Below are 212,555 nucleotides of genomic sequence, written 5' to 3'. Positions count from 1 at the left end.
GATTGATTACACTGGAGTCAGGAGCTGCGTGTGGTCCAAAGAACGGCAGCCAAAGGAAGTTATGTTCATCTGGCACCAACATGGTGAAGGGGTCTGCTGGGGAGGAGGGGGTGGCCACTTTGTTTCCTCTTTCCTTTGGTGGAGGAGGGCAACTTTCCCTCTGCCAGTAGGGTCCTTCAGTGGTGATCGATGGCGAGTCAATCACCTGGCAAGATATTAATCAAATTTAAACCTGCTCTTTAGCAATCTCTTCAGCTTGTGCCTTCTCTAGAACAAACTGCTTTAACAAAATAGGGCAGGATCATCGAATCTTGGGAATGCGAAGAGGTTCAGGGGTCATAAAATCTGGTAGTTACCAAATACAATTTTGTAGCAGGAGAAAAATCAGACACTGGTTAGTTTATCTAAATGTATTCAATGTAAAGACCTAGTCTTACTCTAAGATTTTCTTTGTCTTCCTATTTTTCTAGTGATATATGGTATTTGTAGTTCATATATATATATGTGTGTGTGTGTATATATATATATTTGTTGTTGTTGTTGTTGTTGTTTAGGCTTTTCTTGGCAAAATAACAATTAGGGTGTCATTGTTAGCCATCCCTTTGAGTTGCCTGTTGATTTTTAATCTATTCCGATCACGTCACTAGAGGTCATGTCCCTCAGCTTTGCCATGGCCCCTTGTGTTACTGCCTTTCTGTCCATTTCATCCTTTATTCCTGATCATCCAGCAGGATATTGACTGCAGGGTCTCAAGACACCGAACATGTGTCTGGACGGGTGGTAGGACTTCAAGATAGAAAATCAGGGGTCCCTCGGTGGCTCAGCAGTTTAACGCCTGCCTTTGGCCCAGGGCGTGACCCTGGAGACCCAGGATCGAGTCCCCCGTCGGGCTCCCGGCGTGGACCTGCTTCTCCCTCTTCCTGTGTCTCTGCCTCTCTCTCTCTCCCTCTATGTCTATCATAAATAAATAAATAAATCTTAAAAAAAAGATAGAGAATCATACCTTCTATGATTCTTTGTCACTGGCCCGTCTCATGTCATATCATGCAATTGTTTTGACACTCTACTGTTATGAATAAGGCCCAGCTCACGTGTGAGAAGGTAAGCGGTAGTGATCATGGCATGTTCTCGCTCTCTCCACCAGGGTTATTTCCCTCTTTCCCTTATCACTTACAAATATGCATTCCACTTTTATCTATCTGAACTCTAGCTTTTATTCTGCCTATGTTTGTTATATTTCTGGTACTTCTTTTCCTCAAGTGCTTCTGATGACCTCATTTCTCTTAAATCCAAACTCACTCTTTATAATAAGGGACAAGCATCTATGAACTCATCTACCCATTTGCAAGCAATTTTCTTGTTACTTCAGTCAAGGGTGCTTTCCTGGGCCTGGAGCCCTCCCAGCCACTTCTTGCCCTCCCTCAGTTCTGCTGTGTCCCTAGCGGTGGGTGCACCCTTCAGGCTGAGCTCCTCAAGCTTGACTTGTCCAGTGGGAGGGGGGAATGGAGGAGAGCAGGAGGCTTCAGGCTCCAGCGCTAAGTGTCTCTCTCCTCAGTGATCCCAACATTGCCCAACAGGGGCATCAAGATCCCTGCTTCCATCAGGTGACCCCAGACACTGGTCCTCCCACCTACTTCCCCTCAGCCTAGGGAACCGGAGAGGCTTCTTGATGGTGCTCAACTCTGGGGCCCCCCTGCTGTAACCACTCAGGGAGATCGCTCCTTTCTGGGTTGGACCTCTGCTGATACAAGGGTAAACTCTCAAAAGCAGAATTACTGGGTCAAAAACTAGGATTTTTAAAAGCAAAGTTTAAAGATATTTCTTCCTGCTGTCTTTCTTTCCCATAAGCCCTTCCCTCCACCTGTAGATCTCTGTATACAGCCAGGGCCCTCCTCCCACCACCCCATCTCTTTACACGTCTCAGCTTCTGGGCACTGGACTATCCCTCTGGTCACATTACACTTAAAAAAATGATAAAACAAAGAGGTAAGGGGGGCAACCACCACTTCCTGGTGGTAATTGATATCTCTGCTTTCAGAACCTGCTCAGGCAAGTGGAAAGAATAAGCAATTATCTGGATCATTTGAGCAAACATTAACTCCCCTTTGTTTGGCATCAGTGAGTGGTGGGAGGGAGGGAAAAGTAGAATTAATTATTAACGTCTTTAAAATTGCCGGAATTAGGTAGAGAGGAACTGAATTCACTTCATTTTCTATGAGAGTTCTGGTGAGGGAATGATTATCCGCTTGGCCATTCTGACACCAGGGTTTTAATTTTGGTAGGAATCAGTCAAGTAGCGACGTGCCCTTTGCCATCTGTGGAACTGAACCTGTTGGTGACTGACTCCATACTGCTGGTCAGGAAGGTTCCAGCACTGCCTCCCAGGCGGTGGAGATGGGTGCTCAAAACCTGAGCCTGCATCTTCTCACTACATTGGCCTCGGCACTCAGGAGAAATGAAGCTATCACCCAAAGGTGGGGAAATGTCTGACTTAATGTGGTCATTTCCCAAATAGAAGTTATCAACTGTCTTTTATAGGCTGCTGATTTATCTTCAGCTTTCTCTGAATTTATGGCCCTTAAAGACTCTGCTTACTTTGCAATACAACATAGTTATGAAAAATAATTTTTATAGCAAACCATTCTTGGCATGTAAAGGTAGAGAGGCAGTTGCAGGGGTGAGAGCCCTGATCCTGGAGTCTAGAGGTCTGAGTGTGAATTCTCACCTTGCCACTAACTAGCTGAAGAACCAAAATCATGGTGCCATTTAATCACAGTGAGTTTCTTACCCATTAAGTGCAGTGAAAGTGAAGACATTAGGGTCATTCAGAGTAATATATAGGTGCCAACTGTATATTATGAAATATATAAACAGATTAAACGACACATGGGTTAGGATAACAAGTTAGGAGCCACCATTGACATTGGCATATGTATTAGGGGTGGGGGACACGGTCTGAAAGCCATCACCAAAGTGACTCCCTGTTTGATGATGTGGTTTCTTTCTCAAACTATGAAAGAGCCTGGGGAGGCTGGGATGGGAGTGGGCCCATGTCCTCTGTCTCCCCCCTCGGGTCCCAAGCGAGTCCCCCGCAGCTTTCCTCCCGTACAGCTCTGTAGGGACAGGGTATTCTCAGCAAGCCAGAACCTGTCTCAGGCTGACATGTGAGCTCAGGGGCAGTGAGCATGATAAATGCAAACAAGCTTATGGAATGGACCCAGAAAAGAACATTAACCCAAGAGCAAAGTAGATGTCATTTGTTATTTAATGTGTGGTATCACGGGAACAAGAGCATTTTTACTGTCATTGAAGCTTTGTTTTCCCAACCAGAAAACTAATGAGGAGAAAACAACTAGAAACAAGTGTACCAGCTTTCAGTTCGGTTCTTATAAATGCCAGGCCCAGGGCATGCTGCCCCAACCTCCTGCGGCCCTTCGGTCCCTACAAATAGCCAGCACACCTCCCCCTTCCCTCTGTGACCATGGGCCAAGTGTCACAGATGTCTTTCAGACAGGGGTTCCCTCCTTAATCCAGGAGGGTTCTTCTGAGTGATTCTAGAATCATAGCATGCCCTGGGACCATGAAAATAGCATGGAAGTCAGAAACAGATCGGAGTTTAATGAACTGGTTAATTAAATATTTGTTGGGTGCCTTCCATATATTAAACACTCTTCTAGTCAACGTACTAAAAATTCAGCAATGAACGAGAGAGTGGATCCCAGCCCCCAAGGAGCTTATGGTCTGGTGGGGGCAGATAGAGAAATAACTATGTAATATATATTCGGGTAGTGATGTGTTATTTAAAAAATGATAATAAAGCAGAGAAAGGGGTTGGAGGGTGACTATTTCAGGTGAGGTTGTTAAGGTAGGTATCTCTGAAAGACATTTGAATTGAGACCTGAATAAGCCTGTTCTGCGCAGGGGAAACAGACCCCACGAGGCAGGGCAGGAGCCTATTGTGTTTGTGGAATAGTGATGTGGCCAGTATCACTCAAGCAGACAGAGTGAGGGGGAGAGCGCATTGAGGTCTGAACCCCACTCCTATTACTAAGGAGCCATAGAACTTTTCTCAACTGATTTAACTCTAGGAACCCTAGATTCCTTGCAATTATTAAGATTTCTCATTACAACAGTACCCAACTTTGAGCTAGGTTGAACCAAAAAGAATTTATAATACGTACACAGTATGTTGCCCAGAAAGCAAGGGCAGGAAAGAGCTAGAACCAAGTCCTGGGAATAATAAACCAGCACTACCACCTACAAAACAAGACTTTACTCTGTCGTTCATCTTTATTTCTCTCTTGGTGCCAGATTTTCTCTCTCTCTCTCTCTCTGCAGTCCAGCTTTACCCACTCCCTCTCCACATGGGCCTCCCAGAGCCCCTGAGCTTACCCACTCAGCCCAAATGCTGGCTGTCCCCCTGTCCCCTCCCTGTGCCTGTCTCACCTCAGACACTGGGTTCAGCACCACTCGGGAAACAGCCTGCTCTCTGGAAATCATGAGTGACTCAACCGTGTTTACTGAGGAATTCAAGGGAAGGACAGAGCAGGGAATACCCTGCAACAGCCCAGCATGTTTTTCCAATCCCCACTATGTCCCCAAAGCTTCCCAGCAGCACACTAATCAAGGGTTCTTGTCTTTTGTCCCCACCCATCCTCTGGCTTACTCCAGAGTTTCCTATTCTTCACTGCACCTCACCTCCACCAGGCTTCCCCACCTCTCGTCCTGTGTGAGTAGGGCCACACACTTTCTCCCAGCTTCTAGAACTGACTGTGAATTCTCAGCACCACCCACCATCCCACGGCAGTCCTCCAGCAGAGATTCTCCAGACACCAGGACCCACTCTCTGAGAGGGTTAATTATCTTACCAGTTCCAGTGTGGTCTCTGAATCACAATTTCAAATTTCTGCAGAAGAATCTCTGATTGCCCGCCTCGTGTCAGATGCTCACACCTCTGGTCTAATCAGCACTGGCCAGAGCAGAAGTTCCCTTCCTGGACAGGGAATTGGACAGGACAATTGCTAGAGAATGCAGAGCTCCTTAGGAGGAAGATGGACCTATACACCAAAGGTGTCCCTTACATTGCTCAAATAGAAAATGGAGACAATAATATATTTTTCTCAGGGTGGTTGTGCCAGCTACCCCAAATAACATGCGAAATAGGCATTCCACAGTATCTTGCACTCAGGAAACGTTACTTTCCTCCTCTTTTCAAGAGACAAACTAACAAACCACAAACATACCTGTCCTTTGATTTTCCAAAATAATCTCGTATATCTTCATATCTTCAATATGCTGCCCAGTTCTAGATTGTGCATATGAATTGTTCATCTGAAAAATATAGTCCTGGTAGGTAGCTATATTCAATACGTACAAAAAGAAAAAAAATACATTAGGCAGAAGTGTCTCGATTTTGTCCCATCTCTCATGCCTTCTCCCTTCCTTCTAGGTTTATCTTGGTGTAGTCTGATAGGATTGTGCCCTTCCTCGTCTGCCCCTACTCCAGGGTTCTAAACTATATATTGGAGGCCATTCATTGGGAAGAACAGGGAAGCCAGGATGGCGATTGGCTTTGAGAGGGAGAAATTAGAGAGAGCTACAGGAAGAAAAGCATTTAGCCAGATTTTTGAGAAGGGTAGGGAATGCAGAGGACTAGGGGAAGAGCATTTGGAGAACTGTCACCATAGGCTATGATTTGGATCCACTTTAATGATATTTGAGAGATGCCAGTAAGATTGGAATTACCCCTAATTACTCTTGACTGCTGGAATCAATCTGCAACTCCCTGTTGAGACAGAGCCAGGTGGGTGCCAGGGTTTTGTTTTGTCTGCATACAGATAAAAGAATCCTTTTCTCCAGGAAATTACCGTATTTAGGGGACTCATGGCTTAAATATTTAAATGAAGATATGAAATGGTTGGAACATATAGTAGGACAGTATACCTAAATGTATGGAACTGAGTATAATCAAAGATTTAACCTATATCTAGGGTGGCAGAGGCAACCATACGTCACAAAATCTCTATCCAACTCCTGTTTCCTGGGCATGAAGAATATTTACCAAAATTATAGAGAGTCCTTTGACATTTAGACAAATAATCCATTCTATGCAAACAGCCAGTTTCCTCAAGGGAGTTTCTAAATAATAATTTTGCCTTTCCACTGTGTAAACAGGGTCTTTGTTGATGTAGGATGCAGTATGAGAATGCCTTCCAGATCACTGATGCACCCTTTCACAAACCATCTTTGATGAAAAATTAAACAGAGACTAAAAGACTTCCTGCTTCATAGCTAATGAGCTATGTGAGACAGGAACACATTCCAGAAACTTGAATCACATTGGAAATTTGCATCTAAACTCCCTTAAAATAAAATATGTGCTTTCCAAAATCTTGGTTATAAAAATGATCTGGACTATGGAGTACTAAGTGGAAAAGAATGAGGTAGATATATTGATATGCAGACATATTTATTATTTGTTCTGTTTTTTTTTTTTTTAAACATATTGTAGAGCAATATGCTAAAGAGATCAGGGTGACACAGACAAAAACATAGGGAGGCCCCACAGGTATCAAGAGTATGAAGGGCCAGCTACAGGACAATTGGCACCAAGATGTTTATGTTGTAGAAAAGTTGTATTTGTTTAGCTATGCAACATTTTAAATCATTGTGTGGATCAAACAAAACACTCTACTGGGTATATCCAGTTCCCCTAAGGCTGGTTATAAGCAATAATTCAAAAAACAAACTCTGATATGCATATTCCCTGTATATGTGCATGTTTATAAACACAAAATAAAATACCTGGAAAAATATATTTAAATTTTTTTCTTGGTGCTTATCTTTAAGAAACCAAACTTGGAGAAGAGGGATTGGTGAGAAAATATATTAAAGGAGACTGTTGGTGTTTTATTTTATCTCTCTGTTGTTTGACTTGTGCAATGGGGATGTAGTTGTTCACGTATTAGTGAGTAATTATGCATTACAGAAATAAAAATGTAGGAGTGCCTGGCTGGCTCTGTTGGAAGGGCATGTGAACCTTGATCTTGGGATCATGAGTTTGAGCCTCACCTTGGGTGCAGAGATTACTTAAATAAATATTCAGGGACACCTGTGTGGCTCAATCAGTTTAGCATCTGGCTCTAGATTTTGGCTCAGGTCATGATCTTGGGATCATGGAATATAGCTGTGGGTCAGCTACATGATCAGGGAGGAGTCGGCTTGAGATTCTCTGCCTCTCCCTCTGCCCCTCCCTGAGATTCCTCTCTAAAATAATAAATACATAAGATCGTTAAAAAAAAGAATTATTTTTAAAAAATAAATAAAACTGATGAATCACTGAGCTCTATGTATGAAATTAATAATACACTACACCCAGGGGCACCTGGGTGGCTCCAATGATTGAGTGTCTACCTTTGGCTTAGGTCGTGATCCTGGGGTCCTGGGATCGAGTTCCACATCGGGTTCCCTGCAGGGAGCCTACTTCTCCCTCTGCCTGTATCTCTGCCTTTCTCTGTGTCTCTCCTGAATAAATAAATAAAATCTTTTAAAAAATTACACTACATATTAATTGAATTTGAATAAAGTTAAGAAAAAAATTAAAAAGTAACTCATAAAGATTGTAGAAATTTTGGGAAAAAATGGAAAGAAGAGATAACAAAAATTACTCATAATCTCATAAAGTCAGATCTGACTATTGATCATTATCTAGTTTGCTTGGGGCTGTTATAACAAAATACCATTGACTGAGGTAGCTCAAACAGCAAACATTTATTTCTCGCAGTTCTAGAGGCCAGGAGGTTCCAAGATCAGGGTGCCAACATGGTCTGATTCTGGTGAGATCTCTCTTCTTGGCTTGTGGATGGCTGCTTTCTTATTGTATCCTCACATGATGTACATAGAGAGAGCTCTTTATCTCTTCCTCATCTTAAAAAAAGGTATTACTCCCTTCATGAGAGCCCCACCCTCATGACCTCATATAAACCTAAGTACCTCCCAAAGGCTCCACCTCCAAAACCATCACACTGGGGATGGCTTTGACACAGGAATGTGTAGGGAGGGGTGGGGTGGGGGACACAAATGTTCAGCATACAACATGTTCTAGTTTTCTAGTCTTTTCTTTGTGTTCCACATGAATTTAAAATAGTTGGGACTGTATTATACGTATGTAGTTTTAGACATAGTTTTATATCCTGTCATAAATCTTTTTCTTTGTCAGTTTTTTTGCATGAATTACAGCCTTACGTTAGATTCATGCAGATGGAATTAATGGGTCAGAGAGCATAGACTTTAAAAAATTTTAGACATATTGTTAATGTGTTTTCCAGGAAGGTAGAATCAATTTACAGTTCTGCCAACAGTATATGAAAGCACTCATTTTCTGTTCCCTTGCCAACATTGAGAATTATCAATTTAGAAATAATAAAAACTGCTATTTGATTATTTTTAAAGCTTTTATTGAAGCATAAAGATATATGCAGAAAAGTGTCTGATTATCACAAGGCAATCACATCTGAGTAATCAGCATCCACCCCAAGGAAGAGAACATATTCACCATCTTCAGAGTCCCCTTGCCCCCCAATCCTGTTATTACTGTCACAAGAATGACCATCATTCTGACTTCTAACAACACTGGATTAGTTCCATTTGGTTTCTCATCTTGGTGCAGTATTCCATTTTATAAGTACAGTATATCACAATTTACTTAACTGCTATTAATGAGCATCTGGTAGTTTTTGATTTGGGGTTAAGAACATTCTGTATATTTCTTTTGATGACTTCATGTATGTATTTTTGATACTCATGCCCCTGGGAGCAGAATTCTTAGACCATAGGGTATGCATATATTTAGCTTCAATACATACTGGCAGAGGGGCACGGGGGTAGCTCAGTAGGTTGGGCATCTGTCTTCAGCTCAGGTCAGGATCCCAGGGTGCTGAGATTGAGTTCCACATTGGGCTCCCTGTTCAGTGGAGAGTCTGTTTCTCCCTCTCTCTCTTCCCCTCTACTTGCTGGTGCTCTCTCTCTAATTCTCTCTTTCTCTCAAGAAAGTAAATAAATAAAAATACATATTGGCAGAGAGCAATTTCTAGCATGGTTGTGTCAATTTAGACTTCTACAAGGTGTGTATAAGAGTTCTAGCTTCTCCGAATTTTGGGTAAAACTTGATATAATCGGTCCTTTTTCACTTCAGCTGCTTTGCTAGGCTGTGTGATGATACATCATTGTGGCTTTAATTTGCATTACTTGGTGGTTCATGAGGTGGAACAACATTTCATGTGTTTAGTGACCATTCAGAGATGCCCTCTTTTGTAAACAGTCTATTTGAGTATTTTGTCCATTTTTAAATTGTCTCTTTGAATTGTATAAGCTATTTTTATATTCTAGATTAAAATTATTCCATAAGTTATCAAATATCTTTCACTCTTTGGGTTCCCTTCTTCAGAGAGAGCATGAGCCGGGGGAGGGGGATGGGGAAAGGGAAAAGCAAGAAGCTGGATCCGGGTCTAGATCCTAGGACCCTAGGATCAGGACCTAAGATGAAGGCAGACACCCAACCAAAATTTCATTAGAAGCCTCTTAGGCATCCTAATGATATTTTGATGAACAGAAGATATACACTTTTTTCTTTTTTTTAATTAAAAAGATTTTCCCCCTTTTCTCCCTTTCCATGATTTGGCAGCAGCATAAATTCAGTTTTATTTTTGTTGTGTTTTTTCTTTTTTTTTTTTTTTCCCAGTACAGTTAAAATACAGTGTGGGACGCCTGGGTGGCTCAGCAGCTAAGCATCTGCCTTCCGCTCAGGGTGTGATTCTGGAGTCCCAGGATTGAGTCCCACATTAGGCTCCCTGCATGGAGCCTGCTTCTCCCTCTGCCTGTGTCTCTGCCTCTCTCCCTCTGTGTCTCTCATGAATAAATAAATAAAATCTTTAAAAAAAAAACAGTGTAATATTAGTGTCAGATGTACAATACAGTGACTGAACAATTTTGTATATTACTCAGTGCTCATAATGACAAGTCTACTTAATCCCCTTCACCTATTTCACCCACCCCCCTCCTATCTCCCCTCAGTTCTCTACAGTTAAGAGTCTGTTTTTTGGTTACTCTCTCTCTTTTTTTTTTTTTTTTTTGTTATTTTTTTCTTTTTAAATTTGAAATATATTTGACATATAATATTGTGTAAATTTAAGGTGTGCAATACATTGATTTAGTACATTTATATATTGTAATAAGATGGCCATTGTAGTAATGTAGCATCTCTATCATGTCTCATAATTATCATTTCTTTTTAATGGCTGGAATAATTATAATCTAGTGTCTTAGCACATTTAATGATTATAATACAATATTATTGTCTACATTCAGTTTCCATTAGCAAACCATATGTATTTTAATAGACTCCAGTTTATCCACTTTTTCCCCTTTATAGTTAATGCATGTCAGGTTCTTTTTTTTTTTTTTAATTTTTATTTATTTATGATAGTCACACAGAGAGAGAGAGAGAGAGGCAGAGACACAGGCAGAGGGAGAAGCAGGCTCCATGCACCGGGAGCCCGACGTGGGATTCGATCCCAGGTCTCCAGGATCGCGCCCTGGGCCGAAGGCAGGTGCCAAACCGCTGCGCCACCCAGGGATCCCCATGTCAGGTTCTTTTAATGAAAATTTATACACTTCAAGTTCCTGAACATATTATCCTCTTATGAAAGTTGCATCCTTTGATGCTCAATGAGATTGAATTTTCTTCTTTTAAAAAAATTTCTGGGGGATCCTGTGTCTCTGCCTCTCTCTCACTGTGTGCCTATCATAAATAAAAAAAAAAAAATTAAAAAAAATTAAAAAAAAAATTTCTGGGGCATCCTGGGTGGCTCAGCGGTTTAGCGCCGCCTTCAGCCCAGGGTGCCATCCTAGGGACCCGGATCAAGTCCCACATGGGGCTCCCTGCATGGAGCCTGCTTCTCCCTCTGCCTGTGTCTCTGCCTCTCTCTCTCTGTCTCTTATGAATAAATAAAATCTTAAAAAAAAAAAAAGTCCTTTAGCAGTGCCTGGCTGGCTCAGTGGGTGGAGCACTCAACTCTTGATCTCAGGGTTGTGAGTTCAAGCCTCATGTTGGGTGTGGAGATTACTTAAAAATAAAATCTTAAGAAAAAAAATCCCTTTGGTCTTTTGTAATTAAACTGTCAGCGCTTATCTTTTGCTTATTGTTTTATAAATACATTACTGCTTTCTTATTGATTTCTGTAAAATATTTACATATTAGAAAAAAAACTTGCATTTTTGGTCCTAGATATTTTTCATAACTTGTTAGCCTTGTAATTATTTTTAATATATTTTAATATAATCACATCACTTTTTCTTTTTTGATTATTTTTCATTTACTTCAGGTTTGAAAGGCTTTTCTTATCTGTTAGGAAAAATATTTTTCCACTAACTTTGTGGTATTTTGTTTTCATTTTCTTTTGTTTTTCTTTTACATTTAGCTCTTTGATTCATGTAGGACTTATTTGGATGATATTGTGAAGTGAGAATATGAATTGATCTATTTCCCCTGATATGTAAGTCAATTTCCCTTTTATTAATGGGATGATTCTTCTTTATCTGATTGATTTGTAAGGCTTCCTTTATAATAAATGAGTTAGTTTATATGCTTTAGTTTGCTTTTTAGCAATCTATTCTGATCTGTTGATTTGTATGCCAGTTTCAATACCAGGATATATATTTAGAGTTTAAAAAAATTGGGGGGCTTTTGGTAGGGGCTAGGAATATTTTCCCCCCATTTTTCATCTTTTTCACACATGCTTTTGGCACTACCAATCTGTTTACTCTTCTGGATAAACTTTAGAATCTTTTGTTTTGTTTGTTTCTTCTAAAATAGTCCTTTGGAAAAAAAAAAAATAAAATAAAATAAAATAGTCCTTTGAGATTCTAGATTTTAATACTTTAAAGCTGTAAATTAAATTGTAAAGAGCTGGGGTTTTTTCCCTCCAATATTTAGTCTTCTAAATATAATTTGAGAAGAAGTTAGTAAAATGATTAAAGGGACTATTTTTACAAAATCTAATAAAAGGACCATGAGCAAGATGCAAGGAAGCAACTGGGATAGTGCAGTACCTCAAGGCTAGAAACAGTGAGGGCCATTTTCATCCCTGTATGTAAGGAGAAGAAAGGCAGTGTCCGTTACCCAAACACAGATGAAGCACATCTCATTGAGGCCAACCCAACAGGAGCTACACATTTTGTGGGATTGAGGTCACTATGCAGGTGAGAAGCTGGGGGAACAACCTGTGTTCAGACACCTCCTCCCTCTCACCTGCTGCACTCGCTTCCTTGTTGTTGAACCTAACCTGAATCCAAAGGGTGAGAGGGCCTGTTGATGAAGTCTAGTGGTTTTGGAACTTGGGCCTGCATCAGAGTCACCTGCAGGTCTTGTTGAAAAACCAACTTTGGGTTTTTAAAAAAGATTTTATTTATTTATTTGAGAGAGTGCATGAGCACAAGCCTGAATGGAGGGAGGGGCAGAGGGAGAGGAAGAAGCAGGCTCCCCACTGAGCAGGGAGCCCAATCCTGGGCTCCATTCCAGGACCCCGAGATCATGACTTGAGCAGAAGGCAAATGCTTAACCGATAGAGCCACTCAGCCATCCGGAAACAAAACAAAAACAAAACAAAAAACCCCACAACTTTTGATTCAATGGTGGTGGATAGGGGATGGATTTTACAGTTCTAACATGTTCCTAGGTGTTGCTGATCCAGCCCATCAGAGGATCACACTTGGAGAACTGCTGATGACATCTGGCACAAAGGAAGGTGGAGAATGGTGATGAGTGGATCTGAAGAGGTAAACAGAACATACCAGGTACAGTCTCTCTAGTGTTGTTAGATTAAATAGGATGTATGTTTAAAGTGCTTGTCATGGCATGTCTGGGTGGCTCAGCAGTTGAGCGTCTGCCTTCGGCTCAGGTCGTGATCCTGGAGTCCTGGGATCGAGTCCTGCATTGGGCTCCCTGCAGGGAGCCTGCCTCTCCCTCTGCCTCTCTCTCTCTCGGTGTCTCTCATGAATAAATAAATAAAATCTTAAAAAAAAAAATAAAGTGCTTGTCATGCTGTAAGTGATCAGTAAATGTCCCCTTCCCTTGACTTTGAACCCACAAATTGGGTCCAGAATGCTCTTCGACTCCTCCTGACCCTTTAGGCTTCTACCAACTGCTTTGCTCAGATTTCCAAGACCTGAAATAGAGGATTCACCAGGAGCTTGACTCTGAACTTAGCCTTAGCACTAGTTTCTACAACTTCTCTCAAGCTCGGACCATTCCTGTACCTGCCTCATGCTTGCCCAAATTTTGACCCTGGGACATGTTCTTCTCTGTGAGTTGCTCTGAGCTCAGTGGGCCAACACTCTCTCTAAGATTGCTGACTGATGCTTACTCTCTCTTTGGTTCTGGGAAAATTAGTAGAGGGAAACATTGTTTAAAATGGAATTGAGAGGCCAGAAGGGGGAAATCTCAGGCCCTACCACTCCCTGCCACTTGCAGACCAACCAGGAAGAGAAGAGCTTGTAAGTTCCTAGTACTTTAGCTATTACTTTACTATCCCCAGCAGGAAGAAAGGTTCTTTTCCTCCACGGGCAATAGCCCAGCTAATGAGAGACTGTCACTACCCAGCCAATGAAAAGCCACAATACTTTTTTTTTTAAGTGGGCTCCACACCCAGCATGGGGCCTAAAGCAGGATTTGAACACAGGACCTTGAGGTTAAGAGTCTACCACTTAACCAACTGCATCACCCAAGCATGCCACCCCCCAAACCACTATACCTTGAACTTCCAGTTTATTTATTTATTCATGAGAGACATAGAAAGAGGCAGCTACATAGGCAGAGAGAGAAGTAGGCTCCCTGTGGGAGCTCCATGTGGGACTCGATCCCAGCACCCCAGAATCATGACTTCAGCCAAAGGCAGCTGCTCAACCGCTCAACCGCTGAGCCACCTAGGTGTCCCACCTCTTTGTGAATGGTAGGTAACTAACTGATAGATATGTAAATTCCATCTTCTCAGGTAGTGATTTAAATTGACTTCCTCCCCTGTGTAGAAAAACGAGTTTGTGTTTATTTGCAATTATTATGTGAGATAATAAATGTTTCTTACATAAACTGGGTTTTCCATTGCTTGCAGCTGAAGTCCTCCTGACAGACATACGCCTCCTGAATTGGAGTCTGTAATACTTCCTGCCTGTCCCACAAGGCTGTTCTTTGAAAACACTTTGAAAGGTGTTTGACCATACATATTCTAAAGGATGACATACAGTATGTAGGAGGTATGACGCATAGGGTGGCTGGATGCTCAGATATCCACTTCTCTGAGTCCAAAAATTAGAAAAGAAATTAGTTCATATACAATCCCTCTAGGCTTTAACATAGCTGCAGTGTTTGCTTTTGCTAATAAACTATAAACCAGGTCTCACGTATTTGCGGCTGTTGGAATTCAAGGACAAATGGTCAAGTAGAAAAGCACAGTGATCAATATTCAAGGTTTAATTACTCCTGCTGCATTTCATTACCAGTGTGTCATTTGGTAATGAAATGTCCGGTAGGAGTTTCATTAGCTCGTTATAGAAATGTCCTGCAGGTGGTGGAGTTTCTAGCTCATTGTACAACCAAGTGCTGGTTTCTAGCAAAATATCTAAGACCCTTTTGTCATCTCTAAGGGGTATCACTTAGTGCGGGCAAGCTTTTAGCACACAAACAAGTGACTGTTTATTAAATCCCCTTTGATGGTTAGAGTTGCCAAAGAAGCCCTCTCCCACTGCTCCCTTCCTCCAAAAAAGTTGCAAGCACTTGAAAATTAGACTGTAATTTTTTTTTCCTGTTTGTCTAAGCAAGTTCTGAAAATTCAGAGTTAGGCTTTATTAGCACTTGGTCTTCAGGCAATAAAACCTTTCATCCCTACGTCCTCAGTCTCCTAGCAGCATCCATCGAATGGGCAGAGAGGAGGAGATGCCATTAAAAAAAAAGAAGTGTTTTATTTAGGTTTTGAAATCTTGTGATCAAAGTCATATTTAGAGCCAGTAGGGGCCAGGCTTAGGCTAGCTAATCTTTGCTATGGTTTGGAATTTAACACTAAATCATTTAAAAAAGCCATTGCAGACTCCTCATACCTTCTATTTCTGAGTACAGAGCTCTAACCAACCAACATATCTATGGATATAGTGTGCTGTGTTTTTTTTAAGGTCTTTTTAAATAGGGTGAATAGAGGCACCTGGGTAGCTCAGTCAGTTGAGCAGCTGTCTTCGGCTCAGGTCATGATCTCAGGGTCCTGGGGTTGAGCCCTGCATCAGGCTCCTTGTTCAGTGGGGAGTTTGCTTTTCTTTCTCCCTCTGCCTGCTTGTGTTCCCTCTGCTCTCTCTCTCTCTCAAATGAATAAACAAAATTAAAAATAAAATAAAAGGGCGAATCTGTATTCACTAGTTTGTTCTGATTTTCAGATAATGTAGGTATGTTTGGTATTGATAAGAGCTTCTCATTTCCTCTTCCTCTTCCACTGTTGTGTATTTTAAAGCCAGTAGTGGTTCCAAGCCCTGACTGTACACCAGAATCAGAAATATAATAAAAATATAATCAGTATAAAAATTACTAACAATGTATCTCACTTTTTTCCCCATACTGAGTCTTTGAAAGCCAGTGTGTATTTTATATTTGAAGCACATCTCAGTTCAGACCAGCCAACTTTTAAGTGCTCAATAGTTTCATGTGTCTAGTGTGACCATATGGAACAGCACAGATCTAGACCTAAGAGTGTAAATGATTTTAAGAAAATAAAGAAGTAGGGATCCCTGGGTGGCGCAGCGGTTTAGCACCTGCCTTTGGCCCAGGGCACGATCCTAGAGATCCAGGATCGAATCCCACATCGGGCTCCCGGTGCATGGAGCCTGCTTCTCCCTCTGCCTGTCTCTGCCTCTCTCTCTCTCTGTGACTATCATTAATTAATTAATTAATTAATTAATTAAAAAAAGAAAATAAAGAAATAGAGTGGCTCAGTTGGTTAAGCATCTGCCTTTGGTTCTGGTCATGGTCCCGGGGTCCTGGGATTGAGCCCTGCATCATAGCCTGCTTCTCCCTCTCCTCTGCTTGCTACTCCCCCTGCTTCTGTTCTCTCTCCATCAAATAAATAAAATCTTTAAAAAGAAAAGGTAAAAAGAAAAGAAAGAAGTAGGTAGGGAGTAAAAGTATCCTGAGAGTCTTGTCTTATTCTCAGGGTTGGGTAGGTAGTAAGATACAGATCCTGACAAAAATATCAACCAGTCAACATGAATACAATATATAAGTTCTAAAACACTGAAGGAAAAAGTAGAGCCAAACAAAAAGTAGAAAGTGAGAAAAAAAAATCAAGAAAATAAATGAGAAATCATGGCTGATAGTGAAAAAAAATTATAGTCTGTCCAAACTTTGGAATACTGTTATAACCTAAAATAATAAGGTAGGCAGTCTTTGGGGGCCCCTGATGATCCTTGCCTACTAGCAATCATGTCCTGTGTCATCTCTTTTCCTTGCGTGTGGCTAGGCTTATTGATTCTCTCCTAATGAACAGAATAGGACAGAAGTGATGAGAGGTCACTTCTAAGAGTAGGTTATAAAAAGGATTTGAAAAAAAAAAAAAAGGATTTGGTTTCTGTCTTGGACACGCTGTCTTAGATCACTCGCCCTGGGGAAAGCCAGCAGCCATGTCCTGATGCAAGCTTGCAGAGAGGCCGGTGTGGTAAAGGACTGAGGTCTGCCCACAACCACAGGAGTGAGTCTGGGGCTTGAGAAAGTTTTGTGATTTTGCATATCAGAAATCCCAGAGTAGCTTGGGAAGTGTAGTATGTGCTGTGAATTAGGACAACTTGCAGGATTTTCAAGAAATGGGTGCAAGGATTGGAAATGCTTCTTCTTCTTCTTCTTCTTCTTCTTTTTTTTTTAGATTTTATTTATTTGAGAGAGAAAGAAAGAGCACGTGTACAGAGGGAGGGGCAGTAGGAGGTAGGAGAGGGAGAGAGAGAGAGCATCTCAAGCAGACTCCCTGCTGATGGTGGAGCCTGACCCACAGCTCAGTCTCAGGACCTGAGATGATGACCTGGGCTGAAGTCAAGTTGGATGCTTAACCAACGGAGCCACCAAGGCGTCCCTTCCCTACTTTTCTTACTAACCGCCTTTTGCCTCTGGCAAAGTAGCTGAAATCCCATTCTAAAGATAATATGATTAATCCTAGTTCTAGAATTTCCTTTTCTTCTTTGAAGCTGTCATGGTAGGTCACTGTGCTTGCATCACACTTGTCATTGCTAGGGTGTAACAGCATTATGTCAGGCTTCAGATTCAGAGAGCCCCAGTTTTAAATGCCTTGTCATTTCTTATCTCTGTGACTAGGCAAGCTACCATCAGGAAACCGAGGCTCTGTTTCCTCAACTGTAAAATGGGAATAATAGTACACGTCAAGCATATGGGCTATAATACACATGTAATAATTAGATGTCACTATTACATAAAACTGAGAATGTTATTTTCTATAAATCTACACTCTTAAACCCAGGAAAATTGGGTAGTATATCCAGAGTTAGAACCATATCTGATATCTGAATTTTGAGGGGTGCCTGGGTGGCTCAGTTGGTTAAGCAGCTGCCTTCAGCTTTGGTCATGATCTTGGGATCCTGGGATCGAGCCCCACGTCAGGCTCCCTGCTCAACAGGGAGTTGGCTTCTCCTTCTGCCCCTCCCTCTCGTGTTCTCTCTCTCTTAAGTAAATAAATGAAATCCTTAAAATAAATAGATTAGAATTTTGTAACTTTTAGTCACAAAATCCTGCTCAGGATAAAAAATAAGTGTTGTAAGCTTGAAGACAGAAAAGCAATGGACATATACATCCACGAAAGAAAAAGATAAGACCTTTGTTTGGTACTTAAGTTTATAGAGCCATCATTTTCTGTCAAAGAAACCCATTTGGGTAAGAAGCTTCCAGCTAAAGCAATTTAGCTATTGGTTTGGCAGCAGTAAATGGCATGGTGTTGGAAAATTTAAACACCTTAAGGTTCTGAAGAGCTAGAGTCAGGGTTTTTGTTCCTGGAAAAGTGACGTTAGATTGTCCATTTACATCCAATATGACTATCCTCCACTGATTGTAATGCATCACAACCCTCTGGAGATACTTGGCCGTTAGTTCTGTTACATTCTTGGCTCCTGATTATGATTTTTTTTTGACACCTCAGCTTTATACAGATGAACAAATTCTTGCCAATGGATCTACAGGATTCTGATTGGTTCTCAGGGAGAAAACTATGGGATACAGCTGAATAGTCCAGAGAGCTTTATGCCCAACCTGGAGTCTTGGAGGCCCCAGGTAAGGGATAGTGTTTGATCCTGCTCGGCCACTCACTAGCTGTCCAACTCGAGCTGGTCACCAACCTCTCTGAATGTCAATTTCTTTTTTTAAATTTCATTTATTTATTCATGAGAGACATAGAGACATAGGCAGAGACAGAAGCAGGCTCCCCACAGGAGAACCCTGGGACCTTGATCCTAGAACCCTGGGATCATGACCTGAACCAAAGGCAGCTCAACCACTGAGCCACCCAAGTGCCCCTGAACATCAATTTCTATATCTTGGTTCTTGCATCTGGCCCACAGTAAGCTCTTCTTAAGCATTTTAGGTATTACTACTGTGCCACAGGTTTTTATTCTCCCCATTTTTCATAGGGGAAGATGGAGTGAGGTTCAGAGGGGTTAAGCTCAAGGCCGTGATAGAACTAGTGTTTAAGCCTCAACCTCAGCACTACTGACTGCATAATTTTGGACCAGATAATTCTCTGTAATACACATGTATTACATGTGGCTGTCCTGTGCAGTTTGGATATTGAAAAGCATTTCCAGAAGTCAGTTTGAGGCTAATTGTGAAGTCAGAACATCTTTTTTTTTTTTTTAAGATTTTATTTATGTTATTTATGAGAGACACACAAAGAGAGGCAGAGCCAATAAGCAGAGGGAGAAACACGCTCCCTGTGGGGAACCCAGTGTGGGACTTGATCCCAGGACTGTGGGGTCACACCCTGAGCCCAAAGCAGATCAACCTCTGAGACACCCAGGTATTGCATGAACTCAGAATATCTTGTCAGGTGTTTCACTCTTTTGATCTTGGGCCTTTTGATCTATTCTCAGTCCCGTCTTTGACATCTGTCCACTCCCGCTCAGGTGTGCGCACTGATTCCACGGTCCTCCTTCCTCCATCAGAATCCTCTTTCTACCTTCAGATGGCTTTAAGTCATAGCTCTTAAAAGTTTGTTTGGTTGTTGTTTAGATTTGCCTTTTATTTTGTCAGATGGAGTCCAACATTTTGAATTAGAAATATGGATGCCCCACCAGCAGTTCTCAATGGGGGGCTGGCCATTCAAATCCCTTGCAGCATATTTAGAAATGATTCCCTAGGGACACCTGGGGTGGCTTAGCGGTTTACCGCCTGCCTGCCTTCCGCCCAGGGTGTGATCCTGGAGTCCTGGGATCGAGACCCACATCAGGCTTCCTACAGGGAGCCTGCTTCTCCTCTGCCTGTTTCTGCCTCTCTCTCTCTCATGAATAAATAAATAAAATCTTTAAAAAAAAAAAAAAAAAGAAATGATTCCCTAGATACACTACCTGGGACTCTGACTCAGGTGGGGAGGGGAGGTTGGGAGTTTTAAAGACTACTCAGTTGACAGTAACAGGCGACCTGCGGAGAAGCTCTTCAAAGGCAGCAGAGTTCACTGGCTGCGTTAATAGTACCTGTCAGTCAGGATCACCAGGAGACTTAGTGTTAATAAACAAACAAAAAAGATTTCTCAGGAGCAAGATTAATTAATTCAGTAATTCTGGGACTGGGCCCCAAACTCTTCATCTCAACAAGTGACTAATTTGATTCTGATGTGGAGGCCACAGATTACATGTGTTGAAACACTGTCAGGAGTGTGTTAGAGTCGTGCTGGGCACTCCGACATGCAAAAGTCGGAACCCAGGGTAAGAGGTGAAGCTTCTGAACCCCAGTTTCCTAGTCTGAGAAGTGAGGATAAATTGGGATCCATCTTGCAAAGGTTCTGTGAGATTAAATGAGATGTTACACAGGTGTAAAGCCTCGGGAAGGGTTTGTGGTCATTCATTATTCATGGATAGAATCTTAAGCAACTTTTAAAAAGCTTTTATTTATTTATTGAGAGAGAGATAGAGCATGAGCAGGGAGGAGAGGGAGAAACAGGCTCCCTGTGAGCATGCTCAATCCCTCTGGGATTGACATGGGGCTTAAGCCCAAGACCCTGGGTTCATGACTTGAGACAAAGGCAGACACTTAACTAACTCAGCCACCCATGACCTTAAGCAGTTTTGGTTACTATTCTTACTAAGTGTTATTTTTAGTTAAACCTAATAGTATAGATAGTTTATAGGTGACCTTTTTGGGGAGAGAGGGATCCTTCTGAAAAGCAGATATAACAAAGTTGGGAGTTCATAGGGGTGGCAGCCTGTGGGTGCTGTGTGTATGTCTGCCTCTCCTGCCAGAGTCTAAGCTTCCTCACAGCACCTAATCCTTTTTTCTGGCTTTTCAGAGCTCCGTACACCTTTATTGAATTCACTGACTGGTCCTATTAGTTTGCTAGAGCTACTGTAACAAAGTACCACAAACACAGTGGCTTAAACAACAGATATTTACTGTCTTGCGGTTCTGTAGGCCAGAAGTATGAGATCAGTTTGTCAGCGGGGTTGGTCCCTACTGAGAGCCGTGCAGAAGAGTCTGTGTCTTGTCTTTCTCCTAGCTTCTGGTGGTTTGTTGGCAATCTCTGCCATTGCTAGCAGGGACATCCCCCCAACCTCTGCCTTGATTTTCACATGGTGTTCTCCTAGTGTGTGTATCTGTGTTCAAAATTCCCTTCTTTATAAGTCACTGGTCATGTTGGATTAGGAACCATCATAATTATTTCATTTTAACTTGGTGAAGATCCTATCTCCAAATAAGGCCACAGTCTGTGGTACTGGAGGACAAGACTCTCCAACACATGAATTGTCAGGGACATGATTCAACCCATAGTAATGATCCATTCAGTTGGGAATTGAAGACACCATGCAAAGCCAAGATACTGATTTTTCACTGCAGAGGGAAGAACATTCTATTCTTGCCACTCCTAACCTACAGCGTGAACAACACAAATCCATCTTCATACTTGAGGAAATAAATCAAACCCACTACTACTTTGAAGGAAAGTTTCCATGTGATCACTAGTGATCATCCTCTTCCTAAACCAGGGGCAACATCTTCTACACCAACTTGGCCAAAGTCCCTGCTGTGACACTGGGATGCCTATACATGTTTGCTGACATTATGAGGTCTTCATTTCTTTATTATGAGCATTGTTTGAAAATGTGATTTCTCCTATAAGCAAAGGCAACAATGGCCTTATTTGCTTGCTTATTGTTAAAATAAGGGCATGTACTTAAAACCATGACCACTTGGATTTATATTTCATGATGACTAATGACACTAATGGGAGATAAAAGAATGGACAAGATGGATGTGAAGATTATGTATGCCATTGAAGAGTAAGACTCTTTAAAAAAAAATAGATAGTGAATACATGGACTCATTATTATCTGATTTGACCAAAGCTTCACCAACATGTCTTGGGTATTCTGTGAACAGCCCTAGAAGGCCTGCCACACTAGTATCCTCAGTCTGTGCATATTTCCCAGCAAAACACTGCTTCATTTTCCTGAAAGCAGACATGTAGGTCCTGCCATAGAATGTCAAGACAGGAAACAGATCCTTGGAAATGTACCTGCTCAGCCCACTCTTGAGAAGCAAAGAATACAGTTCATTATTTTAAGGAAGTTTGTGGGTAGGCAAGCCACACTTCAAGTATAGAGAAGATGTGCGAAAGAGTTCATGACAGGTCTCAGACTACAATGATCCTGTGAGAGTCCTGCTCCCAAGGTTGACTGTTGGCTAGCATCTGGGAACTTAGATGTAGGCAAAGTTCCCACAATTCCTTAACTGCTGAGTATCTTGCTGTGCCTGAAGTGTTTGTGCAAACAATGTGGCTTATGGTGAACACCTGCTTGCCTTCTGGGAGTCTGGAGTTGTAGCATATGCTAGGCAGAGGGTGCCTATGGAACTAGCCCCCGGTAAAAGCCCTGGACACTTAGCCTCCCTAGTTGGCAGCACTTTATTGGGTTGTCGCAATACTCATTGTCAGAGAAATTAAGCATGTCTTATCCTGTGTGACTCCATGGGGCAAGGACTCTTAGAAGCTTGTGCCTTGTTTCCACCAGACTTCGCTCCATGCACCTTTTCTTTTTGCTGGTTTTGAGTTGTATCCTTTGGCTAGAATAAATCAGAGTCATGAGTATGACTGTGTGCTAAGACCTGTGCATCCTCTTAATGAATCCTCCAATGTGGAGGTGGTCTCAGAAGTCCTTGACATAGGAGAGCAGCTGTTAGCAGAATGAAAAGATTCTTTAAGCCAAATACAAAACTTGATGCTTGACATCATTGGAAATTTTACAGCACTCCAGTTGAGATAACTATAGAATATAGCTTGCTATACAAAAAATAGTTTTCTGGATAACAAGCAGGAAAAGGCAATCAACCAAGTGGGAGATTCTTTTTACCTTTCATGGAACATAAGCCTAAGAAAACCATGAGAGAGCTGAAGTGCAGACCAGTTGGCCAACACTAATTAGAAATCATTTTTTTCCTCCTTTTTAACCATTAAGTGGCATCTAATCTCAAGTCATAACTTGGAAAATTCAGTTTTGTTTCAAAGATTTAAACCAAGCTTTAATTTTTTTTTTTTTTTTTTTTACTGGAGTGATAGATATGTAGAAATAGTGGGGTATCTAGGTGGCTCAGATATCAGGTATCTATCTTTCTCAGATAAATAAATAGAATCTCAAAAAAAAAAAAAAAGGAAGAAATATATACAAAGTGTTATCTGAAGTTTGAAGGTCATCCCTGGACAAAACTTCAGAGGAACGTCATTTTAGAGAGCCACAAAAAAGTGCTCTAAGAAAGGGAAACAAAAAAAAAAAAAAAAGAAAGGGAAACAAAAATGAATAATGAACAGTGAGTATGCAGGAAGCTGAGGATGATTGTCCTCCGGGAATTCTTTGCTAAAGCTTTGATTTCTAATATGCGGTTCTCAGATATTCCTTTGAAGTGAATCTCTCATCTAGCCTAGGTGTTTCAGAAGTTGGAATTCTGTGCCACACCCTGGAATTTCTCCGTGCTCTTCTCCACCAAATGGATCATTCTCAAGATGCTCAGGACAGATCCAGGAGTCCAATGATCTGGGGTCAGATGCGGTCTAATGAGAGGTCCACACCCACATCTGTGGCAGAGCCCATATGGTGCAGAACCTGGCATCTCCAGGCATTGAGGGGCAGCTCTCACTGTCCAACTTTGGGAATGACAATTCCAGAATGCCTCTAGCTTTCATGTGACCCATTTGTTTTCACTAAGGAATGGGCAGAGAGCTGACTGCGGCTGTATTAGCTGGGAGTGCAGATCCTACCATAATAAATGGAAATGCATTGCTGATAGCTTTTTGTATACACAGCATGGCCTGCGAAAGCAGGGACCGGTAGAAATAGGGACACCATCCTTGGTCTTTAAACCATGTACAATTGAAATGTATATATAAGAAATTTACCTAGAAGAATAAACTATGTATTCAAGGATTGGTTATCTAATAATCCCAACTTTCTGGAACCTAGAAAAAAAAAACTTAAAAAAATTAAACATGAAAGGTCTTGTACAGTCAAAAGAGATGATGTCACAAAGTCCATATGCTTTCCTCACTGCCTAGAGTACATTTATTCACATTTATGTGACATAGGCAGAGACAGAAGCAGGCTTATATAGTTTATATTTTTAAAAAATCTGTCTTTAGCCTCCACTAAACCTGCTCTCCATGGACATCAAAGCCTTCCTTGGGAAAATAACACTATTTTATGATTTGTTTCTCTGGGCAGCATTTTTAAAAAACGATTTTGTTTATTTATTTATTTGAGACAGAGAGAGAGCAAGCATGAGCAGGGGAAGGGCAGAGGGAGAAGCTGACTCCCCGCTGAGCAGGAGCTCATGACCTGAGCTGGAGGCAGAGGTTTAACCACAGAGGTTTAATGGACTGAGCCATCCAGGATCCCCTCAAGGCAGCATTTTTAAAATGTTGACTCCTTTTTCCCTCTCCCTTGACTTTTTAAAAAATATATTTTATTTATTTATTTGAGAGAGAGAGAAAGAGAGAGAGAGAAAGAGAGCTCAAGCAGCGGGATTGGCAGGCAGAGGGAGAAGGAGACTCCCCCCTGAGCAGGGAGCCCGATGTGGGACTTGATCCCAGGACCCCGGGATCATGACCCCAGGCAAGGGCAGATGCTTAATCCACTGAGCCACCCAGATGCTCCTCCCTTGACTTTTTAAAAAATAAATAATTGAGGTGAATTCACATAACAGAAAACAAACCATCTTATTATTTTTTTTAAGATTTATTTATTTATTCATGAGAGACAGAAGCAGAAACACAGGCAGAGGGAAAAGCAGGCTCCCTGCAGGGAGCCCAATGGGGGACTTGATCCCAGATCCCAGGGTCACACCCTGAGTCGAAGGCAGATGCTCAACTGCTGAGCCACCCAGGTATCCCAAAACTAACCATTTAAAAATGAGCAATTCAGTGGCATTTAGAATATTCTCAGTGTTGTGCAACTACCTGTTCTATCTACTTCCAAGACATTCCCATCACTCCAAAGTCAAAGGTCATACGCATTAAGCAGTTCCTTCCCATTCTGCCCTCCCCTTAGTCCCTCACAATCACAGCTCCTGAGTTAGGGCGCAAGGGATGCTTTGACATGCTGATGTCAGGTGTGTCATATCACTTCTATGTTCATACTGGTTTTCTTTTCTATTTGGAATGAAATACAGCAACACTTGGGGTTGCTTTCTCAACATCTATTCCTCATTTTTTTCCTGATGTAACAGGAGAAATGCATTAAGATATACGTTAGTAACAATTCCAAAATCTCAATGATGTAACCACAAAAATTTATTTCTCATTTGTGGTAAGAGTGTATTTCACCTCAGTTGGGTCCATACTCCTGCATCTTTATCTTTCTTACACCAGGAGGCAGGCAGAGGGAACAGTCTCTGACTGCGAGAGTGCTGGTGCCCATGATAGGATATTAGCAGAGCAAGGCAAGCACTGGCTCTTAAGGCTTCTACTGTCATTTTAGTGGCCTAAGTATGTCATGTGGCTAAGACTGACTTCAGTGGATGGTGGGGATGGGGTAGTGGGTGGGAGGAAGGGGAGTATAATCCTCTCTTAGTAAAGGAAAGCAGATATTGATGAAATGTAACACAGTCTACAATATTTGCTAATTGAACTCCAGCTTTTTGTTTGGTTTCATTTTTCCAGGGAGAACCTGGTCTAAATCAATCATGCCGACACTTGGCTAGTAACTGCTTTAAGTGTGAATGGCCATGTGCCCCAATTCTGGCCAATGAAACATGAATATCATCTGGCTGGGGAACTTGTAGGAGACGCTTCTTATAGACTATGACTGAAGGGAGGGATATTCTTTTCTGCCTCTGAACATGATGTTGGTAACTGGTGTATCTGCATCATGTCCAGCCTGAGGAGGAAGCCCTCATGGTAAGCTTGGCAGAGCAGAAAGACAGGAAGAACCTGGGACTATTGCTGACATGTTTGAGCTTCTGAATGAACCAACACCGAAATCACTATATCTGCAGACTTCCTGTAATGTGAGATAATACATCTCCTTCCTGTTAAGTGATTTTTAATTGGTTTTCTCTTCTTTGAAGCCAAAGTATTCTAGCAGACAAGAGGAACATAATTTTACTACCTTGCTAAATGAATTTAGATCATAGTTTTGGGAAAAATATGTTTATGCATTTGTTCAATAAACAACAGATAAAACATCTTTTACGTAGGGAACACTGTGTTATGTTGAAGGGAAGAATAAGAAAAACCACTTATAATCCAGAAGCGAATATCAGATGAGCACCTAACTAAATAGAGGCAAGAAATGCTGGTGCTTTGGGATACAGTGGCGTTGCTGGTAGAGACTGAGATGGGAACTGAGGGAGGCTGGAACAGGTCTTGGCTTTCTGGGTTATTCTATATCTACTGAAACACGTCAAAGAGGATGTAACACATAGGACTTTTTTCTGCCAAGATGCTTGTTGGAGCTTTGAAGGAAAGACGTGGTGGATGCTCACTCAATCTGACCCAACCTCCTTCTAACGTGCCTTACTGGAGAGGCTGAAAAGCTGAAGATTACATTTCCCAGCCCTCCTTACAGGTAGACTTGTGAATGTGACTTGGAATGTACCAATCAGATGCATGCACGCAAGGCATGAACTGGGAAATGAGGTAAGAGAGGAGAAGCAGGATTCGAGGCATCGTTTTGCTGCTGTGGTTGGGGCAAGAGGGGCTTGGGTCTGGCACTTTTGCCAAGTCTTTCTGGTTTGATGGGCAGCCCTCCTTTTTTTTTTTTTTAAGATTTTATTTATTTATTCATGAGAGACACAGAGAGAGGTAGAGACATAGGCAGAGGGAGAAGCAGGCTCCCAGTAGGGAGCCTGATGTGGGACTCGATCTTGGGACTCTGGGATCACACCCTGAGCTGAAGGCAGACGCTCAACCACTGAGCCACCCAGGCATCCATCCAGAAGGGCAGCCTCCTGACGGTGGCAGGAGTGACAGAATTTTAGGAGCCCAGTTCGGCTGTGGCTGCTATGTAAATACTTAACACGTGTGGGTTATTATTTTTATACTTAATATTTACCCAAAAGAATACTACAGAATGCCCGTGTGCTAGGAAGACAGTCTCGAAAAGTCAATGGAATGCTCAGCTTGACTTCCAAGGTAGCTCAGTCCTGAAGGAAATATGGTGTCATGGCTCAATGTATATGACGTTAGTGCCCTTCACTTCTTCCATGTTCCTTTTTTACATGTAGCCTGTGCTCCCACAGTATAATGTGCTAAAAAACTGGTTCTATCAGATGCTTGGCAGAAACCTAGGTTGTTGTCATTAAAGATGAGCAGTCTTTCTCTAGAACATTCCAGAGATTTTCAAAATCTGGTGAAGATCACTATCAGAGTGAGAATGAACTTTAGTTGCCCTGGTAGTATCCACTTAAACTGAGCAGGAACTCTGTCTACACCAGGAACCCTAACAGTAGTGCCACTCCCTCTACGAGGATGACTTGACTGCAGTAAATAGCAATATTTGATCAAAAAGCTAAAAATGTCAACAAAGACATGCAGGAAGCGATTCTTTGCTCCCAAGTCCCCAAATGATTTCACGCTTCTCTAAACACAGTTTTGGTACCTCTTACAGGACTTTTTCTATTTTTTAGCCTGTATTGGTTATTTATATCCATTTCTGATCTGTCCAATATATGAAACTATAAAAATATTGAGGGCAGGGACACCCACTGATTCATCTTTGGATCTCTTAAAGTGCCTGCTAAAAATGGATCCTTTTACAAAGGAGCCTGTCAATCTACATTTAATAGGGGAATTGGTGAATTCCTCCATTGTGCAGTCTTTCGTCATGAGGACTAAGGCTTTTGAAAGAATGCTTACAAGGTGTTCCTATGAGACTAAATACTTTGATTCATATTCCAGATTAAGGAGAAAAAAATATGTACAGGTTGGGGAAGGTTGTATCATCACTTCAGACAACTGTTTCTTCCACCTCCCATTGACGATGGAGGTGGCAAAAAGAGGATACTTTGAGGAGGTAGGAGACTCAGCGTCTAGCCACTCATAAAGCTGTATGATTACAGTCAAATTGCTGGAATGAACTCTGTCCTCCACCCCCATAAAAGGGATTGATGAGGTGATGAATTATGGTTCCTTCTCATCACATTTGTCATATATTCACCATTCTAGAAGATTGAAGCTCTAATTGTATGATGATTTAAGATTTTTTTTTTTAAAAGGTTTTATTTATTTACTCATGAGAGATACAGAGACATGGAGACACAGGCAGAGGGAGAAGCAGGCTCCCTGGGGGAAAGATGATGTAAGATCTTAATCTTAAAATGGCTTGGGATCCCTGGGTGGCTCAGCAGTTTAGCGCCAGCCTTTGGCCCAGGGCGTGATCCTGGAGTCTCAGGATGGAGTCCCACATCAGCCTCCCTGCGTGGAGCCTGCTTCTCCCTCTGCCTCTCTCTCTCTGTGTTTCTCATGAATAAATAAATAAGATCTTAAAATAAATTAATAAAATAAAAAGGCTTAAAGTTCATATAGCCCCAGCATGGGGATTCTGGATTCTGTATTACCAACATGTGGACACTGGACACTGATTTATCAGTAGCAGCTTTGTAAAGCACTGTATTGAGAAGGATTCTGAGGCCCTATTTGGACTCAGTAGGAAAGATAGCCTTTACTTTTTTTTTTTTTTTTTAAGATTTTATTTATTTATTCATGAGAGACACACAGAGAGAGGCAGAGACACAGGCAGAGAGAGAAGCAGGCTCCCTGCAGGGAGCCTGATACGGACCTCGATCCCAGATCCCAGGATCATGCCTTGAGCCAAAGGCAGATAGTCAACTGCTGAGCCACCCAGGCATCCCAATAGCCTTTACTTAATAGCGATGTCTGATATGAGGCAGGGCAGGGAATGGCAGCATGTAAGCTAAGTAAGATATGTCACCCCTGATCCAATCCAATGCCTTTACTGAACAGGAAGAAAATGAGAAAACAGAGAAAGGTGATCTCAGAATCAGGAAGTGGTCATGACCGGACAGGAACCCAGGTAGTCTTATTCTAGAGGCCTCGGGCGTTCCGCACCGTGACACTCCATTATCATCAGCTTCCTTTACCATCAAAACACATACACTCGAGAAACATCTTGCCTATTACCAATTTCAGAAGCTCAGAACATTCAGTCAATTCTGGAAAATTCCCACCATGATGGGTATGCCTCCAAAGATAGAAAGTATTTGTTCAACAGTTGAAAGAGGATCCTCAGAAACTCTTACTATAGAACCACTCATCTCCACCAGAGGGGACATTCAGGTCCTTGCTTTAAAATAAAACTCCGAGGGAAAAAAAAAAAAAAAAAAAAAAAAAAAAAATAAAATAAAATAAAATAAAATAAAATAAAATAAAACTCCGAGGAGAAAGTTGATTTAGTATATTGAGATTTTTCAAAAATTAGAGCTCTGCATGGGATTCAACTTTTTTTTTCCTTTTGTTTTTAGAGGCTGGTGAACCTGGAAGCTTATTTAGAAGAGGAAATGAAACTCTGAAAAGGCACAGTATGTTCCTTTCTTTCTTGGAGGTGAGTCGCAGTGTGAATATGAATAACTCATCCTATCCAATTAACTGCCTCAAGTACATTTTTAAAAATTTTCTTTAAAAATTTTTTTTATTGGAGTTCAATTTGCCAACATATAGCATAACACCCAGTGCTCATCCCGCCAAGTGCCCCCCTCAGTGCCCATCACCCAGTCACCCCAACCCCGGCTCATACCCCCTTCCACTACCCCTTGTTCGTTTCCCAGAGTTAGGTGTCTCTCATGTTCTGTCTCCCTCACTGATATTTTTACTCATTTTCTCTCCTTTCCCTTTATTCCCTTTCACTAATTTTTATATTCCCCAAATGAATGAGACCATATAATGTTTGTCCTTCTCCGACTGACTTACTTCACTCAGCATAATACCCTCCAGTTCCATCCACGTCGAAGCAAATGGTGGGTATTTGTCGTTTCTAATGGCAAGTACAAATAGACAAAACAAATAGACACACTTGGCTATTTGGAAGAAATTGAAGAAAAAGCTAGGAAGGGTTTGCTAGTTTCAACAAGAAAGCCCTATGCTAATAACTTCCTTTAGGATTTAAAGCTTGTCCCCCCCCCCCCCGTGCTTTTTTTTTTTTTTTTAATAATCATTTAATCTTGGGAAAATGGGGGAAAAAAAAAAAGGCTTGTCCCCTGCAGAAAAACAAAACAAGGCTAATGAAACGGGGTGAAGAGTGGGAGGTTGAGAGTGGAAATGAAAAAAAAAAGTGGGGGGGGGGGGAGAAAGAGCTTGGAGGAGAGGGAGGAAAGAGCGAGCCTGTCTCCCAGGGGGGTAATTACGGAAGGGTTTGCAAAACAAAGTCTGAGCGGCTCGGGCCTTGCAGGCCGCGCGTGGCCCAGGTGCCCCCCCCCCCCCCCCCCCGAGATCTTCCGGACCTGCTCGGGCGCCCGCCAGACCTGCGGGGCCACCTGGCTTCCGCCGGGGCGGGGCTCCACTGGAGAATTTCCGAGTCATCCGATTTCAGGCCTGGCCCGCGAAGGCCCTGGGTGCGCGCGAGGCGGGTCCTGCGCGCGTGGGGACGCTCCCGCCCTCGCCCGCCCCCCGGATCCCAGACGTTCCCGACGCCGCGGGGATCGCCCCGGCACGCGGAAAACCTAGCGCCGCGAATGAATCGTAGATAGTGTGGCTCTGGCAAGACACCTGGAAACCTCAATTTGGGGTCAGCTGGGAGGCGGGAAACGCGTCCAGGGCCGCAGGTGATACGTGGCGCTGCAATTGAACATTTCGGAGCCGGCGAGTCACACGCATTGTTCAGCTCGCTCGGGCAGGTTCGCTGCGTCTCCAGGGAGCTTCTTTTCCTTTGCCTGCAGCGCGGCGTGGCCGCTCCTTTCCCCGGTTCTGGAATCTGCACGAAAGCCACCTCCGGGGCAGCCCGGCTGGCGCAGCGGTTTAGCTCCCGCCTTCCGCCCAGGGCGTGACCCTGGAGTCCCGGGATCGAGTCCCACATTGGGTTCCCTGCATGGAGCCTGCTTCTCCCTCTGCCTCTCTCTCTCTCTGTGTCTCTCATGAATAAATAAATAAAATAAGAAAGAAAGAAAGAAAGAAAGAAAGAAAGAAAGAAAGAAAGAAAGAAAGAAAGAAAGAAAGAAAGAAAGAAAGAAAGAAAGAAAGAAAGAAAGAAAGAAAAAAAGAAGAAAGAAAGAGCAGGCCACCTCCGCCTAGAAGCCCACAGGGCACTTCCCAGCGCCCTACCGCATACTTGTGACAACTCCGCTTAGCAATGACCTCAGCGTTCAGCAGTAGTTACTCGTTTGTCTACATTTGTCTACGTTCTTTGTGCCTGGTGCGCTTCCCGCCGGAACGTAAGCCCCTGGAGAGCAGGAACCGGGGTGCAGTCATCACCCAAGCGAGCGCCCATCTGCTCCAGGCGCCCGCAGCAGGCGCCGAGTAAATGAATTCCCTTCCCCACCCGGCCAGTTGGGGCACTGTGCTGCGGTCTCTAACGTGGCCCCAGGTGACCCAGGCTGCCTTCCTGCTAGGGTCCAAGGGGGCGAGGAGCGAGTGGGCAGTCAGGTCGGGCGGACTTGCGTGTCCATCCAGGAGCTGGGCAGTTTCATTGCAACTGCGATGCCCTCTCCCCCTGCCCCCTCGTCCATGAAGAGCATGGAACAAAACCACCACAGTCCCCTCAGGTCCTCTCCTGGGACCCCGGCACGACTCTGCATCACTGCCTCTGGATGTTAGGGTCACAGTCTTGGACGGGCGTCCCCCGCCGATTCTGTCCTTTGTCATCCGATGCCGAGCCCTCCTTTCACTATGTTTTCCTCTCCGTTCTCCATCCCTTTGCCTGTGACACCCTCACGAGGTCGAGTCCGCTTTGCCCGTTTGCACGTGTGTCCCCTGGCACGGTCTCCTTGAACCAGCCCCTCCCGCTCCGCCCTCTCGTCTCCCCGTTCTGCTTCTCTTTCCTCCTTCCCGGGCCTGGACACGCCGCTCGAGGAACATTCGTTGAGCCCCCACAGCACGTGAGCTGCGCGCGGGGCTGCCGGCGGCCCTTTTTCGGCGCTGCTGCAGCTCCCCGCTCCCCCCGCTGCCCCCCTCCCCACCTGCCGGGAACCTGGGTCCCAACTGCCCAGCCTGCGTCACGGAAGCCGCTCGCCCCTGCCCAGCGCATCGCCCCGCCCCCTTCCTCGGAGCCGACTCCTGATTGGTGGGGGCGCGGTCCTGCTGCCGGCGCCCGCCCGCCCCCCGCGTGGCCCCGCCCCCGGGGCCGCCACAGGCTCCTCCCCCTCGCCCCCGCCCCTGCGCTGCTCCTCCCGCTCACCTACCCGCGGCGCGCGGAGAAGTTCTGGGCAAAGTACCGGGAACCGGCCTCGCGAGCGCGGGGCAGCGAGCCGGGCAGGGCAGCAGGGCCCCGGCGCAGGGCGGCCGGCGCGCGGTGCGGGCTCTGGCCCCGCTGTCCATCCGCCGGTGGCCGTCCCCGCCTCGATCGCCTGCGGCTGGCGCGGGAGCCGCCCTCGGCGCGCTGCGGAGCGGGACCGGAGCGGCGGGCTCTGCCTCCTCCCGGCTCTGGGGACGGATCCGGGAGTCGGCACCGGAGCCACAGACGGCGTCCCCGGCGGCTGAGCGCGGCAGGTGAGCGCCCGCGCGCCCGCCGGGATGGTCCTGGGGGTGGGGGCTGGCAAGCGCCGCGGGTGGGGGAGGGCCCCAGACCCCGGGGACCCGGGGAGGAACCGGCACTGGGGCCGCCCCGAGCGGCGGGGATGGCTGCGGCGGCCGGCGCCGGGCTCCGGGGGCAGGGCCGGGCTGCTGCTGCCCACCCTGGAGCGCCGTCCTCGGAGGGACTGTCCTGCCTGGGCAGCGAGAGGCGCGGCGCGGGGCGGGAGATACAGGAAACCTGTGTGGGGCGCCGAGCGCGGGCGGCGCCGCCTCCGCGGGATGGGGCGTGCTGGGGGCCCGGGCCCGCTCGCCGCCCCCCGGCTCCGCCTGCCCCCCTCCCGGTTAGCCCCGCTGGGGACACCCGCCCCTTGGGCGTCCCGCGCCCTGGGGAGCGTCTGCAGCCCCTAGAGTCACTGGAGGGCGTTATGGTTGATCGTCCAGATATTTCTTAAGCCGGGCAAGCCGCCTTCCTTCGTTAATGCAACTTGCCGGCCACCTTCTGCACACCTGCCCTCTTCCCCCGGCGTCTCACAAAGTACCGGCCTCAGCAGGACCCTGACCTGGGGGCGGGGGGAGGGGGGGCGACTCTGAACTTGTCGCTTTGGACGTGCACGGGAACCGTGCTGGGTGCATCTGAAGCCCTCCCCACCCCACCATCTGAAGCCCCCAGATGTTGCGCGGACCCTCACAGTTGGAGCGCTGGGTTGGGTATTTAGAAATATTTTAAGCTGCAGCTGCAGAAGAGATCCCCACACTGGTAAAAATGTAGGTCTGATTTCTGATCATCCAGACTCTACCTCTAAATGTCATACAAGATGAATTTCCCCTTCTGGCCAAAGGGCACCAATCAGGCAGGCCTGGGCTGAAATGCACCCTAGCTAAATGATCATTCCTCCCCCATCACCCCCCGCAGCCCCCCAACCAGCGTGCTGGCACCCCACCCTGTTTTGTGTTCCTCATAGCACTCCTCTCTGTCTGAAATTATCTCCTGGGGCTGTTTACTGTCTGCCTTCCCCCCACTAGAGTGGAAGTTCCGGGCAAGCAGAGGCTTTATCTGTCTTGTCCATCATTCCATCCCCAAAGTCAACAAGAGTGCCTGACACAGAGTAGGGATGCAAGAAAAAATTATGGGATAAATGAATAAAAACTTCTCTGTAAAATATGAAGAATGGTGATTTCACAGCTGGTTTTGATTTTCATGCTTATATATCTTTTTTTTTTCCTGTTGGGAAAATTGACGTGTACCAGTAACTATGATTGATTGAGTACCTACTAAGAACTGGATATGTACTAGGAGATTTATATAGATTATCTCATTAAACATTATCATAGTCTTATTATTAGGTAGGTATTTCTAAGCAGATGGGAAGTTGAGACTCTAGCAGGTTAACCAGTTTCCCCAAGATTATCCTGGCAGACCTAAAATTCTAGTTCATTTTCTGTTGTGCTGGACCACTTCCAAGAAGCTAAAATGTGGTTTTCACCATTACAGCCAATAGACATTTAGCTTTATTTGTAATAAAAACTGTATTGCTTAGTGCTCGCTTCGGCAGCACATATACTAAAAACTGTATTGCTTAGCCAAAAGAATACTTGGTGCTTTATCATTATTGAGATACAGTTTTGATACTAGCTAACAGTTTTATTGTAGGACAGATCCCACCAGGCTGCCATAGCTTGCATTTGCTGATTTAATCTTCACCCTCTTAGAGGCAGTGTTTTGAGGTTGTCTCCATTTTTCAGATCAAGAAACTGCAGCCTAGGTTCAAGAACTAACCTCAGGTCGATAGTAAATTGCTGAACTAGATTTTGTTAATTGACTTTCTGACTCTGAATCTTTAGCTCCTTTCACGGCACAGAAATCTCTCCTGCTCCCACTATTCAATGAGTTGCTGACTTACAGAGTCCAGTGATACAATGCATTTAAACCATGCCAGGTTGGGCTGTGCACTTAACTGCTGCCGGTTATCAAGCATCTAGTTGTACTCTTTTTGGAATTGTTGAGACTCTTACTGCCATTGATTTTTGTGGTTGAGCTTATGGTTTGTGGGCTTGATAGATGGGGGACATTTAATAATAAGGAGGAAAGGAAATTCTTTCACTTACATTGAAACTTTCACCTAAATCTAAAGAGAAACCTGATGGGTCTTACCCACTATGGTAAATGAACTCTGAACACAGGGATGCTTTATGCCTCGTAAGGAAAAGTGATGGAAAGCTAGCTGGTTTCTCTGTTTCCATTCCTAGAACTGGGGAGAGTCAGAAAGCACTACAGACTCTTAAATGCTCCTGCAGCAACCTTTTAGTAAAGGTGCTACATTTCAGCTCTTTGCTCTCTTGTACTGAAACTGAGGGCAAGGAGAAGTTTGTTTCATGGTTACCACCTAAAGGGCTAATGGCAAAATAGGGTGGAAAGGAATTTGCCATCCTTTTTTCCTTCTACTTCCATTCCAGTTTTAGGGGGTAGTTTAATGTTTTTCCCTACCCGAGGAGCTGAATAATTCAGTTTTATTTATAATGTGCCTCTTAGAAATACTATGTTTTCTTAACTGTTAATTCCATTTCAGGAGTACCCCAGGAGGGGTTGGGGAACCCTCCAACCTAAATGCCCACAGAAGTGATGGGGGTGTGCCTAAAGAGGAAGATGGAAGCTGTTCAGTTGAAAGAGCCTTCCATGCATAATTGAGAGTTGTTTATAGTTCCCTATGAATTTCTTTTCTGTCTACATCTTATTCATCAGCTTTTCAGTCCTCTCTTCTGGAAAATTCTGTCTTGACTTCCCAGTCGCTACTGTTTCAGGCCACAGTTTATGCTTACCCGAACTCTTGGCTCTCTCCTCCTCAGCACCTTTCACACGGATCCTTTCCTGTTGCCCCTGCACCCTGTTAGTTCAGGGTCTTAGGGACTTCTGCGCACTGTCCTAACATTACTTACAGGTGGACTTTCCTCCCTCGGGCTCTCCTGCATATCACAGGCAGGTAAATTCTTTAAATGCTGTCATTGTGTTGCTAAAAATTCCTGAGTGGCTTATATAGTTAATGGTAATGAAATTAATAGCAGCAGCAGTAGCTGCTGAACTTCTTGTGCCACACTGTCCTATGTGCTGTAGATGACTTATTGCCTTTAATCCTCAGAGCAAGACCAGAGTAGGCCTGTTATTATTTTTAAAGATTTTATTTATTTATGGGAGAGAGAGAGAAAGCATGTGTTGGGGAGGAGGGCCCCAGAGGGTGGGACAAGCAGGCTCCCCACTGAGCAGGGAGCCCAGCACGGGGCTCAATCCCAGGATCATGACATGAGCCAAAGGCAGATGTTTAACTGACTGAGCCACCCCAGGCACCCATAGTAGGTACTGTTATAGCTCCAGGTGTGGCTGCTTTACAGCTAATACTAGATGGATCTGAGACTGAAACCCCAGGTCCTTTCTTTCCCCATTTAGTCGTAGAGTCCTTAGCCTAGAGTCAGGATTTGGCAGCCTGGGCTCAGTGCCCGCCTTTACCCTTCATTCCCCAACCCTGAGCACTGGCAGCCTGCACTTTACTCAGCAACTGAACATTTTGCTTTTTGCCTACCCTCTTGTTGCCTAGAAAGCACGTTCATTGTCTCTTGCTGTGAAAAACCAAGTCTTTCAAGGCTGAACTAAAAGGTGAAAGTCCTCAGTTCAGTTTCTCACCACTGAGTATATTGATTTCTTTCCTTTAGCTCTTTATTCCTTTCATATCTCCCCCCACTCTCAACCAATTCCTCCACTCTGGTGCCTCCTGGCTTGTTATTTATTCAAATATACTGCCTCCCTCAGTAGACTGTAAATGCCTTGAAAGCATGTGCCCATGCCTCATGTTTCTATCCATCAGATCGCCAAGCACAGTAGGCTATCCATAGTAGGTGCTCAGTTAAAGAGAGAATATGAAAGTGTTATATTTGGTTATATTGTTAGAATATTCTGGGAAAAAAGTCATTGGAATGTAGCATTTTGTTTTCTACATTTTGGTCCACAATACTGTAATGTCTTCATCAATTTAGGTTGAAGTGAAAGAAATCCTATTTATTGAAATCCACAGAGAGTGCCCATTCTGATTGTTTTCACCTTGGAGATACTGCAAGGAGCTCTCAGACCCATTCACAAAACAAACATTGTTTGTAGAATAAATGTCTTTTATCTTAAATGCACTATTTTTTCATATATCTGGTAATGTTATTAAAAACAGATTAAAACAGTATGGAATTGAAACTAAATTTTGTTCACTTTTTAGAAAAGATTTTGTTTATTCATGAGAGACACAGAGAGGCAGAGACACAGGCAGAGGGAGAAGCGGGCTCCTTGCAGGAAGCCTGATGTGGGACTCGATTCCCGGACCTGGGATCACGCCCTGAGCCAAAGGCAGATGCTCAACCACTGAGCCACCCAGGCGTCCCTTGTTCACTTTTTTATAGATAAATGAACATTTCACGTTTTTAACCAGATTTACTAGATCCTCCATGAATCAGCTCTGGTTCACAGTTCGTCATTCATCACTTTGCTGTGTTTCCCAGTCACGTTGAACTCATTTCAGCCCCTGCCTATATCCGCAGGGCTATGTGTCATGTGCTCTGGCCTCCCAGTTTTGCATAAACTTCTATCCTCTTTGTAATCTCCTCTTCCTCACTCACATCCACCTGGCTGAGTCCCACTTGTCTGTCATGTTTCAGCATGGATATCCTGTGCACGAAGTCCTCTGCTGTCTCCCCATGTTGAAGTTGGAGAATGCTCCTGGCACTCTGGGCCTACCCATTTTATAGGGAGCAGTGAGCATACCATTCTGTAACTGTTGATCACTTGACTGACTCTTTCCTGAAGCCACTGACTCTTATTTGGTGAACATTAGAATCGCTTTTAATAAATTTCCCTCTGTAGGCCCCACTCCCGAAGCTTTTGGATCAAGGGGCTTGGGGTAAAAAGAGCTGGTCACTGGGGTTGTGTTGTTTTGTTTTGCTTTAAAGGAGTTTTTTTTTTTTTTTTTCCATTCTGTATCATAGCTGGATAGTATCCCATTGTGTGAATGACATAAACTTCATCCAGTTACTTATTTTTAAAGCAACAGCTTTATGGAGATAGCTTTCATATTTTATACAGTTCACCCACTTAAAGTATACAATTCAGTGATTCCTGGCATAGTCACAGTTGTGTAACCATCACCGTAATTAATTTTAGAACATTTCATCACCCACAAAAGAGATGACACCCATTAGCAGTCTTCTCTGTCACCCTGAAACCACTAACTTACTTTATGTCTGTATCAATTTTTTTTCTTTTTTTTTTTTTAAGATTTTATTTATTTATTCATGAGAGACACAGAAAGAGAGAGGCAGAGGGAGAAACAGGCTCCCTATGGGGAGCCTGATAAGGGACTTGATCCTGGGACTCCAGGACCACACCCTGGGCCGAAGGCAGGGGCCAAACCCCAGAGCCACCCAGGGATCCCCAGTATGGATTTTCCTATTGGGACATTTCATGTAATTGGAATCATATAGTATGTGGTCTTTTTGTGTCTAGCTTCTATCAATGGAAGTGTTGTATTCAGAGTTCATCTCTGTTACAGCTTGGATCAGGACTTTTCTTTTTCATTGCCTGATACCACCCCGTAGTTTGTAATACCATGTTTTATTTATCCATTTGCCCATTGATGGAACTAGTATTATTAAGTCCCCCTTGAGTGGTCCTAGTGTGCAGCCAGGAACTAAACCAGAAGTTCCTTTGAGTCTTGTTCGTTGTGTCTTGGGATGAGAGCAGTGTGTAATAAACATCTGAATCAAAGAAGCATTTTATTAAAAGTACAATTCTTATCATGTCGGTGTCTTCAAAAAATCTCATTTAAAAGAGCTTTCATATTTGATTGCTTAGATCCCAATTTGAGCAATTGTACAGTTGTTAAAAAAGAAGATAAGGGAATTTGGACATGGATGAAATGTTATGATTTTTTAGCATTTGCTTCAAAATAATCTGAGGTTGGGCAGAGAATTTAGAGGGAACAAGGCTATCCATGAGTTAATGAGTTAATGATGACTGAAGGTGGGTGATTAATTCATGGGGTTTTAAAAACTATTCTCTATATTTCAGTTTACTAGGGCAGCCATTGGCCACGTGTTGCTACTGAGCACTTGAAATGTGGCTAATGCTTATTGAGATGTACTACAAGTATAACGTATATATTGCGTTTTGAAGAGTTAGTACAAAAAATGTAAAATTATCTCAATTTTTGTTTATATGTTCAAATAATAATATTTTGGATATAGTATGATAATATATAATTAAAGCTAATTTCATCTGTTTCCTTTGATCTTTTTAATAGGTTACTTAAACATTAAAATTATGTATATGAGTCATATTACATTTCTGTTGGGGTAGTGCTACTGTATACTGTTACATATATCTGAGATTTTTCGTAAATTAAAGATATATGAATTTTTTAAAGTCTGAAGTAAAATATTTTTCATTTCATAAATGATTCCTCTTATATGAAAAGATTGAGAAATATTGATTTGTTCAAAGATGATTCTTTGTGGGAAGCTTGTGGCAGGCAGGCTGTAGTCTTGCAGTGTCATTCCTGGGCTTGCTTCATCGATGTGAAAATTTAAAAATTTTTTATAATAAATGGAGAAGCAGCATGAGAGAGTTGTTCCTTTAGTTATTTATCTGATTCTTTTGTTTTTAAGTTGATGAACTATTTCCTCCATTTTGGAAAAATAGAGAAAATGCAATGGTAATGTCATTGTTCTTATTCACAATGTTTATACCCTGAAATTGAATTTTTCTGGATTTGATTTATAATCACCCTGCCTAAATCTGTTTGTTTGTGAGTCAGAATGTGATTGTTTTGTTTCTAGGCTTCCCAAGACCCTTGGAATATGAGTGGAATATGATTCTTAAATAATAAGTGGACTTACGGCTGAGAAGCATATTGCTTTCATATAAAATTTTTTTAGATGAGCATTATGTCACTCTCTGGATGTCTTTGTTTACTCACAGAGAGTAGACCTGAATTGAAAAATAGCTTTAATGTAAGCAGAACATAATCAAATTGCCATGAACAGCCCAAGAGATCATCAAAGGATCTGTGACTGTCAGTATAAAATCAAATTTATTTTGTTTACTCTCTACAGTTAACATATTAAAATCTAATTTTTAAAAGATGTGTGGATCACATTCCTCAGTATAACATTTCTCCACTTATGTATTAAAATGTAGTACAGTTAAAGAATCCCATACTTACTTTCTTGATATCAAATGCTATAATACAAAAAATTTAAAGTTATAGTTTAAGTCTTAGAAAACAAATTTTTCTTCCCCAAATCGTTTGTGATGGGCAGTAATCTGAAATGTTTCAAAGCAAAAGCTAAATAATAATATTTTTTAAATCTCACAAACATTATAAACATTGAAGTAAATGCCTCCCTGGAATGAAAAAGTGGGAGTTTGATTTCTGCTCACACACATAATATGTATTGTGTCAGGTGCTAGGCTGTGTGTGTACAGGGGAATATGATGAATTGGACAGATGTGGAACGTCCCCTCCTGGAACTTACAGTTTAGAAGGGGATAGAGTGTTAGCTACAGTGGGGACACGTAGCTCAAAGGGAATGAGTCTGGATTTTAATTGGGACTCTGGGGAGAAGATTTCCATTTTTCTACAGGTCATGATCGAGGCTGCTGATTGTCTAAAGGAGGAGGGGAAAGAGAATGGGGCTGGGAATCCTCAGAGGATGACCCAGGCAAAATCCTGTCCTGTTTGTTTGTTTTTTTTGTGTGTGTGTGTGTGTGGCTTGTGGCAGCCAGATGGAACTGAGTGGGAGGAGGGGCTTAACGTCTCTTTTGAGCTTTTGAATTGCTTTCTATGATGCTACACAGGAATTGAATCCAAAGTTGAGTTTTTACCACCTTTGTAACTGAAACTGAATGAGATCTAACAACCTGTTCTCTAGCATAGCCATGAAAGTAGCTTAGAATCCCTTCCCAGCTCTAATTCTGTAGTAGCTCATTGTCTAGCATCTGAGTTACAAGTGAGTGTGGGGTATTTGAAGGCCTCAAAGCATATAGGGTAGATCCACTTGGGTTTTTCTCACAGGTTCAGAGCTGCTTCAAGCAGCAGATCTCTAGCATATATATAATTAATGGAGATGTCCTTTGGAGCTCGTTGGAGTCATTGGGGAATGGGGAACCATGCAGCCTTTAGAGGTGGTGATGATGACTACAAAGAATAATGAAAACAGCAATGGCAGCTAGTAACTGTGAAGCACTCACCGGGTGCTAGCCTAAGTGCTTTGCTTACACGACCTCATTAGATCTTCGGGGAACTTGTGAGGTGGCTGTCATCATCTTGGTTTACCGGAGACCAGACAGAGGCTGGGGAGGAATTACTTGTTCTTTGGTTGTCCGGCATCTACTCATCCTTCCTGATTTCCATTTGAAGAATCACTTCTTGGATCTAGTGTGCTGATTCCAGAACAGGGGCTCCATTCTCCTTGGCCATGGGTAGGCCTGTGAGCCGGGCTGGACTCCGGGGCCAATGCCAAGGGCCGTGGACATTCTGCTGCAGAGGGTGTGTCCGACCAGACCATTCCTGTCTGCACCACATTGTTGTGGTCTGGCTTCCGTTCTCGTGAAGCTGTGCCAGGGCTTGCCTCTCCTCTTACTTCCTTAAACTGGTTGTCAAGGAGTCTCTCGTGTCAAGCAGGAGCCTGTGTGGAGCAATGGTGCAAGCAGCTAAGGTACTGCAGCGAGGAGATCTCACTGGGACCAGCATCAGCTGACAATACTCCAGAACCCATAATAGGCAGAAGTAGAGGAGGTCTGCAGGGGCCCGGGACTGATGAAATCCCATTAAAAAGGGGAGGATTTGGGCAGACTCTCCAGACCTGACCCCTCTACGTCTGACCACTTAAAAAAAGGCACCTGCCCCTAAAGGCTCTGCCGGATTGATCTTGAAACAGAACAGATCCTTCTGTGCTGAAACACAAGAAGCAATAAGTGCTGAGAGCTGACCTGGACCAGACCAGACCAGACCAAACCAGACCAGACCGAGGCCTTATCTCAACCACTGGCCCACAGACTGACTTCACGTTTGGTTCCCTCACTTCCTACACCCTCTGTTATCTGTTTGTTGTGTGGCTTGTCTTCTCTTCTGCTCTCTGTGCATTGTAAGAAGCCAAGTTTAATCACATGGTGAAATGTCACTGAGTTTTGAAACCTGAAACTGCTTTATAATTATGATTAACTTTGCCTTACGATTGAATAAAGCTGGCATCAGAAAGACAACTTGTGTGTGCGACTTCATAGTGTGCTCTTGACACTGGTATTTGTCCAAGATATATATATTTTTTGGTTTCACTTGCCAGGTTGGTTTCTCGGACTTCCACTCAAAGAACCCCTGGGGGTCATAGGCTAGAGAGGCTTAAGTAGTTTACTCATAGTCACAAATGGATGGCAGAAGTAGGGTACAGTCCAGTCATTCTGCTCCTACTGCCAGGCTGTTGAGCACAGGGCTCCTCATTGTGGGGAGAGCACTGGACTGGGAGCCAGAGAATCAGAGAATGGATCCACTCCCAGCAGTGCCTCTGCCTCTTAGCCTTGGGCCAGTCACTGCCTTTATAGAGCGAACTGGGTGGGCAGGATGAGATCTACCCATGTCTACGTGACAGCCAACTTGAGATGTCCTCCTCCGTGAGATTTTTGGACATACGGTGTCCCAGTTTCTAAAAGCTTTCAGTCTGAGGCTTGAGGTGTAGTCTGAGGCAGTGGTTTTCTTTTTTTTTTTTTTTTCTTTTTAAAGATTTTATTTATTCATTCATGAGAGACACACACACAGAGAGAGAGAGAGAGGCAGAGACATAGGCAGTGGGAGAAGCAGGCTCCATGCAGGGAGCCCGATGTGAGACTCGATCCCGGGTCTGCAGGATCACAACCTGGGCCGAAGGCATGGCCAAACCGCTGAGCCACCGGGCTGCCCCGGCAGTGGTTTTCAAAGTGGGTTCCAGGAGTTGCCCTATCAGCATTATGTGGGAACTTGTTAGGAGTGCAGATTCTTGTCTTACCCCAGACCTACTGACAGCTCTGCAGGGGAGCCCAGCAGTCTGTGTTTTTGCAAGCCCTTTTGGGTGATCCTGATGCACAGAAAAAAACATTTACATTTTATTAAACATTATTTATTGTGTATAAGTTGCTTCCTAGAAGGAGGGAGCATGAAAAAATTGGTCACAGCGCTGCTCTCAGGGAACATTCATTCCAGGAGACAGATATAAAGGCACAGTTGTGAGAGACAAGGAGGGGTGGGTACTTGCTGTGAAGATGGTATTGCCGAATTAGAGGAGCAGAGAAAGAACGATGGGAGGTGCTTTTGCAGGGAAGTGGGCATTTGAGGCAAGCCTTGAGGGATGTATAGGATTGGGATGAAGGAAGGGGACAGAGGGCTGGGTAGAAAGCACATCCTACAGAGCATGCAGGATGAGTCAGGGCGTAGTAGCATTTTAAGGAACGAGGAACCTTCCAGTTTAATGATAAGGATTGCTTTAATTGGGAGAAGTGACAGGATATGAGCACACACAGGTAGGTTGAGGCTGAACTGGAGCAGATCCTGAGTTTGGACTTTATTCTGTAGAGAGTGAACAAGGAGGTGAGGTGGTGGGCGCCACGTTAGGGGAGGTATTCCAGGGCTGGAAGAGAAGGTCAGAGGCTGGGAATACAACACAGTGAACCTGACCTGGGGAGGGAACAATGGAGAGGAAAGGAAAAAGACAACTCAGACATATTGGAAGGTTGGAATGACAGTTCCTAGGAACTCTGGGGATCTGGGGGACAGGGTTGAGGGAGAAGGCAAAGATGATTCTATGGGAGATAATAAGTGGCGTCGGTACAATCAGGTAAAAAAGCTGGAGCCTTACATCATATCTTCCACGTAGATAACTTCCACACGGATCAAAACTAACCTGAAAACAACTAGGAAAAAAATTAAAATATCATTCTAATAATAATGGAGTTGAAAAATTCCTTCAAGACAGAATCCAGACCCGATAAAACAAAAGATTGAATTATTTGATTATATTTAATTTTTGCAGGGCTAATTTTTTTTAAAACTATGTCCAAAGGCAGTTAATAAACTTAGATAATTTCAACACATGTCCCAAAGACATAATTTTGTCAGTATATAGAGAACTACAACAAATAAGGGAAAGAATAGTTACTGTAGAGGCAAAGAATATGAACAGTTTACAAAAGAGCGTGAAATTACTCTTCAATATGTGAGAACTTTAACTTCGTTCATAAATAAAAAGAAAAATGCCAATGAAAACTTTCGTGAGACGCTACTTTTCATCTATCAGATTGGCAAATAAAACAAAATGTGATAAAACTGTTGGCAATAGCTTTTTGAGGAAGCAGGTATTTATGGTGGATGGAATGAAATGGCTCTGTGTAGAGCAATTGGCAATATCTATCAAGACTGCAAATGCATGCGCCATTTGAACCAGCCATATAGTAACTCTGAATTTTATCCTACAAATATATAAATGTGCACAATGATTTATGTACAAAGTTATTTACTGCAGCATTGTTTGAATAAATAAAAAATTGCAAATAATCAAATTGTCTATCAATAACTGATTAATAAATAATGGAGCGGTTAAAAATGAAGCAGCTCAAAAAAAAAGTAAAGTAAAAAAAATGAAGCAGCTCTATAGCTACTGATTAGGAATAGTCTCTGAGATGTATTAAATTAAAAAAAAGCGAGGTGTAGATTACATTGGTTTGTGGCATACATGCCGCACATACCAAGGCACCACGTATGGTATGCTTCCATTTGAGTAAAAGTATACCCGTGTATGATATATATTTTATATGTATCTATACATATGCATGTATGCATTTGTAACAATTATAACCCAATGGGCTGAAGCCAGCTTGCAGTAGAAATGCATTATTTATGCACCAACTGTGTGCATTTCTTTTTAATCCTTGGTGGGTGGCTTTGCATTGGTAGCTTGAAATTGGCCACAGCGGAAGCATTTATACCATGGAAATCAGCCAAGGCAGTAAATCAGGGTTTTTGTTTTTGTTTTGCGAGACAACTGGTTCATAAACATTTACTGGTACTCACTGTGTATCATAAATATAAAGTATTTTTTGAAGGATACACAAGAGGTCAGTAACATCAGATTCCCCAAGAAAGGGAAAATGAGTGGCAAAAGGACAGTTGTGAGGTTGAAAATCTACGTCTTGAATTTTGTCCCACACCAATGTATTATTCTGCAGTAAATATTAAAGCAAACAAAAAAAGTAACTTTAGAGCTTCAGGCCTATGTGATGTGACTGTGTTATTTAAGGTGCCTGTGAATACTATAAGGAAAAATGGAAAGATGAGTAGATTTTAGGGGGAAAGAAAGCTTTTGGTTTTGAACATGCTCAGCTTGAAGCATCATTGGAGATGGGTGACATCATTGGAGATGTCTAGCAGGTAACTCAGAAGAGAGGGCAAAGCTGTTAATCACCTCTGTGAGTCAGGAGTTTAGTTTAAATTATGGCAGTTGAGGTTTCTAAGAGAGGCCCAACCTGTACAACATTTGGGCAGGTCCCCAGAGCAAAAGGGGGATGGATGCATGTGGTACCTTGGGAAATGCCAGCTAAGAGGAAGGTTGGGGAAGAGTGATTTGTCATAAGATAGAAGGATCATATAATGATGATAATAGTAGCTTCCTTTAATGGATTATCTACAAAAAGTGAGGCACTATTCTCAGTACTTTGCCAAAGAACATCACTGGATTTAATTTTTGCAACCCCTCAGTGGCAGGGGGTGGGGATGGGGTATGTGACTTCCATGATTGCCCGGTGAATGCAGAAAAGTAATTCTAAAGAGTAAAGCAGGATAGAGCTCCTGGGAGGGATGTGAACAGAGCAGGACCTCGAAATGTAAGATTTTAAAGGTCACGCCTTTTGAGGCAGAGGGAGTGTTGAACAATGGCTGAAAGAGGCGCCATCTGATGTAGCTGGAGGGTAGAGATTCAGGGAAGCTCGGGCTACTCCATCCTCTACAGTTGGAGAGCCACAGAGTATTTCTAACCAAGAGAAAAATTCACCCAATTAGGTGTTCAACTCTGTCTTTTTCTAGCCCAGTATTGGCTTCCATTTACCATATGTGTATCCTTGGGGATGATGCTAGTACTGAATGAAAAAGGAAAGGGGTACCAGCTATGGCTTAAATGAGGTTCAGAGAAAGGATTGCATGGGCTTCTTCATGCAAAGCTGCTAAGGAGCTGTGCTCCTGACTTGTAATTCCTGTTTTTCTAGTAGTATTCCAGTTTGTTTGTTACTTTCAGCTCTGCATCATTTGTTCCTTGTTTAAGGGCCTGGAAGTCTCTTTCGTTCTCTGGCATCCCAAGGTTTTATTTTCATAGGTGTATGTAGATAAGCATAGATGGATGTGTAAGGTATCTGCCTTTTCTGATCCACAGATTAAGACACCTTGTCTGACGAATGCCTGGGACCAGAAGGACGGAATGTTGGAATTTGGGTGTTGGTAAACTGTTTGGTGTATGGTCCTGAGAGGTGCCCTGATTGTCCCTCATTGCTAAGAACTTCACAGATTCGTTGGGCAAAATAAAACCATGTTCTTGCATCTTGCTCCAGGTACTTAACTCATACTGAAGTTTAGCATATCATGGACTTGCCTACATCCCTGTGGAGAGTACTGTGGCTCCTCCACTCTCTCAGAGGAGTTGTGTAAGGATTGGCTCAGTGTTAGTAGACGTGAAGGGGGCTCCCGGAGGTCATGAGAGCCACGTGGTTGCTAGTTGGGCAGGAAGCCAGCTGGAGGGATGTGGCCCATGTGAATGGGACTCACAGTCCCAGTGATCTGTCATTTACTCTGGGTGGTTCCAAGCTTCAGCAGCTCCAGAATGACCTGCAGGGCCTATTAAAACATAGACTGCTGGTCCTCACCCCCAGAGTTTCTGATTTAGTGGATGTATGGTGGGGCTTGTGATTCTGTGGTTCTAGCAAGTTCTCAGGTGATCCTGAGGCTGCTGGTCCAGGGACCCCTTTGAAAATCCAAACATTGGTTCAGTAGTCAAACTGAGTTCTCGACAGCCCTGAGCCTACTCTGACTTGGGGAAGGACCAGAGAAATCTGGTTATCATAACCCCCATATTTTGTATGGGATTTCCACGTTTGTAAGTTGCATTAATATACCTTGCTTCTCACAACAAAACAACGCTGTGAGGTAGGCAGAACAGGTATTGACCTTGTTGTGTTGTGTAGTTGGGGAGAACTTGGGGAGTTGACTGATGAACTTGGGTAAGGTGAGTGATTAACCTGAGGGGCAAATTGCAGAACTGAGATTACATCCAGATTTTTCTTATTGCAGCTTTAGTGTTCCTTCTGGTTTTACCAGCCTTTACAGAGATGAGCTGCTCTGACAATGCGCAGACTTTGTTTTAATCACCGTCTGACTCCAAAATAGCTTCTCATTTTAGAACAGTTTTAGATTTCCAGAAAAGTTGTGAAGATACTAGAATTCCCATATGCCTCATACTCAATTTCCTCTATGATTACTATCTTACATGAGGAAGTTCCATTTGTCGCAGATAATGAACCAACACTGATACGTTATTTTTAACCAAAGTCTATGCGTCATCCAGATTTCCTTGGTTTTTACCTAATATACTTTTTCTATTCCAGGATTCCTTGTTTTTGATGACCTTGACAATTTTGAGGTCTGCTGGTCAGGCATGTTATAGAATGGCCCTCAGCTGCCATTTGTGTGGTGTTTTTCTCATGATTAGACTAGGTTATGGGTTTTGGGGAGAAAGATAACAGAGATGAAGTGCCATTCTCCCCACATCGTAATGAGGGTACATACTGCCAAAATGATTTATCACTCTCCATGTGACCTTGATCAGCTGGTTGAGGTACTGTTTGTCAGCTTTCTCTGCTCTAGTGTTACTCTTTCCCCAACCTGCTATGTGCAGTCCACACCTAAGGAATAGAGAGTTATGTCCACCTCCTTGAGGATGGAGTGTCTACATACATGATTTGGTATTTTCTGCATGTTAGGTTTGTCCTTCATTTATCGATTTATTCAGTTAATCAGTATTTATATCAGTGTGAATTCATGGATGTTTATTTTATATTTTGGGTTATAGTCCAATAGTGCTTTCTTTATTTTGTCTCTCTAATTGTATCAGTTTTGACTAGTAGGCACATTTTCAGTTGGATCCTGTGTTCTTTTGACATAAGCCCATCATTGTTGATTTTTTGTGTGTGTGTCTTCTTACCTTCTGGAGCTACAAGATGCTCTAGAACTATCTTGTATTATCCTTACTTAGCCCTAGAATAGTGTTTTTAATGTTGGTCTTGATCCACTAAATTGATTTCATCATCCACTACCTGAGTCATCACCCAGTGAAAACACTGATCCATTTCTACTCATCACATATTACAAGTAAGGAAATTGACATCGTAAAAGGTGAGATGACTTATCCAAGGTCATGCGTAGTTGGTAGCAAAGCTGGTGCCAGGACCAGTTCCAGGTCCTCTAGACTTGTAGCTCCGGGTCTTTTCTCTCCTTTTATGTTGGCAAATTTTGCCATTTAGAACCTGGTTCATCAGTCTCCCATCTGACCCACATCCTTGTGCATAGGCAATCAAATGTGAACTCAACTGGATGTACTGCTTCTACCAAGGATAGATCTAAGAGAGTGCTGGCCAGATTCCTGGTGGAGACTGCCACGGCACGTGTGTGTTTTCCAGTCAGAGTAGGGTTTTGTAATGTGAATGACTTAACAAACCCACAGAATGTGACCACTGATATCAGCACCTTGGAACTGAGGTTCTATGTGACCAGCCTCTATTTTGTGGGGAAGTGGGGACAGAAGGAAGGGAGGCTTATAGAATCCTCGCACTCTTCATTGGAGCTCTCCCCTTTTGGTGGGGGAGGCAGTAAGAAGTGAATTCAAGGAGCAAAACCTTCAAATTTCACTTCATCCTGTGAACTCCTGGGATGTACAAAGAGCTGAACAAAAAAGGTTTTGGGTGTTCTAAAGGCCCAAACAACCTGTTATTAGGATCTGGTGTGAATAATCCATTATACCACGAAACTTATTTTACTTTGTGGGAGGAAATAGTCCAGCCACCAAAAGGTTCCTAAGATTCAGGGAATAATAAAGGACAAACTTATTTCATATCCATTTCTCAGAATGTTTCACTTCAAAAGATATTTTTTAAAAATGTGTAATAATTGAGGTTGAGGGCTCTGGCAGAAAAATTATTCCTATAAAGGAGTTTAAAGGACAAGGACATTCATTATAGGACATTTTGTTTGTAAATAACAGAAACCCATTGAGCTTAAAGACAATTAAAAAAATTTTTTTTGCAGGCCACCTCGGTGGTTCATTCAGTTAAGCATCCGACTCTTGTTTTGGTCCCAGGTCATGATTTCAGGGTAGTGAGATTGGGCCACCTGTGGGGTTCCGCACTCAGCAGAGAGTCTGTTTGAGATCCTCCCTCTCCCTCTATTCCTCCTCCATTTGCACTCTCTAAATAAATAAAATCTTAAATGACAAAAAAAATCTTAAAAAAAAAAAAGAAAATTCACTGGTTCATGTTGCTAAAAAGTCCAAGAGCAGGGCTAAGCTTCAGGCATGGCTGGATTTAGGGGCCTAAATCATGTCATCAGGGCTGTTTCTTGCCATCTCCTACACCCTGTTTTTATCCGGCCTCATTCTCAGGCAGGCTTTCTCTACCTGCATACCTCTTAGCAGGGACTGGCTTTTTCCTGCAAGCCAAGCAGCTATATTCTGGGGATGCTTTTTGCCTCTGGTTGTCCCTGCCTTTGCTCATGCTCCTAACTCGGAACCAGTAACTGGGGCCAGAATTATCCGGGCTGTCCCTAGCTGGGGGCAGGTCTGGTGTTTTCTGTGGAACAGGGCAACGGATGGTTCCTCTGAGGAAGTTTGAGGTGCCGCTGCCAGGCAGATGACTTGGCTGGATGAACAAAAATAATGGAAGGCCATTTTTATAGTGTTTTGAACACTCAGGGTAAATGCTTGATGGATGAGTAGATGCTCAGCTCTCATGCTCTTTAGACATTTGTTTATTTAGTCCCTTCCCAAACTATCCATTTATTTTGTAGACTTGTGAGTTCTTTTGGAGAGACTTCCGCGTCATTTCTTGATTAATGTACTAACCTGACTGCCAGCCCTTGTTAGGCCTCCAGCAAATGCTCCTCTTGCTGTTAATGCTAATTGTAAGGCCAATTTCAGCTAGGCTTGGCTAGATGATGGTGATCCAGTCTTTGAACCTGTTTAACCATGTTAGTGTTCGACAATTTATGATTGGTTTTGGCCGAATGGTCAGCATAGATGCCTTTAATAAATCTGCTCTGCTACTGGGGGAAGGGAGGTGACTTCTGATCTTCTTTTTTCCCTTGATGCTATTTGTAGCTCAGATCATTAGTAGCTAATTCTAATCCCTCTGTAAGAGGAGACCAATTTTTATTTTTTTATCATTACGTGAGCCAAGAATTATTAGTTCCAGGTTTAAGAAAAAATTTAACTGCAAGTTTGATTATTCAGATCTCTTGCTTATTTTCCTTGTTGCTACCTGTCTTCTGCAAATTTCACTGCTTATTAACACCTTTGCCTGAAGGGAGACAAGATCAAGGAGTCTATGTAATTACAACTTTGACAGCATCCTGTCTTTTTTCTTGTTCTTCCTGGAGGGGCTATCTCCTTGGCTATGTTTCTGTGCAAAACCAGTTTGTATATTGACCAACATGAGCTGTGACGGATTATCTGTGAATTTCAGTTAACCATCTTTCTCCTGTCAACAGGAATTTGAACATTGGCTGCAAAGTCACCTCTCTCTCTCGTAGTTGCCTGGAATTCAGATCTTTGCCTTTGCCTTTTTCTCGAATCCTATTGAGATCAAGTTAAACATGAAAGTAATGTCAAGTTCAGAAGAGGATAAGTGTTTGGGTCCGTTCATCAGTCTTGAGGGAGTGTTGTTTTTGTATTTCACAACCAAACAGAAAAGATATCCGATTAAGGATATCTTTTAGAGGATCCGATTCTTGGTTTCAGCTCCGATCATGATCTCAGGGTCGTGGGATCAAGTCCCACATTGAGCTCCCTGCTCAGTACAGAGTCAGCTTGGGTTTTTTTCTCCCTCTGTCCCCCCTCCCCATAAATAAATAAACTTTTATTGCCAAAAAAATCTGTGTTCATTCTCAACAGACAGTTGAGTTTACATTTATTTTGTCTGCTTCTATTTATTTGAAGCACTGCTTGACTAATTCAGTGCCATCAGTTTTTAAACTTCTGTTTTGAATCTCTGAAGTATTTATATCTGGGTTATGGTCAAGATTCCCAAAAACCATTTTGATGAGTTTTTCATTCATATATATATATATATATGTGTGTGTGTGTATATCTCTCTATATATATACACTACATAAGCAAGGCAAGCCTTTGCATTATAAGACTATTTTTAGAACACTAATGAAGTGGAAGGGTTTGTGTTTCATTTCCCTTGGTTTTCCTCTATTCAGACACCTGCATTTGCCATTAATTACTATTCCCATGGCACTCTCTCTTCCTTTGTCTGTTGTGCAGTGTTTTAAAATAATACTGGGAGGGAAGCAAGGTTCTGAGGCATGTATCTGCATTGGAATAAATAGTTATTTTTTCTTAGTAGCTCCACAGAAAGCTCACGTAAGAGTAATTGCTATTTTTGTATATTTTAAGGAGGTTCTGTTTCTTTTCATCCTTTCTTCAATTTTTGCTTATTCCCTTTAGCTCGTCTCCTTTGGTCACCTCATTTTTTTTTTTTTCTCAATCAAACAAGTCTGCATACCATTTGTGGCTCCTGCATTGTTTCGGAAATAGAAAATTGCTTTTACTGGGATCTCTTTTTAGTAGTAGGCTCTTGGGTCAAACCAGTGCATGTTAGTTGGATTTGCAAGCAGCAGATAATCACCATGATATTAAAAAAAAAATAATTTATACATGAAGAGTATTTAAAAAGAAATATATTCTCTTTTGAAGATTTAGCCTACTGCTTTTATTTTAGGTAAACTTTTTATTGAAGTATAATATATGCAGAAAATTATGCAAAGCACAAATGCATAGTTTAATGAGTTTTCATGAGATGAACACATCTGTGTAACCAGCATCCAGATTAAAAAACAGAATATTACTGGCTCCTTAAAAGCCCCCTCATATATCCTCACCCCAAAGGGCTCTCTTGATTTGTTACACCATCGGATTAGCTTTGACTATTTTTGTAATTTACATAAATAGGAACTTATAGACTCTTGAGATTCATTCATGTTTTGGTGTGAAGTTGTAGTTTGCTCATTCCCATTGCTCTTAGAATTTCACAGTGTGGGGGCACCTGAGTGGCTCAGTGGTTGAGCATCTGCCTTTGGCTCCGGGCATGGTCTTGGGGTCTGGGGATTGAGTCCCGCATCAGGCTTCCTGCATGGAGCCTGCTTCTCTTTCTGCCTGTGTCTCTGCCTCTCTCTCTCTCTCTCTCTCTCTCTGTGTCTTTCGTGAATAAATACATAAAATCTTAAAAAAAAAAAAAAGGATTTCACAGTATGAATGTACTAAAAATTTATTTGTTGATAAAATTTCGGTTTTTCCCATTTTAGACTGTTATGATTAATGCTGCTATAAACATTCTCTCTCTCTTTTTAAAAAGATTTTATTTATTTATTCATGAGAGACACAGAGAGAGAGAGAGGCTAGACACAGACAGAGGGAGAAGCAGGCTCCATGCAGGGAGCCTGATGTGGGACTCGATCCTGGGACTTGATCCTGGGACTCCAGGATTATGCCCTGGGCTGAAGGCAGGCGCTAAACTGCTGAGCCACCCAGGGATCCCTGGTATAAACATTCTTGTACCATAGCTTTGGGTGAACAACATGTGTACTTTTGTTGAGTATGTATCTGGAGTAGAATTTCTGGGTTACAGGGTTGGCGTATATATGTGTAGCTTTAGTTGATTTCTCCCAACAGTTTTCTAAGATGGTTCTACTAATTTACATTTCCACCCGTAGTATTTGAGAGTTCTAGTTGATCTTCACCCATACTTGACATTTTCTGTCTTTTTCATTTTAGCCATTCTGATAGTAGTTTATTGGTATCTGTGATTTTTGGATTGCATTTCCTTGATTATTAAATAAGTCAAACCCCTTTTCATGGATTTATTGGGAATTAATATATTGCTTTAAAAATATTTTGATCTTACTTATTATGTTCTTCAATCATTTAAGTCACAGTCAGGATTTGGTGTTAAAACAAACAAACATTGTTTTAACCAATGTTAAATGTTTAACCAACAAACATTAAACAAAAAATTTAGAAGAAGGATTTATTAGCATTTATTAAGTTATGATATGACCTTCTACACCAAAGAACAAGTCCCCAGATCTTTATTTTATTATCCCCATTGCTAGATTTACAGTGTTATTTTGAAAGGTTAAGGACACACGCACAATTAGAAATTCACAGTTTTCTGGGTTGTGGCTCAGTTGGTTACACATAGGACTGTTGGTTTTAGCTCAGGTCATGATCTCAGGGTCTTGAGATTGAGCCCATAGTTGGGCTCCACACTCGGTGGGGAGTCTGCTCTCTCCCTCTTCCTCTCCTTCTGCCCCTCTCCCCACTTGTGAGGACTCTCTTTCTCTCTCTAAAATAATAAATCTTAAAAAAAGAAGAAATTCACAGTTTTCTATTTCTAATTCAGTCTCTGATCCCACATTAACTGAGTGAATGTGTTGGACATCAATAGGGGATGCTAAGATGGAGAATTTGATTTTAAACTTTAAGAAACTCCTACATGTACATAGCAGAGTGAAATGACACTATTATGAAGCTCTGTAAATGTGCCCTGGGCTCCCTGAGGAAGGAAGTATTAAGTCCTATGAGAGGAATACAGGAACATTTCATAAACATTGAAATGCCTTTGAATTTGACTGTCAAAAAATTTTGTGAGTGAGTTAGAAGGAATGGGCATTTCCCAAAATGTGGCCCATTTGGGGATAGCAAGCAGCTGAGTGGCTGGACCTTAAGATGTATAGAGGGATATAGAGGAAGAAAGTTAATGGGAATGAAATAATTTTTCTTAATATTGAAAGAGCGACTATTGATCAATAAAAGACAGAAACAAATTCATTAGAAAAAGCAAATTAAAACACACAGAGATACCATTTTTCACTGTCCTATTGGCTGAGATTTAACAACGTTTGACAAGAGATTTTATTGACAAGTGTGTGGAGAAATAGTAGTCTCCACTTATGGCTGGAAGGAGAATCAGTTTCTATAAACTTTTATGGAAGGCAATCTGGCAGTCTTTTTCAAAATTGAAAATGTGTATACTTTTTGAACCACGAATTTCATTTTGGAAATGTATCTTACAAATACGTTTATACAGGAACAAAAGGCTGTAATAGTAAAAGATGGGAAATAACCTAAATGTGGGAGACAGGGAAATAAATCATGATTCTTCCACTTGATGGCTTCCCTGGCAGCCAGTGAAAAGAATCGAGGAGCTCTCTCTATTGATGTATGGAAATGAGACAGTCCCCAAGATGTATTGTTCAATTGGAAGAAAAAAGGTGTGAAATGGTGAATAGTATTTTACCCTTTATGTAAAAATTGGGGGGAAATGCACATGTATCTGAAAAAAAAAAAAAAAAAAAAAAAAAAGAAAGAAATTCATTACATTAGTTGCTCCCTGACAGGGGAATTAGGTGATTGGTAGGAAGGAATGGGAGACTTTTTACTGTATACTCTTTGGTAACTCTAGAATTTTGAACCATGTGAATGTATTACCTACTAAAAATAAGTAAAATTATTCCCCTCCCCCCTTCCCCAGATAGGAAGTGAGACCACACAAGACTAAATTGTAGTCTTAACAACTGATTTTTTTTTTAACAACTGAATTTTTGTGCAGCTTTTTAGCATTTATAAACTTTTTCACATGTATTCCCTCTTTTAATCTTTATAACAACCAAGTGAGAAAGCGGAATTTCTTTTTGTTCTATAAATGAGAAACCTGAGGCTCTGATATTTAAGCAATTTGCACAAAATCTTTCAGTAGCTGATGCTAGATGTGAGACCAAGTGTATAATTTAAGAAATGACTTCATTTACTAGAATTTTAACAAAAGGACCAAAGACCAGACCACATGAGGGTGGTTTTAGGGAGAATGAGCATGTGCTGAATGATAGTAGTTGAAGCTGTGATTTGAGAAGTGTTTATTAGCAATTTTTATGTGCATCCACTATTGCCTCTGGGATCAGATCTCAGCTGTTCAATCTAGATTAGAACTGGGTTTCAAACTATCTCTGGGTGAAAAAAGTTGAAATTCATTAAGAAAGAGATGGTTGACGGCTTGATAATACTTTATTTAATGCAACCTTTGGATTTGTTTGTTTTGGGGGTCTGGAAGTGTAATCTTGCTTTTTCAGGGAGGATTTGTTTCTCACAAACCTTAGTTGAATGGTGACTTTTGTGTATGGGTGTGTCTCTTCTGCCATGATCTTGGCAAAGACCACATGAGTGAATTCTGTTGCTTCAGCTGGATTGGGCCCCTTCTTTCAGAGTTTTTTTTTTTTTTTTTTTTTTTTTAAGATTGTATTTATTTATTTGAGATAGAGATGAGCACAAGTAGAGGGAGGGGCAGAGGGAAAAGCCAACTTTCTGTTGAACAGGAAGCCTGATGTGGGCTCCATCCCTGAATCCTGGGATTATGACCTGAGCCGAAGGTAGGTGCTTAACTGACCAAGCCACGTGGGAGCCCCCCCAAATAATGTTTTGGGAGCCTCTTATGGGCCAGATACTGTTCAGGTACTAGGCTTATATACAGCAGTGAGAAAATCCCTGTATTCATGAAACTTCTGGTGATCAAAGGATATCATGGGTCTTTGAGATCATGATTATGGAAGGCATAATTAGATTTTCCTTATTTGCCCAATTGCTTATATTTGACTCCATCACCTTTAATATCATTGTCAAGAACCCTGGGCCAGAGAGACCACTAATAAGACTCAGGATGGTATTTCTTATGCTTAAAAAAAAAAAAAAATCCTTTGAGAGTGTCTTCTATGTTTATAATTTTTAGGTAGTATGGTTTGGTTACCATAGTCCTGCTAGAAATCTCTAGGTTTGAATTTAGAGAATGTGTCAATGCAGAATGATTTTTGTTAGTCTGTTTATGGTCAAGTTTTTCAGTTCTTTTTACTGTGCTATTTGAACAGAACCTATGTTTATCTGCAGGAGGTGGGGTGAGAAGGATTGCAGGATTCTTCTTTTTGTACCCCACCCCCCCCTAAACTTTTTTCCTGATTTGTGTGGGAAAACTGGCCAGGCAGCATTGAATGATATGCTTGGAACGGTGAGAGTGCTATTTGTCTAAATACTTTCTTTGGAGCGGAAATGCCCAGGTTAAATGGGTCTCTAGGGAATGTGTTTATATGAATTCAAGTGGTGTAACATGATTCTTGGCATAAGAGTAGCTGTAAAGACATTCGTAATTGTATGGAACTTTTAAAGCTATTTTGGTTTGATGCCTTACCTTGAGCCTGAAAGATTTTGACATCCTTACAGAGAAAGGATTAAGATATAACAGTCTGTCTTGGTTCAGAGAATAAATAATAACTTCATTAAAAAACCCAAACAATCCAAAATGTTTGACTAGAAAGACTTTCCATAACTTAATAATGCAACTAGTTTATTCCTGGGGTTCAGGATGATGTTTTGGCATGAGTGACTGTGTATTTGGACATCACAGCTTCTTTATTTGCCTACGTGAAGACTGCAGTTTGGGGAGGAAGATGGTAGGTTGGAATAAAGAGAAAGAAAGGTCTTGAGTAGAATAAAGCTTCATGTAATTTTTTTTGGCTGCTATTACCAATGTTACCCAGACCCCTTTTCTCTGAGTATGTTTTAAAGCCTGTCCCCATGATGAAGGATGTGTTTCAGATCATCTATCATGGTTGTTATGTTGATTGGCATGAAGATGATTTTCTTCGTGAATTTTTTTTGTCTAACATTTAGCAAGAGTTATCCTCAGCTACATGTACTGTCCTTGTAGTCATGCTGTTGAGCATGTAACGCAGTGCCAAGTGGCATTGACCATTTATAAAATGGAACCTCAACTGTGCCTTGGTCTAAAGTGACTTGGAGTTTTATTTCCTTTCATTCATTAAGCATTTATCGAACATCTTTTGTGCCAGGTCCTAAAATGGGGAGTGGAGATAAACCTGCAGCTTCTGTGTAGAGTGAGCTTCTGTCCATGGCTATGGAGTGTGTAATTAGTGACACAATCTGACTGCTGTTTATCATGCTTCATCCTTTCTCTGTTAATCTATTTGACTTTCATACTGAGAATAATAAGCCCTCAATTAATAAACTCCTATTTAAGTGATGATTGAAAACCTGGTCATAATTCAGCAGGCAGGCTATACTTTAATAAGAGCATTAAAACTCAGACTCCGAGCAGCCTCTCCTACAGGGATAGGAAATTAGAACTTGCTGGTATAATTCTTCCTGAAAGAAACTCCAGGGAAGAGTTCCTGGGTTTGGAGAGATATGGGCTGACTCCCTGGCAGAGCTGACAAATGGTTGAGTATTGGGAATCAAGCTGTAGATGGGTCACCAGGACAATTAGAATCATGATGCTAAACCCTTCAAGTGAGAGAAGGTTTTCACCTTTTAAGGTGGTATACATTTGAAAAAGCCCAGAGTTATTTTGGGTGAGATGGAGGAGGGGAAAGGGAATTGGTTGGGGTGCGAAGTGGGGATGTTTTAGATCTGGGAACTCTGTTAGTACTCTTATTTATAGATTTAGCTAATGGTTTGCAGATTTTAAGTCCAGGGAATCCTAGAAATTACCTAACCATTTAACCTAAGCTCTTTAGGGTTGATATAATACATGGAATTAAGAATGTTGTAGAATTTTGTTTATGACTATACATCTGCCTGGCATGAATTACATTGAACTAGATGAAAAATTTTAATACCTAGTCTCTTGAGATGGCTCATGTGAGGCTTTCCTTATCAGCAGAGCAACACCACAAATTTCACCCCATTTCATGTATTGTTTAAAGATGTTAAAAATAATTTTTCAGATGTGGAAGGTTAGAACTTAACCTTCTGAGGTTTCAATCTGCTATAGTGCATTGTATTGAGTGTCAAAGCAGACACAAGAGAGAATCTTAAGCAGGATCCTGAGACCTAGATAAGCTAAGCAGCTATATGGTTAGTGGTTACATGACATGGGGCAGATCTTGAGTCCACCTATGGGCCTCAGTTTCCCTGCCCCTAAAATAAAAAGCTGACCTATGTATGTTTTACTTAGTTTCCTAAATCCTTTTCCTTAATTTTGTGATTACTAATCCTAATCCAATCAAATATTAGTTTCCGTCATAGAATTTTGTGCATCATTCTGGTACCTGGGTAGGTCAAGTGCCTCTTGACTATTGCATTCTAAAACTATCCATGCCTGAGCTCTCTTTTCAAAGCATGAAAGGATGGCTGGGAGGTGGCCCCTCTGCTTTCACTAATGTTCTTCCTTTTAGTTATTCCTTGATATAAACCAGGTATTAGTATCCCCAAGAAATGTTGCTATCAACAATACAAAAGCTCTCTCCAGTTTCATCCATGCTTAAATAACATGATTCCCCCTTTATGTTTTAAGAAAGTGAAAACATTTGAGGTCTTGCTACAAGTGTTTACTCAATTCAAGCTGAAAGACGTACTGTGGGTGTTATGTCTGATTTCTGAGAGCTTTTGCAGCAGGTTGATGTCTAGAGTGTTTTGTCTCTGTTTATTTGTATTTGTTTAGACAGAAATTAATAAAGAGCTTTTCTTGTACACCATGGGGATGATTAATACCAGTTTCTCTCCTGTGGTGCTTTTTGTCAGCCCTTACAGGGAAGAAAAAAGTGAAAGGATATTGTTTCTTTAAGTGTAACTCTTACCTCTTTACAGGTAAACTCGGGAATTTGGGGGGAAAGAGAGGAAAGCAGAAAATGTACAATAATAAAGTTTAGTTCATAAACACTGTCTTCTGGCTTTTGTAAACCATTTTTTTTCCCTGCCTCTAAAAGTGTTTTTTGTTTTTGTAAAGTAATCATGATTTACTTTTTACTTGGGCAAGGAGTAGCTTTTCTTTTTTTCTTTCCTTCTCCTTCTCCTTCTCCTTCTCCTTCTCCTTCTCCTTCTCCTTCTCCTTCTCCTTCTCCTTCTCCTTCTCCTCCTTCTCCTTCTCCTTCTCCTTCTCCTTCTCCTTCTTCTTATTCTTCTTCTTCTTCTAAGGAGTTGCTTTTCTTTGAAAGCATTTTTATTTTTAAGAAACTTGGGAAAAGATCACCTTGGGATCTACTTAAGTCAGGCCATGAAAGATTTTCACATAAGATTTTGACTGATTTCTTTGACAATTTCCACAATCCCAGATTTCTTCATTTCTCTCCTCTCCACTTTCTATTCCCTGATGCCACAATTATCAGTAACTGATGTTAGGAAAAATCAGTCTCCCTTCCTCCCTCCCTTTCTCCCTTCGTTCCTAGAACTTGTAAGGTTTACTTTTTTAGTAACTGCTACTACTACTTCTTCTCCATCTCCTTCTCTTCCTCCTCCTCCTCCTTTTAGAACGTGAATGCACATTCCAGGGAGCAGGATGGGGGACAGTGAGGGGAGTAGGGGAAGGAGCAGAGGGAGAGAGAATCTTAAGCAGGCTCCCCACCCAGCCTGGAGCCAATGTGGGGTTTGATCTCAGGATCCTGAGCCAAAATCAAGAGTCGGACGCTTAACTGACCAAGCCACCCAGGAGTGCCTTCTCTTAGCAACTTTTAAATATGCAATAGTGTATTATTAATTATCATCACCATGCTGTATATTATGTCCCCAGGACTTACTTACTTTTAACTGGAAGTTTGTTATCTTTTGACTCCCTTAACTCATTTTGTCCTCCCTCTAACTTCCACCTCTGGCAACTACCAATCTGTTCTTTATGAGTTAAATTTTTCTTTCCTTTTTTCTTTTTAGATTCCACGTATAAGTGAGATCATACAGTAGTTGTCTTTCTCTATCTGACTTATTTCCTTTTTTAAAATTAATTAATTTATTTATGATAGTCACACACGAGAGAGAGAGAAGCAGAGACACAGGCAGAGGGAGAAGCAGGCTCCATGCACCGGGAGCCCGACGTGGGATTCGATCCCGCGTCTCCAGGATCCCGCCCTGGGCTAAAGGCAGGTGCCAAACCGCTGCTCCACCCAGGGATCCCTATCTGACTTATTTCACTTAGCATAATACCCTCGGGGTCCACCTTTGTTGTCACAAATGGCAAGATTTCCTTTTTTGATGGCTTGAATGATATCCCATTGTATATAAATACCACAACTTTTTAATCCATTCACCCAACAGTGGGTACTTAGTTTGTTTCTGTATCTTGATGATTGTAAATAATGCAGCAATTAACATGGGAGTAAAGATAGCTTTTTGAGGTTGTTTTCATTTTCTTCTGCTAAATCCTGGAAGTAGAATTGCTGAATCATGTCATAGTTCTATTTTTAATTTTTTGGAGGACCCTCCATACTATTATCCACAGTGGATGCACCAATTGACATTGCCACCAATAGTGTACCTACTTCCCTTTTTTTCATAGCCTTGCCAGTATTTGTTGTTTCTTGTCTTTTTGATGATAGCCATTCTACAGGTATGAGGTGCTGTCTCATTATGGTTTTGATTTGCATTTCCCTAATGATTCATGCCATTGAGCATCTTTTCATATACCTATTGACCATATGTGTGTTTTCATTGGAAAAATGTTCAGATCCTGTGCCCCTTTTTAATCAGATTGGTATTTTTGCTATTGAGTTGCATGAGTTCTTTATATGTTTTGGATATTGACTCTTTATGAGATACATGACTTGCAAGTATCAGGAAAGTCTTTTTATGAGGTGTTGGTGGTTGATCAGATGTTAAATGAACAAATATTAATTGTAGGGCTTTGATGTAATTTCATATAAATGCAATTTTTATCTGTTAACTAAGATTTCAGGCTTAACTTTATAAAATATGAAACTAATTTTATTTTCAACTTAGGTGTAGTCTCGTGATTTTTGTAACTTAGCTTTTAGCTGTTGGGCATTAACTTTAAACAGTCTTTTGTGGTCTGAGTTTCAAATTATATAACCACTTTAATTCTGAGCATACTTGTTCTGAATGGCCCTCTTTGTTTCTTTTTACGCTTATCTTTGGCCAAGAAGTTTTACATGTTTTGTGTTGGACTTAATTGTCTTTGTTTTCACCTTTGACAGCTATGGTGAGTTTAAATTCTTTTTCCCTGTCTTGATTTCAAAATCAGTTATAAATGAACATGGTATCAGCATTTTGATTCTTGAGAAATCTCCTTTCACCAGTATGTATATTTGTAGGTCTGTGTGTTGGGGTGGGGAGAATATTTGTTCTGGGAATCTTGGTTGCATAACTAAATACTTTCTGTGGTTAGGAAATGCAGCATGGTAAAGTTATGTTTCCTTAGGAACTTCTTTGTTGGTGCTTTTGCAGAATTAATACCTCTAATGGCTTGGCTTGGGAACCTACCTAATCATTTATAGCATTTCTCTGGGAAAAGTAAATTGCAAAGGCCAAGCTGTTGATTTACAAACAAACTTTTGAAGCAAAACGCACTGGAAATTTGGAGGCTGTTTTTATTTTTTAAAAGATTTTATTTATTTATTCATGAGAGATACGGAGGGAGAGAGAGAGAGGCAGAGTCATAGGCAGAGGGAGAAGCAAGCTCCTTGAGAGGAGCCTGATATGGGACTCATCCCAGGACCCTGGGATCATCACCTGAACCAAAGGCAGACACTCAACCATGGAGCCACCCAGGCATCCTGAAGGTTGTCTAAATAGTGCAGTCAGGTCGGACTCTCCAGGTGGGGCTGGATCTCTGTGTTAATGACTCGTCAAGGGAGTTCATTAATGTGATTATCACCATATTGAAGCAGATCATCCACCAACGATGGCACCTCTGACTGGTTCTTGTTTTCTTCTTTGTCTTGCTTCGAAGGCCTGGTCCAATATTTACCAGAAAGCTTAGTGCCATGGTTTTAGAATGTCAGAGCTTATTGGTGTGATAGAAAAAGAAAGAGCCAATGTGCTCCTCTGGGTTCAAGAGGTCACCCTTATTATGATATATAGGAGAAGGAGATTCCTTGGAGTTGAAGAATTTGAGAGTTAGAAGGAATTTTAGGTCCATTTTCTCACTTTATAGATGAACTGAGCCCTAGAAATAACTGAAATGACCACTACCTTAGTTTTGATTCTCCCCAAAGTACAACCTATGCAAGAAGTTAAGTGCACGTAGTTTATTTGGGAGGCAATCCCAAGAAGCAGGAATTGAGGGATCAGGGATCCCAAGAAGCAGGAATTGAGGGGGCAGGGAGGAAGGAAAAGCCAAGATAAGAATTTGTCATAAGGCTGATACTGTAGGTAACTGGGGCTTGGCTCTACCCCCAGATTCCTCCTGTGGAAAGGAAGAAGGCTAGTGCATTTACATAGCCACCCCTGTAGCCTCCTGGATGAGGTTGTAACCTAGGTCATTAATGTCTCCACAATATTGCCTTTGGACTGAGTTGGTGTCCAGTTTCAGAGAAGACCCTGGAAAACCAAGGAGATCCCTGTGGTGCTTGTGCGGTGGGAGTCATTAGCCTGTACCTATCCCACTTGGAACTCCCTACCATGGCTATGACTGAAATCAGAGCTGGGCTGGGGAAACATGATGAGGGGCATCAAGAGAATCTGCTGCCAACACCAACACCAAAAGTGGATTGGTTATATAAAGCATAGCCAACTATATCACTGAACCAAAGGCTGTTGGTGGTAAGATCCACCATTAACTTATGTGACACTAAGAAAGAAAATATACCACTAAAGAAGAAAAATATGCTGCCAAGTAAAGTAGGAGGCACACCTAATATCAGGGATATTAAAAATGTAGGAAAAGCATTTCCTAAAATCGATGAAACACAGTATATGATGACTACTATGAAGCTACGCAGTAGGTCTGTATGGTTTATCATGGAATGATGTGGTGTTAAATGAAATCTGCAGAATACATACATACATATAATAATATGTAAAATATTGCTTTAATGTAAATAAATCGATCAATAAATTCTAGGTGGATTCACATCAAACTGCTAACATTAATTCTTCCCAGTGGGATGAGATCACTTAGTGATATTTTCATGGTGAGAATGTACACGGTACCAAGAAACTGACAAAGAAAAAAATAGAGGCCCAGAGAAATCATGACTTGTGGAGTCTTTGGTGAGTCATTGACAGATCATGACAGTCGTGTCTAAAGCTTTCTCCCGAATATTGTTCAATTAATTACTGCTCTGTTGACTAGGGAGCAGCAACCACCACCAGAAACAACTGATTTCCTTTGCTGAATCATACACAACCATACGCTTTGTATATACATCTCAGAAAAGCTTTTTTCCAGAGTATTCCCTCATATATCCTCCCAATTAAGATGCATGATTCAGAGTTTCTGAAGTGCTTTTTCTCTATCTTAATACATTTTTGGAAGGGAGATAGTGAATGTTAATATTTCACACATTTATAGGAATTCAATTTTGCTTTTATTTTATAAATCCTATATTACAGAGTTATGGAGGTCTTACTCAGAAAGGCCTTTAGAATCTTTGAGTCCAACCTCCATGAGATGTTTTAATCCTCTCTAAAGACCTTGAAGACCTGACCATTGTCAGAAATGGGGAACTCCCGTCTTTGTTTTAGATAGCTCTAAGCGCCTCTAGAACTCACCAGTCCAGCCTCTGTTATCCAGATCATCTTGTTTCAGCCATTTAAAAATATCAATAGGGCAAGAATAATGAGCACTAAGACTGAGCACAAGTCAAGGAGGAAACCTTTTTTGGGTGCCTGCTGGATGCTGTGGGAAAGAAAGAATTCAGATAGTTCTTAGCATCACAAAACTAACAGAAGAGATGGAGTCTCTGTCACTGCCTCTGCTCCCACCTGCTTCTACAACTCATCAGTCTGAAGTACATGATGAAAAGTTAAGGGTGCAGAGCGGAGGAGGGTGAAATCACTACCATATGGAGTGGGTCAGGTGAACCCAGAGCCTGTCCTTAAGAAGTCCTTAAGAGAAGGCCTTCATGCTCATGTGGCCTTTTGTTGCATAGAAGCCTCAAAGTTTGAAAGCTGTTTGTTACCCTCTTGTTAGCTAATCAATTAGTTAAGCTTAACTTATTTAACAAAAGAAAATATTTGGACCGAGCAAAGTAGCAGATAATATTTCTCCCATAATGACTCACGTTTAGACACAGTATTTTACCTCCCCACATTTTAAACATATTTGAAACTTTATCCTTTAAGAACTGTGGCAATTAAAAAAAATCTTTTTTTTAAAATTTATTTATTCATGAGAGAGAAAGAGGCAGAGACATAGGTAGAGGGAAAAGCAGGCTCCCCTGAGGGAGCCCGATGTGGGACTCTATCCTGGGACTCCAGGATCATGCCCTGAGCCAAAAGTAGATGCTTAACTGCTGAGCCACCCGGGTGTCCCAAGAACTATGGCAATATTTTTAAAAATGGCCAGAATTCTCCTGACATTGGTAACTGAGGTCCGTGTACCCTTCTCTTCAATCTGAGTTGGTTTGTGACTGCTTCAACCAATAGAATATGACAGAAATGACACTATTTGACTTATGTTACTGAGTCATAAAAGGCCATCCAATTTCTGCCTGTTTCTCTTGAAATACTAGTTCTGGGGAAGCCAAGTGCAATATAGAAATAGGACTACTCTGAGGTTAACATGCTGAAGAAGCTATGTGGAGGAGCTCCCAGCCAACAGCCAACAACAGCTCCCAGCTTTCTTGATATCTGCCCAATTGAGCCTTCAGATGACTCCAGCCCCACCTGGCTTCTGACACCTGAACCAGAACTGCCCAGCCACACCTTTCCTAAGTTCTTGACCCTTCCAAATTCTGAGCCACATAAGATAGTTGTTTAAAGTTGCCAATGTAATTTGTTACTTAGCAATAGTAATTGGAAAAAATACAAAGAAATGAAATATTTTAAATCAACCATGTCTTGCATCTCTCTAAAATGTATTATCTATACTTTTGAATAGAATGCAGACATAATTTGAACCTCTTATGAACCATGACCATCTTATATCCTTTATTATTATCTTACATTATGATTAACATAGTTATATCCTTGAGCTATACAATGAGCTAGATGGCTCAGCTTTTCAAAGTCTTGTACATACTTCTAGTACCACTTTCAAGATGTTAAATCTTATGATTGTAATATTATGTTCAAATGCAGGCTATATATTTGATGAGAGTTGTTTGTTTAAAAAAAAAAACTGAGTGCTTACTTTGTGTTGGGCATTGTTCTAGGTGCTACAGGAGATGCTAAGCCTCGAAAGAGCAGTGAGTCTGCCAGAGGTGTATCCCTTGTTCCTAGTATAATACTTGCTGCTCACTAAGCTTCTGTTGAGTGAGTAGATACAGGACACCATGTCAGATGGTCAGAACATGTACTCAAAACAGATTCTGTCCTTATGGGAGTGACCAAGATGGAGAAGGGACAGGAAACTGTGTTGTGGGAGGATGAGTGAATGAAATGGAGATGCTCAGCCTTGAAGAAGACTTGCTTGAAGGAGGGAAAGCTTGTCATGGGGAAGAGAAATGGTGCTTGATTTGAAATAAAGTGGATTTTCTTTTGTTGCTTTATTATCAAATAGTGCCTTATTTGATCAACTCCATCTATTTGATAATAGGTGGTCATGGCTGTTTGGTTTACAAATGTTGCTTGCTCAAATACAAGAAAAAAGCTAACCATGAAATTCATCAGGAAAAAAGTTCAGATGTTGACTCACTGGGCCAGAATTATTGCTTCACGTTTTATGGTTTCTAACATATTTTGACAACAGTGTAGATGTCGGTTGTTCATTAATTTACATGTTACTGTTAAAGAAAATAGAAAAAGCCTTATGAAGGAGTTATGTACCTCGTTAGATGAGGAAAATACAAACACAAACACCATTTTGACATGGTACAAACCTTTGGATAAAATAAGAGCCTACAGAAGAGCCCTTGGCATTCCTTGTCTTTTAGGAAGGAAAGGTGGGTCAGAGTTATTGAGTCTTTATTCTTAAAGGCGTTTTTAACATCTGAAATGTCTTCTGGTTAGCATGGCCCTATAATCCCAGGAATGGAGTCAGATAAGCATAATGCAAATAAGGAAGTAGGAGCGCTTGTTCAGAGTGCCATCATAAGTGTAGGAGGTGTTACAGCCACGTTTGTAGCCCAGAAAGTTGTATTTTAGAATACAAAGATCACCCTATCATCCCTCAAAGTCAGATAACTTTTTTTTTTTTTTAAGATTTTATTTATTTATTCATGAGAAACACAGAGAGAGGCAGAGACACAGGCAGAGGGAGAGGCAGGGTCCCTGATGGGAACCTGATGCCGGACTCGATCCTGGTACTCTGGGATCATGCCCTGAGCAGAAGGCAGATGCTCAACCACTGAGTGACCCAGGCATCCCTCAGATAACTTTTTAATCTTTGGTTTCTACCCAATAAAATTATTTTCTTAAATTATTCTTGACTTCAGAATGGCAAACTTTCATTTCTTCCTTGGTTTTCTTTGCATTTGAAATTATTGACTTCTTATGGTTTCTTATATATGAGGAAGACTGATTGAGTAAAGGATTCCTAATTTGACTATTACTGCCTCTTCTAGTTTGTATTTAACCAGGTAAGTGTCATAAATGGACTACCATGGAGTACAGTGATGAGTGTCAAGGAAGATTCAGAATGGACCAGCCAAAGTCACATCTGTTTATTATATGGATTGTGGGTTGTGACATCTTCCACAGTTCATCTCATCGTAGTATTGTCATCGTGAAGATAGAGTCAGCATCAGGGAACATGAAAGCTCTTCTTAGAGTCATATTTCCATTTTATTAAATTCTACTTGCCTGGTTTCTTTCAAAATTGAATCTGTTTCTTAGCATGGCTCTAATATTAGATGAGTTTCCTTGGAGATATGCATAGATATAGATTTATAGTATTAACCCTGATCTTATCTAGTTTAATGGCCTTCTTGGAAAGGTATGTATTTATTTAGGTTGTTAAAATTTCCACAAAAGCAAATATAGAAGCTGCGGAGATGAGACTTGAGGTGATACATTTCTTGTTGTGAATTTGCAAGGGTGATTTGGAAGGTAGAGATGAGGAATGGCATTTTTAGGTATCACTATAGATAGGTCTTCCAAAAGGAACAGATCCTGTGGCTCCCTGTACCTAGCAAATCCCAAGCTCCATCCCAGCAACTTATGGAATTCATATTACCATTGAAAGAGTGAGCATATAACTGACATTTTCTATTTATTAGAAATAGAAATCTCTAATCTTCTAAGAGAAAAAGAACTCTGTTGTCTCAATTGCAGACTTTGAAGACTTTAAAGAAATGTGGAGGGAACCTGGGAGGGAATTTGTGACATCTTGCTCAGAGGATTGAGGTTGATCTTTGTTTTTGTTTTAGTATTGGGCTATGTTTCCTCCAAACTATGCCAAATACAGGTGTGCCTTTATGCTGCAACCTGATCTGTATAAATGCAAATTGACATCATACATAAGTAATGAGACAAACCTGACATAAACACTTGATAACTATTTTTATAGCCTTCAGGCTGTTTTCTTTGGTCATGCATTTCCACAAATGTGTACTCAAACTACTTTATTTACATCTCTGGGTCTGCATATGCCCCATTTTTTTCTGGCACATTTCATTTCTTGTTGTTTTTTTTTTTTTAACTTTCTGCTGATGAGCTTGCTGATTACTAAATGCCAGTTGCCAACGGGCTGGGAAGTGGAGTCCTAGGAAGTTCTAAATGAGCCTGTCCTCCTGCTCAATAATCTTCGGTGGAGAGGAGCCAGTTTAGAAGTTAGAGTCCTTTTTTGGTGATTTTTGTTTTGGAATGAAATGGCCGAATGAATGAACAGACTGAAATGTTTCCTCTCTGTTCCTTAAACTTATAGGATGAGTAAGCAGATACATAAAGCTGCCTCTGTGGCAGAAGCATTCTCGTGCAGCTCACTGTGTCCTGAATTGGTGTGGTCTGACCCAGTGCACTGGGGAACGAGAGGCAGATCCTTCAGCATGAACATTGCCATATAGCATTGTGTATGGTGCAGTTTATGGACGTGGCATAAATTGGTTGAATCCTAAAACCCTGTGCTGCCACAGTCAAGATGATTATAATAAGGAATTCGTGATATATGTCACTTGAAATAATCAATAAATTGAGGACATTTGTAAGTTATGGGGGAAAACCTGAGCTTGCATCTGACCTGGATGTTTCTTGCAGCCCCTGAGGCTGTGTTCTCTTTGGAGCTGCTGATAGGATGGCCTTTTCAGGCAGGTGTTCCCATAATATCGTATCGTTGCAGAAGGAACAACAGCAGTCACCTTCTTAAGCTCAGCATTGCAGTTATTTGTAATTCAGTCTCTTTTTATAGTTGTGAAATCTGAAGAGCAACAAGTTTTGGTTTGGTTTGGTTTGGTATTTTTGTAGCTCATTTGAAGGCAAAGTCGGCCCTGAACTGACAGGAGGCTATTTATGGCTTTTGTTCTAATTAATAGGGGTGTTCATACATTTTGCTACAGAAATGTTAATGTATTTTTCTCTGAGACACTGCTCCAGGTCCTGCTGGAGCTATTATTATATGACATATGTACCATGTTACCTTTCTAAAATTAAGAACAAAAACAATTTACATATTTCTGGCCTCAAAGGTTTCAGCAAGGGGACCAAAGACTTGGACCTAACAGGGTGAGAAATGGCCATTGTCATAGAAACACAGAAACTTTTGTACTTTGCATTTGTCCTAATTTCACATTTCAGAGACTTGGAATTTTCTCTTGCTAACTAAATAAGACCCAATACCAGGATGTCCCTATTCTGATGACCAGCAGCATGGAATATGTGGATCATCATGGGACAGAGAAGATCTAAAGGATCTAAATCCAAGAAACAAAAGAAGTGAAGTGCCTGGGTAGGAGCTGGACCGTCATGAATTTAGTCACCCATGGCTTCACATGGATTTAATGCTGTGTTGGGGTGGGGGGTGGCTCCTAGCTTTATTTTTTTAATTTATTTTTTATTTTTATTTAAAAAAATTAAAGGTTTTATTTATTTGAGAGAGAGAGAGAGAGATAACGAGCAGGGGAAGCAGCAGGCAGAGGCAGAGGGAGAAGCAGGGAGCTGAGCAGAGAGCCCGACCTGGAGCTTGATCCCAGGACCCGAAGATCATGACTTGAACCGAAAGCAGACGTTTAACCGAGCACCCAGGCTCCCCTCCTCACTTTTTAAAGGTCTTAGCTTTTTTTTTTTTTTTAAGATTTTATTTATTTATTCATGAGAGACACAAAGAGAGAGAGAGAAAGAGAGGCAGAGACACAGGCAGAGGGAGAAGCAGGCTCCATGCAGGGAGCCTGATGTGGGACTCAATCCCGGGACCACGGGATCACACCCTGGGCCAAAGGCAGGTGCTCAACCGCTGAGCCACCCAGGTGTTCCTAAAGGTCTTAGCTTTATTTTGAACTCTGTATTCATTATTGCTGTATATGAGAACGCCTGTACTTAGACTGACTAATACATTTGGTATATTCTATACTCTGCAAGTTCTGTTCTTTTCGAGTAATCCATTGCTTTCTTTGTAAAGTTTCATGAAATAACATCTTGAGATTTTTAAGGTAAATTTACTCGAATCAGGTGGACTCAACATACACTTCTGGTGGTGCCCAAAGTATATGAAGCAGATGAGCAGAGGGCCTGCAGAGCAAAGCTGCTTCCTACATGCTGTGTTACGTGTGACGTAGGGAAATGTGAGCAAGATTCAGCCTTACGTCCTTAGAGAGATCACTGTGGATACAAATAACTGTGAAGCCAGTCCAGCTTGCTTTGCATTTAAGATAAGTAGACAAAAGTGTGAGAGGTAAGGCTGGAAAGGAAGGTTGGATCAGAACTGAGGAGGGCCTTGAAAACCAGCCCTACATAGGTGGACTTTATTTTGTGTATCATTTGTTCACAAGATTTGCACAGAGAAGAATTCCATGATGGGTGCCTGGGTGGCTCAGTCGGCTAAGTGTCTGCCTTCAGCTCAAGTCATGATTCTGGAGTCCTGCGATTGAGCCCTGCATCTGGCTCCCTGCTTAGTGGGTATTATACTTTTCCCTCTTCTGCCCCTTCCCCTAGCTCATGCTCGCTGTCTCTCTCTCTCTCTCTCTCTCTCTCTCTCTCATTGCTTTCTCTCAAATAAATAAATAAATAAAATATTAAAGAAAAAAGGAAAAGCATTCCACAAAATGATGTGTTATGTTTCAAGTAAGTAAAGATATTATGTTAGATTAGATACTTCTTCCATTAGGTAGTAATGTGGACAAGAGGGAGGCAGTGTCAGAAGTTAAGAAAGCATAAAAAAGAAGCTTAACATGGAGGAAAAGTATCTGTTACCTCTAATTTTATTTCTTTCTGCAATTTGAGAACAGATTGCATCTCTTGATTTTCATGGTGGGAGCACTTGCACGCCTCTCATGGGATGTAGAGGCTGTAAGAGCTCAACTTGACAGCTGATGTCCTGGGCAGTGAGAAGTCACTGCAGGCATCTGCAAGGAGGAGTGATGTGATCAGAGAGATGCTCTAGGTGGATGGGCTTGGTAAGTGTGTATGGAATGGTTTGAATGGGGAGCACCCTGCGATCGGCAAGCCGGGTAGGAGCTGTTGTAGGCAAAAAGCGGTAATTTCTGCCTAAGCCTGGCAGGTGGCAGTGGGATCAGAAAAAAGGGAAATGCTGGAAACAGAAACTTTAAGAAATCTCTTATATGCAATTTTCTTATTTCATTCCTGAAGGGTGTTTTAAATTGGTAGAAGGAAAGACCTTATTAGGAGGAGTTGTCTGATAATAGACCGAGTTTTCTAGGATTTTCCCAGGGCTCAGGGCCACCTTTAATTTATATATATATAGATTTTCTCTATCTATATTTATATTATATCTATATCATCTATATCTATATCTATATTTATCTATATCTAAAGGTTATCTGCCTGAGACTATTGTGCAGGCTAGTAGAGTTCTTCTTAAGAAATTTTTGGATTCCACAAGTGTTCATAAATGAGAAGAAATGCGAAGAGTGGTTTTGGGTGGTGTCAGCTCCCACTCTGTAGCCATCTCTTGACTTCCTTGCAGCTTCTGGCTTGTGCCCTTCTGGGGGATGAATCTGGCATCCGCATTCACTGTGCCCCATGTCCTTGATATCAGTGACCTTCCTTTCCATCCTACCTCACAACCCCTCCTCCCCCAATCACACCTGAGGACCCTGGCTTCTGAGTTACCTTTCCCTCTGCTAGAGTGCCCTCTTTGTCATCTGCTTCTTTCCCTCTGCTAGTTTGCCCACTTTGTCATCTGCTTCTTGCACTAAATCTGTTCTTCAGACTCTGAATTTATTTCCTTGATATCCACCCTGTTTTCTGTCTGTCTCTGGCCTTTACTTCCCCTCCACCTTCACTTTTTCCCTGGTGCGCCTGGGCAGTGTGGTCAATGACTTTGATGATCTGTCACCGAGGATCTTCCGCAGAAGTACTTATCATCTCTTTTTCCACCTCTGAATCAACCCCACAGCCTCTTCAATCTCTGTACTCACTCTGTAACTGATCACTGACTCCCTAACAAATGTATGGTCTTAAGGTTAACAGAACCCTTGGTGCTACTTGAAATCTTTTTGCTGATCCAAAGTTTGTACTCTTTCCCATTTTCTGGAGCAGCTATTCCAAACCTTTATTATTCTCTTCAGGGAGGCAACTTTCTTCCACCACCTCATTCTCAGCATTTGAACTTGTCCTTGTCTTATCCAGAAGCAGAGGTCAATGAGAAGTGATTCATCCAACTTGATGCACAGCCCTCGGAGTTGTTGATGTTTCCCCTTCTCAGTGATGGAACTGTGTCTGTCATTCCATTCTAAATCCCATGTCCCAAGGCCTCCTGAGGCTATCTTGCCTGTCTATAACTTTTGATACTGTTGATTATTTTATCAATTAGTATGGTTTGGGCGGAAATTACAGAAAACCCAAACACAAGAGGCTTAAATTAGAGGCTACATAGGGATGCCTGGGTGGCTCAGTCTGTTAAGGACTCTTGATTTCTCAGGTGATGATCTGAGGGTCATCAAATGGAGCCCACCTCTGCTCTGCCCTAGGTATGGAGCCTGCTTAAGATTCTCTCTCTCCCTCTGCTCTCTGCCCCTCCCAGCTTGTGCGTGGGTACTCGTTCTCTCTCTGTCTCTGTCTCTGTCTCTCTCTCTCTCTGTCTCTCTCATCTCTGAGAGACATCTACATAAAAGAAGTCTGGAAGTAAGACAGTTCCAGATTAGCTTAATTTAATGGCTTGATAGGGTCTTTAAGACGGGGTTTCTTTAGTCTTTCCTCCCTGCCATTCCCATTCATAGCATGTTAGTTAGCTGTATTTCCTCTTCTTTTTTTTTTTTAAGTTTTTATTTATTTATTCATGAGAGACATAGAGAGAGAAAGAGAGAGAGAGAGAGAGAGAGAGAGGCAGAGACACAGGCAGAGGGAGAAGCAGGCTCCATGCAGGGAGCCTGACATGGGATTCAATCCCAGGTCTCCAGGATCAGGCCCTGAGCTAAAGGCAGCGCTAAACTGATGGGCCACCCGGGCTGCCCTGTATTTCCTCTTCAAACTGACCCTGGACCCCCACTGGCCAGGATTGCACCTCATGCCTTTGCCTAAGCCAATCAATGGCAGGGTGATGGGATTTCCTGATAGATTTGGAATGATCTAGGTTTCTAGCCTGGCGTTGGGGAGGGGCTCAGGCTCCTCTCAAGCACATAAGTTGACAGTAGCCGAACAAAACTGGAATTTTATTACCAACAAAGAAGCTTGGTAGAGTGGCTACTGAAGACGTCGTTACTAGAAGCTTATACACCTGCTTCCTCAGTCCTCAAAGACTTTGCTACTTTTGAGTTAAAAACACTGATTATCTTCCTTCTTGAATATTCTCTTTCTATATGTTGATTCCCTTCATTGATCTTTCTTCCTGTTAAATCTTTTCTTTCCTTTTGCAGTCACCTCACCATGCTTTTTCTTGATCAGTGGTTTTTCCAGAGTTTAGTCATTCCCATGATTATAATTTATAGCTCCAAGATGACAGTTCCTAAATCTGGATCTCTACATTGACCTCTTATCGTTTGAACTCCGTATCCTTTCTTCTTGTCTGTTCTTATGTTCTGTATCTTCATTAATCATATCATTTACTTATGGCAAAGAATTTTGCCTCCCATTGGACACTTTCTCATTAGTAACAGAATCCTTTTTTCTTCCTAGGCACCTTACCTAAAAAATACAAACACAAACAACGCAACAAAACCTCATTATCTAATCTTCTTAGCAGCTAAGTATGGCCACAGGACTAAGAGCTGGCCATTGAGTCTTACTAGAAGTCTTTCCTGGGACTTCCAGGAAGGCTAAAAAAAAGCAGCTCTCTCGCTGAGAGATAATGATCTTTTTGCCCAAATCTCTTTCCTTTTTCTGGCCTTCCAATTTGAATCATGACTAGAGTTTCAGACGCCATCTTTGACCCTCCAGTGACCTTGCAGATGAAGTTTGGGATAAAAGGATGCTGGGCTCTTTGTGACCACAGAACTGCCTGCCATAACAGCTTTGGAATGCCTTCTGGATTTTTTTCATGGGAAGTAAGTCCTTGTTTATTTAGGCCACCATTTGTGTGTGTATGTGTGTGTTTTCGTGAGTGTGTATGTACATTGCAGCTAAATGTAATTGCTGACAGGTATTTCTATGCTTGTTACCCAAGCAGCACACCCCATAGTTTTTCTTCCTCTCCCTCACTAAACATATTCTAATTCGTGGATTATCCTTTGGAAATAGCCCTAGGCCCTGGAAACATAATATAAAACCAGGACAAGAGTATCCATTCTACACTCACAGATTTGTTAAAATTAAACAGTTTAACTATACCAAGTGTGGGTAAGCACATGTAGAATGGAAAATCCTCTTTCGCCTATGGGAATATCATTTGGAACAACCACTTCAGAGAATAATTTGGCAAGAAATAGTTTGGTTTAAGATGTTCAAACCTTATGAGTCCATAAACCAGCAGTTCTATTTCCAAATATGTAAAAGTCTCATATACACGTATTAGGAGGTAGGTATGCTCTGTTCCCCACTCTGTTGTTTGTTAGAACAAAAAATTGGAATGAACTTCAATGTTCATGAACAAGATATGGATGAGTGATTGTGTATTCAATCAACTAAATTCTCTAGAGCTTAAAATGAAAAACCTAGAACTACATGGGTTGTGATAGGTAAATCTCAAGAATAATGTTGAACAAAAAGAGTCAAATTGTGGGGTATATACAGCCTGATGCCATTTATATAGTTGGAAAAAGTACAAGTCAAATTTATTCATTAGTATCCTTCTCTGTTATACCTGCTGTTTCTGCCCCTATTTGATTCTCATCATTTTTCACCCAGTACACTGGTAAGAGCTCAGTAATTTATCTTTTTTTCAATTCTCTCCATCCCAGTTCACTTTAAACACTGCCACCAGTCCAGTGTTCTGCTTAAAAATTCTTGGGTTTTCAAAAAAAAAAAAAAAAAAAAATTCTTGGGTTTTCTACCACATATGAGATAATGCAGTCCAGGGGTACCTGGGTGGCTCTGTTGGTTAAGTGTCCAATTTTTTTTAATCTCAGCTCAGGTCTTAGTCTTAGAATTGTGAGTTCAAGCCCCATGTTGGGCTCCAAGCTGGGTGTGGAGCCGACTTAGGAAAAAAAAAAAAAGATAATGAAGACCAAAATTCTAGTATGATATTTAAAATTGTTTCTAGAATCATCTCCCTTCAAATATTCCCTGTCCTATAGGTTCCTGTCATCCAGCAGGTCCTTGGAGTTCCTGTGTCTATAGCAGTTTCTCTGACTAGAATGACTCTCTCCTCTTTCCTCATTCCTTTCCACTTGGTGGAAGCCCAAATAGAAGTTTTCAAGGCCCAGATCCAGAGTCATCCTTTGGCTAGAATACTTCCACCTTCTTGCTCCTAGACAAAATTGATGTTTTACTCTGCTGTCTGACTTTCTTCTTGCTGGTGGTGTAAGAGCTTGGCATGTTGTATTGCAGTTTTGATCTTGTTAAGAGGGAGATATTTGTCTTCTGCATTTTGAGGTCCCTAGAGTCCTTTTGCATATTTAGCCTGCAGTCTGTGATGATTGAAGGTTGTATCAAAAGAATGTAGTGGGTGTTTTGTTTTTTGTTTTGTAAATTGTGAGAGGAAGAGTTAGCCCTAAATAGTCTATATTCAGTGTCTCAGCTTCCTTTGGAAAATTCACACATTTTCTAACACACCGGGCTTCAGGAGGAAGGCCTTTTCAAGTTCATATTTTACTAGAACTGGTAGCCTGAGGCCCATTCATTATAAAGTTGATTGACATTGCTTTTTAGGGGAGTGATAAAAAGGATTGTATTGGAGTTATAAAAGTTAACTTTTCAACCAGAAGAAACCTAAGAATGAATTAAGTGGTGATTTAAAAAAAAAAAAGATTCCCTCTTTGAGAATGTATGTGCTTTTTTTTTTGTTGTTGTTTTGGGATTTCTTTTTCTGGGCATACTGGGATATATAATTATACAAAAATAAGATCCTCTTCTAATGACTGTTTTATAACTTCTTTAAACTTAGTCTTTTTGGAATATTTGTCCATGTCAATGAATAGAGCTTCATCATCATTCTTTTTAAATACAGACATAAATTATATTCTAAATTGCATAAATGTTAAGTGTACAGCATAACCATCACCCAGATCAAGATAGAGAACATGTACTAGTACTGCAAAAGGCTCCATTTTAGTTCCTTTGTGGTGATGGAACAGTTCTGTCTTAGTTGTGGTGGGTACCCGAAAATATATGTGATAAAATTTTGTAGAACTATATACAATGCACGTACATGCACACAAAATGAGTGCATGTAAAAGCTGGTGAAATCAGAATAGACTCTAGTCTAGCTAATTGTATTGTGCCAATGGTAATTTCCTGATTTTGGCTAATTACATGTAAGATAGTACCATTGGTGGGAGCTAGGTGAAGGACACACTGAACACTCTACACTGTTTTGGCAACTTCTTGTGATTCCATAATTATTTTTTTTAAGTTAATAAAAATCTTCATGCCTGTTTTATTATTTTACTGGAAGTCTTATAGGTTACTGTATAGATATATAATAGCTTATATAACCAATTCTCTATTCATTTTCTGGAGTTTTTACTCATAAACAGCTTTATGCTTGTATACAATGCAAGCAACCATGTATGTATTATTCAAGATGTCTTATCTTAAAAAAGAAAAAGCTACTACAGGGTTCTTGAAATCATTTTTCAATGACTACATGCAATTTTCAAGATCACGCATTACATAAAGTGAGACAAACCTGTGCAGTGGGGAAAATCAACTCTCCCAGGAAGAAGGCATTTCAGCAAAATTGTAATTTCTGGCTTTTCCATCTGCCTGAAGCCCAAGGAATAGAAGATCTAAATGAAAGTGCAGCCTAACTGAAACATAGGTCATTACATTGTTTTTTTAAGGGCGAACTGTTTCTAGAAGATTCTCTCAAAGGTAAGCTGTATGGTAAACTCAGTTTTACAGTCTTTATTTTAAGGATAAAGCCATCTGAGTAATTAAACTAAATTTTCCTGGTGTTCTTTTTATCCTGATTTTTTTTTTTTCAAGTAAGCCCTATGCCCACTGTGAGGCTTGAACTCATGACCCCAAGATGAAGAGTTGTATGCTCTATGGGCTGAGGCAGTCAGACACCCCTGTTCATTCTGATTTTCAATCTGATTTTCAGAAGACCAGCCTGGACACAAGCTTATGGAAACCATCATGTACTTTTTGCTACTCCTGAGTGGCTGAGAGGGAAAAGATAGATATATTTTTGGCAAAGCACCTGTGAAATGAGGGTTGTTGTTTTCCATTTTGGCTCAGCAGATATCATATGCTCTAATAATTGATGAAGGTATTTTTTGTTGTTGCTGTTTTTTGACAATTGTTTTCATTTCACCTCTATTATTGGCAATTTTTTTCTTGATCCCAGGAACTCAGTAATTTGTCATTAACTCACATACATGAAAGGAATATAATGAAAAGATTATTGCTTCTCCAGCAAAGACTCACACTTGTTGGTGAGATCAGTGTTGAGCATGCTGTGGTTATCTAACTAATATTTGAATAAAAAAAGCATTGAGGTCATTGATATTGATGATTTTCACGGGACCTTCATTGAAGTTGTGAAATTTATCTTTTCACCTGTAAAAAAACTGCTCTCACATGACCATATTTCCCATGACTTCTAAACTCTTACTTTCAACTCCAGCTGAGAAAATTGACTTTCTCTCCCAGTCCCATTTTAGCGCAGTTACACATATGGCCTGCCTTTTCTCATCAGCTTCATCACATTCTGTCTCTTCCTTCTTATAAACTTTGCTTTTCTCGTTTTATCCACAGAGCTATTTCTAGACTAAACCACTGTAATGCCAGTGAATCTTTGTGTTTATTGTTTTACCCTTTCAATTTAGGCCGTATGTAACTCTTGTATGTATCTTTGCATAGGTATATTTGACTCCCTCTTTGGCTGGAATACGAAATTCTGATAGCAAAAGCAGATAGTGATTAACTTTGTGAATTACCCATCTGTTTATTTGTCTAATAACTAATTACGTAAATGTTGACTTCAGAAGAGAACTGGAGCATATGCAAATACTTGCCTCAACTGGAATTTAAGGTAGATTAATTATGGAAAAGCAAATTTTCTTTTTCTTTGCACGCTTAAGTTTAAGCATGCTTAAACTTTTGCTCAACTCTTAGTTTTCCTTGGGAACAGGAGTGTGATCAGAAATATCATTAATGACCTAAGTGTTCTATGTTGTGGGGTTATTCAAGTTTGGGTTTTTATTTTATTTTTATTTTTTTTATTAAAAAATTTTTTTTTTGTAAATTTTATTTATGATAGTCACAGAGAGAGAGAGAGAGAGAGAGAGAGAGAGAGAGAGGCAGAGACATAGGCAGAGGGAGAAGCAGGCTCCATGCACCGGGAGCCCGACGTGGCATTCGATCCCGGGTCTCTAGGATCGCGCCCTGGGCCAAAGGCAGGCGCTAAACCGCTGTGCCACCCAGGGATCCCAACTTTGGGTTTTTAGACTAGCCTATGAATGTCGATCTCTTTACAGTTTTCTGAGTATTTTTGTTCTTCTTTACATGTTCTGCTTCTTTTAAACTATTCCTCGACATAAGATAGTTACGCACATAAAATTCATTTAGCAAATTTTGGGACTAAATCAGAGCCTTTGAGAGAGAAGACATTCTCAAGAGCTTTTGTTTACATGGTTGCTTTTTACCTTTATGGGTCTGTTGCATTTGAACTCTAGGACAGTGTTAATAAATTGTCAGGCTGAATTACCTCATATTTGACTTCCTTTTTGGGAGTTTGCAGGTGATACTAATGATCTTTCTCTCCTTGAAAATGTGTAATGAATGTCCTCTGTATTCTTCATTGTAACCTTGGGCCGTGAAACCCCCTCTCAGCTGGGCCCCAGTTCTGCAGGCCTGTGCCTGCTTGGCCTGTTATTACTCCATGAATCATTGCTGGCCTTATTAAACTATTTTGGGCTGCAGGCTTTCCATTCTCCTCCCGTGAACCGTGAAGATTGGAGCTGCTGCAGCAGCATAGGCCCAGCGTGGAATCTGAATGTGAAGGAAAGAAGTTTCACTGGTTTGGAATATAGCATTCTACCTCAGAGAACAGTAAGGTGTCTGCCCTCTAAGACCCCTTTGTGTCGTGAAATGTTTTTGTTTTAAAAAGTGATTCCCCCCACCACCACCAAAAAAAAAAGTGATCCCAGGGGCAGCCCAGGTGGCTCTGGGATTTAGCGGTGCCTTCAGCCCAGGGTCTGATCCTGGAGTCCTGGGATCAAGTCCCACATCAGGCTCCCAGCATGGAGCCTGCTTCTCCCTCTGCTGTGTCTCTGCCTCTCTTTGTCTCTGTGTGTCTCATGAAAAAATAAATAAAATCTTAAAAAAAAAAAAGTGATCCCAGAAAGTTCATGTCTAGCATTTAAAATGCTTGGATATAATTTAGTCTCCTGACCACTCCCCAATTTTCTTTTATTTTCTTAAGCATATCCATGATCCTGGTTGGTATTGGTGGTCTAGCTCTTGTGTACTAACCTGTCTCAGGTCCCTAGGCCCACAGTGTGCACCTTGGCTTGGAAAGGCAGCACAGTACAGTGGAGAATAAGGTGGTCTCCAGTCAGACAGACCTACATTCAGATCCCCAAGATGGCGGGCAAAGGACATGACTTCTTTAAGGTTAAATAGGAAATGTGTGGCCAACCTCACAGGGTGATATAAGGATTAAGATGAGACATGTAACCACTAAGTAATGGGAAAACAGGCCACTGGTTAGAATTAGTCACTAGAGAAGGTTCTTTGGCCTTCGTTAAGACGTTATAATTTGTGTAGTCTCCAGGTTTCATTTTAAAAATCAGTCACTGAGACTCAAAGAGGTTGTGCTTGCCTGATGACACATAGCTGTACACAGAAGAGTGAGGATGAAAACCCAAATTTTCTAACTCCTAGTCCAGTGTTTTTCCTTGTATCACATAACTTCCCCGTGTGTTGCTGGCTCAAGGCCAGATTTGATCTATTCTTAACCTTGTTGATGGAGGTATTTATTCATTAGAAAATACTTTTCATATGCTGTTTCATACTCCCTTTGTTTCCTTGACATTTAAAAAAATACAGAGATGGAGAGCATGCTTGTTTCCTAGTGCTGCTGTCACAAAACTAAATTGTTGAGTTTTGTGGCTTCAAATGATACAGATCGATTCACTTACAGTACTAGAGGTCAGAAGTCTAAAATCAGCTTGTCAACAGGGCTGTGTTCCTTCTGGAGGTTCTTGTGGAAAATCTACTTATTTGCTTTCTCCAACTTTTCCAGACCACCTGCATCTTTGGCCCATGGTCCCATGTCACATCTTATTTTCCATCATCACATCTCATCATATTGCAGGCTACTCACAGATTGCCTGCCTCTCTCTTATAAGGACTCTGTCCTCGCATTGGCCCTACATGGATAATCCTGGACGACCTCCCCATCTCCAGAGCTGTACTTTAATCATGTCTCTAAAGTCCATTTTGCCGTATAAGGTAACATTCACTGATTCCAGGGATCAGGCTGTGGGTATATTTGGGGGTTGTTATTTTATTTGCCACAGACACCTGCCTTACAAGCCAGAGTTCTCAAATTATCCTTCTTTTTCACTTATATTTCTGAATGTCTCAAAATTAAATCACATCAGTTTGTTCCCATACATTTTTCTAGCCATTTACTCTCCTCCCTCTGTGCCCCATAATGAATTCCTCCTTTTAGAATAAAACTATTCTAGAAATGGAAGGCGCTGACATCACCCACTCAAATGACTATTCATACTTGTTGTCTGACTCTCATGTTGAAGGGGCAATGATTAGGGAATGGATGTTGGGGAGCATCCCTATAGCTCACTTTCTACTTCTGAACATACACTTCATAAGTGAATATTCAATAATTTTTGGAATTTAAAAAAGCATCTTTGTGGGAAAAATTAGGGAGGGTAACAAAACATGAGAGATTCCTAACTCTGGGAAATGAACAAGGGGTAGAGGAAGGGGAGGTGGGCAGGGGTTGGGGTAACCTGGTGATGGGCACTGAGGGGGGCACTTGATGGGATGAGCACTGGGTGTTATACTATATGTTGGCAAATCGAACTTCAATAAAAAAAAATATATATTAAAAAATAAAACAGTCATACACTCAAAACATAAAAACATAAAAGAGCATAAGAAATAAAAATAAAAAATCATCTTCAGATTCTACTGTGTATTATATTGGGGGTTTGGATTAGGAGAGGTTTGCTTTCCTCTTTTTTGGATACAGATTCGATTCGAATTATTGGCAGCAGAAAGCACACTGACAAATTTATTTAATCAGGGGCACTTCATTTAAGCCCGGGGTCCCTAAACCCTTCAAGGCTCCACAGAGGGCCTTTCACGGAGCTGAACCACGTGGGGCTCTGCAAAGCCTTAGGATTGTTTTTCTGGAAAGATTGCATCCTAACTTTCATTAGACTTTTAAAGAGGTTAGTGACCCAGGAAAGGTTAATGATCAACTGAACTGATGGCAGGTGGATTATTTTCCTTTTCACCTCGATGGGTAAAAGGCCTTTGGAAGTATACTGTATAAATATATATTTTTTAAATAAATGATGTGACCTTTTTTTAGCTGCAACTCAACTTGTCTCATTCATATTGAAATAGACCTCCCACTGAAGCCCGTGTCTTTTTTGCTGTCAGCAATAAAGGGTTTATTCTGTCTCTGCTGGCATATTCTGAGATATCTTTAGAACAAACAAGATATGGGAAACCTTTGTTAAGTGTAATCTGAATCTTGGATAGGCAATCTCTAATTTGTTTGCTGAGATGGGAATTGAAGGTAAAAAGTGTTGTGTTCTTCCCACTATATCTCCCTGAACACGATGTTTTATTTGCAATTTTTTTCTTTTAGTACATATTTCTTCGGACTGAAAACTCATTTCTTTTAGTGTTTTGCCATGCATTTTCCCCTCATCTTTGATCACTGTTTATCCTTTCTTCCAACTCCTTAAGTTTCCTCATAAAGAATGTATGACATTTTCCTGCTTTTATCATTAACTCTGTCTTCACCTTCGCTTTAGCCTTACCTTGCCTTATGGAAACACAAAAGATGAGAACTAACTTTTGGAATTTGCTTGATTTCTCTAAGTTGCTAGATATATGAAGCTTCACAATAGATAGTAAAGAAAAATTGTTGTACATAAGGTTAAATGGCCAATGAATCCAATGATTTGCTAATTGAGTCACAAAATGCAATTTAAAGCTTAGTGTGTAAAACTTCAGTGATCAAAGGTGATTATTTGTATTTTTTGAATCAGAAAGGTTTTAAAAAGCAATTTGGAAATTAATCTCAGAGGACTATGAAAGGGAATTCAGGAAGGTTAACTGATTTAGCAAACCAGCTTTGTAGCACCAGGCAAAAGATGGAGCCTTACATTGAATGCAATCTCCTCTCTGATGAATTCTTATTCCTTTTTTTTTTTAATGTGTGATATTTTAAAGATAATTATTCCTTTGGCATTGGGATGGATACAAGTTCTCTTTGAAAACTTTGGGACATTGGGCTTCTGGGTGGCTCAGTGGTTTAGCATCTGCTTTTGGCTCAGATCGTGATCCCAGGGTCCTGGGATCAAGTCCCACATCGGGTTCCCCACAACCTGTGTCTCTGCCTCTCTCTGTGTTTCTCTCATGAATAAGTAAATAAAATCTTTAAAAAAAACCTATGGGACATTATGCAAAAATAATACTTAACTATTATGAAAGGAATATATTGCTTTTGATAAAACTAATTTATGCTCGTTTTTATTTAGAACAAGAATTTAAGTCTCATTTAGCCTGACTTAACTGTTTTAGAGTTAGGGGTAAGAACGAGGTCAGGGTAGATAGTTTTTACGGCATTTATGCAACTATTTAGTGACAAAGTTGGTGATAAAATTCAAGATTCCAGAAACTAACCCAGTGATCTTTTATTATATCATATTGCCAGTGTTCTATAGGAGGAGGAAAAGCTTGAATGATGAAGGAAACACATTTCATACCTTGTAGATGAAACCACAGTGAGGTATACCTGTACCCACCAGCATGATTAAAATTTTAAAAACTGACAATACCGGGACACCTAGGTGGCTCAGCAGTTGATCATCTGCCTTCCGCTCAGGTCATGATTTGGAGTCCCGGGATCGAGTCCCAGGATCGAGTCCTGCATTGGGCTTCTCACGGGAAGCCTGCTTTTCCCTCTGCCTATGTCTCTGCCTCTCTCTGTGTGTGTCTCTCATGAATAAGTAAATAAAATCTAAAAAAAAAAAGAAGACTGACAATACCAAGTGTTGACTAGGATGTGGAGCAACTGGAGAGGTCAGGAGACACGGCTGGTGAGTAGAGAAAGACACAGCTACTTTGGAGAGCAGTTTGGCAGTTTCTGATATTAAACACATTTACCCTATGGCTTAACAGTTCTGCTCCTGTACATTTGCCCAAGAGAAAGGCCTATATCTGAATGTCATTACAGCTTTATTATAAAAACTAAAAGCTGGAAATAGTTCATATGTTCCTCAATTGATGAACAGATAACTTGTGGTATATTTATGCAATGGAATACTACTCAGCAATGAAGGGATTGCTGATACTCTGTGGCTGAAACTCAAAAACAGGTTGAAAGGAAGAAACAGACACAAAAAGAGCATATTCTGCACAATTCTATTTATCTGAAGCTCTAGAACAGACAAAACTAATTGATAGTGTTGGAAATCAGAGGGGCAAGTGAGTAAGAGTTGACTGCAGGAGGTCACTTTTTGGTGAGGAAAGTGTTGTATATGTTGCTTGAGGTGGTGTAAATTCATTTGTCCAAACTCATCCAACTTTACACCTAACAGGGGTAGTATATAAATTATACTTCAATATAATCAAATTTTTAAAAAATAAGAAACAGGATCATGAAAAGCTAAAGTGTCAAACAGCAAAGCACACTTGGTATGAGGGATGAAATATTTTTACCATGCCATTGAATTTTCTGTGGTCCCATTTTGCCTCTCAAAATTGTGGTCCTTCTGTTATTGCCCCCTTGGCACTTGTCTGAGAACACAGATATAACTACAAGCGAGCATACCGTTGTGAAAAAAACTGAACAATCCGCCCATGCACATTTCCATGAGCAAGTGTCTTCTTTGCTTAAGGATATTTTGCCAACTTAAGCAGTAATCATGGGAATCATTTAGAGCTTCAGTTATTAATTCTTCTTTAGTTACCAAAATTTTACCAGCATCGCTATATATGCAAATAAAATAATACCCGGAGAAATGCCAAGTCCTTTTCTGTTCTCTAGGAGGAAGTTTAAAGGATTTGTAGACTGAGTAGGTTGAATTTATAGCCATATTCTCTGCTAAAAAATCTAAAAATAAAAATGTTGGCATCATAGTTGGTGTTCTGAGTCATATTTTAAATCCTGTAAGCCTATAGCTTAGCAAAATGCTATTCAGAAAACCTTAAACTGCATATATAATCTATCTTTGTCTTGCCAACTCTCCTGCCAGTTTCTTTCAGAGATTTCTTTCAGCAATGTCTAAGACTAGAATTGAAGTCATATGAGTCCCCTTGAAATGAATTCTAGACATAAGATGGAAGCAGCATTGCTTCTAACCAAGTCAGAGATAACCAAGACCTTTCCTTCTAGTGTGCTTGTGGATTATTAAGTAACTGTTAGAACCCAAGGCACGTTATGGAGAATTTTTTTTATTTTAGATTTTATTTATTTATTCATGAGGGACACAGGGAGAGAGAGAGGCAGAGACACAGGCAGAGGGAGAAGCAGGCTCCATGTAGGGAGCCCGACGTGGGACTGGATCCCAGGTCTCCAGGATCATGCCCTGGGTTGAAGGTAGCGCTAAACCGCTGAGTCCCCCCGGGCTGCCCAGGCACATTATGGAGAATTTAATTGAATAACAATTCAATTTTTGTTTATTCAAGATTTCTTTTGCTCAACAAAATAATGCCAGCAGTATTGTTTATCATACTTTTGGCTGTATTACCTTTACATGATGCATTTATTAGTTCATTCACCGAAAATCTATTGAGTACCCATCACATGACAGGTATTTTGCTTGACAGCAGGATATAAAGAAGAAAAAGAATGATGTTTGTCCTCCAGGAGCTTACAGTTCAGAAATGAGATGGGCAAACAAATAACTTTATTGTGACAAATGTGATTGCCAGAATAAGGTATGTGCAAGGGCAGCCTGGCGTGCGCCAGCCTGGGAATGTTAAATTCATCTAGTCTAGCTTGTCATTTAAGGCCAATGTTTCCTTATTGATTTTCTGTCTGAATGATCTAGCCACTGACAAAAGGAGGCATTAAAATCCCCTGTTACTGTATTGCTGCCTATTTCTTCTTTTAGTCTGTTAGTATTTGTTTTATGTATGTAGGTGCCCCTATGCTGGGTACATAAATATTTATACATATTATATCTCTTGTTAGATTGACTTCTTTATCATTATATAATAACCTTCCTTGTCTCTTATTATAGTCTTTGCCTTAAAGTCTATTTTGCCTGATATAAGTATAGCTACTAAGTTTTCTTTTTATTTCCATTTGCATGGAATATCCTTTGCCATTCTTTCCCTTTCCATCTTTATGTGTCTTTACTTCTGAAGTGAGTCTTTTTAGATTATTCAGACACCCCGTGTCTTTGATTGGAGAATTTAGTTCATGTACATTTAAAGTGATTATTGATAAATGTGCACTTATTGGCATTTTATTAATTATTTTCTGTCTGTCTTGCAACCCTTTGTTTCCCTATTCTTCTCTTGTTTTCTTCCTTTGTTATTTGATGATTTTCTGTACTGGTCTGCTTAGATCCCCTTCTCTATATCTTTTGTGTTTCTGGAAATGTTAGGGCAGAAAGCCTCATTTGAACCACAACCTGGATGGTGGCTAATCTGTCATACTCACAACGAGGGCAGGGGGATGGGCACAAAGGCTCAGAGACAGTTTATAGGGAACTGCTAGTGGTTTGGTGGTGTTGGAAGGTGAAATGTGAGGTGGAGGGCTATGGGAATTGAGGTTTGTATATAGTACAGAAGGCTTGAGACCTCCTCTTGTAAATTGGTAGTCCTCAATCCTGTGCATTTTAATCATCTAGAAAGCTTTTCTAAAAAAAAAATGTTCACACTTAGATCCCAGGACCATTGAATTAGAATCTTCAGGAAGAGGACTTGAGCATTTTTTTAAAAAAAATTTAAAATATTTTATTTATTTATTCATGAGAGGCACACACACACACAGAGGGAGAGGCAGAGACACAGGCAGAGGGAGAAGCAGGCTCCATGCAGGGAACCCGACGTGGGACTCGATCCCGGGTCTCCAGGATCGCGCCCTGAGCCGAAGGTGGCGCTAAACCATGGAGTCACCCGGGCTGCCCGCATGTTTGGTTTTTCAAATGTCCACAGATGATTCTGATTTGCAGTTTATTATTTGTAGGTAATGAGTATCTACTGAAGAAATTTGAACAGGGGCACGACATGCCCTGACACGTTCAAACCACGTACTGGAGAGCTTTGTGAACTGGTGATCATCTTGTAAACACTGTTTCTGTGTTTCCCTCATTTCCCTCAACTCAACACCCAGAGGGTCATTGTTCTAGACATAAATAATAGGTTCCAGTTACCACTGCATACCGAGCCCTGTTAGAGGAGTTCACTTAGTCACTGCGTCCGTCCGCCTCTTCACCACACCACAGCAAACCAAAGACTGATAAGGTTTTACTCTATGGCTATTTAAGGATCATTTTAATCTAACAGAGTAAGTTTTATATCTCTTTAACTCCAGGTGTGCTACCCTGTCTTAAAAGTGATCCATGGGCGGGGGGTGGGGGGGTGGGGGGTAGTGATCCATGGGAGCCAAAACAGTTATTCTACTCAACCTTTCCTGTATCACAAATATGGGTAAAATAAGGGCTGTGGGGTTGCACGTGTCACACCAGCCAGCTCTCTGCTCTAACCACAGTGAAGTGAAAAGGAGAAAGCCTGATTTAAACAGTTAATGGAACCACCTTTCTTCCTGCTTTTCTCCTCTTCTGTGTAACCCAGTGATGCTGTTTGCTATAAACAGTGACACAAAGAGTGAAATGTTCCCATGAGGACAAGAACTGCGGAATGCATCATTAGCTCTAAGAAGCTATAGATTGCTCCTGCAGGAAAGTTTGCCTTTCTCAGGAATTGAACCTGAAAGAAAAGCCATCCTTGTAGAAATCATTAGAAACCTTTCAGTACTTCTCACTCCAAGCAGGCCTGCCTACTGGCCTCCTGGGGGGAAGAAAGTTTTTGTTATTAATTGAGAGGCTCACCAAGGAGAGGTGTGGAAAGTGTCCTGGGTTTTGGAATATTTAAGCTGAAATTGGGATATTACTTCTAGTCTTGAAAAGGCATCTGGCCACATATTCTAATAGGTGGGCATCCTTTTTAGTGTTCCAAGATCTAGACAACAAATAAGAAAGTCAGTATATAATCATAAATAAGTAAATAAGTAAATAATAAATAATAAAAATAAGTTATACTGACCTCCCCACCCTCCATCTACACATGCTTCTTGGGACGCATGTTGAAAGGAGTGGCTGAAGGGGGTTTGGTATTATAGCTGTAGGTCAGTGAAGAACCTACCAGGATAATTTTTCTTTCATCTCTTGGCTCTTTTTTTTTTTTTAATTAAAGATTTTATTTATTTATTCATGAGAGACACACACAGAGAGAGAGGCAGAGACACAGGCAGAGGGAGAAGCAGGCTCCATGCAGGGAGCCTGACATGGGACTCAATCCCGGGTCTCCAGGATCACACCCTGGGCTGAAGGCAGCGCTAAATCGCTGAGCCACCTGCCCCTCTTGGCTCCTTTTAATTAGACCTCATGCTTTTATATATGGTATTTAAAACATTGAACTCCGTGGTCATACCATTTATTTGGCGATCTTTAATAACGTTTTTTGAATATTAAGTATATATATGTATAGGTCTACAGTGCTCTTATGTTGTAAAGACTCAAAAACATATATAAAAATGAGAAACTGCTATGCCTCCTCCCTTGTGCCCTTTGCGTCTATGTATGTACACACATAAAAAGAGGAATGAAAAGGGGAACATTAATGACAGCCAAATAGAGCTGATTTGTATTATTCCCTAAAGAAGAAAAAACAAGCAACCAGCCTGAGCCAGGACAAATCTGATTCCTGGTCAGAACCTCGAGTAGCACAGCTGTAGGTCTAAATATCCAGGGGGAGAGGGGACCTTGTTGGACATGGAACAGTCTCCTGACCGCTGGTAGGTTGGTGAGCCTCTCCCAGAGGCCTCGGGGCTGCAGATTAAGCTGGAGATCATTGGTATCATTAAAACACAAATGGAATAGCTGGGGTGTCTGGGTGGCGCAGTTGGTTGAGCTCCTGACTCTTGATTTTGGCTGCAATGGTGATCTTGGGGTCATGGGATCTAGCCCCGCTTTGGGCTCCATGCTCCCCTATGGAGTCTGCTTAGGATTCTCTCTCTCCTGCCACTCCTCCTGCTTGCATTCTCTCTCTCTCAATAAATAAAATCTTTAAAAAATAATTTTTTTTTTTTTTAATGGAAAAGGGACACCTGGGTGGCTCAGTGGTTGAACACCTGTCTTTGGCTCAGGGCTTGATCCCAGGGTCCTGGGATTGAGTCCTGCATTGGGCTCCCTGTTGGGAGCCTGCTTCTCTCTCTTTCTGTGTCTCTGCCTGTCTTTCTGTGTCTCTCATGAATAAATTTAAAAAAATCTTTTAAAAAATGGAATGGCTGCCTCAGAAAATTAGAAGCTGCCTATCAGTGTGTCTGCACTAGTTTATCCCAGCCTTGTACAAGGGGGCAGGCATTGGGAAGAATGTGTAGTAAATAAATGTCCATGTAGCAGCATTGGCAAGAAATTTAACCTGGTTATTGGAATCAGTGGTTCTATGTAAGGATCCATAGAGGGACCATAGCAATAGAATAAGTCACAGCTTGAGAATAACAAGTGGGAAATAAATTTGTAAAAAAAAAAAAGAGAGAGAGAGAGAATAACAAGTGGGAAATTGTGAGGGGATGGACTCTTACTATTTTCCCCCTCTTATTTTAAGCGATTAAATATATTGTCTTGATTATATCCTCATAAAAGTATTGAAAATACATTAATAAGCACGGGGAGGGGGGAAGCCCCTTTTATTTGATACCCAAATGTAGTTCCCCATTGTCTCTTTGAGTGTTAACTATGATCTTTATTTTCAATATATATATTTTACATAGTTTCTGCACCTTTATATTTAGCATGTTTCTTTTAACATGAACAACTTACTGGTTACGTTCTTGGCAAATGATTTTAGAGGTAATATTATTCCTGATGTGAAATAATATATTCCAGACTTAGTTTGCTTAACTTTTCTCCTACCTTGGGCATTAAGGTTGTATTTACTTTTTTCCTATTATGATATAAGTAAAAGGGTAAGAGTATTTCATAACATTTGAATAACGATTGCTCAATAGGTTTCCCAAATATTTTGACTTATTTGTACTGTAATCAACAATATGCCTTAAAATTTGCCCATCTTTCCTCTCCTTGGATATTGATAACTAAAATTACTTTTCTGATTTCACACATGGAAAATAGTATGCAACTGGATCAGCTGAGGGAGGGTTATTTTAAAACATTTTTTTCAAAGATTTTATTTATTTATTCATGAGAGACACAGAGAGAGAAGTAGAGGCATAGGCAGAGGGAGAAGCAGACTTCCTGCAGTGAGCCCAGGACCCCAGGATCGTGACCTGAGCCAAAGGCACATGCTCAACCACTGAGCCACCCAGGTGCCCCCTGAGGGAGGGATTTGTTGGATGGATGCAGGGGTCGTGCCCAGGGCAGGCAGCAGGAAGCACAGCGGAAAGGTGGTAGGGCCTCAGACATGGCAGCGATGCACCCAAATCTACATCCCCCCACCTGACTGCCTACCCCACTAGGCCTCTGCATCTGAGTTGTCTCTGTGTGCCTCTTATGTTGCCCCGGGCTGTGCCTTAGCTTGTGTGTGTGTGTGTGTGTGTGTGTGTGTGTGTGTGTGTGTGGTCTGCCTATCTTTCTTCTGTGTTCTATTTGCATTTCTCTTTGTTTCTGTTTGGCCTGTGTCTCTCTGTCTCCCAGCCCCTCTCCTTCTGCCCACCCTGCCATCTCTGTCTCTTTGCTTTCCCTGCACATGGTTCACAACAGCACCCCAGGCAGTCCCACATGTCTCCAAGTTCTGTGTCTGCCTTCCAAACTCTGGACAGAGAGAATCATGTTGGGCCTGGTCAGTCAGGGCAGTGGCTGCCCTTGGTTTGGGTCACTCCAGTGGCCAGGGGTGGACTGGTGCTTGGAGAGAAGGGTGCTGTGAAGAGGAGCCCCTCTTATAGGTGCCTATAGTGAGACTGTGTAGAGTCCTGACCCTCCCCTGCTCCCCTCCTCACCCCATCATGATGAGCTCTTCTCTGCAGAGACGATTCAACAAGTCTGCCTTGTGTTATCTGAGGATCTATTAAAGAAAGAGGATTAGTCAGAACCTCTCTTGACAGTTTCCATCAGTTGTGATAGATTACCTACCTGGTAGGATGAGATTGGTGTCCCCGAAACAAAGAAGAATTTGCTGGGTCAGTCCCGTCTCCGACGCTGCGTGGGTGTGCAGGGTAGGCAGGTGAGGTCTACTGCACAGTATCTCTGATGGCTGTACTTACAGGTTTGCTTTTTTCTTTTTTCTGCTCCTAAACTGTAAAGCTCACTCTGTATTCAGAATTACCCCAGTGGTTTTCTACAAGGAGGCCGATTCATCATCACTTTCACCCAGGAAGCTCCGGGTCAGTGCCAGCATTGGCAGGTGGTGGTGGGTGTGGAGGAGACAGACAGATCCTTGACCTGAAAACCTGAAGCAGGGTTGGAGGGGGATTAGCACAAATAGCAGGGTTCACAGCAAGGCTGAGTCAGAACCAGGTGGTCAGGCTAGAATGAGGTCGGGCTGGAGAATGGGGGCTGGGGCGGCAGCTCAGGGTAAGTGAGAGGAGAGTGGGGAGGTGGTTAGAGGTCTACAGAGGGTGGCCTGAGTTATTACGCACTACCCAGTTCTCATGTGGGGTCGCTGTAATGATCAATCTCATAATGCATCCTATTTCTTCAGTTGTTCAATGAGTGATACACATTTGCGAAACACATTCTAAAGGCACCAAGGGGATCCATTGAAAACTTAACTTCCCTCCCATCTTGGCCACTCAGCCACACAATTCCCTGGGTGAGAATAGTTCTGTGGTTGAGGAGATTGAGGCACTGAGACTCAGCTCTCTCAAGGTCACACTGTGGCAAGTGCGGGCCTGCCTTTCTACCATCTGAGTTTGTGCTGTACCCACTGCATCCCATTGCTTCCCGTTGGAATTCCTTATAACATAGTCCAGACACTGCAGCTTTTAAGGATAGTTATTATTATTTTTAAAATGTTCTATTTTTCACCTGCATGATATCTTTTCTAGGGCCAGGCCAAACCTGTTAGTCCCTAACACAGTGTACAGAAGTTATTCTAGGGTATTTAAAAAATAAACTATATGCACAATAGTAATGATGTTAAGGGTACAGAGAGTCCATAGATGTCTTTGAGGTGCTTGCTCTGGGCAGCCTTTTGCTAGGTGTAGGACATAGTTGTAATGAAGAATGGAATCTGCATTGACTGTAGAAACATTTGAGAAGTTGCTGAAAATCACTACTTTCCACATATCTTCTTTACAAAATACATTTTTTAAAACTCAGCAATTTGGGGGCACCTGGCTGGATCACTCAGTTAAGAGTCCAACTGTTGATTTCAGCTCAGTTCATGATCTCAGGGTTGTGAGAATGAGTCCTGTATTGGGCTTCACGCTCAGTGCGGAGTCTGCTTGTCCCTTTCCCTCCCTTTGCTTGCACTCTCTCAATCTTTCTCTCTCTCTTTCTCTCCAATCAAAAATTCAGTAATGTGACTTTCTATAGGACTGTTACAATTCAACAAAGGTTAAAAAAAATCTTACAATGTGAATTCTTTGATTTGCTTTCATTTCCGGATAAGCAGACATTTACTGAAATTAGAACTTCAGAGGGGAACCTGGGTGGCTCAATTGATTAAATGTCTGACTCTTGATTTTGTTCAGGTCATGATCTCACGGTCATGAGATCAAACCCTATGTTGGGCGCCTCAGTGTGTATGGAGCCTGCTTAAGATTCTCTCTCTCCCTCTGCCCTCCCTGCCCCAACCACCTCCTGTTCACATGTGTGTTCTCTTTCTCAAAAAAATCCTGCAAAACCAAAATCAAAAAACCAAAAACTTTGGGAGAGTAGAGAAAAACCACAGACTTTCTCAACCTTAGAGGTCCTTGTGAAGAAGGATTCTTATGTCTGAATAGGAGTAGAAAGGAATTCCCACTGTGAAGCATGGCCTTGATGTGTCCACCAGTTGAGAATAGCTGGGGAATAATGGGACGAGAGAGTTCCCATCCTATTTCCTGATGCTACAATTGGGGTGCTGCCACTCTGAGCTACATTCTGAAGAGGACATGGAAGGTATTTTCCCCCTATAAGTGCCACCGTCTTTCTACTTTAAGTGCATTGTCTACTTGTCTCTGGACTAGCTTGAGTACATGATCACAAGCTAAGAGATTTTTGTGGAAGAATGTTTTGAGTTTGAAACAGCTGATTTAAAATTACCTTTTAGAACATAACCTCTCAAAAGTTGGAATTATCTGTACTTGCTCAATTTTATCCTGCTCTTTTACTACAGATGGTGGAATTCAGGCTTTTCATTAGCTTGAGGTGTTCTTTTGACTAGTGATGGGTTGGCTTGTGTGAACATGTGTGCGCACATATCTATTTTAACCTACATGGCGATATTTCTGAGAATTAAAGTTGTAGTAAATTTTTTTTTAAATGTGGATTTGAGTCATTGCTAAATGTAAAGCAGGAGTAAAGATCAAAGACCAACTGACTGTTTCAGAGCTTGAAAGTCATTTTAACATCATATCCAGATTTGGTTTTCAATCATTCTGTGAGGGTTTTAATTAGACCCTATTGCTTGTAACTAGGCCCTCGGTGATGGAAGCTGTTATTGCCTACCAACATAAAAGAATGCCTTTGAGATCTTGGAGGGAGGACCCTTTGTTTCATTTCTAGGTATGATTGTCAGCAACCTCTCAAATGAGAAGGAGTGTCCATGATCTATTCATTCATGATTTCTAGGATGACTAATGTGACAGGCGGGGTTGATACATCTTGTGATTTGTATTGGTGCTTCCATGTGTTGAAGTTGACTTTGACCTTTGACTTGACTATTTCATTCTTTCCTTTCCATAGCACATATAGATTGAAAGACTTTATCAGTAGATTGATCTAGATGTAGGCTTCCATGTCGATATTATATTGTTGTTTTTAAAGATTTATTTATTTATTAGAGAGAGAGAGAGAGTGGGCATGTGCATGCACATGAGCAGGAGGGGCAAAGGGAGAGAATTTCAAGCAGATTCCACAGTGAGTGTGGAACCCTACTAGGGGCTTGATCCTATGACCAAGATCATGACCTGGGCCAAAGCCAAAGTGGTCACTCGACCAACTGTGCCACCTAGATGCCCCTGCTCATTTGTTTTTAATTGAATATGCTGTCTTAAAGCATTTTCAGAACACAGAAGAGTTCTTTTTTGAATCTGAGGACTAGATTCCAGGGTCATATATCTGATTTAACCAAAGTAGATTTACCTCATGCCAGTGGTTTTTGCGGGGGAAGATGGATAACTATCTGAGTCTATTTGATTCAGAGATTATTTTTAGGAGGGGAGGATGTTTTTTATTGATATGTAATTTCACATACCACAAAATTTACCCTTTAAAATGTGTAAGTCAGTGGTTTTTTTTGTTTTGTTTTGTTTTGGTTTGGTTTTTTTTTTTAGTACAGTCACAAAATTGTGTGACCATCACTATCATCTAATTCTGGCACGTTGTTTCTTTCTCCCTGAAAGGAATACCATTCTTCCCCATTTTGCCTACTTTGAGGCCCTGGCAAACATTCCTTACTTTCTATCTCTATAGATTTGCTTATTCTGGACATTTCATATAAATGGAATTATATAATACGTGGGCTCTTTTTTTAAACCTCTCTTCCTTCACTTAGCACATTTTCAGGGTTCATCCACGTTGTAGCATGACTCAGTGTTTTATTCCTTTTTTTTTTAAGATTATTTATTTATTTATTCATGAAAGACACACACACACACACAGAGGCAGAGACATAGGCAGAAGAAAAAGCAGGCTTCCTGTTGGGAGCCCGCCGTGGGACTTGATCTCAGGACCCTGGATCACACCCTGAGCCAAAGGCAGACACTCAACCACTGAGCCCCCAGGCATCCCTTATTCCTTTTTTATAGATGAATAGTTTTGCATCACATGGTCTCTTAGTCAGTTTAGGCTGCTATAACAAATTACCGTAGACTGCTTGACTTGAATAGCAGGTAAATATGTATTTCTTATAGTTCTAGAGTCTGGGAAATCCAAGATCAAGGTGCCAGTAGATCTAGTGTCTGATGAGAGCCCACCTCCTGGCTGTCAACTTGCTGTATCTTCACATGGCTGGGAACAGAGATAGGAAGCAAGATTTTTTTTTGTTTTTGTTTTTGTTTTCGTTTTTTATATGGGCATTAATCTCACACAGACTCTACTCTCATGATCTAATTAACTTTCAGGGGCCCCACCTCCAAATACTATCACATTGGGGCTTAGGCTTCAATTTATGAATTTTGAAATGACAACACAAACATTCAATCTATAATGTATAGATTGTTTTTCTTGTTTATTCCTTCAGCAGTTGATAGACATTTGAGTTTTTCCACTTTTAACGTTTATGAATTATGCTGCTATGAACATTCTTGTACTGGTTTTTTTCTGAACATGTTTTCAGGTCTCTTGGGTATATATACTTAGGAGTGGAATTACTGCCTCATACGGTAACTGCTTAAAATTTTGAGGAACCATCAGACTGTGTTCTAATGTATACTTTCCCACTAAAATATATGAGGGTTTCAGTTTCTCTACATCCTTGCTAATCTGCCTGTTTGTTTGCTTGTTGGTTTATTTAATTATTGTATCTACCCTAGGGGTATGAAGCGGTATTTTTTTATAGTTTTGATTTGCATTTCTCTCATGATGAATGATATTGAATATTTTCTCATGTGCTTATTGACTATTTGTGTGTCTTCTTTGGAGAAATATTTCTTCAGGTCCTTTGCCTACTTAAAAAATTGGGTTGTTTTTTATTGTTGAGTTGTAAGAATTTTTTATATATTCTGGATACTAGACCCATATCAGGTATGTGATTTGCAGATGTTTTCTGGGGCTTGATAGCACAACCCCGAGATCATGACCTGCCAAAATCAAGAGTTGGACACTCAACTGACTTAGCCACTTAGGCACCCCAAAAGTTTTTTCATTTTTGTGTTTTTTTTCTTTTATTGCTTTTGCTTTAGGTCTGTTTGTATCTAATAGACTATGACCTAATTTAAGGACAGAAAATTTTCTTTTCTGTGTTTTCTTTTAAGGACTTTTATAGTTTTTACATTTAGGTTTTTGGTTTATTTTGCATAAATTTCTCTATGTGGTATGAAGTTAGGGTCCAACTTTATCCTTTGCATATGAATGTCCACTTTTTTCCAACACCATTTATTAGAAAAGACTATTCTTTCCCCCATTGAATTGTCTTGGCACCTTTGTTCATAATGAATTGACCATGTATGTGAGTTTAATTCCTGCATTCCCAACTCTGTTCCCTTCATCTCTATGTCCTTCTCTATGCCAGTACACACTGTTTTAATTTCTGTAGCTTTGTAGTAAGTTTTCAAATCGGGAAGTATGATTCTTACAAATATGTGAAGGTTATTTTTGGATGTGATGTTGATGCCCATTCTCCTACCTCACATAGTTTTGCTTATGTTTTTTCTGCCATTGTAAAGTCAAATTAGAAATGTTACTTTGAAGTGGCCATGAATTCCATTTCAGGTTGAACCTCACTATTCTTGTATAAAAGACATGAATTTGGAATCGGGCATACACAAAAGTTTGCCCACTAGCTCTGTCTCGGTTTCTTAACTGTAGAATGATGCTTAAAACCTAAGTCAAAGGATCATTCTGAGAATTAAATAACATAACGTATGTAAAAGCATCTAGCATGGTGTCTGGGAAATGACAGGTACAAAATAAATACCTGTTGCCTTTCCCATATTCTTCTCACAGATGCAAGAAAACTTTGTGCCTTATAAGATGGTTTTAAATTCTTTCCTAAAATCAGCCTTCTTCAATTTAGAAACTGTTTTCCCCAAAGTTATCATGTAAGTGAGTATTACTGAGTTTTCCAATCTATTCTGTAGTATTGTTGGTAGTGCAGTGTTTCAGACTTTGCTCATTGCTTTATCCCCACTGTCTAGAATTGTCCCTGACCAACAGTAAGTAATCAATAAACATTTTGCTTTATATATATATGTATGTGTGTATACACACACACACACACACACACACACATTAAAGAATTTATTCATTTATTCCTAAGAGACACAGAGAAAGAGGCAGAGACATAGGCAGAGGGAGAAATGGGTTCCCTGCGGGGAGCCCCATGTGGTACTCGATCCCAGGACCCTGAGATCATAACCTGAGCCAAAGGCAGATGCTCAACCACTGAGCCACCCAGGTGCCCCACTTGAGCTATATATATATTTTAAGATTCATTTATTTATTCATGAGAGAGAGAGAGGCAGAGACACAGGCAGAGAGAGAAGCAGGCTCCTCACAGGGAGCCTGATGTGGGATTCAGTCTCCGGACCCCAGATGATGCCCTAAGCTGAAGGCAGACGCTCAACCACTCAGCCTGGGTGGCTGCCCCTTGAGCTATATTTTTAAGTAAGCTTACATAACAGTTGTGTAAGTACTTGATTTCTGAGATAATTTCCACAATATTTCTTTCAGCATTTTGTCCAGTTAATTTGGGATGCCTCCTTATGGAGTGCTGCTTATTTTCTCTAAATGATACTTTACTTCCCATTCAGATGTTTCCTCTTTGGGGGGCAATTTCAGATTGAAGTAGAAAGGATCAAGTTTGAGTATAAACTTTAGAAAGCAAGAGCGGACTGGGAATGGGGATGTTGGGTTTGGAGGAAGATGTGTGATAATGAAAGACCAGGGAGGGACTTTTAGAGAAGATTGGGTCAAACAGGGAAGCATGTTGCCAGTATTTGAGACTTGCTTTTGATTTTGTGTGATTATCATGGTTTCTTGTGGTTTCTCTAGACCAAGTCTAGACATGAAACTGTAAGCAAAGAATAACTGTTATTTACTGGCTGTTGTGAGCCTAATTTATAACCAAGAAGTGGTGCCTGTGCATGTTAAGCTACTATCCACATGATGGATAAACCTTTAAAGGTAAGAGTTCAAATAATTTCACGGACTCAGGATAATTTAGTTTTAAGGCTAGACAGGATTGTCAGGCTGAAGGAATATCGTTAATGTCACCTCAAGGAAGACATTCCATGGTCAAATAGGTTTGGAATGGATTCAACAAAATTAACAGATTTGGCATTTAACTGCAGGACTTCTCAGAGCCCTTACTATGCCAACATGTCTTCAGTAGGGAAGGTAGGAGCAGCAATCCCCAAGGTGACTGGTGTGTGGGGACTTATTTTTCCCTGCCACTAGAGAACCCTGTGGGACTGGTAGTTAGCATTTATGAATAATTATGATCTAGAGCAGCACCTTAATTTTTCAGACATGAACTCTGATTTTTTAATCTTTTTGACCTGCTATTTCTAGGGAGCCATGACTGCAGATACATAGAAGCTGATTGTGTCTATTGTGTTACTAAGAGATCTGTCCAAAAAGTAAGAGCTTAAACTAGGAGCTATAATCAAACCCCTGAAATACTGTGTATATGTATATTTAACTTACAAGATATTTTATCTTCCAAGCTTCCAAGAGCTAAATACTTATTTATTTTTAATCTGTTTTGTGTACAGCTTGGTTTTTGTGGTGTCTAATAATCCCTGATATAATGAGTTTGTAAAATTTGATTTCTGCAGCTTTTGCTGTGATACATAGTCCTTAAGATAAAGGACAGGAAGAGGCAGGAGAAGGAGGACCCTGACCAACAAAGGCCACTGACTTCTATGGAATAAACAAAGTCCAGACAGCTACCTTGTTCGGAGTGTCAGGTAAGCTTGTGATGACTGGCATCCATTCCTAGAGTCTTGGGGTAGAGCAAACTGTATCCAGCTCCCAGTGTGGATATAGGCTACTCTCTTCCCCTCATTGTTTTTCCATTATCCTTCCCTCTACCCAAACCCCCACTCTTCCTTCTTGCTTCCATGTCTGATAGGGTTTATTTCTTTGACTTTCATTAAGAGAGAGGGGGTGAGGGGTGGGGGGAGAGTAGAGAGAGATAGAGATTGGAAGGGGACTTAGTGGTAGAGCTGTCTTCACTTCTTGTAAATGCAGTGGGTTGGTGTGTCACCACTGTGATGGAGTAACAGCGCAGATGGGATTCCCAGTGTCAGTAGTTTCCATTCACACCTATCGTTTAAATACCCAAGCACCACTGTTTGTCTTGCCCACGTTCTTGGGGCTTGCTGCCTTATCCTGTTCAATACCTGTGGGGAGGTGTGACGTAGGCAGATTCTCTAACTGGGACTATAATGTGTTTCTAACAACTAAGACAAAAGCCAGAAAGAAAGATCAGAGAATGCAGAGGACCTGCTGGAAGTATTTGAGTCAGAATCTGAGGTTGGTGGGGCTGGGGAAATAAGAGAAGCATGGATCAGGTGACTGTTTTAGGAAAATGAACAGTTCAAGTCAGAAAAGTATTGCTTTTCTTCCTTTTTTATATCAGTGATATGTGTTCCTTATGTTTAAAAATCAAGCCAAACAGGGATGCCTGGGTGGCTCAGTGGTTGAGCATCTGCCTTTGGCTCAGGGCGTGATCCTGGAGTCCCGGGATCGAGTCCCCATCCAGCTCCCTGCATGGGGCCTGCTTCTCCCTCTGCCTGTGTCTCTGCCTCTTTCTTTGTGTCTCTCATGAATGAATTAATAAGATCTTTAATAAAATCTTTAACAGAAACAAACAAAAAATCAAGCCCAACAAAGAAAGCTCAAAGGAGAAATGAAAATATTACCCCCAAAAAAATCTCAACCAAAAAATAACCAAAACAAAACAAAACAAAAACAAACCAGTGTTGACATTTGTTTCAGGCTTGCCTCTGTACCTGTAGTGAGAGAGCTGGACAGAGGGATGGCCAGATAAATGGCAGGCAGAAGTAATTGTGAAAGATTGAGTTTTATTTTTATTTTATTTTATTAAAGATTTTATTTATTTATTCAAGAGAGACACAGAGAGAGAGAGAGGCAGAGACACAGGCAGAGGGAGAAACAGGCTCCATGCAGGGAGTCCGACGTGGGACTCGATCCTGGGACTCCAGGATCACGCCCTGGGCCGAAGGCAGAGTTTAACCGCTGTGCCACCCGGGCTGCCCTAAATGGAGTTTTAAAAGTAAAATATTCTAGTTTATCTTACTTGAATTTAACAAAAGGAAAATAAATTGTCAATCTCCTGAAAAGCCATCTTTTATCTGAAGAGGGTTAGTTCTCTTAGCTCAGAAGAGAGATGAACACCTCCAACATTGTGGGAGTCAGAATGAGTTGCACGCACTGTAACAATGTGATAAACAATCTGAGGTCTTTACCCAGCATCCCTCCCTTGGTTTCAGATGGTTGTCACTGGTTTTATTTTTATTTTGTTAGGATTTATACTTCTAACACTCACTAGCTTTTATTCCCCTGGTTATTCCCCCAGTGCTTGAATCGTAATCCATGCACTGTTAACCGTTGGTCTTCCCCCATGGCTTGGTCATTCTCCGTCATTTAATGTTTGGTTGGACTTCATTGTCATTAAGATTTTTTTGGAAAAGGGCTTTTGGATGCCATGTTTTCTGAGTTGTTTTTATCTTTGGAAACTATTGCCTATTGCCTTTATTTTTGAAAGACAGCCTTGCTATTGCTTTGTTGTCTTCTAAAGAGATTGTGCCAATTTATGGGCTACTAGCAATTTATGAGAACGCCTGTCATGAATTGGGAACTTTTGGGGAATGTCTGCTTGCCTGAAATAGTTATTTTAGGCAAGCAGAAGTGGGTTTTTTTTTTTTTTTAAGATTTTATTTATTTATTCATGAGAGACAGAGAGAGAGAGAGAGAGAGAGAGAGAGAGAGAGGCAGAGACACAGGCAGAGGGAGAAGCAGGGAGCCCGACGTGGGACTCGATCCTGGGTCTCCAGGGTCACGCCCTGGGCTGAAGGCGGTGCTAAACTGCTGGGACACCGGGACTGCCCCAGAAGTGGTTATTATACTGGCTGAAATATATTTAATTTGGTAAATTGGATATCAGATTATGGAAACACTTGAATGTTGGGAGACTGGCTGTTTTCTCAGTAAACTTTTCTTTCTTTTTTTTTTTTTTAAGATTTATTTATTTATTCAGGAGAGGCAGAGACATAGGCAGAGGGAGAAGCAGGCTCCTCACAGGGAGCCTGATGTGGGACTCGATCTTGGATCCCAGGATCATGACCTGAGCTGAAGGCAGGCGCTCAACCACTGAGCCACCCAGGCGTCCCTTTCTCAGTAAACTTTTCATTTCCTTGCCAAATCTACAACTTTCCTGCAGGTCAAATGATAATAACTGGGCAGCTCCATGGAGCTGTTTCAAGGATGCTGTAAATTATGCAGGAACCCTCTTAAAAGGCTTCTCACCTCCCCACTCTCTGTAAACAGGCACTTGGCTGGCCAAGAGTAGATTTTGTTGTCTTCTGAAGATAGTAGGAAGTGGTAAATGTTTTCATCTGACAAAAAAAAATTGACATCTGATAATTGTGTGAACTAATATTTCTTTTGTTACAAAATATGATCTTTGCCTATCACTGACTGTTGTCTTACAACTAAGCAGCCATTATCAGCCATTCCTAAATGACACATGATCTTTAAAAAAAAATATTTTATTTAAATTCAATTTGCCAACATATAGTATATAACACCCAGTGCTTATCCCATCAAGTGCCCTGCCCTCCTTAGTGCCTGTCACGCGGGTACCCCATTCCCCCACTCCTCCCCTTCTGCAACCTTTTGTTTGTTTCCCAGAGTTAGGAGTCTCTCATCTGAGCTGGTTTGTCTTCCTCTAATTTTTCCCCACTCAGTTTCCCTCCTTTCCTTATAATCCCTTTCACTATTTCTTATATTCCACGTATGAGTGAAACCATATGATGATTGTCCTTCTCCGATTGACTTACTTCACTCAGCATAATACCCTCCAGTTCCATCCACGTTGAAGCAAATGGTGGGTATTTGTCATTTCTGGTGGCTGAGGAATATTCCATTGTGTATAGAGATCACAGCTTCTTTATCCATTCATCTGTTGAAGGACATCGAGGCTCCTTCCATAGTTTGGCTATTGTGGACATTGCTGCTATGAACGTTGGGGTGTAGGTGTCCCGGCATTTCCTGTCTTGTTAATTTTCCCCATTCTCACTGGTGTGAGGTGGTATCTCATTGTGGTTTTGATTTGTATTTCCCTGATGGGACAAGTGATGTGGAGGATTTTTTCATGTGCTTGTTAGCCAATTGACACATGATCTTAATACATCTTTTTTGTAATGTTCCTCATGGATTATGAGTTGGAGGATCTGATCCTTTTATTTATTGTATTCTTAAAGATTTTATTTATTTATTCATGAGACACACAGAGAGAGGCAGAGACATAGGCAGAGGGAGAAGCAGGATCCGATGTGGAACTTGATCCCAGGACCCCGGGATCACGACCTGAACTGAAGGCAGATGCTCAACCACTGAGTCACGCAGGTGTCCCAGGTCTGATTCTTTGAAAAAAGCTAATCTCCGTACTGACATAGTTTGAGGTATCTGTTAGGTTGGGCTTATTAATAAAATTCCGCACTGACCTTATGTAGAAAACCAACAACCTGTCTCACCTTTTAATTCATTCTCGAAAAATGGGGTGGGAAAGAAAATTGCTCCGATGAGTTACTACATTTAAATTTTGGCCATCATCCTTTATGGTGATGCAGCTGCACGCCAGCCACTGACCTTTTCTAGTTGGTAGGGGTGAGAACACATCTGGAAGATTTTAGGAGGCAGGTGTGTCCTGAAGGCACTCTCACTTTGTGCCAAAGGAAAGCTAGGAGGAAATCCGTGATCTAGAATGCTGTGGTGAAGCTGTGTTGTCTAGTATGGCAGCTACCAGTCACATGGGACTATGTCCATTTAAATTATTTAAAGTTAAATAAAATTTAAAATTCAGTTTCTTAGTTGCATTGGTCGCGTTTCAAGTGCTCAACAGCCTCATGTGATGAAGAGGCCGTGGTATCCGACAGCACTGAAAATTCTATTGGCTAGCCCTGGTTTCTATGCTCATCACGATACCATGATTATCCAAGGCTCATTATAGCCTGAATGAGTTGGTCTCCTGGCTCTTTTCCCTCCTTCCCTCTGCTTTCAGTCTTTTTTCTGCTCTAACTCAGATGATGAGGCACTGCTCTCCTTATTGCCTTGTTGGTACCCTCTGGTCTCTGAGCGCAAATAGCCCACTGGGAACCCTGTGCATGGACTGGATTAGATCTTTGCACTGCAGGGTCAGCTTGACAACACTCTGGCCAAGTCTCAAGAGCTTCTCAGTGTTCTTACCAAAGAATTGAATGGTGCTAGGGATTTTGACTTTTTTTTTTTTTTTTTTTTAAAGATTTACCCATTTGAGAGAGAGACACACACAGACACACACACACACACACACACATACAGAGGAGGGGCAGAGAGAGAGAATCATTGAGCATGGAGCCCGGTGAGGGGCTCAATTCTGTGACCCAGAGACCACAACTGGAGCCAAAAGCACGAGTCGGACATTGAACTGACTAAGCCACCCAGGTGCCACCTGACTCTTTAGCAACATGTAAATATATCTACTTAGGACTTTTACTTCAATGCCCTTTTTTGGCTCTGGGTGTGTGTTCTTGATGGGAGAGTACAGTTCTGGGTTCTCTCCCATGACTGACCCTGTGACCTCAGTACGAATTTCTCTGTGGCCCATTTGCAAGCTGAGAATTCACTCCCAGACGCAACTTAAGCAACTGATAAATGCCAAGTGATGAGTGAGAAATTTTGTGGTCTGTGCTAAAAGGTACGTTGAAAGGGTTCTTAAGGGTTTGTTTATCTTCTCATCTTTCTCCTGTTTTCTTCTGTTGTCCCATCTGTAGTCTCATGACTACCAGGTAATACCCACCTTGATCAGCTGATTGACTCATATGCCCTGCTGTGTGCCTTATGTAAGTGACTTTCTAGGGAAGGTCTGGGGTTTGTTGACCAAGGAGCCCGCTTCTAATTCTGACCTACCTGAGTGGAGCAGGATGCTCTGGTAGGAGGAGCCTGCTGGCCTGAGGGTCAGGAGGAGGAGGAGGCACTATTTCTGACTGAACTGTCCTTCTGACCCCATGTTCTCATGCTTCCCACCTGGAGGGGAGTCTGCTAAGAGTTCCTGCCTAGTGTTACAGTTATGTGATGCTTTGTAACAACCCCAAAACTTGGTGGACTAAGACATTAACATTTCATTTATCCCTCAAATCTGCCATGTGAACAGGATTTGGGGGAGTAGCTGGAGTCCACTCCACTCTGTGTCGGTTGGGATGGTGAAAAGGTAGGGGTGGGAACCTCTGAAGACTCACTCACAGGCTTGAGAGTTAGTCAGTGGTGGCTGTCAGCTGGTGTGGGGGTGTGGCCTCAGTTCTTTTCGAAATGATCCTCCCCATGTGTTCCCTCCACATTGCCTAGCGTGGGCTTCTCACATTATGATGGCTAAGTTGAAGACTGAGCATCCTGAGAGAGACACAACAGCAGGTGGAAGCTGTGTTACCATTTCTAACGTAGCCTTGGAGGTCACACAGCATCGCTTTGGCCATAATGACAAGCAAACTCGAGTTCAAGGGAAGGAAACATATACCCCACCAATCAGAGGAGCAGCGTTTTTGGGAATGAGATTCGCAATCTTGAGCACAAGATCTATTCGTGGCGTCATCTTTGAAAACTATGTCTTCCATACTGGGTAATGATGAATCAGAATTGGCATCAGCTCTTGCTAAACCATAAATAAGATTTGAGATCTGACCTGCGTCTAGAAACTGGGGCACTTTTCCCTTTCAGGAGAGGGTTGTCATTGCGCTGTGCCAGAGCTGGTCTGCCTTTGGGGATGAAGGTGGGGGTTGCCATTTCCATAGCACTGGGACTTCTTCGATGAGAGATGCTTGTCTGAATACAAAATAGAGTATTGAAACACCTCCAGTGTGCTCCCCTCCCTGACTCAGCCTGGGTCTGCAGTGAATGCCCAATACTGGGGACTTCACAGTGAAGAGCAGGGTTCTGACTCCTGACCATCATTTTTAAAATTAATTTGATGGAATCCAGCTAGAGTTTTGATACATTATTTACATCCCGCATTCTGACTTAGGTTTTCTTGTAATTTCTGTTCCTTATTACTTTTATAGCGCTCTCATAAGACACAAGCTTCTAAACAGGATTCATCCAGACTTAGCATTCTTACATTTGATAAATGGGGATAGTTGAGAATATTTCTTTTTCTATTTCTAGGTTAAAATAGGTTTTTGCAAAAATCTAGTAGCTAGTATAAGGGGGAAGAGGACACACAGATCATCAGTTTGATAAATAAGCTGCCATAGGCCAGGTTCTGTGCCAGTTGGAGGCAATTTAAAAAACAAAACCAAAAAAGAATAAGACGCACCTTCAAGTTGCTTCTGGTCTGTACACTACTGGAGAGAAAAAATAAGCATGGCATTGTCGACATCAGTTATAGAGGGGCTTTTATGTTTTTCTTCCCTTTTTAGCTCTAGTCTCCTGACATCTTTCTGTTCTTTAAAATCTGTTCCGCCCTTTCCATCCAATTCTCTTTATAGTTTTATTCAGCTTGCACAGTTTTAAAAGTGTTGTATGTTCATTTTCTTACAACAGTCCTTCCCCGAGGAGTAAAACTTCCCTCTATCCCTTTTTCCTCCCACCTCCATTCACTAAATTAGTGAATTCTTGCTTTCTTTCGAGACTCTTAAAAACACATTGTTTATGATTGCACCTTTAATTCCGGAAAGATGCCCCCAAACTGTCTCTCGAGAAATTTGTTTTATAGGAATTTTTTTCAGCTTCGATTCTCTGTCCTGGGGTTATTTTTGTTAAGTGCCCAAAGGAATTCAAGTGTGCACATCTGATACATTAGCCACTAGGTATTTAGTTTCTTGTTACTTGAGAAGGTTCAGGTAGCACTTATGGAGCATTATTCATGTTTACATCTAGCTTCACGTTTACAGTTTTGGCAAGACAATTAGTAGATTTTTACAGAAGATAGAGAAGTTTTTAAAATTCGTATTCACATGTCACAGTGACTCGGTTGATAGCCTTTTTAGATAAATACTGAAATGTAGCCTGTAGTTGCCACTTGTTAAAACTCTACCCTGCTTCCGCCAGCAGTTGTCAGTAAGGACAGATAACAACACCCACTGATAAAATTCAAACCACAAGATGTTATTTTAAGTTCTTGGGTGGTGCTCTCTCTTCTTACCCTTTAAACTGCTAAGTCACATCCTGCTTTGCATTTTAATTTGGTATAAATTAGATGCAGTAGACGCAGGTCTAGCATTAGATACTAAAATAAAACTTAATGCCAAAATAAAAGAGGGCAGGTCTGTGGAGTAAAGCTTGCTATCATTTCTGGATGCCAGATTTAGGGTAGTGGTTCTCAACCCTCCAGGTGCATCCAAATCACCTGGGGAGCTTTCCAGATGCCTTCCCCCGGGGCCCGGGCCTCATCCCAGAGTGCCTGGATGAATTGGCTTGGAGCAGGGCCAGACTGGTCTTTTGTAGAAGCTCCCCTGGGTGATCCTGTCATGCAGCCAGGTGCCCTCATGCAATATTTCTCAAGCCTGGCTACATGACAGGATCATCCAGGGGAGCTTCTCAACACAGGCCACCTCTTTCAAGCTTTTGCTCACAACTCCAGCCTCACTGAGCTCTTCCCTATGACTGCCCATAACCCTGACTAGATAGATATCCCACCATGAGTGGGTTCTGGCTCATTTCATCTACACACAGCTTATCTCCTTGATCAGAGTGGTTTCTTTCTTGCACTACTTTGGTAACTTAGTTTTCATCCTACAGGGTTTGACACAGCTGTGGATGCTTAGTAGGTACTTTATATATGTATATTGACTTGAATTTTCAGCCATGTAGCCATTCTCCTTTGGCTTCTTGCATTTTCATAGCCCACATCTATTCATAAGTGTTTCTTCCTCTTGAGATACAACAGGGCAAGTAAGAGTGGCTGAGCAGCAGGAGGGGGAAACTCAGGCAGTGGCTGGTGTTGCCATTCAGTCCTGGGGGGAATTGACCTGTGGACTCCTCCTCCTCCAATCAGAACACTGAAGCCATCCCACTCTAGAGTGGGTCTCAGGACCATGTGGGTGGCAAATGCAAATGAGGCAGGCTCTCCTGCTGTAGAAAATGAAGATGTATAGATGAATGCAGTTTCTCTATGGAAAGCCTACTGAAGAATATGGGATTGTTCCAGGAGACTGTGCCCCTGGAACTGGAACACAGCAGCTTTCTGTACTTTGTCAAACTGTGAAGTCTCACTGCCAGTGTCTCAGGGGCTCCCATTTCTGGCCCAGGAAGCTAACCAGGGAAAGAGTGGTTGACACCTTCCTGGTGAGGGATACAGAGGTTACTGAAATTCCTTAATTTTAAGGCCTGCTGCCTTCTAGGACATACATTATTGACACCACACCTCTGTAACTGAGAGATCCCCAGATTAAGTAGTTTTAACAAAACTGAAGTTTCTTTCTCATGTAACTGTCCAAATACAGCGATTCCCGAGCTAGCGCAGTAACACTACTATCTTCAAACAATGGCTTTCATTTATGGATCCAGTTGTCATGGTCTCTCAGCACTCAGCAATGGGGAAAGGATAGAAAACACATGCACTTCTCTTGTTAGCACAGCTCCTACTGTACCTCATTGGCAGTACATAGTCATGACCCCCCAACCAAGCTGCAAGGTCAGCTGGAAATATAGCTTCTAATTAGATGGATGACCTTGCGCTCTACTACAACTTGGGAGTTCTTTTATTAAAGAAAGGGAGAATGGATATTAGTGAACTGTAAGCCAAGGGATGCATAATTATCTGCCAAAATATTAGATCTACCAACTATCACCTCTGTTCATTGGTTTGGCTAAAAATACACTAAGCTGTCAAAAGAAACCTCAAATGTATTTCTAGTGCTATAAAGTCATGGTAGGACACTGAAGCTCTCCAGAGGGCCATGTGGTGTTTCTACCTTTCGGGAGAAGGGAGTCCATGAGTTGGAAGACATGTAGAAAGTGGACAAGTAGCCAGAGCACAGATGGTGTTGACAAATGGGTTTGGTTTGCAGGGCAGCCTCATGGCATCTTTGCAAGCAAGCGTGTTTGCCAAGAAATTCACCAGCTTGGTCAAGAGAGTTCAACTGCAATTTAATAGCAGGGAGGTAACGTTAAGACTTGATTGGACTGGGATGCCTGGGTGTCTTAGTAGTTGAGTGTCTGCCTTTGGCTCAGGGCATGATCCTAGGATCCTGGGATCAAGTCCCACTTTGGGCTTCCTGCATGGAGCCTGCTTCTCCCCTCTGCCTATGTCTCTGCTCTCCCCCTCCTCCCCCGGCTCTCGTGAATAAATAAATAAAATCTTAAAAAAAAAAGACTTGATTGGACAGAGAACAATAGGCATCACAAATGAAAGAGCGGTAACAGAGGAGAACTTTAGTAATTTGTGCAAACACCTGGGAAACAGTGTGGTTATGTATCATCTGCCATTGTACAGCCTATGAAGACAGAGCAAAGTAAACATGAAATATTAAAACTTGGATATAGATAGGATCATCTGATCATCTCACCTAGAAGGTGAGGGTAGTTCTCATGGCTGAAATATGATTCTAGAGGGGAATATTTTGCTTTAAAGAAGCAGACCTATTAATATCCAGACCTTAAAGATGAATTGCTGGGTAAGGGGGAAAAAAGCCACAGAAAGATTGTTACAGTAGGATCAATATTATAGATTGCAAGACAGAGGTTATGGATGATGCTTTCTCCCCAGAGACTATAAATCTAGAGTGGCTGCCAAATGTGCTGATAGAAGCACCAGAAGTTTTATTCTGCTAATTTCTGATAAACTCTTCACTTGTTTTGCTGACCATTTAATTTTTAAGACTGAAAAAATAATGCAAGGATTGACATCTCTGGATTTCTTTCTGATCCAACCAAGAAGCATTGGCTAGCGATATAAAGTGACAGGAACCAGGAGAGGAAATCCCTAAAGAAGCATGGTTCTAGAAACATTTCAAGAGTTCAGACAAAAGAGAGACATGATCTCTCTCGTGGCCAAAGATAAAATGGTAAGGAGACCTCAAAAAGAAGGGATGGCTAAAATGTTCTGAAACTCGTATCAGTCTGGCTCAACAATTATTATTATCATCATTGCTGCCAATCTTTGTAAGTTACTTTTCCACAGAATGTAAAGATGAGTAAAATGCAGTCCCTGAGTTAGATGTAGACCTAACATCTAGTGGTGGGTGTATGAAGAGTGAGTCAGTTACAGGACACAGAAGACATATTTTCAGAGAGCACAGGGGTTCAAAAAAGAAATAAAACCATGGGTGGGGGTGGTTTCAGAAAAGGTTTAATGGAGAAGATGACACTTGAAGTGCTCTTTGGAGGGTGGAGGACATTTTCACAGATGAAGAAGAAAACGTGGGTTCCAGGGTGCTTCACAGAGAGAGAGAGAGATTAGCAAAGATCAATGCAGAGTGGTATAACTGCAGGTATATTCCATACTTCAGAATACAGGGTGTACTATGTGAGCTTTTAGAGATGAAATGTAACTAATAACAGCTAAAATATAACAGAGCATGTCTGCCAGGTACCATGTCAAGTGCTTTCTATGCATTGTCTCAGTCCAGTCCATCTTCACAAAAGTTTAATACTATTATTCATTCTCTTTTCAGATGAGGCATGACTCAGAAGTTTAGTAACACACAGTGAGTGGTGGGTAGAGCTGGAGTCCAAAGCCAGCTAAATTTAACTGAAATGTGAAGGGCTTAGGATTTTTAACTAAGGGAATTTTGAGCTGAGGAGAGACACTTGGAATCTTTTGAGGAAGGTGAGCTGGGTGAGGAAAAGTAAGGTAGATTGAAGTTATGGGAGAGACCCCCAGTGGGGGTCTATGGTGGACTGGTGCTTTTGGGAATGGAAGAATGGAAATCTAGTTGGGGGTGCTGAGGTGGGTGTCAGGTCAGAGCTGGAATCTATGGTATTGAGGGATCTGGGAAAGGGAGTTGGGGTGGACCAGGAGAGGGTGGGTGTCTTGGAGTCGGGGAAGTCAGCCCAGGTGTCAGCCTGAGGGAGTGATGAGTTTGCTTTTGAAATAAGCAGTAGGCTTCATATTCCAGTGGTAAGTCCAGGCTGTGGTCTGGAGGAGGGTCAAGATCGCGGAATGGGTAGACAGCTGCCTTACAAAAGTCAGGGCCATGGGTGAGATGATCAAGAGCTAAAGCTTGTGGAAGGAAGTGGATGAACAAAACTTTAGTAAATGCCTGTGTGTTTGAGAGAGGAAAAGAGGATCCAGCAAGCCACACTTGAAAGTTAAGAGAAACGAATGAAGAGTGCTATGCAAGCATGCTAGAATAAAGTCTGCAGAACTACTGTCAGGAATGAGCTGAGGCATTCAAAAAGTGCTTAAAAGCTACAAAAACAGATTTTCAAACATATATCCAGAGCCAGATGAACAAACAAAAGTAAGCTTCTGGGTGTGGAAACTTTCTCTTCACAAAACATCAGGAGTGAAAAGAATTATTCTAATTCCACTTTTTTTCCTTCTCTGAATCTTTTTTTTTTTAAGATTCTGTTTATTTATTCATGAGAGACACACACAGAGAGAGAGAGAGAGAGAGAGAGAGAGAGAGAGAGAGAGAGGCAAAGACACAGGCAGAGAGAGAAGCAGGCTCCATGAAGGAGCCTGATGTGGGACTCGATCCCAGGCCTCCAGGATCACACCCTGGGCCGAAGGCAGCGCTAAACCGCTGAGCCACCCAGGAATCCCCTGAATCTATATTCTAAAGGAGTAGTACTAACTGAAAATAATTGAATACACACAAGAAAAGAGAAAATTGAAGCCCAAGATAGGTGAAGGGATAGGAAACACGTACCTCGCACTGCGAAATGGGTTCTGGGTGTCAGTTCCAACCAGAACACACCAGGGGACTGAACTGATCTTCATAGAACCTCTGGGAGCAAACTGTGCTGGATGAAAGAGAATGCGATGGGTATCAGAAGCCTAAAAATGGGTATATGTTGTTAAGAATATTAGAGAAAGGAAATTCCTGAAAACTCGAGAGCAGTGGTTCTCCATCCTGGCTGCACATTGCAATCTACTAGGGAGCTTTTATCAAACTATTGCTGCCCAGGTCCTACCCCTAAATTTTCAATGAAAGAGCTATGAGGACATTGTACTGCCCCTGAGGACATTCCAACAAGCACTCAGGGCTAAGAATCAAAACTGCACACCGAGCGGTTCCAGCTGTCCACTGCAGAATTCTATAATGTAGTCTTACTAATCAAGCGAACAGTTTACATTTAGAAAGGGACTAGGTTTGGGTATACTTAAGACAGGCTGAATTATTCTAGTTTCCCCTTGTGGTTAGGCTACTGGATGGTAAAAATGAATCAAGAATGAAAAACATCACAGATGAGAGTATATCTTCCTTCTACCAGTTGACACCTGAGGATATTGGGTCACCCTCAGGTCAGGAACTTGTCCTGGGAGAGCTGCGATGGAACCATAGGTGAGATCTATGACCTTGGAAACCCCACTCAGGTGGACAATGGTGAGAATATAGTACTTCTGGAGAGGACACAGGCTGATCAAATTGCGCCAGCAGCAAAAGCCACTATCCTGAGGGAAGTCAGAGGTTAGGGGCAGGGAGGTAATGAGTGCCAAGAGTGGAGCAGCCTGTGTGACCAGGAGTAGGTGCTCGGATTTTCTGGGAGGAAAGCCCCGGGCATCAAGGCAACCAGCTGGAATTGCCAGACAAGAGCATTTTTGTGTAGCAGGTTCCTTTCCCATGTTTTACGGAGGATGTCAGACTTCTCGAAGAAGCATATTTGATGTATTTGCTACAGTATTTATCTTGTGATATCCTTGTGAACAAGGTAGAAATCTAAGGTCTGAGTCAAAAGCTTTTTTTCCTGTTAAAGGGTAGGATTCATCTAGGTATATGACATGGAATTTTCATAATAATCATTTGGACAAAAAATAAGAATCATTTGGAAATTACCTTTACCTCCTTCCCCATATCCGCATGCAAGTGCTCTGTCCTAGAAATCCTGCCAGCTTTGAGTTGGCCATCTGTGCCCTCTGAAAGGCTGGAGTGAGCAGCTGTGGCCGCTAGGATCTCCTCCAATTGTCCTGTCCTTTACCTTTCTTTACTAACAGGCACCTTTGATATGCCACTTGCCGATTCTGTGAGCTAGGGGTTATTTGTGTGTCTGCCCCTCCCGCCCCTCTCACTTGTTCAGAGCATCTCTGGGGCATCTGGATGGTGAGGCCGGGGCTGGGGCTCCCCCGCAAGATAACACAGGGGCATCCTAGGGAGCCGAGGAGGAAGCTGCCCACTATCAGGACATCTTGCCAACAGCAGCTCATGTTACTTTCTAGCTTAAAAAAAAAACAAAAACAAAAAACAAAACAAACAAACAAAAAAAACACAGATTTTTAATTTAAATGTTGTCTTATTTCACAAAGTATTTGAAATGGTTCCCAAGAATACACACAGGATCCAGGAAATTAGTGGGTAGTTGAGAGAATTAGAGCACAGTGACAGTAAGGTAAGCCAGGCACACTGAAATGCTCACCTTCACTATGGTAGTTCTCTGTCCACCCTGGCACCCCAAGCAAAGAGGGATATGTTCTCTGTGAATTCCCAGGCTCCAAAAGTGGAGAACACACCAGTCATTTAGGAGTGGCACTCTGATACTGAGACCTGGCCGTTTTCTTAGAAAGGTTCTTTAAAGAAACCCTGTGTAAGGTGGTATGACCAGTTTGAGGAGCAGTTTGGAACTAAAATGAGTTCTACCTCGAGATACACGGTCATTCCACTTATTTCAGAAAATCACTCCATAGCATCAGAAAGAGCAGACCCTACCCCTCTGTTTTTAAGAGCAAAGGATCCAAAACAACGTAAAGGAAGAGTAAGTTAAACAAGGCTTATTCATACCATGAAACTGTGTGACACGAATGAACTAGAGTGTATGCATGTGTAGTGATTGTTATTGAAAATCAGCCTACTAAAGAAATAAATGTATGGTATGATACTATACATTAGGCAAAATTCTTTAAAAGCCAGAAAAATGGTAGTTATAAAAATAAAATATTGTTTAAATAAGGATGGAGACCTGTTAATGTTAGGTAATAGGAATGTGGATATTTGTAAATATCCTTCTTACTTTTCTGATTATTTTTTTTAATATTTTATTTATTTATTCATGACACACACACAGAGAGAGAGAGAGAGAGGCAGAGACACAGGCAAAGGGAGAAGCAGGCTCCATGCAGGGAGCCCGATGTGGGACTCAATCCTGGGTCTCCAGGATCAGGCCCTGGGCCGAAGGCGGCGCTAAACTGCTGAGCTACCCGGGCTGCCCTACTTTTCTGATTCTAAGAGAAAAGCAGCCACTGTGATGTTGTGCACAAGAGTGACGACAGCACTGTACACTGGCAGGCTCATGGAGAGGTGACTGCCCTGTCACCTTTCATAGGCCTTTGTATGCATTAGCTCATCTAATCACCTCAACAACCCCTTTGGGAAGATCCTTTCATTATTTCCATTTGTCACACGGGACACTGAGGATTTAGAGATACTCAAAATTTGCTGAAAGCCACTTAGGAAGACTGGCTTTGGACCCAGGCAGTTTGAATCCAGAGCTCATGGCCTTAATTATTACACTACTGTATAAAACCTTCCAATATCATTGGGTGGGTTGGTTGTTTATTTTTGTAAATATGATCTCTCTCATTGTAGGCAAAGGAGAGGACTCAGAGGGCAGTGCAGGCAAAGCAGTTCTTTAGAGGTTCTAAGAACAGTGCAGTTTGACCAACTCCTCCACTGATGAATCTGGTTTGAGCTACATGCACACATTATGTTACCTTTTTAGATCATTACTGTTGCCTGTCAACCTTGGATGTGCATCAGAATCACCTGTGGAGGTTTTAGGACTTTCAAAGCCTGGCCCCACCACAAATCCCACCATACTAGACCATGGATGGGGCCTGGTCATCAGCATTTTTAAAAGCTCCCCATATAATACTGAGGTGCAGTTAGAGTTGAGATCCACTGCTCTACAGAGTCTAGACAGTACAACACTCAAGGTTATGATATTTGGCAAGAGCCTCCAGGGTAGATATTTTGTGTTGAGGATCAAGGACAGATTCATATGTGATGACTCTTGTGATCAGAGTGCAGTTAATGTCTCATGAAATGAAGGCTCCTAATCAGGAAAAGGGAATGCATGGATCTCCACCCACCCCCACCATGCCCGCACGGGCCTTAGTCTGTCCCCCTCTGTCTTTGTTTTCTGAAGGGTCAAGAAAATGTGCCATGGTGACTAAGCATGGGAGTGGGGACTGGAAGCACATGTATCTGGTAGTTGCCATCCCTGGCTTAAAGGAACAGTCAAGCCACAGAACAGAATCTTTCTCAGAGGAGAGCTCAGGATCTAGTCCAGTCCCTGACAAATGTATACCAGAAATCTCAAGATTCCATGGCTAGAATATTAACGTAGGGCAGTGGTTCTTAAACTCATATATCAAAATCACCTAAAGAGCTTACTAAAAACAGGTCCCACCCTCAGCTCCTGCTCTGCAGGTCCTCCACGGGGTCTGAGAATTAGCATTTCTAGCGAACATTTCCAACAAGGTCATGTTGATGCTGCTGCTCTGAGGACCAGTTTTTGAAAACCACAGGCCTAGGATAATAAAAGGGAGTTTTGGCTTCCTATCTACTCTGCTTACATCACAGATACACAAATAGAAGGATTGGCTCGGGGTGAGATAAGAAGGGTTAAGCACTACTGGCTACATCATGCACAAAATCACGTGGGAAATGTGTCACATGTACAGGTTATCAGGCCCATCCCCGTCCCCAGATATTCTGATTCAATCCATCTAAAGTGGAGCTTCCAAAATCTGCATTTGAAACAAGAATCCAGGAGACTTTGAAGAAGGTGGATCTGGACACTTTGAGAAATTGGGCATGACTGTACAGGTAGGGGGATTGCAGTGGGTTGGCAAATTTGAACCCGGAAATGAGAATAAAGGGATAAATTAGCATCAAGCATTGGAGAGGATTTCAGTGCCGTTGGTGCTCTTCTTAGTAAATCTCCTAGTATCATTTGTTAGATGAGGACAGAATTCACATGCCTATGCAATCTGTGATTGCTTCCACAAAGGAAAAACCAGCCAAGAACACTGAATGGCAACTGGTCCCTAGAAATGTCTTGACAGACTGGAATCAGGGGTCAAAACTAATATGAAGAAATAAAGAAATAAAAAAGAATAGGCAAGTCCTGAATTTCAGCTAAAGGAAGGAAAGGAGTCCTGTTCAGAGAGAAAAGCCCAGCTTCTTCATGGCTCTTGCCACATCAGAGCCCTAGAGGACTGTAAGGAAGGGGAGTGCTAGAAAGAGGTGTGGGTGTCCCTAGAGCTCAGACACAAGTAGGCAGTGGTTACAGTTGTGGTGCGAACATGGCCAGGGAGCCTGAGTGCTCTCTGCCCTCCTGTTCTGGGCAGACCACACCTGGAGCTTGCCTCGATCTGGGCACCATTTTTGGGGAAGCACAGACAAATGGAAGTGTAATCAGAATGGGATGGCTGTGGTCATAAGGATTACATAAGACATGGCTGATGAAAATAGGACTGTTTGGTCTGGAGAAGAAAAGATTTGCTGGGCAGGATGGGGGAGTGGTGGTGGTTCCAGTGTAGGCATTGATGAAAAAGAAATTGTTAATCTTGCCCTGTGTCATGATAGAGGGCAGGTCTGGGAGCAGTGTGTCCTAGTGAGACAGGTTTCAACTCTAATTGAAAAACTGTCTAGAATAGACTTCTTTGGAGATGAGTTTGGCTGTGAGCCTCAATACTTATCCCCCCAGGAGCAGTCGGCAACATCTCTGCATCAAGTCAGCCATCCATGTAGTTAAGGCATATTGGCCAGCATTACACACCGAGGTGCAGGATCAAGCTATTTGAGGCCATTGTGATTAGAACCTGCTTCCAGAAACCTCTGATCAATGTATGGATCTTAGAGTCAAATGACCAAAGCCCTACTATTGATCATGTAAACATCGTGGAAATCAGGGTGTCTCAGTGGGCATCATTTCTAAAAACATGCATATCCAGGATTTGAATAATTTTCTTTTACCAAAGCAGACTGGAAGACCAGAAATGGATATTCCATTATAATTTTTTTTTTGGTGTTAATTTGGGACATAATTCTTCTATATATTATACTGGGAAATTTTAAATTAACTAGAACTGTATGCCATCTGGCCTTCTTGTGAGTTGTTTTCAAGGATGAAAAGAAAAGCTGTTTCTCAGCCAAACATGACCAAGTGTGTGAGTGCAGACTCCCAGGCCTAATAGAATAATAAATAGCTGTGCTATATGCCACTGTTTCAAACTTACTAGTTATTGTTCAGTTGCTTTCTTGGATAGCCAATGCTGATGAATAACGTGGCTTTCATCATTTGCATTTATGTCTTATTCAAAGTAAGCATGCTGTTTTGAGGATTTAAAAATCTGTTCACACTTGTGGTACGGATTTGGGGAAAATGTTAATATGTTTTAAAATTCTGTAGAGTTCTTATTTGTTTTTTGTTGTAAGAGGAGTATAGGATCTTATTTGGTGCTGTATATGCCACTTTCAGGAAGCCAAGAGAGGAAAAAATGGAGCTAACGTCTGTTGAGTGTCTATTCTATACACACCAGACACCTTGTTCTCATTTTTCATTTAATCCGCATGATGCTCCGTTTCCTACCCAAAAACCCTAAAGATCACAGAGGTTACTACATCTGTCAAGGTGTGCAGAGTTTGTAATAAGAGAGCACCAATTCAAAGCTCCTTCTGAGTCACATACATCTTAGTCTATACATCTTCTTTACATCTTTTTCCAAACTGTGTATTCTTTTTTTTTTTTTTTAAGTAAAAATAGCCACAGGGGATCCCTGGGTGGCTCAGTAGTTTGGCGCCTGCCTTCGGCCCAGGGTGTGATCCTGGAGTCCTGGGATCGAGTACCGCATCGGGCTCCCTGCGTGGAGGTCTGCTTCTCCCTCTGCCTGTGTTTCTGCCTCTCTCTCTCTCTCTCTCTCTCTCTCTCTCTCTCTCTGTGTGTGTGTGTGTGTGTGTGTGTCTCATGAATAAATAAATGAAATCTTTTTAAAAAATAGCCACAATAAGTCTTAAAATCAGCCTTTGTGGCCCAAATGCTTGGCAGTGTCTTTATCATTTATTCTTCCCCATTCTTGGTAGAAATCAGTTCTCTTTCCTCATGGAAGCGCTGTGCTTGCATGTCTCATGCACATTGGACTTTTAGTTGGAATACTATTTTCGCCTCGGTCTGACCCATTAGCTTCCAAGGGGACTGGCAATGATGCAAGGACCTAGCTCATCTTAGAAGCACCAGAAGGGCATTTTTTAATTGACCTAAGTGCATTGAGCTTCTCATACCCATTGGATTTGGCTACCAGGTGGTTTGTTGAAATGAAAGCGGGTTCCACACTGAGTTCTGTCTTGCAGCAAACACTTGCATTAGGTAGAAGGCACAAGAGCAGTCATACGAGCTGTTCCTATAAGTTTGGGAAGTCTCAGCTGTCTGTCTGTTGGAGGCTTAGACAAGTACTTGCCAGACAGGTTGACTGGGGGCAGGTACCACAGCTTTCAGCAGGAGGATTTGCTCCTTTCCCTATTGGATCAAGGGTCAAGGGATGGAGGAACCTTCTGGGGAGCCTGCAAATGTTCTATTTCTTGGTCTGGGTGGTGATTATTTCAGGATTTACCAATGTAAAATATCATAGAGCTGTCTGTTTAAGATTTGTTCTCTCTACTATATGGAAGTTATGTTTCAGTGAAAAAAATAAGGGGAGGAGGGATAAACTATTGTCCTTAAGTCATTCACAGCATGTGGGCAGGGAAACTATTTTAAAAAAAACCCTTAAGTTAGAGGATTTCCATGGAAGGGTCACTGGGAGAAGAGAAAGCACCAAAGCGCCTTCATAGGTCCATATACCCCTGAACCAGCGGCCCTGGGCCCTGGCCAGTGTTCATCACCCCTAACGGCTTTGTCTTCTCCATTTGACTAGGTCAGCACTTGGCGTAGAAGACCCCAACCTTCTGTGTGACTCCTCTGTGAGGGTCCTTTGTCTTGGGACTCCTGTCAGGGTCTTCCCTCTGAGCACCCTCCCGGCCAGCCCTTAGGGTCCTCTAGGTTGTCACAATAACTACTCCTTCCACATGACCACTTTACTCCCGAGGCACCTTCATCTCGGGCCTCTGGTGCCTTCACGCTTTGTTCTACCCTGTTTCAAGTATTTCCTTTTCCCAAGATTTTGACCTCTTTTGCCTTTCGAGCCATAAGTGAACTGAATTTTAACTAGAGATTTTAACTGAGTTTCTGATGCAGCTAGGCTGGAAGGTTCTGGGAGATGAAATAAGATGCATCTGCCTGGGTGGTAATCCCTGACTCCTTCGAGGATGGATGTTGAGAGGCTGGAGTCCTGAGGGAGAAAGAGAGGCCGGACCTCAAAGTACCCACTTCAGTGAGTATGGCACTTGGCCTGCTCACAGCCCTAGCCCTGCTGGCTGTTCCTTTCAAGGTGAAATTTAGTGGAGCTCAGAGATAAAGATGACCTTGTATATCCGCTGCCTCTGGGACAGGGTTGTTGTGTTGCTAACCGGGTAGTTTCAGAAGTCCTGCGACCCTTCATTGCCCAAGTCTTCCTTGCTGCCCCTGCTGCACAGTCGTTAGACAGCACCCCTCAGCCTGCACTCACCCTGGGGGAGCCTCAGCTTTTAAAAACATGACAGAAATACTGGCGGGCACACGCACAAACCCTTTGCTGGTGTTCCGGATCCACTGTGGCATTGGTCGTCATGGCAACGGCTGCCCCCGCACACAGTTCATCATTTGGGGTTCCCGTCACAGCTTTCTTCCCCCCTCCTTCTTACACAGCAACAGCCACCGTGCTATTAAACCCAACTATTAATATATCCGTACAGCCTTGCTTGGCAGTTTCTGAACTCAACGGTGTTGGCCTCTAACTTCGGGTCCAATTAGTCATGGCCCACAAGTAACGCTGACTTTGTGGACAAGCTGCTGTTGGTTTGGTGTTAGTCTTAGTTATTGTTGGATCCAATATATCTGAATTCAGAGATTTGGGGGGTTTCTAGGAAAGCAATGTGCGAATTGAGTTCTCCAGCTCCACAAGTACCTTAATTTTATTTTCTGAGATGATATTTCTCACTGTCTTGGGTTATTTATTTATTTATTTTAAAAAGATTATATTTATTCATGAGAGAGACACACACAGAGAGGCAGAGACACAGGCAGAGGGAGAAGCAGGCTCCACACAGGGAGCCCGATGTGGGACTCCATCCCGGGACTCCAGGATCATGACCTGAGCCAAAGGCAAATGCTTAACCACTGAGCCACCCAGGTTTCCCTCACTGTCTTGGTTTTAGTTGATGGTTTTAGCCTACTCATTTTTTAAAAGTTTTTATCTAAATCCCAGGTAACAAAAAAAATAAAATAAAATAAAATAAAATAAAATAAAATAATAAATCCCAGTTAACAACACTGAAGTATTGGTATCTGGCGTACACTATAGTGAGTCAAAACTTCCATACATCACTGGCTGCTGATTAGCAGACTCATTTTTAAAGAGCTAAGTGTTAATGAAGGGCATAGGAGATTGAATATTGAATAATTAACCAAAGGTTTAAAATAATATCTAACTAGCTGGGTCCCGGATGATTATATAACACGCTTCTATTTAAAATTAGACTATGTGAACACTAAGAACCAAATAGATGGGATATAATTTTTTTTTATTGTTGTTGTTAATATGCTTGGGAAAGTTACAGAATTTATTTGAACTTAGTATGTCAAATAAAAGGCTGGCCTACTTCAGCCCAAACCAAACACGTTACTCGCTCTTGGCTCAGGGCTGTGGGTGAAGGCAGTGGTTCACCCGGGAAGAGCTGCGGGTGGCAGCTGGCAGCCCAGCTAACTACTGTAGGAGGCGTCCCTGCCCCTTCCCCGATCAGTCCCCTTCCCCACCTCAGACACTTTGCCATCTTAAAGGTCCTGTGCTGTGGGATGTGGGAAGGAGGGGGGTGGTACCTCTGCAGAGCTGATATAGGATGTATGCCCTCCTGAGTCTTTCTAGGCAGCTTCTGGGTTCTACTGGGTCCCAGAGCTGGGCAGTGGCTGTTGTTGCCAGACCTGGCTATTAAAGCATGCTGAATTCCAACCCCAAGGTTAAAGACCTGGCATCTAGGGTGAATTCAGCCTCTTGCCAGCTTTGCGAGGAGGCAAGTTATTTAACTTCTCAGAGACTCAGTGTTTTCCTCTGTAAAGGAGAGAGAATCTCCTCCCATCAGACTGTTGATTAAATGAGATAATGTGTATGGGAGACTCTTACTTTAGGACTTGGCAGTAAGTAGTGTGGACTCAAAGATGATTATTGTTTCAATTACTAGTATTCTCTAGGTGATGTGAGAAGTTTTGTTTTCCTTCATAGTTTTGTCACACTATATAATAGTGTTTTTAGACAATGTCTCCAAAACCTTTGGTAGAATAAATCTTCTACCCGATCCTTGCAAACAAAACAAAACAAAACACAAACAAACAAACAAAAACAAAAAAAACCCACAAAAAACCACACAACAGTTTTTTTTAAATTGCAGTAAAATACATATAACATAAAAGCAACTTTTAACTATTTTCACATATATAATTCAGTGACATTTAGTTGTTCACACTGTTGTACAGCTATCACCATGATCTAGTTCCAGAAGTTAATCACCCTAAAAGGAGACCTCATAGCCATACTCTATTTCCCAATTTCCCCAGCCCTTGGCAACCCATACTTGGCCTCGTGCCTCTATGGATTTGCCCACTGTGATTATTTCATATAAATAGAAAGATATGTGGTCTTTCTGTCTGGCTTGTTTCACTTAGCATGATGTTTTCAAGGTTCACTCATGCTGTATCATGTATCACTATTTCATTCCTTTTAATTCCTAATAATATTCCACTGAATGGATATACAGTCTTAGTCCATTTAGGCTGTTGTAACAAAATACTACAGGCTGGGTGGCTTATAAGCAACAGGAATTTATTCCTCAGAGTTCTGGAGGCTGGGAGCCCAAAATGAGGAATGCCAGTGTGGGCACTGGGCCCCTTTGGGTCTCATACTTAATTGTATCCTCACATGGTGGAAGGGAGCTGTGTGTGGTCTCTTTTATAATTAATTCCATTCATAAAGACTGTGTCCTCAAGACCTAAATACCTCATATATCACATGTAGTTTATCCATTCATCAGTTGATGGATGTTGGGTTGTTACTACCTTTGATTACTGCCGATAGCATTACTGTGAACCTTCTTGTACAAGTTTTTGTTTGAACACCTGTTTGCAGTTCTTTGGGGGATGCACCCAGGAGTGGAATTCCTGGATCAGATGATAGTACTGTTCAACTTTTTAAAAAACTGCCAAACTCTTTCCAACTTCACTGTACCATTTAATATCCCTACCAGCAATGCCTGTGGGTTGAAGTTTCTTCTAATACTTGTTATTTTCCATTAAAAAAATTATACACTAAGTATGAAGTAGTATCTCATTGTGGTTTCAGATGGTTTTTATAGTACTGATTTTGTATGTGTCTGGACTCATATTTTCTTACTACTGTTCTTAGTTCTGTCATTTTGCAAAACTACATGAAAAACCACATATACATAATTTCCAATATAAGATGGGTATAAAAACATCTTTTCCTTCTCAGTTTTTGATACAACTAAGCATCATGGCTCTGTGATCTGAACCATAGACAAACCACTTGCAGACTATCAGTGGCTAATTATAGATGGTGTCTGATGCCTCTGACCCTCTCTGTAATCCTTTTCTTTTGCTTTTAGAGATTTCCTCTGGGTCATCCAAAATGCTTTTAAAACGTATTGGATAAGAACTGAGCCACCTGCCTGTGTGGGACTTCCATACTCTCAGCTCCACTGTCTTCTGATGGCATTTTGACTGCATCGAGGCCAAGTGACCCACTGCTCATGATGAGTGACGAGAAGAACCTTGGGGTGTCCCAAAAACTGGTCTCCCCTTCAAGGAGCACAAGTAGCTGCTCCTCCAAGCAGGGAAGTCGACAGGTAAAGTTTAACCAATGCAAATTTTAAAAAAATGTTTAAAAGAGGTTTTATTGATTTGAGATAGAGCAAGAGTGAAAGCCAGAGAAAGATATATATATATATCTATATAGATATATATATATAGAAAGAGAGACAGAGAGACAGAGAGACAGAGAGACACAGAGAGAGAATGCACACAAGCTGGGGGAGTGGCAGCAGAAGGGGAGAGAGAAGCAGGCTAAGCAGGAAGCTCCCACTAAAGCAGGGAGCTTAACTCTGGGGCTCAGTCCCAGGGCCCTGGGATCATGACCTGAGCCGAAGGCAGATGCTTAACCAGCTGAGCCACCCTTAACCAATGCAAATTTATACTAAGAAATTTTTAGATTAATATGTGTGCATATACTTGGGAACCCCTACTTCTCAGTGTAAGAGCTTTCAGACATATTTTAATTACATGAGAAGAGTAAATTTTAGGTACTTTTAATAACGCAGCTTAAGTGCTTACCAGATGGGAAGGAACCATACTTGGCTCTTTGCATTATTTTATCCAATCCTTGCAAACGTCCTCCAACACAGATATTAATATCCCTATTTTCTCCATGAGGAAGCTGAGTCAGACCAGCCGAGTTATTTGCCCAAGGATACACAGCTAGTAAGTGGCAGAACAAGAAATCAAAACTCAGTCTGACTCCAGACTTTATACCCTACTAACCAAAACAAAACAAAAAAACACAATCACTTTTCCAGTAAGCTTAATATCCTCCTGCCTTCCTTCCCCTTCCCAAGCCTTTTCCCACCGCTTCCAACCACAGATTGCCCTGTTGGGGACTTTGAATCTCACCTGCTTTATTTATCCACTGGACGAAGGAAGTGAATTCACAGAGAAGTGGCCAAAAGGAATTAAGTAGGAAGAAGAAAGGAGTGGAACAAAGAACTGAATAATTAACTGCTAACTAAGCGTCACCTGTAATTATACGTTGTTTCTTGATTTTCTTTCTAATAAATCTCTGTTAGCAGAATTCGCTGGTTTTAGGTCAGTGGCAGTAAATGCCTACGAATCATTATAAGTCTGCCACCTGCAGTTAAGTAGAGAGTGGGCTGTCAACAAGCCGTAGGTTCACAACCAAAGTGGTCTCTGAGCTTTTTCAGGATCTAGCGGCTGTGCTGTCATTGCCTTTCCCCCATGGGAAGTGCTGGCCTAAGAATTGGCCCAGAGTCCTTGGTTCCAGATTTGGAAGCAATAATCCAGCAACCTCCCACCTCAGGCACGTCCGCACATTTATGACGCATCATCATGGGTCTCTCCATCTGAACATCGCCTGGGACAGGGAGCTTGCCACTTCACAGTGCTGCATCTTGTCATTAGAATCTGCAGTTTTTGACAGATTAGATTTTACCTCAAACCAGACATTTGGGGAGCCCTCCTAGATCTCCTGTGAGGGGTTAGGAAGAAAACATTTTTTTCAGCACTGTAATCACTGCTGTCTGGGATTTTTTAAAAAAAAAAAAAAGGACTAAAATTAGTCCTTAGCTAATGCATCATGGCTTCTTTGGAGTTGTAGTTTCACAAGGGTGTCTATATGTTTGCCCACATTGTCAGCTTTCCATGAAGGTATTTCTCTCCCTAAACCAAAATTCTGATTGGGATTGGAGCCTGAATATGTGATCTATTCCTCATCCTTTGTACTTAGTAGCATCTAGTACTATGCCTTTTTTGGAGAAAGAGAAGGAACATGATTGATTTAAACAGCCAGTGCTTATACCACCATTGAAATTAGAGCAGTGCTGTGACCTTCTGCAATTGAATACTATAGAAACTTTCTTTTGGTGGATTATTTGAATTGATTAATTTGGTTTTCACAGAACTTCTTTTGAGCTTGTCATGAAAAGTAAGAGGAATATGCATGATGCCCCAGTTTTTTTCTAACTTAGGATGATTTGGCCCATTCAGCTATTCATTCATCGAATGGCCATCTTTTATATTTAGGATCTCCCATTTTAAAGTACATATAATGTTGCTTTGTAAACATAAACAGTTCTGTGGCAGAGCAGGTGGAGAATTTAATAAGTTCATTCTAACTCGAGACTGAATCTAGTTATAAAGGCCATGTTTAACTTCAGGAACCATCTTCTTGCTCTGCCCACTTTCCCATCCTTCTATCAAGGAGAGGTGTTCTGTCGCAGGACTGGCTTAGCTTTTCCATCCATATCATCTACCTTGGCAGCCATGTCCGTTCTGCTGTCACAAACTGTCCCAAGATTGTCTTTCATTCTCTAAAGATGCTGTGGAGGTGCAGAGACCTTGGAAGTTCAGCCTTCATGGCTTGGAGGGAACAGAGCCATAGCCCATGGTCTCACAGATGCTAAAGATAGTGATGCTGTGTTTCCGATCACTTCACTGGAAAGTACAAGTTCAACACTTCAAACTTAAAGATTTATATAATAAGAAATTTACTGTGAGGAATGTTGAATTCTGATACAGATAGTCTGTGCAACAAGCTACATGTTTATAAAGCTCCAGTTTAAAGTCACTATTAGGTTGTTCTTTTCATTTCACGGCAGGGGCAGGGGGTGGAACAGTCTGATATTGACAGTATTGGACCCTCTTTAATGCTGGTTCTTCTCATATGCTTTGGAATTATGCTTTGGAGCATGATCTTGAGTTTGTTTCTTTGTTCTTTCCTTGCTCTCACCCTGCCCTATCAAGGGATTTGCTTTTACCTGCTTCTTACCACCAAAGTCCCCAACCCAGAGCCAGGGGTATATAAGCAGTTGGGAGCTTCTCTTCCACTTCAATGATAAAACATCCAAGATCCACGACCAGGCCAGTACCCATGGCCCAGGTCTGGTTGTGAGGCTGTGTCTGCCTTCTGCTACCTCCCTGGATAAGGCAGGTTTAAAAGCCCCCTTTCATTGTGGTATGGAGCTCCCCTTCTGCATTTGCTTATTTCTAGCAGGGAGGCTAGCTCAGGTCCCTGTGGACATTTTCAGCCCCAATGGCCCACAGAAGTAGGACTCCTGGACTCTTCAAAGTGTCCTTTGCATCTCTATTTGTGTTTGACCCATGGAGATATTTATTTATTTATTTATTTATTTATTTATTTATTTATTTAGACCCATGGAGATATTTAATCTTTGTTTTTTAATTACGCAGACACACACACATACTTACAAACCCCCTACATGTTTGTAACTTTGCATATTCTTGCTGTTTGGGGCTGGGGTGGTGATAAGAGAGGGGTACTAAATGCCCAAACTTAACAAGATAGTCTTGGTTGGAAGGCTTGGTCGTCTTAAGTCATTTTACTTAAATTCTCCTCCAGCATCACTAGGTGACATTGAGAGTCTCTGTACTCCAGTTACACTGGCTTTCTTTCAGTTCCTTGCACTGAACTTGCCTTTGTTCTTGTTTCTTGAACTGAATTTGAACGTGGCCTTCTTACCCCAGAGCCTCCTCACATGAAACCACAAGGAGCTATGCATTTATGTATAGATATTCCCCTCTCTGCATGTCTTGTGAGAAGAGCTTGCTTCCTTGAAGGATAGAATGACCAACAATTGTGATTAGTGTCTTTGTTTTTACATCTGACCCAAGTTTACAACCTAAGACCATGAAAACCCAAGAAGGGATCTGTCATCTTTTAGCTTAAATACTAGGGCTTTTGAAATTTAAGTCTGGTATGCCTCATTTTCTCAGTATGGAAACAACCTGCAAATACAATCTCATCAAGATAATTTTGGGAGGAATGTCTGCATTAGTGATTAGAATTTGAACTCTCCAGCTTTGGTTCCACCCCATCATTGATTCTGTGACCTTAAACTCTTTAAACTTAAGTCTCTGTTTCTCATCAGCAAAATTGAAATTATCATTCTTTTTCACATCAGATTATTGTGAGGATTAAAACTAAAGCATCTAGGATCAGACTCATAATAGGTCCAGAGTTCATATTAATACTCATTTTTGTTGTTATAGTTAACATTAATTTGAACTTATTTATGAAAAATCTAAGTGCTCATAGAGAATAGTTCTGCTTTTTCCCCCTAGAAAGTTCTATAGGCATTATAAGTGTATCTATCCATACCTCCTTACTACTGTACAAAAGCCTACAAAAGTATACAATCCATATATGAATATATACTTTTAAAATAAAAGTGCCTTCTTTTATGCACATTAACAAAACACTTTTATTTATTTATTTATTTAAGCATTATTTTCTTAGAGGGAAAGTGCATGGGTAGAGGGGGAGGGACAGAGGAGAGAGAGAGAGAGAATTTCAAGCAGGCTCTATGCCCAGCATAGAGCTAGACACACTGGCTTGATCTCATGACCTTGAGATCGTGATGTGAGCCAAAATCAAGAGTAGGATGCTTAACCGAATGAGCCAACCAGGCGTCCCCAAAATGCTTTTAGAGAAGAATGTAATAGAATATTTAATATTTGGGCTGCATTTGGTATCTTCAATATCTGGCATAATTCATACCTAAAACAAGTAAGAAGAGTTGGTGAATCCTTACCCTTTTCTGTTCTGCTGGGCTTTGTCCTTTCCTGGGTATATATATATTTTTATCTCTTCCCTTGCCAGGGCCTATTTAATGGTAGTAGCTGCTTAGAGTGTTGCGTTGAGATGGATTCTACAGCTGAGACTGACTATCGTGAAAAAGAGTGCCACGTTTTCAGCTGTGGCTCATGGGCATAGGAAGGGTGAATGGCAGCGCAGGTGCCACATTTGTCGCCCCATAGTGATACCAGAGGGTTGAAGTCCAGCAATCTCTGCTATAGTCTTTATATTCCACTATTGCAGAAACTTTAGGCAAGTGAAGTTTGCCTCAGTTCTTGATCCATGAAATGGAGACAAAACTTGCCTCCTGCTTCCTTTCAGGGTTGTTATGAGAGAAAATTGAATGTTTTACTGACTAAAAGATATTGAAACTATTGGGAGAAAGATCCTCTGTAAATTTAAGAAACTCTGACCATTACAGATCAGCTCCCTTTGAACTCAAACCAGTTCCAGAGCCAGAACTGAAATGGTCTTATCAAATGGTCTTGAAATGGTCAAGAAACCTGATAGTCCGTGGAAGAAAAGGATCTCTTTGAAGAGGAGCAGAGCATCCTTCCCATATAGGGCCTTTGTAGGATAGATACCTGTTCTCAAGGAAATCCCCCAACTGAAGGAACCAGACTACCCAAGGAATAGGCCGTTGGTCCCTTCTGATTGTCTTACTCATACCCTATTGTTTTGTAGTGATCTAGGTCCATCTTTGCTTTAGCGGTCTTCCCTGCCTCAGGCTTTGTTTCAGCTACCCCTTCAGCTAGACTGATCCATATGAAACTGTACTATCCTTTTGACTTTTGTGATTTTTCTGGAAAAGAATCTTCATTTATCGCTGTAACACTTCAAAAATAACTTTTATAAAAATAATATATGCTCACTGCAGATCATTTCCAAGGTACCTGCACATCTATGTTGAATTGCAATACTTTGATTCATTTACTTTTAATGAATGCTGCTGATAGGCCAAATCAATTGAAGCCTGAGAATGACTGTTGGTTGTGGAGGTCAGAGTTGGTGTTGTCTAGTGGGAGAGGCAGGTGTGAAAGGCTGGTTAGAGCTCATTCACGAGAGAATAGGAAAAGAGAAAGAGGACACCCCCCAATTCTTCCAGGCCCCAGACAGGATTTGAGAGAAGCCTTCACATGTTCCATCTGAGAACCTTGAGCTTAAATAATACCATGCTAAACATTACCCTTTTCTCTCCTCACATGGATAACCCTCTTCTGATTAATTCATTGGTTGAAAGAGTGTATAGTTCTCAGAGTCCTGGGTTTCTACTCACACATCTTTTTAGTTCTCATAGCACCTAGCATAAGGCTTTGCACATGGCAGATTCCAATTATTGGACTAAATTTACTGAATGCTTATAGCACGTATCCATCAGAGCAGCTTAGAATGTATGGCCAGGTGTACATGGGGAATGGGAGCAGAATGCCCACAAATCCCTGAGCTCCCTCATTCCAGTGACATATTGTGAGGATCTTCAAAAATGAACAAAAGCCTCTCCATTGAGTTTCTTCTGGCAAACGATGAAATTCCTAAATGCTTTCTATGCCTGTGGTCTCTGAACAAACACTCTCTTGGAAAGTATGGAACAGATATAAAGGTTGTCTTTATTTATTTTTAAAGATATTTATTTATTTATGAGAGACAGAGAGAGAGGCAGAGGGAGAAGCAGGCTCCATGCAGGGAGTCTGACATGGGACTCGATCCCGGGTCTCCAGGATCATGCCCTGGGCTGAAGGTGGCACTAAACCGCTGAGCCACCTGGGCTGTCTTTGTTTAAGCTGACCTGTATTCACACGGGCTCTGCTTTTCTGCTAGCTGGGTGACCTTGCCATGTTATATAAAATCTCTGAGTCTCAGTTCTTCAGCTGTGAAATTAGGATCGTTGTGCTTCCTTTGGAGAACTAAATGAAATAATAAATATGAAGTACCTAGGCTAGCACACGGTAGACATGAGGTAAGTGTGGATTAATGAATGAATAAGCATGCAGTTGCTAGGTTGAAAGATGACTATTCACAAAGTTCTGTGGATATATTAAGTAGGTTAAGGGATACCTAAGTGGGAGAGAGAATTGCTATTTCTGAACTTGTAAAATATGAGTAATTTCCTCTCGCCTTCTTCCCACTGCCCCCTTACATTTTTTTCCTAGAACTTTCAAAGTAACACATTTCAGAAGCCAGACCGAGCTAGATAAAGATGAATAAGTTTTCTCTTTATTAAAAGAGTCCTGTATGCCAACGTTTTATTTTTTATTTTTTTAGCCAATATCTATTAAGAAGCAATTATTAAAAGACCCTGGGCCAGGGTTATGTGAGGCTACCAAGGACAGGACAGCTGAACAGACCACTATTGAGAAATTGACTCTGTTGGGGAGATTGCTTTGTAAAGAGAGAACGTTTCCTTTCTTTCTTAATGTGTTGTTAGTATTTGCTGTATAAGTTGGAAATCAGAAGGTGAATCCTTTTAAAGTAATTGGCAACTGTTTCACTCATGATTGTAGGGGATTTGAAAGGAGAGAGCCATTGCGAGATAAGTCTCCATACAATTATGCAATTTGCTCTGGTCACCCGCCTGCCCCTGGGCTCATCTGAGATGGTGTTTGAGCTCTCTCAGGGTCACCTGATGAGGGTTTATTTATGCAGGCTATTAGATTATGCTGTGCTTCAGGGAGCCGAGGCTGTCTGGGTTTGGTGCCAGGACCCCAAGACATGGGCCTGAATGGGAGAGAATATATAAACCAAGGAGTGAAAAGTGAAAGCCGTAATGCTCAGGTGTTTATAATTTCAGCTGTCTGGGTATTGAACATGATTAGTCCTACTTATTTCTTTTAAATGATCATGTCTTTAGAGACTCTGAGATTTAATATCTGCTTTTTGTAAGCATGAGCTATATAAACACCACAAGGAAGACCAGTCAAGGAGGAGGGACTTGAGAATGTCGATTATGTCAGTCAGTTGTTCTACGATGGTCACAAAAGATGACAGGCAGCAGGCATGAACTCACTTGGGAGCTGGGTGGCCTGAGTTTAAATCTTGAACTGTTTATAAGCAGTTTGGCTTTGGACAAGTTACTTAACTCTCTTTGCCGTGGTTTCTTATAAGGCTGTGCAAATGAGTTAGAAGAAAGGCTGCTTGCGGTAGGTGCTACGTAAATGTTAGATACATAAACCATCACGTTCCATAAGCAGAAGGCCCAGGAGTCCTCATGCAATACCACATGATAACTGCTTCCCCACTTCTTTCAGCTACGAGCTGGGTGTCACAGTGTAGTCACATAGCTTGGCTTCTGCTGTCTGGACTGGTCTGAGAAAGGAAGAGTTAGTGACGGACACTAGAAATTAACAAGTATCTGTTAGCATTTTTACAGCTCATAATATCCTTTCATGCCATCCCTTGGAGTCTCAGAACAACCCAGTAAGGTCTGTTTTTATTTTAGAAACTTTAGAAAGAAAATATGGTTCAGAGATACTAACCGACTTATCAGAGTCACACAGCTTGGGAAATGGTAGGGGACCAGGCAACCATCTATTTGGAGAACTCTGGATTTCTGTGGGTGCTAGAAAGCTGCTTTAGAAGTTCATTCAAGTTCTATGTGCCTCATGGACAAATGATTGTCATTGTAACAAAGCTCCCTAAGCTAAGGCCTCTCTGAATGCAGAGACAAGGATAACGCAGAGGTGGTCTTAGGATCCCTGAGGTCTCTCTGGAGTGCTTTTTGTTTTGTTTTGTTTTGATTTTTTTTTTTTTTCTGGTTGACCCAACAGATAAAAATAATTAACCTATATGTTTTTGTGTTAGCTTTCCAGATTCTCACTTTCTGGGCCTTTATTTCTTGCTATTGCCTACCTTTTGATCATACCTAAACAAGTCACACTGATATGATGCACTGAAAGTAGGCAGGGCAAAGATACAAGGCTCAATTCTCAGTATCTTTCCACTCAGAGTCTTAGAGAGAAAAAAAAAATAAATGTTCAATAGAAGAGGTGAGGACTTCAGCTGAAAGAACATATTTGAATTGTTGGGGCTTCTTTGTTACTCTCCATGTCCACAAATGATAGCCTGTCAGCTATATTCCCGCTGTGAAGAACAGGAAAAGTTGAACTTTTGAAACACTTCTGGAGGTTTTCAGAAACCTGCTTGTGTTGTTGTGCAATTGCAGGAGGATGAGCATAGCAAATATATTCTGGTGGGTTCTAGAAATACTACCTTGGTAGAAACTACATAGGGTACCCTAAGAAAGTCAATATATTTATCTATGGTTGGCATCGGCCATAGGGCAGGATACAGGAAAGCAGAAGAGTGACCCAAAAAGCTTTTGTTGAGGGCACAGCTCACTGGCTCTACAGTTACTGTATTTTCTCCAGAAGTTATAGATACAAATATGAACTAAATTGACTCAACTGTTCTTTCCTAGGGAGGGGGTAGTCTAAATCTACTTCAGTGATAAGATGATATTAAAAAGCTGAAGGCCCAGAAACAACAGTGTAAGAAGTAAGACAGTGGAAAAACAGAAGACTTCTCTAGAATAATCTGACATCCCTCCTAAATCCTCTATATGCTGGCCCTACCATCCAGTGCAGTTGTGTCTCCCTTTGCATCTGTACACAAGCCTGCATCACAGTTAAAATCACCTTCCCTCTGTCCCACTCCAGAGGGGGCACATCCCTGGCACATCTCTGACTTAGTGGTTCCTTTTGCTGTGTTAGTGGGCTGAATGGTGTCCTCCCCTCCCAAATGATATGTCCACAGTCTAATTCTTGGAACTTGTGTTACTGTATTTGGGAAGAGGGTCTTTGGAGATGTGATTTATTTAAGGATCTTGAGATGAGATCATCCTGGGTTACCCAGGTTGGCCCTAAATTCAATCACCAGTGTCCTTGTAAGAAGCAAACAGAGAGAAGAATACAGACATGGATACGAAGACAGAAGCAGAGATTAGAGTGATGTGGCTATAAGCCAAAGATGCCAGTAGCCTCCAGAAACTGGAAGAAGCAAGTAATGCTCTCATGGACTGGATGTGTGTGTCTCCCTCACCTGCCACCCATTCATATGATGAAGCCCTAACCCTCCTGATGATATTTAGAGGCAGGCCTTCAGGAGGTAATTAGGTTTAGATGCTGACATGGGGGCTGGTGCCTTCCATGATGGGATTAGGACCCTTATCAGAAGCGAAAAGACACCAGAGCTCACTCTCATATACAGGAGAAGGGCTGTGTGAGCACACAGCAAGAAGGCAGCTGTGTAGAGGCCAGGAAGCAGATTCTCACCAGGAACCAAATCTAGCAGCACCATGATCTTAGATTCCCCGGCCTCTACCAAATCTGTGGTATTTTGTTATAGCAACCTTAGCTGATACAAACACAGTCTCCCCTAGAGCCTCCAGAGCCAGTGAGGTTCTGCTGATACTTCGATTTTGGAGAACTGTGAGGGGATAAATGTCTTTTGTGTTAAGCCACCCAGCTGTCCAGACAGCTGCAGAAACCTTCCTTTGCACTCTGTGTCCATTTTTCTTTGAGTCCTGTCTCAAGTCCTCTTCCTAAGGTGGGTCTAGCTCGTGTGATTGTGCTCGAGAACTCCTGTAGCATGTTCCTCTGAATCTCCCATTTCGCATTTTCAAGTCTTCGGCCTTGTGCTATCTCTTTATCGTATCTTTAATATATGCCAGCTTCTTGGAGGCCAGCACCTGGTTTTACATCTTTCCATCTCTAGGGCCTGATGCTAAGCTTCAGACCTGTGATTAGAAGCTGCCTTATTAAATAGAAGGCCAGTTACGAATCAGAGTCTAACTGAACACCTGGATCATTCCTTCTTTGATTCATAAGGCTCTCCACGATCTTATCCTGTCACTAGGTTCTCATTAGAGAACCAGTTATTCTTCTACAGACGGAGGGAAAAATCATGGATGATTTGGATCAGGGACAGAAAGAGTTTATTCTGGCACCTACTACTATGATTCTAAATTATATGTGCATTAGTTAGCCAGAATGTGTCTCTACTTTGATTGCAAATTTTAATTAGCTTTGAAAAAACAGTTTTGAGCACACTTGTCAGAACACTGTTATCAGCTAGCGCCATCCAGCAATGAAGTGGGTTTTCTTCAGGAGTTACGTACCCCGTAATTGGAGTGCCAAAGTGTTATGTCTGAATACAGAGAGTCTGTGATTCTCTCCAGGCTCAGACACCAAAGGGCAGAGCTCTACAACATGCCAAAAAGAGTATGTTTTTTTTTTAAATGAAAAGATAGTAAAGATAAAATATTAAAATGGTGCTGGAAGGTATACAACAAAGAGTGCAAGAGAGTCTCCCCCCTTTTGTGCCTCTGGCTGAGTTCCACTCACAGAGGAGTCCATGTGGGAGATTTTCCCTGGCACCACATGCACCTGCCCCTGTGTGGTGAGTGAGCCAGGGTGGGGGTGGGGAGCCTTCCATGAGGCCGTCTGCCACTGTGACAGTGAGAGAATTCTTAGCAAGGGGTATTGGCAAGGGTACCAGGTTGGAGTCAGAAGATTGGTCCTGGTCCTCAGAAGCCCTTCACCTATTTTCGTGGTCCTACACAAATCATTTATCCTGGATTCCTCATCTCTAAAATGAAAGAGCTAGGTAAATGACTTCATGTTCTCTTTCAAACTCTGAGGTTTAAAAGAACTATTCTGGGAAACCTGGGCAGGGGGCCTCAGTTCGGAGAAGCGTCTACCTTAGGCTCAGGTCGTGATTCCACGGTCCTGGGATCGAGCCCTGTCTCAGGCTCCCTGCTCAGTGGAGAGCTTCCTTCTCACTCTCCCTCTGCTGCTCCCCCTGCTTGTGCTCTCTTTCTCTCTGTCAAATAAATTAATAAAATCTTAAAAAAAAAAAAAAACTATTCCATGACTTTATGAGGGAAAACAAATCAGTACCTCTGTACCCTGGGGGTGTGGAAAAAAAAAAAACCAGGAGAGACTCTTGAGTCCCTTGAGTAGATAGAGTTATCTTGTCATCACTGGCTAACACACGTGCCTATTAAGTACAGGAACGTGCTACCAGAGACAGATTCTGCCTGGGGAGAGAACAGTGCAGGGTGCGAGGAGCTGGCTGGCAGGGCAGCAGGTGGCCTTGCATGGTCTCTAGTTTACCCATAGGTGATCTCACCTTGGGTGGACACTGAGCAGACAGGGTCTTGTGTGATCTGCAGCCCACTTACCAGTTTGTGATGTTGGCCAGACTACATAGGAGCTTAATTTTCCTTATCCGTAAAGTGAGGGTAGTAATACCTTCATTATGGAGTCATTGGGGGCACATAGTAGATCATCAAGAAGCAGTAGTTATTACTTGTATTCCTATCGTTGCTACCACAGTAGCAACTAATCGCCCCTTCCCCCCTCTCTGGTGGGCTGCACGGCCACAGCACGATGACATTTATAGGTTTGCTGTCTCTATCTTAAACATAGCTACAGCTCTCTGGGTCCTGTTGACAGAGCAGAGGATTATAGAGAAAAGAGTGCATAAAAGATGCTGTCCGTAGTCTTGAAGAGCTTGCATACAATTAGGGGGATATTTAACAAAATGAATAACCCACAAATCTATTTGAAGATCCTAAAAAAGTACCAGTGTAATTACAGCCATAGCTGCTGAGTGCGCAGCAGGGTAGAAATAATCATTATGTGTACATTAAAGTTTTTTTTATTAATACTGTTTTAATTATAAATCCATCTGTGGTTAACATGACTAGAAAGCATTTTTCTTTTATTTGGACCTCAGGTGGAGTTAGCAGCACAGCTGACACATCACCTGGTTTTTCTTTTCTTTTTTTTCCTTATTGTAGATATCACCTGCTGCCAATGACCCTCCTTTTTTTCCCCTCACCTCCTGTGCTAGCTCAAGAGTTCACCCCCAAGATTGAGTTCATACTCTGCATTATCTAAGTAATTAAGACACCAGAGTTTTGGTCTGTGACTGCCCAAATAATGAAGGCTTAACACATTTTAAGGACTAAGTCATCCCAATGTCATCCCCCTGCCACTCCCACCTGGGCATGAGCTGCATCTCGAGTGTGAAGGGAAAGGAAGGAGATGGCCATTGGCAGGTCATGACTCTCTTCCCCATGTAGCCTTCAGAGTGGGTTCTTCCCTGTGTAGACTTCCTTTTTTCTTCTCACTGAGACCCTAAGATCAGGGATTGTACCTGAGGTTACTAGATAGAAGCTAGTGCTACTGGTTTTTGGTTTGCTTTAGGAGACTTTATCAGCCAATATTTTATTTTATTTTATGTTATTTTACTTTATTTTAATTTTTATTATGGTTGGATCACTTAACAGATCTTCTATCTTAAGTTTTTATGTTCACAATACAATATTTTTAACTATTGGCATAATGTTGTACAGCCGATTTCTAGAATTTACTCATCCTGCATAACTGAGACTTTGTACCAATTTTATCATGACATGAGTTTGGGAAGTAAGATTTGGACGGGATTTCGTTCATTTATTCTGACCTCCTTCCTGGTCTAGGAATCCCCCTGGAGTCCCTCTGCCAGCCTCCGATGGAGCTCTCCAGTGACTAGGCAACTGGCTCCATGTTGCTTTTGTAATTGTTCATTGCACTGATTATTAAAGAATCAGATGATCTGTCCTTTGTGCAGCACTGGGATCCAGGGCCTTGTACTTCTTACCCCATTAGTCCCAGTTTGGCCCTCAGAGCCTATGAAGTCAAACTCCAATTCTTCAAGACAGCCTGGTCACCTGGAGTGTGGTTACTCTCAAGTGCTCCCGTGGTCCAGTAGTAGCAGCCTCACCTGGGCAGGTGCAGAAGCAGCTCAGGCCTCGCCCCAGACCTACTGAAACTAATATATTTTTAAAAGATCTTATTTATTTATTCATGCGACACACACACAGAGGCAGAGACACAGGCAGAGGGAGAAGCAGGCTCCATGCAGGGAGCCTGACATGGGACTCGATCCCGGGTCTCCAGGATTAGGCCTTGGGCTGAAGGCGGTACTAAACCACTGAGCCACCCGGGCTGCCCCTAACATCGGCATTTTGACAAGGCTCTTCAGTGATTGGTATGCATGGTACAGGTTGAGAAGCACTGTGTTAGTTCAAACACATCATCCCCCCAACTAATTTGTTCCTTTAAATTGCTCTTGCTGTCAGGCCTGCTGATGCTCAAAAATTTTAGTTGAGGAAGAAAACATTGGACAAGAAGTAACAATGACAACTCTCAGTGATTGAATATAAGTACAGAATTGATCTGGCATCAGTTAAAGCTGTCGTTATATTAACTGAGAATTATTTCCATATGTTCATAGTATAATCATAAAAGATAATATTGATAATCCCGAGGTTTTAGAAAATCAGAAATGGGCAGCCCAGGTGACTTAGCGGTTTAGAGCTGCCTTCCGTCTAGGGTGTGATCCTGGAGACCTGGGATCGAGTCCCATGTCGGGCTCCCTGCGTGGAGCCTGCTTCTCCCCCTGCCTGCATCTCTGCCTCTCTCTCTCTCTCTTTCTCTCTCTCTGTCTGTCTCTCTCTGTGTCTCTCATGAATAAATAAATAAAAATCTTAAAAAAAAAAAAAGAAAATCAGAAATGCTGGGGTGCCTGGGCAATGTAGTCAATTAAGCATCTGACTTTGGCTCTGGTCATGATCTCAGGGGTCCTGGGATCGAGCCCCAGTCTGGGCTCTGTGCTCAGCGGGGAGTCTGCTTGTCCCTCTGCCCCACCCCCTCACCCCATGCTCACACCCTTTCTCTCAAATAAATAAATAAACTCTTTAAAAAATATCAGAAATGCCTTTAAAATCATTAAAGACCTGTTAGATTATGCTCCATGTGATTTAATGCTGGGTGTTGTTGCTTCGTGAATTAAAAAAAAAAAACCTGATAAGCAATTCAAATAAATAATAAGAGCAACCCACTCCCTGGTCATGCCAGATAGGGGAAGTAAAACCAAAACTTCTTCCACAACACTCTTCAGCTGCAGGAAAAATGGAAGTTTTAGGTCATTTTCTATTTCTGACAACCCTGGAAGGACAGTGCTGAGAATCCAGCATTTGAAAGTTGCAGAGGAGACGTACACTGTGGAAACAGCTGTGCTGGGGGGTGCGGGGAAGGCTTTCAACTCGTGTACTCAGCAATATGGAAATGAACCGTGCCAGCTCATGAGCATGGATAAATGCTTAGTTGCCTTTCCAACCACAAAGCAGCTTTCTATATTTGGCACTCTTTTGACATTCAGTAAAACAGACTGAATTTAATGCCGGACGACAGTGCCAGACTGTCTTCAGTTAAAATGAAGCGAAAACCTTAAGAAGCCGCTTTCCCCAGACCCTGTCGCATTTCTTTCTCCATCTTATATGCGTGGTGAGTGGTTGGCCTGACCCCCTCAGGGCAGGACACCAGCCCAGCCTTGCTGGGCCAAGTCAGGAGGGCCTTGATCTTCCCCAGGGCCCCGAGTCCACCCTGTACTGTATCTTAGGACATTCAGCTCAAGGTGCGTGTCCTACTGCCCGGTCACCAGGTGTGTGGAACACAAACAGCTATTTCAGGACATCTGATCCCTTTAGCCAAGGGAAGCTGGTATCTTTGCTTTTTTTTCTGCCCCATTCCAGTACACAGGATTCAAATCCTTCACCCCGAGGACTCTGCTGAGCCTTTCTCACATCCCTTTGCTCCTCAGACTGGCCCATTCAGTGAATATTTTATTCAGGGCCCCCATGTCCCCAAGCAGTGAGATTACTGCAAAGAGGGACCCTGTCCCTGTTCTCCTGGAACCCAGGTTCTGGCTCAGAGAGAGACTCGTATGAGTGAGGTTTCTGTTAGTGCTGGTGAGGGAGAGAATTTGTGCCCCAAGGAGGTTTGGGGCAAATGAGAATTCTCAGGCTGAGAAGTAGATGGGGGCAGACATTCCAAATATAAAAAAGTGAATGAGCAAAGAATTGGCTGCATTAAATCGCTCAGGCTGACTTCCTGTCCTAGTTCAGTGGGATTACAGATAGGAAACACGGTAGCTCCGAGCAGGACCCCAGAACTTGCTGGTCTCTATCCATCAGATGGTGTATCCTAACTCCTTCAAATTGCTTCGAGATTTTGGCCACTGCTTGGCATTTACTCTGGTTCATAATTAGAATTTATATATTTAAATTATAGCAGAATATGCATTATACTATAATATGTAGAAGAATGATATATATATGATGTAGAAATAAAAAATATGCATTATACTATATGCATTATACTATAATATGTAGAAGAATGATATATATGATGTTGAAATAAAAAATATATATAGTTTATTGCTAAAAACTATATATATATGTATCTATATCTATCTATCTATCTATCTTATATATCTCATGTTGAAAAGATGGTCCCTATAACTGTTCCGAGTAGTAAACACCAAAGCCCTGGGAATGAAAGTGGAAAAAAAGTCATGAGTTAATTAAACACTAAGTTATCTGGTAATAGACAGTAATACTATTATATTCATAGGCGTATACGATTAATGTGGTTAGGTAATTTAGGAAAATTTCAAAAACTGAACTAAAATTTTGAAGGGTTTGCATGGGTAGAAAAGATTAAGAGAAGATTCTGGAAGGCTTGAACGACATAAATAAACCACAGAAGTGGAAATGCAGACAAGTATTATATTCATTTGTATATTGCATGGAGAGTAGGGCATAATGGGGCCCCATGAATTATTATGGAAGTGGAGAGTCTTGGGAAGCCAGGTTGGATGAGAGCTTGGGTCTGGATGGTGGCTGGGGAACAGAGAAGAAGGGACATAGAGGATAAACATTTTGAGGATGAAAGCAATAGGACTACTTATGAGAAATTAATTAATTAATTAGGCCCTTACAATTCTGAAGTGATTTCACTACACCATGAGGACATATCATTTCTTCTCATAGAATTTGTGTCAGGTTCTGCAGTGGTTCTTAATTCCACCAAAACAATATCCCTTATTGTGACAATATTTTAATGACCCCATTACTCTCCTCAAATGAAATTTGTTATTGACTTATTTGTACACATAATTCCGAAAATATCACCGTATACTTAACTGAAATACAAAGGAAAACTCAAAGAAAGTGGTTAATATTAAAATATTTATTTTACTGTGTAGAAGCCCACATATGATTATGCCAGAAGATATAATGATGTGGTCAGATATACCTATATATAAAATGTGACAGCTACTAATGCAGACCCACATAGGTGTGTTGTGCTACTAACTCAAATACCACAAGTGGCCTGGCCTTCAGTGACAATTCTCCAAAATGGTGGGTAATGCTTGTTAAAGTCCCAAACAGAAGGAAATGTAGTCCTCCCTCAGTTATCCAGTAGTTGCAATACCAAGAATTCAAAGTGTATAAAAACCATGCAGAAATAGTTTGGTATGGATGTGAAACAGAGTCAAATTCTGTGCTCAAGAAATTATAAACAGATTTCACCTACAAAAGAGTCCACTGGCACTTTGGAAAGTCACGTGGAAAGTGGGACAACTTCTTCATTGTCTAAGAGGCACTGTGGTACATTTACCATCTCTGGATCCCAACCATTAGATCAGAGATACTGTGAGAACTAAAAGTACCCCCACTATTTCACAGCCCCAGAGGGTAGGTACTGCCCCCACTGGGAACGCTGGCTCTCAGGTTTCAGCCAAGTGACTCAAGGACTGTGACAGACAAGGAAGTTGGATGGGGAGGATTTGGACGGCAAGCCCAGAAAAGGAGTTGGCTGCAGAGCTTCCTTCCTGAGTCAAGCAGAGTCTTCACTTTCTTAAATACTTCAAATCTGGCTTTTCCAACCTGGAAAGACTTTTAAGTTCTGAGCCCAGGTAGAAAATAAAGTGATGAAAAAAGACGATATTTTCTTTGGAATAAATGCAAACCCTTTCTGACTTATTTCCTTTAAATGCCAACAAATGCAATCTGATTCCCTGCCCTCCACATTAGCTCACTGGCAGGAATGTATTATGTCTTAAGAATTCAGGAGAGATCCAGTTCTAACGTGAATCCTTGAGACAATTTTTAAATTTAATTCTTGTTTTTCTTTAAACTACAGATATGATCTCATTCCATTTTTTTTTCAGTTTTGTAAAGTATGCAATTAACGTCTAATCCCTCTTGGCATTTGCATTCTGCACAATTGAATGTATTGAGCAGACATGCATGATTGTCTAGTATTATCACTGTGTGTTGCCTTCTGTTTGGGTGTCTTAAACAAATCGATAGGACTTGATCCCCTTAGAATACTTTCCAAAAGATTTTGAGCCATAGATTCCCATTTAACAATGATAACACACACATGCACCCTCTTTCACAAATATGAATGTAGTCTGTTTAGTTTGTAAATAGTTATTTGGCCCAAAGATTTTGGGAACATTTCAAATGCATGCTGATTTATAATATTCCAAGAACAAAAATCTGTTTGCAGTCTTATTCTAAGACCAAGTTTGTTTATTAGCCAACTAGATGTTATACTATTCACAGGACAGCAGGTTAGGCATTGTGAAGAAATCAGAAATGAACTAGACACTTTACATCCTCAAGGAGTCTGTCTGGTAGGGATGATAAAATCTCACATATAATATCGTAAGTGGTGAACCATTGGAAAGGTAGATGGAATGCTGATGGAGTTTCTAGGGTGAAATAGTACTTTCCTTTGAAGAAGGCTTCCTAGAGGAGCTGGAACTTTTAACTTGACCTTAAAAATTCATTACAATTTTGACAGGGAGGACACTTTAGATTTTGAGGAATGGCTTTCTAAGCTGAAATACATGCGAACAGAAGTTGTGTGTGTGTGTGTGTGTGTGTGTGTGCACGTACGTGCACGTAGGCTTCTCATCACTTAATAATATGCATCCCCCATTTATTCTGGGTATGATTAAGTCACTTTGAATAATTGGTAATACTATAAAGAAATCTCATTTGACATTGCTGCCTTTCTGAAAAAGTCCTCCAAAGAAAGAGCTAAATATAAGCTTTGCTTTTTTCCATTGAAGAATTCCCTTTTACAACTCCAGACCCTGGGATACCACTACCACATTTCAAAAGTCTGGAATGTACGTTTAACTATATTCACAGTAAAGTGCAATTAGATAGAAGGCAGATCTGTCAGGATTGTCATAAAAAGAGTTCGGTTGCTAAAGTACAGAAGTGTTCTTGTTACCACGTGTTTCCCATGTGCTAAGCTTGAGGACAACACAGAAACTGAGCCAGACAGCATTCTGACAAGGTTCCATGCCTTGTCATTAGAGTATTTCCTGGGGCTTAAATCAAATTGCTTCTGCTTTCTGGTGCTGGTTCACACTTACTGTCCATCTCCCAGTTCTTTGGCCTCTACCTGTAACCCTCACCTATTGTCTGGAGATTTGACTAAGAGCAAGTTAAGTCAATATGAAATCTTGACCAAAAGGACACATTTGTTTCTTAGAGAGAGATTTGCACACTGTGTTCACTGCAGCTTTATTCACAGTAGCCAAGACAAGGAAGCGTCCTTCCTAAGCGTCCTAAGCGTCCATCAGTGGATGAATGGATAAAGAAAACGTGATACATACACAGAGGGGAATTTCATTCAGCCATAAAAAAAGACAGAAATCCCGCCTTTTGCAACAACATGGATAGACATTAAGGGTGTTATGCTAAGTGAAATAAATCAGAGAAAGACAAATACCGTATGTTGTCACTTATATGCAGAATCTGAAAAAGCTGAGCTCATGGAAAGAGTCTCCTGGGGATAGGAAGAGGTGGGAATGGCAAAATGCTTGTCAAATCATACAAACTACCAGCTAGAAGTAAGTTCTGGGGGAACTAATGCACAACATGGTGATTATATGCCATATTCTTGGAAAGTTGTTAAGAAAATAGATCTTAAGTTTTATCACTACACAAAAAAAGTGGTAATGATGGGGGTAGGGAAATAGAGGTTATCAAATCATCACATTGTATACCTTAAACTTACTTATGTCATATGCCAATAATATCTCAAAAAAGCTGGAGGAGGTGGGGAAGGACACGTTTGTCAAAACTAAATTATCCTGTGTTGGAAATGTTTCTCTCTAATCTGAATGGTAGTTACTAATGGTATAGATGTATAAATTCATCAGGGTGTACTTTTAAGATTTGTGCATTTCACATAAGTTCATCCATCAGTAAACTAAAAATCCATTATCTCAGCCACTAAAATAGATATTGCCAATTTTGGTCTATCTTGGGATAATTTCGCAATGATTTGTGCATTTTCAAGCACTAAAAAATAAATTTTCAGAATTTTTAGTGTTTTTCTTTAGTATTCCCTTTTAAATTCTTTTTCAATTGGTTGATACTACCCTAGATAGCCAACAACAGAAGATTAATTATAATAACAGTTTGTACCTCTTCAAAATTATGAACAGCTCAGTAAAGCAATAATTACTTCCACCCCCGCCAGAAGTTTTTGAAACAAAAGGAGGGTGTGGCAGGCAACATTTCTGGAAAAAGAGGATGAAAATTCTCATTTCAAAAGCATTTTTTTGATGCTTCAGTATTTCCAGTATTTAAATATGAAGAGATTAATTTGCAAATGAATCATTATTTTGACCAATTTGTTATGTTTACCAGTTTGCATTCAATATCCTACTTTTCAGCCACTTCTTAAGCCAGTTTTACCATATTATCACCTGGTATCTATAGCTTTTGGTTAAAATTCAAACTGAAGTCTAGTGGTGAGCTAACAGGGTATAGAACTTACAGTAAAGCTTTACCATTAGCCATGTTCAAGCACTAAGAGAAACATTCCCTTCTAGGAGAGGGCTTTTGGAAAAATAAATCAAATTTGATGCCATTAAATTATAGCATTAAATCCATGATGTCCAGGACCTGTATGAAAATTAACTTTTAATAACTTCTCCCCCCAAAAAACAGCTAAATTCACCATCTTTGATGGATTTACCAATAGGATGAAGTGCTTCTGAATATTATTATTATTATTAAAGGTAGACATTTAGCATGATCTGTTTTATTGAAACAGGACAGCTGGGAAGTGGTGGAAGGGCTGAGAGGAGAGATGAGTTACACCCAGGAGCCACCCATCCAGAAAGGATTTTTGCTGAAAAAGAGGAAATGGCCCTTGAAAGGCTGGCACAAGGTAAGACACTGGCCTTGGCTTCACCTTTATTTGTCTCCACACTACCCCATTCAGTACATGGTTCTTAGGCACTTATATTTAATTTGAATTTGAAAATTGGGACCAACAGAAGGGTGCTTGTTTAAATGGAATGTCTTAGTGAATTCTACTTTCTTCCCTACAGAGATTTTTCTATCTGGACAAAGGGATTTTGAAATATGCCAAGAGCCAGACGGATGTAAGTCTTCTCATATTAAAGAATTCTGAAGGGCTAATTGTTGTCAGCTCATGGATGAGGTTGTACACATTTGGAGACTGCATTTCTCTGAACTGGAAACCATAGGGAGTAATAATAGTTCTTTCACATGGGCGAGAGGTTCTGCTCTGGGTTCTGAGTTGGCTCAATTCACCCACCAAGTGAAGGTGGAGGGTTCTTCTAAACATCCTACCAGGGATCCAGGGGTCTGTGTGGGTCTTAGGGTTGGACTGAGGGGGTCCTATGGGTGGGAGAAAACATTTTCCCAGTGAGATAGCAGGAACAAAACATGGGACAGGTGTCACTTCACTATTACAGGGGCCAGGGGTTTTGGTGGAGAAGCCCCTTGATGAAGGGGAAACAGTTCCCTATTGTTAACACTAGGTAGACAGCTCACAGTGGCTGGAATGACTGTTACAACGACCCTGCCCCTTGTGTGGGTCCTCCTCTCACCCAGGACTACCCTCATCCTCTCTTGCTTCCCTTGACTCCTAGAGTGCTCATTTTGTAGGGCTGCATGTAGAAAACCTGGCATAATCCCCAACCCACAGTGACTTATCTTAGCTTCCTGCCCTTACTCTCCTTTTAAAGTCACTTCCACATGAATTTAGATACTAGAAACTAACTCTGTGGAAGGCAGTGCAGTTAACAGGTGATTTCATTGCTGTGGGAGTTGATCTGTGGGGCTTGCTCTCTTGCTTCCTCACTCACTGGCTGTGCGAACCACTTGGTACTTAACCCTCATAGGCTAAAACAGACAATGCATGTACAGTACTTAATTCACACTAAGTGCTTGGTAAGTCATAGTCGTTGTGTTTATATTGGTGGATGTTGAAGGGTAGGCTATAGGGGAGGAGTGTCAGGGATGTTACTACTGTTTTTAACACCATGAACCTCAAGTGGCCCTCTTCTCATGCCTCTGCAGATAGAGAGAGAGAAGCTCCATGGCTGCATTGATGTTGGGCTCTCGGTAATGTCCGTAAAGAAGTCATCAAAATGCATAGATCTGGATACGGAAGAGCACATTTACCATCTGAAGGTGAGCCTGCTTCCCAGGATCCATCTCCTGTGGCACGGTTTCTTTATATTGCAAAAGGGATTGTAAGTTAAAGAACTATTGGTGATGCTCTTTGAATATTTCAAAAGATCCAAGCAACATGTAGAAGATCTTTGTTATAAAAGCATTTCTAACAGATGCTATTAATATTTGGGTGGGATGGGTCTTCGTTGTGCAGGACTGTCTCACACAACTGCTGAAGGCTTAGCATCCTTGTCCCCCATCCCTCCAACACACATACCTTGATTGTGCCAACAATCAGTAATAAAAAAAATCTTCATGTTTCCAAATAACTCATTCCCCCAAACTGTACCACCTTTAGAGGAGAACCATTAACCATAGGTTAAAATTGTCTTCCTGAAATACAACATTTAATATTTAGTCTTACCGGGGCATCTGGGTGGCTCAGTGATTGAGCGTCTGCCTTCGGCTCAAGGTATGATCTTGGGGTCCCGAGATCAAGTCCCACATTGGGCCCTCTGCACGGAGCCTGCTTCTCCCTCTGCCTGTGTCTCTGCTTCTCTCTGTGTATTTCTCATGAATACGTAAATAAAATCTTGGAAAAAAAATTAATCTTACCACTTCAGGGATTCCATTAAAATTCTCATACTACAGTGAATGTCAAGAACTTTCCTCCTTAAGTATGGGCCTCCAATTTGTACCTCTGAAAGTGGTTTAACTAACCCCTTCTGCCCTCTCCCTGCTGGTGGCATAGATGGTTAAGAGCATGATATAAGAGCTTCAGAGGTCCCGATCTGTTTTAAATTTTTGCCTGGCTACTTACTAGCTATGGGCTTTTGGCAAATTTTTTTAATCCCCCAAAGTCTCCGTTTTCTCACTACCCTTCCCCAGAATGAAAATTATAGTGCCCATGTTGTAAGGCAGCCTGTAAAAAACTTGGCATAATGCCCAGCCTGCTGTAAGCTCAATAGTTTAGTATTTGTGTGTAATTATTAGGTGGTACTCAAATGTGAGGAATTAATTGAGAGGATGTTAAGATTCTTTTCTTACTTAGACAAATTACTTGGAAAATTAAGAATGGAGGCTGGGGGTTGGGAAAACAAAACCATGAGATGATGAGCTCCGTGTCTTAAGATGCCCCAAAGCACATATATGGTGCTTACATAAATAACATAACAAATACGTGTGCTTGATTGATTGCACAAAATAGTCAAATCCATACTGTTTCCTGGCCTAAGCTCAGAGTAAAGCAGTGTTTCTCACCCTCAACACTATTGACACAGGGTGCTGGAAAATTCTCTGCTGTGGGGCCTGTCCTGTGCATTATAGGATGTTGAGGATCATCCCTGGCCTCTACCCGCTAGATATTGATAACAAGCCCCCTTCAGTTATAATAGCCAAAAAAAAAAAAAAAAAACATGTCTCCCATTGCCAAATGTCCCTTGGCTGAGAATGACCAAAAAAAAAAAAAAAAAAAAGGAAAAAAAAGAAAGACCCTCCCCCCCCGCCCCCTTGTTTTAAAGGTCAGTCTCCTTTAGAATAGTTTCAATTGTGTCTCTATGTACTTCCAATGATGCTTAATTCTGTTTTGACATGATCAGGAAATAATAGGTTCTTGTTCATCCACTACTCCAGTTAACAGAATAAAAGTAATTATTAATTCCTAATCTTTAAAGAACCAGGGGGTGCAGCAGCTAGTAAGGATTCGTTGTTAGAATAACATTGGATACTAATATCATGAGAAACACAGTTTAATATTTCTCTGTGTTGATTTACTTTGTTCTGTTCATGTTTCTTGTTCCTTTGTTTGAATGTCAGCTGTGAATGTTAGTGTGGGTATGTGTGGTTATCTGAGGGTCCTTGTTGATAGCCTCTGAGTCAGGCAGTTTTTAAATGGTGGCCATCCAGTCCCATCATCTTATTTTATAGATGAGGAATCAGAGAGGGCAGCTGAGAGGTTAAGTGGCTGTCCACCTATGGTCCTATAACTACTTGTGGGGTTGGAACAGAAGGCTGGACAGTTATTTAATAAAGTGCTTTTATTCCTCTACCTCATTTAACCAATAAAAAAAATGGGTCAAGATGAATACTCTGGGCACCAATTTCTAAGGGCTTCTGAGAACAGATCAGTGCAAAGGGTGATGTAAGATTCCTGTAAAATCCCTGCTATAACTGCATCTGGAAAGGAAATACATTTCGAGGATATAATTTAGGGGAAGATAAATAGGTATAAGTCTGTTTGTATTGCTTTTTCCTGTATATTATATATTCAGTAGCACCTGGAAGTGTTTTAAGTCCTGCATGTACTTCTAATCAACACAACAAACCTAAGAGCCGACCTTACATTTCCTAAATTTCCTGACATCCTTGCTCTCAGCAGTGGCAGTAATAAAGATTTAACAGATTGACCTGGAGTTTTCTTCTTAGAAGGTAACCTACCATGCATCCTTTTGGGTGATTTTAAGTTGCCACTTCATGAGTCTGTTCTAATATGTGGGTATCTATTGTTTTTCACTTTAAAAATATTAATACACCTTTGCACACACAAAACATTGACTATTAAGAAATATCTAGTGTATAGGTGCTTGTTATAGTCTTTCTAGTACTTTTATAAACATTTGAAATACTTTATAATAAAAGTTGCTAGTTATAAATATTATTCTTCGTGGAAAGTAGACATTGATACTCATTTATGGAGAGAGTGGCTAACTGTTTGTGTAGGTGTGTTTGAAAAATCTTGGAAATCACCAATAATAGTTTTTCACATTTTTTCTCTATTTCCAAGTGCAGGAGAAATATGTTTTAAAATAGACTTCACATTCCTCAGCAATGTGTTCTTTGTCAGAGAAGATTAACAAGGTTAAATATTTTGGGAAGAATTTACGAATTTGTTCCAGTTCAGAGAAGATTAATCTGAAAAATCTGAATTATAAAAGAGTTTAAAAAGAAACATGGTGCTAATATTTTCAGTAAGAATAGGAAAGGTGGGGACAAGTGAATGTGGAAATGCTTTGAGACAGATAAATAGGAGTTCTAGTTCATTGTTTAATGGTTTGCTTTCTTAATAACAGCATGACAATTGGACCCTTTCATGGAGAGGCCAAATGAAGTTTACAAAGACCATTTTTATTCCCCATTTCTTCCTCAAACTTGTTCCCATAGACCACCTAAGTATAAACTAAGTCAATAAACCTATCTCTACATTTCTACGTGTGCCAACATGTAAAGAGAAGGTGTCTCAATTTGATGAAGAATTGCTCCTTTCATTGAGTGATGCTCTTGTTTCCCTCTTTTTACTATAATTTAGGTCAAGTCAGAAGAAATCTTTGATGAGTGGGTCTCCAAACTCCGCCACCACAGAATGTATCGTCAGAATGAAATCGCCATGTTTCCACACGAGGTTAATCACTACTTCCCAGGATCCACTGTCACAGACTCTGCACCTGGGGTCTTGGACTCCATTTCAAGTAGGAAGGTAAGAGTTTGCCAATAATTAATCTAAAAGAAGGGAGTGGCTTGTGCAGGGGAGTCCCAACTGGGGGGCTTGTGGGGAGGAATGTGTTGGCCTTGCTGGTCAGAACCAGGGCCAGAGGAGTATCTGTTATCACTGGGACAGTAACTGAAAAACAGCACATAAGGAAGAGTTTAATAGGGCCGAATGCTCCAGCTCTTCCTTGACCATTTTGACTTTGGTTTTCTTATTTGATTGCAAAATGCAGGATGTATGTTTATAGCCATGCAGGATTGCAAGATTTCTCAACATTTATATCATTATTTTGGCATGATTAGCATTTGACCAAAGAAGAAATTCAGGAGAGCAGCCCCAGGTATGAGAGCATGGTATGACCAGGCTGAGGTGACAGCCAGAGCTTCAGGTCTCTAGTGGAGTGCTTTGTAGGAGCTTCTTCCCCATGACAAGCAGATGGCTTCCATTAGCAACTAGCTCACTTTGTTGTCCTTTACCCTAAAGTGTTCCCACTGGGCTCTGTTTTCATTTATAACATGCTTTTGTCATCTGTGGAACAGCGTAGCAGTATATCAAAGCAGAACTCGATTCAAACTGGAAGCAATTTATCATTTTCTTGTGGTGGTGAGACACGAGTTCCATTATGGTTACAGTCTTCAGAGGACATGGAAAAATGCTCAAAAGGTAAAGTGACTTGAAACTTCTGCTTCTTTCTGTCATGGCTCTGAAATTGTGCTTGTTGAGTATTTACACCTCAGGTGAATTTCCCCATCACTGGTCTACATTTCCCTCCAGAGTTTGCTTCTGAGTTTGCACTGGTGATGAACAAATGACATTCTCCTTGCAGAGCTTTACGTCTTCACCTGGGTGTGCATGCAGACAGGTTTCTTTTCATATTCTTTAAGTACCCAGGTGCGATTTCCATGAGGACCTGCTAAATCAGTCTCCCTGGGTGGTCTCTGCACATCTCTCTGTTTTTTGTTTTTTGTTTTTTGTTTTTTGTTTTTTTTTTTTTTGTGTGTGTGTGTGTGTGTTCTTTAAGTGCCAAAACTGACTCTAGTATATATCCAAAATTGGGAGTCATTGCTGAAGGTGAGTGGGTGAATCAAATGGAGATCCCCACGAAATAGGAGTTCTCTACTCTGGTTGCACACTATAATCACCAAGAGTTTTTATTTTTTTGTTTTTTTTATAATAAATTTATTTTTTATTGTTGTTCAATTTGCCAACTTACAGAATAACACCCAGTGCCCATCAAAAGAGCTTTTAAAAGGCAAGAATACCCACTCTCCACAAGAAGTTCGTTAAATTGGTCTGCACTTGGGTCCTGGCATCACTGATTTTCTAATTTCTCAAATGATTCTGATAAGGAATCAGGATTAAGAACACTTCTATCAGGAAGCTCAGTGTTCTCAACCCTAATTAGCTAAGAACCACCCAGGGAACTATAAAACAAAACAAGTCACCAGTGGGATTGGGGATGTTCTGATTTAATTATCTCATGATGGGACTTGGACATATGGAATTTTAAAAATTTCCCCAGTTGAGCTATGATTGAGAACTACTATGAGAGAAAGATGCCAGGCATTGGCCTTGAAAAGTACATTTTCTCCTGTTGAATTCAGATACTATCACACCTGGGGCCATAGAGGTTTTGCCCTCCCAGTAAATGTCACTCAATGAAGCTCCTGAGTGAACTTCACTGAGTGACATTTTGGCACAGCTAGTCCTTGAAGTGCCATCTGTAGACCAGCAGCATTGGCCTGGCCTCCAAACTTATTTAAAATGCAAATTCTCAGGTAGACTGGATCAGAAATTGTGGGTGGATCTCAATGATCTGTGATTTAACAAGTTCTCCAGTTGATTCTGATGATGCCAAAGTTTGAGAGCCATTTGGGTCTTGATTTCTGTCCACCTATGGATTTCTCAGTGGAAATAACCATTATCATCCAGTGAACATCAAATTAAGAACTATCTTTTGAGTTAGCAACCAAGAACTGGTGTGAAAACACTTAGGTGCTCTCAGGTCAATGTGCAGATGATCATCAAAGTCATCTTGATGGGTGGGTCTCAAGGACCCAAGGTCTCAAGGACCCAAGGACCCCGATTGACAGTTCCCCTTAGAGACCAGTACAACCTTCATTTTTGTTTCATTTACTTGCCTGGAGTCCTGATACACAGATGACAAAACCCTATTATTACAATATTAGAAATAATGATAATGATGATAGCTGATTTATTGAGTGCTTACAGTGTGCCAGCATTCTAAAAGCATGCCACATATGTCAACTCACGACTGGCTCATGAAGGCAAGTGTTTAATTATCTCCCCTTCCCAGATGAGGAAACTGAAGACAGAGAAGTTATGTAATTCGCCCAAGATTCAGAGTTCAGGAAGTGTTCAAACCGAGGCAGTCTTGCCTCGGATTCTCCAAATCTGTGCCCTTAACCATGGCAGTTTACTGCCTCTTCTGTAAAAAATGAAATAAAATTTCATCTTTATAAAGATATAAATTGAAGAGTATAGCTAAATTTAAAAAGTAGCTGGCAAATAAAAATAAAAATAAATAAAAAGTAGCGGGCCCTAGTGTAAGGAAACCTGGATGCCAAGGTAAGGGCTTATGAATCTTCTTTTTGCCTGTCTTGCACAGACCTGGCACACTGTCATGCCTACCTGGTGGAAATGAGCCAGCTCCTACAGAATATGGATGTTCTGCATCGGACATATTCGGCGCCGGCTATCAATGCCATCCAGGTCAGCCAGGTCCCTCTTCTGTTTGCATTCTGGCATTTTTCTGCTTTCCTTTCTGCTCCCCAGCCTTGCCACTAACAGTGGGACGTTGTCCGGTCAGTTGCTTCAGCCAAACTCAAGGGGATGGAGGTGGTCACTTTGCTGTGCAGTTTTCTCTGTGGTCTGGTGGACCTTACTTTCTATGCTCTCTTTCCTGTTTTGAAACAAAGGGTGGAGCTTTTGAAAGTCCCAAAAAGGAAAAAAGATCACACAGGAGGTGGCGGTCCAGAGCTATTGGCAAAGATGCTAAAGGAATGCTACAGGTAACCATTGCTTCCCCTGCTCTCTGTGTCTCGTGCTGGGGGCTGCTTGGACTCTGATAGGATTTTCCGTGGCTGTTTTTGCAAATACCCTGTGCAGAGAGAAATTCAATCACTTCGATTTTCTGCATGCTACAATAAGCATGTAATGGAATTGGGTAAGGGAAAAATGACACCAGGTGGGAGGGACACAGCCATTTCCAGGACTTCGGTTTCCCTTCTTTCATGCAGAGCCTGCCCGCCCTCTTCCCCACCTGCATGTGTGCTCTGACCCACCTCTTCTGCTGCCAGTCAGTGGATTCACCATCCCTTGGAACCTACTGGCTGGAGTCTCTGGAAATGCGACATCGTGCAGACTTTCTTTTGCCTCTTGCCTCCAACCTCCCAAACCCCCATCAGGGCTTCACTGTGTTACGCTAGCCGCCGACTTCCCCAGTGCATGGCTAAGCCAGAGGCCAAGATTTGCAGCTCGGTCATTGCATATTAAATTGGGACATTGTTAGGGTCAAATAAATCAGAAACGTAATGGCTAAGTCATCTGTTCTACTCTCATAGACTCTGTTCAAAGCACTTTATGGTTTGGACATAAGTACTTTCAAAGTAAAGGGTGATTTGTGTACAAGCCCATGAGAAGTTAGTTTTGTAGAAGCACCAGATGCAAATTAAGAAAACATTTTAAACCTACCCACTGTTAACAACCCAGATACTGGATGATTATTGCCAGGAAGAAGGAATTGAGTATAAAGGAGAAAGAGCCTGGCAGCTTTTGCTGTCATTTGCAACCTAGAGCTTTGATGCTTCTATCATTTCCAGAAGAAATGTGATTTCTCACCCATTTTTATTTTGCAAGAAGCCAGAGCAGGTTGCTGGAGAAAGTGTTTTCCTGGGTTTTCATTTATTTTCTTTGAACTTATCACCCAGTAGAAAGATTTACCTATAAAATGTTCTCCTACAGCTTTCTAATCTTAGTAACAAGATAGTCTAAGCAACCTACATCTGAAAAGAAATGTCTCCCTTTGGTGTCACTTCAGGTCCCTAAACCTTTCTCGGGCCCAATAAGACTTCATTCCTCCAACCCTAATTTGTCAACATTAGATTTTGGAGAAGAGAAAAATTATTCTGATGGCTCTGAAACCTCATCAGAGTTTTCTAAAATGCAAGAAGACCTGTGTCATATTGCACATAAAGGTAAGTGAATATTCTTTGTTCTTGATATGTTTGATGAAACTGTCAGATGCATGTCTGGGTGTGGGATGTCCTTGGAGAGGGGATCTTAGTTGGTTTGTTTTCTGCTCTATTAGAAAAATAGAAATCAATCTATTAATTGATTTGGGTCAATCTAATTTTTATTTTATTTCCCTGGTAGTAGGGAGTATATTAACACAAAGTTTCTTTTTTAAGCCCTTAGGGGAGATAGTGAGAGCATTAGGTATTCTTTAAAAGCTGAGGAACTCACATGCTGCTGGTGGGAGTATAAATTGGTGCTTTTTTTGAAAGCAGTATGACATTATGTTTTGAGTTTTAAAAAAAAAAATCTGCTTATCCAGCAATTCCACTTTGAAAAATTCACTTGTAGAAATTAATTTAAAACTTATCTGAATAAAGAGATCTATTGTAGCATTGTTTATCATATCCAAAATTAGATGTTCAACATCATTAGCTGTTAGGGAAAGGCAAATTGAAGCTAGGATGAGGTATTCCCATACCCCTGTTAGAGCTCCAGAAAGATACAGTACCAAATGCTGATGAGGACATGAAGAAACCGGATCTCTCATATGTTGCTGGTGGTGAAGCAAGATGGTACAGCCACTCTGGACAGTGATTTGGTAGCTTTATATAAAACTAAACATCAGTTACCATTCACATTTCTGGCCATTTATCCTAGAGAAGTGTAAATTTAAGTCCACACAAAAGCCTATACATAAATGTTTAGAGCAGCTTTATTTGCATTAGCCAAAGATAGGAACAACCCAAATGTCCTTCAACAGGCACATGATTAAACAAACTATGGGATGTCCATACAATGGAATACAGCTCAACAGTAGGAAGGAACAAATACTGATATGTGTAGCTACTTGGATGGATCTCGACATTATGATGAGTGAAAATAGCCAGTTTCAAAAGGGTTGCATAGTATATGATTCTACTTATTAATACCTTTGAAGTGATAAAATTATAGAGAGAAGAGATTAGTGGTTTCCAGGGCTTAGGAAAAGGAAAAAAAATATGGGTGAATTATGAAGGGGTAGCAAGAGGGATCTTGATGGTAATGGAAAGTTCTGTATCCTGATTGTGGTAGTGGTTCCATGAATCTACACATGTGATGAAATTGCATTGACCTGTATTTACACACACAGACCCAAATGAGAACATGTAAAACTAGTGGCATCTGCATAAGGGCTGTAGATTATGTCAATATGAGTTTCCTGGTTTTGATATTGTGGCATAGTTCTCTAACATGTTACCACTGTGAGAAATGGGATATAGGGTACCCAGGACTTCTCTGTACTATTTTTGCAACTTCCTGTGAATCTGTCATGATTTCAAAATACAAAGTTTTTAAACGGATATAACCTAAATGCCCCAAAATAGGGAAAATGGACTGTTTAATGCAATATAATTATATGATAGAATAGTCAACAGCCACAATAATAAAAATAGCTTCCTTATATTGAACACATAGTTATTATGTCAGATATTCACTAAATACATGCACTATTTCAATTTTTTAAAAATTTTTATTTATTTATGATAGTCACACACACAGAGAGAGAGAGAGGCAGAGACACAGGCAGAGGGAGAAGCAGGCTCCACGCACCGGGAGTCCGACGTGGGATTCGATCCCGGGTCTCCAGGATCACGCCCTGGGCCAAAGGCAGGTGCTAAACCGCTGCGCCACCCAGGGATCCCACATGCACTATTTCATTTCATTCTAGGAGCAACCTGTGGAACAGATATTATTGTAATATTCATTGCACAGATAAGAAAGCCGAGGCTGGAAGAAGCTGGAGAGCTTCCTGAGTAAGAAAGTGGTAGAAAGTGGCTAACCTGAGACTTGAATCCTAACCTGCCTGGCCCTGAGTCTGTGCTCCTCACTTGGTGTCTCACCACCCTTATGGATGGGCTGGCCAGGGTTATGTTTATAGACATAGAAAGATGTTCACAACATATCATTGAGTAAAAATACAGCTCTCAAAACAGTGTATAGGTATGATGCTGTTTGTACAGAAACTATATAAATTGGCACGTATAGGTGTACTAAAAAGTCTGGAACGTTCTACACTAGCATTTTAATAATGGAGACTACAGTTGTTAAGTGCTTATTATCTTACCGTTTATATTTTTTAAAAATATGGTAAATTTATCATTTTTTAAAGAGGCAGATGAGCTTAAAAGTTTTAAATGGGAGGGCAGTAGGGCACCTGGGTAGCTCAGTCAGTTAAGTGGTAGACTCTTGATTTTGGCTCAGGTCATGATTTCAAGGATGTGAAATCAAGCCGCATGTAGGGCTCCACACTGGACATGGAGTCTGCTTAAAACTTTCCCTCTTCCTCTGCATCCACCCCTCTTACACAATTTTTTTTTTTAAATGAGAGGACAGTGCTTGAAGTAAAAGGAAGGAAGATACTGGCTCTGCTGCTTTATTCCCCTAGCCCTGAGTTTTCTTCCATGACCTGATTCTTTCAGCTTGCTTTTCCCTTACCCCACAAACATAAAACATGGTGGTTATGAGGAAACCATTCCCTGTTCTTTACAAACCTCTACCTCAATCAAACTCCCGTCCTAGTTGCTGTCAGAACTTTGTCAGCATTTACGATGCAGTTGTAGGGTCTGTTAAAGGAGAAGAACTACCTGCCCCCAGCCTTTCAAAACTCTTCACGCAGGCCTTGTGTGTTCTCTAGTATTAAAGGATCGATTGTAATTAGGGTGTTGTATTTTAGGCTTTGTGGGAGGAAATTCCTGAAAAAGAGCATGACTTTTAAATAACATGAACTGTCAGGGCACCTGGGTGGCACAGTTAAGTATCCAGCTCTTGGTTTTGGTTTGGATGGTGATCTCAGGGTCATAAGATTGAGCCTCGAGCTGAGCTCACACTTAGCAGGGAGTCTGCTTGAGATTCTCTCTCTCTCTCTCCCTCCCCTCCTACTTGTGCTTGCTTGTTCTCTGTTTCTCTCTCAAATAAATAAATAAATCTTTAAACACACACACATACACCCCAAACCACAATCTGTCTTTTTATAAATAAGAAAATGCATCTCCACCGCAAGGATATCCTGACTTTTACAATTGAAGAAGCTGCTCCCTCAGCAGAGATATATTGCCCATATTGAGTCAATCCACTGATCCCATCCTCCTGCGGAGGGCTCAGCCTCACAGACTGTCTATAATGGACTGTGGCCAGATGTTTTGCCTTTCAGGCTTTGTTAGAAACAGCTGGCTGCAGAGCCGGCCGCATACCTGGAGTAGGTCAAGATTTGAGCTCCGAGAAAGGCCCAGGTGCACTTATTCCCCAACAGCCTTTGCCCCACAGGTTTACGGACTCAAATTCCACAGGGCGCCTAACAAGCTCTGTTTCAGTGCTGTGGCTCTAAAGTCCACTTGCTTAGACCGAAAGATCTCTGGGAGTCGCTTTTACACAGCTGTGACTCAAAGGCCTCCTGGAATGGAGATACTCCTCAGTCCTGTGACCTCGCGTGCTTTCTCACTTCCATACATTCATACTCTAAAAAAGCATCTTGACCTTTCTTCCTGCGTGAGGCTGATCGGGTCACGGTCGGTTTTTATTGTACTTTCTTGACTGCATGACTAATCTATTGACTGTGATTCCAGAGCAGATGTACTCAATGTAGGAATTCCACTGCTGTTGTGACATAGTCTGTGTTGCCTACTTTTTCTTTAATTTGTTAAATGCATGTGAATTCTCTCTGTTTTGTAGAAGATTCGATCCAAGGGTAGACAACCAATTCATACCCATCATAGTTGAAAAAATCCCTCATATATCATAAACAGAATTTGATTTTTATGGTATATCATTGAGTTTTCGTTGGTTCATGTGTTTGGCTTTGCGTGTATGTGGACACACATATAAGTAAACAGAGAACAAAGAGTACTAAAACTTTAAAGTCATTAAGGAATTTACATTGCATATATTAACGTTCACATTTCTCCAAATATATTTCACTGAACACTTTGCCCATAAAATGCTTTTAAAAACAAAAGAGTTACAGGATTAAAAATGTTTGGAAAATACTGCTGATTATGGCTCCCTTTGAATTTACACAAGAATAGTAAATATTAAAGGCCCTGAGAAATCCTGCAGCAGAGAAGTCTTAGCTTTAAGTCAGTGATTTTCAATGTATTTAGAACATTTTCCCCCACTCCCCAGTAGCTGTTGATACCCAGGAACTAAAGTTCTTGAGAGGGGATCTCTGGGTGGCTCAGCGGTTTAGCGCCTGCCTTTGGCCCAGGGTGTGATCCTGGAGTCCTGGGATCGAGTCCCACGTCGGGCTCCTGGCATGGAGCCTGCTTCTCCCTCCTCCTGCGCCTCTCTCTCTCTCTCTCTCTCTCTCTCTCTCTCATAAATAAATAAATCTTTTAAAAAAATAAAGTTCTTGAGAAACATAATGCAAGAACCATGGTAAATAATAAGCCTTTATGGAGCTAACCCTCTGTACCACCTGGGTTAGAAGATAGGCATTCATTCTGGACCACTCTGTTAGGACCAGCTGTGAAATTTTGATCTCGCCAGTTAACTTCTCTGGGCCTCGGTTGCCTCATCTGTTAAATGTCCTAAAGTAGTTCTTCTGACTTTTTGGTCTCAAATTTTATAACTGTTTTCTATGACTGATTATTTTGTTCTGGATAGGACGAATTCATGCTGTTGCTCATTGTTACGTGAAAGTTTTAGGAGACAATGTTCTATTCCTAGCTGAAACAGGAATGGCTGAGTATGGTGAGCAGTTGTAGGGAGGGAAAGGACTAGGATGGGACCAGGATCTTATATGGAAGTGGGGCATTTGCGTTCTACTTTGAAAAGAAACAAGGATAAATTTAATGATACTTCCCTGAAGATATTTTCAGTAAGGGAAATCCTCATTTACAAATGAAAAGGTTAAAAGTAGAACAAAGTTAAAAACTGTATTCCGTTATTTGGTATTCTTTTGTTCCTGATTCTTTTCCTGTGTTGAGTTTTAATTGTTGCAGGATCATTTTCTGAACTGTTTGGAGTTTCTGGAAATATTGGATAAAAAGCCAAGCATGTCACAGTGGTATCATTTCCACATATTAAAAGCTAGAAGACATACAGAATCTAAAGAAAAGCCAGATCATTTATCAAACATAATTTAGAATTCAGTATAAAACTCTGCTGAGCAATTGTATTTATGCAAATTATCACAAAATAAGTGGGACCATTTAATCAAATTATGTAATGCATCTAAATGAAAGAACCATTGGGTACAATATCAGAAGATATTTTAAAACCATGGATGTTTTGTGAGGTTTGAAAATTAGAGGAAGCAGATTACAGAAGACCAAACCACTCTGGATATATTTTGGGTATGTTATCATTTTAAAGAAAATTCACCAAAATGTGCTTTTCATTAAAAAGAAAGAAAGAAAAATAATCAGTCCTTTTTTTAAAAAAAAAAATAATGAGTCCTACTGTGGGTTGGGCGTTATACAATATAGCATGTTTTCTCATTGTTTCCTTAGAGTACTCATGAGATGTGGGCATTATCCACACATAAAAGATACAGAAACCGAGGATTTGTCCAAAATCAAAATGGCAACCAAGTGGCACAAGTAGGATTTTGGTTCACATTTGCCTTATTACAAAATGTCTTTGCCTTGGACCATACTGTCTCCATAAAAGTGCTGTCTGTGGTATTCATGACTGTCTTCCCCCAGACCTTATTCTTTTGTGATGAGGAGAAACTGCTAGAAAAGGAGCACATTAAACAGTAGAGCTCAGGCAGACTGAGAGTACAGGTGTCCTTTAGTACCTCCTTTCACCATCCATCCATGCTAACTATACTCTTACCATCTAACTTAATAAAAGAATACCATGGAAGACTGTGGAGATGGGAGACGTAGTGGTCCGAGAGGCTTATGGCATTCCATTCTGTCTGTATCCCACTGTCTTAGTACAGTGAGGGGGTCTGAGAAACAGCTAAAGCCTGGCTGGGAAAGATGAGTAAGCAGAGATGCCATAATTGCCTTTCCATATTTGAACACCGCATGAATGAAGAGGTAGTTCTACTTGCCAATGAGGAGACATTGAGGGGAATTTTGACTTGGAACTAGGAGGACTTCCTTCCCCACAGCAGTCTAGTGGCAGAGCGAACTGCTTTAGGAAATAGCAAGTGCTCTGAGAAACATGACCCAAAACCACAGGCAAGGGAGTCTAGAGACAGAGAGGAGTTGGCCATTCTATACCGTAGGTGGCCTTAGTGATCTTGGGGGTTCTTTGCAGCTCTGAGCATTGAAGATTTTCTGTGTGATTTTATTTGTTGTTGGATATCCACAGATGTGATACAGTCATTTGGATCTTTCTATTTTTGTAAGTTTTTTGTTGTGGTGGTTTTTCTCTAGCATCATTTAGAAATTAGTGAGAAAACATTGTGTCACAGAGAATATTCCTCACCTCTGGGATCCTGTGTCTTTAACGATTAATATAAATATGGTTTCCCACAAGCAGCCTCCAGCAATCATTCTGCATGTACTGGATCCTTAGGCCGCTGTGAGGGACTCTTTTGATGCCCTCTGAGTGGGCCTAACCAGTCATTTAAGAAATCCAGTGCATGGCAATTTGATCATCCAAGCTCCTTTGTCAGGTGGTTTAGAAAGCAATTTACACCTGAAAATTAAATATAGTGACTATATGAGTTTCTTTCTGCTTATTTTATGCTCTCTCCAATCTTGTTTGCTATCCATTTTGAACCAAGCAGTGTAGATGCTGCCAATTTTAAATGGAATCTTCTCATCAAGTGGGAGACCTTCCTTTACTACAGGCTGTCTAAGAGCCAGAGGAATTGATCTGGTAAAGTGACAGCCAGCTGAGTGCCACATTTACTTATTCTAGAGCAATAGACATGACAGCGAAAGAAAGAAAGAAAGAAAGAAAGAAAGAAAGAAAGAAAGAAAGAAAGAAAGAAAGAAAGAAAAAAATTTTTGAAAAATTCTTTTGCGACTATGTAAAGTGACCAATGTTCACTAGCCTTATTGTGGGGATCATTTTGCAGTGGACACAGAAATCAAAATCTTTATGGTAAACACGAAGACTCATATAATGTTAATGTCAATTATACCTCAATTTAAAAAAGAGAAAAAATGGACTGTAATACCAAATTAAGGACACTTATACCAAAAGACAAAAAAACAAAACAAAAAAAAACCCCTTGGCAGTGAAGAGAAATTCCCACCCATCCTCAGCTGGGTATGGGTATCCCATAGAGCATGTGTGGGTGAGGGGAGGGGGTGCCTATCTAACAGGATGTGAAATGTTAATTGTGGGGCTCATTGCTCCCCAGCTGAGGCTGCTCTTCCAACTGTTGAACAGATTCTGGTCAGTCCCTCCTTCATAGAGCCTGTACCCTGCATCCAGTTATTTACAAATGTTGTCCTGGCAAAAGACCAAAGTATTCTCCTAAAACTCGTGCCTGTATTTCAAATTGCCACCACTCTCACCCTTGTATGTTGCTTTTATCACCATCACCATTATTATGGCAGCAACATTTATTATTTATCATGTACTACGCATTGGGTTAAGTCTCATACCTGCATTATCATATCGAATCCCCATAGCCATCTTATAAATAAACGCAATCATGACCCCCATTTACAAATGAGGAAACGGGAGTCCAGGAACAGCAGATGTTTGTCCGGGGTCATGTGATGACTCAGTGATAGAGTTGGGAGGAATCCAGGGCTGGTTTGGAGCTCACACTTGCTCACTCTGCGGTGCTGCCCATTATTTTGCTCAATGGAATTGTTTACATCAAAGAGCTAAGTGTGTTCCATAGACATTGTTAGGAAATTTTAGTACCTATTTGCTTTGAGCACCTATTTACCCTGTGTTCTGTTCACAGAAGAAATGAATTGTGCTTAATAAACTAAGGAAAGTGTGTGTGTGTGTGTGTGTGTGTGTGTGTGTATGTGTGTATTTAAACAAATTGCTAATTTGTATGATGACTTTACGAAGACAGTCTAAATCCATCCCGGAACATGACAACCTCAGACAAATTCAGCAACAGCTTATGGAGAGATGCAGCTGTCCTTGTGGAAATGAGGGAAGTAAGTCAATAATGTGTATTTAGTTTCTGTGATACTCAATCGGCCACTCTTGAATGACAGTGCCTCTAAAAATGCAAGCCTGTGGAATTCAATATACACCAGGCCATCTGAGAAGAAGTATGTCTCTGCTTCTTCCTTCTTCCTACCTTTCTAAAACAAAATATATTAAAAGAGACTGGAAAGATATTATTCAAATGTGATATCCACGATAAGTAAGTTAGATGGCATTTCCCCATCCCTAGGAGATAAGTCATACAAATGTGATCAAAATTTGATGAATCTTTTCCTGTATATGTTAGCGGGTTTTAAAAACGTTGGTGCCAGCATCTGAGTGCGTAGCAGTGCTAAGCTCTCATGTACGCGAGGGCTCACAGAAGTGAACAGAGTAGCTGAATGCCAAGTGTAGAGCTGGGTGGGGGATTCTGGATCAAGCAGCTAGAACCCTAACAAGACTGTAGGCCACACCCTAAAATAATTTCAAATGTACAGTGAAGTTGCAAGAATAATACAAAGAACTCTCATCTATCCTTTAACCAAATTCATCATTTTTTATATTTTGCCACATGTCCCTTACCTACCTCTTTCTACACACACCCTAGATGTGTGCACATGTGTATATATTTATTTTTCTGAACCGTGTGAGGGTAAGAATCATCCATCATATCTTTTTTAAATGCCTTTGTACTGTAGTTTCTATTTCCTAAGAATAGGGATAGTCTGCTACCTAACCACAGCGTAGTTATGAACTTCAGGGAATTTAATGTTGAAGCAGTACTTTCATCTCTTCTACCGTGTTCAGGTGTTGTCAGTGGTTCCAGTGTCCTTCAAAGAGCGCTTTCCCCTTCAATCCAGGATCTCCCCTGTGATCACGTACTGTGTTCATTGTCATGTCTCTTCTTCAGTTTCTTGCAATTGGGAATAGTTCCTCAGCCTTTTTCTTTGATGAAATTGATGCTTTTGAAAGGTACAGGTCAATTTTTAAACATAAGAATGTTCCTCACTTTGGAGTGGTCTCTCCCTGACTCGGGGTACAACAAAAACGAAGGTGTACCTTTCTGGCTATTACATCTGGAGGCACAAAAAGCCCAATTGAGCCTCCCTGGTGATTCATTTTGGTCACCTGGTTAAGGTGCTGTCTGGTTTCTTGGTTGCATTGTCGCCATGACTCCCCAACAACCAATAAGCTCTGTTTGCAAACATTTTCAGTCTTTGGGGATACAAACAAAACTAAATACTAGTAATGGAGAATACAGAAGTGTTCTTTCCAGTGTCCAAATATCTTGAGAAGTTATAAATTCCTAGAATTGTATAGTGGGTAGGAGGTTTGGAATTGGTCAATGTATATGCTGTTAAATTTTTAAATAGACTTTATTTTTCAGAGCAGTTTTAGGTTCATAGAAAAATTGAGCAAACAGTATGGAGTTCTGAATGTCCCCCCCCCACCCCCACCCTACACAACCTCCCCAACTGTCGACATCCCACCAGCGTGGTCCATTTGTTATAGTCAGTGAACCTACAACAAAGCATCGTTATCATCCAGAGTCCATAGTTTAAGTTAAGGTTCACTCTTGGTGTTGTACATTCCAGATGTGCTAGCTATTTATTTATTTATTTATTTATTTATAAAATATTTTATTTACTCACGAGAGACACAGGGACAGAGGCAGAGCCATAGGGAGAAGCAGGCTCCCCCTGGGGATGTTGATGCGGGACTCAATCCCAGAGTCCCCAGGATCATGACCTGAGCCGAAGGCAAATGCTCAACCACTGAACCACCCAGGTGCCCCAACCAGATGTGCTTTTTAAAAGTCAATTTAGAATGTCCATTTGCTATACTATTCAGTTCACTATTCAGGGCCGTTACTTTTCTACATTTTTTTTTTAAATAAGAAATACATGTGTTGTTTTTAATTATGCCTCTTCCTTTACTCCTTTTTATAATGATTATATCTTTATAGTTTACTTCGCTTTAAGGTCAGCTTTTAATACCATATCGACGGAGAGAGAGAAGCTGAAGCAGCTGATGGAACAGGATGTCTCCTCCTCCCCCTCTGCCCAGGTCATTGGCCTGAAGCGTGCCCTGTCATCCGTAAGTTGCATGTTTGTGTCACAGAAACACTTGACAACATGGCCAATCTCATGAATTTTTTAATACTTCCCAACTCCATGGTTGTATTGAAAATTCATGAAAAAGTCAAACAAGTTATCCAAATTCTATTTTAACCTTTTATCAGATCTGCTAATTCTGAACACCAAAACCGAGCCTATCTCAAGTCTTAGTAGCTAGTATTTCACGGAGCATTAGATGCTTTAAGTTTGGTTTCCTTCTGTTTATCTTGAATTTTATGTTTCTGTAAAGTGTTTGTTGTGCGTTTGTGTGGGCCTTACAGACATTTGTCTATTAATACAAAATCCAGCGGTTTGGAGATTTCTGTACCTAAGACTTCTCAAGCTTAGATTGACTTTGCAAATGACAGCAGAAGGCAATTTTAAATTCACTCTTATCTTCTTTGCTGCCCAGCACTGATCCTACTTACCACTCTTCCAAAGTTACTTGGAAGTCATTTGATTTGCTTTGGTAATATAAAACGTTTAGCTTCTTTTTCCTGCATGGGCACAAAGAGATGAGTCATAAGGAATGTCAGATAATCATTGTGTTTTCATAACAGAAAAATCACTGTCAAGCCTCAAATATTTTTCAGTAAGCCCTTCTGTTATTCACTCTCTCTGCTTTTTTCCCCTTGATTCCAGCTGGGCTCCATTCAGGCACAGTGTCCTAGGACTCTACTTTGAACAGCTGGCATTGTTGTCTGATTGTTCACTCTGTATCTGTCGAAAATCTGGAGAATTTTAAAAATAACATATTTATTATGTTATTTATTTATATATTTATTTTATTTTATTATGTTATTTTATTTGCTCCAAATCTTTGCTTGTCCTTTGGAATCCCTACTGTAAAGAGAGAGTATGCATGCACTTGTGAAATTACCAGCTGAAGCAATCCTGAACTTTTCAGTTAGGGTTAGGTTGGGGTGATGAATTTTAGGATCTCGTTTTCAGGGGCTGATTCAGGCTTTGAGAGAACTAGAAAATATCCGTTCATCTTTTCGATTCATCATGTTACTGAGAAAAGAAATGATTTTGGTGTGACACTTTAATGAGAAATATTACGAGTAGTACATATTTGTTGTTGAGAAATACTTAAGGAATATTTACTCCATTGACATTCCAAGTGTGTTATCTTTGAAAGAAATAAAAAATAGTGCGGACTTATTCTATGCAGAGAGTCTTAATGTTGCCAACCCTGAGAAGTTCTGGGTTTTCTAAGGTCAGGGACAGAAACACCCTCTTTTGGATTGCAAGGGACAGCCAGCTTCACACTGGGTGCTTTTGGGTTTGAGAGAAGTGAGGTTATTGTTTTGTTTGTTTTTTTTAATTTATTTTTTAGTGCTACAAAGCATGTCTTATTGTTCCCAGTAGGTTGACCATTAATACTTTCAGAAGATACCTCTGATGGGCTCCCACAAGTCCCTTTCACGGGGGTATCTTCCTCTCCCGTGCCCTCCTCCTTTGGAGGTCTGGACGACTCTTCTTCATCTGCTTGTCTTATAGAGGGCATAGTTTCCTTAGGCCAAAGTTGTTACTCTTCTAAGGAATTTATTCTCTCCCATATTCAGATTTTGGAAACTTAAGATATAACAGAATGACTCTTTCTTTCCTTTTTTTGGCTTAGATTCTGGGTTAGATTCAAGACCTGTCTTCTAAAAATAAAAATTTTAGTGTCATCTCAGGGCTATCAGAATGGATGTGTTTGTGCTGTATATGCAATCTTGGTATTCTTCTTTCATCTGCCTCTTACAAAGGAAACAGAAGCTGCTAAAATAATACATTTTCCAGGCCATGCTAAGATTCTAGCCACCTATGCTAAGATAACCAGCAAAATGTTAGAAAAAAGTGAGTACCCCACAGAGATTGTTACATGTACTTGTGTGAATTAAGGACATTTACTCAGTGTTTCCTAAATGATCCTCAAGAATTTCCAAATAACCCGTTCCATTCCTGGGCATTAAAAAATAAAACCAACATCTTGTTTGAGATCCAGGCAGCAAATCAGACAGTGCCAAACCATTCCATGGTCTCAGCAGGTAGATCCTGTGGGCACTAATGGATGGGAAAGGCTCCAAGCTTCTTGGAAGAGAGCCTGGAAGACAGATAGACAGATCTGTGTGCGGGCACCCGAGGAGCTGACTGTGGGAGTGTCTGGGTTGACAATCAGGCACACTTGTCCCTTTTGAGAGAAAATCATTTAGAAACATCTTCCTCTACCTTCCAGCCAGTTCCTTTCCATTTGGGAGGTTGGGAGAGGGAATCTGACCTGCCCAGAGCATAGGTTTACATGTGCTCACATCCCTCCCTGCATTCCCAGGGCCTGGTCCTTAACCTTTACCCAGGTAAGTGAAAGTGCGTTGTTATTGTTGTTTTCAATAAAAATGTCTTAGTCATGAAGAAGGAATAAAACAGTCATCACCTATACTGGGAAATAAAATTAATCCTCCACAAAATCTTACTTCCAAGCATACTTCCTAAGATCCAGTTCAACTGGTATGAAAATTAAATAACATTAAAAGATGTCCAATCATAAGGGGTGGGAGCAACGTCTTCTTTAAAGATGAGAAACACATGGGATCATAAGGAGGGAGCTGGGGAGGGGGCAGGGCCACGAAGCCACTGGCCCTAATGCCAGCTGAACATGCTGGTGATTTCCTTCTCCACCTGAAGGAAAGCCTTACCAACCCCTGCTTCCACCCGCAGCAGTGAGAACTAGAGAACGGACATCACTTCCAAAGTTTAGGGTCTTTGACCTCAGGAGCATCCCAGAACCAGTGTCCTGTGGGATGATATTCAAGAAGATCCAGGAAGTGCCCCTACCTGGGGCTCCGTCCCACTAGGCGCACCGCTGTGCTTTTCCGCTACATGTATTTATTAACAGAGCCCCACTATTTTTAACATGTTCCAGGCCCTAGCACAAAACACAGACCTTAAAGAACGCTTATGCAGAATCCATGCTGAGTCTCTGCTCCTCGATCCCCCCGCTGCTGCCAAGTCGGGTGACAGTCTGGCAGAGGTGGGTAAGGCTTCTTGGCTGGGAATGTTTCCACGACCGCCGGCCCCTCACCTGACACCCTCCGTTGGTCCCTCTGCACCTGTTTCCCCCTGCGGAGGGGGAGGTGGTGCTCCCATCTCTGGACGCCCCCCTCCTCCCGGAGCTGCCTGGGAGCCCCCCTCCCCCAAGGCTTTCCTGAGTACCTGCTAACTGCATTGTTAAATGCTCCTTCCCCCCAGAAGTCTTCTTCCTTTTGTATTTCTTGCCCCCATTCCTCCTAAGTATCATCTTTTTACTAGTTACTACCAGAGTGGAAATGCAAAGACAAACATTTTCTCCTGTTCCTTCTGCAGCATCTTCATTTTCTCTGCCCTGCGGTATCCCAGAATCCCCGCCAGCGTTCTTTGCCCCCCTCCTCTTTGCCCCCCTCCGTGAGATCCCCTCTCCCCTCTCTTTGTGGCTGTTCCCTTCTTCTTCTCCTGTGATTTATTTTTTCTTTTCAAAAGCACGGCTGTACCCTGTGAGGGGGAAAAAAATACTGTGTTACACTTGAAGACTTTTGGTCAACCAGTAGGATGTTAAAATGGCTTTTCTCAAAACTCAGGATGTTTACACAAAATGTTCTTTGCCTGTGTTTAAAATGAGAAACTGCGGAAAAGATACAAGTGGATTATTAAAAAAATAAGTAGAAAAGGATAATAAGGCTTGAAACTGTTTTTGGCTATCATATGTATGTGCCTGCCTCAGAGATGCTAAATTTTTCATTAACTTATTAGACTGAGAACACTTAAAAAGAAGGAAGGTGATGTACAAGGCGCGTGTGTGTGCGTGCGTGTGTGTAAATTTTTAAAAGGTGTTTCTAAGGTTGAAGCTTAATCCTTCTTCCTCCTTTTCCTGTCCTCAAAGAAAAGCAAACCCCCACACACTACTTCACTTTGCAGGAAGCCACGTGTTCAGGCACTGAGAAGGGTAGTGGCTGAAATCAGCACAGAGATCTGTGGTCAGCAAGGCCTGGGCACCCACAGCCCATGGACCACAGGCTGGGCCACAGGCCAAGGGACCCTCTTCTCTGTCGAGGAACCTACCCTATCTCTGTAGAGACTCCCAGGCCACTGTTACTTCCGAGACGTGTCAGTGGTTGACCATGACATTCCTTGCCATGCTCACTCCCCACCAAAAGATCTTTTCAATCACTTTAGCTCAGCTCTAAACCGAATCATCTTTTTTTTTTAAAAAAAAAAAAAAAGATTTTATTTATTTATGACAGACACAGAGAGAGAGAGAGGAGAGAGAGAGAGGCAGAGACACAGGCAGAGGGAGAAGCAGGCCCCATGCAGGGAGCCCAATGCGGGACTTGATCCTGGGTCTCCAGGATCACACCCTGGGCCGAAGGCAGGTGCCAAACCGCTGAGCCACCCAGGGATCCTTTGAATCATCTTTAAAGCAATCAGTGTGACCCAACATCACCAAGTGCTGTGGGCTGCCACATGCCATGGCGTTGTTGACAGGGGGGTGGGGTTCGTGTCTGTTTCGAAGCAGTGCTTGCCTTCTCAATAGCATCACCACCTCATTATATTCACCCATGTAAGCAAGGTGATCCCTCATTTATGATTCTATATACTTGGGGCTATTTGCATTTGGGAAAGGAAACCAGAATCACGGGTCTTTTAAAATGTAGGTTTTTAAACTGATCTCACAAGGAAGGTACGTGAAGGCTTAAATGTCCTTGAGGAGGAGTGGTAACATCGCCCAAATTCACACTTTCCAAAACAGCCTTCTGGAATCTTGTCGATGGAGTATTCTCCTTGCTGTTTCCTCTTGCAGTGATTTTCTGATCTCCATGTCTTATCCTGCTTTTACTGAGTGACTCAGGCTCACTTTCCCAGAAAGGGAAAAGCCATTCTTGTCTTCAGGAAACCAGAGAGGGAGTGGAAGTGGCCGCCCCAGAGCCTAAAAATTCCATTCCCGTTTATTTTTCTTTGGTGGCTCAGATACCCCAAGCATTCCATCAGGGAATGACAGTCTCCACAGTGGGATTGCTGTTTTCTGTGTTTCTGTTTTCTTCCCTTACCTCTGACCTGTGAGTTGTGCAAATTACCCATCTGTGACATTGAACCTGGCTCCCGGATTCTAGAATCTCCCCCTCTCCTGTCAGAAATTACTCCCACATTATTCTATTAAGTTCTCCTGTTCTGTGTTTCTGAATGTGAAAATTTAACATGATCAACATGTTAGTTTTTATATTATTTTAGGTTTCATATGAAAGGCTAAGTGACTTTGGGGGATAACATTCTACCAAATCTATAGTCCATTTAAGAAACTAAGTAGGCAAGAACTTTAAAGAAACATCTGAAAGAAGGGAACTTCTTTTAATTGCCTATCTGGTTGCTATATTCCATATGCAGTTGAATGCATTAACTCACAAAATTCTAACCACAGTTCTTTGAGGTAGGTGATGGTAGTCTCATTTTCGAGACAAGGAAACCAAAGAGGTTAAAAAAGCTACCCCTAGGGCACACAGCTAGTAAGAGACCTAGCTGGAACCTCAACCCCGATCTGATGAGTCCGAAGTGTTTTCTCAATAGTATCACACTCCTGCTATATATTGAGGAATGCGCCAGGCCAGAAAATAAGACAGAGTGAAGCTCCAGTAGTGAGAATATTCTGGGGATGGTGTGAGAATGGACCAAATAACCATCTCAGACATAAACACCATTTCATATAAAAGAAACAAATATATGATAGAAGAGACTAAAAAAAAATCAATGGAGAAGAGATGGATTATTCAATAAATTCAGTTAGCACAGCTCAAAAGCAATTTGGAAAGCAGTTTAAATCTTCCCATTGCACACTAAAATGAATCGCTAGTGAATTAGAGTTAAATATAAAAACTCAAGCTGAAATAGATCGGTTTAAATATTTATCAAATGGCTGGAGTAGGGAGGACTTCCTAAATTTGGAAGCAATAGAAAAAATGCAAAAGAAATGTTGTCTAGATCTGATTGGTTTTTTTTAGGGAAAAATTGGTGTGTGTGAAAAATAAGGAGACAAATCATAAACTTGGAAAAATATTGTCAGGAAAAATGACAGGTAATGCCAAATAGGTGAGCATGTCTTTGATATTTAAGTAATTAATAAGTAATAACAAGCAACTGAAGACCTCAACAAATGAATGAAAAAAAAAGACACAGTTCACCAAAAAAACCCCCAAATACAGATTGTTTTGGACTTGTACTAATAAATTCACAGAAGGTTCAAAGAAATGCAGAGAGAGGTCCCATGCATCTGGTCTAGTCTCCCCTAGTGTTAACATATATATATAATTTTATATATTATAATATGTATATAATTTAAAAATTATATAACATATAATATATATTAGGTTTTACATATATATGTAAATATATAATAAAATATATATAAATATATATAAAATTATATATATATGTAAAACCTAATTACATTAACAAACTTGAGAATCTCTGTTTTCTCTATGTTTAAGGGCATAAATACTGTAATTCAGAAAAATTTATGTTAACCTAATTGCTTTAACTTGCATTTCTTTATTAAAAATTAGGTCTAACATTTTTTTTTCTTTTAAAAGGAACTAGCCATAGAGATGTTATTCTAAACAGAGATAGTGATTCTAAAAAATAAGGATAATAGCTTATTATTTATAAGACATCTGCAAACATGCTTACCATTTTTACAAATTTGGAAGCATTTTTTATTTCCGATACATAAAAGGGTTACTCTGTAAGGCACGTATATAATATTATTTATCAACTGAAGTTAATGTCTCAAAAAACTAATAGCCTAGGGAAAAATTCACAATATAATGTTAAATGAATATAGAGGACTATGCAAAGATTGTACAGTGTGATCCCTGTATTTTAAACTTAAGTCTATATATAGTATGTACACATATGCATACATACCATATACACATCCACCCAAATATTTTAATATTAAAAAATACACCAACAGGTTAATAGGGGTCACATCTGAGTGATGAGGCTTTAAATGATATGTATTTTATTTACATGTTTCTGTATTTTCTAGTTTGAACACATACTACTTTTGCCCTCAAGATAAATGTTAATTTTGAAAAAAATGATTATGGTATAATGTTTGGGGGAAGTTTATAAATATATACATATGTACAATTATTTTAAAACAAAGCAAGGCTTTATGTACAAAAAAGGAGAGAGGGACCCCTGGGTGGCTCAGCGGTTAAGTGCCTGCCTTTGGCCCAGGCCATGATCTTGGGGTCCTGGGATCAAGTCCCGCATCGGGCTCCCTGCATGGAGCCTGCTTCTCTCTCTGCCTGTGTCTCTGCCTCTCTCTCTCTGTGTCTCTCATAAATAAATAAATAAAATCTTTAAAAAAAAGGATGGGAGAGAAATGTATCAAAATGCATATAGTGGTTTTAGTGTGATAGGATTATGAGTGCTCCTCTCCTTCCCTTTTCTGTTTATCTTTTTTCAATGTAAGAAATAGATAAAACAACCATTCAGGCCTTCTAAACTTGTGGGGAAATCATTGAACTGAACTAACCAGGTTGATATTTAAGAAGTGTGGTCCTGTGTGTGTAAGTAAGGTAGTACGCTGGGGCTCGGGGTGCTGCAGTCCATTGAGTTTTCAGTGGATATTAATAGGAAGTTTCTGGAGCAGTGGAACAGGAGGGGCTAGGGCTAGGTGTATAATTTTTATTGTTGATCAGCCAATCCTTCTGATCCACCAGTCTAGGAGGAGAAAGAGAGCAGGAGTGACTAATGATGAATTTGTGAATAAAGCAAGTAAGTAAATCATGAGAGTGTTGTGCGGCAGTAGCACACCAAAGACACGGGAAGATTCTGTTTCAGTGGGTGTTGAAGGGGCTCAGTTACTCACTAAGGTGACTCCTCCTTTGAGGAGACAGGCCTTTTCCTTAAAGGTGACAACTATGGTAATTGTTTGTAGATCCTAAAGTGGTCTCTTGATCAGGGCAGAGAAGATGCATGCTTTTCACAATGCTGTATGGGTATTAAAATGGCTAAGAACTTTGAGAGACCAGGTATCTTATTTAGGGAGAATCAAAGAGGAAGTTCCCGAAGGAAACATTTCCCAAAGGGGCCACTTTGAAAATCTGCTGTGGTCCTCCTGTTATCACATTCCCTTCTTGAATATAATTTGTTTAGGAGACCAAAGAGTATATACTGAACTCATAAAAAAAAACTCTGCAAAAGACATAATCTGCCTTAACTCCTGTTCCTCAAATTATTCTGGGACTCATTTTTCAGACACAACAATGATGTGGAAGCAGTTCCTTTATCAGCCCTGAGAAATGTGAGCTGTAGGGAAGTTCAGAGCATGAATCTACTCCTCTGATTTGAAGGGATTGAGTCATCTTGTCCTGAATCTGTTCCCATTCCACAAGGTCCAGTCAGGCGTCACCTCTTCTCTGAAGCCCTCCCTAAACCAAAGCCCTAAATAGAATCAATCTCACCTTCCTCTTCCCTTCTGTATACTTTCTCTTCCACAGCCTCAATCTCCTGTGTTGGGTGCATTCTCTGTGCCACTCATTCAGGCCAGAAACCTTGTCTCATTCATCCTGGTATCACCCCCAAGGCCAGCACAGAGCGGTTGTTCAATTTGTTGAGTTGTACTGAATTTGCACAAAGCACATGCCCACACAAAGTATTCAGGTCCTTCCTAGGGTGGGAGTTTAGACCCAGCGAAGTAGGGAAGGGAGGGCTGTGCAAGATGAGAAAATCATGATATGCCATTGTGTTGTTTATAAAGGGAGGTTTCTAAAGGGGATTGAGAGTTTCCTTCGCTCTTAGAGTCATTGTGGTTGGAGAGAGCCGGACAAAGAGAATTCCTTTCAGTCATCCATGAATAATGAATGATCTGCCACCAGGGGCACTTCTAGACCAAAACATGCTATGGATTTGTCAAGGGATGCATCCAGAGCAGTATGTAGGCCTCTGGGAGAGCGTGGGGGCAGAAGAAAGCAGGGTTGCTCTGAATCAGCCACACTAGGACATTCCCTGATTCAGAAGAAATTTTAGGATGAAAAGAAACATCCTGCAGTGGTAGAGAATAAGAGGATATGATTCAGAGAGTGTGGGAATTTCCCCCTCTTCAATGGAACGAAGACTGGCCTGGAGAGTCTCTTTTTGCTTTGAGATGTGTCGCATGAGCCTGAGCCGCGACAGTGAGGCACCCATTTGGAGGAGACCTTTGTTTTTCATTTTGTTTTGTGCAAGGCTCGCTGCTTCTCCACTTGGGAGCTGACCTCTGCTTTGAGCTGCTTGTTTGCATGCACCTGTGACCTTATGTATTGTGCAGTGAAATCAGTTGTTTATTTTACTTCTCTGGAGACTGTTTCTAATTATATGCAACTTTGTGTTTGTGTTTCAAATAGGAAAACTTGAGAGATGACAACCGAGCTCTGGTCCATCAGCTTTCCAACGAGAGCAGACTCTCCATCACTGATTCCCTTTCAGAGTTTTTTGATGCACAGGAAGTTCTATTATCTCCAAGCTCATCAGAAAATGAGGTTTGAGCACTGTTTTCAGTTCGATGCCTCAAAATCTCTTCTGTGGCTTTACCAGTAAATACCCATCTTCAGAAATGCTAAACTCAATGGCCTCTTTCTGCCGTTCCAGTCTGAGGATCTTCTTCTCACCCCTACCCCCCAAAACACAAAAGATACAAGACCTTAGGGAAAAGGTTGGAAAAGTAGAAGGTGTTGGGTACTTCCTCATTTCTGTTACTTGATTTATTTTACCTCTTTTCAATTATTTGTCATAATTTTAACTACTAGCTAATTTGGTGATGTAATATTTCTATCACAGAGCCAGAAATTAGCATCTTGGGTTTTTTTAATCATTGAATTTGACCAATACCAATTTATAACATGCAATTATTATATTATTATAATAATTGCAATATGGGTGTTATAATAATTAGTATAAAATAATACTGTTTTATATTGATGCATTAAAATCATAGTTTCCTGAATAAGCAAACACCATAGTTGGCATTACTTTGTGAAAATGCAGATCGATAATTTTATCTCATAAGTATAGAAGTACTAATCTTATTTCATTTCCATAGAAGATTCTTTTCTTTCACAAGTGGTTAAAAGACAAATTATAACTCATTCTATGTGAACAGTAACAAATTCTGAAAACACAGTCTGAATGAGAATTTCTGTAATAACTGCAGCCCTGAGTTTACTTATGTTTTCTTTGGGATAACTGGCCAAGAAAGTATAGAAATGTTAATAACAGGTGTTTATTATGAACACCTCCGATGCAGATTGGTGTATAGGCCTCTATGAAAACAACCCAAAATTATTTCTGTAGGTTTTTAATGGTGGGATTCAAGATGTTTGATTTGGAATAAAGTTTTGACAAAATCTGGTTTGTTTACTTTTAACACTAATGTATTTTTCTTTTCCCACAGATTTCTGAAGATGACTCCTATGTCAGTGACATAAGTGATAATCTTTCCTTAGATAATCTCAGTAATGATTTAGATAATGAGAGACAGACCTTGGGTAAGATATAAATTATTTGATATCTGAAACCTTGCCTCTTCACAGAATACTAGCAAGCAGATATAGTGCCTGCTATAGGCATTGAACTGTAACACATGCTGTAAAAGAAAATTAAGACATGCTCCCTACCCTTGATGTTTATATAATCGAGGTAGGGAGATAGCACTCACGTGTGCTAAAAATGTATTCATTCAAATATACTTGTCTGCTCATGAAAACTTCTATTTTATAAAGTGAATGTATACCAATTATCACATAAATATCAAAAATTAGTACAACAGGTACTTCTGATATGGTCAAGAATTCTCTCTGCAAACATATTATAATACAGCTTTTTGCCTTTAGATACCTAGTGGTTTTCATGATTTAGGAATTCAGTGGAAATCATGTAGTTAAAAGGTCTGGTCTAAGTGGTAATTTAGCCTCAGATTCTTCAAGATAACACATTTAAAAGTACCCTCCCGCCACCCCCCAGAAGTAACAAACTGCTACCTCCTAGAAGGGAGGATGAGGCTGTCAAGCTATCCTAAGATGTTCCTTTATTACTGATTGATCCCAAGAGCAAAATGCCCAAGAAATGTTAGTTTGAGCCGTGGGGTACCTGGAGTGTCTCCCCAGACACCTCTGATTTAGGAGTTTAATAGGCAGACTAAAGTCTCTTTAGAAGGTGCCTGCCGGGCAGCCCCGGTGGTCCAGTGGTTTGGCGCTGCCTTTGGCCCGGGGCATGATCCTGGAGACCCGGGATCGAGACCCACGTCAGGCTCCCTGCATGGAGCCTGCTTCTCTCCCTCTACCTGTGTCTCTGCCTCTCTCTCTCTCTCTCTCTCTCTCTCTCTCTCTCTCTCTGTCTCTCATGAATAAATAAATAAAAATCTTAAAAAAAAAAAAAAAGAAGAAGAAGGTTCCTGCCCTTAAGAAGAATTGGCCCACTGGACAGTTCTTGGCATGGATCCTGTAACATCAAATATTCCCGTCTTTGTACTCAGTACATCTTGGGGTTTGTCTGTGCCATGTATTGGATACCAGAGCACCACCTATTTTCATATCTACCCAGAGAATAGGGAACATGTCATTGCTTTTTCTATTTTAGTGCTTCCCAGGTTAGTAAGTATATGTGAAATATGATAATGATGAGTCGTTATCTGAATGCCAAAGGGCCTACTCTCCGGGGACCACAGAAAAGGCAGGTAATTTTACTTCTTTGGAAGAAACATCCTTTCATCGTCAGACCTGCTAGAAGTCTGATGCTCATTACATTCTATCTTGCTTGAAATGTTTCTGGAGAGATGAACCCTTTGGTGGAAAGTCAGAACCAGTGGTTCAAAGGAGAAACCCAACACTATAGGAGCTACTTGTTTTTCTAGAAAAACAAGGAAGTGAACTGAAAGAGAAATGAAGAAACATCACATCCCCTTGACAGACAGCACACCCACTGAAATGGCACTCCCACCATGGATGAGGAAGACAGACAAATGCTGCAGTCCTCATTCTCTTTGAGGCCTTAAGGAAGGGGTTAAGGGGAGTGCAGGGATAGAGGGTTCAGAGGTCAGAGGTGGAAACAAGACTTGCCCCAGAACCTAAGACCACAGCTGTGTTGAGTTGGCATCAGCCAGAAAAAGCAGAGAAGCTAAGGCTGGTTCTATCTTACTCCACATTCATTTTGCTGAAGTACTGACTAACACATTGCCTTGGCTTGAACAAACACTAGACCAAATTCATCTTTCTTCTTCAGCAGTATTTAGAGGTAAAAAATAGGTGTCCTCCAGTTTAACTGTCTCTGTTGAAGATTATACTTCTAAACATTAGGACACCACTGAGAAGACTAGAGGTAAAAATAATAGCCTTTGCATCATATGACACAGTTTTGCCTATGAAAGGAAATAGGGATTGAATCAAGTTCTTGATGATTTATGATATGAGAATTTCTCTGGGCCCATAGTAAATGCTAGATACTTAGAATGCTTCCTGTTGATTTCTTCCTCCCCAAATCAGGAGGCAAATATTAGGATCTGTCACTGTGATGGGTGCTGTGGGAGGTTCAGGACTTAAGAATGTAAGTTCATGACCAGATTGCCTCCGTTAACCTCAGCTCTGCCATTCGCTGGTAATGTGTTCTAGGACAAGTTACTTAAGAGGTAATATATGTAAAGTATATGTAAAAATACCTGAGGTAATATATGTAAAATGCTTGAAGACCTGCTGCTCCAGAGTAAAAACTAGATAGATACTGGTCATTCATTGATAGTAATCATCATATAGTGTTTCAAAATCTAGATTTGTGCAATCAGAGAAAATATTTTGAGATTACATGGAAAACTGTTTTTAAAAACTACTTTTATTTGCAGCTATTGGGCAAATCAGATTTTTGCTCGTGTCAAGCAATTAAAATAAATTCAACAACAAATTGGATGCTTAGGTTAATGTGACACTGCAAAGCGTGAGCCCATTTTCATACTTTTCTGTTTATCAAAGAAGCCTCTTTATTCAGAGCAATTGGCTTTACAATGAGTAAATGTTAAATATTTACTTTTAATAGATAAATATATACAAATAAAATGCCCTTTCCTCATATGTTGGTGAGATTTCATTTGCATAGGCTCAGTTGGGATGGGAAAAGACTATCAGAGCCTGAGCCAATGGAAGTGTCACAAAGGAAGAGACTGACAAATGTAAATACCTAAGATATAAATGTTTTATTCATCAACTAACCACATGTACCAAATTTAAAGATAAATGTCAAATAGGGATTTGATTGTAAAAGAAATATAAAAATAAAAATATATATCTTAATATAAATAGGAAAGCAGATAATTCAGTAAAGAAGTGTTCATGAGACATTCCAGATCACACTAAGAATTTTTTTTAATGTAAGTTAAAACAAAGAAATCACACCATCCACCCAACAATTGGCCAGAAATCGAAAATGAATGATGATAAGCCCATAAAGTTCTTAGGAGATTGACACATATATGCTGATGATAAATAGGAAATTGATATAGCTTTTTTTGAGGAGCCGTCTGATCATATGAATCAAATGTCTAAAAGTGATTCTAGTTTTTGACAGTAATTTCATGTCTATGTATCTTAAGCGAACGCTCAGAGATACAATCAAATTTTAAGAATATAAATATTCACTACCTTTTCTTTTTTGCATCATAGCAAAACATTGAAACAAATCTATGATTTGTTTATCATTATCATTTGGGAATGATTTAGTAGATTGTGGCAAATCCATAGCATGGAATTTTTTTCCAGTCATTATAAATGATGCTTTAGAAGAATATTGAATAGCATGGAAAAATAGCTAAGGGAATGAGCAGAACATAAAACTAGATGTGCTATATGAGTTCTGTGGATGGAGAAAATACTCCAAGATATAAATAGCTCCTATTTGTGGGTAGTGGAATAATGGAAGACTTTAATTTCTCTTACCATTTTTCTGTAATAAACATAATTGTTTTCTTTATCAGAATTTGAAGTGATTTTTTTTTAAGATTTTATTTATTTATTCATGAGAGACACAGAGAGAGGCAGAGACATAGGGGGAGAAGCAGGCTTCCTGTGGAGAGCCTGATGCAGGACTCGATCCTGGAACCCCACCATCACAACTTGAGCCAAAGGCAGACGCTCAACCATTGAGCCACCCAGGTGCCCCTTGAAGTGATTTTTAAAAACAGCTGAAAAGTTTTTATTCAGAGTCTGTAGTGCTTTTTAAAAATCTAAAGAGTTGAGGGTACCTGAGTGGCTCAGTCAATTAAGGGTCTGACTCTTGATTTCAGCTCAGGTGTTTGTCTCCAGGTCAGAAGTTGAAACCCCACATTAAAAAGATTAAAAATTAAATAAAAATTTATAAAGCATTTAAAGACATAAACAGTAACCTGCTATGAACATACGAGTCCAGCTTCCAGTTTATTTAAGCTATGCGGCACTAGCTTCTGACTCAGACCTTGAAGACCTCCCTGGGAAGAGAGTCCATGAGTCCTAGGGCATGCAATTTGACTTCAGTTAGCTGCACAGAATTTTTATTTTCTGACTTGCGGTCCCATTCTCGGCAACTGAGATTAACAGTAGAATTGAGCACTTGCTGGGTAAGGTTTTATTTCTGAATTTTTAAAAATGATACAATAAAATAAAAAGTCTTACAGAAATCAACGAGGCTTCTTTCCCTTTTAGGGCCTGTGCTTGAAAGTGGTGGAGAAGCCAAGTCCAGAAGAAGAACTTGCTTGCCGGCTCCGTGCCCCAACGCAAGTAACATCAGTTTGTGGAACATCCTGAGGAATAACATCGGGAAGGATCTGTCTAAGGTGGCAATGCCAGTGGAGCTGAATGAACCCCTGAACACACTGCAGCGGCTCTGCGAGGAGCTGGAGTACAGTGAGCTTCTGGACAAGGCCGCACAAATCCCCAGTGCCTTGGAAAGGATGGTGAGGAACCCCCTGCCCAGCTGTGGGTCCAGCTCAGCTGTGGGTCCAGCCTCTGCTCCTGAGCCACCAGGCAGAGCCAAGATATGCAGGGCCTGAGCTCTGGGCTCCTCTGATTTTCCTTCGGATTATTCTTTAGATAGGTTCATTTCTCACCAGGGTCTAGATCCCCTATGCCTGGCTGTTTTCAGGCATGTGTCAGGATTTGCCATTTGGGGGAGCTTCTCTGTGACGGTTGGTGCCTCTGGGTAGTTCTGCTTTGTGGTTTTACACTTCCTTTTTCTCCAGAACCTTCCAAGTGATTGTTCTGATAGGTCCGACTGGAAAACATGTCTTGCGGGCTGTCGGCACGTTTATTTTTTTTTATGATCCCGGGTGGACAGACTTTAATTTCTCAAGTTGTTTTTCTTGTCAAGGGTGAATTTCCCTTGAGAATGTTTTTGTTTCTTTTTGGAATTGTCCTACGAGCGACGAGGTTTTCGAAAATAACATTCCTAGTCAAGGGGTTTACAGAAGAAAGATAATTGTTCCACCCTGACTCTTATTCTATAGAGTAAGTTAAAAAAAAAAAAAAAAAAAAAAGGGCAGCTCATCTTAGAAAAAATTCACCTTCTGTCCTCTACTCAGTATTACTTCCAATCAAGTGATGGGTCATCCCATGAAGGGGCCTCCAGGTGTTTCTCATCCTTGTCTTGGGGTGGGGGGAGATAAGGGACCAAGGTGGTCAGATGATAGCCAAATCAGCCCTTTTGGTGACTAGTTAACTTTGTTCTTTGAAACTGAGTGTTCCTTCCTCTTTTTATTCCCTCATATATTACCTGCCCCACAGTCAGGTCATTGCTTGAATGGGAGGCTGGCACTTCATTGTCTCCCCGACAAATGCGGTCTCTGTCTTGGGCATTTACTGGTGGGCTAAACTGGCGTCGGCACATCCCTGGGCTTCATGGACCTGACCTTAAATCATCCCTTCACTGATGGAAGACAGCATTCTTTTTTAAATTCTGAGCATTCCATAGGTTTGACCCTTATTAAAACTTCATTACTTCAGTGGTTTGAAGATGAAGGGGAAATCCAGCGGTGGATGAGAGCATCCCACCGTCCTTCCTTCCAAGGTCTCTGGGGACTTCTCCATCAAAGAGGCTTTCTTGATACTAATGGTAATAAGAGTAGGAGAGAAAAAACAAGCTGTGTGTGTGTTTTTAATCTTCTTTGCTACTCTTTCCTAGATAATTTCTGCCAAACAAAGGGAGGCAAATAGCTTCTAAAATGAGTGTTAAAAGTCAACATTTGTGGTCGGCTCTTTTCTTTAAAAAAAAGATAGACTTTGAAGATGAAAATATTCATCTCACTGTTTCATTCTTGTGGCAATTTAGAGACCCTTAGGATGTCAGCTGAATGATTGGTGTACTTGACCTTGAGAAGGAATTTGAGGGAAGGCTTTACATTCCAGTACAGTGCACTTGGAAGGGCAAGTAGAGGAAAGCATTGTGTAGGAACCGCATCCGTGGGGGTGTTCACTGCCCTGTAGGTCAGCTCCTGCCCCTGCATAGGTTCTCTTGTTGCCAGCCTAAGAGGAGGATGCTTCATTGTGTCGGCTCCCTCCCTCCCTTCTCCCTGCAGCATGATGAATGATACCAGGTTCTATTACAAATTTTGTTATATTTTAAATTGTGAGGTTGATTCAGGGTTGATTCAAAATTCCATATAGACAATGTGAGCTTATTGTTTAACAGGTAACAAGCATATGGGGAAACAAAGAGAGGAACAGATCCCCAGATTTCCAGAACAAAGAGAATTGAGCATACCGAATTGGTTTTTATGAACTACCCTTAGATGCTCTATAGCATTCTGTGGTGTGAGTGAGTGGTAAACTGGGTTCTAGTTGCAAAAGGCTTAAGACAAGTTATATGACTAGTGAACATTATGAAAGGCACTCAGCCCCCCCGCCCCCCCCTTCCCCCTGCCAGGATAAGAAACCTCATGAAATGTGTTGGGAAGGGGAGACCTTGAGATTGTTACTCACTTAGAAAGAGAAAGTTGCCATCACAACCTAGGTTCAACGATCTGTACCCCACCCACCCCCAAAAATGATAAGAAAAATAATGGGTCTCTTTGGTGTCCTGAAAGGAGAACTGATTAAAAAAAAATTCCCGAGAGCTTCACAGTGAATGCTTATTTCATGTTTACCTATAATCTATCCTTTTCCTTTTGATTTTTCATTTTTCCTCCCAGAAAAGCTAGACTCTTTGAAAGGCACTGTGCGCTGTCCTGTGGCCCGTTACAGGAAACTCAGGAAATTGCTATCACAGATTTTCTTTTGTCAGAGTGGTTTCTACAGTATCAAATTAGGAATGGTTCCTTTTCCTGAATTTTGAGGGAAGTTTGGATTTTTTTTACATTCTTCTTCTTTCTCCTTTCTGAAAATCAGGCTTCTCAGATATTATCAGGGTTAAAGGCCCTGAACCTAGCCTAACAGCTCAAAAACAGGGTGGTTCACTTGATAAATACCATCCTTTGGAAAGCCTCTACCAGCTGGAATCAGGACAGATGGACAGTTTGCTAATGTTTGGTTCATTGGCCTCTGGGCCAAAATGAACATTATTTAAACCTGCAACTCTAAACCAAAGTTGGTTTGGTTGTCTTTAAACCAGAGACAAATTGTTGGATTTCCAAAATAACCCATAAAGAGAGAAATAAGGGTTTTATTTTGTTCATGTCTTTGTAAAAAAAAATTCTTGATGACAGAGAAATAATAGAGTTCTATCCTCCTTCTCCTTAGGTGTATGTGGCAGCCTTTGCTGTATCGGCGTATGCATCCAGCTACTTCCGAGCCGGGAGCAAGCCCTTTAATCCTGTTCTTGGAGAAACCTATGAGTGTATCCGTGAGGACAAAGGCTTCCGTTTTTTTTCCGAACAGGTGGATATATATACCCTTTCTGTTTGTTGTATACACCCTGTTTGCCCACTTGCACTGGAAGAGTTGCTTACGCCTTCCATTACATGTGCTTTTGAAATATTTATTGTCCACCTTTCACTGGCTTTAAAGCAACTGAGATAATTACAGTGCTTTTACACATAAAGAGAAGGAATGATTTCCCCTCTACTGAAACCAAACCACCCCCTTAGCACAAAGGTACTAGCAATGCTGAGCACTCCTTTGACTATGTCCATCAACAGAGCCCTTTGTGTCAAGTCATAGTGAGACAAATCTTCAAAGTATGAAGAAGCATTTGCCCAACTGATTTAAAGGTTTAAAGCGTATACCCTTACTCACTGACATTGTCCTTCTAGGGTATGAATGCCCCATCAAAATGCCGCACCAAATAAAGGCATTGTTCTTAATTTTATTTAAGAGGAATCATTCATTCATGTACATATTCAATCAATAAATATATGTTTAAAGATTTTATTTATTTATTTGGCAGAGAGAGAGTAAACACAAGCAGGCAGAAAGGGAGAAGCAGGCAGAGGGAGAGGGTAAAGCAGGCTCCCTGCTCAGCCGGGAGCCCTATGTGGGGCCCAATCCCAGGACCCTGAGTTCATGTCTGGAGCCAAAGGCAGATGCTTAACCGACTGAATCACCCAGGCACCCTCAATAAATATTTCTTGAGCATGTAACTCATACACAGCCTTGTTGTAGATGTGGGAAGACTGTAGTGGGATGGGGGCTGGGGGCAGATAATACCTGTCTTCATTTGATGGATGGACGTACTTTGTACTTATGGAGCCTGCATTCCTTGAAGTTCCATGAGACTTTTGCACCTAAGCATTAGCACATAATAATATTTGGGAAGAAAGAGCAGGGTCTCTGGAGCCAGCCTAGGTTCAGATCTCAGCTCTACATCTCACTAGGTTTGTAACCCAGGGCAAGTTACTTAACCTTTCTGTGCCTCAGTTTCCTCTTTAAAGTGGAAATAATAACAGTGGGACAGACCTCAGATGGCTTTGTGATGATTAAGTGAGATACTCTCTGGGCGTCTGGGTGGTTCAGTTGGTTATGACCCAGGTTATGATCCCTGGGTCCTGGGATTGAGCTCCACCTCAGGCTTCCTGCTCAGCAGGGAGCCTGCTTCTCCCTCTCCCTCTGCCTGCTGCTCCACGTACTTGTGCTCTCTCTTTGTCAAATAAATAAATAAAATCTTGTAAAAAATTTTTAAAAATAAGTGATACTCTCTACCATGCACTCGGAATGGTGTCTGGTACATAAAGTGTTACATGAGTGGTTGCTGTCATTATTGCTGCATGACACCATAGTTTGTAATAGTGGAATATTGGGAACATCCCAAATATCTGTCAGTAAGCAATTGTTTAGCTAAAATAGGATGCACTGATACTGAAAATAAAAAATAATCCTTTCACCCCTAGTTGAAACAATGACTCAACACGTCCACCCTCCTCATATCCCTAAATGTCAGCCTGGGAATATTAAACACCATTGCTTTGATACACCTCTCTCCTAGTTCTTAGGAAACTAAGGGAAAATGGGTGGGTTGCTAGCATATTATTTTCCTTCCTGTTATCTTGCTGCCTCCTTGATCAATGGCTTTGCATTTGGGGGATAGGAAAGGAAAGGTGGTGAGAGACTTAGGAGGATGGTGCTGGTCTTGACTGTCAATTACTAGCAGTGTTCTCTGAAACTCAAAGGAAAATGAATATACGATAATCCCAAAGCACATTTTTAGTAGATTTTCAGTTAGAAGCTAAAACAAATTAAATACTGATATTGGGGAAGTGAGAGTTAAATCAGTAGTTAAAAGGAAAAGATAATTTGATTCAAACTCAACTGGGTTATTTAAATACTAAAGTTAAAATGGAAAGAGAATAAATGAAAATATAATTGGGTTACCATGGCATTATATGCACTCATGTGAAAAAATAAAGGCCCAAAATAGCCCAGACTACAGCAGACAATCAGGGCAGGATGAATGGTGTAAGAAAAGAGTAGTAACATGAGCTTGCGTAAAGCTGTGCTTCCATCCCATGAGCCCCTGACAGGGCAGGGCCAAATTCAGGATCTGCTTGCCTACCTCTGATGGTGACATGGAGAGAGAAAGCAGAGCTCGTGGGCACGTGTGCACAAAGACAGAAAGAGCATTACATAACTCAGTCTTTGGTTCCATGCAATGGATCCCGAGGAAATAAGCAAGAAAGGGATCCTGGCCATTGTTCGTAGTCTCGGGTGTGCTGGGTGTAATGTTGACCCGCTTTCACACCCTGACCCCACCACTTCCTCTGTGTGTGGCCTTGTATAAGCTATGTAAACTTTCTGAGCCTCAATAATGTCTTTATCTATAAAATAGGAATGATAATGCTTAACACATAGGTTGCAGTAAGGCTCAAGTGAAATACTACCCTGAGATAAAGAATACTTATACTGAAGACAGTAAATGCTCAGTACATGGTTATTGCTCTCATCTTTAGGGGCAGCTTTAAAAACTGCTTTTTATGCAGTGTTAAGAATAGCAAATAAGATAGATCTCTTCTACTAATTCAAGTGCTTTGAAGGGGGCATTCTGTCCCTGGTGAGTGTCTGACGGAAAGCAAGCTGTGTAGTGCACCACCAGTCCTGATCGTGATGGAGCCACTTCATCTGTCTGGAACTTAGCCTTATGGCCTCAGAGAGTTGGTTTTTTTACAACACCCAAGAATGGATGAGTCTCTCAAGGACGGAGTCACCCCAGCTAAGCCTTTAAGAAATTGATGTACAACCTAGAATGCTATTCTGTGACAGACATTTATTTATTTATTTATTTATTTATTTATTTATTTATTTATTTATTTCTGTGAATTTTAAATTCTAAAAAATAGACCTACCATGGGGCCCAGAAGGCCTTGGTCACATGGCCAGGCATACTTTCTCCATGAACAGATTACTTGGGAAACCAGAATTTAATCACCAGATACATGTACAATGAGAAGGACAAGTGGCTATTGAATTTGAGGCGCTCGGCTGCCTACCGCCCCCAGAGTGGAAGGCGTTTGGGACCCTCCTGGGCCCCAGGAGACACGTCAGCTCAGCCTCCTGCACTGCCTTTCTCACCCTTGTTTACGCTGACCTCTGACTCTTTGTGCATGAAGAGCTTCTAATTTAACACAATGAAAGAGAGTGCCAGACTATTTATTGTGTTTCATGCTGGGACCTGCCAGTATGGCTCTTTCTGCTTCTGGCCCGGGAGACATTCTACCTTGATGGAGACCCTACCAGCATGCATTATGTGTAGGTGATATGCTGCAGCTTTCGGAGTTTGGGGCTTGCTTTGCTTTCTTGTGTACCTCTCTACCTACTGAATGATTAATGTAATAAACAGGTAGGACTCCCAAATTAGTATTTTTGGGTGGAGTTTTATTCAAACAACGATGTTGATGGAACTCATATATCCCAGTGAAAGGACCTGGAAGGAAACAAGGGTCTCTGTGGAATTTTCTAGATTTGAAAAGCGACATCTATTCATTTTCTCCAAGCCTTTAGCTCAGAGATGTAGTTGTCTTGGGGTTTGGCTGGGAATGTGGGTGTTTGAAGTAGTCAGTGGCCAAAGAAATTGAAGTAATTGCTTCTTCACAGAGTTTGGTTACATCACAGCTTGTTCCTCTGTATTGTCTCTCACCTTTTCAAAGACCCCAAAATGCAGATCTAAATGATTCATGTGGTCAGAAACCAGAGAAAGCATTTGCTCCTCAAATTTTTCCCACAATAATGAACCGTTAGGTTTGCAGAATGCTTTATGCTTTTCAAACGTACAGGATCTATTTGATCTTCAAAATACCTGCTGTGTGGCAGGTGAAGCGAGGATCAGTTAGAGGCAGGGAAGCAGGCCTGGAGCGTCAGCCTCTCCCAGTGCCCCATGCAGCTGACTCCCTCTGTTTCACCCCAGTGGCCTCCCTTCCTCTCCTTTCTTGGGGTCTCTCGTAGGTATAGTTACTGGGCTCAGAGCTGCCAGGTCATAGGCTGCTGAAGGGAAAAAGTGTTCTGAATGCCGATCAGACTTTGGGACTTTGTCTGCCATTGTCCCTTAGACCTTTCATCCTCCAAACTCAGCTGGGACTTTGTTCCCAGCTCCCGTTGTGGTCTGGGGAGTGGCCTTTGTGAATGCACAACGTTCAGGAGTAAATCATAACCATCCCTGGCCTCTCTTCTACCCTCTGGCGGTTCCACCTTCTCAGGGGAGCAGTTCAATTTGTGCCAAGAAATGTGATGCAGCCTTGGCTGTCTGAACAAGCTCAGAAAAAGGGGGAATTCAGAAAGGACTTCCTTTTTCTCCTCAGGGACTGAGTCTCCTGCTGACAAGTTCTTCCTTACTTGGTTTCTGCTGCCTGGCAGGCTGCTAACGAATGGGTTTTGAGCCTCACTGGAGACTGGGTGGTTTCAGAAAGCTGCTTCTCTTTTTATACCTTTGGGAAAGGTTTGGGATCTAAAGGATCCACAGTTAAGCTATTACCTAAACGTGGCTCTTCCTGATGATCTGGAACTTCGGTTGTCAGATCCCTGTTGGAGTCATTTTAACCATGCATTCCCCTCGGGCCCCGCTCCCCCCAGCCATGCACTTTGAGAATTTGTGCTGGGAAAGCTAAATGGAGTTATTGGAAGTAACTAAACTATCAAAGTTTCAAATGAAGTCTTTTTTTTCCTTTGCTCTCTGGCCTCAGCTCTCCTTGCTTTTCTGTTACTCATCACGAGAACTCTGAACATACATTCTTGGACAGACTTATAAATACCATACCTATCACTTCTCTCCCTGCACGCTGGCTCATGATAAAATAGCTCTTTTATCTGCTAGTAGGCAGAGTTAGTCACTACTGATTACAGTGGCATCTTATTTAAAGACGTTATCAGAAGGGAAATTCAGGCTGTTCAAATAAAACTAGCAACAGATCAAATACAAGGCAGCTAAACCAGTGCTCTCCACTTCTAGGTCAAGTCATCACATAAAGTGTTTTTGTTTCTGGTTTGGGCAAGAAGCCATTGTTTGTCAAACAAACTGGTTAACTCTGAACGTGGGGGAAGAGAATATAGTTGGCAACGGCATTCTCCCAAAAAATCAGGCCAGCATCTGTGGCATCATCCTTAATAGCTTTTTCTTAGAATTCATATCCTATTCATCAGCGAATCCTGGGGGCTTCCCCCCGAAGCATGCCTTACACAGCCACCTATTGTCCCTGCCTCCCTCACCGGTGCTGGTTTCCATAGCCAATTCTTCACCCAACAGCCAGAGCGATTGCTTCCAATAGGAGGAACACCTGCTCTAAACCCTCCAATGATCTCCCATGTCACTTGGAATAAAATCCAGAGTCCTGGCCATGGCCCCACAAAGCACCCCCCCCCCCACAAAGATGCTAGCCCCAGAAAGCATGCCTCTCCCACCCCTGCTCATTTAGCTTCAGCCACACTGGCCTCTTGCCTCCCTTAAAACATACGGAGCGTTTGCCAGCCCTGAGCAATGCCTGTGTCCTCTGCTGGGAATGCCTTCCTCCCGGTTTTCCACATGGCTAACTTCTTATTTCTCTTAGCCCCAGATGATTCCATTGTAGAGAGTCCTGCCCCTACCACCCTGTCTGGAATAGCACGCCCACTTACCACCCCCCCCCCCCATGCCCTGCATTCTTCTGCTTAACATCCGTTACTACTTATAAATTATGTCCTTATTTCTTTATTATCTATCTCTCCCACTCCTGCACTAAAATGTAAACCCCAAGAGGCTAAAGATTTTTGTTTCATTTGTTTCGCATTATATCACCAGTGATTAGGACAGTGCCTGACACATCAAAGGCAGTCAGTGAATGGGGAATGCCATGGGATTTCTCACCTGGTACCTGCATGATTTCTCACCTGGCATTTGTCTTCTTTTCTACAAGCTGCCCATCAAGTTCAGAGGCAAGTTAGGAACTAGGTAGACTGTATAGTTACATCTTTGGGCAGCTGCAGAAGTGATGTATTTAAGGGATATTTTTCTAAATCTCAAAAAGATATAGTCACAAAAATACTCAAATATTAAATATAGTCTTTCCCCATCTGCTTCCCCTATACCACTCACCTCTTTTATAAAGTACATTCAAAGCATAAATCAAAAATGATCAGGCCAGGGTGAAGAAAGTCTTGAGATATACAAATAAACCACAGGAATTCTCAATTAGTCGGGGAATTCACTGACTCTGGGCTTATAGAAACAAAGATACATATAAATGCCTGCACAATAAAAACCATATATACTAGGGATGCCTGGGTGGCTCAGAAGTTGAGCGTCTAGCTTTGGCTCAGGCCATGATCCTGGGGTCCTGAGATCAAATCCCGCATCAGGCTCCCTGCATGGAGCCTGCTTCTCCCTCTGCCTGTGTCTCTGCCTCTCTCAGGAATAAATAAATAAAATCTTTAAAAAGAAGAACCATATATACTAAATTCCTGAATGTTTGGGAATCTTTACAAATTGGAAATTGCTCTTATTTGGGATTGGAGAGGAAGAGATAGAGAGGGATGCTAAAAGCCTATGTCGATTGGATTTATCCAGTATACTGACAGTCAGTGTCTGCTTCAGGCTTGGGTCAGTTCAGACTCAAAATATGATACCTTTCTGGGTTACGTCTGGATTAATATGTAACGAGAATAAAAAGTCAACTAAGTCCCACACTAAGGTTAAAATGTGCTCATCATTCTCCACTCCTGTGGATTTTAGAAAGATGGCCATCAACAAAAATTAAATTATGAGCCTTGAATTACCCCCCTTTCAATGGGCCTTTGAGTTAGTCAAAGCCTTAGTATAATCTTTTTCCAGTTGGCCGACATCCACCGATGCTGGGATTTGAAGAGACACTGAGAATTAGATATTAGATTTGAGGCATTTGGAAGTCAGAAGTACCCTCCGACCTCATTTTACAATGAAATAAATGAGACTCAGAGAAATTGGAAGGTCAGACTCAAAAGATTCTTTGTCTAAATATCCATGAGATGGGATCTTAATGGTGTACGGAGGCATTGGGAGGACCAGAGCCCAGCTTTGAAAGCAGCCATAGAGAGGCAACCGGGACATAAAGAAAAAAAGCATTAGATCTGAAATCAGAGGACCTTAGCTTAAAGTGCCACCCCTTGTCACTCATTAACTGTGTAGCATTGGACAGGTTCTTTGTTTCCTAATTTATAAAATAAGGCTAGCGAAGGCACAAGGTCATTATGATAACTAAATGGGAATACTACTCATGAAAAATGGCTACAAGGTAGCCACTGCCCACTTCCTACACAGCATAGGATCCTATAACACTATACATGTCATCTTTGTGTTTGCAAAGCCCATGGTATTAGCCCTATTTTACAGATGAGGTAACTCAGGCTCGGAGGGCTTAAAAAGGCCCTTTGGCCAATAGATGATGTTGCTGAGTTAGGACCTACACGTCTGGGACTCTAGAAGGCTCCCTTACTCCCTGACCCTAGTACAGCACACGGCAGATGCTCCAGAAATATTACATGAGTAAATACCTGTTGTGAGAAAATGTATCGAAGAAAAATGATAAATCACTTTAATTTTCCTGGGAAGCTTTGTAAACTTCTTAAAAGCATCGTGTGCGAAATACATCACTCCCAAAGGCCCTCTTAAGCCAGAAAAAGATAAACAAAGTCACATTTATTTGAATAAATATCAATTATTATTATTATTATAATACTCTTATTCAAAAACCTTATTTTCATTCAGAAAGCAGCTTTTGAATCCATATAAAAGCATTCTGCTAAGCACGGATTCCTGTATCTGACACGAGAGCTTTAGAAGGTCAAAGTTGCAGTTTTATGGGACATATATATATTTTATGGTATGATAGGATTTCTTTTATAATTCATATGGATAATATGTCCCTATTTTATGGGATTTAAAATTATTACAGAGGAAGTTTATAGTTTGTATATACTGTATTTTGCTTTGATGTTTACATTTGGCACACCTATAAAATGGCCAAGCTCTTGATCAAAGCTGTGATCCCTACGTTTTTTACTACATTGTTTCTGTGAGAATAACTATGATCTACTTTTAATAGTCTACTTGAAAATATGCCTATGTTATGGGGAAAGGGGAACTTTCCATAGCTCCTCACCTGCTGCACTGTGGGGTAGGCAAGGGGCAAGGGAAGGAAAGGGAGAAATAGGGTATAGGTGTTTTCTTGCCTGAATCAGTTTTATATGATGCCAAGGTTTCAAAGTTAACTCCACTCTTTACATTGAGAGCTGGTGAGGGAGGGAGGAGGAACAAGGGATGCAGCATTTTGTAATATAAAGTGTCTCCAAGGAGTTCAATGGAAAAAAGGCAATGAAGGCCAGCAGAGAGTTGCATTTTAGGACTTAGGCTTTTAAATCGTGCTGGAAGTGAAAATTGCCCTGGGAAATCTCATAGACACGAAGAGAGGCTACGTTCTTAAGAGGCCTATGGGAATGAAAACCATCCAAGGGGTAGCAAATTTGCATCTCCCACCTCATATCAGATCTGCCATTTGTGTTCTTTGAGACCTGAAAGATGCATGGAACTATTGAAATCTTTGTCTCTACTTTTCTTTGAGTCAAGCTGGTACAGTTAAAATTCCACCAGTTAAATGTGCATGTGGCACGATTCTAGATTAGCCTGTCCTTGAATTCTCCACCTAAAGTGGCAGGCACATACAAGTGGTTTCCAGACTGTGTTCCTCATTACAGCTGAGGGTCCGGAGCAAGGTGAACGGTTGAAGATGTGTCACTTCCCCACTGAAAACCACTGATGTACACCCAAGATGCTGGGTTTTACCTTTGTTTCTTCCCTGTCGGTGTGTTTAGGAAGCATTACTGAATTGTTCTGGTTTTGGTCTCCTCCTGTGTAATATGAAGGCGTTAGCTAGGCTAGCTGCTCTAAATATAAGATACTTTTCCTAAGAGCCAGCTAAGTCAGAGATGTTTTGAAACACTGCTGGTAACATTACTCTGGTTTCATTGGTACTGAATTATAATCATGGTACGGACACCACTCACTTGCCTTGAGTTACTAAGATAATGAAGAAATCCAACTCGGGAACCATTTTCTCATTAGCTTCTTCATTAGTGAATAGAACAGAAGTAATGACCCCAGTGACAAAACACAGGGAAATGTGAGACCGTGTCCATTACAGGAATTCTCTTTCCTGGGACAAAATTACATATTTACTCAAGATATTTTTATCTTGACAAAAAAATGATTAAAATATTTTTGTTACCAGTTGATTAACGCTTCTTTAATAACTGCTTGGCCCTTTTTTTTTTTTAAATAGAAACATTATTCTTTTAAAAAATTATCTTGGATCTGTTCTTACAGGTGATTTGAAAAGGGGCTGAGTTTTGTAATGCAGGGTTTTCAAGAGAGCAAAACTTGCTGAGCCAAGAGCATTTTTGCATTGCTCAGGAGTAGCATTTAAAAATATCTATTATCTGGTATTTTAATTAAAACATTTGCAGATACTTTCACAGCAGCTAATAGAGATTATTACATTGGTATCCACTGTCAGATTATATGGTTTAAGAGCAGGCATTCCTTGCTTGACCCTACTTTCATTTTCGTATCTTTCAAAATGTGTCTCTATCTTCAACATTTGCCCTTTGGCTGTTTTTCCCATACTTCTGGAGGTTTCCATTCACCTGATTTCGTTCTTTCTTTCTTTTTTAATTTCTTTAAAAAATTTTTTAATTTTAAATTCAATTTACCAACATATAGTAAAACACCCAGAACTCACCCCATCAAGTGCCCTCCTTAGTGCCCGTCACCCAGGTACCCCATCCCCCCACCCACCTCCCCTTCAGCAAGCCTTTGTTTGTTTCCCAGAGTTAGGAGTTTGTCTCCCTCTCTTAATTTTTCCCCACTGGTGAGTTCATTCACCTCTTATCTTCCCAGGCCTTAGGAACTTGAACAAATTGGGGCTGACCGTATCAGGAGCGCCCTCTTGAGGACAGATTTGTTGAAGGAAAGCTAAAGTTTTCATTCACTTAGACGCTGCCCACTGTGTTAACTTTCAAGGCAAGGGCAAAGGAAAGGATTTCATGAGACACAAAAATGAATTAATTTTTATTTTCTGGCCTTTGTTTCCATCAGGTCAGCCACCATCCACCTATCTCTGCATGTCATGCTGAGTCTGGAAATTTTGTTTTCTGGCAAGGTAATGTGCTCATGTATTTAGTCTTTCATCATCTTTTGTAATGTCAGATTTATTTCATTCAGGAACTACTGCAGATGCTTGTTAAGGTAAAAAATGGGCCCAGACTTGGGCCCTGTTGCATGGATCTGCACCACTTGCTGTTCTTGCCTCTCCTCCCTGAACAATTACCGATACTTGCCTACTTCATAAATAAGGATTTAGAAAGATAATTTAGTTGTTTCCCCCTTTAAAAAAAATTCTTTATCTCTGTCTGGGCCACCACCATTTATTCCTGTAACTTTTTCTCTAATCCATTGTGTATTTCATTTCTCTAATTCCTTGTGTAACATTTCTCTAATGCCATGTGTATTTCAAGAGACACTAAATATTTACAGATGTTTATCAGAGTCTAGACAACAGAGTTCTTTTTGCTTTTGAAAGTTTTAATTTTTTTCTAGACAGCACATTTTAGATTTCTGACTCTTTTTTTTTTTTTTTTTTTGGTTTGGAGGTTGTCTCTATATTCAGTTTGTATTTTGGATTTGGAAGGAGGGTGGGTTGTTCTGTAGAATAAGTAAGACAGCAAATGTTTCCTAAATGGATTAATTAATTTTGTTAACTTAATATATTTATTCAAAAGGCAGAGTGTACTATACAAGGAAAATGTGAGCATCCTGGCTCTTTAAACAATGAGCACACACCAGTTTTTAAAGCATTTTTCTCTGTTGACAGTGATAACACTAGGTTACACCTTTGCCTTTTAAAAAAAATCTATAGGGACACCTGGGTGGGTCAGCGGTTGAGCGTCTGCCTTTGGCTCAGGGCATGATCCCAGGATCCGGGATCCAGTCCTGCCATCGGGCTCCCTGAGAGAAGCTTACTTCTCCCTCTGCCTATGTCTCTGCCTCTCTCTTTTTGTGTCTCTCATGAATAAATAAAAATAAATCTTAAAAAAATAAAATAATTTTAAAAATCTATAAAATTTGTTTTTAAGGTATATATATATTTTATAATATATTATATATAATATATATTTTAATATATATATAAATATTTAAATAAAAACATATAAATAAAAAAAAATTTTTTTTTAAAAGTTCCTTCCCCCACCCAGGTCCCCAGTTACCCAGTTCCTTGCTCTGGGGGCAATATTACCAGTGTAATTTACAAGTACCATATTAATTTTTCTGAAGCTTTGCTATTAAAGTTTAGAATTGAAGCTTGATTAGAAATGTCTCCAGCTTTCACTGAAACCCTCTGGGAATAATTCTTAAGATCTCTAACCTTTTAATTACTAAGTGTCATTGACACTATAAACACTTTATTTTATTTTTAAGTTATAGATTAGGTAATGGGAAGGATTTTCTCCAAGTAGTTTCTGTGTGCCCCTTACCTTATACAACAGTTTTTCCTTAGCCCCCTTCTTTTCTTCCTCACCAGCCTTTTCTGGGCCATCCCACCTGTTCCCATAGGCTCATGACTCCCAGATCTTCTTTTTAATCCAATATGACATTTCTCTGCCTTTTAATCAGGTTGTTTAAACCATTTACATTTATTTTTATTTTTGATGTAATTGAGTTTAATGTGGCCTCTTAGTATTTGTTTTCTGTTTGTTGAATCTATTCTTTGCTCCCTTTATTTTTCCTTTTTCTGCCTTCTTTTGGACTGAGTACTTTCTATGATTTCATCAAATCTCCTTTGCAGACCTATTCGTTATACCTCTGTTTCATTTTTTAGTTATTACTTTAGGATTTGTATTATGTATCTTTAATATATCATAGTCTGTCTTCAATTAATATTATGCCACCCCACAAATAGTATAAGAAACTTGCAAAAGTATACTTCCACTTCCCTTCTCCTAACCTTTGTGCTACTGTGGACATAACATTTTATTTATGTATATTATAAACCCCACAATATAGGGTCATGGGATTGAGCCCTGCATCAGGCTCTGCACTCAGTGCAGGGTATGCTTGAGATTCTCTCTCTCTCTCTCTCTCTCTCTCTCTCCCCCTCCCTCTCTTTCTCTCTCTGCTCCACCCTCCCCCATGTGAGCTCTCTAAATAAACAAATAAATAAATAAGTAAAATCTTAAAAAAAAATTTTGCATCATTCCAATAAGGACTCCCTTTAACCAATACCCACCCATTACCCCAACTTCCTATTTCCATCAACCTCTTCTACCCTTAGGCCACCTCTTATGTACTTTCTATCTATAGATTTGCCTATTCTGGATATTTTATAAAAGTGGAATCATGTATATGTGGCTTGGGGCTGCCTGGTCGAGCCCTATCACTCTTCTGGGTCACGGCCATGGCCCCCTACTGGCATCCTTGCTTTTACCTTTGCTCCCCTGTGGTCTGTGTATTGTCATGTGGCAGTCAGAGGGATCACCTGTCTCTGCCATCCTTCCTAAAATTCTATTTCTATTCTATTCTATTTTGATCTCCTTGTTGGTGCCATCATTACTTATGCAAATGAGAAAAATATGAAATCGTCTACAAATTCTCCCTGTCTTTCAGAATCTGCATCTAATTTGTGAACTAGTTCTATTTCTATGTCTTTCATGGTTCTGGGATCATTCCCTTCTATCTGCTACTGTCTCAGTTTACTTCACCCTCACTTATCCCTTGAACAATTACAGCAGCCTTGTAACTCCTCATTTTGTTCCTCATCTCTTGTGCTCCTGGTCCATTCTCCATATTACTCCCAATTATCTTTGCAAAGTCTGTATCTAATCACATGAGTTTTCTGGCTAAATAAACATTTTATTTTCCCCTAGTGCATGTAAACCAGATTTCTTAGCCTGGCTTCTGAGCCCACTGTTTTTGTACTCAATCTGTTCCTCTGCTCTTCTTTCTAAACAATCCAAGACCCATGAGACAGAAGCACACCCTGTTCTCTTATACATCTCTCCCTTAGGACAAGCTGTCTTCTGCTTTATATTGCTTTTTCTCTGCCTGGTGAACTCCTGCTTATTCTTCAAAGCCCAGGCTAAGTGGCCCCTTCAGACAGGCCTCTCCTGATGCTTTCCCCAAGCATGCTGATCATTCCTGTTTCTGGCTCCATTTCATCTTACAACATACTCAGTTATAGCCTGTGGCTCTCTGTTTGAACATTACTTGTTTGCACTTTTGTCTGCCTTATATACTGTGAGTTCTTAAAGGGAGGGACTTTATCTTATAATTTTAGTTTTCCTGATTCTGTTCCAGCTACCCAATGGTACTTACACTGAATGAAAAGTTATTCTATATGATAATGGATTTTATTATGAAAAGATTGTTCTATATACTGATTGATCATTTATCCAGTCTAAGAATGTAGCTCTCCTGCCAAATATGTACTAATTGGTATTTCATTTCAGATGTGAGATGGAAAAACAAATTCTGGGGCAAATCCATGGAAATTGTTCCCATTGGCACGACCCATGTGACTCTACCAGCGTAAGTTCTTCTGTGGTTAAGAACTGTATAGAATTTAGGGCCAAGATACAGCTTTAAGAATGGCATTCCCATTTATCCTCGAGGGTATTGAGTACATGTTTGTTTGTTTTCTTTTAATTGGTTTGATAGTAAGTTCAAATTTAGCTCATTTTGACAAGCTCACATTTTCTTTCCTTCAAATAGGAATGCTACCTGGAATCCAAAGTTCCCTGAATAGAAGCTTTTTAAAAATTCAGTTCCCCTTTTAACAAAATTAAGAATGGTAGTTTTGCTTTCATTTGTTGTCCTACCTCACTGTCAAAATTCCTTTTAAGAAAAATATGATCTTGATCTAACAGAGATTATTGATACTCATTTAGAAAGCAAATTGGCTCTAAGGGTGGCTCCTGGGACAGGGCCAACAGGACTCATGTGCTCACTGCTGCTTACTAACTGCAGATCCTTGGGCAGGTTACTTAACCCTTCTGATCACTAGTTCCCTCATCTATAAAATGGGAATAACAAGCCACCTACTTCGCAGGGCTGTTGTGAAGATTAAACAGATAATATACGTAAAGCATAGAAAAAAAAGTACTTAGCACAGGGTCTATGCCATGTAAGTGTTTGGTCTCATTACCATTATCCTCATAACTGTTGTATGACTCTGTAAGTAGCATCTGAATACTTTCTCATTATAAGAAGATTTAAGATATGTGTATCTTAAGATTTATATATAAGGTAGATGCATGGCTCTGCATATACACATACACATATCTCTGTGTGTATGCACGTATGTATGTGTGTAGAGAGAGAGCAGATTGTAAAAGATCCCCACACCTTCCCCGTTGCCTCTTCCCTTTTCTTTCCAGTTTGCTGACTTAGGCAAGTCATCTCTGGCTCTCAGTTTTCTCCTCTTTCCAAGGAGAGAGTGGGTTTTTCCAGGAGCTCACCAGCTTCTGGTAAGGTCCCTGGCAGCTTCCAGAGTGCCTGATTCTGGCTGCCGTGGCCTTCTGTGGCATGCATGTCTCCTTGGAGAGTGGAAGCTCTGAAAGCCCAGCACGGCTTAGGCGCCCAGTCAATGCTGCTTCCATAAATGGAGGAATGAGTAATTCACTGTGACTTATTTTTTTAAATAGCGATATTTGTTTGCATTCACTGCTATCTCTTCTGGGAATTGTTAACGTCACTGTTTCCTCCTTTTTAGCTTTGGAGATCATTTTGAGTGGAACAAAGTGACCTCTTGCATCCATAACATCTTAAGTGGGCAGAGATGGATTGAGCACTATGGAGAGATTGTCATCAAGAACCTGAATGATGACTCCTGCCACTGCAAAGTGAATTTTATAAAGGTAACCCAAGTGGCCCCATGAGCTTGACCCTGGAAAGGCCTTGGCAGAGCTGGGGCCTGAGGGCACAGGATATCTCAGGGAACTTTTCACCTTCCCCTTTGCACCATCAGGCCAGTAATGCCAGGGACTCCCTGGTGTCCCCTTGCCAACCTCTCTCACCTGGATCAGGGCCATGGCCCCTCTGGCCTTCCTCCTTCCACTCATACTCCCTAATGATCTGTCTTTCAGTACAGCAGCCAAAGGGACCCTCTTAAAACATAACTCATCATGCTACAGTATGGATGAAACTTAAGGACAATGTGCTGAGTGTAATAAGCTAGACACAAAAGGATGCATATTGTATGAGGTACCTAGAGCAGTTGAACTCCTAGAGACAGAAATTGGAATGGTGATGCCAGGGGCTGGAGGATTGGGTAATGGCAGTTAGTGTGTAATGGATGCACAGTTTGAGTTTGGGAAGATGAAAAAGTTCTGGAAATTTATAATGATGATGTAAGTTATACAACATGGTGAATGTGCTTAATGTCACTGAATTATATGCTTAGAAATGGTTAAAATGGTCCATTTTGTTATGTCTATTTTACTAGAATTTAAAAAAAGGAAGTTATGCTGTATATCACAAAAATCCTCCAACAACTTTCATCTTTCCCAGTATAAAAGCCTGCCTCCTGACAGTGGCCCACAAGACCCTGTGCAGTATACACTGCCCACCCAGCCCTTATGTTCGCACATGCACACCTGCAAGTATGTATGTGTGTGAACACATATATGTACATGCAACACACCTATGCATGGCTGTAAGTGCATACCCGTGTGTGCACACACGCATACACACCTACCTGTACATGCACAGGTATGTACACACACACACACACATACACTCACTCCTCTCCTACCTCAGCTCCCACCACCCCGTTTCCCCTTCCCTCCCCACCATCCTCTGACCACACTGGCTTTTCTCACTCCACCCCCTTCTGCTTGGGCCCCTCTCCCCAGATCCTTCCACCATCAGCCCTGCCTTGTTAGTTACTTCCTGTCATATCCCATTTTCTTCAGAGTTTTTATTCCTCCCTAGTTAGCTTGCTCGCTGTTGGTTTGCTTGTGTATTTTCATTTTCTGTTCCCCGCACCTCCTTACCATCCCTGACTCCGGAAAAGCAAAAGCCTGATCTAATCTTGTTCACTGCTGTAGGCTGATGTCTGGAAAGGCTCATGAACATTCATAGGATAAATGAACAGATTGGCCAAAGGCAAAAGCATGGAATAGTCTGCTTACCTTTCCAAATGCTTCGATTCCCTTAGATTCCTCTTGCCCTTAAAAATTTCATGTACTTAAAATGGTCTTACAGGAATATTTGCATTTAATTAGGATCAAAATCATAAGCAGAGAGATTAGGCTCTAATTGTGGAATTTCATGCAGTGCTTCTCTGTACCACCTATTGATACGAGGGGACACTATGGAGAGAGGTGGATTGGGATCTCTCTTATATCCTGTAATTCAGACTGGGATGTAGACAGGTAAAAAGCTAATAGTATTTAGGGTGAAATAAAAACGAATCTGCCTCAAAACTTCATGCAGGCTCTCTGCAAAAAGAAGAAAAAGGCAAGCTGGAGTGGGGATCTACACCCCCAGTCCAGATGAGAGCACCTACTTCTCAGCACCTTCCCCGAGGAAAGGTGATCAGTCCCATTTCTACCACCCACCTGGTCCTTGCACACTTAGGGCAAGAGAATTGATTCCTGTGGCTGTGAGAGAGGAGGGAATTAGAACATCGGCTGTACCTCTGCCGTTGGGAGAGAATCTGAAAGCAGATACAGCCGTTCCCAGTGGAGCATGACTGCCTTCCTCTGGGGCATCCCACGGTATTGCCAGCATTGGATTGGTCAGCAAATGTCTGTAACAGAAAATCTGACACCTGCTTTGGAATAAACTTATGAACCTAGACAGCATTTGTTTCCCTTTTCCTCCACTTTTGTGTGAGTAGAGACTTCAGGTTGAGGTTTGGGCTTCAGCTCTGTGATGCTGCTGCACTCTCTCCTTCCCATCTTCCCCAGAGACAAAGAATGAGGAAACTAGACCATCCGAATATGGCCCCAAAGTGCCGCTCAGCTTTATTGGTTTCCAAATATGGATTCTGTTTGGGCTGTAAATAGCACTAGGAGTTGTGATTTATGAAGTAATGCCTTCCATTCTTTCGTAGAGATTTTTCTAGGGCGCTCAGGTAATTGGGAGACTTGGGGAAAAATCAACTCTAGGGAGTTAGACCCCCCTCTGCTGGCCACCGTGCGGTACTGTACGGAGCCCGCAGGGCTGCGCGGGGCTGAGCTGCTCTCAGACCAGGACCCCTCCACAGGGTACATATGGGCTGTATAACGTGCCAGGGGATTGAATTAACAAATCTGGTTTGGGGGAGAAATGATAGGAGAAATGGAAAATTGGGTGCTTTACAAAGGAGCCTCCTTTGGTGGTTTACTAAAGACTGTCCAAGAAAAAAAAAAATGAGTTACTTTTCAATTGCAATAGAGCCGCAGTGACATCCAGGGAGCAGCTATGCCAGAGGAGGGGGCTTAGGAGCCAACCACATTACTTGGCCAATGTGTGAGACCTGAGCCTTTCCTTCTGATGTTGTAGGTAGCAAAAATAGGGGGGAACCTGTATCTTTCACAAACGCTGTTGCGTTGCAAACTATAAATAAAGGGTTAGTGTTAATTTTTATTAAGTCATTAAAAGTATGACTAAAAAAAAAAAAGCCCAGAACCCAGAACTGGCAAACTCAATGCAATGTGGAATCATTCCTATGGGGTTTTTTCTCTTTACTTTTTTTTTCTCTTGTATCTGTAATAAGTTGACTCCAAAGGACTAAACTCTCATTTGAATCATAGGCAAAATACTGGAGCACTAATGCTCGTGAGATTGAAGGTACAGTGTTTGACAAGAATGGAAAGGCGGTGCATCGGCTATTCGGGAAGTGGCATGAAAGCATCTACTGCGGTGGCTCCTCCTCATCCGCTTGTGTCTGGAGAGCGAGTTAGTATTTGGGTTAATCGGTCTTGGGCAAGGGGTGGGCGGACATGGCCAAAGGAACTGCAGAGGGGCAGCCTCTACCTGCTTTGTTTTTGTTTTTGTTTTTGTTTTTTTTTAATAATAAATTCATTTTTTATTGGTGTTCAATTTGTCAACATACAGAATAACACCCAGTGCTCATCCCGTCAAGTACCCCCCTCAGTGCCCGTCACCCAGTCACCCCCACCCCCCTCCCTCCTCCCCTTCCACCACCCCCAGTTCGCTTCCCAGAGTTAGGAGTCTTCGTGTTCTGTCTCCCTTTCTGACATTTCCCACCTTTGAACTCTGTTCAAGAGACCAGCCCTTCTTTCATTCACTAATCCTATCTGACTCATCTTCCTGCTTATCCATACCTCAGTTGGTCTCCTAGGTTCTTAATCCCAGGACAAAGCCATTGCCAATCCATGGTCACTGTCTCCGAGGAAATCTTCCAGGCTCTGCATGTCACTCCTGTGCCTACCCTGGGTATGGAGAAGGAGTGTCGGTGAAGTACAAGAGGTCATTCTAGAGGAGGAATAAATAAAGAGAAAAGTGTTACTAGACAAGAAGAGTGACTTGGGGCTTCTCCAAAGTGAGGGGTCTCCCAGATTCACCCAATACCATCAGCCACTCTGATCTCTCCTGTAATTCTAGGAAAAATACTGAGCCCTTGCAGCTGTGGGGAGAAGGGCCAGGGAAGCCAAACCTTCATAACATGTCCCCCCAAACATTTTAAGACTTTTTTCCATCTTCTAATCTGATAAGTATATTGCCAAGTCTTGGCCACATTATAAATTGTTGTTCTGAGATACCACCATTAGCACACTTTAGGCTGATCAAAATAAAACAACAACAACAACAACAAACCATTCAAATAGTGACTTAAACCATTAGGATGTGTGCTATTACTTAACCAGGAAGGGGTTGGATGGCCTTACATAGGCAAGTTGTTGCTGCTACACAGGCAAGTTACCTGTGTCAAGAGCATAAACCACATTCTTCCACTCCCAATATGGCAGTGATGTCTCTGTTCATGGGTGTAAAACATTTATCATGATTCACTATCATATCCTCATGTGACAGCTCACTAGGCAGGGGAGAAGCGAGGACAAAAGCACTGTCCTCTCTGTGCCTCTCTTTTTTCAGGAATGAACTATTTATTAGGATTCCCCAGCAAATGTGTCATTAAGTTTTGTCAGCTTCAAGTGGGTCCAAACCCATGCTTGAGTCGGTCATGGGCAACTGGATAGGCAGGAGAGATTCAGGTGGGCTTAGATTCACCCCCTAGGGGCTGGCCCGGATGGCTCAGCGGTTTAGCACCACCTTCAACCCAGGGCATGATCCTGGAGTCCTGGGATCGAGTCCCACATCGGGCTCCCTGCAGGGAGCCTGCTTCTCCCTCTGCCTGTGTCTCTGCCTCTCTGTGTCTCTCATGAATAAATGAATAGAATCTTAAAAAAAAAAAAAAAAAAAGAAGAAGAAGAAGATTCACTCCCTAGGGAGGACACAATGCCACTTGAACAGATCAGTTTCCCATTAGCAAGTAAGAAAAGGAAATAACTGTAGGGTAAGCAACCAACAGTGTCTCTTTTGCTAGGTAGCAGCCACGTATCGTCCACTGTCACAGAGGTAGCCTTGAAGCCAGAATGAATTGGCACCAGTGGCCACCTTCCTAGCTTTTGAAGTTCAGAGAGACACTCACTATCCTTTGCTTAAAGTGTGTATCAGAGATGAGAACAGCCATTGTCTCTGGGATTTAAAATAGCACATTGACAAAGCACACAGTGTGAGCTGTTACGCTTCTTGTTGTTGCTCACTGACTTTGTGTTTCTGCCTTGGCCACAAGAGTCGCTGGCCCATCTTCAAGAAGAAGCACTGTCTTTACTCTTGTGGTTGGGAGACTGGGCTGGATTTTTGAATGCACGATAGGAAGCTTTGCTGCTATTTTCATGACTAGGATACATAGCAGATTAGATTTTAAATTAGACAGAAAGGACTCCCTAAGCTTGGAAAACTGGGTCTACAGAACAGTTCGTGGAAAGTGTATTTGTATGTGAAAGCAATGCCTGCCTGCTAAGGCTAGAAGTGGATTTTATTTGTCTACATTTGATTTACCCAATATAAAAAAAAAAAGCGTAAAAAAAAGGTTGATTTTTAGCTGGGATTCAAGTTAAGGCAATATACTTGGATTAGTCCACTTGGGTTGCTATAATAAATACCACAGACCGGATGACTTATTTTATTTTTTAAGATTTTATTTATTCATGAGAGACACACACAGAGAGAGGCAGAGACACAGGCAGAGGGAGAAGCGGGCTCCATACAGGGAGCCTGACGTGGAATATGATCCAGAGATTCCAGGATCACGCCTTCAGCAGAAGGCAGACTCTCAACCACTGACCTACGCAGGCGTCCCAGACTGGATGGTTTAAACAACAGAAATGTGTTTTCTTACAGCTCTGGGGGCTGGAAAATCAAAGATCAAGGTGCTGGCAAATCTGGGCTCTGGGGAGGGCCTCCTCTTGGCTCACAGACAGCCTCCAGATCAGGGCCGCACCCTTTCTACTTTATTTAACCTTAATGACTTTCTTTGGCTCCCTCTCCAAATACAGCCATGTGAAGGGGTCGGGCTTCAATGTATGAATGTTGGAAGGATACAAACCTTCAGTCTGTAACACTGCCCCTGGCCCCCCAAAGCCACACCCTCCTTACATGTAAAATATTTATTCCATCCTAACAGCCCCCAAACTCTTAACTAATTCCAGCATCAGCTCTAAAGTCTAAAATCCAAAGTCTCTGCTAAATATCATCTAAATGAGGTATGGGTGAGACTTGAGGTATAATTCATCTTCTCTAGCTGTGAACCCATAAAGCCAAAATGTGCTTCTAAATACGATGGCAGGACATGTATAGGATAGACATTCTCATTCCAAAAAGGAGGCATAAGACAGGGATGATGGGTACCAGGTAAGTCTAAAACCCAGTAAAGCAAATGCCATTAGATCCTAAGACAGTAGATGATATTTTTTGGCTCAGTGCCCCGCCCTCCAGATCCTTTGGGGCAGTGGCTCTGCTCCCAAGGTCCCTAAGGCTGGGTGGTGACAGCATGGCAGGTTGAAACTCCACCAGTGGCCCCACCCTTTGAAAGGTGGAAGCAGCCTTCCCCCTTGGGCCTGTGTAGTCTGGGCCTGTGGTGGGAAGGGCAGCACTAATGATCTCTGAATCACCTTCCCATTCATTCTTGCCTTTTCTTGAATGATAATCCGTGTTTGCAGCTGGACAGCTCCAGGGTCCCATCCTGTATATGGCAGTAGCCCAACAGCCTTACTTCTTTCGGTTCCATTTTCTCTGTACCCTTTACATCAGGCAGCATTTCTCTGCTGGTTTAATCCATTTATTCCTGGCTTCTGCTGAACTAGATATAAATTTAAATATATAAGATTTTCAGGGACAAGAGTTGGTAAAACAAAAGGGGGGGCAGGAATGGAAGTAAAGAATAGCACTGACCACTTGCTATGGGTTCAGCACTATTCTAGGAACTAGACAGAGTTCCAGGAGGATTTGACATCTTTTAAATGAAAAATCAATTCTACAGAGTGAGAGTCTTGTTAGTCAGGAAAAAAATGGACCCAGAGTTCTTTTTAACATGTTTATTTTTGTAACAAACTTTTTTTATAGCTTACACAGTATAAAAACTTCATGGCATTACATAAATTCCCTATATGACCACACAAAAGAGGTCTTATCCTTGTAGGTAGAAGAAAACTTCGGGAGAAAAAGATCTATAGAAGAATGGTCACCACCAGTTTGATAGCCAGAATACTTTAATAGAAATGGAGGAATTTAAAACTGAGAGAGAAAAATTATAGCTGGTCTGAGATGAAAAAGGTGAAGGAATTAAAATGTAATGTAAATGAAAGGCAAGTTAGAGATGAATGCTTTCTTTTTCTTTTAGACCCCATGCCAAAAGGCTATGAGCAATATTATGGCTTCACACAATTTGCACTAGAATTAAATGAAATGGATCCATTTTCAAAGCCTTTATTACCACCTACTGACACTCGGTTTAGACCAGACCAAAGGTAAGTACTTTTTAAAAGATCTTTATCTCCAGAGATGTAAAACTCTTTATGAAAAGTCTTATTAACAACTCCCAGACCACCAGAGGCACCCGAGAGATGGTGTCATCAGCAGTAGAGATCTAGGGGGACTCTAAGCAATCATGTCATGGAAATAGTGGAACCCAGCTTAATTCTACATGTGGCCTGACCTTTATTCATCAGTAGAGCCTTGATTCTACTGAAATATCCCAAAAAAAGTGTTTACTTTTAAGATTTTTATTGCATACAATAATATAGAACTTCCGTGTATCTGAAAGAGTGAAGGACACCCAGTTCCCTTATAACCTCAGATTTAAGTTATTTTAGTGTATAAAAATCTAACTTCTGATCCTACATTTGCTGACAATAAGCTATGTAATCTTTCTTAGTCTCAGTTTCTTATTCTGGAAAATGGAAATAATTATCTCTGCCCAGAAGGAAAGAGACTCAAAACCCAGAAAGGAAAAAAAATATGTATTTGACTTTATTCAAGAAAAAAAAAATCCCTCTTCATGACAAAGTAATGTATATACTACATATACACTCATATATTTTTATGTTTTTTGTATATTATATATATTTTTTCATATTTTTAAAGATGTGTATATACATATATGCACATGTATATATACATACCCAGAATCAACGACATAACTAACAAACTGAGAAATCTATATTTGCGACTCATTTCATGAATTGGTTCCAAAAATTAAGATCAACTCATTAAAAAAAAAATGGACGTAGGAAAATGAACTGCTCATGAAATAGGAAATGCAGCTGTACCTTCAACATATGAAAAGATGCTCAGTCTCACTGAAAGAAATGCATATTTTTAAAAGCATGTTGACATATTAATTCTTAACCTATCAGACTCAACAGTTTGATGCGCTCTGCAGCTCCTGGAAAAAGGCATGGTGGGATGAGAGGCAGGGACAAAAGGGACAAATTCCTTTTTATAGATAGAATTTTTTGAACCATTATGTACCACCAGTTCAACAAATACTATGTCGCTAAGTACCGCAAAATACTATCTTTAGGGTTGGAGAGGGGCCTGATGATTAGGGAAGTGGACTGAATCTCCAATCCTAGACACATAGTTCTAGTAGTCATGATTACAATATTTTCTTGGAATTTGTGTTGTATTATTTTCCCCTTGAATGCCCCAGGTTCCTCGAAGAAGGGAATATAGAAGAAGCTGAAATACAAAAGCAGAGGATTGAGCAGCTGCAGCGAGAGAGGCGGCGGGTCTTGGAAGAAAACAGCGTGGAGCACCAGCCACGGTTTTTCAGGTACATGCACGTCACGTGGGTCCTGGATTGGCAGGGACTGATGACTCCTGAGGCTTTGGTTCACAGGGACGGAAAGGGAGGGGGCGTCTCCTCCTCATATGCGAGCGTTCTGGGGGTCTCTCCTGCTTCAGAGTGCCAAAACCTCTCCTCTGGAACATGGAACTTGCAAGTGATCTAATGCTTGATTCATTCCAAAGCACTGCAGTTTGGACTTGGAACATTTACCATTAATTTTAGTTTTAAAAAAAATTTTTTTGAAGATTTATTTATTTATTTATTTGACAGGGAGAGAAAGAGAGAGGGCACAAGCAGAGGGAGCAGCAGGCAGAGGGAGAGTGAGAAGCATACTCCCTGCTGAGCAGGGAGCTGGACGTGGGGCTGGATCCCAGGACCCTGAGATCATGACCTGAGCAGATGCTTAACTGATTGAGCCACCCAGGTGCCCCTCTTATTAATTTTAAAATAACTTGCCATTAAAGGTGTTGTTAAAAATCGACTTAACCATTTAGAAGGAGCATCACAGATCATCAGCCCTTCACCCCTTCTTTTATATTAACTGAGAAGAAACAGAGACCCGGGGAACATAGGTGATCTATGGAAGGCCCAAGTCAGATGTCCTGGACCAGGGCTTGGCCCTCCTGCCTGTAAGCCAGGGCTCTGTATGGTTTTAGAGGCTTTTTTTGTTTGTTCATTAAAATAAATAAATAAATAAAAAAATCAACATTAAACCAGGCCCATATAGAAGAGCAGCAGATTCTTGCCCTACCCATTCCACCCCAGGCATACTTTCAGGGCAGCCCGGGTTTTGTTGTTTCAAGGGGTTTTTTGTTGTCACTGTGTTTTAGTGGACAACAGGAATTAGCTACTAATCTAGCAGCAGCAGCAGCAGCAGCAATAAGGTGTGTGTTCCAAAATGGCAAAATAGCAACAAGTAATGTTTTATCTCTAAAATATAATGCTTTTTTTCCCCTGGAACCAATGTGAATTTTTTCAGATCCCTTCTGATCATTTCCACAAACTCAGGTTACAAGCAAATAAAGATTATTCAACTGCCCAGAGTTTCATCCCAAAATATTCATGACTCTGTTTAAATACTTTAAAAACAAGACACTTTAAACTTTTTTTTTTTTTTTTTTTAAACGGCAAGAGATAGAGGCGTTGGTTAAGTGTCTGCCTCTGGCTCAGATCATGATCCTGCGGTCCTGGGATCAAGCCCTGCATCGGGCTGCCCACTCAGCAGAGAACCTGCTTTTCCCCCTCCCTCTGCACTCCCACTCCTCCCTTGTGCTCTCTGCTCTCTTTCTCAAATAAATAAATAAAATCTTAAAAAAAAAAAAAAGGCGAGAGATAAATGGATGGATTAACAGATTGATCCGTTGATTTACTGATCAATTGGTAGATATACACATATACCCTTAAGTAGGTCAGTTCTTTTTTTTCTTTCATAAATCATCTAGTGTCATTTTTGAACAAGGAAATCTACATTTATAAAGATGTTCATTGCAGTATTTTTTAGGATCATTAAAACTTGTGGGTAACCAAGCTGTCTCAAGAACTAGGTAGGGAGATTCATCAATTCAACCTAATGTGAAAGCATCAAAAATAACTTCACAAAGTCTGTGGAACTCTATGGGAAATGAATTAATATTTAAATGCAAAATATAAAACCTTATTTAGGCTGTTGTTGCAACCACCTAGAATGGAATGGCAAAGGACTGAACACAGCCGCAGTCAGGTGGCCACGGCTCCTTTTCCTCGTGATTGTCTGTGAAATTATCAGAGTATTGGATGCAGCAAATAAAGAGCTGGAGAAAAGGCAAAGAATCCTCAGGAGTAGTGGTCCTGGCAAAGAGGTGACAGAGAGGCCTGTAGGAACAAAGAAAGCATCAGCAGGAATTTCAAGTAGAAACTAGAATTGGGACAGAGTGAGGCTCCTTGTGTCATAGTAAAGTATCTGAAATGCAGACTGGTTCATTTTAGACACATCTCTTTATTAGAAGAGGGAAACAAGCATGACAAAAATCTGTGTTCCTGAGAGCATGGGAAAGCAGGCACTCTCCACTTTTGCTTCTAAAACATGAAATATGAGACAAAATTACAAATGCACATATTCTTTGACATAGCAGTTCTACTTACAGGATTTTTTTTAAAGATTTTATTTATATATTCATGAGAGACAGAGAGAGAGAGGCAGAGACCTAGGCAGATAGAGAAGCAGGCTCCCCGCAGGGAGCCCTATGTGAGACTCAATCCTGGGACCCTGGGATCAGGCCCTGGGCCAAAGGCAGGTGCTCAACCGCTGAGCCACCCAGGCGTCCCTACTTAACAAGAATTTTTTTTTTTAATTTTTAATGTAACTGTTCTCACTCATATAAAATTACATACTGTTAAATGTCTATCACATTAGTAACATATGTTTGTGATAGCTAGAGATTAAAAATAACCTCCTTAAGCCTCACTGGTGAGTTACCTGTTGAATTGTGGTCCCTTTCTCCAGTGGAATATCATGCAATTCTTTAAAAAGAAATTAGGATTCCCTATTGCCAGAGTCACCAAACTCTTCCTATAAAAGACAAATGGTAAATATTGTTAGCTTTGTGGGCCGTGAGGTCTTAGTAGTAATTACCCAGGCCCACTGGGCAGCATAAAAGCAGCCAAACACAATAGCTAAATGAAGGGGCGTGGTCATATTCCAATAAAAAGGTAGTAAGATTAAAGGAGATCTAGCTATAAATAAGCCACAGAGATGAAAAACACAGCATAGGTAATATAGTCATTAATATTGTAATAATGTATGGTAACCACTGATAGAATGACATGCATAGAATTGTTGAATCAATATGTTGTAAGCCTAAAACTAATATAACACTGTATGTTAATTATACTTCAATTAAAAAAAACAATATTACAAATACAGGCAGAAGGCTGGATGTGGCCCTTGGGCTATAGTTTGTTGACTCTATTGTGACAATGGAAAATGATCTCCAGTAGATATTGTTATGCCAAAAATTCAAAGGGTAGGACACCATACGGTGCTGTCATTGTGTAAAAAATAGGAGAGACCGTGTATGTATATGTACGCATGTTCACACGTGCCTGAAATTTCTCTGAACGAGTGAAGCTTATAAGATCATTGCCTCTGAAGAAAAAGGACTGGGAGTCTGGGAGATAAGAATAGAAAGAAAACTTTTAGCTATCCACTCTTTTGTAGCTTTTGAATTTTTAACTATTTATCATATTATCTACTCAAAGAAAGTAAACCAAGGCTATTGTCTCCTGACTCCTATGTCTTCCAATTCCTTTTGTTTTAAACGTGAACTTGTAACTTGGTATCAACCACCTGGTTGATTTGCAGCTTTTACATAGTCACACCCAAGGTGGTGGCCATCTTTCCAGCCGTGTTTTGTATATGACAGACTCTTCCCTTATCCATGCTTCTCTTAGAAGCACCCTTTTTCACAGCCTCTGAGTTTGAGAAGGCAAAGCTAGGAGTAACAAAGCCTGGTTTCCAGGCTTCCTGTTCCCTCACAATTCCCTTAGGAGACTGTCAGGGCTATCGTAAGCCTATGAGAAAGACAGCCAGGCCCAGGGTTGGGGAAAAAGAAAGGAGATAAAGAGAGAGACAATATGACAATATTCTCAATAGCCTTCAAGAAATTCTTTTCTCTTTCACAGGAAATCCAGTGATGACTCCTGGGTGAGCAATGGCACCTATTTAGAACTTAGAAAAGATCTTGGTTTTTCCAAACTGGACCATCCTGTCTTGTGGTGAAGAAGGAAAGAAGAATGATGCACCCTTAGACTTCTCCTGTGTTTGCTTTCCAAAGCCACAAACCTGTGTCTATGTATTTAGGAGAAATTATCTAGAATGATCACCTGTGCTTAGCTTAGCATTGTAAGTATTTATGTATTTTCTTCAGTAGGTTTCTTTACAATTTCAAATGCTATCATGATTGTTTATATGAATGTAGAACACCTTGATATTTCATTTTATATATAAACTATTTAATAAAAATGAAAGATTGAATGTTAATGTGTGGGTTAAAAAAAAAGCAGCTTTAACACTAATTTTCCAAAGGTTAGGAAAATTCAAATTAAATTTATGCCTTATAAAATTGTGTTGGAGAAAAAAATTTATCTCTCCCAGGTGCATTAAGAAATAAGAATACGCAGGGTTACTCACTCGTGCGTAAGCTACCCAAGTTTAATTTGGTAGCTCAGATATCTTTTTGCCTCCGACAGCTCTTGAATTGCTCATACAGAACAATTCTGCTGGTGCTGGAGTCTGAAGAATGTTTGCATTTGCATTTTGGTGGTTGGGAGGATGGCATAAGATTAGTGGAATGTATGTTTTTATATCAGATAGATGTGGCACCTTCCTGAAGAGGAGGAAGCATTTGAGCTCATCCCTCCCTAGAGTTTTATTGCCTTATGTGCAAAATTGTACCGTTACTCAGAGAAATTGTCATTAATCTGACAAATTCCCATTAATTAAATGCTAGAGTGGCATCCCAGAGATCCAGTAGGAGATTCTCCTTCGTGAGAACTGAATTCTTGACAAGTTAACTTTTTTGCTTCCCACTCCCCCACCCCCACCCCCAGCACTAGGTTCCCCACCCTTTACTCTAGCTCTGTTGAATGTGGAATGTTCCAGTTTAGCATAAAACATACAGTACATTCCACACTGCAGTTTGACTTTCTAAAGGTTTAGCAAAATAACTGATTATTTTAAATAACAAGATTTTCTTAAATACTGTTTTGGTATTTTCTACCTCTTAATAACACCGTAATTTAGATCTTGTATAAAAAGTTTGACCATCTGCCTTATAGACAAATGTAGAGAATTCATGTCCTTCCTTTGTGTTGTGTTCTGATAACGCTTTGTTTTATCTCTTCCCTATACTTTCTTCTTACTCATTTCACTCTTTTGTGAGCTTTGCAGCAGTCTTGAGTAATACAGATTATAACTACTGAAAGGGGAAACTTTGTCTTTTTAAATAACTTTTTAAAATACAAAAACACAATTTATGCAGCAGTCGAAGTGTGTTATCAAAGCAATGCCATCCTCTGCCCAGGTTACATTAAAACCAAAGCCTGATTTTTAAGCCTTTTGCTCTCATGTCCATAACAATCCTGTGGAATATCAAGTATAATGGTGTAGTAAAAAGATTTCTCCAGAAAACACTTACAGATACTTAAATAATTCCAGAGCATATAGAATTCTATGAATGAAAAGTAGAATAAGTAAAGGGAAAAGAGAACGCATGATTTTTTTCAGTGTCACACCAAATAACCAAGTAGTCGGACAGCATTGCATTTTCAAAATGGAGTTAGCAGCCTTTTGGAATCTGCAAGTGAGTAGCATTTTTAAGACAATAAATGGCTCATTAAATATTACATCCATTCCTTCCATATCAAGAAGTCAAGATGAGTACAATGTGAATATCATTTCCATTTCTAAGCAGTTTAAATGACACAGTCCAATTCTTTGGTATGTGCTTTGTTCTTTTCTTTTCTTTTTCTTTCTTCTTTTTTTTTTTTTTTTGTTCTTTTCTTTTCAAGCATGTATCCAAATTCTCCACAGACAGGAAAAGCAGGCTGTAGATTTAAGGATGCTCAAGGGGAAAACAAATCTAGTTTTCACATTCTGAAGGAAAATGTAGACTCTTAGCGATATTGACTATTAAATGGGCCTCCTCCAGAGGCTGGCTAAAAAAAAGACAAAAAACAAAGAAACAAACCAAAAAAACCCACAACACAAGCAAGACGTGCAGCCTGAATGGATATAGCTTTGTTATACAGTATTTGGAAAATTTAAAAAATTGTCCCACTGCGGTTATCTCACTTGACCTTATGTTTTATTTTGGAATCACAAGGACAAATGGACCAAATACCACCTTCGTAGTCATCTTATTTGAGATGGAAGTGGGGATAAATTAGAATATGATATGGGACTGTATGCAGACTTAAAAAGCTACTAGTGAGTACCAGCCCTATGAAGGGCTTTTCTGAAATGTAAACAGCTTAGGGATGCATCCTGTTAGAGTCTCAAAACTACCTGGAGGGGAAATGCTTCTTTTTCCTTTCAGTCCCTATTCTCAAAAGCACCCTCCCATCTAATTTGTAGTTCAAGGGCATTTTATATTTTTGGGACAAAGAAAACAGAAACATGGTAGCATTATTTGGGATGAAGGGAGATAGAATTTAACTTTCTGGATTTTGAAAATCCCAGTGAAATAATTGCATTCACCGCGCTATCTGAGATACATGTTTTAACCTCCATTTTATTCCTGATTATTCTATCCCGAATTTATGGTGAATTATAGATAGATAGATAGATAGATAGATAGATAGATAGATAGATATACTTGGAAATGGGACTCTGTGCAGTCAACCATGTTGTACTTCAGATGTGGCCGTGGCCACTATCAATCACCCCAAGTTGCAGGAGAAGCCAGCAGTGTCCCATGGAGCCAGGCAGCAAGTCACTTCCCTCTGCAGGGCCCAGAGCAGAGGCTGGGATCACCCTGAGTCAAATGTCATAATCAAAATCACAGTGCAGCTCTACATGCGGTTCACCTCCCAGAAGACAGGCTGTTTCTTTTTCTTTCTTTCTTTCTTCCTTCCTTTCTTTCTTTTTTTTTTTTTTTTTGGATTTTATTTATTCGTGAGAGAGAGAGAGAGAGAGAGAGGCAGAAACACAGGCAGAGGGAGAAGCAGGCCCTATGCAGGGAGCCCGACATGGGACTCGATCCCTGGTCTCCAGGATCTTGCCCTGGGCCAAAGACAGATAGATGCTCAACCGCTGCGCCATCCAGGTGGCCCTGGTTCTGATACAAACTAAGCAGACAGAGTTCACTTTAGGACAAGAGTCCAGGTCTCTATCAAGTCCCTAGAGTGCCCAGATAGCCCAGGATCTTTGTGTGCTTCCTGTGGGAGTCTCTGGAAGAGAAAAAACATACAAGTTAAAAAAAGTTCTTAATGTTTACTTCATTTGAGCTGCTGCTTTTCTCATATTCTACTTTTAATTTATTTCCAGTAAATCACTTGCTTGGGCTTCGAGAGGACTCTCCCTCCTCTTGTATTTTCCAGATTTATGATGAATGGTCTTATTCTGCTATTAACCGTGTCAATCTGAGAAGAAAAATAACCAAGTTTTTATTTGGCTCTTGAACCTTGTGGCAGGCCTCCTACATATTCAACGAGTTATATTATGCCCTCAAGCTATCATGGAATATCCTCAGACCTCTTAGTTATGGGTAGGAGCAATAAAGTTGTTCTTATGATGTTTGGGAATAATAGTTTCAGTGCATTGGCAATATTTATTTGAATGTCTTTAATTTTGATATTAACATTGGCATAAATCTATTTTTGCTACCAGATGATAGCTATTTTCATGCACTCAGCTTCCTTCTGCATTGTAAGAATCTGTTACTTGGTGTTAGTCGTTATTTTTCTGTGTTGGAAATATTTATCACAGAAGTATCTGTAAATCATGACAGAAAATGGAAACCATTTTCTGAGACTTTTGTTTTGAGTTACACAATGATAAGAAGTTGCTAATTTATTTTATTCATGATTTTATCTTCCTCCATTACCTTCAGAGGATACTTTTTTTTTTTTTTTTTAAACAGGATATCTGTAAATCTTCTCTCTGGCTGTGTATAAGATTATTTTCTGTTTAAATCCCACCCCTCCACCCATACCCCATTCTCCCCCAAAAGCTCCTACTAATTTGTTTATCCTCCTCATGTAGCTAGTTGACAGTGAATAAACAACTTGGAAAAAGGGTCACCCTTGTCTTTGTTTTTGCTGGTTAATGAGTTTTAGTGGCTGCTGAAGGGGACAAAGCAAGAGTCTAAGCTGGGCTCTTTTGAAGAAACACGCCTGGTTATCTAAAGCGATAGAGATTTGAAATAAGAACACCCTGGGATATAAACTAAGAGTTTAAAGTTGCCATACTACAAATGTAGATCCCCCAGCCCTTTGGAGGAGGGACCTGAGGCAGCTGGAGTCCCAGATGCCTCCCAAGGAGTGCCCTATGTTTACCCCAGCATACAATGGAAATATGATGTTCTGTCTGCCCTAACATGAGAAAGGAAATGCTAACTGCTCATACCCATGTAATGGCCCTTATGAATGACTGACTCATCGCCTCCTCCCCTATGCAAGTTGTGTCCTCTGCAATGCCAGGAACATCCTTAGCTTTCACCAAAGACCCGTCTGATTCATTGACATATTTATCGTGTTACATAAGACACTGGATCGTAGAATTATGTGCATCAACTCACATCTCTGTATCCCTAAAAACACTTAGACACCAAAAACAATTTATGAAACTTGATTGGATCCTGGCTTAAAAGAAAAGAAAAATAAGCTATAAAAGACATTGTGAGGATAATCACTGAAATCTGCATGGAAACATAATGAAATTCTTGCTAATTTTCAAATTTGTGTTGTTGATATTGCCTGTTGATCTGAATCAAATCTGCCATCAGAGAAGGACCATTTTCCAACATTATCCAAAATAATGGGTGATGAACACTAAAGGAAATATCTTTTTTTTTTTTTTTTTTTTTTTACTAAAGGAAATCTTAACAAGCAACCTCAATATTTCAACATGTTGGCCAATGCTGAAATAGGTCTTAAAACATCCTATGGTGTCAACTTTGAGGAGGCAATAAAGTTTGGAGGTATGGGTTCCAGGCCTTGGTTTTTACAAACTTGGTCATACTATTTCCTTAGTCATGCCAACAGAATATTAGCACTGACATGATTCATGGCCGTCAGTTATCTGCAAATCAGGACCTCACTGTCTTCCTCTACACCCTCACAGGACAGCACTGTCCTCCTCCACACCTTTGTCACCTCTTATCATGCACTTATTCGTTGGAGACCCTGCAGGAAACCAAATCTAACTCTGGTCATTCTAGAGAGTGAGTAAAGGGGTTACTTGTGGGGCTTCTAGCAAATTGAAGGCATAGTAGCAACAGCAGGAAGTTGTTACCACCACTCTGAAGCAGCTGGAGCTTCAAAGAAGGGAAGTGCCATCAGGAGCTGTAGTGGAGGGTCTCTGCTAGAAAACCCAGCCCAGAGTAAGGAAGCTTAGCCCAATCTCTGTCTCCTCTGGCCTCTATCCTACTTGGTGGTGGAATCCAAGTCAGGCCAGAACCTGCAGCACTGTTCTTAGACCTTAGCCCTGCGGCAGTGGGGAGGGCCACGGCAAACAGAGCAGACACCTGGATCTTATATGGATGGGAGGAATTCCTGTCTGGGCTCTCAGAGGAATCTGCAGTAAGTAATAGACTTAAGAACTTTTAATTTTTTTTTATTTTTTGAGAGAATAGAATTTGTTAAATTATTTTGGCTCCCAGTTATTTTACCAAGGATGAATTATGATTAACTGTGCTTTCTAAAAAAACAAACAAACAAAAAAACAAAAAAAAACACAACAAAACAAAACTGGTTCTCTGTAATATTATGGTTGTCAAATTTTTGATGAGCTAAAAGCAGCCTCTCTTCTTTATTAACTACCATAACTTATACCAGACTAGGAAGGACATAGCAACATCAGCAGGGATTCTCAAATTTGGATAATGTGCTAGTAGTAATTATACACACACACACACACACACTTCCCAGACAGCTGCACATATTCTGTTCACCAGCACTTGCTCACCACTGAGCTGCGACACCACCTTCTGATTGTATGATCGTTCTAGGTCTTTAAAAGTAGCGTGTTGGTCTTTCTTTTCACAAAATGCTGTGTATTGCTTTTGTACCACGTTGGAAATGTAAAGATAAGGGCCTTGTCACCTCTTTCTCCTGTGACACCTCATGGGTACTCTAAAAGGGGCTTGCCCCCAGGGAGCAGTCCGCAGCTGCTGTGATAGATTATTTGAAACACATGTGCCCAGCCAGGAATGGCCCCAGGCCCTGGGAATACACAGTCCTCCACCTTGAGGAGCTTCCAGTCTGGTGGGAAGTCAGTAGGTCAGGACAGAGGACGCCCAAGTGACAAGGGGAGAGGTGACGGGGTCTCCTCAGACGTGCGCTGAGAGGAGGGACAGACCTCTGGCAGTGAAGAGAACAAGAGGACCTGGCAACCCAGAAGGCCAGGGTGGGAAGGAGGTACCACATCTGACTCCCGGTCCCTCTCCATGCCAGTTGAGTCACAACGCTGCTTCCCAACTAACATCACAGTGAAGTTTTTGATGTGTCACAAGACCTGGGATTTCCTCAGCCTGGAGCCATGAGACAAAGGGTGGGGGGTGTTGGCAGGCAGCTGCCAGGTGCCTCTGTGGACTGAAGAATACCAAGGAAGTCACACCAGGACCTCACTCTTCCTCCTTCGCTGCTGGATCACATAAGCCACCACCTCCAGGCTTTCCCCCACTCCATACATCCGAACACAGTCCTAGGGAAAGTGAGGCCAAGCCTGAGAAATCTGAAGGGTTGATGATATTTCCAGAAGTGACTCAACATTACCAGAACAGCATCTGAATTATCTGAATAGACTAATGTT

At 41.2% G+C, this 212,555-nt stretch overlaps 1 protein-coding gene across 8 annotated transcripts; it reads left to right on the top strand.

The window, feature by feature from the left end:
* Window positions 1–32,283: 32,283 nt before the first annotated feature.
* OSBPL3 (oxysterol binding protein like 3) lies at window positions 32,284–209,824 on the top strand. Of its 8 annotated transcripts, XR_005369546.1 has the most exons (25): window positions 32,284–32,435; window positions 97,417–97,548; window positions 120,712–120,951; window positions 141,470–141,586; window positions 141,750–141,803; window positions 142,747–142,860; window positions 146,147–146,314; window positions 146,866–146,989; window positions 148,956–149,059; window positions 149,266–149,358; window positions 150,387–150,543; window positions 160,608–160,738; window positions 163,667–163,774; window positions 170,163–170,297; window positions 171,209–171,302; window positions 175,476–175,726; window positions 178,503–178,640; window positions 188,785–188,848; window positions 192,192–192,270; window positions 193,454–193,598; window positions 196,482–196,626; window positions 200,597–200,723; window positions 201,908–202,030; window positions 205,706–205,925; window positions 209,070–209,824. XR_005369546.1 is itself a non-coding variant. In XM_038557135.1 (24 exons), exons 3-24 carry the CDS (start codon window positions 120,856–120,858, stop codon window positions 205,800–205,802), a joined length of 2,664 nt encoding a protein of 887 aa, XP_038413063.1. In that variant the 5' UTR covers window positions 32,284–32,435; window positions 97,417–97,548; window positions 120,712–120,855; the 3' UTR covers window positions 205,803–209,824. The 8 variants fall into 8 exon arrangements, 6 of the variants coding, with proteins under 6 accessions (XP_038413063.1, XP_038413066.1, XP_038413067.1 ...); XM_038557135.1 differs by having other exon boundaries at window positions 205,706–209,824; XM_038557136.1 differs by lacking the exon at window positions 32,284–32,435 and adding an exon at window positions 96,659–96,763 and having other exon boundaries at window positions 205,706–209,824.
* The last annotated feature ends 2,731 nt before the right edge of the window (window positions 209,825–212,555 follow it).

Source organism: Canis lupus, chromosome 14 (assembly GCF_011100685.1).
Source record: "Canis lupus familiaris isolate Mischka breed German Shepherd chromosome 14, alternate assembly UU_Cfam_GSD_1.0, whole genome shotgun sequence".
In the NCBI taxonomy this organism is placed as follows: Eukaryota; Metazoa; Chordata; class Mammalia; order Carnivora; family Canidae; genus Canis; species Canis lupus.
This window is presented reverse-complemented; position numbering and strand designations above follow the sequence as displayed.

Bases quoted from the DNA above. Each gene is read 5' to 3' on its own strand.
- OSBPL3 (XM_038557135.1), top strand. From the start codon at position 120,856: ATGATGAGTGACGAGAAGAACCTTGGGGTGTCCCAAAAACTGGTCTCC. The intron at 160,739-163,666 runs GTAAGTTGCATG...AACATGTTCCAG, and splicing joins TGAAGCGTGCCCTGTCATCC to GCCCTAGCACAAAACACAGA. The intron at 192,271-193,453 runs GTAAGTTCTTCT...CCTCCTTTTTAG, and splicing joins ACCCATGTGACTCTACCAGC to CTTTGGAGATCATTTTGAGT.